A 288,358-nucleotide genomic window follows, 5' to 3' on the forward strand; every position below is an offset into this window, starting at 1 on the left:
CTCGTTGAAGAGCTTTAACGCCTCTCCTCGTTGGCCGTGGAATTTTGAATGAATGTAATAGTTGTTACGAGCTCTGCAATACAATTTTCTCAACCAATGTTAAAGTTGCTAAAACTTACATTATAGACCCATTAAACGTAAAAATAATAATTGTATTATTTTTTTTTATCCCATTTATTTATTTAAGGCTCATTAGCATTTTAGCTGTAACAGAGCCGAATTTTAATCGTGTTCATGTAACATGGTTATCATATCTATAATTATAGCACATTACACAGTTGCCATTCGCCAGTATTCCTTCTATACCATTACATATGGTACATTCACACAGTAGCCATTTAGGCGTGAGAGTATTCTTTCTGTACTTCCATTATCCAGTTGGACCACCGGACAGCGGAGACAGTTGATTGATCATTGTTGAGTTATTTATAGAACAGCAGCCCGATGTGTCTTGCAGAGGCTCATTCTTTGTGTGGACACCGACTGGACAACATCGTTGCTGGACGGGCTGGACGGCGAGGGATCGAGTGCCTTTTTCAAGGCAAGAGGGCGGAGGTGGTAGCGCTGGAGTAGAATAGAGTAGAGTTTTCAAAGGGCCTTTCTCAAGGCTAGAGACGAATGAACTGCAAAAGTTTAAAGTCTCTATAATACAATACCTTCCTTCCTTCTAGCAGAGCAGAGCAGTTGTATGGATGAATCGATCTTATTTCGATCGTGGATCGATCTCCATCGCTGATGATTGTTGCGTGGACGTAGCTATTCTGTAACAACACAAAGATGGTCAATGAGGGCCCTGAGTTTTGAACTCACGATCGACGCTTACTAAGCGAACGTGCAACCAATGTGGCTACGGAGACCCCAAATAATTGTATTGATATCAACACAATTTTATTTTATTAATTTTCATGACATGAAACGCTGTGACTCTGGAATAACATTATATTGAGCGGTTTTTTAAATCAGTTTCGATGATGTTGTCTGGCATCAGTGTCGAAAAAATAACGATGCTTTTCCGACGTTTTTCATTATACAGTGCGACAGCAGATGAAAATTTAGTATCTTGTGAGTAATCGATTAGATTTTGGTTGATATTACTTGATGGGAAGTGTGCGAAAACAATCATTTTCTACACTCTGTTCCGCCAAAATTATTGAATATCGGGCGAGGGGTGAAGGCGGGAGATGAAAGAAGTGAGCGCCATCATGGCAGCCATTTGTAGTTTCCTTCCACCTTCCCCTTAAGCGCATGAATTATTTTGTCCAGTACAGTAGATAAGATAGCAGATATAATAATCTCAATAATCTATTTTTTTTTTTTATTAATCCGTTTATTTTTACAGGCTCAGTTACATAAGTTTAATGGAGCCAAACTCTTAACTATATTTCAACTAGCATATATCAACATGTTGTTTCCTTAATTCTATGGTTAATTAAATAGGAAACCGATTACTCGCGGTCGACTCGAGTTTAGAAGGGTGACACATTTTCATTAGGAAAAGGATGGGATGTAAGGAGATGTGTGTTTACACTCGCACTCACATTCACATTCACATTCTCATTCACACTGACACTTCACACTCAATTCTTAAAACTATCCTTACATCTAATATGTATTTACAATTTAACTTATTCTAATGTTAGTAGGAAGGGAACCGATAGCTCGCGAAGGACGAAAAGGAGGGGAAAAGGATGTATAAACAATCACACTCGAAGATCGATAGCTTTAAGGAAAACATATATTTGGGACATGTAATCAAGGTCTAACCGAGCCAACACATCTCTCACCGGCACATTGGACTGCTTTCCTCCAGCCCGAAGGGAGTTTTCTAAATTCGATCTGGCGACAAGATACAACTCGCACGACCAAACAACGTGTTCGATATCGTGGTAACCATGGCCACAACCGCAGAGATTGCTGTCGGCAAGATTAAAACGAAAAAGCAGCGCGTCTAACGAACAGTGATTGGACATGAGTCGGGAGAAGGTGCGAATAAAGTCCCGACTCAATTCCAGACTTTTGAACCACGGATTGAGGCTAACCTTAGGGATAATTGAGTGGAGCCACCGGCCCAATTCATCTTCGTTCCATTTGCGTTGCCAGTTAACGATGGTATTTTTACGAACTAAAGAATAAAATTCATTGAAGGCGATTTGACGCTGATAAATTTCGCCTTCAATTGCACCTACCTTTGCTAATGAGTCAGCCCTCTCATTACCCGGAATTGAGCAATGTGAAGGGACCCAGACAAAGGTAATGACATAACAGCGTCTGGATAAAGCACTCAAAATTTCTCGTATTCTCTCAAGGAAGTACGGCGAGTGCTTTTCCGGCCTCACTGAACGGATAGCTTCGACAGAGCTAAGACTATCCGTTACAATGTGATAGTGTTCAATAGGTCGTGAGGCGACGCTGTCCAGCGCCCAGTGTATTGCTGCCAATTCAGCAATATACACTGAGCAAGGATACTGAAGACTGTGTGAGGTGCTAAAAAATTTGTTGAACACTCCAAATCCTGTGGACTCATTCATAGAGGACCCATCAGTAAAGTACATATTATCACAATTGACACGCCCATACTTTGCTTCGAAAATCGTAGGAACGATCCCCGATCGATGATAATCTGGAATTCCATGGATATCCTGCATCATGGACAGATCAAAATGCACAGAGGAATTGATGTAGTCAGGAAAACAAACACGGTTGGGAATATACGAAGAAGGATCAACCTGCATGGAGACGAATTCATGATATGAGCTCATGAATCCAGAATGAAAATTTAGCTCGATCAGCTGCTCAAAATTTCCGATCACCAATGGGTTCATAACCTTACACCGAATGAAGAACCGAAGAGATAATAAATTGAAGCGATCTTTTAGTGGGAGTACGCCTGCCAAAACCTCGAGACTCATGGTATGCGTTGAGGGCATACATCCCAACGCAATACGGAGACAAAGATACTGAATTCGCTCGAGTTTAATGAGGTGTGTTTTGGCAGCTGATTGAAAACAGAAACTGCCATACTCCATCACTGAGAGAATAGTTGTTCGATACAACATTAGAAGATCTTCGGGATGGGCTCCCCACCAGGTGCCGGTAATTGTACGGAGAAAGTTTATTCTTTGTTGGCATTTTTTACTCAGATACCTAATATGGGCCCCCCAAGTACATTTGGAGTCGAACCAGACCCCAAGATACTTGAATGACATAGCATGAGTGATCGGTTTACCCAAAAGTTGAAGCTTTGGTTTTGCTGGTCTATGCTTCCTAGAAAAAACCACCATCTCTGTTTTCTCCGTGGAGAATTCGATCCCTAGCCCAATGGCCCAGGTTGAAAAATTGTTCAAAGTATCTTGTAAGGGTCCTTGCAGTTCGGATTCGTTTGATCCTACGACAGACACCACTCCATCATCTGCAAGTTGTCTTAGGTTGCAATTTTGTGTAAGGCAATTGTCGATGTCGCTTACATAGAAGTTGTACAAAAGGGGGCTTAAACATGAGCCCTGGGGGAGTCCCATGTAGGAGACCCGACTTACTGTCGAATCCCCGTGAGAAAAATTCAAATGTTTCTCACAAAGCAAGTTATATAACATATTATTCAATAGAGGCGGCAGACCCCGAGAGTGTAATTTGTCTGACAGGACCTCTATTGAAACAGAATCAAAGGCCCCCTTTATGTCCAAGAATACTGAAGCCATTTGTTTTTTTTCGGCGTAAGCCAATTGAATTTCTGAAGAAAGCAACGCAAGACAATCATTCGTCCCCTTGCCCCTGCGGAACCCGTATTGTGTATCTGAGAGTAAGCCATTTGTTTCAACCCATCGATCAAGGCGAAACAAGATCATTTTCTCCAACAATTTCCGTATACAAGACAGCATTGCTATTGGGCGGTACGAATTGAAGTCGGACGCGGGTTTTCCGGGTTTTTGAATAGCTATAACTCGTACTTGTCTCCAATCATCTGGAACAATATTATGCTCCAGAAACCGATTGAATAAGTTCAACAAGCGATGTTTCGCCACATCAGGGAGATTTTTCAGCAAGTTGAACTTAATTCTATCCGATCCCGGAGCAGAATTGTTACATGAAAGGAGAGCAAGAGAGAATTCTACCATCGAAAACTCGGAATCAAGATCGCACCTATCTTGTGGTATATCTCGAACAAATTTTTGCACAGGAGCTGAATCAGGACAAACCTTTCGTGCAAAATTAAAGATCCATCGATGTGAATATTCCTCGCTTTCATTGGATGAAGAGCGATTTCTCATGTTTCGAGCCACTTTCCATAATTTTTTCATTGACGTTTCTCGTGACAAACCTCCCACGAAATTTCGCCAATAAGCACGTTTTTTCCCTTTGATCAAATTTTTGAACTGATTCTCAAGGGCTAAATACGTTTGAAAATTTTCAGGAGTACCACGTTTCCGAAAAGCTTTAAATGCATTCGATTTTTCTACATAAAGCTTGGAACATTGGCTATCCCACCATAGATTGGGAGGCCTTCGGAAAATGGTGGAACCTGGATTGGGTTTCGTTTGAGCGCGAACTGCGCTGTCATAGATCAAACGAGAAAGGAAGTTATACTCCTCCAATGGAGGTAAACCATCTCTGGAATTGATGGCTAGAGTAATCGCGTCCGCATATTTTTTCCAGTCAATGTGTCTTGTGAGGTCATATGCCATGTTTATAGATTCAGAAGAATTCGACCCAATGGTGATGGAAATTTTGATTGGCAAGTGATCACTACCGTTGGGGTCCTGGATTACATCCCACTTGCAATCTAACGATAGTGAATTCGAGCAAAGCGAGAGGTCAAGAGCACTTGGGTTAGCAGGAGGTTTAGGTACACGTGTTGTTTCCCCAGTGTTCAAAACGGTCATATTGAAGCTGTTACAAAGGTCATATATCAACAATGAACGATTGTCGTCGTACTGTTCCCCCCAGGCAGTTCCGTGAGAGTTGAAGTCTCCCAAGATCAATCGTGGCTCAGGAAGGAGTGAGCACATGTCAACAAGTTGCTTGCGGCTAACCGCAGCTCTCGGAGGCCAATACAAGCTGACAATACAGAGGTCTTTGCCTCTGATGTTTGCATGACAAGCAACAGCTTCAATCCCTCCAATAGGTGGAAGGTCAATTCGAAAAAATGAGTGGCCCTTATTGATCCCCAATAGCACCCCTCCGTATCTGTCATCACGGTCCAAGCGTACAATATTGAAATCATGGAAAGAGAGATCATCTCGCGAAGAAAGCCAAGTTTCGGACAGAGCAAAAACATCACAATTGAACTTATGAATTAAAAATTTGAATGTATCCAATTTAGGGATAAGACTACGACAATTCCACTGTAAAACAGTGATATCTCCGACCTCTCTATTTGAATTAGACATCAAGAGAGATAATCATTGCAAGGAGAGGCCATGTTTGCATCAATTGTTGCAAAATTGTCTTTAATACTGGAAGCATTGAAATGACAATGGTTCTGATGGAGTCGGAAACGTTAAAACACTTGAAGATTTGATCCAAAAGGTCAGACAACTTTATAAATCCCGATTGGGAAGTTGAGCTGGACGGAAAAATAGGGACAGTTGGGGTTTTTGATGTCCCCTCGAGTGCTGGGTCGTTCGAAGGTGAACTATTCCCACGGAAGCCAGGAGGAACCTGATTTTGCTTGTCCGCTGCACTCGTTTTTTTAGGCAAGCTAACAGGGGATATCACCGGAGGGACTTGTGATTGAATTTTGGGAGTGGTCACATTTTTGCGCCGGGGATTCCCTTGGGAAATAAACGGTGTACCCCCGTGAGCTGTGTCCGCTTCCATTTCGTCAACTGGCAACGTGGAAAAGATATTGTGTGAGGAGATTGGATGTTGTTGTTGTTGGGCCTGTGGAGAAGCGCCCTTTAAAATTTCCGCAAAAGTGCGTTTCGAGCGTTCCTTTAAAGAGCGCTTCTGTTTCTCCCAGCGACTCTTGTAATTTTCACAAGCTGAGAGCTCATGTGGGGTCCCCCCGCAATATGGACACTTATGCTCAGTCGCACTGCAGGATTTGCCCACATGTTGCTCTCCGCAAGTGGCACAGCGCTCCTTGTTGGCGCAGTAGTCTGCTGTGTGACCAACTGACTTGCATTTGTTGCAAGTCATGGGCTTTGGCACGAAGAGACGCAGCGGAAGCCTCAATTTGTCCACCATAACGTAGTCAGGGAGGGCGGAACCAGCAAAAGTTACTCGAAACGAGTCGGACGGCGTGAATTTTGTTTTTCCCTCTTCCTGGGACACTTTTCCTAATTGATGGCAGTCCAAAATTTTAACTTTCGTCAAAGGGAGCTTTTTAAATCTGCCATCTCCCTCTTTTATTAATGCGCTCGTCAGACCCGTTTCTGTGATCACCCCCGAAATTTCTACGTTATGGCAGGGCACATAGACGCGATATTCTAGTACGAACCTATTGTCGACAACAATCTCGTTAGCTTGCTTCCGATCAGCCACGACAACACGCAGTTTGTTCGGTCGAACCTTTCTAATTTCGACCACGGAGGAATAATTTTTTGTCAGATCTTTCATGATCTGAATGACGTTGAGCGATTTCCCGTTGGGTTTTGGCCGGAAGAAAACAACCCATGGGCCAGATCCAGATGCATCTTCTGGATAGACCTTGACACGCGGAGAGGGGACAACTGCGGGGGAGGACGAGGTCGATTGTTGAGCGGGAGCGGGAACAGTTGGGCTGGGAGGCAAGTTCGGGAGATAATCGGAAGCGGGAGCGGGAGATTGAGGGGGCGAAGTGGAAAAGTTTGCCAATTTTCTTGAAGGGGGCTTGTTGAGGTTGATTAACTCTTCCTCTAAAAAGACATCGTCTGAGGGGGGAACGCGTTTAAGCGACTTCCCAGTAGTTAGTGAGGAGGAAACATCAGATTCAATGTCCATATCAAGAGGATCGCACTCTGCCATTATGGCAGATATACAATTATACTTTTTCTTTTTTTTTTTTTAAAATCCTTAACCTAATATATATATAAACTAAAATACTTGAAGCGCACGGTGCGGATGATTTGTAACGGTGCTCCAATCGAACCACGTGATGATCGCTTGGCACAACAGCAATGGTGTATCGCACCACAATACGATGACGAGGAACGGCACACGCTCACAGCGCCCGCAGTGGAGGACTTCTCCCTCCCGCTGGTTGTGATTACTTATCACTTCACTCTCGCAATAAAGAAAACACCGTTAGAGCGACACAATCACTTCAGCGAAACCGATAACGGTATTGTTCCAACACAATAACGGACACGAACAACTTTGCGTCCAGCGGCTTCGGACTGCGCGAGCTGACTGTCAATAATCTAGAAATGGATAAATTTTCGTCTTATAGCACGAATTCGTAAAATTTGAGTAAGAAAAGATCAGATCTTCGTGTTTGGCGCCCGAGACATTATACGAATCAAATACAAATACGAATACGAACGATCTAAACCGAAGAGAAAGTTTTCAAAAGTTACAGCGAGTCCATCCCCATTTCGGAGACTGAGGCATAACTGCGAATCAACATATTCAAATTGGAAATTTAATTTCAGCATTTGAAACGATTCGAAGATAGTACGCCACTACACTCACGCCATTCTAGGAGCTCTAGCGCGATATCATTTTAATTCGCTAAATCCTGCGAGAGGCCAGAGATTGAAAATAGAAATGAAAACTCTCCAACGTTATATCCGTGAATGGAAACCTTCGATGGGTGAGAAAATGCACGGGCCGGGGAAATGGAGCAGCGGAGAGCGGGGTCCGTTTATTTTAAGGAAGCACGTGACTTTATGGAATCCGGGTTGGTGGACGACAACGCTTCCCAAAGCACAGGATAAGTGTCGCGGCAGCCGAGTGTGTTGTTGTTTGTGGCAAAAGAATGTCACCCGAAAGGAGATCCAGGAAGAGAGACTTTTGTGGCGCCTCGGGCTTCGAGCTTGCGACCATGAGGGATGCTGCTTTGTGCGCATGATCCGTACATTCTGAGGCCATTCCAGCCCCATGTGATTGGCATAGTTTACAGTGAGTATACACATTGCGATTTCGTTTGTCAAATAGTGTAAAATTGGCACGACTTGTTTTTGTTGCACAACTAAAGCTGTTATTCATTGCGTACATTTAGGCTGTTCGACGCGATGTGACACTCGTGTAATTCGTGTGGTATCATTCAGGAGTCCTTTAAACATTAACGTCAAAGTTGTGTGATCCGCGCTTTGTTTTTGGTAACCGAAATTAACGCGATTTCCCCCCTTTTCCTGCCTTGGCGCGAAAAAAACAAACAGCCCTCGCGTTTCGTCTCAATCTGGTGAGAGCATCTCTCGGCAGAACTCGGATGATGCCTCGTGCTCGGGCAGCACGAGCTGTTTGATGGCAACCCTTCCGTGATAAGACCGGGATCTAAGCACTCGCTCGTGCAACTCGCTTGGGCCAGGACGTGTTTTGTGTTTTGTACGTGGGTAGCGTTGGTCTCGCGCGGTCGGTTCCCCTGGCGGCAGCAGCAGCATCCTTTGTGCGTCTACACGTAGAGTGACATAATTCCTAACGGCGAGCAGAACGAATCGCTATTAGCGTTTCAACCATCGTTCGAGCTGCACGTAATTTTCGCAACCCCACTTCGCAGTGTCCAATTACAAGCGGGCTTTTTGATTGGCAAATTTAAATGCGGAAGCGCATTATTGTTGTTGTTACCAAGCATTGTTGAGGTGTGTCAATGTTTTTTTGATTCGTCCCATTCCGGAGGGAGAGCGAGAATAGGTGGTGTGGATATTGATGCCGATAGTAAACCTCCGGCGTTGATAACAAAAAAGTTCACGGCTGATTAGCGGATTGAACGAGAATTTCCGCTCGGTTATATGATTAATACGGTTACAATGATGTATTGACGGTTGTCTGTCTCACAGTGCTGTTACTTCGAACACCCGTTAATGAGTGAAGATTATCATCGGTGTTGAGTGCTACATTCGATATCTGGTGAAGAATTTGGCTTCAATGATAAGAGAAGCGGAAAATTTAATGAGTGCTAAGAAAGTGACAGTTGAATATAACTGATTCCGGCAGATACAAACACCAAGCACCTGAGGTGGTCGCGCGTGGGAACTACCAAAATAATGTGAGTTATCAACTTTAAACATGTTCAGTGGTTTGCTGATGATAGAATCAGCTGAGGAAAACCCAATGTGTTGGAAATTTATGCACATGGGATTCACCTGTGTGTTCGACTGTGTATATTATTGTTGTGTCTGCTGTTTATGGGAGTTATTTGTTGGTTTGTTTTGCTTCTCTCCTGGGGAATGCAGGGCTCGATCGGCATGGTCTTCTAATCGCTTCATTTAACAGACAAAGTTTTGGGTTAGTTGACACCATTAATGAAATTGTAGAAACAAATCATGATGATTTTCAAACAATATTACATGATATTGTGTGCCCACATTTCATTGAAATGAAAACGCACCATAAACAATGTTTGAAATTCTACTAAAGTTGATCATTAGATTCAGATGCGTAACTTTTTATTGCAGAATGACTTATTTCTTCAAAAAATTCATTTTAACACATCTGTTCCTACGTAAAGATTATAACCATAGCCTACTGATGTTTTTGCTCGTAATGACACTTGAATGGCTCGCGTTAATATTAATAAAAACTCTTACTAAGAAAACATACAAGCGATGCAAAAATACAGATAGAAAATCTGAAAACTTTCCAATGGTCACTGTCTGCACCAAAGTTAGAGACAGTTTCATGATAATAGAGAAATTTATTCATGCAACCAGCTTGATCTGAGATGTATTCTGCTGTTATCTCGCATTTTAGCGTAAGCGCTAGAAGGAAGAATATTCAGTATTATCAGATCTGTACAAAATGTGTGCAATTGACAGTAAAACGTTGCGAACGTCTCGTTTTTTTTTGCAAAAAGTCACAGGATGATTGTGTTCGAGACACGACCGCATAGTTGATGTAGGATTCCGTTAAGCTATCTGATGATTTTGGAATAACATCTTCATCCATATCTGGGTGACGGGGCGACGAAAGGGTTAATATTGCTCACCATACTTAAAGTATAAAACAAGTAGGTTAAATAAAAAATCGTCAAAGGGTTATTTTAACCGTCATAGATCTTGCGTGGATCTTAGCTACTTGAACAACCAAAATAAATTCGGAGCGGTTCGTAACGTTTCAATATACCTTTGACAACACTTACCGCGTGGCTGACAATTGTAGCATTTTCAAGGGTTTCAATTTTGAAAATGTTTGAATTTCGGTAAACTTTCTGTTTCGTAAGGAACTATAGCTGAGATACGAGTATTTTGACGAAGGATTACGTCTTTCGGGAACATATTGGGGTACAAATTGAAAATAGAAAATCGAGCACATCATGAAAACTGTCCAATTTCAAACGCTTATTGCTCAGTAATTTCATGATGGATTGGTGAAATTTTTGCGTCAATCGATTTCGGCACTCCATAACAATTTTTTATATTGAAGAAAATAATATATTTCATGAACTAACTATCGAACAATTGAACAATCTCAACCCCTATCCTAACGCTGATACCCACTTCTGATTGGTCGGAATTGACGACACATGCGGCGGGTCCCTAACAGAGACATCAAAACCAAGCTTCCTAGGGAAAATCGGCATTGAAAATACTTAAAATTAAGGGGAACTTTTGTTCCTACCGAAATGTGTTCCCTAACAGAAACATCAAAACCTGGGGGAAATCGGCATTGCAAATACATAAAGGTAGGGGGAGATTTTTTTCCACCGAAAAGTGCTCCCTAACAGAGACATCAAAACCAAGCTTCCGGGGAGAAATCGGCATTGCAAATATATGCAAGTCGGGGGCATTTTTATATTACAAGTAAGGTGAGTGATACGATTAATTCTTGCAAATAAAATTTAAATTTGGCACTTTAATGTTGGCTGCTTCGTGAAATTTCATATCAATGACCGATCGTGTATTGTGGAAAATTTGGCACAAGTGTAAGTGTAAAATTGTATATGGAAGCAGTTGTGTTAAAAATGACTTGATATATGAAACGATTTATTTCAATTTTCATTAATGAAAACCAACGTGTTGTCTCGCTCGAGAACGGGTCATTCGATTTAAGCTGTCTGTTTTGTTGTGTTCATTTACCCAAGGAAAGTTTATACGGCGCGAAAAATTGGAAAAGTGAAGAAATATTAGAAAAAGTGATTTCTCATATGCTCTACATATAGTATTAGGTGTTGTTAGTCCAATTAGAATTTTCATCGGGTTGAATCAACACTCAGAAAGTGAAAAATATAAAAGAAAATCATCTTTTCCATTTCAAATATGTTTTCTCTATTTTAAAGTAACATGTTTTTACCGATGAGAAAAATTGATAAATGTGTTCGGTATTGGAAATTGTCTTATACTACATTCGTGAGTTTTTTCTTTATTTCATCCATACATAATACAGGAGGCATCTCGTCTAGAATCACAGAGGTTTTCATCATATCTCGTTCCATCTCGGTATGTTTTATCTGATACGCACCACCCAACGACTGTTAACCATCCTTCTGTCATCATCACTCGGTAAACACTGGTGGGGTGAACAAACAATACCCAACAATAAAACAAAACGGCCCTTTTCAGGACCACCAAATCATTATTAAAGAGTTCAACGATGTAATTCATCAAACATATCAAAATCAACAGATATCCTAACGGAATCCAACGTCAACTATGCGGTCGTGTCTCGGACACAACCCTACTGTGTTTTTTTTATCCCATCTGTTTATTTTATTAGGCACATTTTCATCTCACGATAATTTTGTTGTACTTTACACAGTAGGCATTTTTGGAATTCCTATTTTATCGCTACACATTTTTATCTATTACACAGTAGCAATTTAGGCGAAAGAGTATTCCTATTCTATTGATTCACATGTCACCTTTTTTCGGCCTGAGAATATTCCTATTGTTTACATTTTTCACAGTTGGAACATACACAGCAGAACTGTTGATATGAGGCTTCCATTGTTGTGTTATAAATAGCACCAATTAACGATGCAGCAGACCGTAATGTGAGCGGTAAGGGACTGGGACCGTCCGTAATGTAAATGTCCTTACACAGCTGTTAGATTCGCTCTGTGTTTACATGAATATAATGCACACAGGGCCAAGCTATGGCAAACTCATTTTACGGAATCAAGGGAATAGAACACTCGAAAATCACTGAAAAATGAAACAGCTTGATAAAACTGTAAAAAAATTAAAAAAGCGGGAGATTTTTTTGCTCTTGGCTGTTTAGTTGGCATACTTTAAAGAAAAATGGTAATATCCAGAAAAAAAACTAGAAGGTCGGCACCTCTGTGCGTAGCTTTTATCATTCATCACATACCGTATGGAAAATTATTTCTATATTTCATACGGAAACTGTGGAAATCGCTCCCTGAATCGTCGAGGCGTTGTTATTTTTGATCGACCGGTAGCGAACTCGGATACCTTTTCAAACAGAGCTTCCCCTGTAATGTTGATGCGAAATAATGATATGTGACTGTTTTCTGCTAAGTCAAAAGTGACAGATTTTTTTTAGAAAATCACAGAAATCACTTTCAGCATGACAATTGTACCTTCAGCCAAAGTCAAACAACGGTCACGTTGGAGTATTCGATGAATGAATCACCGCTTGTGAGATAAAACTCTATTAGGGACTTGGACTGCTTTCAAACAGGGAAGTAAGGTACAATAAGCACATCTTGACGACAATCCGAACCTTACGCGCACTGGAAGAATTTTGTCAGGAATGCATAGCGGCAATTCCAGTGAACAAATTCCGACAATCTATCGTCTTAATTTTGTCAAGCCGACGTAGTTTCTTGCAGAGACTGTTCATATATGACATACTGAGGAATAACATCGACGACTGTGTTTGTGGACTCTCTATCAAATGTGTTTTCTAAGTGTAAAAAAGGAGCGCGTGAAGGAGAACAATATCTATCTCGGTCTGGGCCGTGTATGTGGCAAAGTATGCGGAAAGCTTTTTTGGTTTTTGTTTCGCTCGCTCCTTCTTCTTCTTCTTCAATGGCTCTAACGTTCCTAGAGGAACTTCGCCGTCTCAACGTAGTATTACTTGCGTCATTTTTATTAGTACTTAGTTGAGATTTCTATGCCAAATAACACGCCTTGAATGCATTCTGAGTGGTAAGCTCTAGAATACGCGTGATCACAGTGCAAGTCGGAGGAAATTTCTTTGACGAAAAATTCCCCCGACCAGAACGGGAATCGAACCCGAACACCCGGCATGTTAGTTATGACGCTAACCACTCGGCCACGGGAGCACACACTTTGCTCGCTCCTATTAATCTTATATTGCTGTATCTGTGAGTCCTGACATTTTCTGTTATGTTATGTCTCATTTAATGTCATAAATCGGGATGACAAAATATGAGCTAAAAATCAATGTTGGGTGTAGATGGTACGGTATAGTTATATCCAGTAGTTAGTAATTATTTGCATTTACTGTAACAACCTGTCTCGAAAAAATCTTCACCGCTTCTACACGGGGGGCAATAAATAGATCCATAAATATCTGCCATATCAGTGTCACTAATTTTATTGCTACAGACCACTTATCTCTAAAAACGTCTTTTACACACAGTTCACATTAAAACAACCAGCATCCGCATTCAAACACGCGCACGCATTGATACGCCACCGATATAGGCCGAGCATGACAAACAAAAATCGAATCATCCGATCATTTGGAATAATTATTAACATCTTACGCTTTAGTTTGATCATAATTGGCTCCAAAAAATCGAAAATGAGGAAAGCTGCGCTCAAGTATGATGCTTGTATATTTTCGCCTATATATTTTTTAATATAAAAATATTCCAAACTTTTTGAACAGCTCAAAGACCACTAGAGACATTGCAAGCCACGTTCCCCACATTCCATTCATTGACGCACCGTAACACAGCCTGTGTCGGGGTTCCCTACTTACTCACGTTCTGTTTTGCTCGCGTCATTCGTCGTGCGCTTCACTCACCTTCCTAACGTCGTCTACTAATGATGAAGGGGCAAAAATGTGCGCTTCAAGTGGCTAAGTTTGTACCCGATGGAGTGCTAAATCAAGTGATTGTTGTTATTGAGCTGCCAGCTGCCGGCTTTGGACGCAACAGCAAGCTAGTTCCAATGCGAAACGGTTGTTTGCATTCGCTGGATTGAAGGCTGTTAATAGTTTTTCCAGTTGCTTATTTGGGACGAATTTAAAAACTCGTCTTACCTGAGGGTTGCGGTGAATGTATGGAGAATCTCTCGTTCGTAATTAGAAGTGCCATTGCAATTAGTCACGACTCAGTGTGAACTGTGGAGAAGCGTTTTTAGAATTCTTGAGTGAAAGGTGCTCCGGTATGTAAATTTGCCGATTGTCGTCACTGATTCGGAAGGCCTCATTTGAGCCGTGATTACCTGTAATTATATGAAACAATTTGCATTTCAGCAATTTGTGTTTCAAGCACTTCATTTTGAACGCGTTGGATGAGTTGCGAGACACATTTATTAGTGCTAATGGATTAATTGAACTACAATTTATGTGAGATTTTGATCAACGTATATTTGACTACCAAGGATCCGTTCATCTCCCTGGAACGGATCCTTGGTTGGTTATGATCAACGTTAGTGAAAGTTCACACTTCTCAGTACTGCTACATTGTGCTTGAGTATTAAGAGGGTTGTTTTACTATGCATCACTTCATTATTACTCTTATCACGTTCTCAGTATTTTACTACACATTTATTATTCAAATTCAAATGTCTACGTTTGCGAGGCTTTTAGAAGTTTGCATTCATTTATGGATCGTCATTCATGAAGTGACATGAGGTTCTGATTTTTATTTCACGTTGACACAGTATTGGACAAAACATTTGCAACTTGTATTAACACTTTGAGTCCCGACCAAGCTAGGGCACCAACAATAAACTTTCCGCCTGACCATGCAAACTGGTAGTAAACTCCTCTACAAATCTTTTTTTTTATCTTTGTTACTGTCGTTCCCAGTGCGGATGTTTTTCAAACGAAAAACCCACTATTGGTCCGATGAGACCGGCGCGAATCAAACGGGAAATTCAGAGTCTGCCATCAGGGACCGTCACGGCGCTCAAGGGGTCAATAAACTTCTAAAGGGTGTGTCACATCAAATTGCATCATGGAAAAAACGCTGTAGAAATTTAATTTTAGGAATTATATCTTCAGCTTTCGCTTATAATCAGATAAGAGTTTATAGATAACGTTGGCCATGCTTCACTGTCAATTTTTCGTAAATTTGGAAAAATGTCGTCGAACGAAAAAGAGCGTCGTGAATTAATCCTGTGCACTCATTTCTCGAATTCGGAGTTGTCACATCGGGACATCGGTAAGATGCTGGGAATCGTCCAATCCACGGTCAGCAGAGTACTAAAACGATACTTCAAGAACCTAACCATCGACCGGAAGGTGAAGAACGGCACAACGGAACGGATGCTCCGTCAGTGAAAAAGATCACAAGCGCGTAGTTAAGCAGTTTAGACGTGATCCGAGAAGTTCGGTCCGGGATGTCGCCAATAAGCTGAATTTGTCAAGTTCATTCGTCCAGCGGATCAAGCAGCGGGAGGGCCTGTGTACATACAAGGTTCAGAAGGCTCCTAACCGCGACGAAAGGCAAAACATGGTGGGGAAGACGCGAGCCCGGAAGCTGTACACCGAAATGCTGACGAAGCCGCATTGCCTGCTAATGGACGACGAAACCTACGTCAAAGCGGACTTTCGTCGCCCGCTCCCGCTATTGTTCTTCTCCGCAGAGGACAAATTCAGCGTTCCGGAGGAGATTCGCAAGCAGAAACTATCCAAGTTTGCCAAAAAGTACATGGTGTGGCAAGCGATCTGCTCTTGTGGAAAGCGGAGCGCCCCCTTCGTGATGACCGGCACGGTAAATGGGCAGGTTTACCTTAAGGAGTGCCTACAGAAGCGCTTACTACCACTATTGAAGCAGCACGAGGGCCCGACCATCTTCTGGCCGGATCTCGCTTCGTGCCACTATTCAAAGGACGTGTTGGAGTGGTACGAAGCCAACGGGGTCACCTTCGTGCCAAAGGAAATGAACCCGCCCAACGCGCCGGAGCTTCGCCCAATAGAGAAATATTGGGCGATTATGAAGCAGGCCCTCCGGAAGAACCCAAAAGTTGTCAAACCGGAGGCGGACTTCAAGAGAAAATGGATTTCTGTTCAAAAAAAACTACAATCTGACGTTGTACAGAACCTTATGGACGGGGTAAAGAGGAAGGTGCGAGCATACGGGCTTGGGCTCGAAGTATGAATAAAAAGAAATTGCCAAAAGTTGTTTAATAGTTTTTATTTTACTGTCTAAAATTTTCAAAAGGATCGGTCTACTGAGTGAATTTCTACAGCGTTTTTTTCGTGATGCAATTTGATGTGACACACCCTTTATTATTCATAATTCAAACAAAAACATGTACTGCAGTCGATGGTTCAGGAGTCTAGGATCGTACTAAAGAATAACGTTTGATACGTTCCAATTTATTAAATTATAACTCAGGATGTAAATTTCTATTCTTTTCATTGTAAACGAATGAAAATAAAAATCAAAATCAATCAGTGCTAAATCATCATGACAACTGGAATATAATCTACAGTGATTGACAAAATCTGCCCACTATTTTTTTTTCATTCATTTTTTTCATTTTTTCATTCCATTTTTCTGGTTAAAATAAAAAGTAAACACGGAATCATTGCTAAAATATTATTATTATTATGTTCTTTGTATGTTTCATTCATGTTGCGCTAAGAAAAATAAAAAAAATAGAACAAAATAATTTGTATCCCAAAAACAGTGACAAAAAGTGGGTGTGGCCGCAAGGTTGACGTGAGACTACCGTTGACTTGGTAAGCATTTGTTTGTATTGAATTCGCATCAAAGTCCGTGTTAGGGAAACACATTTCTGTGGAAATCAAAATGCTCCCCGACTTGCATAAGACAGATAATTGAGTTTAATAAATTTCCCATGGAAGGTATTAGGTATTAGCTTACTCGCAAAAAAAAATCTATTATTTGCGAGTATTAGCTTACTCGCAAAAAAAATCTACGCCCTTGCGAGCGGCCTTCCGGCAATCAACCGGAACATTCGCCATGGTGGACGGAAACATGCGTGTAGGCATGCCTTTGATTTCTTTCTTCGTTTTATTTATCAATTCCTCCTCAGTTTTCACGACAAAATCGTTGGAGTAAATCTTACACTTCAGATTTGCCCAGAAAGTCTCGATGGGACGCAGCTGGGGGATGTTGGGCAGGTTCACCGACTTGGGTACCACATCGATATTCAGCCGCTCCATCTCCTCTAACGATCGCTTCGAGTAGTGGGCTGCCGCCAGATCCGACCAGAACACCCTTATGGTATTTCTTGATGAGCGACGCAACTTCCGGCAGGCACTCGCAGATCTGTTTATTGATAGATCTTCTAAACGTACCTTTACTATTTACTTTTACTATAAGTTTCCTAGTACTTCTACCAAAACTTATCAAATTATTTTCAAACTGAATTCTCGTTCAAGATTTTTCAATCTCTTTTAAATAACATGTTTCTCCGCAACATGTTCGATACTGAAAATACACTCGACAAAAAAATCAGAGGAACAGAGTGTGAAGTCGGAATTTTTAAGTAATTTTTGACATGCTGTATTTTCGTGAAAAATCAACGCATGTCGATGGGATGTATTTAATTTAATTAATCATTTTAAAGCGAAAGGTTTTTGGATATTTTACGTAAATATTTTTATCTTGATGTGTGTAGGTGTAGTGGGCAACAATATCGGAAAGAAATGGATAATAGATTTTGCTCTATTTTTTCAAAGATATTCTGGACTAACACAGTTTTTTGCTAACCAACTCAACAGCAAATCCTATCAATCTTATCGACCAGCTTTTATTTGGTTCTTAGAACGTTCCTTCTCATGCACAGATATTTCAATTTGAATGAAAAAATACCCCATCGTGTTTGATGATGAATTATTCAATAACCTATTATAGCACCGCAAATCGAAAGGCTATTTTGAAAACTCCAATAAGTTCTGCACAATAATAATTTGTTACTTTGTCGGAAAAAAATTATTCAAATTTTTTGCCTCGATTTAAAAAAAGTGGCAAAAACTGGATTTTTATAGTACTTTACTAAATTCACTGTAATTCTGCACATATCGCAGTATGTTCAAATGTTTGCAGGCAAATTTTTAGCCTAGTGTATTCTCTAAACATCTGTGAATGCTTCATATTGATACGTTCAGCCGTTTTTTCTAGCCAATTTTTTCGAAGTTTGGAGTAAATTAGAGGAGCATTTATTCGCAAATCGTCGTGTAGGATTTTGTACTTCTGTTCGATTTGCGATTAAATTACAGTGAATTTAGTAAAGTACTATTAAAATCCCGTTTTTGGCCCTTTTTTGAAAACGATGCAAAAAATTTGAATAATTAGTTAGCGCTCAACTTCCGAGTCGATCAGTCGATGTTCTTTAGACGAGAAGATTTTGGAAGTCGATCACGGACTATTTTATACGGTTTTTTGTCGTTTCCTCGAGACGTCGCATTTTGCGATGCCGCGCCGCGTCGACTATTCGCAGTTCCCGAAGCTGCTTTCCCATGATCCATAATTTCGTGGGAAAAGAACTAGGCCTCACGCGAGAAAATGTTCTCCAGCTTCAGCCAAGCAGACGGTTTGGATGTACATTCGTGAAAGTCAACAACCTCCAACTAGCCGAGAAGATAGTGGAGCAACACGACAACAAGCACGAGTTCGTATTCGACGGAAAGTCATACAAGCTAAGAATTACGATGTAGGACGGTGCGGTAGAAGTCAAATTGCTTGAGCTACCAGAAAGTATCACCAATAAACAAGTTGCTAATTTTCTTGCCGAGTACGGTGATGTTATTAGTGTTCGTGACCTACTATGGGATGACCGTTTCAGCGTCTTTGGTGGTATTAAAACCGGAGTTCGTGTTGCTCGAATGGTAGTCATGAAGAACATACCATCCCTCGTGACGATCCAGGGCGAAGAAACTGCAGTGGGTTATAAGGGACAGCGGCAGACCTGTCTACACTGCCATGAATTTGCACACATTGGTGTTCCATGTGTGCAAAACAAAAAACTGTTGGTACAGAAGCTCGCAGCAGACCTGTCGTATGCAAGCGTGACGAAGAGTAAACCATCTCAACCACAACAGACTAAACCATCCAACCAACGTAAACTGTCATCAGTTTCCTCAACACGGATAACGAAGGACCCGCGTGTAGACGGATCAAGCGATATATCGGATCAAAAATTAAATCTCCTTCGAGTAAGTGAGACACAAGATACATGTTCACAACCACAACAGAATAACACGATGCCACCCCCCGCTGCCCCTGCGACAACGATCAATTCCACAACACACGCTGTAGTACAACTCTCGCCAATCACGATCTCGAACGCCATCACATCGCATCGCAGACCCGATGGCAACGAAACGGATGGCTCGCAAACATCTCAATCCTCGAACACTCAACGCCTGCGTAGACAACCGCCGGGCAAGAAAATGCGTCACTCCGTAGTGCAAATATCAGTATCAGCGATCACGAACACGTCAGAATCTCCGACGAAGAAATATTATAAGAATGGAGAACGTCAGCTGTAATATTGCAACGATAAACATCAACACCATCACCAACCAAACCAAGTTAAACGCCCTTCGCACATTTGTTCGCTCAATGGAGTTGGATATTGTGTTTCTACAGGAGGTTGAAAACGAACAGCTCGTCTTGCCCGGCTATAACGTTGTCTGCAATGTCGACCATGCGAGGAGAGGAACGGCAATTGCTTTGAAAGATCACATCAAATTCTCACACGTAGAGAAGAGCCTGGACGGCAGACTACTCGCACTCCGTGTGCACAACACCACATTTTGTAATGTGTATGCTCCATCTGGTTCTGTTCTTCGGGCAGAAAGAGAACGCTTTTTCAACAACACCATCGCTTATTATCATCGTCACCATACCGACCATACTATCTTAGGTGGCGATTTCAACTGTGTTATCCGACGAGTCCAGCTCTCAAAACAACCGTTCAACAGCTACATCTGCATGATGTGTGGCAGCAGCTTCGTCCACGAGAGATGGAGTACACATATATCACACACAACTCGTCGTCCAGGCTCGATCGGCTCTACGTAAGCGATGGTCTCCGAGAACAGCTGAGATCAACAGCTGTTCATGTATGCTGTTTCTCGGATCACAAAGCAGTCACTGCGAGAATTTGCCTTCCTCTCCTTGACAAAGCGCATGGTCGTGGCTTTTGGTCCCTCCGTCCCCATCTCCTGACTACAGAGAATATAAACGAGTTCCAAATTCGGTGGCAGTATTGGACTCGCCAACGGTGGAATTATCCATCATGGATGGAATGGTGGCTGTCGTGCGCTAAGCCTAAAATAAAGTCATTTTTCCGATGGAAGTCCAAAATAGCTTTCGACAACTTTCATCGGGAACAACAACGTCTGTATCACCTACTACGGCAAGCGTACGATAGCTATCAAAACTAGAGATGTGCCATCCGCTCATGAGCTGTTCCGAAGAATCGACTCTTTGAAGTGAGTTGACGCGGAACAGCTCGCAACAAAAATCAAACAGCTCTTCAGCTCACTTTGATGATGATGAAGGAGAGAAAAGAGCTGTAGAATTGAAGAGAGTGTGTGAGCTGTAAGATTCAAATGAACTGACCGTCTCTCGCTCTTCGTGTTAAGACATCAGTTTAGTTTCATTTGTCCCTCGTCTTTTCAACTGTTATATTCGCGTTGAGCTTTGTTTACCAGTTTAGGGGGCGCAAAAATAATAATTGGCTCTCAGGCAGAATGAACACGTTTTTAAAATTTAAATTATTAATGAAAATTAACTTCTGTGTATCAAATGAGTATTCTATTTCAATGAAAAACACTTTGTTTGCAGGCGGTGCAAAAATCTCATAAGATTTTTTTTTTTTGAAGAAAACTTTCTATTGTAATGTAAAGCCTCAGTAAAAATGTCGGAAATGTTGTACTCGCCGAGTCTGTTGTAAATAATAGTCTGGAATACGTGTTTCAAGTAATTAATAATATGGTGTGAAAAATTTCATTTGAATTTTAACATTTTCAAACTGGCTTCGTGGCTATCGAGTTTGGGACCCAAATTGAAAGTCGGCACTGACAACTGAGCTGAAGAGCTGTTCATAAAGAACAGCTCATTTAGATGAGCTGATATGATCAGAGCTGTTCATCATGATGAGCTGATTTGCACACCTCTAATCAAAACAACCATGCCATGCTCACCACTATCAATCGGTTAAAAGCAGAAATGCTAGCACACCAACGATGTTTTTCCGAAATGTTCGTGAGAATAAACGAAGCCTTCGTTGCTGGTGAGCCGTTATCGACCTACCAGTTGGGCGAGCGTGTGCGTCGAAAAACCGTCATCGAGCGTTTGCGAAATGAGAGAGGCGAAATTATCGGAGATTCTACTTCGATACAGAATCACATGGTCGAATATTTCACGAATCTTTACGCACCAGGGCATGTAGAAGAGGGAGAAAGAGGCTCTTTCCAATGTGACAGAATCATCCCCGAGCAGGATGCCGTAAACGAAGCCTGTATGAATGACATTACCACTGCTGAGATATTTTCAGCCATCCGCACAAGCGCATCCAAGAAATCACCTGGGCCAGACGGGCTGCCGAATTCAATTCAGCGTTTGTGAACTTGCTTTCGAGGTGCACCCGTGGCCGAGTGGTTAGCGTCGCACATTATCATGCCGGGTGTTCGGGTTCGATTCCCGTTCTGGCCGGGGGATTTTTTCGTCAAAGAAATTTCCTTCGACTTGCACTGTGATCACGCGTATTCTAGAGCTTGCCCCTCGGAATACATTCAAGGCGTGTTATTTGGCTTAGAAAATCTCAACTAAGTATTAATAAATGACGCTAGTTAATAATGCATACGTTGAGACGGCAAAAGTTTCACAGGGAACGTTAACGCCATTCAAGAAGAAGAAGAAGAAGAACTTGCTTTCGCGTATAGCAGCAACCTCTTCCTCCCGCTTGCTCATCAACGGACATCTCTCCGCTTCGTTTCCAATCCAACGATCTGTTCGTCAAGGGGATCCGCTCTCGATGCATCTTTTCGTGCTCTACCTTCATCCTCTTCTGAGGCGATGAGAACAAGTGTGTGGAGCAGATCTAGTTATCGCTTACGCAGATGACATCAGTGCCATTGTATCCAGTGTCGATAAGCTCGATGCAATGCGAAACTTATTCCGGCGTTTTGAAAGAGTGGCAGGGGCACGCCTGAATGAAAACAAAACTATCGCAATCAACGTCGGCTGCGTAAACGATCCGATAAATGTTCCGTGGCTTCGCACAGAAAACACCGTTAAAATTCTTGGAGTGTTTTTCGAGAATTCGATACGGTGCATGATGAAGACGAATTGGGACCTACTTGTGACCAGTTTCTCGCGCTTAGTATGGCTGCATTCATTACGCAGCTTATTTTTTTTATTTAAATCGTTTATTTTTACAGGCTCAGTTACATAGGTTTAAAGGAGCCGAACTCCTTACTGTATTACAATTACGCAGCTTATCGTTACACCAAAAGGTAACGCTGCTAAACATTTTTATTTCGTCAAGAATGTGGTACATGGCAGCAAATTTGCACCCAATGGCAGTTCACGTGGCGAAACTGACGGCCACTATGCGAAGATATTTTTTCCGTGGTACATGTGCAACCATTCCAATGGAGCAACTAGCGCGTCGACGAGAGGATGGTGGCCTCAACCTGCAATTGCCAGCATTGAAATGTAAGGCGTTGCTTATCAACCGTCACTTACATGAAATAGTTTCCCTTCCCTATTATAATTCCTTCCTCTCCCAAACAAACGTCCCCCCTTCAGATCTTCCCTGCCTAAAGCTCATCCTGACCCACTTCCCAACTTTCCCCTTCCAAATTAGACAGCAGCCTACCGCCAGTCTCATCCATCGATTCTTCGCCGAACGAACAGCAAAACCAAAAGTTGAAACAGCGAATCCTACAATTAACTGGCCCCGGGTGTGGAAGAATATCACTGCTCGGGACTTATTACCTTCACAACGCAGCATTCTATATATCTGGACAAACGAAAAATTTTCACACCGACGACTGATGTTTGCTATGAGAAGAACGGACAATGAAATGTGTTTACACTGTTCTGCGAGTATTGAGACAATAGAACACAAATTTTTCGGCTGCTCGAGAGTACGAGACGCTTACAATGTGCTACAGCAAAAGCTGCAAGTGGTAACTGGCAGACAACGAATTCTTCAATTCGACAATCTCCTTCGGCCCTCACTGGAGGGGATAGCACCGAATGAAAGAACTCTAATAATGAAATTGTTATTGATATATATCACCTTCATTGATAGCAGCAATGATAGGATTGATATAGATGAATTAAAATTTAATTTTTAAGTCGAGATTTAAAACAATTATGTAAATAATTTTTAATGAACAAACAAACGACAAATAAACTTATTAAAAAAAAATTATTGTTTTTCGACAAAGTAACAAATTAACCTTATGTAGAATTTATTGGAATTTTCAAAACTGCCTTTCGATTTGCGGTGTGATAATAGGTTATTGAATAATTTATTATCAAAGACGAAGGGGTAATTTTTCATTCAAATTGAAATATCTGTGCATGGGAAGGTCCTACAGGAACGTTCTACAAATCAAATAAAAGTTGGGTAATGACGTTAATTGATCTTGCTGTTGAGTTGATTAGCAAAAAATTGTGTTAGGCCAGAAAATTTTCGAAAAAATTGAGAAAAATCGATTTTTCATTTCTTCCCAATATTGTTGCCCATTGCACCTACACACACCAAGATAAAAATATGTATGCCAAATATTCTAATACCTAAAAGTTGTAGCTTCAAAATGATGTACATACCATCGATATGCGTTGATGTTTTCACGAAGTTACAGCATGTCAAAAATCACTTAAAATTTCCGACTTCCCACTGTGTCCCTCTAATTTTTTTTGTCGAGTGTATAACGAAATGAAGGCATCTCAAAAAAAAAAAAAAATTTCAAAAATATTGTGCTCTCTAGTCCAAAGCCGTGAAAACAATAAAAATGACTTCAATCAAATCCATTTTTTGTGCGAGATCAATATTTTTTATGAACTGCTAGCTCATTGGCTATATAAATTTCATGTCATTTTCACTAAAATAAAATCCACAAGCTAGAATGATCCGATAGCATCTTTTTCGTATTATATGTACTAGATTTAACTGTTATAGAATTATAGTCCAGATAGCCCTGATAGTTGCTGCTTATCATCCAAGCAACTCCTTTCCAATTAAAGTCAATTGAATAACTCCTATTTCTACAAACATAAATGTTTACATTTATACAAATGGCGATTCGTGAGGTTATAAAAATAATTATAACCTTACGAGCATTTTCCGCTATACCTTTTTGTTCTATGTCTGTAGTAAATCGTATACAAGTTTGCGTGTAATACACTGCGTTTCACAACTATAGAACCACTCATTTTTTCTGAGTTTCCAGAGATATGTAAGAAGTCGGTTGTATTGTAGTATATAGTGTAGTATATAACAACTATCTTCATTTAAAAGACTGGTCACTTGAACTTTATTGTTGTGTTCAGGCGCAAAACATTCTAAAAACAAAAATTTCAGTGTTTCATAACTATAGAACCAGATGGAAAAACTCTTACTCCTTTACAAATTTAACGTCAATTTCACATGAATTACAATCAGTTTCTGATTCGAAGGTCATTCTTAGTTCTCAATAAGTTCAAAAAACCCATTCGGGGTGGTTTTGACCAAGTTGCACCAGGTTGTAGTATGTATCTCGTTCTACGCAGAGGATACTGCTCGTTTAAGCTCTTCAAATCACTCATACTGCTTGTAGTCTCCATCTACTATTCGTACGATCACTCCTCATAAGTTCTTAATAGGGTTTTGATCTCGTAAACAAGCTGACCAGTCCAGAATTTGAAGCCCGTATTCAATAAATCATGCCTTGACTTTCCGGATGTTATGAATTGATGCCCAATTGTCCAATTATCACATTTGATGTAAATGTTTTTGATGCAAAAATAGCAGTAAATGATTCTGAAGTACTTCTTTGTACTTCTGACTGTTCATTAGTGTTGATGGTATGCTATCTAAACCAGGCCTTTTTGAGAATATTATCCCCAAATCATAAAAATCTCATCTTCAGAACTGCGGGTCCAAAAACTAATGTGGAAGCTAATGTCATGGGTTTCAGTATTTCAGGAGAACTTCTCTGATAAAAAGAAGTTCAACTTCAATAGAATTTCTTCATACTGGAAGGACTTACGGAACGTGTTATGTAATTTTTCATCTCGTAACTTTGCAAGCGACATTTTGATGGTTTGAGGAAAATATTTTCAAAACGGGCTGGTTCATATAGCTTTTCATCAACACCAATGTACACTTAGAAGTGCAATGAAGTACTTCAAATCATTTACTTCTGTTTTTGCACCGAAAACACCGTGATAATTTGGTAATTGGGCATCAATTCATAACATCCGGAAAGTCAAGACATGGTTTATTGAATACGGGCTCCAGATTCTGTCAGCTTGTTTACCAGATCAAACCCCTATAAATAACTTATGAGGAGTGATGGTACGAATAGTAGATGGAGATTACAAGCAGTATGAGTGATTTGAAGAGCTTAAAGGAGCAGTATCCTCTGCGTAGAACGAGATACATACTATAACATGGTGCAACTTGGTCAAAACCACCCCGAATGGGTTATTTGAACTGATTGAGAACTAAGGATAACCTACGAATCAGAATCTTTTGGTAATTCATGTGAAATTGACGTTAATTTTGTAAAGGAGTGAGGGTTTTTCCATCTGGTTCTATAGTTATGAAACACTGGATTTTTTGTTTTTTGAATGTTTCGCGCCTGAACACAATAATAAAGTTCAAATGGCCAGTCTTTTAAATGTTGTTATATCCTACATTATAAACTTCAATTCAACCGACTTCTGACATATCTCTGGAAACTCAGAAAAAATGAGTGGTTCGAAACGCAGTGTACGACTATCGCCATACAATATACGATTTATTACAGATATAGAAAAAAACGAATAATTACTATTATAACCTCAAGAATCGCCATTTTAATTTGTAAGAATATTTATGTTTGTAGAAATAGGAGCTATTCCATTGACTTTTAGTGGGAGAGCGGTATAAATGTTTGAAATGCACCACTCATGATGGAAAGCGAAATTTGCACCGATGTGATTCGAACTCCGGGTGTTTTGGATTATCAAGCACCAGTTATCTCGCACTATCTCGCGCCATATGGTGTCCTAAGGAATACGAAGTCATCCAAATCAAACAAACCAAGTACTTGGCTTCGTTTATTCGAATTAATAACCGAGGAAATTAATAAGACAGATCTCATCCCTAAAACAATTTGTTCTCTCAATTCATTCAGAATGTAGTTTTACATAATTAGATACTATTTGTGAACCAACTTGGCAGCCTCGTAAAGCCAAATAAACCCGATTAGAAGTATTAGGCTGTCAAAAAAGTCCTGCGGTATTTCCGCGAGGTGTCGTTGTAAGCGCGTAGTTCTAGTTGTATTCATTGTACCGAGTCATAGTATAGCTTGTTGGAAAGGTATTTTTGCGCGCTATAATATAGTCCTTGACAGTGTTTTGTTTGGTTAAGTCGTTCGTGAGTTATAGTGTCGCAAATATGGAGCAAAATAAAGAGAAAATCCGACATATTTTACAGTACTTCTATGACTATGACAAAAATGCATCTCAGGCTGCCAATAAAATTTGTGCAGTTTATGGACCCGATACAGTTTCCGTTTCCACTGCACAACGATGGTTTCAACGTTTTCGTTCTGGTGTAGAGGTCGTCGAAGATGCGCCACGCTCCGGAAGGCCTGTCGTCGAAAATTGCGACAAAATCGCTGAATTAGCCGAGAAAGACCGGCATAGTAGCAGCCATAGCATCGGCCAAGAGCTGGGGATAAGTCATCAAACCGTTATTAACCATTTGAAGAAGCTTGGATTCACAAAGAAGCTCTATGTATGGGTGCCACACACGCTGACGCAAAAAAACATCTTTGACCGTATCGACGCATGTGAATCGCTGCTGAATCGCAACAAAATCGACCCGTTTCTGAAGCGGATGATGACTGGCGATGAAAAGTGGGTCACTTACGACAACGTGAAGCGCAAACGGTCGTGGTCGAAGCCCGCTGAAGCGGCTCAGACGGTGGCCAAGCCCTCATTAACGGCCAGGAAGGTTCTGCTGTGTGTTTGGTGGGATTGTCAAGGAATAATCTATTATGAGCTGCTTCCCTATGGCCAAACGCTCAATTCGGACCTGTACTGCCAACAACTGGACCGCTTGAAGGTAGCACTCATGAAGAAGAGGCCATCTTTGATAAACAGAGGCCGCATTATCTTCCATCAGGACAACGCCACACACTTCTTTGGTGACGCGGCAGAAGCTCCGGGAGCTCGGATGGGAGGTTCTTTTGCATCCGCCGTATAGTCCGGACCTTGCACCAAGTGACTACCACCTGTTTTTGTCCATGGCGAACGAGCTAGGTAGTCAGAAGTTAGCCACAAAAGAGGCCTGTGAAAATTGGCTATCCGAGTTTTTTGCCAATAAGGAAGCGAGCTTCTATAACAGGGGTATTATGAAGTTGGCATCTCGTTGGGAACAAGTCATCGAAAAAAACGGCGCATATTTGACTTAAAACAGATGATTGTAACTAATTTTATGAACAAATGAAAATTCAAAAAAAATACCGCAGGACTTTTTTGACAGCCTAATATAATATCAGGTTGGTCTATTCGACAAAACTTTTCTGCAACTATCTTGAAACTGTATTGTGTTTTGTTTTGAAACTAGTACTAAAGGCAGCTGAATACCACTGAACTTTTAGGGAAAATGCAGAATTTAAAACGCTTGTAATTAACCTTTCTCTGTCATGCTTCAGATAAACGCTTTATTTCGTACTGTTTTCATATATCGCTCCGACTTAGTGGCCACACGTCCGAACCTTGTACCATAAATCCGATTTGAAATAAACATCAATAAACTTGATGGGTCAAATAAGTAACATAATGTAATATGACCTGAATTACGATTTAATATAATTCAATGATATTCTACAGCAAGTGATATGATTTTTCGCAGTGCGCAGTATTGATTCGAATTATACGCTTATGTGACTCTCGAACTGCATCTATCTGATAAGCATATATAATGTCGATTAGTTCGATTTTACGATAGCGCGTATCATAAAACTGATGTTTGTTATATCCAATTACGACTCAATTTGCGATTTTAAGTATACACGATGTATGCCATATTATAAACGATTGTGATTCGATCTCACTTTATATACGACTCAGAATATTATGCGATTTAATGTTTACTGGGAAGGTACTTACGAATGCACAATGTCTGTTTGGTGTTAAGTATCCCAAATACGCATCAACGATATCCTCTAATGAACAGTTTTATGACTGCCCATGATTTGTGGCAAATTTTTGCTCAACACTGTATATCGTGTCAACCACCCGGAAATGATGAGTGTTTCAAAACATTAGGTAACGTGTTTGTCTTCAACCACTCGCTGGTTCGCGAAACACAAGTAGTTTTACGATTCATTCTGCTCCTCAGCAATGTGCAATAAGCTGAAATTATGTTCGACAACGACGTATTTATTCCCTAAAATGAGCTAGTCAGTAGTACTTTTTTTTCAGCACGATTAACCCATTATTGGGAACGACACGTTTCGGAGATTTCTATTTTAACCGCCGTATTCCCAGCTCTTTTGAAGGACAAACAAGTTATACGAATTGTTTTTATTGTTCTAATGTCACGCAAAGTGCGAAAATTTGAACAATCATAACATTCAAATTACATGATGATAGTGCAAAAAGCTGGATTTAATTTTGGTTCTCAACATAGGAAGAGGAAAGCTCCAATTTCGATCGAATTGTGGGTTTTTATAGCATCATATTACCACCGTCGAAAAAAAAACAATTATATTTTTGTCTCAGCCGCAGAACGTTTGTAATTTTTTGATACGTCTACAATGTTAGCCGAATCGCTTTTGACCGAGCTATGAATGGGGGATATTTTTGGCTGATAGTTGAACGCCACTAGCATTTGCAAATAATCGCGCGGGAATGCAGTCTGGGGCTATACGCCACTAGGGTTGGTGACCAATTATTGACATATCCCCCCTCGAGCTTGTCGATAACCGACACCAATATTTGCGCTTTCACCTCCTGATGAGGTGGAGGAAATTATTCGCCACTGGCGAGCGGTGATTCAGTGGCTTCTAGTCACACACATAGGATGGGGGAGTTCACCACGAACCATTACAACCAATAAAACAACACCTTGCGCGGATGCATCAATTCCGACACAAAGTTCTCACTTGTCGAATCAAGGCTAGGATTTATCACTCCGTAATCGGTTACCCTTCGACTGCTCGGCTGCTGGTATTGTGTACCTGCGGAAGGCAGCGGTGAGCGACGTCGGATCGCAATTTTTGCATTATTAAATAATTTGCTCTGTGGCATGTTGGCTTATCACGTTTTTAGTTCATTCTATCTTTGGCGCTGTGCGGGACAGAGGCCAACGGCAAGTGAGGGACGATTTTGCGGCGGGTTGTTTATGTGGGCATAGAATATTTATTGTACGTGACGGTACATGATGGTGAAAATAAAACACTTTCAAGCAATTTTTGAGTGTTGTTCGGTGTGGTTTTTTGAGTGTCACTTGTAATCTGGAAGTACATGAGTCAATGGGAAAATAGACAAGAAGTGCGATTGCTTCCATCGAATAGATTTAAAGGCTTCCGTTTGGAACATAAGTCAATAATGTTTTCGCTATTTGTTTTTTTCAACTCAAGATATATTTTTGTTTGCGGACTTGTGTTCATTGATTTATTTTTTCATGATAAAGACTTGAAACTTCAAAGTTCATTCGCCTCTAAGATTATTTATAAAACATATTCTCCATAAACACGATTTTGGAATGTAATGAATGCCGTGAAATGCAGTTATCTCATTCGAGAGGAGAGGATTTTGAACTTTAGCCGGTGGTTGTTTTATAGATTCAAAATTCGGATTTCGATTCCAGATACGAATTCTGATTCCAGTATTAATAGTTACTATGGAGTATTTCTACAAAAGAATTTTATGATGCTAGGTAGTGGAGAAAAAATTCAATATTGTTACGTCAACATCAATATTAGGTCAAACATACATCGTTTTGTTTGGTATTTTGTTGAGCTTTAAGTTATGAACAGTATATAAAATGTGTGTTAGATTACAAATTATGCAACTGTGCAATAGAATGGCTGTTCGCCGATTGTTTGGATATAATTGGTGCTGTGAGGATTGATAACATTCATGTGTAGAAAAATATTGCTTTTCATGTCTTGGCAGCACTTTAATGTGAATATAAATGCTTATGAAAAGCAAGTGATTAAAGTTAAGCAGCTATCAATATGGTTGTTATTAAATGGGCGATTGCTGCGTATCAATTATTTGACCTGAAAACTTCTTGAACTATTGATTTTACTATTGTTTCACATTTCATTATTAAACCCCTCGGCAGACGATTTGGTTCGTAAATAAAACATTGTCACGTAATCACAGTACTGATTCAAAGCAGAAAATAATTGAATCGTTGTATAACAAAAGTGTTCTCAAAAAAAAGTTACAGAGGGTTACTTACAGAGCAGGAGGATCGGTTGAAACAACTAACCGTCCAGGTCGTATCAGAAAAAAACAACGCAGAGAATAGATCGGTTAATCATACTTTAGTTTGCATCAGGATCCGAAATCAAGTGAAAATCAGGCTTGGATGTAAGCCTTAGAATCGTTCAGTGACGGCTGCGAGAAGGTGGGTTATTTGTCCACAATCTTTTCCATTATTTTTTTTTTATTAAAAGAAATTCCACGCCAAATCGATAAAAAAAACCGCAAAGTTTTCCTCGACCCTCTTAAATTTTGAAACTTGGTACTTATAATGAAAACTATCTCAATTCACAATTTTCATTGTCATATGTCCAATTAAAACCGATGACTGTTTTTTGAAGAAGGCGTATTAAAAATCATTGATCTTTCTTTCGGATATCGTAACTCAAAATCCAGATGTTTGATTTGAATATGCCGTTTGAAAAAGTTGTTGATAAATCAATAAACTATTTAGGAAACATGACATTTTAAATACAAAACATCTTACTCAAAAATTAAATTTCATATTCTATATAGTTTTTAATTTTGTTTCGAGATATAGAAGTTTCTATTATTAAATTTGATTTTCGAGTAAGTTCAGCATTGAGTTTGTTCTAAATTTTATGAAGATACATGGTTTTTTTTTCAATATGACAATTAATGTTTGAAAGGCCACCAACTGATCTATGGTAAAAAGCAACCATACACTCTGTCCAACTTCTATAATATCACCCTGATTCTATTTCGTTGCATCACAAACAGTTAGAATTTCAACAAGATACATTCATACATTATTGAATGCTTAGAATAAAGTATATTGAACGTCAATTTCGTTCAAAAGAGTTGTTTGTTTATTTATTGTGCTTAAATATGATAATTTCAGCTGTCCAGTTGCTATAAGACCATTTCAAAATTTATAAGTATTATCAATGAAAAATTCAATACGATCGACTGATTTACATGTCAATAATTAGCAACCTCGCCTTTTCGGAAAATGTTGTGTTGGAATACTATTTACCAAATTCTGCTGAATGGATGTCTCGATATTTATCCATGTTTCCGAAATTGCGCCCTTGGGCTATTCAATCGTTGTGTACCGTTTTCCCTCAGTGTAGATCCTGTGTACAAGAATCCCTTTAAGATTTTCAACAGGATTCTGGAGAGCGAGCCGGTCAGTCCTAAAAAATAAGTTTTTAGTCCTTAATCAATTGCTTAGTTTCCTTGCTGGTATAAATAGTAGCATTGTTTTGCTGGAATGTGAATTTTCGTGGCGATATCCACGCAAAAACGGTAGGAGAGAGGATTCCAGAACATGTATGTAATCCTTGAATGATGTGAAACCATCAGGAAAAATTAAATCATATTGAACTTTTTTTTCGTCATTGAGGATAACCTATACATTGTAGAACTTTTCGTTATGGTATATAGCAAAATGATTTTTTTGGAAACATTCTTTGTTACAACATACCATGTCCCACTGTCGATTCATGTGAGCTTTGGCAAAACTCAGACGTCTTCCGATGTGAGATGGTGTAAGATGAGGAGCTTTAACCTTTTAACACTCCTATACTCGTACATAGGCCTGTCAGACCGAGAAATTCTCAGAAAATATCAACACTACGACTTTGCGATTCTCTCTAGCTTCGTTATTTGTCGTTCGTCATCGTTTGGCGTTTGTGTTCGCATGTGTTGGTAAGAAAGGGACGTGTGTCACTTTTTTAGTACTTTCGGCCTGAGACTGCGACGCGAGTATAGGAGTAACTTTTTTGGACAAGTGACTTTTTTCGTATTCTAGAATATGGTTGAATGAAATGTATAAATTAATGTTAGTGGCGTCGAATATTTATTGAATATAATGCATAAGATCATTACCAGACTATTTTCATTTGATTTTAGTCCCTTTTATCACCGGATTGAACGGATTCATATATTAACTATTCATCGATATATTCGTCGTTAGATTCATACGTGTAAAAGTACAATACACATGTTTTACTTTCGTATAGTTGTTATAGTACAATGGTCACACATCTACACAATTGTGAAACAATTTCACTTATGGAAGAATTGTAAACAGTAAACTATAAACTTATCGGTGGCTTATGGTTATTTTTTACAGTTACAGTTTCGGGGATATTTTTTTATAATGAACAATAAAGGGTGTGTCACATCAAATTGCATCACGGAAAAACCGCTGTAGAAATTCGCCCAGTAGACCGATCCTTTTGAAAATTTTAGACGGTAAAATAAAAACTATTCAACAACTTTTGGCATTTTCTTTTTATTCATACTTCGAGCCCAAGCCCGTATGCTCGCACCTTCCTCTTTACCCCGTCCATAAGGTTCTGTACAACGTCAGGTTGCAGTTTTTTTCCATTTTCCAAATCCATTTTCTCTTGAAGTCCGCCTCCGATTTGACAACTTTTGGGTTCTTCCGGAGGGCCTGCTTCATATTCGCCCAATATTTCTCTATTGGGCGAAGCTCCGGCGCGTTGGGCGGGTTCATTTCCTTTGGCACGAAGGTGACCCCGTTGGCTTCGTACCACTCCAACACGTCCTTTGAATAGTGGCACGAAGCGAGATCCGGCCAGAAGATGGTAGGGCCCTCGTGCTGCTTCAATAGTGGTAGTAAGCGCTTCTGTAGGCACTCCTTAAGGTAAACCTGCCCGTTTACCGTGCCGGTCATCACGAAGGGGGCGCTCCGCTTACCGCAAGAGCAGATCGCTTGCCACACCATGTACTTTTTGGCAAACTTGGATAGTTACTGCTTGCGAATCTCCTCCGGAACGCTGAATTTGTCCTCTGCGGAGAAGAACAACAAGCCCGGCAGCTGTCGAAAGTCCGCTTTGACGTAGGTTTCGTCGTCCATTACCAGGCAATGCGGCTTCGTCAGCATTTCGGTGTACAGCTTCCGGGCTCGCGTCTTCCCCACCATGTTTTGCCTTTCGTCGCGGTTAGGAGCCTTCTGAACCTTGTATGTACGCAGGCCCTCCCGCTGCTTGGTCCGCTGGACGAATGAACTTGACAAATTCAGCTTATTGGCGACATCCCGGACCGAACTTCTCGGATCACGTCTAAACTGCTTAACTACGTGCTTGTGATCTTTTTCACTCACGGAGCATCCATTTTTGCCGTTCTTCACCTTCCGGTCGATGGTTAGGTTCTCGAAGTATCGTTTTAGTACTCTGCTGACCGTGGATTGGACGATTCCCAGCATCTTACCGATGTCCCGATGTGACAACTCCGGATTCTCGAAATGAGTGCACAGGATTAATTCACGACGCTCTTTTTCGTTCGACGACATTTTTCCAAATTTACGAAAAATTGACAGTGAAGCATGGCCAACGTGATCTATACACTCTTATCTGATTATAAGCGAAAGCTGAAGATATAATTCCTAAAAATTAAATTTCTACAGCGTTTTTTCCGTGATGCAATTTGATGTGACACACCCTTTATCGACAAGAAAAAGAAAAAAAATCCTTGAAATCCTTTTATATCATCTTTTTATGCCCAATATAAAAAAAGCATTAATCGATAGTTTGCCAAGAATATAGAGATAAAGAATATTAGAAATATGCAAACTTTATATTCCAGAACCTGTATCACTTGATAATTATCTAGAAGGTCATTATACATTCTTCTCTTCCATGAAAGACCCGAAAAATACGCTACAACTGCATGAAATGCAAAAAATATTTTTGTTTCGAGCATGGTATCGAGTTATGGTATGTTCTGATTCTTACTCCAATGAAACCACAATCGATTAGTACGTTTTTATGTTATTTTATAGCTCTTTATACTTTCATGAATTATATTCAGTTGCATATTTTCAATTAATAATAGGAAAAAAGTCGAATTCTGTTATTTGTGTTGGAGTATAAAAAATACACTGTTTTGAGGAGGCTGAATTAGATGACTATTAGAACTGAATGCAGACGGAGAAAACCTACTTTCCGGAGATTTTTCCATCAATTACCCTCTTCTTTAAATAAATACCAATGATGCCTAAAAAATTCACAATAGCAATATTACAGAGCAGCCCAACTTTCGGTCTGTGACACCGTGCGCGAGTATACGAGTTATGATTTTGCACGCGAGTACAGGAGGGTTAAGCCCTCTTTATGTGAGGATTTTTCACCAAAACTTGACGAATTGTCACCCGAATAACATTTAAATTGAAATATTGCTTTATTTTCATAAGCGATTTTGAGGTATTCGAAGCTGTTCTAGCTATTTTCCGCTTATCCCGGTCAGAGAGCTTCGATTTACCTTATCCTTGAGGATTCGCCAAATAATGGAGCACTACTTGAAGAGCAATTTCTCAGTACCAACATTTTCTTAGCGAAATGCATCGATCTGCCTTTCTTCTCTCTCTGTGAGCACTTTTCCCTTCGGAATTTTCTAGATTTATTGATCAAACCAACTAAAATAACGAAAAATTTAACTGGTCTGGTTTAACTGGTTTAACTGGATTTTTTTTGTATTTTTCAAGTGTCGAGTTTCTATAAACACTTGAAAAATACAAAAAAAATCGTTTACGTGCAGCGCTTGGATACACATATGAATATCATGCAATGTATGGTAGTCACCAATACCTACACACCAGAATATAAATTGAAGCATTGTTCGTTTACAATGACACAAAGTAGCAAGATCATCCCCGGTCTTATAGAAGTTGGACAGAGTTGAGGCATGGGGTCGATTCGAGTAGAATAGTTGATATTTGCTTTCACAGGAGAAATTTCTTGGATTTAACAAAAAAGAAAAGGTTACAATGATGGAATTTTTGTGGATATGTTGAAATAATTTTAATACTAGTCGGGAAAGAGTAGGTACTACGAATTCAAACAAGCAAAGAACATCAATCAATTATTCTCATTCAAGATTACAACACATGGAACTGTCTCCGGGGATGATAATCTGAGAGACGATACACTTACTTCATCACAAATCAAATTAATCGAAGCAAAAGGGACGAAACTGACTTAAACCTTACACGCGAAGCTCACGAAACTTTTGAGACTATTTCAATGAAGTGGCAAACGAAAATGATAGCCAGTATCATTTTCAGGAAAAAAATCCATTTCCAACATTTCGAATCGATCGCAATCACATTGCTTACGATTGGTGGTCAGTAGTACTATAAGCAGTACCCCCAATTGACAAAGCTTGCTAGAGTTTATCATTCAGCTCCTTGCAGTAGTGTTTACAGTGAAGCTATCCTGGTGTATGGAGCAAAACGTAATCGGTCGGTTGAAAAATTTAGGTATATGCCATAGTGTTGATGAATTAATATTATGAGTTCACATCAATTTAATTTTGAAAAAGAATGATTTATCTTGTTTGTCCTTTTGAACCCAATTTTTTTTTCGTGAAAAAACTATAGTAGATCATATTTTTGATGAGAAAATCGAAAAACATAACGACATTTTTTTTAAAGCCACGATTTTTTTATTTATACCACAAAACTCTGTATCTGGTCGAAAAAAAAATCATTTTTCTTTTGAACTGCTTCCTCATGATGAAAAGTATAACATCAATTCTGGTTCGGCTGCAGGTGTAAATTGATGTCGCATTTAAGGTATATGACTTGTTTCCGATGTGCATCTCGGGTTTTTGCAAGTCCTCTTTCCGGAGTATCTGGAGAATGATCCATTTTATCATGCCTGACAACAGAGGGTAGAACATACGCTCGCTTCGAAGTGGATGGTTTCTTTGTGGTGATCATACGTCAGTGACCGGGAGTTTTGCAAAACGTTTGGGCTTGATAGGATTTCATAACCTCAGTTCGAAGGTTCGGTAAATGAATATTTAAATGAGGATTGTGAAAAAAATCTGATTTTTTTATGTTTTAAATTCAGTAGACTTTGGACCAGTTTTGTCCGCGGATCCAGTGAACTTTCCGGGCCCTACAAGTATGCCCAACACATTTGACTGTTCTCCAATCTCAACTTTTTAGTGGTATCCCTTCTTGCAGTTCAAATTCCTGGGCATTGAAGTATTCACCATTGCCTCCGAAGTCGTCTGCAGGATCTACTTCGTCATGTCCCCATACCGTGCTGGAAAACGTACCTATAAAAACACAAAGGTAAAAAGGTCTGAGCCTAGGGGCACGGACGGAAGTTTGACGTAGGACTGTGGTCGTTCAGAACACTTGGTTATTTTAAATGTGATTCTTTTCAGTGTTCAGTAATCTGTTAGTTTAACTCTTTTGAAACTCTTAATAGTAGCCCTGAAAAGGGCCGTTTGTAGTATGTACTCATAACCTTCAAACGGTTCGTAGCGAACAAAGAAAGACAATAAGCTTCTGGCAGGAAGTTCAACTGTCTAAATGAAAATTATCAATGAATATCAGTGGGACACATAACAGGGTGGAATGGTAGATGAAGTATATGTGAATGGGTAAGCAAAAAAATTAGATCGTCATTGATAACATTGAATATGAAATTTATGGGGAAGCAACGATAAAACAAATTGAAAATACTCACGATTTCGTGATATTTTGAGGTAAAATACACATAAAATCATGAAGTTGCTTTATTTTTAATGAATAGCTATGGTATTGTGATTTCTTCCCATTGTCTTATTCTTATTATTAGGCATCGAGAGCAGTAGCTTTTTCGGTGAAATAATGTTCGTTTGCAGACTATCACAATCATGTTGTATTGGTTCAACTGCTCAATCTATTATAGAAGGAATTGAGTCATTGAGAATTATGAATATGAGTCATGAAGATTATTAATATTTCATTTCGTTTCATTTTTGTGATGCGATGTAATGCCGATCTCAATAAGTCCTCGCATGATAATCGTTGCCTCCTCCTAATTAATGAACTATCACTGTATGGGTGACACTTTTCTCGTTGCTTTGATAAAATCTTGCATGAAGTTTGAATGATGCATGAAATCTTGCATCTGATTACTTTAACATCTTGCTGATTTGTTAGATAGAACGAATTATTGCACACAATTTTGTGTTACATACAACTTTCATGGGAACGAAGTTGGAAGAAAGAATGCCTAATACATGATTTACCTTCGCATCCGCTTGCAAAACATACCTCTTTTATTTGTTAAATTGCTCACTTGTTTTGTTATTTCCACTATTGATGTCTTAGGCGAAAAAAAAGATGGATAAAATTGCCGTCTAATGGTATATATTATAACATATATCATAATATCGTATTTTCTTCGCTCAACTGTCCAACACCGTCTCAAGGCGGGTTATGGTTTTTACCGAAAAACTGTAATTTTTTGTTACCTCAACAACAAAAAATGATGTCAAACGTAAAATACTAATCAAAATAAACTTACCGAACAATTTTTCCACCAATGAAATGTACGAAAAGTGTGTTTGTTTTCAGTAAAAAAAACATTAGAAAACACTTTTTTTGTAAAACATTAGGCATAATAATTCGAAAAACAGTACATTGAATTGCACCACCACCAAATTTTGTAAAGCATGGGTTTTCAAGGATATAATTGAAGTTTTTCTTAACATGTCCGTATTACCCCCACTTCCCTATCTTGTCTAAAGTTCTTCCGAAGTCACTACTTCCATATAAGGAACATTTGATTCCGACATCAGATATTGTTTTTTTTACGTTGGTATTTTCATTACTTAAAAAAAGCTAAAGTACACTGGAAAATTTTCAAACGATTTCGACTTTGATTATGTTAGCGTTATGCGTATAAGAGTAAGGGGGTTTGTCTTGCGTTACTTATTGTTACATGGGAGGGGGGACAGAGGTTCCAAAAAGGTGAAAAGATTTTTATCGTTACGTAATTTGTGTATAAGACTATAAGGGCGTGGAAACTAGGCAACGAATCGACTCCAACTTCAGAGAACATAATCCTTACATGAGGAATAACGCATATTTACCTCTGAAAAAAATTTAACTATTGAAACAGTTGAAAAAATTGGTGGCAATGTAGTTGCTACGGCCTGTTCACCCCAAAAATAAGCCTTATAAATTCACTTTATTGCGCCTTTGGTTCTGCAAAAATCAAAATAAAATTTCGATTTAAAAGCGATTTAAAATAATCTAGTGCAGCTAGAAAATCTGTTTTCATATAGGGGTAGTGGGGGCAAATTGGTCATGGGGGGCAAAGTGCTTGACTTTAGATGCCGTATTGATAATCACCTTATGTTTGAAGAATTTAGTGACTTTCGAGTCACCCTGTACTTCAGTAGAGCTTTCGTATGTCAAAATATAAATAGAAACGGAAATTGCTCTCTCGATAGCCATTCGGCCGTAGTTCTGTTCGCATGGTATCTAAGGAATTTCTCGTGAAATTTAGTTTATTCAATCTGAGGTTCCTTCTGTGGCATTGACCCTAACAAAATATGCCGCTCTAGCTAAACCAAACCTTATGAGACGGAACGTTATGTGTTCCTTACTACGTTTTAGTATGCATGATCAAATTAAAATTGATGCTATAGGTGAATAGGCCAAGCTTATTTCATACATGTACCTACTATATCAAATATAATTTGAACAAATTTGGAAGAAAAAAACGCATAAATCTATCGCATTTAGCTTGATATGTGCGAGTGACAACTTTGCCCCCACTAGGTGACCACTTTACCTCTAAGCAAAAAAATGTTCGATTTTCCGCCTTTTTTTCTAGTTAGGAAAAAATTTACTATTTTGAATTTTTATAGTAAAAGCCGTTTGCTATCTTGAACAACAATGAGTCGAACTATAACATTCTTCGAAAAACACGAATTGAAGCGGTATGTGGATACTGGAAATGAGCATATTTCTTAGGGTGACCACTATGCCCCCACTTCTCCTAGTGTTAAATATAATGGTGTATTTGATGAAAAAAAATTATCAAATACACCATTATTTTATTGAAAAACTGCATGATATTACACAGTAGATCCTATATAGTACGTTTACAGTAAAAAAATTATCATTTCAACAATTTTTTTTTTATTTAATTGTTGCATTTTCAACGATTTTTTTTCTGCTAGCGCCTTACATAAAAATGATTCCCAAAATGCCCAAAAAATGGAGTATTGTCAGATACCTTTAGAAGTTTTTGGTTAAGTAAAATATTGAAATAATATACCAAGTGCAGCGAAAAAATATTTTTGGTTATATATATAGTTGCCACAGCCTTATAAAGGATTAACGGGCAGTGGCAACTATATTGCCACCAATGTTTTCAACTGTTTCAATAGTTAATTTTGTATCAAATATGTAAAAATTGTTCCTCTTCATGCAAGGATTATGTTCTCTAAAGTTGAAGTCGATCCCTTGCCTTGTTTCCACGCAGATGTCGGTCTTGCTCGATAAGTTGGGAAATTTCACCTACTTTTTCAGTAACTAGCCGAGCAGAGCGAGATCGGTCTTTGACATCGAAATTTGCAGATCGAAAAAAACTCCTGCGTTCAATTACAACATCAGTGCCATAAGCTTTAAAAATTTTCCTGCATGTTTCTGCTCTGAATTTGACTTTTCTGTAGAAGAAAGCATCACATAGATAGGGAGACGATCTGGCGTAGTGGTAACATCCGTACCTCTCACTCTTGAGTTCACGAGTTCGATTCTCACTTCTTCCAAAAATGGAAGTAAAAGTGACGAAACAGCCAAAAGTGTTTTGGAAGTCACTATAATACAGAAAAACAAGCATCACAAAAAATATTTCTTCAGAAATTTTACTTATTTACAAATCAATATTATTTTTGATTATAATGATTGATGAGTTACCAAACATTGTTTGCAAGAAATGTAACTTAAAAGGTCATATTGGATGCGCGCATTCTTCTGTCACAATTTGTTTAGTTTTGCCCGATATATAATCATTAACACCATCTAGTGATATACAAACGATTATTTTAAATGAGCCAATCTATATATAATATATATAAAAATGGATTTCTGTCTATCTGTCTGTCTGTCGATTCTTATGGACTCAGAAACTACTGAACCGATCGACATGAAAATTGGTGTGTAGGGGTTTTTGGGGCCGGGGACGGTTTTCGTGATAGTTTGAGACCCCTCCCCCCTCTCTAAGGGGGGGCTGCCATACAAATGAAACACAAATTTCTACATTACTCGGGAATTAATCACGCAAATGAACCGAAATTTGGCATATGTAGGTTTTAGGGAGCAATAAATGATTTTATGGTGGTTGGACTCTCCATCCTCCCTCTCTAAGGGGGGGCTGCCATACAAACGAAACACAAACTTCTGCATAGCTCGAGAACTAATCAAGCACAATTTGGGATGTGGGGATTTTAGGGTATTAGAAATGTATGATGGTATGAACACCCCTCTCTCCTCTGGAATGGAGAGGGGTGCCATAAAAATATTACACATATTTCAACCAAAAATATTCCAACCAAACATGACAATTGAAAGTTTTCGGAAAACTCTGAAGGAAAAAATTAAATTCCCATATGTTCTACAATTACATAGTGACAAGTGCTGTTAGTTCATTTGATGTTTGTGCTAGCGAAATTGATCTTTGTTCGAAACTGGAAATGGATTTTAATTTGATGAAACGCACTCCTATATCTTCTTCTATCTACACCAATAAAAAGTATCGCCAAATGTGTTGATAAGAGTAGAACTCGAGGAAGGAATTGTCCGATTTAGGGCTGTCTTTGGTCTATCATATTTTCTGTATAAAACATTTATTCCATGCAACGAAGAAACATGTTATTTGCAAGTGGTTGAAAAATCTTGATCGAGAATTGTGTCTGATAATAATCTGATATAATAATGATGAGTTTTGTTAGAAATACTAGGAATTTTATAGCAAAAGGTAAATTCAACGGGGTCGATTAGAAGATCAATCAATGAACAGTTCTGCGATTGGACCCATGAACTTGCTCATAGTAAGAATGTTTGAAGGTATTGATAACAAAAAACAAATTTTGGGCGGGACGAAGTTTGCCGGGTCAGCTAGTATCAAATAAATTGAATAATATTAATTTGGAAACATATCGAACGGGGGATTTTACGTAACAGTTCCGACCCCATATTCACCAGAATGGATCTAGAAATTTTTATTGGTTGAAATAATTTATCGGTAACAGTATTATGCCGTGTCAGTTTCGACACTGGCTCAATCAAATTGGGAACCATTGAGAGGTTCGGCAGGAATTAATCTCAATCCATTGCTTTCATTTTACGTATCGTCACCTTATTTAAAAAAGAAGGCGGTCTGGCGCCTAACATCCGTACCTCTCACGCTAAAGGTCACGAGTTCAATTCTCACTCCCGACATCCTTTAAAAATGGCAGCAAAAACGAACCAGCCAAAAAGTGCTGAAAATCTTATTACCAATCTCAAGAAATATTTCATTTCGATCAGAATAAATTACTTTAAAAGCTAACATAGTCCTATCCTTCTCTATTTTAGTACGTAGAAAATATTTTGTCGAATCGAAAAAAACCTTTCGCAAATCCACGTCAATCAACAAAAACAAGTAAAATCAAATATCAGCTAGGAAAGAAAATCGAGTCAGCTTATGACTAGACCCCACACATTTTCTTGATCCCCCAAATAGACAGGAGACAAACACTCCTCATTCACCGGTGGCTGCTCCTCATTTTTTTTCGAGTGGCTGTTGTTTATCTTTCCTCTCCACTAAACAATTGTCTTTTCTGTTCAATGGGACCCTCGAAGCGAACACTGCCAACGGACCGAGTGAAGTCTATTTTCACAAATCCCGGAATTAATCGCGATGTGTCACGCGATAATGGCGGAACACTTCCATCTCCGCAGCTTGTCTTCGGGTGGGAGTGAATGGAATTTAGTTCTCGTTTGTTAACAGCACAATAATTTTTCCTACACCAGTGGAGGATGTCATACGCAGCGCCCAGGACTCGAGAATAATTGTGAAGACTAATGGAAGATAATTATTGAACAACATCTACTAAATTAGTTTTTCCATTTGGGATGAAAGCCTTAAACCAGTTTAGTAGAATTCCATGAGAATAATGTAGCTTCTGAACACAAATATATTAACTTTTCTCATTAATGGCACTAATTTGGAAGTGTCACCAGATGTTCGCTAATGACTCTGTAGTTTCCAGTCTGACATTTTTTACATTGTTGCTTATCAGTCATGAATTATATAACTTCCACGGCAAAAGTCTACAACCACCACCGGAATGAAACCTCACAAGCTCTGAGGTTTTACATGTAATTACAGTTTACGAGCCGGCCAGCTGTCTGCCCCTCGATTCCCTTGATGCAAATTCGTCGCCCTGGCATTCCAATTTCCGATGCTGGACACGTCTCTGAACTGTGTTTCCCGTTCTTATTACAGCAGGAGCAAAAGCCAGATGAAAGATGAAATTTAAGCTCTTTTACGGATGTTGCATTCTTTTATGGTAGTTCTCCGCAATTTAGTGCCACCGGGACCAGAAGACAGTAGTAACTTTAAATGAGTCTAAGTAATAGATAGCATTTTCGGCGGTTCCGCTCCGAAAGCAGAAAAATAGACGCACACACAAAATGGAAAAGTTTTTCAATTTCAGTGAAATACTTCCAGCAGAAGCGACGCGCGTCCCATCTTCCACCAAACTCAGCATGTTTATTTTTTCGTGAATCACATAACAGAGCTCTCGAGGAGAGGAAAAAGGGTGGCACGAGTGTCGGGCAATGTTTTTCTTCAATCGCCAAAAACGTGCTGTGCGATAACACACGCGTCAATGCGCTTCTGGAATTCACACGTACGAAAATCTACCGTTGCTTTCACAGCTTCCATCGCGCGGCATATCAGAACAGAACGGAGGAGCATTACAATGCCAACAGTTTCGTGCTGTAATCCTTCGATCCGTCGCGGTTTATAATGCATTTTTGGGAGCCTTTTTTTTGGGGGGGAGATGCATGGTGAATTATTGTGTTAAATTCGAAGACAACGCTGAGATGCGCAACGATGCGAACATACCATATAGCATGGCGAAAAATGTTAATGATGTTCGGTATACTCGACTTCTGTAATGCGCGTTTCAACTCGACTCGACATAAATTACCTTATTATAGTTGTACATCTGAAAACATAAAAATGAAAAAAAGAAAGGAAATTGGATGGAAGAGATACTATTATCTATATAAATAAAAATGTAAGGCAAAATCTGTTGGTAAGCGGAAAACCCGAAGAAGTGATGGTCCGATTTTAGCCTTCTGCATTTTGTTGTATTCGTCTCTTCCCGTAGATCAATATAGTGGAGAGAAAAATCGGAAAACGAAGAGAGAAATTCACGTAAATGTCATGTACTTCCTCAAACAAATTCTGGAGGAAGTTGGAACGATTCATGAATTATGTAAACATAAAATCTTCTAGTGAAAAAACATGTTGGAAAAAATGTTTTTGCGTTGGTTTCAACCAATTGTTTGGCCTATTGCGTGTAGGTGCTATCGTGATTGTTTGTGAAAATAGAAAAAAGTCGTTACTGGATTTTTTCTCAGATTGATCTTTTTTTCGTATAAAACATAATCTTTCATAGAACCTATGTTTAGTCATAATAGAAAATACGGAAAATTGCACCGATATAGTGGTTAGACCCATATTTTTATTATTATTTTATTGGGGTGCCCATTTTCATTTCTTGGGGTTCCGAATAATATTTTTTTTCTCTTTTTCCCAAAAAATAGTTTTTTCAAAAATTTTTGAACCACTGAACTACTGAACCGATCAAGTTCAAAAGTATAATAAATTTTTGTAGTGGAAAAAAGTTGGAAAATTGTTTTTTCGAATGTTATGTAAAAAACAGCTCTCAAGAAAAAAATATGAGGAAATATAATAGAGGGCGTTATTCAAAGCCATGAAAACAATAAAAAAACGACTAAAATCAATAATAACGAAAATTAAATCTATTTTTCTAAATCGGTTCAGTGGTTCAAAAGTTATGAATTTTTGAAAAGAAAATAATTTTTTTGCGACGAAGAACGAAATTACCACCTTTGACGATAATCTGAGAAGCAGGGAATCTGGGTTTGTCATGGAATGGCTGTATTAGTATATAAGGAGCGTGACTGGAATAAATCACCGCCACATGTCTAGCCTACTACACTTTGTCTAAGTGGTTATTTCTGTTGCAGTCGTTTTCTGCGGCGGATCCGGGAACCAAAAATAGATAAGAGTTTGGCTCCATGAAATCCATTATTGAGCCTGTCAATATTTTTTTTTTTTTTATTTAAATCGTTTATTTTTACAGGCTCAGTTACATAGGTTTAAAGGAGCCGAACTCCTTACTGTATTGTTACTAGTATATATACATTTTTCCTTAATTCTAATGTTAATAATATAGGAAACCGATTACTCGCGGTCAACTCGAGTTTAGAAGGGTGACATATTTTCTTCAGGAAAAGGAGGGGATATGAGGATATGTTGACAATGATCACACTCACACTCTCAATCACACTCTCAATCACACTCATCACACTCAATTCTTAAACCTATCTTATATCTAATATGTATTTACATTTCATCTTATTCTTAAGAAGGGATCCGATCTCTCACAAAGGAAAAGGAAAAGGAAAAACTAAGGGTATAAGGACAATCACACACGAAGATCTATAGCTTTAAGGAAAACATATATATGGGACATGTAATCAAGGTCTAACCGAGCCAACACGTCTCTCACCGGCACATTGGGCTGCCTTCCTCGGGCCCGAAGGGTGACTACTAAATTCGATCTGGCGACAAGATACAGCTCGCACGACCAAACAACGTGCTCGATGTCGTGGTAACCTTGGCCACAAACACAAAGATTGTTGTCGGCAAGATTAATACGAAAGAGTAGCGCATCTAACGAACAGTGATTGGACATGAGTCGGGAGAAGGTGCGAATAAAGTCCCGGCTCAAGTCCAGACTTTTGAACCATGGTTTGAGGCTAACCTTAGGGATAATCGAGTGGAGCCACCGGCCCAATTCATCTTCGTTCCATTTGCGTTGCCAGTTAACTATGGTATTTTTGCGGACTAAAGAATAAAATTCATTGAAGGCGATTTGACGCTGATAAATATCGCCTTCAATTGCACCTACCTTTGCTAATGAGTCAGCCCTCTCATTACCCGGAATTGAGCAATGTGAAGGGATCCAGACAAAGGTAATGACATAACAGCGTCTGGATAAAGCACTCAAAATTTCTCGTATTCTCTCAAGGAGGTACGGCGAGTGCTTTTCCGGCCTCACTGAACGGATAGCTTCGACAGAGCTAAGACTATCCGTTACAATGTAATAGTGTTCAACAGGTCGTGAGGCGACGCTGTCCAGCGCCCAGTGTATCGCTGCCAATTCAGCAATATACACTGAGCAAGGATTCTGAAGACTGTGTGAGGTGCTAAAAAATTCGTTGAACACTCCAAATCCTGTGGACTCATTCATAGAGGACCCATCAGTAAAGTACATATTATCACAATTGATATCCCCATACTTTGCATCGAAGATCGTTGGAACGATCCTCGATCGAAGATAATCTGATGTTCCATGGATATCCTGCTTCATGGACAGATCAAAATGCACAGAGGAATTGATGTAGTCAGGAAAACAAACACGGTTGGGAATATACGAAGAAGGATCAACCTGCATGGAGACGAATTCATGATATGAGCTCATGAATCCAGAATGAAAATTTAGCTCGATCAGCTGCTCAAAATTTCCGATCACCAATGGGTTCATAACCTTACACCGGATGAGGAACCGAAGAGATAATAAATTGAAGCGATCTTCTAGTGGGAGTAGGCCTGCCAAAACCTCGAGACTCATGGTATGCGTTGAGGGCATACATCCCAACGCGATACGGAGACAAAGATACTGAATTCGCTCGAGTTTAATGAGGTGTGTTTTGGCAGCTGATTGAAAACAGAAACTGCCATACTCCATCACTGAGAGAATAGTTGTTCGATACAACATTATAAGATCTTCGGGATGGGCTCCCCACCAGGTGCCGGTAATTGTACGGAGAAAGTTTATTCTTTGTTGACATTTTTTACTTAGATACCTAATATGGGCCCCCCAAGTACATTTAGAGTCGAACCAGACCCCAAGATACTTGAATGACATAGCAAGTGATCGGTTTACCCAAAAGTTGAAGCTTTGGTTTTGCTGGTTTATGCTTCCTAGAAAAAACCACCATCTCTGTTTTCTCCGTGGAGAATTCGATCCCTAGCCCAATGGCCCAGGTTGAAAAATTGTTCAAAGTATCTTGTAAGGATTCTTGCAGGTCGGATTCGTTTGATCCTACGACAGACACCACTCCATCATCTGCAAGTTGTCTTAGGCTGCAATTTTGTGTAAGGCAATTGTCAAATTCGCTTACGTAGAAGTTGTACAAAAGGGGGCTTAAACATGAGCCCTGGGGGAGTCCCATGTAAGAGACCCGACTTACTGCCGAATCTCCGTGAGAAAAGTTCAAATGTTTCTCACAAAGCAAGTTATATAACATATTATTCAATAGAGGCGGCAGACCCCGAGATTGTAATTTGTCTGACAAAACCTCTATTGAAACAGAATCAAAGGCCCCCTTTATGTCCAAGAATACTGAAGCCATTTGTTTTTTTTCGGCGTAAGCCATTTGAATTTCTGAAGAAAGCAACGCAAGACAATCATTCGTCCCCTTGCCCCTGCGGAACCCATATTGTGTATCTGAGAGTAGGCCATTCGTTTCAACCCATCGATCAAGGCGAAACAAGATCATTTTCTCCAACAATTTCCGTATACAAGACAGCATTGCTATTGGGCGGTACGAATTGAAGTCGGACGCGGGTTTTCCGGGTTTTTGAATAGCTATAACTCGTACTTGTCTCCAATCATCTGGAACAATATTATGCTCCAGAAACCGATTGAATAAGTTCAACAAGCGATGTTTCGCCACATCAGGGAGATTTTTCAGCAAGTTGAACTTAATTCTATCCGATCCCGGAGCAGAATTGTTACATGAAAGGAGAGCAAGAGAGAATTCTACCATCGAAAACTCGGAATCAAGATCGCACCTATCTTGTGGTATATCTCGAATAATTCTTTGCACTGGAGCGGAATCGGGACAAACCTTTCGTGCAAAATTAAAAATCCATCGATGTGAATATTCTTCGCTTTCATTGGATGAAGAGCGATTTCTCATGTTTCGAGCCACTTTCCATAATTTTTTCATTGACGTTTCTCGTGATAAACCTCCCACGAAATTTCGCCAATAAGCACGTTTTTTCCCTTTGATCAAGTTTTTAAATTGATTTTCAAGGTCCAAATACTTCTGAAAATTTTCAGGGGTTCCACGTTTCCGAAAAGCTTTAAATGCATTCGATTTATCTCCATAAAGCTTGGAACACTGGCCATCCCACCATGGATTGGGAGGCCTTCGACGAATAGTGGAATCTGGGATGGGTTTCGTTTGAGCGCGAACCGCGCTGTCATAGATCAAACGAGAAATGAAGTTATACTCCTCCAATGGAGGCAAACCATCTCTGGAATTGATGGCTAGAGCAATCGCGTCCGCATATTTTTTCCAGTCAATGTGTCTTGTGAGGTCGTATGCCATGTTTATTGATTCAGAAGAATTCAACCCATTGGTGATAGAAATTTTGATTGGCAAGTGGTCACTACCGTTGGGATCCTGGATTACATTCCACTTGCAATCTAACGATAGTGAATTCGAGCAAAGCGAGAGGTCAAGAGCACTTGGTTTAGCAGGAGGTTTAGGTACACGTGTTGTTTCCCCAGTGTTCAAAACGGTCATATTGAAGCTGTTACAAAGGTCATATATCAACGATGAACGATTGTCGTCGTACTGTTCCCCCCAGGCAGTTCCGTGAGAGTTGAAGTCTCCCAAGATTAATCGTGGCTCAGGAAGGAGTGAGCACATGTCAACAAGTTGCTTGCGGCTAACCGCAGCTCTCGGAGGCCAATACAAGCTGACTATACAGAGGTCTTTGCCTCTGATGTTTGCATGACAAGCAACAGCTTCGATCCCTCCAATAGGTGGAAGGTCAATTCTAAAAAATGAGTGACACTTATTGATCCCCAATAGTACCCCTCCGTATCTGTCATCACGGTCCAAGCGTATTATATTAAAATCGTGGAAAGAAAGATCATTTTGAGAAGAGAGCCAGGTTTCGGATAGAGCAAAAACATCACAATTGAGTTTATGAATTAGAAATTTGAATGAATCCAATTTAGGGATAAGACTACGACAATTCCACTGTAAAACAGTGATATCTCCGACCTCTCTATTTAAATTAGACATCAAGAGAGATAATCATTGCAAGGAGGGGCCATGTTTGCATCAATTGCTGCAAAATTGTCTTTAGTACTGGAAGCATTGCGGTGACAATGGTTCTGATGGAGTCGGAAACATTAAAACACGTGAAGATTTGATCCACAAGGTCAGACAACTTTATAAATCCCGATTGGGAAGTTGAACTTGACGGAAAAACAGGGACAGTTGGGGTTTTTGATGTCCCCTCAAGTGCTGGGTCGTTCGAAGGTGAACTATTACCACGGAGGCCAGGAGGGACCTGATTTTGCTTATCCGCTGCACTCGATTTTTTGGGAAAGCTAACAGGGGGTATCACCGGAGGGACTTGTCCTTGAACTTTGGGAGTGGTCACATTTTTGCGCCGGGGATTCACTTGAGAAATAAACGGCGTGCCCCCGTTAGCTGTATCCGCTTCCATTTCGTCAACTGGCAACGTAGCGAAGACATTGTGTGTATTGATTGGTTGTTGTTCTTGAGCCAGTGGAGAAGCGCCCTTCAAAATTTCTGCGAAAGTGCGTTTAGAGCGTTCCCTCAAAGAGCGCTTCTGTTTCTCCCAGCGAGCCTTGTATGTTTCACAAGCTGAGAGCACGTGTGGGGATCCCCCGCAATATGGACACTTATGCTCAGTCGCACTGCAGGATTTCCCCTCATGTTGTTCTCCGCAAGTGGCACATCGTTCTTTATTGGCACAATAAGCAGCCGTGTGACCTACTGACTTGCACTTTAGACAAGTCATTGGCTTTGGAATAAAAAGTCGCACGGCTAACCTCAATTTATCTACCATCACGTAGTCAGGGAGAGCTGAACCAGCGAAGGTGACTCGAAACGAGTTGGACGGCGTAAATTTCTTTTCTTCTCCTTCATGGGAAACTGTTCCGAGCTGGCGGCAACCCAAGATCTTAACAGTCGTCGAGGGCAGTTTTTTAAAACGGCCGGTACCTTCACTCGTAATGTATTCGCACGTCAAGCCCGTTTCGGTTATCACACCCTCAATTTCGACTATGTGAGAGGGTATGTAGACCCGATACTCAATTGTAAAATGCTGATCGACAACAATCTTGTTTGCGTCTTTTCGATCATTCACGACAACTCGCAATTTGTTTGGTCTAACCTTCGAAATTTCCGAAACGGAGGTATACCTTGCCAGATCTTTCGCGATCTGCATGACTCTCAACGCCTTTCCATTTGGCTTAGGCCTGAAGAAAACAACCCAGGGACCAGTTCCGGGCGCATCTTCTGGATAGACCTTTACACGGGGAGTGGGAATAACAGGGGGGGAAGGCGAGGACGGGGATTGAGAGTGGGAAGGCGAAGGTTGAGAAGGAGCGGGAAGAACAGAGGGAGAAGACGAGGTTGAAGGTAGAGTGGGATCGTTAAGGGCAGATGGGAGATTTGCTAGTTTTTTGGAGGGAGGCTTGGTAGGGTTAGCTGACTCGTCCCCAGAAGAAGTATCTTCCGTATTTGGAACACGTTTGAGTGACTTTTTTTATCCGTTAGGAGGGAACTAGAGTCAGAGACCTCCATATCCGAAGGTCCCCCACTCTCTGCCATTTTAAATTTTCACTTATATTCTAAGTATTTTTTTAAATAATATTTCACAATAAAATAATTCACAAAAACAAAAAAAAAAACTTATAATTATTAAATATTTTCTCTCAGTATATTTAATGTTATTCACCTATGAACGCACTCCAGTGCAGATGAACGGGAGCCTGCTGAAAGCTCGTTGGTGGTGGGAATGTGCCTACGACACCACTACACACAGTCGTCGGTGAAAGCTTACCCGCACTGTCACTGTTGGCACGATGAGTCGGCGAAATCTCCAATGTCGGCGAAGCAGCGACAAAACAAAAACCAATGCTTGGCTTTCCGAGGATGAAAGCCTTTATCCACTTGCAGGCAGTGCACTTCACTCACTATCCAGATAGTGAAATGAACTCTTCAGCGGCAAAAAAACAACAATCACGCGGTAACCGATAACGGAACTTGGACGCGACTTTCCTTCGTCTGGTTACTTCGGGCAATCGGCGAAGAATGAGCCTGTCAATATAAACGATATATAAAAACAATGACTAATATTCACTAAACTTGTTCACATTTGTATAGAATTTTTTTTATCACATTTTCTCAACGTGCCACCCATCAGTTTCATGTCTATAAGTGAGGAAATCAACCTCTGGATATTTTAGCGCATTTGGTTAAATATGAGTCATTGATTTCACATTCATTTGAAGATTTTTGCTAAAATGTATGGAAAAATTACATACCTTTCATAAGAAAACTTTATTCTGTTATGCGGAAATATTAAGAAAGAACTTGACTAACGGCTATATGAGTTGAGATCATATATTCGCATCTGATTGTGTAATTATGTGAATCGTGAAAATCGATCTTTTCTTTTCGATCTTTCCGATCTGTTCTTTTCGATCTTTCCGTTCTTTTTGATCGCAGATTTTTTTTTGTTAGTTTGTTCTTCAGTGAACATTGATTTTAATCTCACCAATCACCATCTAATATACACCATTTGAATTCATAATTCATACTCCAAAAATATAATAAATTACAATGAGTCAATAAGTCCAAGTTAGACCTATCTCTAGACCAGGGCTCTGCAAGGCAGTCAACTGAAGATAGTCAGCTGACTAACTGACGGACTATATCCATAGTCAGTTAGTAATGACTTTTGGATTCTTCACGCAGTTTCTCCGCCAAAACGATTGAACAGTCGGTCGGGTGTTTAGTCACTATCTCCCTCTATCGACTCGACTATATCATTTCATTATTCCCAGTCAAATTGTCCTCACTGCATTTTGAAGTGACTTCCCCCAAAATGAATTCGTTCCTCTCTTTCTCTCTCTCCCATGTACAAGTGCATGCATCGATGTTCGAGTTCATCGTGGTTTGACATACGCTACAGGTGAGCTAGATTTTTTTGTATCGTACACGAAAATAACTTACACATAAAAAAACGTGCAGTATGTGTGCGCTATTTTGCACGCCTAATACTAACTAATAGTAACGCGTGGACCTTTCTAGCATACTTGATAAATGTCTAAGTTCGTTGGTTTGAGTTCAAGATGGGTAGACAATAACCTGGCCATCTATGGGGTAACATCTTTTCTGCAGCAGAAATCATGTTTTCGTTCCTCTTTATATGGTAAAAATAAGATTGTGTACGCGGGTATGAATTAGTGTCAGGGGAAATGGAAGTGTGGATTGAAGTCAGTTGAATGAAGAGGCAGATTTGTATTCATTAGTCGAGTCAGTTCACCAGTCATCCTCGCTAGTCAACGCTAGTAAATTCATTTCCTAGTCAAATCACTTCATGTTGGCGGTGACTGCCGAAGCAGTTCTAGTCGAAGCGAAGCTGCTGAGAGTAGATTCGGTCCTCGTTTTTCACCTTCGAAGATTTCGGGCCCTGCTCTAGACCACTTCAATATAGAATGATCCACTAATTATTTCATATATCAATATGACTTAATGTATACGCTTCATGTGATCAACCAACAAGATATAAGAAGTCCGCACTGTTCAGATACATTTCGCACGGGAAGTATGCTTATAAATCTTCACTCTAAATGGTAGTGCTTCCGAGAGTGAAATACCTCATGACTATCTTCTAGCAATAATGTGTATAATGTGTAAGTAATTAACCCTCTACAGCCCAAGCCCGCCTTCAGACGGGCTTCGCGAATTCTCTTTTCAAATTATTCAGACATTATTTTCAATGTTCACCCCCACAAGAACGTCTTTATAATATTTTCATCTATCACACATACACATTGTGTTCATGCTGGCAGCTATCTGCTAGAAGTATTTTATGTTGAATGTCGGAAATTTGAGATAAAAGTGGAGTAGGTTTGTTCAGAAAAATAAAAAAATTGGACGGTAGAGGGTTAACAGCTATACTCTGATGCCATCAAGTCATACGAGAACTCCCTGGAACTGACAGAAAATCGATCTCGTCTCTGAATGTTCATGCTCGATAAAGTTGTTTTACAATGTTTTTGAAAGCCTATGTTCTGAAGCCTGATTAACAAAACATCAATCAGAGAGGCAATAAATATTTTTAATATTTCAATTCATATTTCAACGCCAAGTCGTTTCCTACTCAATTAATGCACATTTTCCACCCATAATGAATGGGGGGGAATGGAAAATGATTATACATTGTCAGGGCAAATGAAACATCCCCTGTGCCTTATTTATAGCCTTCCACCGGCACCTGCAGCGGACAGACGGCGTCCCATGAATTGGCCATACCCCCTTTTCATGAAACAATCTGTACACTGTTTGTCGACGACGTTTTGCCGTCACATCAATCTGGGATAAAACCCCATCACTCGCATTCGATTAAATTTATGATAATGGCACGATAAATTATGTACACACTAAACGGTTGGTTTGTTGTGCATTGAAAAAAATATGTTTACTTCAAACTGGACACATGTTATACACATGTCACACTGGTTATTGATGGCTTTTTGATTCGGACGAATGAAAATGAGGTTCTTGTTACTTATGGTTTTTCCCATTTTAGCTCCAGTGTATAAAATTATTTTCCAATAAACACTTAACTTGCACTTTGACGTGACTTTAGAAGTTGCTATTTCAGTATTTGAATCTGTTATTTGTAGTATGAATCTGGCCTCGCAAATAAAAGATTTTTTTTATTAAAAATTATTTTTCGGAATCCTACATTGTATCTGTTATCTAAAGCCAGAATCTGGGACTCACTGCGATTCTGGAATTGTAACAGCTGAATCTAGAATATGCATGAGGGGATTGAAATATTAAATGTTAATATGAAATCGAATTCAGATTTTCGATTCAAAGTGTTTCATTCGGAATATGAATCTCCGAAACAATCTTAATTTTATACCGATAAACTGAAAAAATGATATTTTTTTTTTTATAAATTCGTTTATTTTACAGGCTCAGTTACATAAGTTTAAAGGAGCCGAAATCTTAAATATATTTTTAAAACTATATATATATATGAACAATTTTCTTAAATCTATGGTTAGTAATGTGGGAAACCGATTACTCGCGGTGGACTCGAGATTAGAAGGGTGACATATTTTTCTCAGGAAAAGGATGGGGTATAAGGAAATTATTACAGTGTTGATGATCACACACACTCAATCCTTAAATCTATTCGTACATCTATTGTGAATTTACATTTCATTCTCCTGTTTATAGCAAACGGACCAATTACTCACAAAGGAAGAAATGGAGGGTATAAGGATAATCACACACGACCATCGATAGATTTAAGGAAAACATATATTTGGGACATGTAATCAAGGTCTAACCGAGCCAACACATCTCTCACCGGCACATTGGGCTGCCTTCCTCTAGCCCGAAGGGAGTTCTCTAAATTCGATCTGGCAACAAGATACACCTCACACGACCAAACAACGTGTTCGATGTCGTGGTAACCTCAGCCACAAACGCAGATATTGCTGCCGGCCAGATTGAAACGAAAGAGTAGCGCGTCTAACGAACAGTGATTGGACATGAGTCGGGAGAAGGTGCGAATAAAGTCCCGACTCAAGTCCAGACTTTTGAACCATGGTTTGAGGCTAACCTTAGGGATAATCGAGTGAAGCCACCGGCCCAATTCACCTTCGTTCCATTTGCGTTGCCAGTTAGCGATGGTATTTTTACGGACTATAGAGTAAAATTCATTGAAGGCGATTTGACGCTGATAATTTTCGCCGTCAATTGCACCTACCTTTGCTAATGAGTCAGCCCTCTCATTACCCGGAATTGAGCAATGAGAAGGGACCCACACAAAGGTAATGACATAACAGCGTCTGAATAGAGCACTCAACATTTCTCGTATTCTCTCAAGGAAGTACGGCGAGTGCTTTTCCGGCCTCACTGAACGGATAGCTTCGACGGAGCTAAGACTATCCGTTACAATGTAATAGTGTTCAACAGGTCGTGAGGCGACACTGTCCAGCGCCCAGTGTATCGCTGCCTATTCAGCAATATACACTGAGCAAGGAAACTGAAGACTATGGGAGGTGCTGAAAATTTTGTTGAACACTCCAAATCCTGTGAACTCGTTTATAGTGGACCCATCAGTAAAGTACATATTATCACATTTGATACCCCCATACTTTGCATCGAAGATCGTTGGAGCGATCCTCGATCGTTGATAATCTGAATATTCATGGATATCTTGCTTCATGGACAGATCAAAATGTACAGAGGAATTGATGTAGTCAGGAAAACAAACACGGTTAGGAATATACGAAGAAGGATGAAGATGATGAATTCATGATATGGGCTCATGAATCCAGAGTGAGAATTTAGCTCGATCAGCTGCTCAAAATTTCCGATCACCAATGGGTTCATAACCTTACACCGGATGAGGAACCGAAGAGATAATAAATTGAAGCGATCTTTTAGTGGGAGTACGCCTGCCAAAACCTCGAGGCTCATGGTATGCGTTGAGGGCATACATCCCAACGCAATACGGAGACAAAGATACTGAATTCGCTCGAGTTTAATTAAGTGTGTTTTGGCAGCTGATTGAAAACAGAAACTGCCATACTCCATCACTGAGAGAATAAAGAGTGTGTCACATCAAATTGCATCACGGAAAAAACGCTGTAGAAATTTAATTTTTAGGAATTATATCTTCAGCTTTCGCTTACAATCAGATAAGAGTGTATAGATCACGTTGGCCATGCTTCACTGTCAATTTTTCGTAAATTTAGAAAAATGTCGTCGAACGAAAAAGAGCGTCGTGAATTAATCCTGTGCACTCATTTCGAGAATCCGCAGTTGTCACATCGGGACATCGGTAAGATGCTGGGAATCGTCCAATCCACGGTCAGCAGAGTACTAAAACGATACTTCGAGAACCTAACCATCGACCGGAAGGAAGGTGAAGAACGGCAAAATGGATGCTCCGTCAGTGAAAAAGATCACAAGCGCGTAGTTAAGCAGTTAAGACGTGATCCGAGAAGTTCGGTCCGGGATGTCGCCAATAAGCTGAATTTGTCAAGTTCATTCGTCCAGCGGACCAAGCAGCGGGAGGGCCTGCGTACATACAAGGTTCAGAAGGCTCCTAACCGCGACGAAAGGCAAAACATGGTGGGGAAGACGCGGGCCCGGAAGCTGTACACCGAAATGCTGATGAAGCCGTATTGCCTGGTAATGGACGACGAAACCTACGTCAAAGCGGACTTTCGTCAGCTGCCGGGCCTGTTGTTCTTCTCCGCAGAGGACAAATTCAGCGTTCCGGAGGAGATTCGCAAGCAGAAACGATCCAAGTTTGCCAAAAAGTACATGGTGTGGCAAGCGATCTGCTCTTGCGGAAAGCGGAGCGCCCCCTTCGTGATGACCGGCACGGTAAACGGGCAGTTTACCTTAAGGAGTGCCTACAGAAGCGCTTACTACCACTATTGAAGCAGCACGAGGGCCCGACCATCTTATGGCCGGATCTCGCTTCGTGCCACTATTCAAAGGACGTGTTGGAGTGGTACGAAGCCAACGGAGTCACCTTCGTGCCAAAGGAAATGAACCCGCCCAACGCGCCGGAGCTTCGCCCAATAGAGAAATATTGGGCGATTATGAAGCAGGCCCTCCGGAAGAACCCAAAAGTTGTCAAATCGGAGGCGGACTTCAAGAGAAAATGGATTTCTGTTCAAAAAAAAAACTACAACCTGACGTTGTACAGAACCTTATGGACGGGGTAAAGAGGAAGGTGCGAGCATACGGGCTTGGGCTCGAAGTATGAATAAAAAGAAAATGCCAAAAGTTGTTTAATAGTTTTTATTTTACTGTCTAAAATTTTCAAAAGGATCGGTCTACTGGGCGAATTTCTACAGCGTTTTTTCCGTGATGCAATTTTATGTGACACACCCTTTAGTTGTTCGATACAACATTATAAGATCTTCGGGATGGGCTCCCCACCAGGTGCCGGTAATTGTACGGAGAAAGTTTACTCTTTGTTGACATTTTTACTCAGATACCTAATATGGGCCCCCCAAGTACATTTGGAGTCGAACCAAACCCCAAGATACTTGAATGACATAGCATGAGTGATCGGTTTACCCAAAAGTTGAAGCTTTGGTTTTGCTGGTCTATGCTTCCTAGAAAAAACCACCATCTCTGTTTTGTCCGTGGAGAATTCGATACCTAGCCCAATGGCCCAGGTTGAAAAATTGTTCAAAGTATCTTGTAAGGGTCCTTGCAGGTCGGATTCGTTTGATCCTACGACAGACACCACTCCATCATCTGCAAGTTGTCTTAGGCTGCAATTTTGTGTAAGGCAATTGTCGATGTCGCTTACATAGAAGTTGTACAAAAGGGGCCTTAAACATGAGCCCTGGGGGAGGCCCATGTAAGAGACCCGACTTACTGCCGAATCTCCGTGAGAAAAGTTCAAATGCTTCTCACAAAGCAAGTTATATAACATATTATTCAATAGAGGCGGCAGACCCCGAGAGTGTAATTTGTCTGACAAAACCTCTATTGAAACAGAATCAAAGGCCCCCTTTATGTCCAAGAATACTGAAGCCATTTGTTTTTTTTCGGCGTAAGCCATTTGAATTTCTGAAGAAAGCAACGCAAGACAATCATTCGTCCCCTTGCCCCTGCGGAACCCATATTGTGTATCTGAGAGTAGGCCATTCGTTTCAACCCATCGATCAAGGCGAAACAAGATCATTTTCTCCAACAATTTCCGTATACAAGACAGCATTGCTATTGGGCGGTACGAATTGAAGTCGGACGCGGGTTTTCCGGGTTTTTGAATAGCTATAACTCGTACTTGTCTCCAATCATCTGGAACAATATTATTCTCCAGAAACCGATTGAATAAATTCAACAAGCGATGTTTCGCCACATCAGGGAGGTTTTTCAGCAAGTTGAACTTAATTCTATCCGATCCCGGAGCAGAATTGTTACATGAAAGGAGAGCAAGAGAGAATTCTACCATCGAAAACTCGGAATCAAGATCGCACCTATCTTGTGGTATATCTCGAACAATTTTTTGCACAGGAGCGGAATCAGGACAAACCTTCCGTGCAAAATTAAAAATCCATCGATGTGAATATTCTTCGCTTTCATTCGATGAAGAGCGATTTCTCATGTTTCGAGCCACTTTCCATATTTTTTTCATTGACGTTTCTCGTGACAAACCTCCCACGAAAGTTCGCCAATAAGCACGTTTTTTCCCTTTGATCAAGTTTTTAAATTGATTTTCAAGGTCCAAATACGTTTGAAAATTCTCAATGGTTCCACGTTTTCGAAAAGCTTTAAATGCGTTCGATTTATCCTGATAAAGCTTGGAACATCGGCTATCCCACCATGGATTGGGAGGCCTTCGACGAATAGTGGAGCCTGGGATGGGTTTCGTTTGAGCGCGAACCGCGCTGTCATAGATCAAACGAGAAAGGAAGTTATACTCCTCCAATGGAGGTAAACCATCTCTGGAATTGATGGCTAGAGCAATCGCGTCCGCATATTTTTTCCAGTCAATGTGTCTTGTGAGGTCATATGCCATGTTTTCAGAAGAATTCGACCCAATGGTGATGGAAATTTTGATTGGCAAGTGATCACTACCGTTGGGGTCCTGGATTACATTTCACTTGCAATTTAACGATAGTGAATTCGAGCAAAGCGAGAGGTCAAGAGCACTTGGGTTAGCAGGAGGTTTAGGTACACGTGTTGTTTCCCCAGTATTCAAAAGTGTCATATTGAAGCTGTTACAAAGATCATATATCAACAGTGAACGATTGTCGTCGTACTGTTCCCCCCAGGCAGTTCCGTGAGAGTTGAAGTGAAGCACATGTCAACAAGTTGCTTGCGGCTAACCGCAGCTCTCGGAGGCCAATACAAGCTGACAATACAGAGGTCTTTTCCTCTGATGTTTGCATGACAAGCAACAGCTTCAATCCCTCCAATAGGTGGAAGGTCAATTCGAAAAAATGAGTGGCACTTATTGATCCCCAATTGCACCCCTCCGTATCTGTCATCACGGTCCAAGCGTATAATATTATAATCGTGGAAAGAGAGATCATCTCGCGAAGAAAGCCAAGTTTCGGACAGAGCAAAAACATCACAATTGAACTTATGAATTAAAAATTTGAATGTATCCAATTTAGGGATAAGACTACGACAATTCCACTGTAAAACAGTGATATCTCCGACCTCTCTATTTTAATTAGACATCAAGAGAGATAATCATTGCAAGGAGGGGCCATGTTTGCATCAATTGTTGCAAAATTGTCTTTAATACTGGAAGCATTGATATGACAATGGTTCTGATGGAGTCGGAAACATTAAAGCATGTAAAGATTTGAGCCACAAGGTCAGTCAACTTTATAAATCCCGATTGGGAAGTTGAACTTGACGGTAAAATAGGGACAGTTGGGGTTTTTGATGTTCCTTCGAGTGCTGGGTCGTTCGAAGGTGAATTATTCCCACGGAAGCCAGGAGGAACCTGATTTTGCTTGTCCGCTGCACTCGATTTTTTAGGCATGCTAACAGAGGGTATAACCGGAGGGGCTTGTCCGTGAACTTTGGGAGTGGTCACATTTTTGCGCCGGGGATTCCCTTGGAAGATGTACGGTGTGCCCTCGTTAGCTGTATCCGCTTCCATTTCGTCAACTGGCAGCGAAGCGAAGACATTGTTTGCGGTTAAAGGTTGTTGCTGTTGGGCCAATGGAGAAGCGCCCTTTAAAATTTCCGCAAAAGTGCGCTTCGAGCGTTCCTTTAAAGAGCGCTTCTGCTTCTCCCAGCGACTCTTGTAAGTTTCACAAGCCGAGAGCACGTGCGGAGTTCCTCCGCAATATGGACACTTTTGCTCAATCGCACTGCAGGATTTGTCCACATGTTGCTCTCCGCAAGGGGCACAGCGCTCCTTGTTAGCGCAGTAAGCTGCTGTGTGACCAACTGACTTGCATTTCAGGCAAGTCATGGGCTTTGGCACGAAGAGTCGCAGCGGTAGCCTCAATTTGTCCACCATAACGTAGTCAGGGAGGGCGGAGCCAGCAAAAGTGACTCTAAACGAGTCGGACGGCGTAAATTTCGATTCTCTCCCTTCCTGGGAGATTTTGCCGAGTTGTCGGCATTCTAAGATTATAACCTTAATCAAAGGCAGCTTTTTAAATCTGCCATCTCATTCCATAATTGATTTGCACGTCAGACCCGTTTCGGTTATCACCCCCGAGATTTCTACGTCATGGGAAGGCACGTAGACACGATATTCCAGGGTAAACCTCTGGTCGACGACAATACCGTTTGCGTCTTTCCGATCAGCCACGACAACACGCAGTTTGGTCGGTCTAACCTTCGAAATTTCTGTCACGGAGGAGTATCTTTCCAGATCTTTCATGATCTGAATAACATTAAGTGCTTTTCCGTTTGGCTTAGGCCTGAAGAAAACAACCCACGGACCAGTTCCAGGTGCATCTTCAGGATAGACCTTCAATCGGAGCGCTTGAGCGCTCGGCACTATCACACACCACTAAGAAGAGATGCTCTCCTTCACACTGCTGTAAGTGAGCAGCGAATCGCGCTGGTATTGTGTGCGTGCAACTGACCACCGATGTCCGACTTCGATTGCGATGGCGACAAATCGGCGAAAACTGAAAGCCGGCTGGCCTTGCCAGGCTTTGACGATTCCGCCTTTCTCACCAATTCCGAGTTCACACTGCGTCCCACGATATCCCGAACAGTTCGAAAACGCGCGAAAAAGCACACCCGGGCGACAAAAAAAAATAATGACAGCCAACGGTAACCGAAAACAATGCTTCAACGGAGACGCTCACAGCACACGACCAGTTACTCGAAGCTTATGCCGAAGAATGAAATAATATTTTTGTAAGCACAAAAATATTTGCTGGGTCGGAGAAAACTTACGGGACTTACAAATATTCAAATCAACGTAAATCTTCGTGGAATGTTTTGTAGGCATTAATTATTACATGATTCATTGCCTGTTAAGTGCGAAAATAATTGCTTCAACACTTCACAAGGCAGTTCTACAATACAATAAACCCATGATAACTTTTTCCTCCATATTAAACCTTCCGAGAAATAGATGGGCTAAAAAGTGTTTACTGTGGAAAAAGCTACGCGAAGAAAATCTAAACCAACAGTAGCGAAAAAAAACTTCCTGCTTTCCGCCTCTCAACCGCAAAGTGAAAAAAAAGCAACAAAAAAGTGAACGTAACTACGGTTGTTTTCCCTTTTTTGTACGAGGCCTCCGCGGCGTGGGGCTAAAATGTAACGTGAGGGGGCGCGCACCTCTGGCACTTCTGATGAATGACGCAAATACTTCATCTCCACTCGGCGGCATAGTATGAATACATTTTCGTTTCTTGTTATTTTTGCTTTTTTTCTGAGATTCCGAGACATAGTTTTTCCCTGTTCCGCATGAGATTGTATTCCCTATTTTGTTTGAACAAGCTGAACAAGATGGATGAGGAGCGAATTCAGAAAGTTGATTTGCTTCCATTTATGTAATCATTGATTGATACAATCCAAATTTTGGGAAACTTTGGATAATGGTAGCAACACTTTAAGCACGATACTCCTTAGACCGTTATCAATGATGTTAGAACAGCCAGCTCTGACAGGAAGCAAAATCTAGCGAATAGGACAGATGTTGTAACAATTCGTTTTTCAATTCACTGACTTCCAGGACGATTTCCTGAGCTGTAGGCTCAATGAGAAATATTTGTTTCTTCCATGATTTTCTCCATTTAAATGGTTCATACGACTGCAATAATCTATATATATATATATAAAAATCTCGTGTCACGGTGTTTGTTACCGAACTCCTCCGAAACGGCTCGACTGATTTTGATGAAATTATACTCAAAATACTTGGTAGGTATGAGAATAGGTTGTAAACTATATATGATACCGATAACCATACATTTAATACCGAATAGGGTGGCTCTATGCAGAAAAAAAGATCTGGATATTTTTTTTCGAAAATTTGACTTCATACCATACATATAACCCTAAATTTTGACCCCAATTCCCTATTTTTAATTGCGATTTTATTATTTTTGTGTCAAAAATATTCTAATAATTTAATCGTTGTTCGTTTTTTCAACAGAACGAATTCATTTAAGTTGTTCAATGACTGATGGCGTAATGCCCGCTTCATTGAACATCCATCTACAAATACACAAGTAACATCAATTCATCTAAAGCAGGGAGCATCTCCGACGAGCTGGAAGCCTTTTTGAATGAGCACAATGAGTTATCGAAATTCTTCAAATCACATTTGCTCGGTTTACAAAATGACAATCACGCTATTGCCATCAACCCTGATAAAACATCAGCTGGAGAGCACGTGTGTAGATCCAAAGCACAAGCGCTGCTGGAATCATGATAGCACGGTGACACGAGAAATTTAATGCGAAGAAAAAACAATAATCTGGAATTCATCGTTGACACGCACCGCTCATACAACCCTCGCTATGTTCTTCTTCAATGGCACTAACGTTCCCAAGGTTTGCCTTCTCAACGTAGTACTACTTGCGTCTTTTTTATTAGTAAATAGTTGAGATTTCTATGACGAACAATACGCCTTGAATGTATTCTGGAGTGGCAAGCTCAAGAATAGGCGTGACTACAGTGCAAGTCAGAAGGGTTTCTTTAACGAAAAATCTCTTGCATAAACATTAGACCAACGAGACCCCGTCGCAGATACTTAATTCATTATGAACATCATTTCTCATTTTGATTTAATATTTATGAACATGCGACGCAACAAACAGAGGGCGCGCTCGAAGGATTTTTATGTTTATCATATGGTGATTTGACATGGTCAAGAAACGCCAATTCAAGATATCGTAAGCTGTGCCAACAATTTATGGTCGACATATACGCGAAGGTAGAGATTGAACGACTGCAATTCTTACTACACAATCAACAAAAGCGGTGCGAGGAATAATACATTCACTTGCGAGACACTATCATGAGCAACGCCTACACAGCTTTAGTTATAGCCAGGCCAAAGCGCAATGCATTGTCATGACATTGCGCGTGTGTTCAAACACAAAATGAAGTTCGATCGTATTCGTCCCCACATATTGTTGGTTGTATTCTGTTGAATGGAAAAAGCGCAATTTTGCATTCTGTTCAAGCTCAAGTCCAATCGAGTTGAGCAAATGTGACAACCTTGCCACGCAATTCGACGTAAACAACATTGGTCTCCATGTTCCATTTCTGTGAAGCAAAAATAGTAATGGTTTTTCGGGTGAAATAAACACGCAAAATTTAGCATTCAAACACATTCAAAACAAATTTAGCATCCAAACGAAATCAAATAATAATTTTCATTCAAATTTCAACAATTTAGAATTATTTCCGGAATTATGCCGATCAGATAGAGAGTAAATTGAACCACAAATACGGATGACTTATTTTGACCATTGTTTCGCGACAAGGCAAACGAATTTAAGAGTGTAAAAGTCGATTTCGATCGAATTGTAAAATCCGATCACTCATATGCATATATAATATTGAGTTCTACAAATCGGTGAAGAGTAATAAAAACATCCATGAATAAAGAAAGCAATATGGCTGTGTTTCAAACTTAGATTACCGATGTGAATACTCCTTGATTGAATGACAACGATAAAATAACGCGATTCCAAACAGACCGATTAATCAGCTCCATTGAAGTTAGCTGGCGTATCGCTGTTTTCCAATTTATGAACGAGACCAAGCTGTTATAAACTAAGCTATGTTGAAAATCACATGCACGTATTTTCTAACAAGGAGACAGCAATAAATATTGATTTTCTATATTTCATTTTTTCTACTTATATTACTTTTTTCAGTTGACGTGACGAAACATCATATAACCTTTCGTTCAAATCCTTTAATTCGTTTTTTTATCGGTCACATTTGATTTATTTTAAAGATCGTTAAAATATTCAAACACACTTACAATACATTAGTGTGTTTTATTCAACACCCAAAATATTCACTAGAAATAATTTATTTGGCAGAACAACGTTTGCCTGGTCAGCTAGTAATACTAGATAATTCTTTCACCAGATCGTGTACCGATAAGTTTCGAAGTGTTCTACGGATTGCGTTCTCAGGTTGGAAACCCTCCGCAGTTTTTTCAATCCTAGAAATACTTTTTGTAGATTTGTTTTTCAATGTACATCGTTTTAAATCTCACCAACGGTCGCCTAACAAATTTTATAAACATAATGTCAACAAAGTCTGGTTAATTCTTCTACGATTTACTTCCATACAAATTATAACAGGATCAGAACAACACCCGAAATTATTTTTTAGCACATTTTAGCACAGAAAAAACGTGCTACCCTCTCATACTAGTACAACATTTGTATAATATATACGTCATAACAATATAAGAGCAATATGAGAGAGCAAAACAAGAGACACATTGCAAACAAGCACTCATTATTTTTTTCACACTATCTGACCCGGCAAACTTCGTCCCGCCCAAAATTTGTTTTTTGTTATCACATCAACGTTTTCTTACTAAGCGCACGTTCATGGGTCTAATCGCAGAACTACATTGATTGATTGTCTAATCTACCCTTTAAATTAATTTTTTACTATAAAATTTCATAATTTTTTATTTTTTACTATAAATTTTTATAAAACTTCTACCAAAACTCGATGTCAGATTATTTTCAGACACAATTCTCGTGCAAGGTTTTTCATTCACTTGCAAATAACATGTTTCTTCGTTACATGGAATAAATGTTTGATACAGAAAATATGATAGAACGAATACAGCCCTAAATCGGACAATTCCTTTCTCGAGTTTTGCTCTTATCAATACATTCAGCGATTGATTTTTATATTTATATAGATAGAAGATGATATAGGAGTGCGTTTTATCACATTAAAATCCATTTCCACTTTCGAACCAAGATCAATTTCGTTAGCGCAAACATCAAATGGACTAACAACGCTTGTCAATATGTAATTGTAGAACATATGCGAATTGATTTTTTTCGAATTTTCCCAGAGTTTTCCGAAAATTTTCAATTGTCGTGTTTGGTTAGAATATGTTTGGTTGAAATATGTATATTATTTTTATGGGACTCCCTCTCCATTCCAGAGGAGGGAGGGGTGTCGTACCATCATAGAAACATTTCTCGTATCCAAAACCAAATTTGGCTCCATTTGTCTGATTGATTTTCGAGTAATACAGCCTCAGGGACCTCAACCTCAGGGAGGGGGAGGAGTGTCAAGCCACCATTGAAACATTTATTGTCTCCTGAAACCTCCATATACAAAATTTGGTTACTTTAGCTTGACTATTTCTTGAGTAGTGCAGAAATTTGTGTTTCATTTGTATGACAGCCCCCCACCTCGAGAGAAGGGAAGGAGTATCTAGCCACCGTAGGAAGGTTTCGTGTCCCCTAAACCTCCACATGCCCAATTTGTCTCGATTTGCTTGATTAGCTCTCGAGTAATGCAGCCCCCCTCCTTAGGGAGGGGGAGGAGTGTCAAACCACCATTGAAACTTTCATTGCTTTCTAAAACCTCCATATACCAAATTTGATTCCTTTTGCTTGAATATTTCTTGAGTAATGTAGCAGTTTGTGTTTCATTGGTATGGCAGCCTGCCCTTAGAGAGGGGGGAAGAATGTCTAACCACCATAGAAACATTGATTGCACCCTAAAACCGATACATGCCAACTTTGGTTTCGTTTGCTTGATTAATTCCCGAGTAATGCATAAATTTGTGTTTCATTTGTATGGCAGCTCCCCCTTAGAGAGGGGGGAGGAGTGTTTAGCCATCATAGAAATATTTATTGCACCCTAAAACCACTACATGCCAAATTTGGTTTCGCTTGCTCAATTTATTCCCGAGTAATGCAGGAATTTATGTTTCATTTGTATGGCAGCCCCCCCTCAGAGAGGGGGCAGGGGTCTCGAACTATCTTAAGAACCTTCCCCGACCCCAAAAACCCCTACATACCAATTTTTATGTCGATCGGTTCAGTATTCCGACGGAAACGCTACGGAAACGGCCCCCGACCGAAAAGAATACAGATTCACGTTTATGCGTTCACGTTTATGATTCACGTTTATCCTTTTTACTCTTAGAAAACACTTACCATGCATACTTTTAAGATCCTTCATTTTAAAATGTGGTGACATCTTCTTCTTCTTCAGTGGCACTAACGTTCCTAGAGGAACTTCGCCGTCTCAACGTAGTATTACTTGCGTCATTTTTATTAGTACTTAGTTGAGATTTCTATGCCAAATAACACGCCTTGAATGCATTCTGAGTGACAAGCTCTAGAATACGCGTGATCACAGTGCAAGTCGGAGGAAATTTCTTTGACGAAAAATTCCCCCGACCAGAACGGGAATCGAACCCGAACACCCGGCATGTTAGTTATGACGCTAACCACTCGGCCACGAGAGCAAATGTGGTGACATATTCGCGTGTATTTGTTGCGTATTTGGCTATATGGATAGCGTAGTCGTGTAAAACAGCCTTGCATTCCAGCCGGCCTTGATTCGATCCCCGTTGACATCGTTTATTTTTTTTTTTTGATTCGATCCCCGTTGACATCGTTTTCCACAATTCACCTGAGAAATGACCGAAATGTGTTGAATCAAACGGGGATAACTTCGAATAAAAAAAACTTGAGTTTCTCCTGGAAATTATGTCTTCTTAATCGAAAAAAACGATCAATTTCAACTTGCATACCTAGTACAAGCAATAGGAAGACAAACTATACTAAATAGCCAATGAAATGACAATTAATCGGTATAAAATCTTCACCAGATTCTGAGTAACAGAATACCAACAATTTATACCGAAGATAAGGAGAAGCACTTCAATCTACAAATGTTCTATTCAGTTTAACGCTCAAAAAAGTAGTTTTATTATTACAAATAGAAAACAAGAAGCGAATAAAAACACAAAACAGCCAAATGACATCAAAAATTTACTAGATAATCAGAGCATTTCTCAAAAATTAAAAGTTGGCCTATAAAATCACATACGGGGAGTGTAACAATATGTAGAATTTTCCGTCAAATCATGTCCGAAAAACTTTTGTAAACTAGAATCCCACAATAGTTGGAAAATAGTTGAGAATATGAGAGGCGAGAAAATATTATACGCTCACTTCGATTTTCGCGAGAAATACAATGCCGATTTTTAGTTTTCGGCGAGTGATGATTAGCCGAAAAATGGTTTCGTTTTCAGAATCTTTTTTTCTTGCACGCCCAATTACGGTTCTGATTTAACCAATTAGACCAAACAGACTAACGTTGATCAAGCTTGAACAAGAGCTTTGCTCCTTGTTTAGTTTCCCATATTTTCAGCACTAAATGAGGAACGAAAAAGCCTTTCCGCTGGACTTCAGACAGAGAGAGAGATCTCACCATATCCCACTCTCTGAAAAATATTTTTCGGTGAAAAGGAAGAGACGAAAATTTCATGTGCTGCAATCTCTTTGCATATTTTTTTCAGGAATTATATACAGGGTGGACTCGATTATATACAGTATCCGCGTTCTTTTCACTGTATATAATCGAATCAACAATAAATAATTTGATGTTTATACATACACTTTAAATTTTTTGAATCAAAAAGAAGAAATCAATTTTTAATTTATTCCCTTGAAGTTAGAAAACACCTTTCTCACATGAAAAAAATAAATTTATCCAGTGGATTTAAATACATTTTGGAATAAAAAGATAGTGGTTTTGAATGCGTTATAATTAATTTTAACCCTAAAAATCACAATAAACTTGATTGTTTCTGTCAACCAAATTACAGCTCTCAAACCGCTTTACAATTTGTTTCTTGACATCCAACTTCTATCTTTCCTAATTTCGCTGCAATATCGTTATAAACAGTTCCAGGTGTGAATTTAATCAAAATCTTCAAAAATCATGATTTTTACTGCACTATATAGCCAATTAATTTTCACCTTTACGTTGAAATATTAAATTTTTACGTAAGACTAAGTTTATCTATTAGGGGTTACTCTACAAATAATGCGACGAAAAATTGTGAAACTTCAAATACATATTACTCAAAATCGTTATTGCGATATATGTTATACTATATACTGTATACAGTGAAGAGAATTAAACATGTAAAAAATTTAGCGAATAAAGTAGGTATGGTTTTTAGATTTTACTCGCTGCTTGTGCTGTGGGGGAAGAGAAACAAACAACGTGGTTTCATACAATGTTACCGTTAGATTCCATGATAGAGACGGGTACGGACTGATTCCGAGCGAACTGTCTGGGGACGAATGATATGCAGCTGAACTGAATACATGTGGAAAGCGAATTGCGTTGGACGGAACGGAAACGCTTGGGGAAAATAAAAAAAGATAACGATATTGTCATTCACTAGCAAAATGCATGTAATGGCTCATTTTGTTAATGTATGCTCAATATTGAATGTATAATCAGAATTGGTTTCATAATTGCTATTAAATTTGTTTCTCGACAAAGCTGTAAATTTTCAATTTAATATATGTTTTTCAACTCGTTTGTGACATATATATATACGTTCCGTTTATCAAAAAAACTAGAGGAGGCTGAGACAATTCATGAATTGGATAAACAAATAATTCAAAAAAAAATTTTCGTTGCTTTAAATCCATTGTGAAAATAGATAAATTAAAGAAAATAGTGGCTTTTTTCTCTCATTGAACTATTATTAAATACAATCTTTGATGGAACCTAGGTTGAATCCTAACAGAAAATATGAAAAATTGCGCGAATCAGATTATTGCTTAGCTGAGAAGCATATTTTTACATACAATTTGCGGCTTTTAAAGACGAAGTTTCTTTTCACCCAGTAATTAACACTAGAAAGACCGAAAGTTAGTATATACCTATATTGCCCAAAAGCAGTCAAAATGACTGCTTTGTGAAAGAATATCTGATGTGTAAAGAAATTTATTTTAAACTAATTTTCAATATTTTTATATCATTTACAGTAACACAACACAAAGTTATTAGAGAATATGAAAAATAAATAAAAAATCATTTTTGGACTATTCGAAAATGAAGGTGGAAATTTTTTCATGTGTTTTTCATTACTTTTATAAATTTTCACATATTCATGTTTAGAATCTAGAAGAGCTACACTTTTATTTAGTCCGCTTTTATATACTGTAAGAACACAATTCTCTGGCTGCTGAATTGGCAGCAATACACTGGACAGCGTCGCCTCACGACCTGTTGAACACTATTACATTGTAACGGATAGTCTTAGCTCTGTCGAAGCTATCCGTTCAGTGAGGCCGGAAAAGCACTCGCCGTACTTCCTTGAGAGAATACGAGAAATTTTGAGTGCTTTATCCAGACGCTGTTATGTCATTACCTTTGTCTGGGTCCCTTCACATTGCTCAATTCCGGGTAACGAGAGGGCTGACTCATTAGCAAAGGTAGGTGCAATTGAAGGCGACATTTATCAGCGTCAAATCGCCTTCAATGAGTTTTATTCTTTAGTCCGTAAAAATACCATCGCAAACTGGCAACGTAAATGGAACGAAGATGAATTGGGCCGGTGGTTTCACTCGATTATCCCTAAGGTTAGCCTCAAACCATGGTTCAGAAGTCTGGACTTGAGTCGGGACTTTATTCGCACCTTCTCCCGACTCATGTCCAATCACTGTTCGTTAGACGCGTTACTCTTTCGTTTCAATCTGGCCGGTAGCAATCTCTGCATTTGTGGCCGAGGTTACCACGACATCGAAGACGTTGTTTGGTCGTGCGAGGAGTATCTTGTTGCCAGATCGAATTTAGAAAACTCCCTTCGGGCTAGAGGAAGACAGCCCAATGTGCCGGTGAGAGATGCGTTGGATCGGTTAGACCTTGATTACCCAAATATATGTTTTCCTTAAAGCTATCGATGTTCGTGTGTGATTATCCTTATATCCTTATACCCTGCTTTTCTTCCTTTACGAGTAATTGGTCCCCTTGCTTTAATCAGGAGAACAAGTTGAAATGTAAATTCACAATAGATATACGAATAGATTTAAGAATTAAGTGTGTGTGATTATCAACATTGTAATAATTTCCTTATATCCCATCCTTTTCCTGAAAAATTATGTCACCCTTCTAAACTCGAGTCCACCGCGAGTAATCGGTTTCCCACATTACTAACCATAGATTTAAGAAAATTGTTTGTATATATATAGTTTTAAAAACATATTTAAGAATTCGGCTCCATTAAACTTATGTAACTGAGCCTGTAAAAATAAACGAATTTAAAAAAAAACAATTCTCTGATTTACATAACAGAGTTGAAAGACGAGGCATGTTATCTTCCGTTTGATGAGCTTATTTGGATAGTTCCCTTTTTTTTCCTCTAATAGTTCCAACCAGAATTGTTTTTTTGTCGATAATTTTGTCGCGAGTGACATGCTAGGGAAAATTGGTCGTGATATTTCTTGAATATCTTGTACATGGCTTGAAAATATTTATTAAGAAATATTAAAAACACAAAATTATGATTCTGCTAGATACGCAAAACTTCGTTTTCTTTGCAACCAGAGCGAACCAAGTCCATGCTAGCTATTAACATAATATCATACATAACACATTAGTATTTTGTAACGGCTCTTGACTAATTTCATGAATGGTATATATATTGACTCACTTTTGCTGTTTATGACAAAATAATATCTTAATAAATGATAATAAATTGATTTAAAAATGCATTACACTTGGTTCGCTGTGGTTGAACGGAATTTTGAAAAATGCAGATCAGCGCTTCAACACTTCATTGCAGCCCGTAGCCTGTCTTACTTACCAGATCCCGACGACATTTGATTCCAGGAGCTGTCCGAAGCACAAAAATCTGTTGAAGATGCGGATCTGCCTTCTTGGAGAAAACGATCTCTATCATCTGATGCCATATTGTGGGTCAGCTACACAGAATTTTTGTTTTGGAGCTTTTTTTTTTCCAAAATATATATTTTTATCAAGGCTCATATGGCGTTAGCCTGACGGGGCTGGAGTTCAATATTTTGACGGTTTTTCTTATTATCTATGTTAGTAATATGTAACCGATTACTCGCGGTCGGCTCGAGGTTTGTATTACAAGTGTTCTCGTAATTGGGATGTTGCTGTCTCCAATGCTCTGTACGTGTGCCCGACACGGGATACTTCCTATTGGGATGCAGCAGACCATTAATCAGCAACGCCCCCCTAGTATGTACCCCATATCTATCCAGGATAGAATGGTCACTAGCCGGCGCAATCATCAGCTCGTGTAGAGTTGTCATGAGCGGTACAACCTTTGGCTCTTGTTGAATGATCAGTGAACTGCACAACCTTTGGCCCGTGTATCTGTAAAGAATGTGTGTATGTATTGCCGCGACTAAGTAAAAGTTTATAGATCGGATAGGAGGGATATGAAACAGGGACACAACGAAGGAAACATCATTAAACGTTGACATCGGCGTTTCTGAGGAACTGGTATAGATGAAGCAGAAGATCAGGATCACGGCTACCTAAGATATCCCGGACGGGGATATCCGATTGTCTGCCTTTTGCTCTCAGTGCTTTAGAGAGCTGAGAGCGAGCAGCATGGAACCGGATACACGACCAGACAATATGCTCGATGTCGATGTCGAATGATCGAACTGTTTTGGAGCTGTTTTCAATTATCCGAATGACATGGTCAATTTACAGTCGATAGATTATTATTTTTTTTGCATCTAATGGTGTAAGTAACTCAATTTTGAAAAAAAAGGCGCTTGGTTCGTTTTGGCAGAACCCTGACCATATGTTATGTAAAAAGTCACAACATTCTAAAAAGCTGTGCCATTATATACATAACAGCTTTCCAAATTGAAATTGAAAAGCAATCAATATGACTGGCTTGGGTAATCTAGTGTTAACAGAAAACGAAGAAATTTAATACAAATTAAAAAATGTGCTTTCTAATCTAATAATATCATTTCTAGGTCAGGAACAGCTATGAAGCTTCCTATGTACTGTAAGATGATGGTTTCGTATTTCAGCTAAATTAAAAAAATTAAAGATAAAAGGCAACCGATGGATTAAGATTTCGGACGGTTTCATTAATAAGAATTTGTATGTACATTTATGAAGATCGAGACAAGAAAACCAGAGAATGTCGAGTTTTTCGTGCTAATGGAATTGGAATATCAACCGGATTGTTTTTCAACAGTTTACTACTGAAAATAGAAATTATTAATAATTAAAAGTTCCAGGTTCTTTCTACTACTACAAAACAACAGTCCGCCTGAAGTTCATGATGATGAAATTTTACCAAAAATATTTTGAAAAATTTGAAAAAAAAAATAGTTGAGTTAAGGTTAGTACTATGCGTTTTATATTACGACTAATAGTGGCTGGCAGAGATCTTGTGGACATCGGAATCTTTCTCATAATCTTCCTTCGACGAATCAGCTCTTGCCAGTGCTGTCGGAAATGTACGCTTCTTCGTTGAAATAATGCTTGAGAAATTTCAAAACGAATTATTGTTAACGTTTTTAATTTCTAGATTAAAATACACTGGTTCAATTTTAATTTTTTTCTCGAATATTGATGAATAAACCAGTATACTCAATTTCAATGACGTTTGTTTTAAATAATGACAGTTTAATGAGCACCGCGTCAAAATCAATATTGTGTTGAGTTTTCTCCTTTCAAACTTCGAATAAATGGTGTTCTTTAATCATCTACTAAAAATGTGGTTATAAATGGAAGCAAAACAAATAAATTTCCCAAGCTTTTGCCAATCAATATCCTGGCGAACGGAGCGCCTTGTTGGATCTGCCGTTGTCATAAAACCATCCCCACAACAATAACAGAAGCAGCAGAAAAAAAACGCATAAATTTTCGAAGTTATGTTAAAGCCGGTAATAAATCTCCGCTCTGTTTTCATCTTCTTTCAGCACACAACACACACACACACGTACATACTGGAACTCGGAAAAAGTTTACCTTGCTTGCTGGCCCTGCGATTGCAGCAGAGATTCGCGCGAAGTGGGAGAAAAATAAAAACAATCGCTGGAATTCTACAGAGGTTCACGGTTCCATCGATACCAATTACCACCCACCGCCGCCCAACCGTAAATAGAGCCTCGTCTTGCTGCTCAGCAAAAAAAAAGGAGGAATGAAAATTTTGCTATTATTGTCATAGATACTATCACCACCACCTCAGCGAAGTAAGTGAGCAGCTTCAGCAGAATCGAACCAAATTGCACGAAACCAAGCAGAAATAAATCAATATTTTATACAATTTTATTAATATTTAACGACTACGGAGAACCGGTGTCGGTGGGACACCAGATGAAAGGTGGGGCACTCGTGAAATAATCAGCATGATCACGACGCTGCAGCATCCATCGATTGTTGGTCTATTTTGGGAGCAATAATCGGGACAGTTGGGGGAAAAATCGATGCAATGCGAACGTGGCAATAATTTGATTTCGGTGGGCTGAGATAAACGGAAAAATCAAGGGTGAAACAATCTCACACGGAAAATTTTACCCCACATAACCCCACAGCACAGATCGCCCCAGTAGAAGCAGTAGAAACGTAACGACAATAATAATAGTACCTTATAGTGTTTAGATTTTACCAAAGCCAAGAGTAACTCATTTCATAATCAAGTAAAAAAAAAACAACAAGAAACCCCGAATCAAGTGCCGTTCCAGTTGTTGTGCGGCAGGACAAAGGATTTTTTGAAGCTCTCTCTCTCTCTCTGTGTCTATCTCTTGTTGCGGAAGGACTCATTCATCGCGAACACTCACGCCGCACACAATGGATCTAAAGCACTCGAATGTTCCGGAGGTGACGGTCCCGGCGGATGCCTACATGCCCGGTAGCAAATCCTCTGATCTAATCAAGCCGCCCACCAATGGATCCAGCGTGACGCTGGATGCCCCGGGACTGCAACCCGGTGAGTACTATTTCCGATCTTTCTGATTGTTGTTTTTAAAGGGGATAGCTGAGATGAATAATATCATGATTTGAATCAACGTTGTGTTTGATTGTTTCAATGTTTTTTTTCTATGTTCTTTATTTTTTCTTGGCGGGCGTGGATGATCAAAACCCCATTGGAAAACCAGGAGAGTTTAAGGTGTATGGTCGACGATGGATAGTGCTGGCAATCTTTGTGATGTACTCCGCCTCGAATGCACTCCAGTGGATCCAGTACAGTATTATTGCGAACATAGTTCAAAGGTGAGTCCATGTTTGTTTCGAGTAGTTGTCGAGATAGTGGGAAACTCATGTTTATGTATGGAATGTATAATACGAACGAACGAGGAGCGGTATTGTTATACAGAGCGACATATGCTAATGAAGTGTGTTTTCTGGAATGACCGCTTTGGGTTTCTTATCTGGTCGATCATCCTAGTTAGTTTCTGTTCATTCGAGCTGAGTTGTTTGTGTTGAAAAGTTTTTTAAAAAAAGTGAACGTAGTCTTCAGAAACATTTAAACAATCTTACATCTAACATCCATGTTGAAGGATTGTACAATAAGTCTGTAAAGTACATGAAGCTGTTGGAACATGTCCACATTACGCCGATCTATGTTTTTTTTTCCTCTATATTATAGTGACTTTCAACACATTTCGGTTGGTTCGTCACTTTTACTTCCATTTTTGGAAGGATGTCGGGAGTGAGAATTGAACTCGTGATCTCTGCGTGAGAGGTATGGATGTTACCTCTACGCCAGATCGTCTCCACAAACGCCGATCGATGTTGATCTAACTGATCATTTAATTTAAATGTCAGAACGATTTGAAATTCTGAACTATTTTGATACATAACAAAATTGAAAATTGTTTCCATCAGGACTCAAGAAATCAGCTCTATCTCGGAACCGTTTTGATAGAATGGATTGTTTTGTTGAGCTTTCTGAAAAAATCTAGATAAATATCATAACATTAACATAAAAGGCTCGACATTGTCTGGTTTTTTGTTATATCCGATGTTCATAAATGTACATTAAAATCCTTACTAATATAACAGTCCCTTCAGAAATATTTATCGATCGGTCACTTTTTTTTCGTTTATTCTATATGATGGAAACGTGCATTGAGTAGGATATTATTAGACAGCAACCTTTCCAAAAAAATCACTATCAACGTTTTGTCCTTCAAAACAGGCTCTCAACGAAATTTTAAGGATATATGTAATATATGTAAGGAAACCAGACCATGGAGTCTGGAGTCTGGCTGGAGATGGATAAAGGACTTCACTTTCATGAGAGGCTTAGTCGCTAACCGAACCTAAGTGAACCACTTTTTCCGAACTGTTTTTTCCCTCTTTCGTTCAGCGGTATCAATACCTGTATCCAGAATTATGTCCTGGCATTGATATCGTTAGAATAAACAGGACATTTTCTAATTTGTATGAATTTTTCGATTAGTTGAAAAAGGATTCTTGAAAAGTCGCACATCTCATGTCAAAATATGCTTCTCACCCGACAATGCTGTATGTAATAATTTGATTCGCGCAATTTTTCATATTTTCTGTTGGGAATCGTCTCAGCTTAGTCCGATTTTTTCCCGATGAACAGAAAGTATATAAAAATTACACATGAATTGATAAAATGCCTTGAATTGAAAAAAGAACGACCGTTCGTTCAAACTTTTTGACGATATAGTTTTTCCGTTCGTGAACCGTTTGCCTATCTCTACCATGGAGGCTGAAGCCCGAATTGTATGCAAATATGTTGTTTGTTGCTCTTCCCCCACAGCTCAAGCAGCGAGTAAATCAAAAAAACATACCTACCTTATTCGCTAAATTGTTTACTTCTTTTACTATCACTACTTTTTGTGTTAAAATAGAAAAAATACTGAATAAATTTCATATGAATATGGTATACGAGTTCTGTTCAAAAAATATTTCGACTTTTGAATTTACGCGGGTTACGTATATTCGATTCTAGTTTTTTTTTTTTTTTTTTTGTGGCATTATGTTGCTACTCATGTCTCTCACTTATGCTGACAAGTACGACTATTTTGAATGTTCAGTTATTTTTTTACAACTGCTTTTCTTACACGTGTTTTGGTTCATCTTCGATTTTTGCCTATCTCTAGAGAAATCCCTTCGTAGTGCTGAATCAAAATCGGCTATGGCTATGGAAATGGTTAATGCTCCCACTTGAAAACCCAACATGAAGAAAATCATTCTTCAATTTAATTTCACTGGGCATATAGTGATTTATCTTGTTTACTCCGGATCAGATGTGGTGTAACTGTGACTCGCATCCGAAATAAAGTTGTTCCCAGCTGGGTAATGTCAATGCAAATAGGATTTGTTTTATTGATTAAAAAATGCAGGTGCTTCGTCAAATAATTTTGCTATAAAAAATGATCTGCCATAAAAAAAATCTGAAAACCGCAGGCTTAATGGAATGGGATAGAGTGGACCACTCTACCTACAAGAGCTAAAAGTATCACGATTTTTGTATACCCACGGATTACTTATATTCGATTTCAGTTGTTGACGTGCTCGGGCTTCCGGCACGCTTTGCGTCATTTACATCTTTTCGACCCTCCGAGAACATTTTTTCTCCGATAAACGTTGTTCGGTTAAAGGTAGGTTCATCAGATGTCATAATCAACATTCGGAATGTGTTCTTTGATCTATTTTTACAATAGGTAAAAAATCGAAGATGAACCAAAACACGTGTAAGAAAAGCAGTTGTCAAAAATTAACTGAACATACATAGCCGTACTTGTCAGCATAAGTGAGAGACATGAGGACCAACATAATGCCACAAAAAAATTAGAATCAAATATACGTAACCCGCGTAAATTCGAAAGTCGCGATAATTTTTGAACAGAACTCGCATAATTAACATATACAGCGGTTGTCCGCTAACTGAATGAAAAGCGCAGCCCAGTTAACGAATTCCGCTCGTTAACTGGGTTGACTTTTCAAACGTCAAAAAACACCGAGGGCAACGTCAATGGATGCACTCAAAAACTACTAATTGAAAAATATGGAAGCGCAGAATAAAAACTACACTGAGAGTAATAATAAGTAGATATAATGATTTGATAAATGCAACCAATCGTGCTTCTGCCGCGCTAATTATTGATTTAGCTACGAGGGGAAATTGGTAAACATATATGTCAAGCAGAACCACGATTCGTAAGTCAAATATCCGCTACATTTTTCCGGCGAAAATGCACGTATTGCAATTATATCAAAACTTTTACCTTTGTATTGCCTTATAGTAACAATAAAAATTGGTAATGTGAGCTTTTCTAACCACAGTCTTCAGATATGACACATTCAAGTTTACTTATGTTAAATAATAAATATACTAACCTATGGTAGGGATGTCACTTGAATCTGAGATTCATTTTACAAGGAAGGAGCCCTGTCTGGATGGTTGAAAAATAAGGAATTTTCATGATTTTTTGTTTGAATGTTAGGAATAAAGTGAAGTGGGTATTTTGGTAATTGTTTAAGTTATATTTGTAGATGTATTTTCCGTTTTTTTTTTTTATTGCACGAATAATGATTATTACGCTGTTGCCAGCTGGATGCGTAGACGCTGTTTGAAATCGGTGCCCGGTTGGTGATATCGGTTCTGAAGCAACAGTTCTGAACGAATTCCGATGCATATTTTGAAACTCTAGAACAATACGTTACATAGGGGTTTTTGAAAATTCGAAAAATAGCCAAAATGGCGGCCATTTTTGTTAAAAATGAATTAGTTTTAATGAAAAATCGCTTATTATGAGTTATTTTTATGATTTTCTTGCTCATAAAAAATGGAAAAAATGAGAACGGCTATGTAACGCTTTAGGTAAGGGGCTGTCCACATACCACGTGGACAGAAAAGGCACGATTTTAGACTCCCCCCTCCCCCTCCGTGGACAAGCGTGGATATTTGCATACCCCTCCCCCTGTTGTCCACGTGGACATTTTTTTTATTTTATTAGAATAATTGATAAAATAACTGAATTGCGCATAATTAAATTTAATTTTCCTTCAAGTTTATTTTGTTTCAAACTTTACTGCTTGCCGCGCTTTGCTGTGTACATTGCGGTTTTATGGCAGAGTAATGAGTAGCAAAACAAAGCATATGTTTCATATGAGTTTAATTGTGAAATACTTTTAATACGAAGATATTAAGGCTATCTGGCTCGCCAACACGGAAACGCGAAATATACAGTTTAACAATCTGCATCCGAATATAAACCACACAATTCTAAAAATTGATCTTGAGCAACACCAATCGAACAAAAATAGATTGATTTGAAATCACAATCAGATACAATTTTAGTACACGATTTCTTAAACACTTGTGAAGAAATGTTTTGCTATCACATAGAATACAAATTCAATACTTAAAAGATAATTTACGTTCACAGCTTTATTTCAGAAGTGTGCTTATTCTATCTGGAAATTTTAAAGGAGTAAAGGATCAAAATTTTTAAGCGATTTCGGAACGCCTGTAGCTTCGATATAAATGATGACATGAAGATAAAAAACACAGTATTTTCAAGCTACAAAATTTTAGCTTAGGGATATCGTACGTACATATTTTTAGTTTGATGTGTATATGCGTTGTAGACAAAGGACAATGCTAGAAAAGATAAAGCGTTTTTGGTTTGCTTTCAAAATTTCTATAGATTTTAAAAATATATTCCCAATAAGAATCCAATCAATCTGATTATTTCGCTTACATTTGATTCATAGAAAGTTTCAATAGAACTATTTAATACAGAGGTTTTCTCTATCCAATGAAAAATAATCCTTTAATTTTGAATTAAGAATATTTTATGGAATAATGAACGCCCAGCAAATCGATAGTCAAAATTTGAGAATATTCTATACAAGGCCCAGTTGTTGCTTTGACGAATGCATTATTTTTAACAAAGTTAAAGTGTTTCAAAAATCACTCAAATTTCACATTTTGCTCTTCTATTTTTTTTTTCGTCGAGTGTTGTTCTTTGCCCACTCCGGAATACGATCGGTTACAGAAAATGTCGGTTCATTTACACACTCGTTTTATTTTTAGTCGTCAGCGTAATACCTTTTCCGCAATAGTTCGGGAATTTTTTAGAGGGTACTAATAGTGTATTAAAAATATTTCCTTTTTTTTAATTTTTCAACTGCGCTTATCATTCTGTATTGAGTGCCTAGATGGCTTCCAAAATGCTCGCGAGGAAAAATTACTTCAGAAAACTAACGACTCATTGATTTTCTACTTATCTTGCTCGAAAAGTTATTTGTATTGTTTTTAACACTCCTTTTATGCATTCCGCGGATTTGCATTTCGCTTGAAACCATCATTTCGTACGAGTTATAATTCCGTATTCCCTATTTCGAACGTTTTGCCTATTTGATGTTCGAAAAGAAACAAATCGAACGAAATGCAAACACAACTCAAACGGAATACAGAATGGAATTTTATCAAGTCGTTCGAAATAGTTTTAAATAGCTAGTTTTCCTCCGCTTAAATCCTTATCAAAATATCACTTATAAAATTCGAACAGATAACTAGAGAGCAATTCAACGCCGAATTAATCAGCCGCTGACCATCCTCCCCATTTTTCAAAAAATTGTTCATTTTTTCCATAAAATCATAGCTTTGAAATCTGCTGCCCGCGTTTTTGCCTTAAACTGACTTCAACCTTTCGTGGTCGTTTGTCTGCTCTCAGCCACCACAGCAAGGAATGATACTAAATACTTTATTGAACGATGTAATAGTTTACATTTTTTCTAAACGAATTTTAGTGTCTAGTGAGCTTTTTCACGGATGTATACGGAGATTTTATGGATAATAGATAACGTTACTCACTATAAACAAAATATTATAAGAGTGGAAAGACAAGAGAGTTTCAATCGAGAAAAATTAATTCTGACCGCTAAGGGTTAATTCAAAAAGAACGCTGCTTAGCACGATTCAATTGCTCATTTCAGGAAATTTAGCATACAATTCTGTCTTCTTCTTCTTCTTTGTTTTTAAGAGGCTTTAAACTTTGCAGTTCATTCGCCTCTATAAAATTCTGTTGTTAAACATTTACATTAGTGCAAGGATAACAGTGTGGTGTCAAGGAAGGAATTGTAGAGTGGTTGGAGAGCTTCAATTTGGTTGATAGAAACAATCCAGTTTATCATGCATTTTTGGAAAATTGATAAAAACCCATAAGAAATACAAAATTTTGAGTTTCTTCTTTACCTCTAACAGTTACTTGGTTCCATTAATTTCAATGTTGTTCAACTACATTCTACGAAAAAAAAAATCTTTCAAATGAGCAGCATAATCATTCAAAGTAGCGTACTTTCTAATTTAGAGTCAGTTCAAGACTTACGTAGCTGAGAATCAACCATATTCGTAGAAGGTTTTTTATTCAATTATGATCCTCTATCACCTCCTGAAATATTCCGAATCAGCTACCTAATTCCACATATATTTTTATCAGAATACTGGTTCAATTGTTTCAAGGTTGACGACTCATGAAAATGTAAATATTGATTCCTAGAAATTGATTAAATTGAAATACTTTGGAAAAATTATCTTACACGCATTTCTGTATGCAAAACTATACAGACATTATTATCCTAAGACTAACTGTTCTCGAGATATAGCGAAATGTACAGATAATTATATCTGATGAAAAATCATTCACGCGTATCAAGAAATCTCAATCATAATGGAATCGTTGAAATTTTATAGTTTTGGGCTATGAGGGTCTACGCATACCCCGTAACTATAAAAGTTCGATCATAGGAAATAGCTTGGTCATTCACAATTTACGTGGGATATTTTTTCACTGAAGAAGGTCAATGATATGATAAAAAGTATATAAACGTTTGACTGGGCAGCACTCTCAGGCGGTGTCTTGTGCATAATTCGTCTTGTGTCTTGTGTTCAATTCGTCTCGCCTCGTCTCGGCTTCAGTCACTGTCGAGACGAGCAAAATATCCCATTCCAGTACACGAGTTTCATTGAAATGTTTTATTTGGTAGACTGGAGAGACTTCAGTCAGTTTTTCTCGGTATGATCAGTGATGTCAGATGAAAAGACATGTTTTTGTTTTGAGAAAAACAACAAACAGTTTTAAGATTGATCAATCAATAATACTCTTTTCTCAGTGCCAAAATATTAAAAAAAACATAACAAAAAGGAATATGTTTCATATATCTTTTGGTTTCATTGATATTTTTCCTCGAACATATGGTTTCATCACTCAGACGTTTTGTTATTATGGATTTATTGGGGTAGTGTTTGTTCACCTAATCAACGATTTATCAAGAAAAGTTTTAAATCTAAATATATGTATTTCCAATAAAGTAGTTGTTTTGAATTACTCATTTTCGTTCAATATGTGAAGACCCTTTTCGTGGTATGTTAATATATTCAAAACAGTCATCTAGCATCCCTGGATATGAGTTCAATGTTTACATTTGGTTGTGTTGTTTGGAAGAGGCCCATTTGAAAATCTGTAAAATCTTGCAATTACTGAATTGAGTTTGATGGTTGCAGTTGAAAACATACATGCTTATGCAATACTAGTTTAGACGTGAAACAATTTTTGAAGATAAAGGCGGAGCAGAAGAATACCGATGCTTTCAATCAACAAGGTGTACAAACACATCAAACAAACTAGACGATTCGACTGATTCATCGACGAGCGCGGTCAAACGGTCGTTGAGCCAGACGAGCTACTCGTCTGTTTTTAGTCGAGCTCGGCTTCTGGAATATGAAAACAAACGAGACGAGCACTCGTGTGCTCGTCTCGTTTTCTGGAATAGGGCCCATAATTATATCGCAACCAAACCATTTACAGGCTAAGGGATTGTGAGGTATAGCATATCAAACAAATTCTAGAGGATTCGATTGGTATGCAAATCGTCAAAATTCTTCCGCAGCAAAAATAGTTATAAAGGTTAACTTTATTTCATAAAAACGTGACCTGTTTTCTGATTTGGCAGCCTTAATGAAAGATGTAGTCCTACGTCAAAATATTACAACATTCTTGATTCCGCCGCATTGCCACAACCGTTGAGCTAATTACAATTCAAACTAAAAAAAACTAAGAAGTAAAACTGGAACAAAAACGATGCGAGGAATTATAGCTTTCAAAAATTATTTAGACATGCAAAATGAAAAAGTCAAAATTAGTTAGAATGACACAAAATGTAAAACAAAAATATAAAGTTAAAATGTAGAATCACAAATAATAAAATTAAAAATGCTACTTACTGACACTGTCACTGTATATCGTAATTTTTATTGCCAATATAAACAAAATTGAGAAAAAAGAAAAAATCGATTCTTTCAGTTTTTATTTTGTTTTTTTCCAGTTGTTTCAAAAATTTGGTTGACATCCCTGTGTGACGCTAACCAGTCGGCCAGGAAAAAAACAATAAACATAAATATTCTCTCTATATAACAGTAATGCCGGCGATTATAGCTGCGAAGTTGACGTAGGACTACCTTTGGCTTAGTAACCATTTGTTTGTATTGATTAAATTATTGATTGAATGAGCATTGTGTTTGTCCCGCTTTTGTAGTTTATGTTAGGAAAACACATTCCGGGGGAGAGAGCAAAAATATCCCGGCCTACATTTGAAAATGCTTGCCCTTTTTAAACTAGAGAGGCTTTAAACTTGGAAGTGCATTCACCTCTAATATCCGCAATGACGATTTTCCTAGGCTCCTCGGATTTAGAGTCCGTTTTGAGGAAACACATTTCGACCTGCACAAACGCAAAAGTGACCCTAGCTTGCATGTATTTGCAATGTCCTTTTTTTTCTTTTCCTCTGTTTACGAAGACTTTAAATCTTACGGTTCATTCATCTCCGTATCTGCAATGGCAATTCCCCCAGGCTTCTTTGTTTTGAAATTCTGTGTTAGAAAAACATAGGGGTAGTGGGGGCAAATTGGTCACTGGGGGCAAAGTGGTCCCCTGCTTGTTTGGTAGTATAACTATTGACTATAGATGCCGTATTGCTGTTTGATGAATTTAATGTCTTTTGAGTCATCCTGTACTCCAGTAGAGTCGCATGTTAAAAGGTAAATAAAAACAGAACTCAACAGACTCAAACAGACTCTCTCGATTGCGATTCGGCCGTAGTTCTGTGCGCCTGGTATCTATGGAATTTCTCGTGGAATTTAGTTTATTCAATCTGATATGTTGGACAAATCATCAGTTTGGACGACTGTTCACATATTCTAGGAGAGGTGAACAGATATTTTGTTGAATCTCAGCGATTAATTAGCATAGAAATTACTTTCATGTTTGGGGGCAAAGTGGTCATAGGTGAATAACGACTTACAATGTTCTGTTTACTAAAGCTAATATACCTCATCACATTCTGCTCTTGAATAGGTTCATTTTGTGGCTTTGACTCTGGAAAAATATGCTATTCCAACTAAACCAAGCCTCATTATGCGCAACGTAATGTTCTTTATTAGGTTTTTGTATACATGAGAAAATTTAAATTGAGACTCTAGGTGAATAGGCCAAGCTTATATCACACATGTACCTACTATATCAAAAATGATGTGAACAAATCCCACCCAAAATGGTGTGAACAAATCCCACTTTACCTCTTGAGCTTGAGCTTGAGCTTGGGTAGACTGTACAATTCGTAGTTGCTCTCCGTGATTGACCTAGACCAACCAAATTGCACAAAGAACACACAGAATGACGCTTGGGACTAGCAAATCATTCTCGTTGTGCAATTTTCGGTGATTCGAGCTTTAAATGGTCAATCCTTACAGCCACGTCCTTACAGTCACCAGGGGAAGGGAAGGAATGTTAGTATGATATTCGCCGCCCGAAGACCAGAAGGGTCGCCTCTATAGCGTGATTCCCTAGCGTTTATCATGGAAGGGATAGTTGTTAGTGGGAATGGTTAAGAAAAATCAGGATTCACTGCGGTGTGATTCTAAAAACGAGAACTCTCAACTATTCGGCGAAATAAGACCTGAGAATAACCTGAGAAGGTCACCGAGGAAATTCTTCTAAACTCGCTAAAACTGACTATGTAGTTCGATGTTCGTCACTTGTATTATCTTTCAGAATATTATTCAACGACCAACCGATTTTACATGTTAACATATTTTTCAATTGCTACAACTAAGGTTATTGTGGGCAACCTGAGAAGGTCGGCAAGAAATTAATTAGCATTTTTCGAATCAACGATATATTTTTAACCTGAGATCAACGAGAAAATCCCTCTGAAATTGCTCGAATCGACAATATATTTTGTGATTCATTACTCGTATTATGTATAAAAATTATTTAAACGCAGCGGCTGAGATTATCTCTGGTCAACCTGAAAAGGTCACCGGTGAGACTCTTTACAAGGCAGCCCTTCCTGAAATTCCTTAAATCGACAATATATTTATCAACCTGAGATGGTCATCTAAGTAACTCCTTTAAAGTCGGTCGAACCGACGATATATCAAGATATATCGTCGGTTATCCTCGTGCAACCTGAGAAGTTCACCGATATTTTTTAGAATCTTTTGAACCGACGATATATGTTGTTATCCATCACGCGTTTTACATTTTGAAATATTTTTCCAATCACCACGACTAAGGTTATTTTTGAGAAACCTGAGAAGATCGACGAGAAAATTCTTTAACATTCTTCGAATCGACTATATATTTTTAACCTGAGAAGGTCACCGATGAATTTTAAGGACTAAAAATGGCCGAACCGATGGTATATTTCATTATTTATCATTTGTATTATATTTCAACGCATCCTTCAATCGAGACGTTAGAGGTTATCTTTTGGTAATCTAAGAAGGTCGCCGATAGATGTCCTGTAAAATTTTACAACCGACGAAATATATTTTGTTTTTCATCACTCATATTGTATTTTTTTTTGGGGGGTCTTCGTATCGTGAGTTCAAACTCAGGGCCCTCAATTGACCATCTTTGTGTTGTTATAGAATAACTACGTCCACGCAACCATCATCAGCGATGGAAATCGATCCACGGTGGAACAAAGATCGATACATCCATACAACTGCTCTGCTCTGCAAGAAACATCGGGCTGCTGTTCTATAAATAACTCAACAATGATCAATATCAACTGTCTTTGCTGTCCGGTCTGTTGAACAATGGATGAACAGAAAGAATACCCTTACGCCTAAATGGCTACTACTGTGTAATTTACCATAATGTAATGGGACAGAAAACTTAACGCCTAAATGGCTACTACTAACTACTGTGTAATTCACAATTCATAGAAACATAAACATATGTACATGTACACGATTAAACCCGGGTCTGTAACAGCTAAATGCTAATGAGCCTAATAAATAAATGGGATAAAAAAAATTGTATTTTTTTATTTTATGCAATGTTATATGTTACCACTTTACCTCTAAGCAAAAAAAGAGTTCGATTTTTTACCTTTTTTTTAATGATAAAAAATGTACTATTTTGAATTTTTATAGTAAAAGAACCATAGATGATTATGCAGTTCTGTAATCATCCTCGTTCGAAGTTGAAAACAACTTTGATTTTATGTCAATTTTATTTTAAATATGAATCTCTATATGAAAACATGAGTATTCTCAAGATCTCTTCCTTAATTTTTTTCATTTTCACACATAGGAACCTCCATTTTTCAATGTTTCGCAAAAATCTACAATAAAAAATTATCTCACCTAGGCTGCAATCATTTGAATATAATTGAATGGAAATTATAGTGAGACTACCAAGGTTGTGCAGTTTAAAAAATACACCATATAATTAGTGCTCTATGAATTTATTGCATTTTTATTCAAAATTAATTCTAACAAAACTACACAATTGTTAGTCTGTATACCATATCATCAATCCACCGGGGCCACAAACAACAAATTAATATAATATATTCCACCCAAGCATTCACCCACATCTTGACCTATATTACTGCGCGACCTGCATCGTCGAGAGCACATCAGTTACTAATTAGCATTCTATAAATAAATTTAGTAACCCTACCTGCAGCACTTCACTTACTACATGGTTTTCCATTTCTCTCGTTGCATTTGCATATTCCATGGTTGGTTTGCCGGAAATAACTACGGTCTCACACACCTACGCCGTTATCTCATGCTGCATTTGCCTCCTCTGGACCATCTCTCCGACCCTGCGACCGCCCACATCAACGTTGATTTCCGTTGCTCCGGATAACAGATATTATAACATTAGCAGCACATGGGTCGACTGGACGTCGATGATTTTCATGATCCTCTACATTCCACTAATCTTTCCGGCCAGCTGGATTCTGGATAAATTGGTAAGTGAAATCGCTTTGTTTGACCGCTTCGCTTCAGATCCCCGGAAACACACCATACCTGCAATCCCGTACGCATGGCGCACCAATCAACGTGAAATCTTTTATTGAATAATGACACGAGCTAAACAATGCCGATATATTGCCGCGAAAATCCTTCGCTTAGTACTTGTTCTGGGCCCCGGTTCTCCAGAGAGCGAGAAGCGGATAAATGTGGCCGCCACCGGCCGCCATGCAACTCAATTTCGCCCCATTTCGGAGTGGCACTTCAACGCACCGGCTGTTTTTCGTTTCCGGCCATGACACGACCGACGGAGGGGTCGAGGTTCAATTAAATCGAAACCGTTCGGACGGTTTGGACGATTCGGACTGGGCTGGACTGGCCGAAATGGTTGCCCGGAATAGATGTTGCTGCGATGGGAGGAAATCCGCCAAATCAATTATAAACACAAAAACATCAGAGGCGGCAGGAGAAAGCGGGGACGGGCATCGACAAGAACTCTCCATTATTCGCAGCAAGCATCCGGTCATGAAGTCGACGTTGGTCTGGTTGGTTTCCCCATTGGGAAGGATTTTGACTGATTGCTATAAATTTGAAATCAATTTCTCCATGTTTCAAAGAGAATTTTTTCCTATATAAAACTAGACTGACACTGGAAATCGATTTCCATTTTCTTCAGATGATTGACTGTTCTTGTGCGGGTGTACAAATATGTACCACTCACTGGCAGCGGCAAGCTTTCATCCCTTGTGGGTTATATTCATCCCAACGAAAATAAATAAATAAATTGATGTGCGATTGACAAAATTGGAAATCCTCGTTCGATTAGCGCTCTGGGTTCATGTACTACCGCAAATGAAGATTTTTTTTCATATTTATTTATTTGGCTCAAATTTTGCAGACGCATTCTTTATGACCAAAAAGGACAATTTGAATCATCGGTTTTCCATTTTTTATTTATTGACGTAGGACTACGTCTTTCATTTCTATACCGGGGTGTAAAATCAAAGTTTCGAAAACGAAAGCGTTACGCCGGAGACCGAGATTTTGAGTGTTAATAGCTCCTAAACAACTGAACGAAATGGTATGATAAACACTTCATTCGAAAGATAAAATGTCTACGCGTTCTATACTTGTTACTTTCTGATCCAAAAACTTGTTTCAATAGTCTTAAATTTGCTTTCAAAATAGGCTATTGAAATCACCAATCGGTATATAAGTGAGCGCCGCTCGGAAATCCACTCAGATAGAGGCGAATGAACTGAAAAGTTTAAACCCTCTTAAATCCAAAAAGAAGAAGAAGAAATCCACTCAGTTCTAATTGAACAGCGATTGGAGCATGTTGTCGCTGTTGTGGTGAAGCTCTTTATTTATCATGAAAGCGCGGATGAACGGTGTCACCAAGAGCCTGTTTGTGCACCTTAGGCCAGAAGGGAATCCATCAGGAGGAGAGTGATGCTACAAACGGTTCCCCGGGAAGATCTCGAAGCAGCCGCTACACACACACACATACACGCACGGAATTCTTTCCGTTTGGATCGAGAAAGATCCGGAAAATAATCTGCCAGTTCCTCTAGGAATTTAAAAATACATTCATGTGAAAGAGTTTATTTGAATGTTTTCTATCCATGTAACACTGTGACCAAATATTTTTCAATCAAGTGCTATTAACAGATGGTTATCGAGTTAGCATTAACCACTGGTGGGCTTCCAGTATCGAGGAAAATGTGGAAATATCTAATCGTTACTGAAAATAATCTGCCAGTTCCTCTGGGAATTTAAAATTACATTCATATGAAAGAGTTTATTTTAATGTTTTCTATCCATGTAACACTGTGACCAAATACATTAGGTTTTGTGATTTTTCAATCAATCGCAATCAACAGGATAGCTTCTGAAGATTATTCTTCCCCATCAGTAGGATATTTCCGTATCCAATATTGGTTGCATAAAACCTTGTGCCTCCAACGTAACACTCTCGTTTTCGAAATTCTCAAAATATTCATTCATTCAGAATGAATTCAGATTCAACTTCATACAAATGATTTCTAAATCAACGATAGTCCTACGTCACCCTTGCGGTTATACCATAGATATAACCCACTTCCTGTTTTTCAAAAATAACACTTAAAACTCAAGTTTCAGTAAGGTGTTGTTCGTAAAACAAAACACTTTCTTTTAGGAATTTTCAGGACTTCTGAGTGTACACGGTAGATCTGCTCAACTATCGTTTTATGGAAATTAATGAAGGATAATATATTTCGGAATTCACCAACTTGTAACCTACGTGAGTCGAGCCCTAACGCTTTTTGATATGCAAATATACAAATTTGCGGCACCTGTAAATTTAGCGATAATTCATTGTTCGTTAATTAAACCAATTTAATTTAACTCGTAACTATTGCGGAATTGTCTCACACCACTTCATGAAGTAGGGGAACCCGGGGCAAGAGTGCCACCTCAAGCTAATATGCGTTTTTGAATGCTCTTTTGTTGTATTTTTTTTCCATTTTTTGGTGGTTTGCTCATTTATACTCCTATTTAGGTGTAGCTATGCATCAAATTGTTCAAAAGTTATGTTTACTATGAAACTGTTTCATTTACAAAAATGATGTTTTTGACTTGTATTTTTCCAGTACGGGGCAAGAGTGCCAATCTTATAAAAATATAATGAAATATAATTGATGAAAAAAGCACTGTGAAATTCACGGTGGTTCCAAAGAACGCAAACTCAAGTTCTGGTGGCGTTCACGAAAACCGGGAAGCCAATCTTCTCCGGCCAATTTGGATGTTTTGTCGAAAGAGTGATCTAAATTATTTCGCTCTGCGATTTTATACCCTAGGTTCGAGATGTCGTGTGTTGTCAACCCATTAAATGACTTCTGCATATTAAGGATGTGACTCACGAGTTACTCATCCTGTTGTTTAGAAATATTTGGCCAATGTTCTTCTGGGCAAACTATATTCCTCCGCAGCTCGTCTCCATGATTTACAGAATGTACGGCAACACAAATAGTTTCCATCTGCCACTAGTTTCGGAACGAAATCCGTTCATATTTACAAACCATGACCACAACAAACACAACCACGATTACACTATTTGCGTTTGACAGATCGAATTCGAGGTTACGACTATGGCATTTTTACCCCGGTAATAATGGCTCCTTTTGCCCCGGAAGTTGAGAGATAACAAATTTATTTTTTATTGCAATAAATGCGTACGATTTAAATTAGTTCATATAGTAAGTTGAAGAAAAATTATTATTCTATTTGTATTTATGGGTGGAGTCATGCAAACATATAGAAACTGAGGGTATTTCGTTAATTTGCGCCTGTGCGTTCTTATATTGACTGCAGCTGTAAGAAGCTCAGTTAGTATTTATCTGTTTTCCAGTAAAAAAAATGTAAGGTTCTGGCTGATAATATGTGAGATATATGCAGTATCTGTATAAAACAAAGTTCTGTAGTTAAATAATTGTAAAAGATGGAAATAGGCAAAAAATTTTCGCCTTCATTTTCTCGTCTTCTATCGTCATATTTCCTGTCACAGTGCGATGCAAAAATGATGCTTTCACTCGCTATTCATGATAAATCATTGATTTTTGTTACAAGTTAGATCAATTCAATAAATGCGAACTTTTGACCCCACCATGGACAGGAGCTCGCATTTTTCAACGACGACAGTTAGGTGCACTACTCTACATGACCCACGTTTTGGCAGGGTCTGTTGACGATGTTCTAGCAGTGAATAGGGTGACCAGCAGGGTCATACAATTTCACTTCAATTGACACATCGTCACTCACTAATGAGTCTATCACCTTTCAATTTGCTGCAAACTTGTGCAGACTGAAAATAGTACAGTCTCGTTTCGCTTCACGTCCATTTCTTTCACTCTTCGCACCGAAGCGAAATTATCAAATCGTCAAATGAAAATGAAAGATATGACGAATTTCATGCCAACTCGACTGGACGTTGGCAGTACCATCTCTGATAGCAGTGAAACGTTGTGGGTGTAAAGACATGGGTCATTTAAGCAACTTCGCATACTTGAAATATTCGAAAAATAATTAGACTACGTTTTGGAAAAAGCATTTTTTTCTTAATTTCTTACAAAAAATTATAATTTAAAAACTATGCTACCTACAAAATTCTTGTCAAAGGATGAAATGTAGGAAATTATTTAAATTTTCACAAAAAAATGACAAACATTTTTTGGAAAAAAAATCGCTGATAAATAAGTTATTTTAAAAACTAAAATTAATTTTTCTCAAAAACGTATTTTTTTTTAATTCCCAAAATATATATATATGAAAAGCCCTTACAATTTCCAACAAGTCGTCCATACATCGGAAGAAGGGCACTTCTACAGGGAAAAAGTTTTTCGAACAACAGCTTTTTCATGTTTTTTTTTTGAAAAAAATACAACTTATCCTAATTTTGTTTAAAGTCAAGAATGCGATATAGTGTATTCGACAAAGTTTTAGATCTTGTTAAAATATAAACTTTTGTCGAAGACATCAACTTTCTATCTTTTATAGTTTTTGGAATATAAGTCATTTTTGTATGAAGACTCCTGAAGGAAATAATGTTTTGTTCATAACAAGTAAGTTAACAAGTAATTTCACCAAACCGTTTCTGAATAATATTTTTGGAGAGCAATTTATGTTTAGGCCCTTCTGAAAGTAAGGCTTGAGTCAAAATGGAAAAAAATGCTATAAATTGTCCTTTTTGGTCATAAAAAATTCGTCTGCAAAACTAATGCTAAATAAAATCGCTCGAGGCAATGTGGTGTAGAAATAAACTAGACCTTTCAAAATTCGATGGAACGAATAACGATAACTCAAAAATTAAAATTTTTGTTTTGGAGTACAAAAAAACATATGTTCAGAAAAAGGAGATGTTTTCCAATTGTTGTTTTCAATATTTTTCAATTGTTTCATTCGCTATCAGCTGTTCAACGAAGCTTTGCTTTGATACTGGAACAGGAGCGATAGACAGCTTTTTGATCGACTGGGCGGATGATGGTTCGCCTCTATTAATCAGTTGTTTTCAGTTCTTGGCTCTCCCGTTGTTTTTGCATATCACAGATCCCAAATAGTCCAAGGTAGCGATATCGTCCTAATTTTTTTTTTCGTTTCCCAATCAGGGCCTCCGGATCGCGGCCATCAGCGGAGTGCTGGGCACTTGCTTAGGTGCCTGGATCAAGTGTTTCTCCGTACAGCCGGATCTGTTCTGGGTTGGCTTCGTCGGCCAATCGATCGTGGCCGCATCGCAAGTATTCATCCTCTCGCTACCGGCCAAAGTGGCGGCGGTGTGGTTTGGCCCCGATCAGGTATCCTCGGCATGCAGCATCGGTGTGTTCGGAAATCAGGTAAGTCCCGCCCATCCATTCTGGATGCAAAATAAGCATTTTCTTTCTCATCGTTCGACGCGCAAAAATGAGCACACCTCATCTGTAGGTCGCAAAATGCAAACCGCGCTCGCACCACAGCCAAATGTCAGAAAGATAACGTTGGGCTTATTTGCGGCAGAAGCCGTGATTTATATTTTCCCCCGCCCAAAATACCCCCGGACGGGCAGGCGGAAGCAAATAAATGGATATTTCCAATTTTTGACCTTCCTTTGCATCCGGAAACTTTTTCCGGCCGACGGCACCTCAGCCGGAGAGGAGTGAAATCGATGTGCTTGGTTGGTTGCACGCACGCGAGATGAGTTTCATCTCCTGATTTTCCTTGTCCTCGTTTTTTTTCTTTCTATTTGTGCGGCAGACTTTCACAGCATCGTTGATTAATGTGAACGATTTTCCCTGTTGAATCGATGAGTCGGAGAGAAATGAGCTCGTGTTGGAAATCGGTTGGAATTTTCGGATTCGGTAATATTCGCACCAGGATTCACAGCGTAATCAATCATACGGGTCGCAGTGTTTTGCGTGATTTTTCCGAGCAAATGTCTTCTTGAGATAGATGAGGTTTGCCCTTTCACGAAGAGTTCATAACGCGATAATAAACTGCAGAAGGAGTGCTTCTTCCGGTTTTGCATGCCGAAGGCATTTTCCCTCAGGACGCTACAGGCTGTCTATTTTCATGTAAGCAACTTGACCCACAGAAGTCTACATGTATTCAGAAACTAAATGACGCATACGGCTGAAGTAACTGAGAAGGAATTACGTATGACAAGAGGAATATTTGTTTCCCAAAGTGATAAATTTCAGCCGAGCTTGTTCCGAGTTAAATTTATTCCTTTGTCGTTCCGAATGAGAGTTCGAGTGTCTTGAGGGGATGAGCCGTATAATAAAGCTCTGCTTTAGTTACATGAACAGATGAAGAGGCTCATGTGGATTACATGGTCACAATTTACCGGAACTTTCTGCAAGAGGAATAATTTAAATGCTAAACAGATACGTTTCTGTTGCGAACTACTGTTCTTATGAACTCTAGAGTTGTTCCCAAGGTACGAAATGAAGTACTTATAAATATCATAATTTACTACAGAAGTTCACAGTTCACATTCGATGTTGTCTGTCAAAAGATCGATTACACACGACATCCCAACATAATTCGTATGCGGTATAGTCCGACCGCAAAATTTCGTACCACATAACAGTTTATTGTTAAGTATATGCGTAAAATTTGTTTGACAAGTGAAACCAGATACTTTTCTTCGTCTTAAGGGAGTATTCTAGTATAGGAGCACGAGTTTCGGACGTTTTCCGAGCTCCGAAAAAAGTAAAACTAAGAATATTTTTAGTATTCATTATTTGATTATCCATCTTTTAACAATAAAACATAAATTGAACGGATAAAAAATATTCATAATTAGAATAGTTAGAAGCTGATGAAGTGAAGAGGTTCAGAAAAAAAAATGTAAGGGGTTGTATCTAGGATGCGACCGCATATTTTCGACATAGAACTACGCAATTATATTATGCAATCCACTTGTTTACCACATCGAATATTGTTTTAGAATTCATCGAAATTTTTGTTCTTCGTTACAAATAAATTTGATGCCGTCCTTCTACGTTTGATATGATGCCTAGGACTACCAAAATATGCGAACAGAATAATTGTCAAACGATCATTGTATTTTACATTTCCCTCTGAAATTATTGCACATCTCATGTTTACGTAGTTCTCGAACCGCTAAAGTTCATTCACCTCTAGTATATGAATTCACGATTTTCAGAGGCTTCTCAGTTTGAAGTACGTTTTAGGGAAACATATTCCGGTCTGCTCAACGACAAGCGAGTACAAAAGTACTCAACACTGAAAAATACCCCCGACTTCCATGTATATTTGCAAAGTGGATTTCCACAGGAACATCGATTTTGAAGTCTGTGTTAGGTAAACCGTGAATCGGACCAATAAAAACTTGGCAGTTAGGGCGTTTAGATAACGCTTGACATTTTACAGTTGTTCAATTGTTCATCTCATGAAAAATAACATTTTATTAATTGTGATAGGCGCGTAGAAATATTTCCTATCAAGTGATGCAAACATCTTTCCGATCTGTTAAGAAATGTTCGAGTTATAAGAATTCGAATTACAGGTAGGGTTAGCACACAAATGGGCAGAACAAATGTACGGTAAAAAAGGAAGTTCTTCCAGTTTTCATGAATTCCAACCGTTCCAACATGATCCCAAGCGTTGAATGCCATTTATCAAAATAAGCTGAATTACACATTCAAATGGCTATCAAATAGATGAAGAGTGTATTCAAACTGTAGGACTACTTTGAATAACAAAATCGACAAATATTAAAACAATTTGTGTATAAGTTCAGTAGTGATAGTGAAACAGTCCTGAAAACTAATTGGCACACTGCGTATAATGTTGTTATAGTTAGCAAACAGTTAGTAACCGCTTCAAACTCTATGTAATATCTGGAAGCAATTCTTAGAAGTCACATTTCCAATGAACTGTAGCCAATACAAAGCAGTCTAATGATTGACATCGTCCAGGTTAATTTTAGTGGTCTCGACGTAATCTTGGTATCTCTAGCAAAAGCTCGCTTCTCGAAACATTGCTGTTCCAATTTGGCAGCTTGTGAAATCAAAATTTTCAGTTCATTGTTGGATGTTGATAACATGGGTGAGCATTTCGGCTACTTCCTTAGACCTTGACCGCTCTTGTAATTCCCGATGAAAATGACCAATGTGCTCCATTAGTAGCCCGGATCTGGAAGGTCCTTGTCTAACTTATTTTTCTTATGACGAAATCTTCTTTCGGTAGCAAATTTGTAATCGTCAGATTTGATTAAAGTTTTCAGAAAGGCCTTTTCGATTAGACTGTTAGAGCGTGTCAACTGATTGTACTGGCAGAGTTCATCTCTGATCACTTTTGATTACCTGTCACGGTCGCCATATAGCGAAATGACGGCGAAAAACATTGCACCCCAAAGAAAATCTCGAATTATTATTACTGCGCACACATTTTGGTAAAATTCCCATGTCTGTGACAAAACCATTTGAATATTGATTTTTTCTGAAATTCACTATAGTGATGCTATATACTTTTAGGAAAAATATTTAAAATTCTCCCAATGACAAAAACTCCAACTCTATGACCAACATAAAAAATACGAAAACAAATAAATTCCGGGAAGATAGAATTTTTAACTGCGTGGAAGATAAAAATGGATTTCTGTCTGTCTGTCTGTCTGTCCGTCTGTCTGTTCGTCTGTCTGTCTGTTTGTCTGATAGTTATGGACTCGGAAACTACTGAACCGATCAACATGAAAATTGGTATGTAGGGCTTCTGGGGCCGGGGAAGGTTTTCGTGATAGTTTGAGACCCCTCCAATCTCTCTAAGAGGGGGGGGGGGGTGTCTGCCATACAAATGAAACACAAATTTCTACATTACTCGAGAATTAATCAGGCAAATGAAACGAAATTTGGCATGTGGAGGTTTTAGGGTGCAATGAATGTTTCTATGGTGGTTAGACACTCTTGAACGAGAATCGTGTCTGAAAATAATCTGATATTATAATGATGAGTTTTGGTAGAAGTACTAGGAATTTTTTAGTAAAATATAAATTCAACGGGGTCGATTGGAAGATCAATCTATGAACAGTTCTGCGATTGAACTCATGAACTTGCGCTAAGTAAGAAAACGTGAATGTTCGAAGATATTGATAACAAAAAACAAATTTTGGACGGGACGAAGTTTGCCAGGACAGCTAGTCAGTCTATAAAAATAATGCTATCCTTTTCCCAAAAATCGGTACGATCTTTCCGGAGAACCCAATATGAGCAATCATGTTTTCTTCCTGATTTATATTTTCATTCTTCCTGATTACTGAAAATTATAGATGGCAACCCTGCATGCATACGTGATACATGAAAGAGAGAAACGAATTCTATTTAGAGGGAGTCACTTCAATATGCATTGAAGTCCATTTGACGGGTAAGAATGAAATGCGATAGTCGAGTCGTAGAGTGAGATAGCAACTAAACGCCCGAATGACTGTTGAGTCATGTTGACGGAGAAACTGCTGGAGGCAGCCAAAACTCATTTCCAATTGAATTCGAAGGCGAATTTCTTCATAGTCCGCTCACTATCCACATTCGAGTATGACTTTACCGAGCCCTGGTAGGGATCAACTTTTCTTAGCCAATACATATAAATCGCAACCATTGACTACGGATTATTTCGCTCTTGGTGATAAACATCAATTATGATTTGCGGAATAATCCGTCGAATGATGCAAATTTGTTTATGGTCATCGCACAAACAAATTTTCATAATCATCGCTCAACAATGGATAATCGATATTCGTCAAAACCCAGCGCAATGTTTCACAAACTGAGAGCCGTTGAGGAATTATTGTCCTCCCCATCAAAATATGGCCACACAACAACTATTAATGCATGTAAGATGTCATACAGAGCATGAATCTCTGTTCCCCAACGCGCGCGCACCATATGTTTCACTTCCGAACCAATCCACTCACAAATCCCATGATCCAATCCAATCCCAGGGTCGCATCATCTAACAACGAAATCTAGTAAATATTTTCGCTTAAGGGCGTAAATGCAGCCACAGATCCTCTCGGATAAAAGTTTTCCCCCTTCTCCATCATTGTTGAGCTCTAACTTGTTCATTCCAGCACGAGTCTGTGGAATTTATTTCCGCCGGAAATGACACAAAACAAGCTTTCGGGCAAAATGGCTTCCACCTTCCGCCGTGCCTTTCTTCGCCCTTCCGAGTACCTTTGCCCGCTTTGATGACTTATTTAATGCTCTGGCAGGATTTGCGAGGATATCCAGCTTCTGTGTGTTGCTCCTTACGAGTCGGTTTGTTGGTGTGTGATTGCGTTGAAAAGGTTTTTGATTTATTTTTGGAGACTATTTTAATAGAGGATTTTGTGAACGGAAAAATGTGTTTTTGCGACAAATACCTATTGCAACATGTTAGTTTTCCTTTTTATCATATCGATGTCATAATGCATAGTGCTTCTGAATATTCGATCAAAATTGAATTCAATTGCCTTACTCTATTTTGTCACCAAAACTACGGAAGTGACGAAACAACCAAATTTCAGTATATGTGTCGTTGGGTTAAGAGTGGGTCTCTTACTTACCTTATATGCGGTGTAGAAGTTATTTATAGCCACAAACTTTCCGATCGGGGTTCCAGGATTATCGGATGCCCTTCCGCTCTCTTTCTCTCTAAAGATAAAAGTGATCACAACAAATTTCAGGAATCCAGCGTGAAACGCTGGAGGGAAGTTCATCTCACGCTGTGTAATATCATTGAGTCGACTTATTTGTAATGCTTTTTGTTTGCACAAGAGCCATCAATAATCGGAATCAATCATTTTCAAGTGTGGAAGCTCACTTCCCAAGCCACTCCCGGGCTGTAAAGAGTGGCTTCCGACGGCAACACCAGCTCCACCAGCTTCCAAAGAGGGAAGGAAAAGTTCGAGCTCCGATAAATTTCCCGCTTATAATCGCTCCAATTACTTTCACTTGTCCCACTTGCTTCTGGCAATAAGTTTCAAGGCCAGGAGCGACGCTTCGGTCCCCCCCTTTTTTTTTTTGCTGTTCTCGTTGCATGGAGCTGGCTTATCTAGTGGCTGGTTCGTGGTGGTTATGCTTATTATGCTATGTGTAATTTATTTTGCCTCGGTATTGGCTCTCTGGTATTGAATGTATGTACCGAGTTGCGTCAAATAAAGTACTCAGTGCCTCGTAATTCTTGCAATTGACACGGCTGAGTGAAGAGTTATGAGATGGTTATGGTATGGTAAAGTAGCGATTATAAAGATATATAGTATTTTTCTCTGTTGGTTTATTTTATGGGTCCATTCTACTTGGATTAGCAGAGCAAAATTTAACCAAAAATAAAATACATTTTCCGTATTGGTGGTACTGACAAAACCGAATATTCGCGACGCTCTTGTTGTAAGTTGTTGTTGTACGAGCGCGGTCCGATAAGTACTTAGCCTCATCGCCCGACGGTGTCAGTAACGCAAGAGAGATTGCTTATAGTGTAGTACATTCTCTTAAACGGCTACTGTCAAAATTACAGCCGAATCGGACTCGTAGTTTTGTTTTGACCGTGTGTGGAAGCGGGCGTGTTCGCGGATTTTAGAAAAATGGAAAAAAAAGTGCTACGAACTGCTGCCCCCATCCACCGTATTCTCCAGATTTGGCCCCGTGCCATTTTTTTTTTGTTTCCAAACTTGAAAAAGTCACTCGCCGGGCAGAAATTTGAGTCGAATGAGGAGGTCATCGACGCCACGGAGGCCTACTGTGCAGGCCTCGAGAAAACGTATTTTGCAGATGGATTGAAGAAGTTGGAGCATCTCTGGGTCAAGTATATCGGATTAAAAGGAGACTCTGTTGAGAAATAAATCGTCACTTTTCCAAAATTTTAGTTTTTTGGGTAATAATATACCTATTATATATAGTTGAATTTGTCTTTACCCAAATTAGAATGATGGAACACTTTGGGGGATATTTGAGATGAATAGAAAAATTCGAAAAAAAATTGACTATGCATATCTTATATCAGCCATTCCATGCCAAACTGATATAGTTGTTCTCAGATTTTCGTGGAAAGTGGAAATTTTGTTCTTTGAAGCAAATCATTAGATCCGTACTTTTTTTTGTTAGGGTGACTATTTTCATTTTAGGGTGGTCCGAAATGAAAACTGGAAACATGTTAACTTTAAAAAATCATAACTTAAAAACGAAAAATAACATCTCTCTGGTATTTGGAAGTTATATGTTAAAAAACATCAGCTTCCGAAAAAATATATGAAAAATATGGCGCCCTTGGTCCCGAAACTATGTAAGCTGTAAAAAACAAATATAATCAATAATTACGAAAACAAAATTTTTATTCAGAATGTAATATTAGACTTAGACTATTAGAATTAGACTAGCTCATTGGATTTAATTTGATATGTCGATGATCTGAATCGATCCAGTAGATCAAAAGTTATGATTTTTTTGTAGTGGAAAAAATAGGAAAAAAATGATTTTTCGGACTATCGGTTAAGTTTGAAAAATCATAAATCGAAAACGAAAAGAACGCTTCCCTGGTTTCGAGATATGTTATGTGAAAAATCCTCAGCTTTCCAGAAAAAATATAAAAAATATATAGCGCCTTTGGTCCCGAGACCATGAAAACTGTAAAAAACAAATACAATCAATAATAACGAAAACATAATTTATATTTTCAAAGCAAACGTACTTTTTTTTCAAAAAAGACCAGCTAATTTGCTTCAATTTAATATGTCGAACATCTGAATTGGTCCAGCGGTTCGAAAGTCATGAATTTTTGAAAAAAGTCATTTTTTGGCAAAAACGCGAAAAAATGGATTTTTCGGACCACCCTTAAATGAAATGGTCACCCTAACAAACAAATTAAAAAAAATACGGGTCTGATAATTTGCGATAAAGAACAAAACTACCAATTTTAACGAAAATCTGAGAACCACTATATCTGTTTGGCATGGAATGGCTGATATCAAGATATAAGAATATATATTTGATTTTTTCTATTCATCTCAATTATCCTCCACCGTATTCCATCATTCTAATTATATACATATAATGGGCCCTCTCTCTGAAGGGGGGAGAGCTGAATAACTCGAGAACTAATCAAGCAAATGGAACCAAATTAGGTAATTGCAGGTTTCAGGGGCAATAAATGTTTTTTTTGGTGGTTCGACACTCCTCCCCCTCTCTAAGGGGAAGAGGGCTGCCATACAAATAAAACAGACACTTCTGCATAAATCGAGAAGGAATCAAGCAATTAGTGCCAAATTTTGGGCGGGACAAAGTCAGCTAGTTTAAAATAAAAAGGGAAAATTCGAAAAAAATAGGTACGCATATGTATGTTTCGCAGTGAAAATCATCATTTAGATCGATTTTGTTCCTTAACGCAAAATATTAGATCCGCATTTTTTTTTTATTTTTTCATTAGGGTACCCTATTCCATTTTATATTTTGAACTACTGAACCGGTTTACATTATCAAGATGTCAATATAAAGTCAATTAGCTAGCCTTTGTTGAAAATACCACATTTACGAAAAACAAACTGGATTCGAGTCGCATAGATGTTGTCTGTTCGCATAAAAATATTGCAAGAATACTGAAAACATGTAAACTTCGAAAAATCATAACTCTAGAACGAAAAAAAACACTTCTATGATTTTTGGATATGTTATGTAAAAAAAAACCTCAGCTTTCGAGAAAAATATAAAAAATATAACGCCTTTGGTCCCTAAACCTTGTAAACTATAAAAAACAAATACAATCAATAATAACGAGAACCAAATCCAATGTTTTCACAAGTGTAATATTTTTTTTTCAAAAAATACTAGCTTCTTGGCTTCAATCTGAATCGGTTCAGTAGTTCAAATGTTATAAATTTTTGTGGTGGAAAAAAAGGTAAAAAATGGATTGTTCGGACCATTGGTTAACTTTGAAAAATCATACCCTAAAAAAAAACAAAAAACAACACCTCTCTGATTTTTGGATATGTTATGTAGAAAAACCTCAGCTTCCAAGAAAAAAACATAAAAAATATAGCGCCCTTGATCTTAAAATCAGGGCTCGGCATAGTCATAGTCAACTGAGGATAGTCAGCTTATCCGTATTCAGTCGGAAATGACTAGGGGTAACAACTTTTTTGCATCGGAAATCAAGTTTTCGTTCCTGTTTATATGGACGTAAAATAAGATTGCGTACGCGGGTATAAAATTAGTGTCGGGGGGAAATGGAAGTGTGGATTGAAGTCAGTTGAATGAAGAGGCAGATTTGTATTCATTAGTCGCATCAGTTAAAATAACCACTGACTGGACTAGTTCACCAGTCATCCTAGCTAGTCAACGCTAGTCAATTCATTTTCTAGTCAAGTCACTTTTTGTTGACGGCGACTGCCGAAGCAGTTCTAGTCGAAGCGAAGCTACTGAGAGTAGAGTCGGTCTTCATTTTTTCACCTTCGAAGATTTCGGGTCCTGCTCAAAACCATGTATACTATAAAAAAAACAGCTGATTAGCTTCAATTTGATATATGGATCATTTGAATCGGTCTTTTAGTTCTCAAGTTGGGAATTTTTGAAAAAAAGTCATTTTTGGAAAAAATGGGAAAAAAAAGTTTTTTTGGACCGCCCTAAAATCGAAATGGTCACCCTAACGAAAACAAAAAAAAATACGGGTCCAATGTTTTGCGTTAACACGTTAAACCCAGCGTCGGTCCCTAGGGTCCCTAGACTTTTTGTTAGAAAAGTGCTGACTGACTGGGAGTGACAGTTACAAAATAATAAAACAAAAATAAAGGGTGTGTCACATCAAATTGCATCACGGAAAAAACGCTGTAGAAATTCGCCCAGTAGACCGATTCTTTTGAAAATTTTAGACAGTAAAATAAAAACTATTAAACAACTTTTGGCATTTTCTTTTTATTCATACTTCGAGCCCAAGCCCGTATGCTCGCACCTTCCATGGGGCACGAAGGTGACCCCATTGGCTTCGTACCACTCCAACACGTCCTTTGAAAAGTGGCACGAAGCGAGATCCGGCCAGAAGATGGTCGAGCCCACGTACTACTTCAATAGTGGTAGTAAGCGCTTCTGTAGGCACTCCTTAAGGTAAACCTGCCCGTTTACCGTGCCGGTCATCACGAATGGGGCGCTCCGCTTTCCGCAAGAGCAGATCGCTTGCCACACCATGTACTTTTTGGCAAACTTGGATAGTTTCTGCTTGCGAATCTAATCCGGAACGCTGAATTTGTCCTCTGCGGAGAAGAACAACAGGCCCGGCAACTGACGAAAGTCCGCTTTGACGTAGGTTTCGTCGTCCATTACCAGGCAATGCGGCTTCGTCAGCATTTCGGTGTACAGCTTCCGGGCTCGCGTCTTCCCCACCATGTTTTGCCTTTCGTCGCGGTTAGGAGCCTTCTGAACCTTGTATGTACGCAGGCCCTCCCGCTGCTTGGTCCGCTGGACGAATGAACTTGACAAATTCAGCTTATTGGCGACATCCCGGACCGAACTTCTCGGATCACGTCTAAACTGCTTAACTACGCGCTTGTGATCTTTTTCACTGACGGAGCATCCATTTTTGCCGTTCTTCACCTTCCGGTCGATGGTTAGGTTCTCGAAGTATCGTTTTAGTACTCTGCTGACCGTGGATTGGACGATTCCCAGCATCTTATGTGACAACTGCGGATTCTCGAAATGAGTGCGCAGGATTAATTCACGACGCTCTTTTTCGTTCAACGACATTTTTCCAAATTTACGAAAAATTGATAGTGAAGCATGGCCAACGTGATCTATACACTCTTATCTGATTATAAGGGAAAGCTGAAGATATAATTCCTAAAAATTAAATTTCTACAGCGTTTTTTCCGTGATGCAATTTTATGTGACACACCCTTTATATACGGTTTGTTTTCGGATGTTTTACACAATGTGACTTCTTTATAGTCGAATTTCTGACTATTTTCTATTTATACGATAAGTAGCTTTGGAAATTGGAACCGACACTGATATTGTGCAAACGTTCTTGAAGCGCGCTGAATGGAAAGCGCAGCAAGAAAAAATCGGGGCTTAACGTTTTAAGGAACAAAACTACCAATTTTGACGAAAATCTGTGAACCCCTTCATCGGTTTGGCATGGAATGGCCGTAACGTATGCCAACAAAGATTTCGCCATAAAAAAATCAGATCAAATTAGATAGCTGATGAGTTCAATTCCCCGTAAAAACACCAGAATGTGAGTATTATTACCGACCGCGGCTTGACCGGAAGCTCTCTGTTTTAGGGGGGAAACAGCCTCGGGAAAAATTCACAGCTGATGGGGGAAACGTGTTTTAAATATTTCCGTCACGGTCGTTGGTGGTATTTTTTTCTCTGTTTTCTTTTACGACCGAATCGCATCGATTCTATCATCAATTTCGTTCCTATAAGAAACCTAACCATTCCTTTCGTAGTCCGGAAGCGAAGCTAAAATTTATCGTTCCAATTAAGTTTTTATTGTTCTGTTCTTCCGTCGTAATCTTGAAGGAGCCATGGGTTGGAAAAACTCCCTACCAAAGTTTCTTCGCTTGGCTTTTGTGGTCTGGGTGAGCGAAATGACACTTTAATAATGCGAAATGTGATTGAAGAAGTTTCAATTATTGTCTTCGCTAACCACGGGTTCAGAATGGCAATGGTAGCGAAGTTAAATCACTCCACTCTGTGGATCACAGACCAAATTGATTCCTTCCATTAGCGGATTTAAAAGCACAATCGAGACCTTGATTGATAAATGCGAGAAAACAGAAAAGTTCACAATCGGCGACATTCTCCTCTTTCCTCCTTCATAGTCTGTGTGGGGGGAAAACTTTGGCTCCATTCATGGCCACTGTAAAGACTTGACTGACTTTTCATACTTCGCAATAGACGCGCGTAACTTTGTTTCCACCCGAGTGGCTGAATTCGGAGATTATTAATTATGAAATGAAACGAAAACTGAAACACTCTAAATGCTTTGAAAGCCTTCTCCTCTCAAGGACAATAGTGGCAACTGTGTGATGTTCTCTGTATCCCCTGACTTTCCACTTGAACTTATAGCGCGATGAGATAGAGGCTCCACTCCAGTGGTTCAGAGGAATGAATTCGCAGCAGCATCCTCCACACTTCAGAGGGCGTCGGTAGCAGGAGATTGTGTGCGTTTGAGAGCGGTGGAATAAATTTGCATAAATCTTTGCCTAATGCTCTTCGCCGCCGTGAATACCCACAATTTCCCAAAGGATTGGCGGGAGCAGGTTTTCTCTGTTATCATACATTTTCTCGTGTATACGAAGGGTGATATAGAGACAGGCTTTCATTTGCAGGCACAAAGTTGCGATTGGCCGTGTTATTACGGCCCAAATGGTAATGAGGAAGGCTAATTGTCCCGGCTGCTGAAAAATGAGCACAAATGGATTACCATCATAACGCGCAAACGAAGATGTGATTTGTTCTTCCGCTTTTATTAACACATGTTTCAATATTGCTTTTATGGTATTCCGATAAGATTGCAATTAAACGATATAGATATACCAATTATCTGTATAGCACTGTCCCGTTTTTATCTTTCATTCACCGTCGAGTGGTTGGCTACTTGAACTGCTTGAAGTTCTTAAGAGATGACACCCGCGACGGACAGATAGTCAGTTTTGCACGACGCCCAAAGGAAAAAGCTAAATGGAATCAGAATAGTTCTTCAGGGACCGACCCTTATTGACACACTGTAATTGTAAAATCGGGTCTGGACGATGATTTGACTTTCAAATTTCAGCGACTCGTGGAATGGTGTATAATCGAGATTCTCGGTAAATGTCCGCAAGTCTCATCTGCTGAAAAATATCTTCTCCGTAATGATTAATTGCAGGACCTATTTGTACGCGCGGTAAACAAACGCTCGATGAATAGAGGAAGCCGAGGAAGCTCCCCAGAGAAACACAGAAATACAGACAGAGAGAAAGTTCTTTCGTCTTGGTTGTCAAATAACATAAAATTCTCACAGGACACGATATTAAAACTGAGCTTCCATTCATGTCCAAAGCCGTAAATTCATGATCCCCATCCGCGTGCTTTGAATTTTGCTTATTCTGGCAAAGCAAAAATTCTGCGATATCTCGCAAATTCGACTCATGTCCTGGTCTTTTTTTCGTCCTTCTCCAACGCCATAACCTCCATTAATTCGGTTTGTGGTGAGCAGGCAACAATGGCTAAATGGCGGCTGGACAAAAAGAAGCGATGGCATTGCTGACTTTGCATGTTGCACGTTCGGAGGAAGAATACCATTTATTACTTGCAGATCATGAAATCGCACCCCCACCAAATGGAAAGTTTTTCCTTTGGCAGCACTTTGAAGGTGGAAAAGTTAGTGGAAAAAATGAATACAATTAACACTCGATTTAATTCGCTTTGAGTAAGCATTCGAATGCATCGTAGTAGTTATTCGATCGCTCGTTGTGTGCGCGAATATATCATGTGACTCTATTTCGAACCCGAAGTCAACAAGTCGCGGAGCACCTAACAGGGATAAATTTAGTTTAGACCATGAGGTCACACATGGTGATACAAAAATCCATAAAAAAATGGAAAACTATAGTTATTTAGGTGCCGGATACAATTGCTCTCCATGATGTAGCTGTAACACTTCCGTCAAAAAGTATTTGTTCCTCTGGCGAAAGTACAAACTTTCAAAAGTTGTTTCATTCAGCTGCCATGACCTTGTAGCCCAATTATTCGGGCAATTATTCGTTGGAACCTGAAATTTGGAAAATCGAAAATTTGGCTCGCACAAGCCTGGCTCATCAAGCCGCACTCACTACCGGGGGACGCATTCGATTTTGCTATCAGAAACTTTTGATTAACTCTATACATGCTTCTGCGTGTCCATGTGCGCGTACCTGTGGAAGGATAATTATGTTCGCGTGTTGAAGATGACGTTGAAATTGACGTTGACTTAGACCGTTGACCGTCACCATCTTCAATTCCAAAATGGCATCGGAATACGATATTCGACTTCCGCTAGTAAGATCCTTCACCCAATACCCATATCTCATATTTTGATATTAGGCTGTCAAAAAAGTCCTGCGGTATTTCCGCGAGGTGTCGTTGTAAGCGCGTTGTTCTAGTTGTATTCATTGTATCGAGTCATACTATAGCTTGTTGGAAAGTTATTTTTGCGCGCTATATTATAGTCCTTGACAGTGTTTTGTTTGGTTAAGTCGTTCGTGAGTTATAGTGTCGCAAATATGGAGCAAAATAATGAGAAAATCCGACATATTTTACAGTACTACTATGACAAAGGCAAAATGCATCTCAAGCTGCCAATAAAATTTGTGCAGTTCATGGATCTAATACAGTTTCCATTTCCACCGCACAACGATGGTTTCAACGTTTTCGTTCTGGTGTAGAGGTCGTCGAAGATGCGCCACGCTCCGGAAGGCCTGCGTCGAAAATTGCGACAAAATCGCTGAATTAGCCGAGAAAGACCGGCATAGTAGCAGCCGTAGCATCGGCCAAGAGCTGGGGATAAGTCATCAAACCGTTATTAACCATTTGAAGAAGCTTGGTTTCACAAAGAAGCTCGATGTATGGGTGCCACACACGTTGACGCAAAAAAAAACATCTTTGGCCGTATCGACGCATGTGAATCGCTGCTGAATCGCAACAAAATCGACCCGTTTCTGAAGCGGATGGTGACTGGCGATGAAAAGTGGGTCACTTACGACAACGTGAAGCGCAAACGGTCGTGGTCGAAGCCCGCTGAAGCGGCTCAGACGGTGGCCAAGCCCTCATTAACGGCCATGAAGATTTTGCTGTGTGTTTGGTGGGATTGTCAAGGAATAATCTATTATGAGCTGCTTCCCTATGGCCAAACGCTCAATTCGGACCTGTACTGCCAACAACTGGGCCGCTTGAAGGTAGCACTCATGAAGAAGAGGCCATCTTTGATAAACAGAGGCCGCATTGTCTTCCATCAGGACAACGCCAGGCCACACACTTTTTTGGTGACGCGCCAGAAGCTCCGGGAGCTCGGATGGGAGGTTCTTTTGCATCCGCCGTATAGTCCGGACCTTGCACCAAGTGACTACCACCTGTTTTTGTCCATGGCGAACGAGCTAGGTAGTCAGAAGTTAGCCACAAAAGAGGCCTGTGAAAATTGGCTATCCAAGTTGTTTTTGCCAATAAGGAAGCGAGCTTCTATAACAGGGGTATTATGAAGTTGGCATCTCGTTGGGAACAAGTCATCGAACAAAACGGCGCAAAACCGATGATTGTAACTAATTTTATGAACAAATGAAAATTCAAAAAAAATACCGCAGGACTTGTTTGACAGCCTAAGATTTTGTTTATCATTCAATACTATTATTAGCAAACCGGACGTCGAAACAAGATTATATTCTATATTCTGGAATCTATGTTCATTTATTGTTGGCAAATCATAGACCAAAAGTTATTTATATGAGATGGTTCTGCTTATGGGTGGCGGTCAGTTTCAGCTTCCCTAGAAGTTTCTTCCACATGATGTTTGGTGACTCATCCAAGAAGCGCGCAATATGCCTCTTCGTTATTGGAACAACCGATTCTGCCTTAATGTATGAGAAGGACATCGTTTCCTGGTTGCTTCGTGTCTTATTCGACCTTTAAGACGCAGAGTAACCTTGGTGTTCCCATTTGTTGGTCGTTATATCCCATATTTCTGGCAATATTTAGAGAAATTCCGTACCATTTCTCAGATAGACCAATTTTTGTTACGATCGAGCGATTAGAAAACTTTTGTTCACTGAAAATCTTTATTATTTTCCGCCCCTCTTCTGTCAATAGAATACCTTTCGCCATTCCTTTAAATTCTACGTTGCACATCTAATATTTATCTTGTAAATTGAACATTCCCAACTATTTTCTTTTTTTTAAACACAGATGAAGGCTTGTTAATGCGAGCACTCGATTTTTATGCCCTGCGGCTAAACGCATGTCTCGGGAAAAACCGACGTTTGAATGTTTATATCCACCGATGCCGCCTTGTGTGTTTGTGTGTGTGTGATTGTAACGCACGTCCTTTCAATAAAATTGACTTAAATATATTACCACTATAGCAAATAAGTATCCCGATAAAAAGAACATTCCTAGTTGTTTTGTAAGTGTTTCAAGTTTTTTTTTCAAGTGCGGCTAAACGATTGTCTATCACTGTATGATCGATTATCAAGATTCATAGAAATTGTGTAGATATGAAGAGAATATATATTATAATGAGCCCTACAATACTCTTCTATTTGTGAACCGATCTTAACCAAATTTTGTGGTTTGTTGACCTTCAATGTTTGCTAGTAGAAACCCAAGTATAAAAATGTTTTAACTTAAGTTCATCTGATAAACTAAAAGAAGTAGATAGGTCTGGGCCTAAGGGCACGGACGGGAGCTTGATATAGGACTGTGATTGTTTGTAGTAATTGCATTTGAACTGAGTTATTTCATTGTTCAGAAGTCTATAATTTTTACTCTTTTGACACATTAAATGAAGGTCCTGGAAGCGGTTTCTTATATATTAACTTATATCCTTTAAGCGGGTGGGATGAGGTAGAATCCGTAACCACATTCTAGCACGAGGAACCTGACACTATTTTTTTATATCGATGTTCACAAATATGCACAAAACACATTAAAGTCATTACCACACTTTTGTTTTATTTATTCAATTCTGCAGAAAAGGACAAGGAGCCATCACTTATCAGTACATTTTAGAACACAAGTCTAAATAGCTTAGATCTTCATAGATATACCCAAGTCTAATAAATTTATTACTACAGAAATAAATCCATCTCCAACGTTGCCGTGTTGTCAAGAACACTGTTCGTAGAGGGTTGTAACAACTTAAGTGTCAGGTGAAGTATGCCAACTACGGGTCGGACTCGATTATCCGGAGATTCGATTATCCGGAGTATTTTATTTTGATTTTCGGAAATTTGAATAATTTGTATAATAATTCCATATTGAATAGCTAATATGGGTATCAAATGAAAGGGTTTGACTAGTAGAATGCAGTTATTTATGAAAAATGCGAATCCAAGATGGCGGCCACTACAAAATGGCGGATTACATATTTTCTCAGAACCCCATCAATATGGGTATCAAATGAAAGGGTTGTACTAGTAGAAAACAGTTATTTGTGAAAAATGCAAATCCAAGATGGCGGCCACTACAAAATGGCGGATTTCATATTTTCTCTGAACCCCATCAATATGGGTATCAAATGAAGGGGCTTGACTAGTAGAACACAGTTATTTATGAAAAATGTAAACCCAAAATGGCCACCACCACAAGATGACGCCATATATATTTTTCGCAACACCATCAATATGGGTATTAAATGAAAGGGCTTGACTGGTAGAACACAGTAGATCATGAAAAATACAAATCCAAGATGACCGCAGTTTTCAAATAAACAATTCCTTTTTAATGGTTCCATTCTGCTTGCCTTGTTTGTACGTGTGTTTGAGTGTTTGTAGAGTTATCCCACATTAATAGAAAATTGACCCCGTTCCTGTTAACTGATTGATCAGAAATTTGGAACATACATTTAATTATACTGTCATTATAAAACTGCGTATTCCATGATCTTGAAAATTTCAATTTGGCCGCCGCTAAAAAATGGCTGAACGACTTGGAGAATCGCCGCCACAAAATGGTCGACTAAGTATTTTTTGCAATCCCCTTCAATATTGGTATCAAATGAAATGATTTGACTAACAGAATACAGTATATCATCAAAATATTCCGAAGAGTTAGGGTGTTAGAGTTAGGTAAGAAATAAAAATTGAAAAAAAACTTTTTGAATGGTTTTAATGTAGAGAAGTATACCGTTCTGAATCATATTTTGGACAACATCATATATTCATATTTTCGCTTTAGGTTGCCATACGTGATCCACTTTTCATCACCAGTCACCATCTTCTTCAAAAATGGGTCGTGTTCGTTCCGTTTCAGCAGTGCATCGCAGGCGTTAATTCGGTCTAAAAGATTTTTTTGCGTCAACTCGTATGACACCCTTACATCCAGCTTTTTTTGGAATCCAATCTTCTGCAAATGGTTCCAAACGGTTTTATGGTCTATACCCAGTTCCTAGCCAATCGAGCGAGTGCTCACATGCCGGTCTACTTAGATGATTTCAACGATTTTATCGGTTTCCACGACGATTGGCCTACCAGTACGGGGTGTATCTTTGACAGCCACTACACCAGAACGAAATCGATCAAACCAACGCTGTGCTGTGCGAATCGTTACAGTATCGGGCAGGTGTGTGGCACGATTATCGCTATCTCACTCTACCTACCGTCACCGCATATCTCACTATCCCTCTGCTGTAAAAGTTCATCATCGACTTCACGATATGTCAGATGGTGGTAAATTGGTAATTCGCGATGACAGAAAAATAGTGTCGACGTCTGGTGGCGCCTTCGAATTAGGGCCATAATTTGGGTCCCAAACTCGTTAGTGTAATCTCTATCAGATTAGAAGACACCAAGCCGGTTTTTGAATTTCAAAATTTGAATCAAGATTTTCACATCATGTTATTTAATTACTTGAGACACATATTTCTGACTTTCATTCAACCATATGGCTAGACAATTCCAACATTGTTACTGATTTTTTTTATTATAATATAAAGTTGTCTCCATAAACGATTTTCGTATGAGACCTTTCCCCCAACTGCAAACAAAAATGTTTTTAATTTAAATAGAATACTAATTTGATATGGAAAAGCTAATTTTCATTCATAATTATAATTTTGAAAACGTTTATTCCGTCTGAAAATCAGCTATTCTTTGACGCTCCCCTAAACCAGTAAACGAAGCTCAATGGCGTCAACGCGGATCGCTGTTTTGAAGAAAACAAATACTTTTGACGTTTGAGATGTTGGCACCAAAAACATGGCGGGTGCCATACGGCTGGTATTGGGTCCATAAACTACACGATTTTTTTCGGCCGCCTTTGTTGCAGTTTTACCTCGCAGGTAGTCTAAACTTAAAATATGGCGAATTTCTTGCATGGTGGACTCCATCTTTGACGCGCTATAACTTGAGACTGAAAAGGACAATCTCAACACTGTCAAAACGACACTTGTAGTACAGATTGTCGTCTTTAAATAGCCGTATAGTATGACCCCATGCGATAAGTACAACACAAGATATGTTTAAGTGTTGCCATATATTGACAATATACAACATTTCTTTTTTCCCCAACCCAATATAATCAAGTGTAATGTAATTTTCGTTCAAAAAAATACAAAATAAAGTGTCCGAAATTCGAATTCAAGCTGTCCGAAATTTGATTTTTATTCGCTTCATTTGCAAATCATTTTATTCGATGATTGTTTTATGTTTTCAATCAAATAGGTACCAAAGTAGAAAGCTTAAAAGCGTATTGAACCAATTTATTGAAAATCTCAACCAAATAATACATGTGCATAAAGTTTAGATCTGTTTTCTGCCTCAGATGCCTTAAGCGTCCGAAATATGATTCAGAACGGTACTAATGATACAGATAATTTACTAAAAACTAGAAAATAAAATAGGTAAAAAAAACTTTTCAAGTTAAACGGTTTTATGTACTAAAAGCTAGGAAATAATTAGACAAGTAGCAATTAGTAGTTATCTCAACCGTTCCTTCATTAATCTAGGGCAATGACGAGACTAAAATAAAATTGTGGGGTATATTATGAAACAACTGACTGCGGATAATGGAAATCCAACGTTTATTTCTTACCTATTTTTCTTCGGAATAATTTCATGATGTACTGCATTCTATTAGTCAAATCATTTCATTTTATACCAATATTGAGGGGATTGCAAAAAATACATAGTCGACCATTTAGTGGCGGCGACCTTTTTGAATTTATTTTGTTCATTATGTTTCGTGTTCTCCGAGTCAAATCATTCAGTCAGTTTTAACGACGGCTAAATTGAATTTTTCAAGATCATGGAAAACTCAGTTTTATAATGACAGTAGAATTTAATGTTTGCTCCAAATTTCAGATCAATCAGTCAACAGGAACGGGGTCAATTTTCTATTAATGTGGGACAACTCTACAAACATTCAAACATACATAGAAACAGGTCAAGCTGAATGAAACGATTTAAAAAGTAATTAGTTGTTTGGGGACTGCGGCCATCTCGGAATTGGATTTTTTATTATCTGCTATGTTCTACTAGTCGAGAACTTTCTTTTGATACCCATATTGATGAGGTTTTGTAAAATATATATATATTTTTTTGTATTTTTCATAAATAACTGTGGGGTTCTGAGAAAACGTGTAATCCGCCATTTTGTAGCGGCCGTTATCTTGAATTTACATTTTTCATAAATAAACTGTATTCTACTAGTCAGTCCATTTCATTTGATATACATTGTTACCGATCAATTTATTATTATCGGTCACGAAGAGTTGTCTGTTCAATGTTTTATGTTTAGTATGTAAGTCAACTTTTGTTTGTTTTGGACTGGTTGAATTGTCGGTAAATGTAGAGTCTTTTGAGCAAAATAAATGTATCGTACTAATCATGCGTGAGTCCGACAACGATGGAAGGAGAAAGGTGAGGAAGTTCCGGCAACGGCTACAGGAAGTGGAAGAAGAGAAAGTGAGAAAGGAAAAGGAGAGAAAGAAAAGGCGATAAGAAGGGATAGATCATATTGGCTGGGGATTCTTGCTATAACCCTCAAACGAACCAGACCGACTAAGAAAGAGTTGATACCCAGTTGAAGTAAAAGGTGAAGAAAGGATAGAAAGGTGATATAGACGAAAGTTGATAGATGTAGAGTGAAGTGAAAAAACGCTTGAGTGCAGCCGAGCGGAACGAGAAACGAATTCTTTCAGCTCGTGCTTAGTGCAAATCACCCCAAAACGGCTAAATGTTCCGGAAGCTATCATACCGCCGATTGGTCCGCTGTCACATCACGCCACGCCATCCATCGAAGAAGCGATATCGCCCTCCAACGGAGACAGCATCACCAGCGCGACGACAACGAGCATCGAGGACTTCTACGGGTCCCAACGATACGGTACCTTTACTAACCCCAATCAGAACTAGTGAAAATATACATAATTTAAAAACTAACTTCTCTCTCGTTTTCACACTATCCCAAAAACCAGTCCTCCATTGCATAAGCAACATCTCGTGTTCGCTGCTAATTTCACTGGCGTTTAAAACAGGTCGTAACTATCTTCCCGAGGTCCAAAGCCGACCCTGAGAGTGATTAAAAACGAAGTGAGCTAAGCCGGGGACAGTACGGCTAAAGCGGTAGTTAAGAACATATTGATGGAATTCTGAGAAAATTTGTAATCCGTTATTTTGTAGGGGTCGACATCTTTGATTCACAGATAAATAATTGTGCTCTACTGGTCAAGCCCTTTCATTCGATACCCATATTGATGGGATTTTGAGAAAATATGTACATAATACGCCATTTTGTAGCGGCTGCCATCTTGGATTTTCAAGATCATGGAATACGCAGTTTTATAATGACACCAGAGATAAAGATGTGCTCCAAATTTCAGGTGAAGGTTAAATTTCTATTAATGTGGTACAGCGCTACAGACAAAGTTACAAAGTTACACAGTTACAAAGTCACAAACATACAAACGGGTCAACCTAGATGAAACCGTTTAATAAATAAGTGCAAATCATAACTATATTACGTTTACCAAAAGAAAATTCGTTTTTTTATGACTCGATTATCCGGAGTGAAAAAAAGATCATTACTCCGGAGAATCGAGTCCGACCTGTTTCAAACTCAATATGGGAACAACAGAATCATTTCAATACGTAACGTTTGAAATTCAAATTACATCTACCCAATGTACCAGAAGTCAGAGATTGCCAAACCTGCTATCTAAAATTTTAAAAAAGAATGAAATTGTTGAGAGAAGATCTTCTAAATTGAAATATTCTTAAATGGTTACTTCAAAAGATGGGAAAACACTTTTCAACGGTACTTTACGTTCATATCAATATGTCATGCTTCTCCCCACTCTTTTGCATGCCATCCGAATTCCAATTCGTCGCTATTCCAACTTTTCCGCTAATCCGCAGTGGAACAAGTTTTCCAAATAAAAAATCACATTGTTTCTACAGAAAAAATCACTTTCCACTCTATTCGAAACCAGTTTGTGTGCAATTGCACAGACCATTCCCATCGTATCGCAGTCGCCATTCCAGTCGCTAACACATGTTGTTAATTGTCTATAAATGTCAGAATCGCCAGCTTTCGGGAAGAGGAAACGATTTGCTGACCCAATAAATTTTGCTGCTGCTGCTGCTGCTGATCTACAATTGTTGGAGCTATGGCGGCAAGTGATAGCATTGTTAGCACCCGGAATTTAATTACAACCCCAAAAGTGTGAATGAACCATACGGTTCGGGGAGTTTTTATCGGGAAAGCTTAGTCTGCAGCGAACGAATGTGCCAAATGTAGCCACGGTATAATTAATGTCTGGCCAGATCGGCTCGTCGTAAACGATGTCAGCTATTTGGAGTAATTTTGAATTGCAAAAAAGTAGCATTCGCAACTCAGGGCCTGACCCATCAGAGGGTGGCTCACTCGCTTGGGTCAGCGAACCGGATATAACTCCGACCACCCTAACGACGAATTTTACAGCGCTGACGAAGGTTTGTACCAGAAAAAAAATCAGCTGTACGGTTGCAGCCCATGTAACGCACGGAATAATTTATTAACCTTAGTGGAGATGAAAAGGATTCGGTTTAGGGGTGAAAGTGACGGTGGGCTCTGAATGGGGTATATATCATTTCCCGTATTCAGCTGAGCCGAGCCGAATGACGTCAAATCAGCTTCCACCGACCGAGAGGCGGCGTGGCGTGACAGACTAAAGGCTCATTTTATTTCGTGCCAGTAATACGATGAGAAAGTTATTCAGTTGAAAAATTGAATCGAGCAAAAAAACCAAACCCGTTCATAATTACTTTGCGGCTTTTCATTTTGCAGCTCGGAGTTGCGCTTGGGTTTCTGTTGCCACCTGTGCTGGTGGAAAATCACGATGACTTGAGTCTGGTGGGCGAAGATTTGAGGATCATGTTCTATATTGTGGCCGGCTTCACCAGTCTGCTTGTTGTGCTGGTATTAATCTGTAAGTAATATTTTCCCTAAGCATTCCTCTTTTCACGAGTATTTTCTGTCATCATGGTTTGTGTTCAATTGATCCACAGTTTTCAAAGCGGCACCACCAACCCCTCCGTCGGCAGCTCAGGAAGCTGCCAAAACACCGAACCCGCTGCAATCATCTCCCTTCGTGCACTCCATCAAGCGACTTGTGCTGAACAGAAACTACGCCCTGCTGCTGATCTCCTACGGGATGAATGTGGGAGTGTTCTACGCAATCTCTACTCTGTTGAATCAGGTAAGTAGTTTTTTCTGTTGCTTTTTTATGGTATGAAAAACTTCATCACTGCTCCAAACAGTTGGAATGAAATTTGTACCCAAATATTTCGTCCAACTGAAAGTAATTAAAATTCAAACATAATTATGAATTCAATAAAATGAACCGCCTATCAACTCTCTTGCAGAAGTTATGTGCACCCTTAAATTTAATCTGTGTTATTAGAGAACGAAGATTTTGTCGGTGCATATTTCCATCTTGCTAAATTCTGATTCTGAACCACTTTGTTATCGCTAAAAGACGTTGAAACAATATAGATTCAAACCGTAAAGTTTCCCAAACAGACTCATAGGATCAAGTTTCGAAACCATAAACGTTTTTTTATTGCATACTTCCGATTGTACAGCATTCTTCCCTTCTCAATTAATGAGTCTGCTCGACTCTAAACGAATTGAAACTGTCATTGAGATCGAAATCACCCCCATTAGATACTATCACGATTGTCTGAAAGTTTTCATCTTGTCGATGTTCGAGTGTGCCTCGAGATGGTCAAATTGTGTTAACAGCAAACGAAGCTCATCTAAAAGTGGTCAAAAATATATTGCGCCCGGGCAATCGGCGGTGAAAGTTGAAACCAAATCGACACGTGCATGAGTGTCATCATGTAATAGACAACATTTAGTGGAACAATATTGAACACCCACACCGTGGGCCATCTCCAAGAGTATCTCTTCACAAGTTCAATATATATCCCATCAAAGAAGTGGGGATGAAGTTTGTGACACACGAGCACTTCGGTACGCTTCCCAGCGTGTTTCCTCCTCGTTCATTATCCTGTTCTCGTTTCCCTCTTTTCCCGCAGATCGTGCTGACCCACTATCCGGGGCATGAAGTGGACGCCGGTCGCATTGGCGTCTGCATCGTCTTCGCAGGAATGATGGGCTCCGTCGCCTGCGGAATTGTGCTCGATAAGACCCATCGATTCAAGTAAGTTCCTGTGGCGTTCGCCTAGACTGGAAAACAATCACAAATGATGTTCACCCGATTTTTGTGTGCCCACCCACTTTGGTGTTAGCTTTTCAATTTCCTCTCTAGTCGTTATTAAATTTTCAACGAGTTGTTATTATATTCTGTTTGTTCTCTGTGACCATTGGGGAGTCCTTCACATTTGTGAATGTGTGTTTTTTTTCTCGACAGGGAGACAACACTGGCTGTTTATGTCTTCACCATGATTGGAATGTGGATCTACACCTTCACCCTGTCCATCGGTCACATCTCGGTGGTTTACATCACATCGTCCCTGTTGGGGTAAGTAATGAACAATTTCACGCATAATTGTATCTCGTCCTCGTGTCCGATGGCTACCCGAAATGCTATTTAACCATATCATATGACCAATTATAGTTGAGACTTTTTTATGAAAGCTGGGAACTTTTTCTCAACAATCATAACTACTTTTCTGATCGAAATAGTAGCAAAGTTATAGGATATTAATTGGTTGCACTTAGGAAATTATAAATTACTAGCTAACCCGACAAACTTCGTCCCGCCCATTTACTTGATTAATTCTCGAGTAATGCAAAAATTTGTGTTTCATTTGTACGGCAGCCCCCTCTAAGAGAGGGGGAAGGAGTATCTTATCACCATAGAAACATTTATTGCATCCTAAAACCTCCACATGCCAAATTTGGTTTCATTTGCTTGATTAATTCTCGAGTAATGCAGAAATTTGTGTTTCATTTGTATGGCAGCCCCCCCTTTGAGTGGGGGAAGGACTGTCTAACCATCACAGAAACATTTATTGCACCCTAAAACTTTCACATGCCAACTTTGGTTTCGTTTGCTTGGTTAATTTCCGAGTAATGCAGAAATTTGTGTTTCATTTGTATGGCAGCCCCCCATTAGAGAGGGAGGAGGGGTCTCAAAATATCACGAAAACCTTCCCCGGCCCCAAAAACCCCTACATACCAATTTTCATGTCGATCGGTTCAGTAGTTTCCGAGTCTATAAGAATCAGACAGACAGACAGACAGACATCACTCCATTTTTATATATATATATATATATATATATATATATATATATATATATATGTTTATGTATATATATAGATAGATAGATGATTATGACAAAAAAAATGAAATTGAAAACACTCGAAAACATGTTTTTTCGAACACTATTCCTTAGAGCAAGGGTTTTCATGGTGTTCCGCGGGAAATTTGTGCTCCGCGGGAAATTTGTGCTCCGCGAAGTTATAGCAAATGCTCCCACTTGAAAACCCTCCTAGTAAATTCAATTCTTTAATATAGTTTCACTGGACATATAGTGATTTGACTTAGTTACTCCGGATTAGATGTCGTGTAACTGCGACGCGCAATCGAAATAAAGTTCTTCCCAGTTGGGTAATGTCAATGCAAATAGAATTTGTTTTATTGATTAAAAAATGCAGGTGCTCCGTCAAATGTTTTGACGTAGAACTACGTCTTTCATTTCTATACTGGGGTGTAAGTTCAAACCTTCGAAAACGAAAGCGTTAAGACGGAAAACGAGATTTCGAGCGTTAATAGCTCCTAAACAACTGAACGAAATAGTATGATAAACAATTCATTCGACAGATAAAATGTCTACGCGTTATATGCTTGTTACTTTTTGATCCAAAAATTTGTTTCAATAGCCCTAAAATTACTTTCAAAACAGGCTATTGAAATCACACCTATCGGTATATAAGCGAGTGACGCTCGGAAATCCACTCAGTTATAATTGCGCAACGATTGAGGTACAATCGCTGGAATGGATGGATATTTCCCTAACACATACTTCAAAACCATGGAGCCAGGGGAAATCGGCATTGCAAAATAGATGTAAGGTACTTTTGTACTCGCTTGCATATCAGGAAATTTGAATGTTTCCCTAACACAGACTTCTAAACCATGGAGCCAGGGGAAATTGGCGTAGCAAATTAGATGCCAGCAGCGGGTACTTTTGTATTCGTTTGCGTTTCTGCAAATTGGAATGTTTCTCTAACACAGACTTCAAAATCATGAAGCCTGGGCAAATTGGCATTGCAAAATAGATGCGAGCTGCGGGTACTTTTGTACTCGCTTGCGTTTCTACAAATCGGAATGTTTCCCTAACATAGATTTCTGAACCATGGAGCCAGGGGAAATTAACATAGAAAATTAGATGCAAGCAGCGAGTACTATTGTACTCGGATTGACTATGGATTTGATATGGTATGATACGGTGTAGTGGATATGAACAAAGCGGATATTATATTACATATCGAAGAAATCACATTTATAAAAGCAGCGTTATAAAATTATTTGTTTACGAATGCTGCAATCGATCATCGTTATTGGGAAGTTGGAATTGTTGGGAAGGGGGTCTTATTTTCGCTGTGTAATTCCGAGGAGGAATCCATTCCTTCTCAAGCGTTAATAATTCTGTTCCGGATCAACGATGATTCCAATTGTCGGGGCTTGGGGTCTGCTCTGGGTATTTCCGAGGAGGAATCGATTCCCCCTTTGAACGTTAATATCCACCCGGATTTTGTTTCGTTGCAACATAAACAGTTAGAATTTCAACAAGATACATTCATACATTGTTGAATGCTTAGAATAAAGCATAGTTGACGTCAATTTCGTTCTAAAGAGTTGTTTGTTTATTTATTGTGCTTGAATATGTTAATTTCAGCTGTCCAGTTTCTATAAGACCAATTCAAAATTCATATATCAATGAACAATTCAAAACGGTCGGCTGATTTACATGTCAATAATTGCCAACCTTCCCATTTCGGCTAATAACCTGGAAAATTCGTGTTGGAATACTTTTTACCAAATTCTGCTGAACGATATTTTTCCATTTTTCCGAAATTGTGACCTTGAGCTGTTCCATCGTGGTGTACCGTTTTCCCTCATTGTAGATTCTGCGTACAAGGATCCCCCTAAGCTTTTCAACAGGATTCAAGTCTGGAGAGTGAGCCAGCCATTCCAAAAAATTAAGTTTTTCGTCCTTCATCCATTGCTTAGTTTTCTTGCTAGTATGAACAGTAGCATTATTTTGATGGAATGTGAATTTTTTGTGACGATATCCACGCAAAAACGGTGGAAGAGAGGAGTCCAGAACATGTATGTAATCCTCGAATGATGTGAAAGCTAACTTGAACTTTCCGGTTGCACAGAATCTCGTCCAAACCATGACGAGCCTCCACCAAAATTCCTGGTTGAAAAATATTGTTCCTTCCCTAAATTACGTCAGTACCTCTTGAAACTATCAGGACCATCGAAAATTGAACTTTTTTCGTCAATCAAGATAACCTATACATTGAAAAACTTTTTGTTATTGTATATAGCTAAATGTATTCTTTTGGAAACATTCTTTATCTCAACATACCATGTCCCACTGTCGGTTCATCTGAGCTTTGACAAAACTCAAACGTCTTCCGATGTAAGACGATGTAGGATGAGGAACTTTAACCTTTTAAGCCCTCTTTATGTAAGGATTTTTTACTAAAACTTGAAGAATTTTCACCCGAGTAACATTTAAATTGAAATATTGCTTTATTTTCATAATCGATTTTGAGGTATTCTAAGCTTTTCTAGCTATCTCCCGCTTATCCCGGTCAGAGAGCTTCGATTTACGTGGAGCTCTCTCCTTTCTATCGTATGCTTGAGGATTCGCCAAATAATTGAGCACTACTTGATGAGATCATCCAATCTGACGAGCAATTTCTCTGATAGCCACATTTTTTCAGTGAAATGTATCGATTTATGTTTCTTTTCGTGAGCACTCTCCCCTTCGGCATTTTCCAGATTTATTGATCAAAACCAACTAAAACAACGGAAAATGTATCTGGTCTTATAAAACTTGACACTTAAAAATTACAAAAATATTCGTTTACGCTCAGCGCTTACACACACACATATAACAATCATGCAGTGTATGGAAGTCACCAATCCTTACACACTAGAATATAAATTGAAGCATTGTTTGTTTATAATGACACAAATCAGCAAGATCATCATCTGGTCTTATAGCAGTTGGACAGAGTGTATTTATGTTCCAGAACGCACCCTATGTCATCGTAATTTCCTTAGGCTCGATTTCCGGAATAGTTTGTATGGCCAGCATGATCCGTTGGAATTTATGTCTCCTACATTCAATGGGATTTTTCACTTCTTTGACTTTAATCTCGCTAGCAATGCGCTTCGACGTAGATTTAATGATTATTTTAGAACAAGTTCACATTCGCAATGCGTGTATTTGATACTGACTTGAGTAGGTCCATTAAGACAATTTGATGTCAGATGGATTAAATAAAATGAAATAAATAAATGAAAAGATCTGATCGGCCATCGTTCATAAACCAAATTGATGGCAAGATATACAATCCGGTTTCTATTATTTTATATCCAACTGTAAAAGTTTGAAGTTTCCGTAAAAATATTCCTTTGAATCGTAAGTGGCACTGAATTTCCAAATGAATTGGATTATTTATAAATTATTGAATTGATAGGTTCTATGAACATCTACAGCCAGTTTGTTGGATATGGTAAACATTGGAGGTTAAACTAGATTTAAATAAGTTTTGTAGTTAACTGTTAAATTTAAACTAAATAAATGCTTCAGTTTTTTCCATCCCCAAACAAAGGTGGACTCGCTCAGGGGTTTTTGAAAATTCGGAAAACTAAATGGCGACCATTTTTGTTAAAAATGAGTAATTTTTCAAGAAAAATCGCTGTTTAGAAGCTCATAAAAAATCGAAAAAATAACATCAAAAAACGATTATGTTACACATAATATAATTCATTTTTACATGCTGATAAAAAGTTTCAGTGAAATCGGTTGAGTAGATCCAGAAATATCGATGGTTTCGAGAAAAACGCGTTTGTTTATTCGTATAGCAATACTGTATCCTTTAAGATGACCTCATACTTTTGGCTGTAACTTTCCAACGAAAACGAATGAAATACAAATTTCTGCATAACTCGAGAACTAATCAAGCAAATGGAATCAAATCTAGCATATGGAGGTTCTAGGGGACAATAAATGTTTCTATGGTGGTTTGACACTCCTCCCAATTTTTAAAGGGGGGGGAGGGGGGCTGAATAGCTCGAGAACTGATCCAGCAAAAGAAATCAAACATTTCATATAGAGGTTTAAGAGATCGATAAACTCCTCTTCCCTCTCTAAGGGGAGGCAGTCATACAAAATAAACACAAACTTTTGCATAACTCGAGAAGTAATCAAGCAAGTAATCAAGCAAATGGAGAAATGTTTCTATGATGGTATGATACCGCTCCCTCCTCTGGAATGAAGAGGAGGTCGTATAAAAATATTACATATACTTCAACCAAACATGACAACTGAAAATTTTCGGAAAACTCTGAAGGAAAATGGAAAAATTCAATTCCCATGCTGCCATGCAAATGAAACACAAATTTCTGTATTACTCGAGAATTAATCAAACAAATGGAACGAAATTTGGCATGTGAAAGTTTTAGAGTGTTTATAAATGTTTCTATGGTGGTTAGACACTCCACCCCCCTCTTTAAGGGGGGGGGGGGGTCTGCCATACAAATGAAACACAAATTTTTGCATTACTCGAGAATTAATCAAGCAAATGAAACCAAATTTGGCATATAGGAGTTTAGGGTGTAATAAATGATTCTATGGTGGTTAGACACTCAACCCCACTCTCTAAGGGGGGAGGGGGGGCTGCCATACAAAAGAAACAAAAAATTCTGCATTACTCGAGAATTAATCAAGCAAATGAAACCAAGTTTGGCATGTGGAGGTTTTAGGGTGCAATAATGTTTTTACGGTGGTTAGACACTCCACCCCTCTCTCTAAGGGGGAGCTGCCATACAAATGAAAAACAATTTCTGCATAATTTGGAAACTAATCAAGGAAATGGAGCCATGCGAATGCTTAGGGAACACGAAACGTTTCCATGGTGAATAGACACTCCACCCCTCTCTCTGAGCGGGGACTGCCATACAAATGAAGCATACATTTCTGAATAATTCAAGAACTAATCAAGCAAACTGAACCAACTTTGGCATGTGCAGATTTTAGGGAGCAAGAAACATTTTTAAAGTGGTTCAACACTCCTCCCAGCTTTCTGAGGGTAAAAAATTGTCCGATTTAGGGCTGTCTTTATTCTATCATATTTTCTGTATCAATCATTTATTCCATGTAACGGAGAAACATGTTATTTGTAAGTGGTTGAAAAATCTTGAACAAGAATTGTGTCTGAAAATAATCTGATATTATAATGATGGGTTTTGTTAGAAATACTAGGAATGTTATAGCAAAAGGTAAATTCAACGGGGTCAATTAGAAAATCAATCAATGAACAGTCTTGCGATAGGACCCATGAACTTGCTCATAGTAAGAAAACGTGAATGTTTGAAGGTATTGATAACAAAAAACAAATTTTGGGCGGGACGAAGTTTGCCGGGTCAGCTAGTTTAAAATATAAAAGTTAGAGCAAAAAATACTTTTTATGGTGATCCTCATGCAACTTAGAAAATAAGCGCTAAAACTTTTATATTGATAGATATAAAAAAAACTTTGTTCTATAAATTTTTTTTTATAATTCGTTTATTTTCACTGGCTCAGTTACATAAGTTTTAAAGAGCCGAATTCTTAACTATATTTCTATAACGATATATAAACAATTTCCTTAATTCTATGCTTAATATGGTAGAAAACCGATTACTCGCGGTCGACTCGAGTTAACAGAAAGCTATATCATTGCCGAACTATGTTTACCTCTATCCATAGAGATAAGAAAGTTACTCTATCCAAAGTACAGAAAGAAACCACTTTGTCCAAGGCAATTTTTGTTTGGAGAATAACTGTCGAGCTCTAGATGCAAATTTCAACTTATATTCGATCCCTGGACCATCCAAATATCACAGCGAATTCTGATGTTAGCAGATAGATTTTTAGTCCGATGTATCCCCGAAACTCTGCTAAGTTTTAAATTATCCTTTGATATTGTTCTGTTTAAATGTCATTTGAAACTAGAACATCGAGCTGAATTCGGCGTCATTTTCAATCAATGTTTTATTCTGGCCCACATAAACTTTCAGCTGAGTTTGGTACAAATAAACAAAGTTTAATATAGAGAATGGTTGAATCTGCAATGGTTTGTCGGAATCGTTGCCAACTTGCATACAAGTCTTACATATCGAAACATTTTTAACAATCTTAAACTAATATTCATATTTAAAGTTATTCTGTACAAAATTGTTTAGTGGGTTTCATTTTTACGCACATATAACAAAAAATGAAAAACGCGTAGAAATTCTTAAAGTCGAAAAGGTTTACGTATTTACGCAAAACATGAGGTATCTCTGGTACAATCCTTCAAAGCATCAGAATTTCCACGTATGAAATGATGGAATTACAACAACTTAACCGAAGCCATAAGTGAATTAGACAAATTATGTTTAGTCATACAAAAAGTCCTAGTTTTATATACGTGCTTACAACAAGTAGTAGGGGAAATGGGGGAAACTTAGACCACCTAAGCAAATCGCCTAATATTTCCAAACCAATACGGTCTAAATAAAACATGTCACATTGTACACTGAGTTACACTTATTTTCTCTCAATCAATACTGTTTAACTCTCCTATACTCGCGCATTGGTCTGTCAGACCGAGAAATCAATAATTCGTTCATTTCTCAGAAAATATCAACACTACGACTTTGCGATTCTCTCTAGCTTCGTTATTCGTCGTTCGTCATCGTTTAGCGTATTGCATGTGTTGGTACAAAGACGTGTGCCACTTTTTTAACACTTTCGGTCTGACACACCGACGCGAGTATAGGAGTAACTTTTTTGGACAAGTGCCTTTTTTCATATTCTAGAATATTGTTGAATGAAATATATGAATTAATGTTAATGGCGTGGAATATTTATTAAATATAATGCATAAGATCATTGGAGAACTATTCTTATGTGGTTTCAGTCCCTTTTGTAACTGAATTGAACGGGTCCATATATTAACTATTCGTCGATATATTCGTCGTTAGATTCATACGTTTAAAAGCAAAATATAAATGTTTGACATTCGTATAGTTATTCGCTAAATATAATGATCATACATATACACACTTGTGAAAGAATTTCACTTGTAGAAAAATTTTAAACAGTAAACTATAAACTAATCGGTAGCTTATGCTAATTTTTAACAGTTACAGTTTCGGGGATATTTTTTTTTATAATGGACAATATCGACACAAAAACAAGAAAAGGAAAAAGAAGTTACTAGAAGTCCTTTTACATCATCTTTTTATGCCCCATCTAAAAAAGACATTAATTCTTAATTTACCAAGAAAACAGAGACAAAGAATATTAGAATTATACAAACTTTATATTCCAGAAGTTTTATCGTCTGGTAATTATCTAGAAGATCGTTATACATTCTTCTCTTCGATAAAAGACCCGAAAAAAACGCAACAACTGCATGAAATGTAAAAAATATGTTTGTTTCGAGCATGCAGTTATGCTATGTTCTGATTCTTACTCCAAGGAAACCACAATCAATTAATAAGTTTTAATGTATATTTTATTCGAATTTCATTATTTGTGTTGGAGTATCAAAAATTACTCTATTTTGAGGAGGCTGAATTAGATGGCTATTTAAAACATAATAAAGACGAAGAAAACATATTTTTCGGAGTTTCTTCTTTCCATCAAACCCTCTTCAAATAAATGCCAATAAAGCCTGAAAAATACACAATGGCAACATAACAGAGAAGTTCAATTTTCGGTCTGTGACACCGTGCGCGAGTATATGTGTTATGATTTTGCACGCGAGTACAGGAGGGTTAATCACTCTATCAAGCTTCAAATTACCAAATATATCATAAAATAAAAGAGATGATTTTTGGGCATTAAAATCTGATGCGGAGTGACTTGGTCCAGTGTGTTTCATCGAAAAAAACATAATTATATTAATGTAAAGTATTTTGGGATAATATTACACTCAGTAACAGTGTTTTAGTTTTCATTAAAAATTATCAATGAATTTTTTGGAAAAAAATTTCATTGAAAAAAAAATATTTTGGAAATTAAAATTTATTTTTCTCGAAAACATATACTTTTAACATTCTGAAAAAATAGATATAAATAGCCCTCAAAGTTTCCAACAAGTTTTCCATACATCGAACGATGGGCACATTTACATGGAAAGAGTTGTTCGAACAACAACTTTTTCATTTTTTTTTTCCTTTGAAAAAATAGTATTAACGTTTGATTCGTAACATTTTTATGTATAAATTATCGCAATTTACATGCTCTGCAAACTTCCCTTATTTAGAAACATGTCAAGAATATGTCAAACGTGAGAATTTACACACAAAAATGTTACGAGCAAAACATTATTTTTTTCATGAGTCTTCATACAAAAATGACTTATATTCCAAAAACTATAAAAGATAGAAAGTTGATGTTTTCGACAAAAGTTAATATTTTAACAAGATCTAAAAGCTTCTCGAATATACTATATCGCTATCTTGACTTTAAACAAAATTAGGGTTAGTTGTATTTTTTTCAGAGAAAACATGAAAAAGTTGTTGTTCGAAAATTTTTTTCCCTGTAATAGTGCCGATCTTCCGATGCATGGACGACTTGTTGGAAATTGTAAGGGCTATTCATATATATATTTTTGAGAATTTAAAAAAATACTTTTTTGGGAAAAAATGAATTTTAATTTTTAAAATGACTTTTGTGTCAGCAAAATTTTTGTCCAAAAAATCTTTGGTATTTTTTTGTGAAAATTGAAACAATTTCCTACATTTCATCCTTTGACAAGAATTTTGTAGGTATCATAGTTTTTAAGTTATAAATTTTTGTAAAAAATTAAGAAAAAAAATTTGGCTTTTTCCAAAAAGTAGTTTAATTATTTTTCGAATATTTCAAGTATGCAAAGTTGCTTAAATGACCCATGTCTTTACAACCACAACGTTTCACTGCTATCTGAGATGGTGCTGGGAACGGCCAGTCGAGTTGGCATGAAATTCGTCACACGAAAAGTTTGTTTAATCAGCGGAAAAAACCTTAAAACCACGATTGAAAAAATCACATTTTCTGACAATCAAAGTGCTTGCTTTGTTCATGCTACCGCTTCCTTCTATTTTTGAAGTTTTACCAAAGTTTTTTTACGTTAGGTACATACGGTTCAACAATAGAAGGAGATGACATTATAAACAAATTCAAGCTGAGCCGTACTTTTTTAAACAAAAGGGGTGGTCCAAATCACCGTATGACCAAATCACCCCGTGTTACCCTATCAACTCAAATTGGTCATATGAAAACGAAAAATGTCATTATGGGTAGCCACCATCAAAAGGAGAAAGTTTTTAAAAAATCGGATAGACTCAAGCCGGTATCAATGCTACAAACTAATAAACCCAATTACACCCCCTCGCGCTGTAACAGTTTCTTCATGACGGGCTACCTGCCGGTGGGTTTCGAGTTTGCGGCCGAGCTCACCTACCCGGAGCCGGAGGGAACCTCGACGGGGCTGTTGAACGCAGCGGCGCAGGTCTTCGGCATCGCATTCACCATGATCTACTCGGAGATACTGAACAGCAGCGGGGACATCATCGCGAACGTTACAATGGCTGTGATGCTATGCGTGGGTTCGATCGTCACCGGCATCATCCGATCGGATCTCCGCCGCCAAGCGGCCCAAAATCCGAACCCTTAAACCCGGTTACCTGGAATGGTGCTTTTTTCAGCAAACAAGATTTTAAAAAGTGTTGTGCTCTAGGAGGATAGATTTAGATTTTTATATTAAGCTGTTATTTATGCTCGCCGTAATTGTTGTCCATATGGAAGAATATTAGCAGTTCTTCGACTTTATTTTTATACAATCTGCAAATGGTGATTTTTTATCGAGCAGTTGTCAAGCGGTTGACTTGTATCCATGGAAAAGTTCCATTTGTAAATAATTATCTCTGCAATATTCCTCCCCAGCCAACGGAGCAATTCGTCACGTATCCACCGGAGCAGCACAATTCTGTTGCTGTCGTTGAGAAGGATGCTGCGGTGGGAAGCGATTTTGTTTGCGCCACTAGCTTCGGATCATTAAATTTCACACTTTCGTGCATCTTTCGTTAGCAGGCTTTGGACCCGGACCATTCCGAAGAAAACTGCAGCACTCCATTTGTCAGAATCGTGATAAAGTCGATTTGTTTCGTTCGCTCCACCGACGGCGTCGTTGCCGAGAGGACTAGTTTTGTTTGGATGAGTTAAGACTTTCCTCGAGAAACGCCTCCAGGCGCTCTCGTTGGTCGTATATTTATGAAAACTTCACTGAGAAGCCTAGTCTCAGCTTATGACACCTTCCATTGCGAAACAATTTCTCTAACAGCCGTCAGATTACGGAAAGTTACTGAAAAAAAATTCCCCACATTAAATGTTAAATCCTCTTCGCCGGGTCAGCCCCAACCAAGGGCACGAACGTGAGGCCATTATGCAAAGTGGTTCAGCAACAGCGAAAAAAAAAATAGAAAGAAACAGCCAACGTCCAGCAGCCGAACCATTTTTCACAGTCCGCCGACCAAACTGACCATTAATTCAATTTCACCCTTCTCAAATTAGGAGCGCCGGGGATGGATCGACTCCGGACAATCGGAGTCGGATGTTCGGAGAAAAAGGATCAAAATTAATTGAGTGGCAGCTTATTTTCCGTTGCCCCCTTCGGGAAGCGCTTTGTGTGGTGGCATTTAATCCCAAGATTGCATCGGCAAGCTGGCCCATCATTGTTATTGAGTTTTGTTCGAAATTTAGAGGAAAGTATAGTTTCCGCTTTTTCTTTTTTTTCTCAACTGTGACAACAAAAGTGGAATCTCTTTTGATTTCCGTGTAAATGCTGGCAATAGAAATCATCAATTGATTTGAAATAATTCCACTTGACTGGATGGACGACAAGAAATGATACGACCGGAAACGAAGTAGAAATTATTTATCGAGAACATCAGTCAAAATCGATTCAAGATGAAAATACAAGAAGGAAACGAGATGTATCAATATTTGAAAGTGGATACTCTTACTTACACAAGACTGTGGACATAGAAATACTTCACGTTGGAGCTTGGCGATAAATTGAAAAATTCCCTGTTTACCGTAATCGTTATCAACTCATCAAGTTAAGTGCCTCCCATGTGAAACTGTGCAACAATGTCTGTCTTTGTAATGCAATTAGAAACTGCTGTTCCGTGTATGAGCAAATCAAGAGGATTTGATGACGGTAATGAAGAACGCTCCTTCAACGGTATTGACCTATCTGGCCATAGAGGGGCTGTGGGAGGAAAATAAGTATATCAACAATCTCAAGTGCACTAATTAATTGGACTTTATTACTTCGTAATTATAACGCCGGTATCTGAGCAAATCGAAACCCGTGAGATTTATTTCATAGCTAAGTTTATTGAAAACAATGAGAGTCACGTATACTTCTACCTATACTTAACATCCAACCGATGCTATTTGGATTTGACAGATTGGTCCGAGGTTAGTGTGAATTTGTGGGTTAATTTGTGCGTAGTCGCTGCGGGATACTTTCTATTGGGTTCTTCTGTAGGAGCATTGAGTCACTGTGCAGGCCAGCCATTTGGCTGAACCCTTTGGCCAGAGACATTTGTATCTGTAAAGAGTATGGGCCAGCTCTCGAATGTCACTTCACGGTGGAAACGAAACGAATTGTATGCAAGGTTCTGTATACTTTATTTCGTTTTCTCCGTGAAGTGTGTACGGGAATAAGGTCTTATGAAGGGTTGCCAACTATAATTTTCAAAAATCAGGGAAAATAAAAATAAAAATCAGGATAAATCAGGATAGCTCGTTTTGGGATGTCCGGAAAGTTCTTGCCGATTTTTAGGAGATCATAAGCATCATTTTTATAGGCAGACATACATTTATTCAATTTTATGTGCACAGTTTTGTTCCATAATCTTTCTCCATGTCTCATACAGCTTTAAAATTTTATCCTATCAGATCATACTCGCTTTCTCATCGAAAACTGTTCAAGTTATTGTTATGCTGTCCATAGAATCGAAGTTCTTGCCCTTACATGAATTTTGTAAGGCCCTGAACCTGTGATAATCTGAGGGTGTAAGATCCGATTAGTTTGAGAAATTGTAATATAGGATATACTACCATGACTCCAAAATAATTTATTGTGTAATTTTTCGAGACATACCGTTTAGCGTTGGCTTGATGGAAAGGCGACGTCTATCGCGTAGACGATTGGCTTCAAAACGGCATATTCGTTACATTTATAAATCGAGCCGCAGATTGAAATACAATCCATTGAAGGCATTTCGTTCAAATTGTGTGGAACCCACATATCGTCTCAAAATACGTAACCAAGCTTTAGCAGATGCTCATCGACGGTGGATTTAGTTATCTGCTTTACAAAGAAAATCTACTAAACATCTATAACCCTGTAATCTTTGACATAGGAGAGAGAAAAAAAATCTCGCGAAATAATCCCCAATGTTCATTCATTCAATTGACGTTGACGGTTTTATTTTCTGCGAAATGTGAAGCGTGAAATTGTGAACCGAAAAACATAATGGATTTTCAGGTGGAATAAACGCACTAGGTGTTTTGAGCGTTCAAATAAATATTGATACGGAATAATAAATAACAAACGAAAGAAAGAGCAATCACTATACAAGGGAGAACCGGAGAGCTTTCGTTTGTAAGCTATTCTAACAGTTCTCATTTCCAGCCAGTAAAACTTTGACAGGAATCCCGGTAGGGGAAATCAGAGTAAAACTGACACGCTGAGGATTTCCACATATTTCCAGGACTTCCAGTGTTTCTTCGACTTCAAATGGTTACAGAACTTCTCTTCAACTATTAATGAACCGTTCTACAGTATCTGATGATCATTTTTTGAATAGAACTCGATTTTTTATTGAATACAAATTCTACTATATCGAATATGATTTGAACAAATTAGGACGAAGAAACGCTTAAATCTATCCCATTTAGCTCGATATGTGCGAGTGACCAGTTTGCCCCCACTAGGTGACCACTTTACCTCCAAGCAAAAAAAAAGTTCGTTTTTTCACCTTTTTTCTAATGATGAAAAGAGTACTATTTTGATTTTTTTAGTAAAAACCGTTTGCTATCTTGAAGAAAAATGAGTTGAACTATGATATTCTTCGAGAAACGGGAATTGAATCGGTATGTGGACGCAGGAAATGGGCCACTATGCCCCCACTTTCTCTATTCGAATCTGTTCTAACCAAAACAGCGGAAAATGTAACTGGTCTTATATAAACTCGACACTTGAAAAATACAAAACACATTTGTTTACGCTCAGCGATTGCACACACACATATGAAAGTCATGCAGAGTGCGGTAGTTACCAATACCAGTCCACTAGAATATAAATAGAAGCGTTGTTTGTTTACAATGAAACAAAACAGCAAGCTCGTCTCTTGACTTCTGCCTACTACATTTTTCTGTACACCGCTGTATATTGTTCTGAGCGCTTCCCAGAGCTATCAGTTTTGGTGAAGGTAGTGGTAAAGATCGAATCCTTTTGAAACAATTCGCGGAACAATGTTCCGTTTTTCAGCTTCGTTTCTATCAAGCTGACGTAAATGTCACATTGGACCTTTGCAAATGTTACGCGAGAATTATTAAAGCGTGTTGTATACACTCAAAAACTATTGAACCGATCAGCGTGATCATTATTTGTATACGAAAACTTTCAATTGTGTGTTCATGGATGGGAGTATATTTTTTTTCCTACATACATTTATTGAATCTTCCATGATGTGGAAATAACAATATTTGGTTATACATTTAGTTCTAACAGAATAAAGTATTACGTTTGTTATCAATTCTTACAGTTAAAATTTCACATGTGTGCTGGAGCACAACACTAACGTTTGACCACGTTCAAGTAATTAAGGTTTTTTGTTACCATAGGTTGACCGAGGCGCCTTGCTAGTGGGTTTAGATGATTCTTCACCTTTCCCGCATATTTCCTCCTCGTTTTATGAAGTTCTTCTCTAACCGTTGCCATCCCTAAGTCTCGATGCATGACACTATTGCGGATGTACCAAGGGGCGCCAGTAATTTGTCTTAGCAGTTTATTTTGTACTCTTTCGATGATTTCGATATTACTTGCTGAAGCTGTTTGCCAAAGTTGACGGCCATAATGCCAAATAGGCTTCAGCATGTATTTGTATAGAAGTAGTTTAAACTCTAGTTTTAATTTCGACTTCCTCCCGATTAGCCAATGTATTTGATTTGCTCGCAATTTCATTCGATTGAGGCACTGCAGATCCATTGAACTTGAACCATTGAACAGAACTTGATTTGTGGGCATGTGTTCTGATTAAGCTTTAATTCTCCATTTTTGAAGCCACTTTTCCACGACCGTTACATGTTCCTGGGGATCCCGTGAAGCAATCGTTCTGTTTTTGTGACTGCTGAGAATAGCTGTGTCATCTGCGAATGTTGTAGTCCCTAAGTTCCGCGCGGTCGGGAGATCAGCTGTGTAGATGAGATACAGAATTGGTCCAAGAACACTGCCCTGAGGAACGCCAGTATAAATTTCTCGCTCTGGCGATAGTGTTTGGTTATATCGAACATTAAACTCTCTTCCCAGAAGGTAAGAACGCATAATTTCATATACTTGTGGTAGCATATTTTTAATTCTATAGAGCAGTCCTTCATGCCAGACTTTATCGAATGCTTGAGCTACATCAAGAAAAAGTGCTAAGCAATATCCACGGCCTTCATATAGGGGAAAGGGGGGCAGTTTCGGATGGGGACAGTTTCGGACAACGCTTGTAAAAATTAAGTGGTACAATTTTCAACCAAATTAAAAATATAAATAAGTTAACAGCCCTTCCACCAACAGGTTTGGTTTGGCATCTCCTGGTCGTTTATTACTTACGAAAAAAACACAGTGCCCTTTTTCATACACGTTTCGAAACTTTTGAACTTGAAGTTGTAAGTATTTCCCTAATTCCTTTGTGAACGATTTAGAAATTTAAGTACACCACCTCAGTTAGTAAGTAATATGAAATGAAATAAAATGCATACAACGGGGAAATAAAGGTCTATTTATTAGATCAAATTATGATTTGTTTTCTGATGTTGGTGGGGCACATTCGGACATTGTTCACGAGGCTCACAGGTGGTCCAACCGGGTCCATTGTCTTTTCTAATTTTCCAACTAACGGTTGCATAACGGGAAAACTGTTCCTCAATGTTCTGGAACATTTGAAAAAGGTAGCAAAAAGCAACATAAACGAATCAATTTCATAAAATCAAAAATCAATCAAAAAGTTATTGCACTTTGGAAACAATTAAATATTGCCGAGAAAATTACACAATTCATGTGTCTTTTCCACCTTATTTCACGAATCGCTTACAACCGCTGGATGTTTCAGTTATGGGCGCTTTAAAGCAAAAGATCTCAGTTTCCCAGAGCGATTGGCTACTCAAGCATCCTGAAAAAAACTATTTCTATGCACGACCATTCAGGTATAGTTGCATCGGCTTATAATGCTTCTTTCAATCTGAGTAATATCCTAGCTGGATTCAAAATGACAGATTGCTATCCATTCTCAAGAAAGGTTTTTTCGGACAAGAATTTTGAATGCTCAAATGATCTCACCTACTGGAGCGGAGGTAGCAACTGACTCATCGGGTAATACAACAATGCTGCAAAACATTGCGTCTACAGCACAGATAGATTTTACTTTGGCAACTTTGTCCCCGGAAAATGTTGAACCTTTCCCAAAAACTTCACCGCGGAAAACCATTACTCGAAAACGGAAGAAAGCAAAATCACGAATTTTTACTGACTCTCATAGCAAGCAGTTTCCTTTCAGACAAATACTGATAAACAGAAAAAGGCTGAAAATAAGAGGAAATGGAAGTAATTGTTGATAAACATAAAATTTTAATTTTTTTTCGTTGTTCGAAAGTGCCCCAGGACTGTGCGAAACTGCCCCACACATGGGGCACATTCGGACAAAAAGGCAATTTTCAAAAATTCGAATAAACACTTCGTAATCTCATCAACGCACACCTCTAACACGCTCATATGATACATTGATGTCCAAATGACAACCAGGATTTTTTTTCAAGTTCACAAAAAATATTAAAAATCAAGGAATAAAAAGTGTCCGAATGTGTCCCCTTCTCCCCTACTTATTCAATAGTGCCATGTTTTACTCGGAATCCGAATTGGTGATTCGGGATTAATCTTTCAATCACGGGCGCTGATTTTATTAGGATAATCTCTTCACACACTTTTGAGAAGATTGGAAGGATGCTGATAGGTCTATAAGATTCCACTTTCTGTGCGTCTTTACCTGGCTTAGGAATCATAATGATGGTCGAAATTTTCCATGCTTGTGGGAAATATCCTATATGGGTCATTGCGTTGAAAATTCTCGTGAGATGTTTAATTGCTAGGTCAGGTGGTTCCTTGATCATATTTCCGTTGAATGTGGTCGATACCGGATGACTTTTTCACATTGACATGATTTTTGATAACATGTCTCACCAGCCGATGTTTGATTTTCATTTTGTTTCGGTTTGTAGCACCAGAAAATTCGAGCGTTCCTTGATTTGGTCCCGATTGATTCGGAGTGAAAACTTTCTGAAGATGGTTTGCAAAAGTTGCTGCTTTTTCATCGTCACTTCAGGCCCAATTACCAGAGGGCATTCTAAACGGCGGGACCTGTAACTGAGGTCGTTTTAGATTCTTAGTTGCCTTCCATAATGAGTAATTAGTATTTTAATTTGGCGACAATTTTTCATCATTCTCGTCTTGTGATAGCTTTCTTAATTTACGTTGTGCCATATTGAATTGGTTTTTAGATTCTCGCGATCGTTTGTTTTGCCAGATACGTCTCAGTTGTCGCTTTTCTGCGACTGCTGCTTTCATGTGGGAGGCAGTATTAATTAGTTCGTGTTTCTTGGTCTTCACGGGTGGGGTAGCTATCTTCGCAGCATTCTGTATGAGTACACTGAGCTGGTTAACTGCGTCCTCGATATGATGTTCGTTATCCAGGGGTAGATCGAGAATGTTAGAGGAGATATATGTCTTATATTTTGTCCAGTTCGTTGAAAAGTTAGTGAGATTAGATGACTTCTGCTTCACTTCCTTTTCTATGAAGTATTCCAGAAGTATTGGTGAGTGATCAGATGAAGCTTCGATCGTATTCGTTTACTATTAATATTTTTGTGACAGCGGAATCTAGCAGGTCCGGAAGTCGTGCAAGATCCTCTGGCCAGTGTGTCGGTTCGTCGCATGATGCAATGTCATAGCCAGAGTCAGTGATAACGTTGTATAATACGCGACCACGAGTGGTAATCAACCTTGATCCCCAAAAGGTGTGTTTTGCATTGAAGTCACCAGCGACGATAAATCGGATAGGATTATCTATTCGATTCTATATTCAAAATCATGTATCGTGAAAATCTGAAATGTTATTATCAAATATCAGTTATCAGGAGTAGCATGGTGGCAACGGGTAGTTTCGCTGATATTCCCATAACTCTGTTATCACATTCAATTCAGTGACAAATCGTGAAACTCCAACTAATAAAATCTGAACGGAAATGTGGAACTAGTTATCACATTTGCGAAAACCTATAAACAAGTCAACCGTTTTGGAGTTTTGAAGAAAAAAAACTAATGTCCCAAAGCACTAAGATTTCGATTGCTTGAACCGCAAACATTAGCAGCCCGAAGAGAGTGAGCGTTTACGGACAAATGTAATAGTAATACAAATAGTTAGTATTAGCTGTGATAAATTGTTATTTTGAATTAGACCACGATAATAAGCACATGGATGTTATGACATTCTAGATAGTAAGACAATACAGAGAACCGTAGCAATTAGTGAACGCAGGTGTGTCCCGATACGAAATAGTGGCAGAAAACTCGACAATAAGAGAAAGACGTTAGATGCAAAATTAAAACAACGTTTATCCAATACGAATATTTACCAAAAACAAAGATAAAATCCACCTTTCGAAGATGTTCAGAGTAACCTAGGATTGTTAATGGAAGCGAATTTAAGATAAAAGAGAACACTTTTGGAAATAAACCAAAACACACACATTATCCAACGATGCAAATCACATCATTCCACTTTCAATATACCGCCCAGGGGAACGGATCGAATCGGGAGAAGGTGCCTGGGATGTAGCTACCATATATTTCCACGGATGAGATCGCAGTCGAATCATATCAACGTGTTTATCACCAGAACGCTTGTCATCTTTATTAAGGGAGACGTCCATTGTAGCATTGATATTAAAAATAACTACAACTCTTTTCTGGTTAAATATACATCGTGGCACAATCGATCCTTCCTCCCACAAATCGATCATCCCAACGAAAACACACAGAATACCATCCATCTGAATATCGATCAATGCGTAGCGTTGCGCACTGTGAACCCAATGAGTTCCTCCTGCAGTTAGACTCATGATGTGTTACTGATTTGCATGCAAATCATCACCACTTGTACGCAAGTTGTAGAATATATATCTGTGAGCTCAAGAGAATGAAGATTAGAATCCAACAACGATACCTAACCCGAAGACAATACACAAAAATACCTTTAGCGAAAATATTAGGTGAACATGCCAAGATAAGATATTTAGAGTAAAGAGCAATATATATATTAGACAAAATCCGCACCTGTTATCAATAGCATTTAATGGGAAAGAGAGAAATAACACCGTATTTTAGATGATTGTGTAAAATATTTTTGGAATAAAGAAATATGTGTGCCGAACCCGTTGAAATACAACAAAATAGTCGCGATGTTGAAGAAAAAAAATGACAATAAATTCAATGAGCTGTATAATTAGGATTAAAGGCAATCGACGAGTTTGCCGAGAATCTGCTCAAAATGGCAATAGTAAAGGAAAAAGACGTACGCTTCCCATGTATGTTATGTAGCTTACATTCCCCCTTCTAAGGAAAACTGTTAATTATTCTTGGGAGCTGAAAGTAGTTAAGTGTACTGTTTACTATTCTCTCGCATATTTATTACTGTGGTGATATTAGTCCTGTAAAAGGCATCAATTTCAAACAAATAACATTCTTCATCTATGCTTAGTATAAAATAAGATAGAAATGTCGTACGCGAAAAGAGTAGAAGAAAAATACTATAAACTATTAATGTATATTTATTAGAAAGAAATATCCATAGTTTCACCTAACGCCCAATGCTGTTATAAATTATTTAAAAAAATAATATCTCTGGAGTCGAATAAGTAGTCAAAATTCTCTGGTGCTGTATATGCTGTATATGTCAATGCAATATTTCAGCTAAAACCAATATCAGAACGATGTTTTTCCAACGGTCTGAGCCCCAAATCACCCTTCATTTCATTCCCGATGTTGTTTTTTCGGGACATGTTGTTTGTTTGGTCATTCTATATTCAGAGCGGCAAGGATTTGTACAAATCCGTTTGAGTACTTATGTAGTGTAGTTAGTGCTCATCTTCCGAGCCGTGCAGACGGATTTTCTTTAGCGCATGTTTTCGGAAGTCGTTCACGGGCTATTCTAGTTTTTTTTCCTCGTATTTGAGTCTGGATATCGCGATATACAGTCGTTCGCGTCTTGCTTGCGGTGGATGAGGAGCAAAGTGCGATGTTTCGTCGTAAAAATACATTTCGCATTGATTATGCGGCCATCCCAAAGAAACCATCGTTCGTCGACGTACACGGATTCATCAAGAACAAATTGGGCTTAAAGCCTGAAGAATTGGAAAGGGTCCATTGTAGCAAACACAACGGATGTGTTTTTGTCACGACTATCGACCTCTCAATAGCACTGAAAGTTGTAGAAGAACACGATAATAAGCACGTGATATCTGTAGATGATCAGCAATATAGGCTACGAATCACGATGGTAGATGGTACAGTGGAGGTAAAGTTGTTCGACCTTTCAATAGACGTCACTGATAAACACATCATCGATTTCTTAAACGACTTTGGTGAAGTCGTTTCTATCCATGAAGAACGGTGGGACAGTCGTTAACCGCTAGCTGGACTACCGTCTGGAGTGCGAGTCGCAAAATGATAATTAAAAAAAAATCCCATCTCTCATCTCCATTGATGGAGAAGCGACGATAGTAGCATACCATGGACAGAAGCAAACCTGTCGCCACATAGGGAATAAGAAGTTGTTAGTACAAAAATTGTCGGCGGATCAACATTCGTACGCGAGTGTAGCTCGAAGCGCAGCAAAACAGAACGTTTCACGGCCGAAACTAATGACTCACAAAGCATCTGTGAGCTCAAAACAATCGGCAACAAAACAAACAAATATCTCCACATCAAAACCAGCGGAAGTACTTTACTGATGGGTCCACTATAAATGAGTCCACAGGATTTGGAGTGTTCAACGAATTTTTTAGCACCTCACACAGTCTTCAGAATCCTTGCTCAGTGTATATTGCTGAATTGGCAGCAATTCATTGGGCGCTGGACAGCGTCGCCTCACGACCTGTTGAACACTATTACATTGTAACGGATAGTCTTAGCTCTGTCGAAGCTATCCGTTCAGTGAGGCCGGAAAAGCACTCGCCGTACTTCCTTGAGAGAATACGAAAAATTTTGAGTGCTTTATCCAGACGCTGTTATGTCATTACCTTTGTGTGGGTCCCTTCTCATTGCTCAATTCCGGGTAATGAGAGGGCTGACTCATTAGCAAAGGTAGGTGCGATTGAAGGCGATATTTATCAGCGTCAAATCGCCTTCAATGTATTTTACTCTTTAGTCCGTAAAAATACCATCGCTAACTGGCAGCGCAAATGGAACGAAGATGAATTGGGCCGGTGGCTTCACTCGATTATCCCTAAGGTTAGCCTCAAACCATGGTTCAAAAGTCTGGACTTGAGTCGGGACTTTATTCGCACCTTCTCCCGACTCATGTCCAATCACTGTTCGTTAGACGCGCTACTCTTTCGTTTCAATCTGGCCGGCAGCAATATCTGCGTTTGTGGCCGAGGTTACCACGACATCGAACACGTTGTTTGGTCGTGTGAGGTGTATCTTGTTGCCAGATCGAATATAGAGAACTCCCTTCGGGCTAGAGGAAGGCAGCCCAATGTGCCGGTGAGAGATGTGTTGGCTCGGTTAGACCTTGATTACATGTCCCAAATATATGTTTTCCTTAAATCTATCGATGTTCGTGTGTGATTATCCTTATATCCTTATACCCTCCATTTCTTCCTTTGTGAGTAATTGGTCCGCTTGCTATAAACAGAAGAATGAAATGTAAATTCACAACTGATGTACGAATAGATTTAAGAATTGAGTGTGTGTGATTATCAACATTGTAATAATTTCCTTATACCCCATCCTTTTCCTGAGAAAATGTCACCCTTTTAATCTCGAGTCCACCACGAGTAATCGGTTTCCCACATTACTAACCATAGATTTAAGAAAATTGTTCATATATATAGTTTTAAAAATATATTTAAGATTTCGGCTCCTTTAAACTTATGTAACTGAGCCTGTAAAAATAAACGAATTTATAAAAAAAAAACCAGCGGAACAGCAGAACAGCAGAATAATAGCTGACGTACATAGGGTACAAAGTCCACCAATACCGCTACCACCTTCAGTAGACGCTTCAAAACGAGATGAAGGGGTGAATGCCCCGAGACAACTCTCTAGTGTTGACAAGTCTCGTAAAATAGCAACAACAACAGAGAATGCTGAAGAACACGATACCGATGGGTCGTCGACCTCTTTGAGAAGCGGAAAAATGAGAGAACGCCAGCAGGGCAAAAAAAATGCGTCAAGACGATAGCGATGACTCGCATCTTGGAGAAAGTAAATCATGACTCAGTACACGAACTATAACCTCGCCACAATAAACATTAACACCATCACGAACGCGACGAAGTTGGATGCTCACAAAAACTTCGTTCGAATGCTCGATTTAGATATCGTTTTTCTGCAAGAGGTAGAAAACGAGAATCTAAGTCTACCCGGCTACAATATCATATGCAATGTAGATCAAACCAGAAGAGGTACAGCGATTGCTCTCAAGGACCATATCGTTTTCTCTCACGTAGAGAAGAGCCTTGATGGACGAATAATCACATTGAGAGTTCATAATACTACTCTCTGTAACATATATGCCCCATCAGGCACCGCCCTGCGCTCGGACAGAGAGTATTTCTACAATAATGCCGTCGCATACCATCTTCGTCATCACACCGAACACATCATACTAGAGATGTGCCATCCGCTCATGAGCTGTTCCGAAGAATCGACTCTTTGAAGTGAGTTGACGTGGAACAGCTCGCAAAAAAAATCAAACAGCTCTTCAGCTCACTTTGATGATGATGAAGGAGAGAAAAGAGCTGTAGAATTGAAGAGAGTGTGTGAGCTGTAAGATTCAAATGAACTGACCGTCTCTCGCTCTTCGTGTTAAGACATCAGTTTAGTTTCATTTGTCCCTCGTCTTTTCAACTGTTATATTCGCGTTGACGGCATTGAGCTTTGTTTACCAGTTTAGGGGGCGCCAAAAATAATAATTGGCTCTCAGGCAGAATGAACACGTTTTTAAAATTCAAATTATTAATGAAAAATAACTTCTGTGTATCAAATGAGTATTCTATTTCAATGAAAAACACTTTGTGCAAAGGCGGTGCAAAAATCTCATAAGATTTTTTTTTTTTGAAGAAAACTTTCTATTGTAATGTAAAGCCTCAGTAAAAATGTCGGAAATGTTGTACTCGCCGAGTCTGTTGTAAATAATAGTCTGGAATACGTGTTTCAAGTAATTAATAATATGGTGTGAAAAATTTCATTTGAATTTTAACATTTTCAAACTGGCTTCGTGGCTATCGAGTTTGGGACCCAAATTGAAAGTCGGCACTGACAACTGAGCTGAAGAGCTGTTCATAAAGAACAGCTCATTTAGATGAGCTGATATGATCAGAGCTGTTCATCATGATGAGCTGATTTGCACACCTCTACATCATACTGGCCGGTGATTTCAATTGTGTCTTACGACCATGTGATACTTCTGGCCAAAATGCGAGTCCGGCTCTCCGAGCAACGGTACAACAACTACAACTACATGATGCATGGGAGAACCTGCATCCGAACACTCCCGGGTATACATATCTTACTCACAATTCGTCATCTAGATTAGATCGTGTATACGTTAGCCGGGTACTACGAGAAATGCTAAGATCCACAGAAACACATGTTTGTTCCTTCAGTGACCATAAAGCTCTATTGGTGCGATTATGCTTGCCTCATCTTGGCAGAGAACATATGGTCGAGGATACTGGTATCTTCGTCCGCATTTACTTACAGACGAGAACATTGCTGAATTTAGCATAAAGTGGCAGTATTGGACTTTTCAAAGAAGACACTACACGTCATGGATGCAGTGGTGGCTTTCATATGCTAAAACGAAGATCGCAACATTTTTTCGGTGGAAGTCCAAACAGGCATACGACTGTTTTCATCGAGAACAGCAACGTTGCTACAACTTGCTACGACAAGCCTACGATGGCTACTGGCAAAACCCTGACATGCTAATGACTATTGGCGATCTAACGCAAAACGTAAACGATCGGTGAGACATCTGGATTTTGTTTTTGAACTAAGAAAATGATGCTAATGTAACCTAAAACTCAAAAACAAATCACGTATATTTTACTTCCGGGCTTTCCAAGGTAGTTCTCACATGCAGGAATCGTGCATTTTTCTACTTGTGTTTGATTGTGCTCTCGAATTTCCTTCTTTAATTCAACCATTGTCAACATTTTTATAATTTTCACTACTGAAAGAGGTAAATAAATAACATGTTATATATAAAATTGCGCAGAATTAAATTTCTTACAAACTCATCGCAATCAAATAATCTTTTATGATTATAACATTGTAACTACAAACCTACAAACTACAAACCTTCCATAAGCTCACATGGCAAAATTTAAAACCATCATCACTTTCACCGCAGCGCCGCCTAGGTGTAGATTTGTACGTTAGATCGTCAATCAACCGAATTAAAAAAGAGATGCTTGCACACCAACGTAGATTTACACAAATGTTTTTGCGAATAAACGAGACTCACATCGCCGGAGAGCCGATAACCACATTCCAATTAGGAGAAAGAAGAAGAAGAAAAACAGGGAGTGGGTTATATCTATGGTATAACCGCAAGGGTGACGTAGGACTATCGTTGATTTAGAGATCATTTGTATGAAGTTGAATCTGAATTCATTCTGAATGAATGAATATTTGGAGAACTTCGAAAACGAGAGCGTTGGAGGCACAAGGTTTTATGCATCCAATATTGGATACGGAAATATCCTACTGATGGGGAAGAATAATCTTCAGAAGCTATCCTGTTGATTGCGATTGATTGAAAAATCACAAAACCTAATGTATTTGGTCACAGTGTTACATGGATAGAAAACATTAAAATAAACTCTTTCATATGAATGTAATTTTAAATTCCCAGAGGAACTGGCAGATTATTTTCAGTAACGATTAGATATTTCCACATTTTCCTCGATACTGGAAGCCCACCAGTGGTTAATGCTAACTCGATAACCATCTGTTAATAGCACTTGATTGAAACATATTTGGTCACAGTGTTACATGGATAGAAAACATTCAAATAAACTCTTTCACATGAATGCATTTTTAAATTCCTAGAGGAACTGGCAGATTATTTTCCGGATCTTTCTCGATCCAAACGGAAAGAATTCCGTGCGTGTATGTGTGTGTGTGTAGCGGCTGCTTCGAGATCTTCCCGGGGAACCGTTTGTAGCATCACTCTCCTCCTGATGGATTCCCTTCTGGCCTAAGGTGCACAAACAGGCTCTTGGTGACACCGTTCATCCGCGCTTTCATGATAAATGAAGAGCTTCACCACAACAGCGACAACATGCTCCAATCGCTGTTCAATTAGAACTGAGTGGATTTCCGAGCGGCGCTCGCTTATATACCGATTGGTGATTTCAATAGCCTATTTTGAAAGCAAATTTAAGACTATTGAAACAAGTTTTTGGATAAGAAAGTAACAAGTATAGAACGCGTAGACATTTTATCTTTCGAATGAAGTGTTTATCATACCATTTCGATCAGTTGTTTAGGAGCTATTAACACTCAAAATCTCGGTCTCCGGCGTAACGCTTTCGTTTTCGAAACTTTGATTTTACACCTCGGTATAGAAATGAAAGACGTAGTCCTACGTCAAAACTGCGATCACCAAGCTACGTGACGAGAGAAACGAACTCATACATAATTCCGAAGAAATACGGACCCATCTGTTTCGATACTTTGAGCATTTGTATGCCGAGAGCGATGTCATGGAAAACGATACGTTTGAATGCGAGCGAATCATTCCAGAATATGACGAAGCGAATGGGATCGTCATGGATGAAATTAACACAACCGAAATATTTACGGCAATCAGAACAAGCGCGTCGAAAAAATCTCCTGGTCCGGACGGATTACCAAAAGAGTTTCACCTTCGCACTTTCGATGTGATCCATAAAGAGATGAATCTGATTCTGAACGAGGCGCTCGCTGGAAATTTCCCCTCCGAATTCGTCGACGGTGTAATTGTGTTGGTTAAGAAAAAAAGTCACAGAAGGTTGTGTCCGAGACACGACCGCATAGTTGACGTAGGATTACGTTAGGCTATCTGTCGCATGCTGATTTTGGATGTTTGAAAAAATATATTGTTAAACTCTTTGATAATGATCTGATGGCCCTGAAAAGGGCCGTTTGATTTGGTTGTTGGGTATTTTTTGTTCATTTCACCAGTGTTACAATCGAGCTTTCGGTATCAGTGATAGAAAGTTGTTTCAGCTCCGATGCACGTTTACGAGATTGGCACTCATATTGCGTGAACATATATTCCGACATATTTACTCGCGTAAAACTTTATGGAACAACAAAAACAACAATTCACTTCTGTTGTTTTTTTGGCAGCGGTAGCTTTTTCGGAGCCGCTGCTGCTTATTTCTGTTTTTATTTTGGTGGTTTTCGTTGCCACCATCACGTCGAGCTAAACGGCGAATAGCGAGTTTGATAAACTGGATATTGTCATGTAGAACCTTGCGATACGCTTCGATCCTCCTTTGCCTTCCTTGCCGCATGAAGTCATGTTGGTTGATGTTGATCTGATGTGACCACACTTAAAACACTAAAAACATATATGTTTACCGATCTGAGCGTCGAACAAAATGAGAAATCTGACTGAGCAGCAGCATCAGCAAAAAGAGAGAACATGCCTGAAACTTTCTGCTCATGATGTTTGCTGTTGCCATCAGTACTGGACCGATGCGGGACACAGCTCGATTTTTGATGTTAGGCCTCGATGTTTACCGCTGCTGCTGCTACTGCCACTTAAGTTTGATATGAGACACAGCTCAATTGTTGGCCGCTCAGATTCGATGCTCGTCTTGAAGTTCACTGCTGCACTTTCACGATTCCAAGAAGCGTGTGCTCGCACTTCTGATGGAGAGAGCGTGCCCGAAATGCTCCGCTCGCGATGCTTGCTGCTGCCACTAGTAGAGTAGTAGTAGTTTGTCGCTGCTTATACTGCCATAGAAGCTTGATGTGAGGCACAGCTAGCCTATTGACCACACAGCTTCGATGCTCGTCTATATATTAGCCGCGTCCACTGCTGCTGCTCTCCACTGTTGTCCGTTCCACGTCCGTTGTAAAAATGAATAAAATCCACGAACGCTCCATCCTTTTATATCATTTGGTATGTGTGAAGTAGGCGCCTCCTCCTCGATTGTCATGCAGCTTGCCGGTGAACGAACGAATCGGGCGCAAAAAAGAAATGACGTCAATTTCGATCAATCAGGCCTAGGTATCTTCTGTTTGGATAGTGGTTGAGATTTTTTAATTGTTCGATTGTTAGTTACATGATATATATTATTTTATTCAATGTGAAAAAATATTATGGAGTGCCGACAACGTATGATGCAAACATCTCATCAATCCATCATGAAATGAATGAGCAATAAGCGTTTGAAATTGGACGCTGCGCTTTTATGTACATGAAAAACCACTTTTAACATGCGGGGAAAAAATCTTATATGAAAATTGCCAGATGTCAATGTTGCCAAGCGTAGTTATGGTTAACCCATCCGTTACGAGCGTCGTCTATAGACGACATCCGCGCGACATCCTGTGTGTACGAATGTCGTCTATAGACGACATCCACGCGACGAGCTGTGTGTACGAGCGTCGTCTTCAGACGACATGAAATTCATACTGCTCTTCGATCACACCAGCGCGATGTGCATACTTTTCGGCGCAGTGCTTCGTACAGGGGTAGCACTTCGGCGGAGCACACTGCCGTAATGAAAGGGTTAAACCGACGCCGAACCGAATAGCGATGAACGCACCCATATCACGAACTTCGACATTTGATTTGCTATTATGGTGCTACTCGCCTGTGTAGTTCGCGCAAAGGCATCGGCAAAATATTATTTTAGAAAATTCCTTGAGGCATTTGTCTGAAACGTGCTGTGTATGACCGGAGCCGTTTCGCTATATATATATGCATACATATGTCATTCGCCTCCCTTACCGCATCCAGTCAGGTTGGGTGATGGAAAGTATGTTTCTGACGTGATAAGTTTCCTGTTAGTTGCACATGATCAAAGAAAATGTAAAAGTAAACAGTATTTTTGATCGTAGTTTTATATCATTTTTATGATAAGGGGAAAACAATAAATTAAACTCTTTCGTTTCAAAGCAATATCGAAAGTCCTGAAAAGAACTGGAATGGTTAAATGGGTTGTATGGAATCTGCTGCGTGCTAATGTAATGAGGTTTCAGTCGGATGTAGTAGTTGTTAACTTTTTGGCAACGGTAGTTTTTTCGGAGTCGCTGCTGCTTTCCTTGGCTTTGGCATCTTCGGCTTCTGTGCGTCGGTTTGCAAGGGTTTCGTTGACACCATCACGGTGAGCTAAACAACGGATAGCGGGTTTGATACACTGGATGTTGCCATGTGGAACCTTGCGATGCACTATTCCTTAACCGGGTCCTTTGTCTCCTTTACCTCCATAACCGCATCCAATTGTATTGGTTGATGTGAACAGGAGTACCAGCAATGCACACTAGAAACACATATGTTTATCGATCTGAGCGTCCAACAAGAATGAGAAATCTGACTGAGTAGCAGCAGCAGCAGCAGCAGTAGAGAAAGAGAGAATGCCTGAAACTCTCTACTCATGATATTTGTTGTTGCCAACAGTAGTGGACCGATGCGAGACACAGCTCGATTGTTGAGGTTCAGCCTCGATGTTTACCGCCGCTGCTGCTGCTACTGCCACTTATGTGAGACACAGCTCAATTGTTGGCCGCTCAGATTCGATGCTACACTTTCACGATGCCAAGAAACGTTCTCGCACTTCTGACGAAGAAAGCGTGTCTGAAACGATCCGCTCGTGATGCTTGCTGCTGCCACTAGTAGTAGACCGGTTTCAACAATCGTTGCTACTGTTTGCCGCTGCTTATGCTGCCATAGAAGCTCGATGTGAGACACAGCTCGCATTTTGACCGCTCAACTTCTATGCTCGCCTATATATTAGCCGCTTTCACTGCTGCTGCTCTCCACTTGTTGTTGTCCGTTCCACGTCCGTTGTAAGAATGAATGAGATCCACGAATGCTCCTTCCTTTAATATCATTTGGTATGTGTGATGTAGGCGCCTCCTACTCGATTGCCATGCAGCTTGCCGGTGAGAGAACGAATCGGGCGCGAAAAAGAAATGACGTCAATTTCGACCAATCAGGACTGGGTATCACTGTTTGGATAGGGGTTGAATTTTTTCAATTGTTCGGTAGTTAGTTATATGATATATACTATTTTATTCAATGTGAAAAATTGTTATCGAGTGCCGTAATCGTTTGATTCAAAAATCTCATCAATCCATCATGAAATGAATGAGTAACAAGCGTTTGAAATTGGACATTTTTCACGATGCGATCGATTTTCATTTTTCAATTTGTACCCCAATATGTTCCCGAAAGACGTAATCCTACGTCAAAACATGCAGACGAGTCAGTTCGATCATACAGACCGATTTCGCTGCTGAATTACGACTACAAAATTCTTTCTCGTATTCTAAAAGCTCGGATAGAAAGAGTGATGAGTGACAACGGAGTTCTCAGTGAGAGCCAAAAATGTGCAAACGCAAATCGGAATATCTTCCAAGCGGTGCTTGCGTTGAAAGACCGTATAGCTCGAATGAAAGTAAACAAACAGCAAGGTAAACTCATTTCTTTCGATCTCGACCACGCATTCGATCGTGTGGATCGACAATTTCTCTATCACACCATGTGCTCGCTCGGCTTCAACACGAGGCTAGTCAACTTGCTCGCTCGTATTGGTTGTTTGGCATCATCGCGTTTGTTGATAAACGGACACCTATCTGAAGCTTTTCCTATCCAGCGATCGGTTCGGCAAGGAGACCCGCTATCCATGCACCTATTCGTACTCTATTTACACCCGTTGGTGACTAAACTAGAACGGGTGTGCGAGAATGATATCGTTGTCGCTTATGCTGATGATATCAGTCTCATCGCAACATCAGTGAGCAAAATCGAACGTATAAGAGAACTGTTCATGCAATATGAACAAGTCTCCGGCGCAAGACTGAATTGGGCGAAAACAAAAGCCATTGATATAGGTGTCATGGTACGAAATGCAATGACAATCCCATGGCTGCAAACGGTAGATACATTAAAGATTTTAGGTATTACCTATGCGAATTCTATTCGTCGCATGATAACAGTAAACTGGGATGAAGTAGTGAGCAAATTTTCACAACAAATATGGCTCCATTCAATGCGCTCACTAACCTTGCATCAGAAAGCAACACTTCTCAACATATTCATCACTTCCAAAATCTGGTATCTTTCGTCCATTTTATCACCAAATGGAGTACATATAGCAAGAATCACATCAAAAATGGGTACGTTCATATGGAATAGAATTCCTGAGCGTATTCCCATGCAGCAACTTGCCCGTAATCGCGAGAATAGAGGATTAAAATTGCAACTACCGGCGTTAAAGTGCAAAGCGTTATTGATTAGTCGTCATCTCAAGGAGATCGAAGTCATTCCCTTCTACAAATCATATCTTTTTCCGAACATACAAATTCCACCAACAGAGCTTCCTTGCCTGAGGATTATCTCGCAAATGATTCCTACACTTCCCGCTCATTTAGTTCGAAACCCATCCTCCGATCAAATTCATCGGCTTGCTATCGAGGCAACAGATCCACCAAAAGTGGCGGCGAATTCGCCATCTGCGAACTGGCGAAAGATATGGAGAAATATATCCTCATGTGCACTAACGTCAACACAGCGCGGAGAGTTATTCATGTTCGTGAATGAGAAAACACCACATCGACGACTTTCATACGTTATAAGACGGGCGGACGATGAAATCTGTACACATTGCAACGGAACAACAGAAACACTGCAGCACAAGTTCAGCGAATGTCAACGAGTAGCAGCGGCGTGGACAGTGATGCAGCACAAAACATGTGAAATATTCAATGGTTGGCGAACGCTGGAGTTTAATGAATTATTGAGGCCTGTTCTTAATCACATGCAAACAACACAGAGAATCAATGTTTTGAAATTACTGGTTACTTATATTAGAATTATAAACGACACTGAGGGCGCAATAGATTTATCAGCTCTCCAAAATGAATTAAATGGTGAAAATTAAAAAAATGGAATACATGTAAATAATTTGACAATAAATTGACATTACAAAAAAAAAAGTACTATTTTCACCAAATTTGGAGATCGAACACTGCGAGCACGGCTACGCTTTTCGCTTTTTTCGATGGTGTCTGGCTACCTTCAGCTTTGACGCGTAAAATTCAAAATTTTTGCAAGTGCAATATTTATCCAAAAATGGAGAGTTAATTGTCTTCAATTTGATCCGTCGATCATCTAAATCGGTTCAATAGTTCAAAAGTTATGAGTTTTTGAAAAAAGTCAAAGTAAAAGTCATGCATGAATTCGTAAAAACTGAATGACTGATCTGAAAGACCCCAACCACCAATAAGCTCAAAAATACGAAAGGCTATCCCCCCAGTAATCAAAAATCAGTATGTTTTTATTTGAACCGTATTTGAAGTATAAAGAAAAAAATGTTTCTAATACTATCATGTTATACTACTATTAGTGATCTTTAAAACATGTATTAACCTTGTAGAAACAGAGGATGCATCTGTCACTAAAGTAGCTGTTATTTTGATGATTGTATTATAATTCTTCAACATTACAAGGAAGCATTATTTTTGACTAGTGAGATGCAAAGTGTTGTAGAAAAAAATTGAGAAAAAATACGTCCAAGACAAAACCGCATCGTTGACGCAGGACTACATGAAAGATTTTGCTTGCTCACCACTGGAGAACCGATACCATGCCGCTCGATTTGTCCCACTTGCAATCATCATAAGAGTTTGGTCGGGCGAATATCGGGACTTCGTCATCCACATATTTTATGAAAAATATTTTTTTAATATATTTTTTTACATGAAAATGGTGTTTTCGGAAAAAAAATCTAGCCAAAATGTCTTAAAATGTTATGAAATGTCGAGATCTACTGTCATCTCGAAAAAACAATTTTCGTCAAAAATCGACACCCTGGGACTTTTATCGTTTTATCGGAATACGAGGTATGGATTTGGATGTCAATGAAAATGGTCATCCCGATTTTTCATATGGAACTTCGTGCGAAATGTAGATTTACACGATGAATTGAATGGGTTTTCTAATAAAAATATATATTCAACAATATCAAAGGGGGGGGGGTCTATTAAGATACAAAAGTTTTCAGCATTATTTTAATTTTCAGTAATATTTTTGAACAGTGTATTTAATACATTATTTTTCCCAAATATTTCAATTTTTTCCAATAACTTTGTCTGACGTCATATTTAAACTATCCTATACTCGCGCGCAAAATCGTAACTCGTATACTCACAGACTGTGTGTGTCTCTGTGATATTGCTATTGTGTATTTTTAGGCGTTATTGCTATTTATTTAAAGAAAAATATATAATTTGATGAAAAAACTCCAGAAAATAGTTTTTCTTTAAATTCATTCAGTTCAAATAATCATTTAATTCAGCCACCTCATTTACTCTTGGTCTGTCAGACCTATGCGCGAGTATAGGGAGGTTAATCAGACATCTTTATTTCGAGCTACGGTTTTTTTGTTTTAAAACCTCCAGTTTTCTGCGTACACCCTCATGAAAAAGCAGTCGTAATTTTTTAACGTAGAACTACGTCTTTCAGGAAGGGTGTCAAATCAGAAAACAGGTCACGTTTTTATGAAATAAAGTTAACATTAATAAAAATTTTCACTGTGATGATTACTTTTATACTCGCTTGTCGTTGTGCAGACCGGAATATGTTCTCTAAAACGTACTTTTGAATTAAGAAGACTGTGAAAATCGCCATTTCAGATACTAGAGGTGAATGCTTTCGCGATTCGAGAACTATGTAAACATGAGATGTGCAATAATTTCAGAGGGAAATGTAAAATACAATGATCATTTGACAATTCTTCCATTCACAAATTTTGGTAGTCCTAGGCATCATATCAAACGTAAAAGGCCGTTCATCGAATTCATTTGTAACGAAGAAAATAATCTATTACAAAAATTTCGATGCATTCTAAAATAATATTCGAAGTGGTAAGCAAGTGAATTGCGTAGTTCTAAGTCGAAAATATGCGGTCGTGTCTTGGATACAAACCCCATACAATTTTTCCTTTTTTTTATTCTATATAAAAGAGATTTTCAGCCGAAGGCTGGTTCATCTCTGGTCAGTCGTAATTAAAATTCGTCATATGATAGTGAAAATTGTGATTTTGGGTAGCTGACACCATATGTGCAAGATTTGAAAATATCGAGGGTCACATCAAAATCGTCCATTTTTTAGTTGATTTGGCGTGAAATTACTCTATGGATAATGTTTTTGATGGAAACACAAGGAAATTTATAAAATAATAGTTAAGTTAGAGCCAATCAGGGCTATGTCTTCTAATTATTCAAACGATACGAGTAAAAATTTTCACTCGAATTTTGACAATTTCAAATTACCTTCGAATTTTGACAATTTCAAATTACCTTCGAATTTTGACAATTTCAAATTACCTTCGAATTTTGACAATTTCAAATTACCTTTGGGTCTGCCAAACTAAATTGCCTCACGAATACAGATGATTTTTTTTGTTTTGCTTTACGACAAAGCAAGATTGCCACATTTGCATAGAACGATTAATTTGATGCGAACCGATAGCAAGCGCGCTTTTCCACCATCGAGACAGCAATTGAACGAAATGAGCATTGATTTTCTTCATTTCATTTTCATACATTATGGTAAATATATTAGGCTGTCAAAAAAGTCCTGCGGTATTTTTTTTTAATTTTCATTTGTTCATAAAATTAGTTACAATCATCTGTTTTAAGTCAAATATGCGCCGTTTTGTTCGATGACTTGTTCCCAACGAGATGCCAACTTCATAATACCACTGTTATAGAAGCTCGCTTCCTTATTGGCAAAAAACTCGGATAGCCAATTTTCACAGGCCTCTTTTGTGGCTAACTTCTGACTACCTAGCTCGTTCGCCATGGACAAAAACAGGTGGTAGTCACTTGGTGCAAGGTCCGGACTATACGGCGGATGCAAAAGAACCTCCCATCCGAGCTCCAGGAGCTTCTGGCGCGTCACCAAAGAAGTGTGTGGCCTGGCGTTGTCCTGATGGAAGACAATGCGGCCTCTGTTTATCAAAGATGGCCTCTTCTTCATGAGTGCTACCTTCTAGCGGTCCAGTTGTTGGCAGCACAGGTCCGAATTGAGCGTTTGGCCATAGGGAAGCAGCTCGTAATAGATTATTCCTTGACAATCCCACCAAACACACAGTAGAACCTTCCTGGCCGTTAATGAGGGCTTGGCCACCGTCTGAGCCGCTTCAGCGGGCCTCGACCACGACCGTTTGCGCTTCACGTTGTCCTAAGTGACCCACTTTTCATCGCCAGTCACCATCCGCTTCAGAAACGGGTCGATTTTGTTGCGATTCAACAGCGATTCACATGCGTCGATACGGTCAAAGATGTTTTTTTGCGTCAACGTGTGTAGCACCCATACATAGAGCTTCTTTGTGAATCCAAGCTTCTTCAAATGGTTAATAACGGTTTGATGACTTATCCCCAGCTCTTGGCCGATGCTATGGCTGCTACTATGCCGGTCTTTCTCGGCTAATTCAGCGATTTTGTCGCAATTTTCGACGACAGGCCTTCCGGAGCGTGGCGCATCTTCGACGACCTCTACACCTGAACGAAAACGTTGAAACCATCGTTGTGCGGTGGAAACGGAAACTGTATCGGGTCCATAAACTGCACAAATTTTATTGGCAGCTTGAGATGCATTTTTGTCATAGTCATAGAAGTACTGTAAAATATGTCGGATTTTCTCTTTATTTTGCTCCATATTTGCGACACTATAACTCACGAACGACTTAACCAAACAAAACACTGTCAAGGACTATATTATAGCGCGCAAAAATACCTTTCCAACAAGCTATAGTATGACTCGATACAATGACTACAACTAGAACTACGCGCTTACAACGATACCTCGCGGAAATACCGCAGGACTTTTTTGACAGCCTAATATATTACATTTTTTTCTCTACATTTTACTTCAAACATGTCAGTTACGTTAATGAAGGACATTGAATCAGGAAACATCACACGAACCTTCGTTCAAATCGTTTCATTCGTTCGTTTTTGTCGATCACACTCGATTGAATTTATAGATGGTTGAAACATTCAAACACACTTACAATATATAAGTTATGCTTTATTTAACACACAAAACGTTTGCCGGGTCAGCTAGTAATGTTACATTGTAATGATGAGTTTTGGCAGAAGTACTAGTAAATTTATAGTAAAAGGAAATTTAAAAAGGCCAATTAGAAGATCAATCAATGAAGAGTTCTGCGATTGAACCAACGAATGTACGAAAGAATAAATCATATCAAAAAACCGATTTAGGGCGGAACGAAATTAGCCTGGTCAGCTAGTCGAAAAAAAAACTTTGCTTGGAGATTGTTTACTAGACTCTTTCCAACTTCTATAAGACCACCCTGATTCCATTTCGTTGCAACACAAACAGTTAGAATTTCAACAAGATACACTCATACATTGTTGAATGCTTGGAATAAAGTATATTTAACGTCAATTTCGTTCAAAAGAGTTGTTTGTTTATTAATTGTGCTTAACTACGATGATTTCAGCTGTTCAGTTTCTATTAGACCATTTCAAAATTCATAAGTATTATCTAATGAAATTCCGGAAAACTGGACTAGTGGAATGGTTTCGAAACACCAAGCTCTAGAAGCCAAACTAAAAGGTCTGATTAAAGCAAAAAAGCGTGGGTATTGGCGAAAGTTCGTCAATGGTTTGTCAAGGGAGACCGCTATGAGCACTCTTTGGAATACGGCTAGGAGAATGCGTGGCTGGAACCATACAAATGAAAGTGAGGAATACTCTGACCGTTGGATTTTCAAATTTGCAAAAAAGGTTTGTCCCGATTCCGTTCCTGCACAAAACGTCGTACGCGACATTCCGCTCCAATGCGACTATGAGAATTTTTCGATGGTGGAATTCTCAATTGCCCTCCTCTCATGTAACAATTCAGCTCCGGGGTCGGACAAGATTAAATTCAACTTGTTGAAGAATCTTCCCGACTTGGCAAAACAGCGTTTGCTGAACTTGTTCAACAAGTTTCTGGAGCTGAATATTGTCCCGCATGACTGGAGACAAGTGAGAGTGATAGCCATACGGAAACCCAACAAGCCGGTTTGCGATCACAACTCGTATAGGCCGATTGCAATGTTATCCTGTATTCGTAAATTGTTAGAGAAAATTATTCTACTTCGTTTGGACAAGTGGGTCGAAACGAACAATTTGCTGTCAAATACGCAGTTTGGCTTCCGCCGAGGTAGAGGGACAAATGATTGTCTCGCGCTGCTATCTTCTGAAATCCAAATCGCATTTGCTCGCAAAGAACAAATGGCTTCCGTTTTTCTCGATATCAAAGGGGCATTTGATTCAGTTTCCATGGAAATTCTCTCAGATAAACTTCATAATCGTGGACTTTCACCAATTCTGAATAATTTCCTGTACAATTTACTGTCAGAAAAGCACATGTTTTTCAATCATGGCAGCTTGAAATCTTCTCGTTACAGTTTTATGGACCTACCACAAGGCTCCTGCCTAAGCCCCCTCTTGTACAGTTTTTACGTCAATGATATAGATGATTGTCTAACTAGAGACTGCACGCTGAGACAACTTGCAGACGATGGAGTTATTTCCATCACCGGTACTAATCCCGCCGTTCTGCAAAAATCCTTGCAAGATACCCTGAACAATCTGTTCACGTGGGCTCTCGAGCTGGGTATCGAATTCTCTACGGAGAAAACCGAAATGGTCGTTTTTTCTAGGAAGCACGAACCCGCCCAATTCCAGCTTCACCTATCCGGCAAAACGATCAAGCACTCGATGTTTTTCAAATACCTTGGAGTATATTTTGACTCTAAATGTACCTGGGGAATACACATTGCGTATTTGAAACAGAAATGCCAGCAAAGAAACAATTTTCTCCAAACAATTACCGGAACATGGTGGGGTGCCCATCCAGGAGACCTCATTCAGTTGTACAAAACAACGATATTATCAGTGTTAGAATATGGCAGTTTTTGCTTCCGATCAGCTGCCAGGATTCATATTCTCAAGCTGGAGAGAATACAATATCGTTGCCTGCGTATAGCCATGGGGTGTTTGCATTCGACACATACGATGAGTCTCGAAGTTTTGGCAGGAGTACCCCCGCTTACTCTTCGGTTCACAGAATTATCCTACAGGTTTCTCATCCGTTGCAAGATCATGAATCCATTGGTGATTGATAACTTCGAAAATCTACTCCAACTGACTCCTCAGTCAAGTTTTATGTCTTTATACCGTGAGTACCTTACCCACGACGTGCACCCTTCACCAGGCATCTCCAACCAAGATTGCTTCCCATACTTTTGCAATTCCTCTGTCACTTTTGATCTGTCCATGCGACAAAAAATCCATGGAATCCCAGATTATCTACGCTCAGATTCTATTCCGCCGATATTTTCGGCAGAATATGGGGGCATAGTTAGATCTGATAAAATGTTCTTTACTGACGGTTCATTCATAAACGGGTCCACTGGCTTTGGCATCTTCAATGAAAATTCCAATCCCTCTTTCAAACTCAAAGATCCTTGTTCCGTGTATGTTGCTGAACTGGGTGCGATATACTACGCACTGGAGATCATTGAAACATTGCCCATCGACCACTATTTTATTTTTTCAGACAGTCTCAGCTCATTAGAGGCAATCCGCTCAATGAAGGTTGATAAACGCTCATCTTATTTCCTAACAAGAATAAGACAACTATTGAGTGTTTTGGTCGAAAAATTATTCAAGATTACCTTAGCATGGGTTCCCTCTCATTGCTCGATTCCGGGGAATGAGAAAGCGGACTCGCTAGCTAAGGTGGGCGCTTTAGAAGGCACTCTTTTTGAAAGGCAAATTGCTTATAATGAATTTTTCCACATTCCTCGTCAGTATATGCTCGTAAGTTGGCAGCGCATGTGGAGTGGAGATGAGTTCGGTCGTTGGTTACACACGATTATCCCTAAGGTCTCGACGAGGGCATGGTTCAAGGGATTGAATATAGGTCGTGATTTCATTCGCGTGATATCTCGGCTTATGTCCAATCACTACAACCTAAACGCGCATCTCTATCGCATTGGGCTCGCAGCAAACAATCTTTGTGATTGTGGCGATGGCTACCACGACATCGAGCATGTTGTCTGGTCGTGTATCCGGTTCCATGCTGCTCGCTCTCAGCTCTCTAGAGCACTAAGAGCACAAGGCAGACAATCGGATATCCCCGTCCGGGATATCTTAGGTAGCCGTGATCCTGATCTTCTGCTTCATCTATACCTGTTCCTCAGAAACGCCGATGTCAACGTTTAATGATGTTTCCTTCGTTGTGTCCCCGTTTCATATCCCTCCTAACCGATCGATAAACTTTTACTTAGTCGCGGCAATACATACACACACTCTTTACAGACACACGGACCAAAGGTTGTGGAGTCCACTGATCATTCTACAAGAGCCAAAGGTTGTACCGATCATGACAACTCTACACGAACTGATGATTGCGCCGGCTAGTGACCATTCTATCCTGGATTCCTCGGGTCGAGAAAGACGCACCACGCTAGATATGAGGTACAGACTAGGGGGGCGTTGCTGATTAATGGTCAGCTGCATCCCAATAGGAAGTATCCCGTGTCGGGCACACGTACAGAGCATTGGAGACAGCAACATCCGAATTACGAAAACACTTGTAATACTAACCTCGAGCCAACCGCGAGTAATCGGTTACATATTACTAACATAGATAATAAGAAAAATTGTATTGAACTCCCGGCCCCGTGAGGCTAACGCCATATGAGCCTTTATAAAAATATATATTTTGGAAAAAAAAAAAAAGTATTATCAATGAAAAATTCAAAACGATCGGCTGATTTACATGTCAATAAATGGTAACCTTGCCATTTCGGCTAATAACCTGGAAAATTGGGGTTGAAATACTATTTACCAAATGCTGCTGAACGAATTTCTCGATACTTTTTCCATGTTCCCGAAATTGCAACCTTGAGCTCTTCAATCGTGGTGTACCGTTTTCCCTCAGTGTAAATTCTGCGTACAAGGATCCTCCTAAAATTTTCAACAGGATTCATGTCTGGAGAGCAAGCCGACCAGTCTAAACAAATTACGTTTTTGGTCTTTAATCAATTGCTTAGTTACCTTGCTGACATGAATATGATATGATATGTGAATTTTTTGTGACGATATCCACGCAAAAATGGTAGGAGAGAGGATTCCAGAACATGTGTGTAATCCTTGAAGAATGTGAAAGCTATCTTGAGCTTTCCGGTTGCACAGAATCCCGCCCAAACCATGCACGAGCCTCCACCAAAATTCCTGGTTGAAAAATACTGTTCCTTCTTCCGTAGATCACGCCAAAACCCGTTGAAACCATCAGGACCATCCTAATTGAACATTTATTCGTCAATCAAGTTAACCTATACATTGAAGAACTTTTCGTTATGGTATATAGCAAAATGTATTCTTTAAGAATCATTCTTTGTCACAACATACCATGCCCTACTGTCGGTGCATGTGAGTTTTGGCAAAACTCAGACGTTTTCCATTGTGAGATGGCCAACTAGCACCTTGAATGTGCCTCATTGGGTCCGATATCGCCGCTGCGCAATGCTATCATTTGTGTGAATGAATGAAACAATTTACGAACTCAATTGTAAACAAATCCCAATTTAGGTCAATTCATGCATTGTGATAGATGACGTTCTTCGTATCAAATGACTCTAATGACTATGTGTGACTGCCTATTATCCTTTTACGTTTGGCATGATGCCTTGGCCATTTAATTTATCTATCGTGGACCGTCAGCTTGGATGTATCTATTTAATGCCGATTTCCGCAAGCTCCATGGTTTTGAAGTCTGTGTTAGGGAACATATTCCAGCGATCGTACAATCAATCGCTTCGCAATCACAACTGAGTTGATTTCCGAGCGGGCACTGACTTATATATAGATTCGAGTTAATTCAATAGCCTGTTCTGAAAGCAATTTTAAAGCTATAGAAACAAGTTTTTGGACCAATAAGTAACAAGCGTATAACGCGTAGACATTTTATCCTTCGAATGAAGTGTTTATCATACCATTTCGTGTTCAGTTGTCTTGGAGCTATCAACGCTCAAAATCTTGCTGCTCCGACGTAACACTCTCGTTTTCGAAGTTTTGAACTTACACCCCAGTATAAAAATAAAAGACGTAGTCCTACGTCAAAACAAGGTTTTCCCCACATACGTATAACTCATCATCACAGAAGAACGACTGATTAACTTTGAGTTGTCTCCACCCAAATTTTCTATAAAATGCTTTGGAGAATATTTAAAATAAAATAGGAAAATTGGAAAAAAAAAATAGGTACGCATATGTATGTTTCGCAGTGAAAATCATCACTCAGATGAATATTACAGATCTGAAGTATATTCGTTATTTTTACCAACCAAAATATTCTCTAAAAATAAATTTTATGGCAGAACAACGTTTGCTGGATCAGCTAGTTTTATTATATATTTGGTAGTTTGAAGCTTGATATAATGATTAAACATTATTGATTGAGAGAAAACAAATGTAGCTCCGTATACAATGTGACTTTTTGTTCAAACCATATTGATTTGGAAATATTAGGCGATTTGCTTAGGTTGGACCCCCTAAGCACCCACCACTTACCCTACCAGTGTCTGCTTCAAAAACAAACCACCAGATGGCTCGAAACTTGAGACGTGAGTATCTACACTGAAATCAAAAACTGCTTCACGTAATTGGGCCAGCCCTGTAATAAATTCTAGAAACGATAAAATTTCCCTGAGGAAAATGCATGCTCATTGGATAGCACATTATAGAAAAAGCTAATTTTAAATTGTTGAAATGGTCACGCTAAAGGTCACGAGTTCAATTCTCACTTCCGACATTCTACCGAAATGGAAGTAAAGTGACGAACCAGCCAAAAGTGTTGAAATTCACTATAATACAGAAGTAAAAATGTCTTTGCTAAGAAGTTTGTCGGACTAATTTCTTACAGATACCGATTCAAACCCTTCAATGTCTAAGAAAACAAAAGCTATCTGCTCTCTATGATCAAATATCGTCTGAATTTCGGGAGCAAATGAATATCCATCAGATTTATCTTTCTTTATTATGATATGAAGCGAATGACGAAGCAGATTGCATACGACCACAAGCAAAAGTTCATAATGAAAGCCTGACTGAAAATTTTACGACGTGATTTGTATAGTTTAAAATTCTGTTAATGATAGACGATGTAATATGTGTCAGAATTATACCAACGAAAGATTTATTAGTTCATTTATTCAAGCGTATCGAGCGTAAATTAGGGACAGTAAACAGTAAAATCTATAAGCATCTCTAACCATTGAGAGCAACGTTAGAACATCAAACGGTTTCTCGAAAATGCAACACAGACAGTCAAATTGTAACCTGATATGCGGTCGTGTGAACTCTGGCCATGGCCTGATTGTAGCATCGCGGGCCTTGAACGAAGGAGGGTGAGTATGATGAAAAACACTATGTAGAAATCAAAATTTTAAAGCATAGCTAGAGTTACAGTGATGTTCTGAAACCGAACGCTTTTTAATCCGGACACTTTTTCATTACATTCAATATCACGCCAAAACCATGACATTTTTTGCATGTTGAATTAATGTGACTGATAGTTACTATTGTGTCACCTAACCTGACCCGTCCCACAAAAATTGATGCCCCTCTAACCTCGAGTAAACCGCGAGTAATCAGTCGAAGCCTACTAAACATAGATTTAAGTTGAAATTCTGTATAAACAAATCATGAGTTAATGGCTCCACAAAGCTCATGCGATTGAGCCTTACAAATAAATTAATTTAAAAAAATACTATTGTGTCAATTTAGTTTAGTGTCAAACATAGTACCTATCTATCAACAAAAAAAATGTAAAAAATCAAAATCAAATCAAAAAGTTGACGAATCAATTTCTGATTGAAGGAGTTGCAAAAGGGTATGTTAGAAGCCTTAGTATGGAGTATGGAGCGTGGAGCAAAGATTTTCGATCCGGGAAACTGCAAAACTCTTCGGTATACAGGACGGTGTCGATTATATGACCCGTTTGTATGTACGTGGGTAACTTTGTAACTTTGTCTGTAGCGCTGTCCCACATTAATAGAAATTCAGCCTCTTTCCTACAACAAAAGGCCTGGCCGGGTAAGGGAGTAAAAAGTGCCCCCAAACCAATTCACTAGCTATATTGTATAGGATATGAAATTAGAAATGTTGACGGTTTATTTGAACCCCTATGTGGTTTAACATAGGATCTATAGTGAAAAATGCACCTTTTCGTTTTTTTCACGCCATTCTCAATAGCTTTGAGACAAAAATATGAAAAAATACTGAAAGTACATTTTACTAAGGTGTATCGATAAATACCTTCAAACTATTTTAAATACGCAATACAAAAATTGTTATATATTTTCTGGCATTTCAAAATTTTGAAAAAAAAAATATAATTCTGAGACCCACTTCTGCTCTAATTTTTATTTAAATGCGTTCGTATGTGACTTTTTTTCTACATGTGGCGTAATTTTTCCTGAATTTCTAAGAGCATTGCGAGACACAAAAATAATTTTCTTAATCGTCTGCGGTATTATTTTTATTTTCTTGAAATCGATTATTTTATTGTATTCGTGGTTTTCAATTGTAAGATTAAAATAAGAAAAATAATAATTATTTGGATTTATTTAAGTGTTGTTCTCATTAATCCGAATGGTTTTTCCACAAGGACTGTATATATATTTTTGTACCGCGAAAAACGCTCTAAAAATTTTTAAAAAAATCACACATACCTAAAATAGACGTAGAAAAAAAAATTAAATACAAACTAGAGTGGTACTGAATCTCAAAATAAAAAAAAAATTGATTCAAAATTTAAATAAAAATTAATTTAAAATTGTTTTTAGTGTTTAATTTTCTGATGAGAAACTTGTTTGAAAATATTGATCGATACACCTAAGTAAGATGTACTTTCAGTATTTTTTCATATTTTTGTCTCAAAGCTATTGAGAATGGCGTGAAAAATACGTAAAGGTGCATTTTTCACCATAGATCCTATGGTGTACCGAAATGAGGTGGAGCAGTTAGCGTAGTGTATCTGTATTGGCAAGCAAAATATCGTGTCGTAATTATTTGCATTCAATATGGAATATATACGGAACAAACAAAACAATGTTGAAAGTACTCACGGTTGCATGATAATTTGAGCCAAAATTCTCATGAAATCATTCAACTGGTTGTTTTTTAACAGATGACAATTATATAGTGGCTTATTCCGATTATTCATGTGGTAAAAAGGTTCAGAGAGCAGTCGTATGTTTAGTTCTCGAAAGCAGTAACATTTTCGATGAAATTTTGATTAATTGGGGATTATTATCTCATAACATACACACCGACACTGAGAGCCTTCGAAACATCAACTTCATAACGGTATAATAATAAAACTTCGTTTGTTTCTATGAACGTCTTTTTCGACGTGATTTCACAAATATACACTCCACGCTATCACATTAGCCTCATATTCAGCGGGAGCTCTACAAAAATGTACGTTTTTAATTGATAAATTACTTCCTCAAAAAAGAATTTCTACATGGATGCGGTGGCCAATCTAAGATAAACACAGCGACTAACGTCACTATTTGCGAAATAGTTATGGCAGCGCATGCTATATCGCTCGGAACTCGACCATCTTCATTAACTTTTTTCCAGGACATTGGGTGTACCGTATAAGGACTCAAATATATGGTACTTCTGCCAAAATGTTTTATTTAGTACCCTATACAAAATTTTCCATACGGCTAAGAACACAATTAAATATGAATAAGAATAGTACTGCTCTCCTTTTCCTGAAGAAAACATGTCACCTTTCTAAACTCGAGTCGACCGCGAGTAATCGGTTTCCTATATTATAAACATTAGAATTAAGGAAAAATGTAGACGGCGCCAGTGGTTGTGTGGTTAGCGTAACAGCTTCACAATCCGATCGGCCTGGGTTCAATCCCAGCTGGCGTCGTTGGGATTTTCTGAGGCGAAAAATCTCTGGTTACGTCTTCCTTCGGAAGGGAAGTAAAAGAAGTTGGCCCGGCTCATGAGTTGTTGAGTCTGATAGGTAGGAACAGGTGGAGTCGCCTTCCTGATGTCGGTGATTGGCACTAAAGTGGCGGGAATATGCCGACGTAAAACAAGCGAAGATAAAAAAAAAAGGAAAAATGTATATATACTAGTAACAATACAGTAAGGAGTTCGGCTCCTTTAAACTTATGTAACTAAGCCTGTAAAAATAAACGATTTGAATAAAAAAAAAAAGAATAGTACTGAATCTCTAAATCCCAAAAAAAAAATTTCAAAATTTCAATATTTTTTTTTAATACTTAAATATTTGATGAATTTGAATTTTTTTTTGGTAATTTTTCTTGATACACCGTACTAAGATGCACATTCAGTATTTTTTTCAAATTTTTGAAATAAAAGAAAAAGTACGTTTTTCACTATAGATCCTATGTTAAATCACATAGGGGTTCAAATAAACCGTCTGTTGGGGAAACCGATTAGCCTGACCACCCTGTCAACCGTTCAGTTGTCGAAAAGGAAACTTCTGAAGGGCAGTTGACAATTGTCACATTCAAACAATCAAAAGAAATAGACCAATAGGGATAGACCAATAGCAGATAGGGAAGTAAACAAACACAAAACAATAGAAGGATCGATAGGAAGTACAAACGTGGAAGTTTAAATAGAGAAATTACGATAATTGAACATTGAAACTTATTTAAATTAACAAATTAAACTTATTGTAAGTACACACAACATTGAATTACACCAAACATGGAAAATAACATATATTTACATCGAAACAGATAAAGTTAGAAAACGTTGCACAACAGTCCGACACAGATAGCGAAATACACAAAAAAGGACTATAAATGTAAGTTTACACTGAATTAAACATTATATTATAACTCTCATGAAATAAAACTTCTAGCTTAAAGCATTCTCCAACTTAACAACGAGTTTGCTCAAAAGAGTCCCGAAACGCTTGTGGTCACGACTGGGTCGCAACACCGTCAAAATTTCTTTTTTAATATCCTATACAATATTTGCCATACAGCTAGTGATTTGGTTTGGTGGCACTTTTTAGTCCCTTACTCGGTCAGGTCCTTTGCAATAAACATTTATCTCTGCAATCTTTATGAAACTGCCTATTTCATGATCTTGAAAATGAAAAATGGCGACCGCTATAAAATGGCGGATTTCATATTTTCTCTAAACCCCATCAATATGGGTATCAAACGAAAGGGCTTAACTAGAAGAAAACAGTTATTTATTGAAAATGCTAATCCAAAATGGCCCAGATCAGATTTCCATTATCTACAGTTGGTTGTTTCATTACTTGCCCCACGATTTTATCTTAGTCTCATCAATTAGTCCTAGATTAATGAAGAAAGAGGTGTGATAACTACTAACTGCTACTAATTATTTTCTAGCTTTTAGTACATTATTATGTAGGCCTGCCATACAAATGAAGCATAAATTTCTGCATAACTCAAGAACTAATCAAGAAAATAAAACCAAATTTGGCATGTGGTGGTTTGACACTCCTCCCCCTCTATACAGGAGGGGGGGGGCTGAATAACTCGAGAACTAATCAAGCAAATGGAATCAAATTTGACATATAAAGGTTTTAGAGATTGATAATCGTTTCTATAATGGTTCGACACTCCTCCCCCCTCTCCAAGGGGAGGTTGTCATACAAATGAAACACAAATGTTTGCGAAAACGAAATTGATTTTCCTTCGAAAATGGAAATGGATTTTAATGTGATAAAAAGCACTCCTATATCGTCTTCTATCTATATAAATATGAATGGATCGCCGAATGTGTTGATAAGAGCAAAACTCGAGAGAGGAATTGTCTGATTTTTTGGGTGTCTTCATCCTATCATATTTTCGGTATCAAACATTTATTCCATGTAACGGCGAAACATTTTATTTGCAAGTGGTTGAAAAATCTTGAACGAGAATTGTGTCTGGAAATAATCTTATATTATAATGACGAGTTTAGGTAGAAGTACTAGGAATTTTATAGAGAAAGGTAATTTTAAAAGTAATTTTTTTTCAATCAATGAACAATTCTGCGATTGAACCCATGAATAGCGCTTAGTCAGGAAATATGGATGTGATAACGAAAAATAAATTTTGGGCAGGACGAAGTTTGCCGGGTCAGCTAGTATTTTATAAATTCGGTCAGTTCCTATTGGTCAAATTTCTATTAAAGTGGGACAACCCTACAGACGACATACATACGAACAGTTCAAGCTACATAAAACTTTTAATAAAGTAATTTGCTATTTTGTGATTGCGGCCATCTTGGATTTGGATTTTGCATGATCTACTGTGATCTACTATTCAAGGCCTTTTATTTGATACTCATAATTATCGGGTTTTGAGAAAATTTGCAGCCCGCCATTAGATAGTGACAGCCATCATAGATTTGCATTTTTCATTTTTTTCTTAAATAACCGTATTGTACTAGTCAACCCCTTCCATTTGATACCCATATTGGTGGAGTTTTGGAAAACCCATATTGATGAAGTTTTGAGAAAATATGTGATCCACCATTTTGTAGCGGCCACAAACATACAAACAGATTACAGGGCAAGCTAAATAAAACCGTTTAATAAAAAGTGTCCGGATTTAAAATCACGACACGATGAAAGAAAATTTCAAATTTTGAACAAATATAACATGACTTTGTGCAATTCTGTGATTCATAACTTAGATGAAGGCCTTCTTATCTTATAGGAACGCTAATTTTTCATGCTATGATATGTCAATATTTTTTAGTAGTTGAAGTTATTATCGTAAGCGCTTAAGCGTCCGGATTTCGATGCATTAATATATTCTCAATAATTGGGTAAAGTTTTCAGGGAAAATAGGTATTGGAGTAATCTAATGTTTTGTACCAATGGCAGCGGTTGTTCCTATCTTTGTGAAATTGATTTTTTTTTCTTTCTCAGCACGACATAAAACGGCCATGGAACGGCTCGGGAAGTGACTGATATAGAGAGTGTTGATATTGCATTAATTCCGCCAATCGTCCTATCGTATACCCAGTTGTTTCTCGGATTAAACACTGGCAATTGCAAATATATTTATTGATATTGATAAAAGAAACATGTTATTTGTCCAAGGGTGGGCGAATTACTCTGCTCCGAATAACTTTGCTCCCACGGTTCCTATCTGAAACTGGTCCCAGCAAAATACACACCTCGTAGAAAAACGCGACCTAATCTCAGAAACGTCGCGCAAATGCTGTTTTGCATGTGTCATTACTCTCGACAAGGTCTGCCTATTCGTAACCAACTTGCTAGCAACTACGGCTCACTGCACGGTGGAACAGCTAAAAGTCACGGTCCCTCCGTTGAATTCCGCTTCGTGGGGACAGACAGGAATTGTCCCCGCCGCAGTTACTCCTTTCGGCAGATGCAAAACAACGATCGTTGTTCGTTGGGTGAGGTGTTTAAAATCCAAACACATCGTTCATTTAATTTTAGCATTTTTGTCGTCGCGGCGGGAATGTTTGGATGTGGTTTTTCTTCCCGCTTCTTCAGACAGCCGCGGTCGGGTTGTTTCTTTTTTTTTAATGGCTATTCAAACAAGGTGAGCAGTTTTTATTGTTTTTTTTTCGCACGTTTTATTGAATTTTCGTTTGTGGGGTATAGATACGTTTAAAAATAAAGTTTCTTCACGAGAACCAGATGAGTTCAAAGCTAAACAAACCGTAAGAATATGTTCACAATCAAACGATGTTTTTTTTTATTATTTCCTCTCCTTCAAGCAATCACCTTCGGATAATTTGATCACACATATGCTCAGCCCAGGATGCAGAGTCCAGCGCACGCACCACATTTAGTTTTTGAAGAAATCATCGATCGCACTGCTGGAATCGAACGAGGAAGACTTGATGCTCGAGATGGACGACGATGTGGACGAGCTGAACGAGGAGGACACGACTTTACTGCTGCTGACCACCGACGAGGACGAGGAAAGCAGCGACGAGGATAGTGATCCGTTGTCCGACACCTTCTCCGATACGGACCGCTCGGAGGCGAACGATGAGGCGGATTTCTCCGACGATTTGGTAATGGAATTCGCCGATTCCTCGACCATTTCCTTCTCGCTGCTGCTGCCGAAGCTCTTGGACTGGGTTACGCTCTTCTCGGACACTCCGGCGGAGGATTTCTCGACGGTGACCTCCTTCGAGATGACCGGGGTTTGCGACTCGGTGATGGTCATTTCAGTCTTGGTGGCACTTTCGACGAGGGCCATTTTGGTGTTTCCTTTCTGTTCTTTGCGGTAAGTGGATGTTTCTCAAAGGGAATTTAGCGTCTGAAAAAACGAGAGATAAAAAAACAAATGATAGATCGCAATGTTCGACTATGATGAACGAGGAAACGTTTCGACATTGACACACCGGTCGGAGGGGGGAACACATCAATGGTAACCTACTTAAGTCAAGTGTAGCACGATGACGTGAGAGGATGCTTCTTGTCCTTTTCGTTGCAAACAAACTAACGTGTCCAACCTAATGCGGTGTGGAAAATTCAAAACATGTTCGCCCTGGTTCGAGAGTGGCCTGTTTATTTATAGCTTTATAACAAACACAAAATGTTTTGTTTGAAGATGGTACCGGCCGTGTGGGCACAAGGAATGTTACCGAGGTGTGAATATCTTTGGGAAGCAAATTTTATTTAATTAATGCGATGGACTGAATCCGTAGAATAAAATAACATAGGATAACAGTCATTATGGTGACAGTCATTAAATAGTTCTGTTTTCAGAGGTAAACCACTGAGAAATTTGTTTTGGATCTAGTTTTATTTTACTGTTTATACGGCTCGGCACAATTTAACAATCCTTCAATTGGAAGTCTTTCTTTCATTTACATTTACGCTACATTCCTTGATCGACAACAGAACATCGTTTGCATTTTTGACGTAGGACTACGTCTAACCGGAAGATATAGGGGGTGAAATGGAAATCTAGGCACTGAACAAGTAGGAAAAAATGCAAGATTTGGAACGCTTATAACTCGAGCATTTCTCAATAGATCGCAAAGGTTTTTGCATCAATTGATAGGAAATATATCTACGCATCTATCATAACGAATAACATTTCATTTTTCTTGAGATAAATAATTGAATAATTGTGAAATATCAAGCATTCTCAAAATTCACTATGTGCCCATTTTTGATTGGTCCATTTTGTGCTCCTCAAATCGTACCGACCAAAACGGGCAACCAGAACAGCAGCGAAATAGAATGAAGCACGATTGGAAAGGAAAAAGAAAAAAATGAACGAAACATTGGTCGCAGTCTCGCACATGCGTAATTCTCGAGCCAGCCAGTCAGCTTAAAAATCCCCGCTCCGCTGCCGTAACGATCATTCTCATTCAAACCGTACACCACATCGGTTCGCATCACAACACATCAACAAACCAACCCAAGCACCCATGTCTGGACATGGTAAAGGAGGAAAAGTGAAGGGAAAGGCAAAATCCCGCTCGAACCGTGTTGATATGGAGTTCCCCGCAAGGGTAGCTAGGCCGAGCGCGTTAGTACCAGTGCACCAGTCCACCTAGCCGCCGTTATATAGTTTCGGCCGCCGAAGTGATAACAAGGCGCTTTTCAGGGCCATTAAACCTTCCAAAAAAGAGTTTAGGAAATAAAGTTCAATGCGTTCTAAAACATTATCCAAAATAATAATAAAACACAAATTGATGTTTTCATAATTTGTTTGCCAGGATCTGATGAGTATGTGAATTTGGCAGTAGTTCTGAGCTTATTGATAGTTGGGGACTTTCAAGATTATTCAATTTTCACCAACTCTTAAATTGTTTCCAGATTGAAAGTACAGTAATTTACAATTAGTTCGACATTTAGCTAATTGGACGGACATGTAATGCGACTTATTTAGTTGGACATTTTTGTAAACATAGAGATCCAAATTATGACCGCACATTGAAAGTCGACACTGTACCACTGTCATCGCAAATGTTCAATTACAGGTTCAAATCGCCTCCAATGCGACACTGAGTGGCGCTTCGGTACGTTGCATTGAATGTAATTTACTGTAAAATATGTCACAAGCTGGATGGGAAGAAATTTTCCAACTGTGAAAGCTGAGGCGAGTGGCAAATGCAATCGCTAAACAGAAGGTTTAGCCGAACAAGATGGGGATATCGAGTGACAACAAAACAATAAACTCTTTAGATTGAAGATAATTTTGTGATCCTGAAAAGGACCCTTTTTAGCCTGCATGTGAATCCAACGAGCGAACAAATCGTAATGAATGTATTTTTCTTCTTCTTCTTTCTTGTTTTGTTTTTTTTTTTGTTTTTAAGAGGCTTTAAACTTTGCAGTTTATTCGCCTCTATGTATTTTTTTTGCCATCGCTCCCTTTTAACGCTCATTAGTTCGTCTCGTTGGACTCGCCCCTCTGGCTGAGTCTGCCGATTTGTCTCTATCCTGTGAGTGTGTACCGCTAGAGTATAAAACACGCGGACCCCAAAAAAATATCTTATTTTCTTTCAAACCGTAAACCCGTGTGGTTGTACGGCATCGGCATCGTGGACGTAACAAAGGAGGACAAGTTAAGGGAAAGGCAAAGTCTCACTCGAACCGTGCAGGTCTCCAGTTCCCTGTTGGTCGCATTCACTGATTGCTCCGCAAGGGTAACTAGGCCGAACGGATTGGTGCCGGAGCACCAGTATACCTAACAGCGATTATAGAGTTTCGGCCATCGGAGTGCTCGAGTTGGCTTGCAAAGCTGCTCACGACAATCAGAAAACCCGCATCAAGAACAGAGCAGCTTCAGTTCGGCGCTCATCAAGGCAACAATTAGTTTCAGTGAGTGGCAAAGTGTTTCTCCGGCACGTCGCATTAAATGTAATTTACTGAACAATATGTCACAAGCTGGATAGGAAGAAATTTTCCAACTGTGAAAGCTGTGGCGAGTGGCAAACGCAATAGCTAAACAGGAAGGTTTAACCGAACAAGATGGGAATATCGAGTGATAACAAAAACACAACACCAAAGGTTCTTTTCAACCCTCAACATATTCATAAAGAGTAAACAGTAAACTAATCCATTTTTCAGGTAGATAGGTAGGTATTCACGTAGGAGAAGAAAATAAAACAATATATTTAAAATATATATTTAACAAAAGCTGTCCCCTTTTTATAGTCCTACGTCACTCCGGTTATGTCCCCGACATTACCCACCCGTCTTTTTTTGTAAATTTGCGGAAAAACTATTTGTTGATTTTTTTAAAATTAAGTGTTTCAACGTTTGATGATTTAATTAATTGACATATTGCTATATAATGAAAAACAAAAATAATGAAAGTAATGATTGCGGGATCCATAAGATAGATAACAGATAACATATAAAGATAAATTAAAAACATCCAGCCTAATACAGGGTGGGCCATTTAAAGTGGAAGCATCTGGCAACCCCATAACTTTTGACAGAGATGTCTTGAGATGTTTTGACAAATGTCATACCGCGTTGGAAGCGTCATTTCAGTACAATTTTAACCATGGAACAATACACACCTAAACAACGCGCTGAAATTGTTCAGCTGTACATTCAAAATAACTTCTCAATTGTGTTAACTAAACGTGCGTGGAAAAATAAAAATAAAGTTAAAACATCGCCTGGAGACAACACTATACGTCGATTATATGCCAAATTTATATCGTCTGGTAGTGTCGGTAATGCCAGTCATCTGTCCAGACAACGACCAAGACGTTTCGACGAGAATATTGATGCCGTTCGAGCCAGTGTTGCAGAGACTCCATCGACTTCAGCTCGCCATCATTCGCAAGAGTTAGGCATCGCTCGAACCACTCTCCGACGCATAATTCGTGTTGAAAATGTTTCCGTATAAAATTCAAATGGCTCAACAACTTAACCCATCTGACTTACCACGTCGACTTGATTTTGCGAAATGGATCATCGAAATGGCCAAAAATGAACGTGGCTTTTGGCAAAAAATCATAATGTCTGATGAGGCGCATTTCAACTTGAATGGAGGAGTGAATAAACAAAATTGTCGGTTTTATGCTACTGAAAACCCTCAATTCATCTAAACGCAGCCTCTTTACGACCAAAAAGTTACTGTGTGGTGTGGCATTTATGCCGATAAAGTCATCGGCCCGTACTTCTTTGAAAACGAAAATGGAGCAACGGTAACCGTGAATGGGGAGCGTTATCGGACAATGATAACCGATTTTTTATTGCCATTTGTTCGTGAAAATGAATTGGACAATTACTGGTTCCAACAAGACGGCGCTACATGCCATACAGCGGCTGCCACGACCAAATTATTGCGCGAAATGTTCCCCGGAAGTTTAATATCGAAAAACGGCGATTATGACTGGCCACCGAGATCACCTGATTTGACGCCTCCTGACTTTTTTTTATGGGGATATTTAAAATCCAAGGTATACACTGGTAAACCAAGGACCCTGGCTGCGCTGAAAGACAATATCCGACAAGAAATTGCTGCCATATCGGCCGAAACATTGGGCAAAGTGATGGAAAATGCCGAAAAAAGGGCACATTTTGCGGTCAAGGCCAGAGGCGGTCATTTACGAGATATCATAATCAAAAAGTAGTTAGAACAAATCTCCTTGGACCAAAATAAATGAATTTCAAAAAAAAAATTAAAATTCCACTTCTTTGCAATTGCAAAAACAAATCCTTCCACTTTAAATGGCCCACCCTGTAGTTAGGCTATTGAGAAGAACGTAAGGAATTTAAGTATTTTTCAAAATCACTCCAACAAGTTAGCTTCGGCTCCCAGTTGACTTACATTTTACTAATTAGAATTGATAATTTTAGAATCTAGAATGAATTAATTTTTCTTTCAACAGTATTTTAATTTTTGCAAATACAATTTGTTAAGATTCTATGCTGGTACCGTTTTGTTTCAAATTCCATGCACTTAAAATATTGTTGACAATTAAATATGGTCTCATTACGTAGAATGGTACTGTTTCGCGAAAGTAATTTGTTTTTTGACTGAGATAGAGTCAGAGGGAGATTGCAATAAAATTGAATTGTAAATAACTATTCAGGGTACAAAACTAACAATATTTCCAAATGTACTTGACTCAAATTCCGAATACCATGTTTGTCACTGACTCATAATTCCGAGCAGCATGGATTGTCTTTCATTTTGCAGTTTTTTCTTGAGATTCGAACTTGAATCAGGAAAGGATTCATAATCGATGGGTTCAGCGTTCCATAGATACAACAGTCCGCTCGATGAGGATCCATGCCAAACGTAAGAAGAGCTTGTTTCAGCATTGCAAATTACCCGCAAAGTCATTCCCGAGCGATTGCATGTGATAAAAGTGGCGAAGAAATTGTGCTTGTTCAATCACATTCGTTGCATTTTCGGTCAAATATTCGTTCACAATCACTCCTATTCCGGAACACGGACGAGTTTAGAAATTTCGCAATCCGATCGAGATCGCCTTTTTAAAAGTGGCAATGTTGATTTGACGCAAAACGAACGTCAAAATAATTCATCCGTATTTGTAAAACTATTTACTTTCTACCACATTAGCAGGCCCGAATGCATTTCAAAATTTTTTTTTTTTTTTTTTTCCCAAAATATATTTTTTATTAAGGCACATGTGGCGTTAGCCTGACGGGGCCGGGAGTCCAATATTTTGACATATTTTGTCTTACAACTATGTTAGTAATATGTAACCGATTACTCGCGGTTGGCTCGAGGTTAGTATTACAAGTGTTCTCATAATTGGTATGTTGCAGTCTTCGATGCTCTATACGTGTGCCCGACACGGGCTACTTCCTATTGGGATGCAGCTGACCATTAATCAGCAACGCTCCCTAGTCTGTACCCCATATCTAGCGTGGTGCGTCTTTCTCGACTCGAGGAATCCAGGATAGAATGGTCACTAGCCGGCGCAATCATCAGTTCGTGTAGAGTTGTCATGAGCGGTACAACCTTTGGCTCTTGTTGAATGATCAGTGGACTGCACAACCTTTGGCCCGTGCATCTGTAAAGAGTGTGTGTATGTATTGCCGCGACTAAGTAAATGTTTATCGATCGCTAGGAGGGATATGAAACGGGGACACAACGAAGGAAACATCATTAAACGTTGACATCGGCGTTTCTGAGGAACAGGTATAGATGAAGCAGAAGATCAGGATCCCGGCTACCTAAGATATCCCGGACGGGGATATCCGATTGTCTGCCTTTTGCTCTCAGTGCTCTAGAGAGCTGAGAGCGAACAGCATGGAACCGGATACACGACCAGACAACATGCTCGATGTCGTGGTAGCCATCGCCACAATCACAAAGATTGTTTGCTGCGAGCCCAATGCGATAGAGATGCGCGTTTAGGTTGTAGTGATTGGACATAAGCCGAGATATCACGCGAATGAAATCACGACCTACATTCAATCCCTTAAACCATGCACTCGTCGAGACCTTAGGGATAATCGTGTGTAACCAACGACCGAACTCATCTTCACTCCACATGCGCTGCCAACTAACGAGTGTGTCCTGACGAGGAATGTGAAAAAATTCATTATAGGCAATTTGCCTTTCAAAAAGTGTGCCTTCTGAAGCGCCCACCTTAGCTAGCGAGTCCGCTTTCTCATTCCCCGGAATCGAGCAATGAGAGGGAACCCATGCTAAGGTAATCTTGAATAATTTTTCGACCAAAACACTCAATAGATGTCTTATTCTTGTTAGGAAATAAGATGAGCGTTTATCAACTTTCATTGAGCGGATTGCCTCTATTGAGCTGAGACTGTCTGAAAAAATAAAATAATGGTCGATGGGCAGTGTTTCAATGATCCCTAGAGCATAGTATATCGCACCCATTTCTGCGACATACACGGAACAAGGATCTTTGAGTTTGAAAGAGGCACTGGAATTTTCATTGAAGATGCCGAAGCCAGTGGACCCGTTTATGTATGAACCGTCAGTAAAGAACATTTTATCAGATCCAACTTTCCCATATTTTTCCGAAAATATCGACGGAATAACATTGGAGCGTAGGTGATCTGGTATTCCATGGATTTTTTGTCGCATGGACAGATCAAAAATAACAGAGGAATTGCAAAAGTATGGGAAGCAAACTTGGTTGGAGATGCCTGGTGAAGGGTGCACGTCGTGGGTAAGGTACTCATGGTATAAAGACATAAAACTTGACTGAGGAGTCAGCTGGAGTAGATTTTCGAAGTTATCAATCACCAATGGATTCATGATCTTGCAACGGATGAGAAATCTGTAGGATAATTCTGTGAACCGAAGAGTAAGCGGGGGTACTCCTGCCAAAACTTCGAGACTCATCGTATGTGTCGAATGCAAACACCCCATGGCTATACGCAAGCAACGATATTGTATTCTCTCCAGCTTGAGAATATGAATCCTGGCAGCTGATCGGAAGCAAAAACTGCCATATTCTAACACTGACAATATCGTTGTTTTGTACAACTGAATGAGGTCTCCTGGATGGGCACCCCACCATGTTCCGGTAATTGTTTGGAGAAAATTGATTCTTTGCTGGCATTTCTGTTTCAAATACGCAATGTGTCTCCCCCAGGTACACTTAGAATCAAAATATACACCCAGGTATTTGAAAAACATAGAGTGTTGGATCGTTTTGCCGGATAGGTGAAGCTGGAATTGGGAGGGTTCGTGCTTCCTAGAAAAAACGACCATTTCAGTTTTCTCCGTAGAGAATTCGATACCCAGCTTGAGGGCCCACGTGAACAGATTGTTCATGGTATCTTGCAACGACTTTTGCAGAGCGACGGGATTAGTACCCGTGATGGAAATAACTCCATCGTCTGCAAGTTGTCTCAGCGTGCAGTCTCTAGTTAGACAATCATCCATATCATTGACGTAAAAACTGTACAAGAGGGGGCTTAGGCAGGAGCCTTGCGGTAGGCCCATAAAACTGTAACGAGAAGATTTTGAGTTGCCATGAGAGAAATTCGTGTGCTTTTCTGACAGTAAATTGTACAGGAAATTATTCAGAATTGGTGAAAGTCCACGATTATGAAGCTTCTCTGAGAGAATTTCCATGGAAACTGAATCAAATGCCCCTTTGATATCGAGAAAAACGGAAGCCATTTGTTCTTTGCGAGCAAATGCGATTTGGATTTCAGAAGATAGCAGCGCGAGACAATCATTCGTCCCTTTACCTCGGCGGAAGCCAAACTGCGTATTTGACAGCAAATTGTTCGTTTCGACCCACTTGTCTAAACGAAGTAGAATAATTTTCTCTAACAATTTGCGAATACAGGATAACATTGCAATCGGCCTATACGAGTTGTGATCGCAAGCCGGCTTGTTGGGTTTTCGTATGGCTATCACTCTCACTTGTCTCCAGTCATGCGGGACAATATTCAGCTCCAGAAACTTGTTGAACAAGTTCAGCAAACGCTGTTTTGCCAAGTCGGGAAGATTTTTCAACAAGTTGAATTTAATCTTTCGTGTTCGTGTTCGAATTCGTGTTTGTTGAAATTTGAATGAAAATTATGAGTTGATGTTATTTAAATACTTTGAGCACGTAGTTCCTACATAGTAATTTTTCTGCAATCCTAACCTTTCCGCTCACTCTATATCAATAATGGAAAATAATTATCACACACAGTTTTGTTCCGCATCATAGCAATGTTGCCACTTTTGCATATTTTGCATATTCAGGAAATCCCATTCGTGAATTTGAGATGACCATTTTCATTGGCACTCTGATGCACATCGTTACTCATGAATTTGTTTTTAAATCGAAATAAATTATAATTCGCCAAACAAGTTCAATTAAATCTATTCTGCGAAAATATCGAAACATATGAAGATGCTAAGACGGCATCTCTTGAGAATTCAATAAGCCAAAGGAGTATCCGAGCGGATTCAATGGTTTATCACTTATTTTGTATTGTTTGCAACAATCTCATCACTCCTACCCCAACTTTTCGTTTTCCTTACTACGTCCCTAATTATTCTAACAATCATATTATATACTAGCTGACCCGACAAACTTCGTCCCGACCAAAATAGATTTTTTGATTTGAATACTTTCTCGTTCAAGATTCTTCAAGCATTTGGAAATAACATGTTTCTCCGTTGCATGGAATACATATTTGATACAGAGAATATTACAAAATAAAGACAGCTCAAATCGGACCATTCCTTCCTCGGGTTTAGGGCACATCAACACATTTGGCCTTCCATTTTTGTTTATATAGATAGAAGATATGGAAATGCGTTATTTCGCCTGAAAATCCATTTCCACTTACGAACAAAGATCAATTTCGATAGCGCAAACATCGAATGGACTAACAACGCTTATTATGATGTAATTTTCGATCATGTGGGAATTCAATTTTCCGAATTTTTCGACCTTCCTTCAGAGTTTTCCGAAAATTTTCCGGGTTTTCTCTCTACTATATTGATCTACGAGAAGAGAGGATTACAACAAAATACAGGAGGGTAAAATCAGACCATCCCTTCTTCGGGTTTTCCGCTTACCAACAGATTTTTCCTTACATTTTTTATTTATATAGATATAAGATATGGAAATGCGTTATTTCGCCTGAAAATCCATTTCCACTTACGAACAAAGATCAATTTCGATAGCGCAAACATCGAATAGACTAACAACGCTTATTAAGATGTAATTTTTAGATGACACACTGTGGATAACCGGATTTGAACATACTGAACGGACCCTGCTCATCTTCTCTACACACATGTTTCATTAAATTATCATATTAGGTATGTTTAAATATTAAATCGATGTATACATTCAAATTTGAAATTTTCAACGTACACTCTGTCCAACTTCTATAAGACCAGGTGATGATCTTGCTGCTTTGTGCCATTGTGAACAAACAATGGTTCACCTTATATTCTAGTGTATTGGTATTGGTGACTACCATACACTGCATGATTTTCATATGTGTGTGTGTAAGCGCTGAGGGTTATTGAAAGGTTTTGTATTTTTCAAGTGTCCAGTTTCTATAAGACCAGTTACATTTTTCGTTGTTTTAGTTGTTTTAATCAATAAATCTGGAAAATGCCGAAGGGAAAAGGGCTCACGGAGAGAAAAGAAAAACAAATCGATGCATTTCACCAAGAAAATGTTGGTATCAGAGGAATTTCTCGTCGGATTGGACGATCCCATCAAGTAGTGTTCAATTATTTGACGAATCCTCAAGGATACGGTAAGAAGGAGAGAGCTCCACGTAAATCGAAGCTCTCTGACCGGAATAATCGGGAAAAATCTAGAACAGCTTCGAATACCTCAAAATCGCTTATGCAAATGAGGCAAAATTTCAATTTAAATGTTATTCGTCAAGTTTCGCTAAAAAATCCTCACATAAAGAGGGCTTAAAAGGTTGAAGCTCCTCATCTTACACCATCTCACATCGGAAGACGTCTGAGTTTTGCCAAAGCTCACATGAACCGACAGTGGATCATGGTATGTTGTGACAAAGAATGTTTCCAAAAGAATACATTTTGCTATACAGTGCGGACTCGATTATATACAGTTTTTGATTTCTTTTCACTGTATATAATCGAATCCTGTATATAATCGAGTCAAAAATTTTTTTTTCTTTGATTTGTTTTTTTGCATGTATTTTTCGATTTTTGAAAATAAAAGAAGAATTTGATTTTTCATTCATCCCCTTAAAGTCAGATAACACCATTCTCACATGAAAAAAAATAATTTATCCAGATAATCTCAGGAGGTGATAGACGATATTTGATGAAAAAAATCCTAATACGCATATGTTCGAATTTCAACAATGACAGAGTTATAGAACTTTTTTTTTGCTCTGTTTCCTCAAACTGACTCTACATTAAAAAGTACGCTACGGAAGACGATTCTGATGCTTTCATTTGAAAAATGAGAAAATTTAGTACAGGATATAGTAGTCGAACAACTAAATTAGTGAATTTTAATAACATTTTGGAAGTGAAAAACTTAAAAGTTAATAATTTTTAATGTGTTATTACTGATTTTATCCTAAAAATCTATATAAAACTAGACTGTTTCTATCAATTAAATTGAAGTTCTTCAACCGCTCTACAATTTGTTCTTTGACGCCTAACTTTTATCTTTCTTAATTTGGCTGCGATATCGATATAAACAATTCCTGGTGAAAATTCAAGCAAAATATTCAAAAATCACGATTTTTACCCCACTGTACATGTAACAGACACTTAAACTTCACCTTAACGCTGAAAGGTTACATTTCTTCTTGAAATAAGCCATTTTTGAAACATAAAAAATTTCAGACTGTATATAATCGAGTCCAAAATTGTATATAATCGAATTACATATAATCGAGTCTGTATATAATCGAGTCTGTATATAATCGAGCCCGACCTGTATACCATAACGAAAAGTTCTTCAATGCATAGGTTATCTTCACTGATGAATAACAGTTCAGGATCATCCACCTGGTGGTTTCAATGGATGTTGGCGTGATTTACGGAAGAAGGAATATTTCAACCTGGAATTTTGGTGGAGGCTCGTCATGATTTGGGCGGGATTCAGTGCAACCGGATAGCTCAGCTCAAGATAGCTTTCACATCATTCAAGGATTACATACATGTTCTGGAATCCTTTCTCCTACCGTTTTTGCGTGGATATCGTCACAAAAAATTCACATATCATATCATATTAATATCAGCAAGGTAACTAAACAATGGATTAATACACCACGATTGAAGAGCTCAAGGTTGCAATTTCGGAAACTTGAAAAAAAATATCGAGAAAATCTTTCAGCAGCATTTGGTTTGGTATTCCAACATGGATTTGCCAGGTTACTGGCCGAAATCGCATGGTTGCCAATTATTGACGTGTAAATCAGCCGATCATTTTGAATTTCTCATTGATAAATATTACTTATAAATTTTGAAATGATCTTATAGAAACTGGACAGCTGAAATTATCATAGTTAAGCACAATAATTAAACAAACAACTCAACAATGTATGAATGTATCTTGTTGAAATTCTAACTGTTCGTGTTGCAGCGAAATAGCTCAGGGTGGTCTTATAGAAGTTGAACAGAGTGTATATAAATCTACTGCGGATAATCGAGACTAGTTGTAAGGAACAGTCCCTATTCCCTAGCTCCCTACTTCACCTAGTTACGTTCAATTTTGTTAATGTTGTTCAAATAATCATATTTATAAAGTATATTAACAAATTGTTCAAAATTTCTGATAAAACAAAATTGAAAAAAAGTCAAAACTAAAATACTCTGGATAATCGAGCTTTTCCATATCAAATTAGTATTCTATTTAAATTAAAAACATTTTTGTTTGCAGTTGGAGAAAAACCCTCGTACGAAAATTGTTTATGAAGACAACTTTATATTATAATGAAAAAAATCAATAACAATGTTGGAATTGTATAGCCATACGGTTGAATGAAAGTCAGAAATATGTGTCTCAAGTAATTGAATAACATGACGTGAAAATTTTCATTTAAATTTTGTTTTTCAAGGACCGGCTTCGTGTATTCTAATCCGATAGATATTTTTAACGAGTTTGGGACCCAAATTATGGCCCTAATTTGAAGTCGCCACCAGACGTCGACACTATTTTTCTGTCATCACGAATTACCAATTTACCACCATCTGACATATCGTGAAGTCGATGATGAACTTTTACAGCAGAGGGATAGTGAGATAGGCGGTGACGGTAGGTAGAGTGAGATAGCGATAATCGTGCCATACACCTGCCTTAAAAGCTTCAAATGATCAAAATTATGATTTTCCATTTGACATAAGCCGCCTAGAAAAAAAATTGTGTAATCGGAAAGCTCATTAAAAAATTAGTAGAGTAGTGTCCAAGCTATCATCGCATGGTTTACGTAGGGCTTCAAAATTATTCCCGACGAGAACAAACCACCAAAAATCAAGAATAAACTCTTTAGTGCAAATATTTGATAGTACTGACAAGGGCTGATGAACGAGTACTTGCAAGGAGGGCCATGTATACTTCTCACAGCAACTGAAATAAAAATTGAGAAGTCTGGTCAATAAACTCACCGCATTAACATGTACTGTTGATTGCTCGCTGTGTAGCTGAAACACTGAATTTATTGGATATCAAAAAAAATCACATATCCAACACTCCCAAAAACCTAGTTTCCCTAAAAAAATCACAATTATATTATGCAGCCCCATCCCGAATCGAATCGAATCGTCGACAGAAACTGCTACGAAACAATTTTTCACGTTCAGTAATCCACCTAATAAAACAACTCTCTGCGCTGGAAAATACTTTCTTCACATCCGACTTGAACTGAGCTGTTCTCTGACGCTTTCAACCCGGGAACAATGTTCGGATTCACCAAAATACTGTTCAACATAACAATGCATGACCACAGGATTGATAATTGGATTGCATCAAAAGACCAGATTGTCATCACGCAAGGAATTAGATAATTGACTTGAAATGCGCGATGATTGTGGCTTACACATCCAATACTTATACCCAAGTTCCGAAAATAGGATAATTAATTCAAGGTTCTCCTTAAACAGCTTGCCTATTATTATTACTATTCGTTTAGCGTGAATTGTTCTTCTAATTTGATACCCATTGTTGGCTTCGCTAACAGGAGCGCGATTCCGAAAAACAAATCACCACTGTGTTTGCTGGGTAGATTAAAATTTCCTTTAATGGAAATTCGATTGTTAGTTACATTGAAATATTTTTGATATAATTGCCTTACGTTTTAGTGACTCCTGTTGCCTTTTTTGTCAGGAAGCCCACTCAGGGATATTCAATCTGTCTTCTAGCTAAGCCTGATTATTTTGAGTATAATGTTAGAGTATTTTTAAGGTAAGTAAGTTATCTAATCTAAGTTGGCAATCCATAAATCTTCTAAATTGAGTTTAAGTCTTTATTTTTTCCGAACTGCACACCTGCTAAATTCTTTTCCAACTATCTTTAGATTTTTCTTTTTCAACTATGTCTACTATTTATTATTTCTTCAAACAGTGGTTGCTATGGATTCTTTTTCCCCCTTTCTCCGTCCATTGAACTGGAACTCTGAACTAGATTCGAGGAGGCAATTGGATGTTAATGTGTGCTCAGCCTGAGAGGCGTAACACCCATATATGAACTGACACAATCGTTGATCTTCATATCAAATTATCATAATTGAATTGAAGTGCAATGAACATATTCTAACTGCCAAGGAAAAAAATCAACTATAACAAATCTTTTAACTCTGTTAAAATTTAACTAGCAACTTTTCTGAGTATTGAGGGAGTATTTGAGAATGCATCTCGTTACTATATATAAAAAAACTATGCAAAAATGAAGTTTTGGCAATTGTTTATCCAACTGGATGCTATAGCAATCAATAGACTGATAAAATTAGATCAGAAGGATCGACTCTAGCAACGGACTCACGAATAAAAGGAGTTTTGACATAGGACTATGTCTTTGATTTCTATATAGGGGGGTGACTTTACGCATATTACTCAAAACCGTTATTGCGACATATATTGTGTTTTATACCATTAGACAGAAAATTTATCCAGCATTTTTTTTTTGCTTAAGACATGAACAGTGAATATAGTGAAAAAGTTAACAATTTGACGATTCAAATGTGTATATTATTTCGATTTTACTTGCCACTCGAGTTTCCCCACAACGCAACGAGTAATCTTTTTGCCTACAATTCGGCGTTAGCTGATTAGATGCGTATAATGAATTATTCTCGATTTGTCGATGTGTGGGCTCCAGAATGCGTATTGGCAGCACTGTCCGTTATAACTGTCTCGCCATACTTGTTCATCCCACCATTCATATTTACACCTTTTATAACAAGCCGAACAGCAGACCTAGAGCTCGGTCCGACAGCTCATCTGATCACGTCAAACGGAAAAGGGGCCTCTTCGCTCCAGTCATAGCAGAGGTCAGACGTGTTTTCCGAGCCCAGGGGCAAAACCGCAGACTTCAATTAGCCCGGATATTCACAGTCGATAATAGGCATTTATCAGTTGGCAGAATCAATGGAGGGATGATCTAGGAATGATCTTGAAGATGAAATTGGATAGTTCTATTCTATTCTCCCCAAAAATTTGACAAGAAGCCTGGCCCAGAAGGTTAAACGTTGATAGAGATTTTATTAGATTGAAGTTTGCTGACCAATCAATTCGTGCTCAATCCACGTTCAATTGTGTAGGACTTGCTACTAACAGTTTATGTTATTGTGGTCCAGGATGTCATTATCGAGTATGTTGTTCTAAAGAGTATTCTCACGCATATTTTCCAGGGCTTCCATTTGATGTATCAAAAAAGAAAGAAATACAGATTTTGAACAATGAAAAAACTTAATTCAATTGCAATTACTACACACAATCACAGTCCTATGTCAAGATCCCGTCCGTGCCCCTAGGCCCAGACCCATCAACTTTTATCTCATTTATTTATGTAACTTTGTATTCGTTGAATTTGCTGGTGACACGATCATTTTAGAGAGGGGTAAATGTGAGTATACTTTTTCCTATGACAGCTCTAAAGAATACATTCAAACGATGCAACTTGGAAGGACTCAGTGTTATTGAAGGATTAACGCTGAGTCATAGTCATCAGGGCTGTGGAGTCGGAGATAAAATTCCCGACTCCGACTCCCAACAATTATTAGTACCGACTCCAACTCCTGCTAAAAAAAATGAAATAATTGGAAGCCAGGTTTCTCATTAGAACGGTTAATTTTCTCTGATTAGACAATAAAAATAAACATCAAAATTTAGAATAATTTTTCATGAAAAAAATATGTCACCCTTCTAAACTCGAGTCGATTGCGAGTAAACGGTTTCCCAACTTATTAACCTTAGAGTTAATGATAAATGTTAATAAACACTAGTAAAATTGTAGTTAAGAGTTTGGCTCTTTTTAACTTATGTAACTGAGCATTTGAACATAAACGAATTTAAATAATATTTAGAATGCTCGTAAAAATATAATTGATTCAGCCAAATCGTCCTTCATTAAGGCTCGAAGATCTGACTCCAAAATTTTCAAAGCAGAGAACAGCCTTTCTACGCTAGCTTGAGTGGGTGGCATGGCAGTAATCGTTCGTGTAACATCTACGATGAGCTCAGGAAACGTTGGAAACACTTATGTATTGTCAGCTTGCACGAACGGTCATATTTTTCAAACTCTGGCAAACAAGCTAAGATTTTATTTCAAAAGATGCAGAAGGTTTTCCTTCTTATTCTCTTTTCCGAGGTGACGTCGTTTTGCTGTTTTGTTATTCAGGTAAGCATCGAAATATGTGCTCTCTGATGAAGACTCAGGATTATCGCTGCAAGATTCGCCGACAGTTGCATCAACATCTCCTCCGTTCCGATGTTTCACAGAGTGATTCCTTGGCCATCGTGAATTGGCTCTTATTGAGCAAAATTAAGCTCTTTGGATCGATGTAAGTTGCTGCTAACAATATAAGGTTAGCCAGAAGTTTACTTGGCCATGGCCCGTACAAATCCATCTGTAATTGATCATTATATTTTGCAAAGGCGGAAAATCAAACTTCTGCATTCCAACATAAACTTTCCAGGTGTCAGTTCATCAAGCTAAAATGTTTTAGTTAGGTTGAACGGTTGAAACAGGAGCTTCTCCAGATCGATCGCTTTGTTCCACTGATACTCGGTTAGGGATGTATTCTCATCATCCAGATCATTGATGAAATTTCTAAGTACTATCAGTCGCTGATTCGTGAGATATGTACTCCTTTAGCGAGTGGCCTGATCTAGAATTGCTTCTTTCCCGGATTTTCTTTGAGGAATTGCGTCCGTTTTTGGGCTTGTCCGAAAACGTAAGCTATCGTAACTTGTCTCAATGTAACAATCAAGTATCAGAACGATCATTCAGTCCATCACGAATCGTTTACTGGAGTAAGCGAATGGCGCAACGCATGTTGAAGATCTTGAACATATCGGAAACTTCATCTATTACGGTATCTAATTAACTGCAACGAATTCAAATCGGTTCTTAACGAATTTCACTTTTTTAGTGTTTGCTTATTCAATCACCATGCAATTGATGCTTTGGCTTTGAAGATAAATTACAAGTTTTGTTTGTCATTTCCCCGTTTAAAGCCATGAAAGCTATGGCAAAAATATCAGCGGGATGTTTTCACGACCATATCCACAATGCTCTTCTTGAGTATTTCAGCAGTCATGCTAATCGTTATCTTACCGCTTATAAAGAAAGTAGAGAACTGTGGTTAACCAACACACAAACAAATGGTTCTGACGTGAATAGGAAATTAATAAAATCATGAAATAAAATGTCGTTTAATGAACTAAATATTTTGATTTATTGGGTCATTTAACTGGAAGTCGGAATCGGAATAGGTAAAAAAATTCCCGACTCCGACTCCGACTCCTAATATAATGAAATTCCTTACGACTCTAAATCCGATTCCTCGACTCCGACTTCATAGCCCTGATAGCCACAATTCTAGTCATCAGAAAAAGGAAGCGTATGGTTGGGAGAAGTACAATTAGAGCTTTCCAAACAAACTAAATATTTAGGCGTTATGTTCGCCCAAAACATCTGTACTTCTGAAGCTGAAACTTTGGAACACTCACTGTGTCGAGACAGTGTATTGATTCAGCAAAGACTGCAGATCCATGGAAACAATGTTTTTACGCCTAACGAGATATGGTCTTCTCAAAGCAAATCACACCTTCTTGGAGCAATTCTCGAGCAACTACTTCTAATATTCATAGTGATGGATCGAGCTGACAGTGCATATATAGCAATCAAACAATTCCTTGAAGTCTACCTCGATTTTTTTTTTTTTGACGTTTTACATGTCGGTCCAGTCAGAAAGCAAATGTCGATAACTGGGCTTCCATTCTGGTTCAGTTACTGAATGATTACTTTATATAAACATAGCGCAAGGATAGATCGCAGTGGCTCGAAACTATTGTATAAGGAAAAAGATGGTGAACATACATTTTCGAAGAAACTGATACGATAACTATAAACCCTAGGACAAAAGATTTTTTTTATACTCGGAATGGTTTATAGCTATCGTATTATTCAAATTATATTAATTATTATTAAATTCTAGTTACTTGAAATGAGAATTATTTTTCTAATGCGCTGAAAGCAACAAACAAACAGCCCAAGGCTCCAGAAATTTAGCTTAATTACTTGATTATCAATTACTCAGTCATGGCAGGTTTTCTTGCAATTACTGTATCACTTCCCAAAATAAGAACAATGTTTTTCAATTGGCTTCGTTTGCATGCTCCCGACACACGACCAACAGTATGCGTCACAGCAGCTAATTGAACTTCCTCCCAATTGGCTCTGATCCTTCGTCTAGACACGCCAGCGTAATGCTACTTTCCAATGTCCCAGTCTCAACACAATTCAGCGAGAGTATCCAGGATGCCGTCATCGCGGCGGTCATTAACCACGCGAGATGATTCACAATCATCGGGAAGAGGAGATGAAGGAAAACATAAATTATGCATGACATGGCTGTGAGATTAATTTTGACTGTTAATAATCAGCTGTCACAGTCGTTGTTATAAACGCCGGCCGCTGGAACAGAAATAAATAAGACCATGTCGATAACGGTTTATTGCAATGTTTCTTATCGAAGTGGAAATGATTATCGAACCCGCCAGCGGGATTGATAAAAGTTTCGATCATGGTACGAAGGCATGCCTCAAAAATGAGTCACCTACGGTTTTAACTCTTCGAAACGAACTCAAAGGTACAATCGGCAATAAAATATTTAAAAAATAATTGAACTCCCGCCAGAAACAGAGCAATTATCCTCTTGGTATTCTAATTGGAATGATAATTATTAAAGAAGACATCCAAATTCCTTCGTTCATTACTCGCGTTAGTCATTCAATTAACAAAGCTATTCTCACATTTCCTTCTCACAGCTTCTAGCTGAAATCAAATTTCCGCGTTGAGCAAGAATATGAAAATAATCTTGCGCCTCAACACCTACACCACTCAGACACACATGCAACACATCTCACCGGCAGAGATAAACAATCAATTATTCACGGTTCTATAATTAATTGGAACGTAATCAAGCCATAACTCACGATGCACCGAGAACGGGAGGATCAAATAGCAGCGCGTTCACTTACCTTTTGGGCACTTTGGTTTTTCGTTTCGGGAGGGTTCTTTCGGTGAACCGTTCACTTTCACTGTTCAAATCAAACTGAACTCTGTGTAACCGCGTGCGCTTTCGAAAGGAACCGGCACTGGGCTATCCGGATTTTCCACCACCACGCGTTGAAGTATTGTTTCGGTTAAAAATAAACCCGCGCTTAGAGGTTTACAGCAGGCAGGAGGAGATAAGAGGAGTGTGTATGCGTTTTTCTACCGTTCAGGAATTTTCCTCGAGTTTCTATGGTTTGTTTTAGTTTTCCTGTCGCACTGTATAGGATCGCACTCACTGTTGAAGGAAGCGTGGTTGAGATCACGATGGTTCTGCAGGTTCTGTTGCGAGTGGCGATCGCTGCCACTCGCTTTTATTCAAACGCGCCATTTCGCGCGATTGTTCCGAGTGAGAGATAGGATCTGTGTGAGAGAGCGACAGTCATTCTGGTTGTTTTCTCTGGCACCGAGATCGATTGGGTTGGCACAACGTCACCGTTGCTGGTGCAAATCTCGTTTTTTGGCGGTTAGAGAAGCAAAGCCAACGGCAGCATGATGAATACGATTACGATCCAACGCGGGATGATTTTGAAACGGTGAATCATGTCACGATTCAGCAGTCTCTCTGATTAAGATTGAACGGAAAAAACTCTTAGAATTAATTTATCTGTAATCAATGAACATCATTTGCATTGATGCAAAAAAGAATGTCGAACATAAAGTGAACGTTAGGATCTGTTCGAAACTACAGTGAATATTTACTGAAATACTTGATTAAAACTCAGATCATTTCGAAATAGAACACTTTCGAATGTGTATTTTTTTACCATTGTTTCAATCGAAACAAATATTTTCTGGAAAACAGGAATTAATCAATCGTCGTTATTGCGAGAAACAGTGAGCCAATAGTAAGTAGATTTGTGGGAAATTACCAGGCCGGATTCATGCCCGGTTGCTCGACTACGGACCAGATTTTTACACTGCGGCAGATCCTCCAGAAGTGCCGCGAGTACCAGGTCCCTACACACCACATCTTCGTGGACTTCAAGGTCGCATATGATACAATCGACCGACGACGGCTATGGAGGATCATGGACGAACACGGCTTTCCCCGAAAGCTGACAAGACTGATTCAGGCAACGTTGAACGGTGTGCAGTGCAGTGTGCCGATCTCAGGTGAGCTGTCGGAATCATTTGAAACTCACAGAGGACTTCGACAAGGTGATGTACACTCCTGTCTGCTCTTCAACGTGGCGCTGGAAGATGTTATGCGGATAGCGGGCTTCAACATGCGGGGCACGATTTTCAACAAGTCTAGTCAGTTTATCTGCTTCACCAACGACGTGGACACAATCGGAAGAACACATGCGACGGTAGCCGACTTGTATACCCGACTGAAACATGAAGCAGGGCTGATTGGGTTTGGGATAAAGGCGTCTAAGACTAAATACATGCTAGCTGGAGGGACTGATCGCAACAGAGTTCTTCTTGGTGGTAGTGTTGTGATCGACGACGACGAGCTCGAGGTGGTAGAGGAATTTGTCTATCTTGGCTCGGAGATAACAACTGACAACAACAACAGTCGTGAAATTCGAAGACGCATAGTCAATGGAAGTCGTGTCTACTATGGGCTCCGCAAATCTCGGAGGTCCAACAAACTCCGACCCCGTACGAAGTGTACCATGTACAAATCCTTAATTCGACCGGCTGTTCTCTATGGGCACGAAGCATGGATGATGCTTGAAGAGGACTCACAAACGCTAGGTGTTTTCGAACGCCGAGTGCTCAGAACAATATACGGCGGTGTACAGGAAAACGAAGTATGAAGAAAGAGAATGAACCACGAACTGGCGCAACTCTACGGCGAAACCAGCATCCAGAAAGTCGCCAAGGCTGGACGAGTGCGATGGGCAGGGCATTTTGCAAGATTGCCGGACAGCTGCCTTGCAAAGATGGTGTTCGCATCGAATCCGGTAGGAACAAGAAAGGGAGGAGCCCAGCGAACGAGGTGGTTGAACCAGGTGGAGCAAGACTTGGCAAAAATCGGCGCAGCCGGGAGTTGGAGAACTGCAGCCAGGGATCGGTATTATTGGCGAAAAATTGTGAAGAATTCGAAAAAAAAATTCGAAAAATTATCTCATTTTAATGTTGATGCCTCTCATCAGCCGACGTACAACTTCTCCAGTTACGGTTTTGTCCAGCCGGTTCCATCAATTCTTCACCTGGTCAATGTCGCTGGTGACTGCTACCTTCATCTTAAGCTTTCGCACCATTATCGTCCAATACTTCTCCATTGGAAGGAACTGGTGACAATTTAGTGAATTGAACTATTTCTGGATGAAATGGGCTCCATAGTCGTTGTACTTACCTTTGTAGCATGTACTTGCTATAATGGCAGCTAGCTATATATGGCTAAAACGTAACTGAACCAACATTGATCTTAAGGAAGGTACCCCTGTCTGGAAGTGATTTTTTTTTTTTTTTTGTTAAGAATAAAGTGAAGTTTTCGGGTATTTTGGAAAATGTTTAAGATATATTTGAAGATGTATTTTCCTTTTTTTTGTATGCACGAATAATGGTTATTACGCTGTTGACAGCTGGATACGTAGATGCTGTCTGAAAATCGGTACCTTGCTGGTAGTATCGGTGCTGAAGCAACGGGATGTCATAGAAAAAAATCCAATGAATATTTTGAAACCTTAGGACAATACCTGAAGCGTTATACTTTTGACAGACATACAACTGTACTAGCGTTGTACTTCGAAAATAGTATGTCTGTCACCATGTACAGCGCTAGAACCATGCAAGCAACTCGGTACAATCGCTGTATTTGTACAGACCTGTTTCACCGTTGTACGTGGCTACAGTTGTTCTGAGCGCAGCGCCATAGATGGTTAGTGGTGGATAGCATGAACAAACTGAATCAAAACACTTGGTAAACTTTTTTGACGTAGGACTACGTCTTTCATTTCTATACCAGGGTGTAAAATCAAAGTTTCAATAACGAAAACGTTACGCCGGAGACCGAGATTTTGAGCGTTAATAGCTCCTAAATAACTGAAAGAAATGGTATGATAAACACTTCATTCGAAAGATAAAATGTCTACGCGTTATATACTTGTTACTTTTAGATCCAAAAACTTGTTTCAATAACCTTAAAATTGCTTTCAAAACAGGCTATTGAAATCACCAATCGGTATATAAGCGAGAGTCGCTCGGAAATCCACTCAGTTATAAATGAACATCGATTGGAGCATGTTGTCCCTGTTGTGGTGAAGCTAACTTCATTCATCATGAAAGCGCTGATGAACGGTGTCACCAAGAGCCCGTTTGTGCACCTTAGGCCAGAAGGGAATCCATCAGGAGGAGAGTCATGCCACTGAAAAGGCGACCAAGAAAGTACCAGCATCGAAAATTGGTTCCACTTGAGGCATCGGAGCAGCCTCCACACACACATACTCGCGCGCAACTCTTTTCGTTTGCTGGTTATCGAGCATAATCTAGAAAGATGTAATCGTTGCTGCAAAATAATCTGCAAGTTCCCCTTGGAATTGGACAATTACATTCAAGCGAAAGAGTTTATTTTAATGTTTTCTATCAATATGATACTGCGACCAAATACATTAGGTTTTGTGATTTTTCAATCAAGTGCAGTTAGCAGGAAAGCTTCTGAAGATTATTCTTCCCCATCAGTAGAATATTTTCGTATCCAATATAGGATGCGCGCGCAACGAAAAATGTTTAGCATCGCGAAAATCATATAATTTTCAATCGGTTATTGCTCAGTCGCTGAAAGTTTCAAACTCAAAGAATTTCGCCTCTAGTTTGCCTTCCAAATTGCCATCGTAAACCACACCTTCTCTCGATTCAATCACGGTCAAAAAGCATACTTAAGCGATATTCTGGTGGTGAAACGCATTCAGTATGTTTCGAACTGTGAGGGAGCGCAGAAGAGACAATCCATGATGAGGAGAAGAGAAAACTGCCAAGAAAGTACCAGCATCGAAAATTGGTTCCGTTTGATGCATCGAAGCAGCCGCCATACACCCATATATACGCGCGCAACTCTTTGTTTGGTTGTTATCGAGAAGAATCCGGAAATAAGTGATCGTTGTTGAAAAATAATCTGCCAGTTCCCCTTGAAATTGAATTTACATTCAAGCGAATGAGTTTATTTTAATGTTTTCTATTCATATAATACTGTATTTGGCCACAGTACATTTTGTTTTGTGATTTGTCAATCAAGTGCAATTAGCAGGAAAGCTTCTGAAGATTAAACCTTGTGCCTCCAACTTAACGCTCTCGTTTTCGAAGTCCCCCAAATATTCATTTATTCATTCATTCAGAATGGATTCAGATTCAACTTCAATCAAATGATCACCAAATCAACGATATTCATACGTCACCCTTGCGGTTATACCATAGATATAACCCACTTCCTGTTTTTTTCATTGACTTTCTCTTGAGTTAATAACTCAGATTGGAAACTTGTTTGTTGTGTTTGATAGCTCAGAGACTAAATAAAAACCTTTTTCTTTGAAATATGTGGTGAAAATTGGTCAAATTTCTGATCGTCAGTTTGACATGCGGTACAATGTACAACCAAAGTATGTGTGTCATGCTACCGTGGTACCTGTACAACGCTGTGCACGTTAAACGCTATTGTATGTCTGTCCATGGCATTACATATGGGTTTTTGAAAATTGTCAAAATGGTGGCCATTTTTATTGAAAATGAGTTATTTTTCATAAAAAATCGATGGTTAGAAATTCATAAAAAATCGAAAAAATGAGATATCAAAAAACGGCTATGTAACGCTTTCGATAATTCATGTTTACATAATTTTTCAGCCGAATCGGTCGAGTAGATCCTGAGATATCGATACCACCAGCTGAAAAAAAGCATGGTTTCGAGAAAAACGCGTTTAAAAGTTTGTACAGCAATACCATATCCCTTGAGGTGACTTCAAAGTTTTGGCTGTAACTTCCCAACGAAATTAAATATAGAAAAATCATTTCAGAACAACATTTTTGAGGGCATAAGCTTCCCCCAAAAATGCCAAAAACAAAAATTCGATTTTTTCGACTTTCCAGACAGGGGTCCCCCGTTAATGTAGCTTTGTTCAAATGTACGAAAATCTGTACCAATCTGTACTTTCCGACGAAAATCTGTACTCTGCACCGTACAGAATCTGTACCAAAAATAACGAAAAAATCTGTACCTATCCAGATAAATATGTACGTGTTGCAACACTGCTTATGGCAGACATACAAGTGTACTAGTGTTGTACTTCGAACATTGTATGTCTGTCAGCATGTACAGCGCTTGAACCATGCAAGCAACTCGGTACAATCGCTGTATCTGTACCGACCTGTTTCACCGTTGTACATGCCCACTGCTTGTTGATTCCAACTGGGTGCAGCGCCATAGACGGGTAGTGATGGCTACCCATGAACAAACCGAATCGAAACACTTGGTGAACATTCTTTTCATTGACCTTTTCTTGAGTTAATAACTCAGATTGGAATTTGTTGTGTTGTGTTTGATAATTTAGACGCTAAATAAATTCATATGAACCTCCAACCACTTGCTGGATAGGATATTGTGCGGTTTAGACCACTCTGACCCCAGCCATTTTGCAGATGTTTTAGTCGGTCGTAGCGAACACAACTTACCTTGTCCGCAGTCCAAATACGAAAGAGGAAGAGAACTCGTGCTGCGTGATCCACGTTGATGGCATTGAACTTCGTATTACGAAATGGGGGGTAGGCAACCCATATTGTCGGGTTTGCAGAAGAAATAAACACACCTTGAAAATAAAAATTTTGAATGACAATTATTTTTCCCAAACCAATTCAGTACTCTAAGTAAAGGAAAATAACTTTTGCTTGCAAGTAGTGAAAAAATATCATACAAAAATTGTGTCTAAAGATAATTTTATATTATAATGATAAGTTTTGGTGAGAATATCTGAAAATTTATAGAAAATAGTTTAAATTAGGGTCAGAACAATATACTTCTAGTAACTAAATCACGCCAAGAAAAAAATTTCATACAAATTTTAGTAATTAAAAGCTGACTTAGGACCAACTAATCTGATAGACAGTAGTTGGTCTCATATAAACTAACGTCGAATCCAGATGTCGACACCATTCCGCCGTCAACGCGAATTGGGTTGGATTATGCAGGGTTGGCGCAAATCTCAAAGTGGGCCAAATATGGATGACAGGGCTGCGTCGCGTTGACATGGTATGATGAAAGGGTGGGCTGCGCATTTCGAGCGGAATCTATTACATGTAAGGTGTCGTGCACAAATTACGTAACGCTAGAAATGAGGTTTTTGGACCCTCTCCCCCGCCTATGTAAAAAAAAAGTAACACAAGACGAACCTCCCCCCCCCTCCCCCTTATTTTACGTAACGCTAATCTGTACCCAAATTCAAAGTCGTTTGAATTTTTTTTAACTTTTTTTAAGCGATGAAAATATCAACGTAAAAAAACAGATATCTGCACAGGTCGGAATCAAATGTTCAGACGGAAGTTCTTTATATGCAATTAGTGACTTCGGAAGAACTTTCGTCAAGTTCATAGAATTTTTAATAAACCGAGACGGAAAATTAACGCTCACATCTGATGGGATTGGTGCTTCCAAACCATCTGGCATTTAGCTGAGAAGAACATGGACTGGTATAAATTGATGTTGATTTACACAAAAGTAACTACTCCATCGTTCAATGCAGCAGTTTCTGTTGTTACATTTCAGAAAATGCAAAAGGTCTCGGGATGTCCTTACGTGACGAGCAAACCACTCGGCTTAATATCGTACTAACGTCGCTTCATCGATTTTGGAGTTTGTGGACTTAATATTAGGTTGGGGAAAAGTAGTCCATTAGTTTTGGGTGAAATTCTAATGTGCACCGTTTTGTTGTAATATTTGGTCTAATGGGCACCGTTTTGTTGTAATATTTATGTGTTCAGTATGTCTCTTTCATAGAGGTCTTAGTCCTTATTGACCAAAAACTGTGGCAATAGATTTTTACAATTTTCTCTTGATCCCAATTTCTTATCACCCTGGAAATTTTTCAATACGAGAAGCAGATGGTAATCGGTGCTAGGTCCGGACTATATGGTGGATGCATTAAATCTCGATCAAGATCTCGGAATTGTATGGCCTTGCGTTATCCTGATGGAACACCTCTTCTGTTGGCCGATTCTAGACGTTTCTGGGTAATCACTAGCTTCAAACGGTCCACTTTTTGACAGTAGAGATCTTAATTCAGTGTATTGTAAAAAAAAAATTGAAAAATTAAAAAAAAAATCAATTAAAAAATTGAACAAAAACATTAAACAATTTAAAAAAATTAACTAAATTGCACGTATTTTCCTGTTGCTGTATCAGTACCATAAACATCATTCACAATTTCAGCGACCTGGTTTGCATTTTTGCATTTATGAAAGAAAAAGTGGAAAATGTACTGAATTTTCTCTTTGTTGACCTCCATTGTTAACACCCGGTAGCTCACAACTGAATGGAACAAACAAAAAAACTGCAAAAGAATTGTTTTAGTGTGAAATGTCACCTCTACAACAAGCCTAAACTTGAACTTGTATACGGGAAAATCTGTTTTTGTGTGGTTTTTGTTCTTGTGCGGTTTTTTTGTGCGATTTTTGTGTGCGTTATATGAAAAGAAGCATATTTGACAAAGTTATCGTCCGTTAGTTTTTTTTTTTCGATGGCTTATATGCATTTCAATACGAATAAAGTATATTTGCGTCTAAATTATCCACTTCTCAAACCATTCCCATCCTTCCATCAAATGCTCTAAGTTGCGCATGACTTGTTGCTGTTAGAAACAAGATTCGACATGCAACTAAAAGCACAACACAACTACGCGCAACCGTAAAGGCAAACTGTCCCATCGCAAAGTTGGGAAACGGAAGGAAATCGAACGGTGGACGGCGTGGATTTGAGTTATTTTCTTGAGGGAAACCTTTTTTTGCGATCCCTATCTACCGCACAAAAAAAAAATTTCAAGTAGCGAACACGATTTTTTAAAACTGCTGGTAAAGTTTCGCACGATTTTTTATGCGTTTTTTTTGTGCGCACAAAAAAAACCCTGCACTAAAAAGGTTTGCCTGTAAACGATATTACGCGAGATATTGATCACTGAAGCTATCGAGAAAATAATGGATAGCTTTTTCCCCAACCTAATATATTCTGCTTTGACGGGAATCCATCGATCGCTAGGTTATTCCACAAATCCGCTTCCACAAACGATTCCCCTGCATACTAAAAATTAGAGGCGTGCAATCCAGCACATCATGATGAACAGCTCAGATCAGCTCAACTAATCTGAAAGTGCTGTTCTTTCTGAACAACTCTTCAGCTCAGTTGTCAGTGTCGACATCTGGTGGCGACTTTCAATTTGGGCCCCAACTCGATAGTGTGATCTTCAGATTAGAAGACACGAAGCCAGTTCTAAAATGATAAAATTTAAATGAAACTTTTCACATCATGTTATTAAATTACTTAAATTACTATACATTTCCGACATTTTTACGATTTAACTAGATTTTTCATTCGAATATAAAGTTGTCTTAAAAAACTATTTTCTTATGAGTTTTTTTCAACGCCTGCAAACAAAATGTTTTCCATTGAAATAGAATACTAATTTGATACACAGAAGTTAATTTTCAATCATTTTATTCAATGCCGTCAACGCGAATAAAACAGTTGAAATGACAAGGAACAAATGAAACTGAACTGATGTCATAACACGAAGAGCGAGAGGCGGTCAGTTCAGTTGAATCTTGCAGCTCACACACTCTCTGCAATTCTACAGCTCTTTTCTCTCCTGCATCATTATCAAAGTGAGCTGAAGAGATGTTTGTTTTTTTTTTTTGTTCCGTGTCAACTCACATTACAGAGTCGATTCTTCGGAACAGCTCATGAGCGGATGGCACATCTCTACTAAAAATGTATTGTTTCCAATTCCGGGTCTCTTGTTTTGAGTTTTTCATCCAAATGAGATCCCTTATAATCACGAAGAAGTATTTAACCTACCGGGAAATAGGGACAACCCGACTTTCAACTCAGTTGAAAGCACTGCGTGCTGGAGAATTTGTTGCAATCAATATTGCATCAAGATTCATTTGATAAAAATAATAGATCGAAAATATCTATGACCTTTTTAAAACAATTCTCGTTTTGACGTAGGACTACGTCTAACCGGAAGATATAGGGGGTGAAATGGAAATCTAGGCACTGAACAAGTAGGAAAAAATGCAAGATTTGGAACGCTTATAACTCGAGCATTTCTCAATAGATCGCAAAGGTTTTTGCATCAATTGATAGAAAATATATCTACGCATCTATCATAACGAATAACATTTCATTTTTCTTGAGATAAATAATTGAATAATTGTGAAATATCAAGCATTGTCAAAATGCACTATGTGCCCATTTTTGTTTGGTCCATTTTGTGCTCCTCAAATCGTACCGACCAAAACGGGCAACCAGAGCAGCAGCGAAATAGAATGAAGCACGATTGGAAAGGAAAACGAAAAAAATGAACGAAACATTGGTCGCAGTCTCACACATGCGTAATTCTCGAGCCAGCCAGTCAGCTTAAAAATCCCCGCTCCGCTGCCGTAACGATCATTCTTTGTGTGGACACCGACTGGACAACATCGTTGCTGGACGAGCTGGACGGCGAGAGATCAAGTGCCTTTCTCAAGGCAAGAGGGCGGAGGTGGTAGCGCTGGATTAGAATAGAGTAGAGTTTTCAAAGGGCCTTTCTCAAGGCTAGAGACGAATGAACTGCAAAAGTTTAAAGTCTCTATAATACAATACCTTCCTTCCTTCCGTAACGATCATTCTCATTCAAACCGTACACCACATCGGTTCGCATCACAACACATCAACAAACCAACCCAATCAGCCATGTCTGGACATGGTAAAGGAGGAAAAGTGAAGGGAAAGGCAAAATCCCGCTCGAACCGTGTTGATCTGAAGTTCCCCGCAAGGGTAGCTAGGCCGAGCGCGTTAGTACCAGTGCACCAGTCCACCTAGCCGGCGTTATATAGTTTCGGCCGCCGAAGTGATCGAGTTAGCTAGCAAAGCTGCTCGCGACGATAAGAAAACCCACATTCGGAACAGAACACATTCGGTTCGGTGGACATCAAGACAACAGGCGGTTGCAGCGAGTAGCGAGTGGCAAACGTAATCGCAAAACGGCATCAGGTAGCAGAAGAAAAAAGTTTGTTCTTTTTACAATCTGCTTTGGTGGCAAATCCAGAACAAGGCGGCATCGAGGGCGTTCGAAATGGTTTTTTTTTCAAAACCACGAGTACTAAGTTTTCTAAATTGGAACCATTCCATAAAACAAGGCGCTTTTCAGGACCATTAAACCTTCCAAAAAACAGGAAGTGAGTTATATCTATGGTATAAACGCAAGGGTGACGTAGGACTATCGTTGATTTAGAGATCATTTGTATGAAGTTGAATCTGAATTCATTCTGAATGAATGAATATTTGGAGAACTTCGAAAACGAGAGCGTTACGTTGGAGGCACAAGGTATTATGCATCCAATATTGGATACGGAAATATCCTACTGATGGGGAAGAATAATCTTCAGAAGCTATCCTGTTGATTGCGATAGATTGAAAAATCACAAAACCTAATGTATTTGGTCACAGTGTTACATGGATAGAAAACATTTAAATAAACTCTTTCATATGAATGTAATTTTAAATTCCCAGAGGAACTGGCAGATTATTTTCAGCAACGATTAGATATTTCCACATTTTCCTCGATACTGGAAGCCCACCAGTGGTTAATGCCAACTCGATAACCACCTGTTAATAGCCGCGCGTGTATGTGTGTGTAGCGATGTCTTCCCAGGGAACCGTTTGTGGCATCACTCTCCTCCTGATAGATTCCCTTCTGGCCTAGGGTGCACAAACAGGTTCTTGGTGACACCGTTCATCCGCGCTTTCATGATAAATAAAGAGCTTCACCGCCACAGCGACAACATGCTCCAATCGCTGTTCAATTAGAACTGAGTGGATTTCCGAGCGCCGCTCGCTTATATACCGATTGGTGATTTCAATAGCCTGTTTTGAAAGCAATTTTAAGACTATTGAAACAGGTTTTTGGATCAGGAAGTAACAAGTATATAACGCGTAGACATTTTATCTTTCGAATGAAGTGTTTATCATACCATTTCGTTCAGTTGTTTAGGAGCTATTAACGCTCAAAATATCGGTCTCCGGCGTAACGCTTTCGTTTTCGAAACTTTGATTTTACACCCCGGTATAGAAATGAAAGACGTAGTCCTACGTCAAAAGAGTTTGGGAAATACAGTTCAATGCTTTCTAAAACAATATCCAAAATAATAATAAAACACAAATTGATTTTTTCATAATTTATTTGCCAGGATCTGATGAATATGTGAATTTGGCAGTAGTTCTGAGTTTATTGATAGTTGGGGACTTTCCTGATTATTCAATTTTCACCAATTCCTAAATTGTTTCCAGATTTAAAGTACAGTAATTTACAATTAGTTCGACATTTAGCTAATTGGACGGACATGTAATGCGACTTATTTTGTTGGACATTTTAGTAAACTTAAAGATCCAAATTATGACCCCACATTGAAAGTCGACAATGTACCACTGTCATCGCAAATGTTCAATTACAGGTTAAAATTACCTCCAATCCGATACTGAGTGGTGGTAATGCGACGTGCCATTGAATGTAATTTACTGTAAAATATGTCACAAGCTGGATGGGAAGAAATTTTCCAACTGTGAAAGCTGTGGCGAGTGGCAAATGCAATCGCTAAACAGAAAGGTTTAGCCGAACAAGATGGGAATATCGAGTGATAACAAAACAATAAACTCTTTAGATTGAAGATAATTTTGTGATCCTGAAAAGGACCCTTTTTAGCCTGCATGTGAATCCAACGAGCGAACAAATCGTAATGAATGTATTTTTTTGCCATCGCTCCCTTTTAACGCTCGTTCGTCTCGTTGGACTCGCCCCTCTGGCTGAGTCTGCCGATTTGTCTCTATCCTGTGAGTGTGTACCGCTATCTTATTTTCTTTCAAACCGTAAACCCGTGTGGTGGTACGGCATCGGCATCGTGGACGTAACAAAGGAGGACAAGTTAAGGGAAAGGCAAAGTCCCACTCGAACCGTGCAGTTCCCCGTAGGTGTATCCGCCAATTGTTCAGCAAGGGTAGCTAGGCCGAGCGCGGTGCACCAGTCCACCTAGCCGGCGTTATATAGTTTCGGCCGCCGAAGTGATCGAGTTGGCTGGTAAAGCTGCTCGCGACGATAAGAAAAACCGCATTCAGAACAATCAAGTAGCAAAAGAAAAAAGTTTGTTCTTTATACAAACTGCTTTGGTGGCAAAACACCGTTCGAAATGTTTTTTTTCAAAACCACGAGTACTAAGTTTTCTAAATTGGAACCATTCCATAAAACAAGGCGCTTTTCAGGGCCATTAAACCTTCCAAAAAAGAGTTTAGGAAATACAGTTCAATGCTTTCTAAAACAATATCCAAAATAATAATAAAACACAAATTGATTTTTTCATAATTTGTTCGCCAGGATATGATGAGTATGTGAATTTGGCAGTTGTTCTGAGCTTATTGATTTTCACCAATTCTTAAATTGCTTCTAGATTGAAAGTACAGTAATTTACACTTATCTCGACATTTAGCTAATTGGACGGAACTGTAATGCGACATATTTAGTTGGACATTTTTGTAAACATAGAGTTCGGGGTCCAAATTATGACCCCACATTGAAAGTCGACACTGTACCACTGTCATCACAAATGTTCAATTACAGGTTAAAATTACCTCCAATCCGACACTGAGTGGTGGTAATGCGACGTGCCATTGAATGTAATTTACTGTAAAATATGTCACAAGCTGGATGGGAAGAAATTTTCCAACTGTGAAAGCTGTGGCGAGTGGCAAACGCAATAGCTAAACAGGAAGGTTTAACCGAACAAGATAGGAATATCGAGTGATAACAAAAACACAACACCAAAGGTTCTTTTCAGAACCATCAACATGTTCATAAAGAGTAAACAGTAAACTAATCCATTTTTCAGGTAGATAGGTAGGTATTCACGTAGGAGAAGAAAATAAAACAATAAATTTAAAATATATATTTAACAAAAGCTGTCCCCTTTTGTATAGTCCTACGTCACTCCGGTTATGTCCCCGACATTACCCACCCGTCTTTTTTAAAACGATTTTTTTCTCGTCTGGTCCTCCATCCACATTAATTATGGCTACTGGTTTGATTATTCTTTGGTACCGAATAATCTCTAGTTCACTCAGCTCGCACATACTTTGAAAATGGAGCACAAGAGAAAAAGCCTTCGAAGAACAGTGCCTTCCTGAACATAACAGACGCATGGTCACTACCGTCCTCCGATTTGCAAAGCAGGCATCTCGGTTGCTTCGTGCAGTCCTTCGCCACATGTCCTCTATCGTCGCATTTCCTGCACATGTCAGACCTGTCGGGGCCTGTGCAGTTTCTTGACTGATGACCAAAGCCCATGCACAAAGCCAAAGTCTGCGTACCACCGTTAGGTTAGTGTAGTGATTAATGTAACGCCTACTCCCTGCAAAGTATAGTGATGATGATGATGGACTCACTGGGATCTCCGGTGACTACTGGCTAACTACACCACTTCCAGTTAGGTATTTCAATCAATCGTCTACGCAGTTAACGTCATCATATTTCATTTATATAAAACATGTATATTGATATAAATTATTACGTTTGATGTTCATTTTAGTGATTCAAAATGCTAGTATTATTTATAAAGGGCGAACACGAAATTATTGCGACACATTCAACAGGGCATAACTTTTTTACCATTGGGTAAAAATCAACCAAATTTTGCAAACTTTCTCATTGATGTGTATTGTCTACATGCTGTCAAACTCCAAGTCGCGTTTTTCGATTCAACAAAAATGGAGGTGAACCAACGCGAGTCGAGAGAACAAATTCTTTCCAAACACCTGGAATTTCCTGACCTGTCGCACCGGCAGTTGGGAAAAATGTTGAACATTCACCATTCAACCGTCTCCAGAGTGGACCACGGCAAAGGAGCTGGAAGAAAACCGGGACTGGAGAACAAAAAGACGGAGGGAAAGGTGAAGCGGATGATCAAAGCAAATCCCAACATCTCAAGCCGTGATTTGGCTAAAAAGATAGGCATGTCGCAGAGCTACGTCCAGAATACAAAAAAGAGAGCTGGACTACATACATACAAGGTACAGAACTTCCCAAACCGCGATGAGCGGCAACAATCGACGGCTAAAACTCGGGCACGGAAGCTCTACGAGAAGATGCTGACAAAATATGGCTGCTGTGTGATGGACGACGAAACGTATATAAAAGCCGATTTTAAGCAAATTCCGGGGTTGGAGTTTTGACGTAGGACTACGTCTTTCATTTCTATACCGGGGTGTAAAATCAAAGTTTCGAAAACGAAAGCGTTACGCCGGAGACCGAGAATTTGAGCGTTAATAGCTCCTAAACAACTGAACGAAATGGTATGATAAACACTTCATTCAAAAGATAAAATGTCTACGCGTTCTATACTTGTTACTTTCTGATCCAAAAACTTGTTTCAATAGTCTTAAAATTGCTTTCAAAACAGGCTATTGAAATCACCAATCGGTATATAAGCGAGCGCCGCTCGGAAATCCACTCAGTTATAATTGAACAGCGATTGGAGCATGTTGTCGCTGTTGTGATGAAGCTAACTTCGTTTATCATGAAAGCGCTGATGAACGGTGTCACCAAGAGCCTGTTTGTGCACCTTAGGCCAGAAGGGAGTCCATCAGGAGAGTGATGCAACGGTTCGGCTTGAAACATCGGAGCAGCCGCCTCATACACGCGCGGAACCCTCGTTGCTATCATCGTTGCTGAAAAATAATCTACCAGTTCTATCCCTACCCCATGGGAATTGAAAAATACATTCATGAGAAAGAGTTTATTTAAATGTTTTCTATCCATATAACACTGCAACCAAATACATTTGGTTTTGTGATTCTTCAATCAATCGCAATTGATAGAATATTATTTTTCCCCATCAGTAGATAATTTTCATATCCAATATTGGATGCATAACATGAAAAACGGAAAATTTTTCACATCGCGAAAATCATGTAATTTACGAGTGATTATTTGCTTCCTACTCATATAATGCTGCGACCAAATACATTTCGTTTTGGATTTTTCAATCAAGTGCGATCAAAGTAAGACCACGTCTTTCGGCAATTTATTAGAGGTGCAATGAATCTTAAGGAATTCCCGCTCTACGCGCATTGGCAAACGATGTACGACAATTTCTCAAACGAGAAATGGGTGTTGTGACGAGCTGTCTGCTTGGTCCCTCAACAAACAAATCCTCACGGTGCGAGAGTAGAGTAAGAAATGAACGAAAGCAAAGAAATCGTGATATTATAAACCATAAAAGTATAAAATGTAAACCCCACCCTCTTTATTATATAATCTTACTGTATACTTACTTCGATGTTATTCGTTTCTCCCTCAGGGTAAGCTACGAATATAATAAGGGTGGGGTTTACATTTTATACTTTTATGGTTTATAATATTACGCTTCCTTTGCTTTCGTTCATTTCTTACTCTACTCTCGCACCGTGAGGACTTGTTTGTTGAGGGACCAAGCAGACAGTTCGTTAGACTTTCGTTGGTAAGGGACCACGAAAGCAACTCGGATAAGCGCACCAGTCGCAGGAAATGTGTTAAAAAGCCACATCGCTATCGACCAGGAACTTTGCGTGAAATTCGTCATTATCAGAAGTCAACCGAATTGCTGATCCGCAAGCTACCTTTGCAGCATTTGGTTCGTGGAATTGCTCAGGACTTCAAAACCGACCTGCGCTTCAAAAGCTCCGCTGCAGGAAGCCTATTCGAAGATACTAATTTGTGTGCTATCCACGCAAAACGCATCACATCATGCCCAAGGACATTCAGCTGGCCCGTCGAATCCAAGGAGAGCGTACTATATTGACTTAGCATATAATCAACGGCCCTTTTCAGGGCTCCAAATTTGATGGATTGATGGATTAGAGTTCAGAAAAGTTTTTTACAGGGCAAACTGAAATGAGTATATTCGTTTGGATGCCATTCAGCATCGAGAAAATTCCGGAAAGATCTAATCGTTGCTGAAAAATAATCTGCCAGTTCACTGGGAATTGAAAAATACATTCATGCGAAAGAGTTTATTTTAATGTTTTCTATCCATGTAACACTGTGACCAAATATTTTTCAATCAAGTGCTATTAACAGGTGGTTATCGAGTTAGCATTAACCACTGGTGGGCTTCGAGTATCGAGGAAATTCGGGAAAGAACTAATCGTTGCGAAAAATACTCTGTCAGTTCCCCTGGGAATTGAAAATACATTGATGCGAAAGAGTTTATTCTAATGTTTTCTATCCATATAACACTGCAACCAAATACATTTGGATTTGTGATTTTTCAATGAATCAGGAAAGCTTCTGAAAATTATTCTTCCCCATCAGTAGAAAATTTTCATATCCAATATTGTATGTGCGCGCAACGGAAAATGTTTCGTATCGCGAAAATTATATAATTTTCAATCGATTGCTCAGTCGATGAAAGTTTCAAACTCAGAGAGTTCATTCCCCTCTAGTTTGCCTTCCAAATTGCCATCGTAAACCACACCTTCTCTCGATTCAATCACGTATAAAAAGCATACTTAAGCGATATTCTGGTGGTGAAACGCATTCATTTTTCGTGAGGACATCGACAAGACAACATCGTTACTGAACGAGCTGAACGAGCTGGACGAGCTGAACGGCGAGGGAGCGAGGGATTCATTACCTAGCCTGACTTGACCTGAAACGCATTCATTCATTCCCTTGGAATTGAAAATTTCATTCAAGCGAAAAAGTTTATTATGTTTTCTATCCATATAATACTGCGGCCAATTTTGGACATTTGGTTTTGTGATTTTTCAATCAAGTGCGACCACGTTAGACCACGTCTTTCGGCAATTTATTAGAGGTGCAATGAATCCTTAGAAGGAATTCCCGTTCTACGCGCACTGGTAAACGATGTTTGTTCAACAATTTCTCAAACGAGAAATGGGTGTTGTGAGAAAGGATGAGCGAACGCAAAAAATATGTAGATTGATTTGATGCAGCGGTTATTTTGTCTATTGAAAATGGAATACAAATCATATCACAATACAAGCAATGTATTATGTATTATACAACTTTCGTGTGATTGCTTTTTTTTTTGCTGAATATTGTGCCTTCAACGTAACGCTCTCGTTTTCGAAGTCCCCCAGATATTCATTACTCATTCATTCAGAATTGATTCAGAAGCAACTAAAAACAAATGGTCACTAAATCAAAGATAGTCCTACGTCACCCTTGCGGTTATACCACAGATATAACCCACTTCCTGTTTTTCACCGGCAAGAGCAAGTTCGATGTGGACGACAAATTTAAGAAGAAGAAAATGTCGAAGTTCGCCTCCAAATATCTCGTTTGGCGGGCCATCTGCTCTTGCGGACTGAGGAGTGAGCCTTTCGTGACGAAGGGCACAGTAAATGGCGAGATCTACAAATCTGAGTGCCTCGAGAAGCGCCTTTTACCGTTCTTGCAGCAGCACGACGAAGCTCCGCTATTTTGGCCAGATTTGGCATCATGCCACTATTTTAAAAGTGTCCTGGAGTGGTATGAGGCCAATTCTGTCCATTTTGTTCCAAAGGACATGAACCCGCCAAACTGTCCGGAGCTGTGCCCGGTGGAGCAGTACTGGGCAATAATGAAGCGGGAACTTCGGAAGAGCAAGAAGACAGTCAAAGACGAGAAGGACATGTTAAGAAAATGGAAAAAAAATGAGAAACTGGTACCGGATGACACTGTAAAGAATTTGATGGAGGGCATCAAGCAAAAATGCGTAAATATATGTATAAAACTACCCTAAAATTTTGGTTTGATTCTAAACATTATAAGAAAATTGGCATGACATTTTCGGTGTCGCAATAATTTCGTGTTCGCCCCTTACTGCCAAATACACATCCATTTTTAGATATCACAACAGGAAACAATGCGTATCCTGCTAACGAAAAGCGAATAAATTACAAGCAGCCGTCGTTTTTTTACCATATTTGTTTTCGTTGTGTACGAAACACTTAGTCTATTCAAAATTCTGCATATATTTGGCATAAAGTTCCCCATCTCAATTCTCTGTATTACGAGAGAGCCGTTTTTCAACCCATCACGTCGATTATAGCCGCGCCGTCCAAAACCCAGCCCCCACACACTTTTCCCTCCAAGATTCGGAATTCAACCCATCCCAATATCCATTCCGAACGATGTAGCCGACAGCGAAGCGAAAAATACTGCCGCCGGGAAATTGATCGTTTGTTTTGAGTATGACACAGAAGTGTGTGCCATTTTTTACCCTTTTTCCATTTGGTTCCTACATTTCCCAGCTCTCTGTTCGAGTTTTTCCCATTTTTGCTCGTTTCACTAAATGAACGTTACGATCGGCAGCGTCGTCACTTAGGAGCGCGCGCGAGAGCGAATTTATTTCGCACTGAAACTGAAACATATGTACGAGAGGACAAAAGTTTTTCCTTCCCCGCTGGCGGGTGATTGTAACTGTTTTTCCGTGACTCATGCTGATATTTATGAATGAAGTGAGTCTTCCATTACTAATGCTTACGTGACACATGTGTGGCGGAAAGCGCTTTCGGGTCCACCACCTTTGATTCATCGACCGGAGCTCGGGTCGGGAAATGAAATCGGGTGGTGATGCGCCTTCTGCACGTGACAATGATAACATTCTGTTCCGGAGAGAGCAGACTTATTAATTTCGCTGATAATACCGTTCTACCATTTCTATGGCACACGTGTTTTTGTACCAGAGGAATGTCGAAACAAAATGCAGACTCTTTCCTCCTTTGGAGATGGTTTCGATTTCCAATAATCGGACAGTTATTCTAACAAACAGCAGTTAATCACTGCTATCGCAAGGGAACAGTGGCCAAGGCAAGGAGCAAACCAAAACTTCAGTGGCTCCTAGTTTGGGGCGAACGAAACAATTCTAATGAATTCATCAATTTAGTTGTTTGTCTACTGTTGCCGCTTCGAGTGTGACATAGAAACTTTTTTTCTTTATTGGTTGTTTTCACGTTCGGATAACAGAGTGTGGAAATCGCCCAGCTACAAGGCCAGCGTGAGCGCGGTTTTCCCTCCCTTTTATGAGCTGCACATAACTGGATGGAAGCAATTTCGAATAACCAATGAGTATGTCACAATCACACAAGTTCCAGTTAATTCCCGTTATTTTCAGGTGGGTGTTCAGTTGGTGTGACGATCAGTGTTAACAGCGACAGCGAAACATGAGAACTATAAATCGAATCAGTCCTCAAAATTAAATCGGCCAGAGCTGGATTCTATTTCATTTGGTTGTAAATTAGCGATCGAACAAAAAAAACTCATGCAAACTTGCGTACAACATTGTCGGCTTCTGTACAATACAGAAATAACAGGCAGAATGATAGGCGCATGCCATTGGATCCAAGTATGCATAGGGGAGACTGAAGGACGTTCGATGCTATACGAGAGCACAATAAAATTGTATTTGATTTTTCAAGATAATTTTACGATAATGTTAATACTTTTAACGTAGGACTACGTTTAAAAGGATGGTATATGATGCAAAATGGAAAACTAAAAATGGATGAGTTATATCTATGATATGACGTGGGACTACCGTACTTTTAGTGAGCATTTGTATTGTATTCATTAAATTATCGATCGATGAAACAATTTTCGAATTCAATTGAATTCAACATTTTTACTTTGTAAGTAAAAAGTTTGAACAGTTGCCATGTAAGATCAATTTATACATTGTAATAGATTATGTTCTTCGTTACAAGTAAATTTGATGAACTTACTGATATGATGCCTAGAACTACCAAAACATGTGAACGGAAGAATTGTCAAACAATCATTGTATTTTACATTTCTCGAACCGCGAAAGTTCATTCACCTCTAGTATCTGAAAGTACGATTTTCCCAGGCTTCTCAGTTTAGAAGTACGATTTAGGGAGACATATTCCGGTCTGCACAAAGACAAGGAAGTACAAAAGTACTCGCAGCTTGCATATATTTGTAATGTGGATTCCCCCAGGCGTCTTTGTTTTGAAACACTTTTTTGTGGGAACAAAAATACCCCCGACTTATATGTATTGGCAAAGCGTTTTTCGGCAAAGATTCCCCCAAGTACAGGGTGAGCCATTTAAAGTGGAAGCATCTGGCAACCCCATAACTTTTGACAGAGATGTCAGATTAACAAATGTCATACCGCGTTGGAAGCGTCATTTCAGTACAATTTTAACCATGGAACAATACACACCTAAACAACGCGCTGAAATTGTTCAGCTGTACATTCAAAATAACTTCTCAATTGTGTTAACTAAACTTGCGTGGAAAAATAAAAATAAAGTTAAAACATCGCCTGGAGACAACACTATACGTCAATTATATGCCAAATTTATATCGTCTGGTAGTGTTAGTAATGCCAGTCATCTGTCCAGACAACGACCAAGACGTTTCGACGAGAATATTGATGCCGTTCGAGCCAGTGTTGCAGAGACTCCATCGACAATGATAACCGATTTTTTATTGCCATTTGTTCGTGAAAATGAATTGGACAATTACTGGTTCCAACAGGACGACGCTACATGCCATACAGCGGCTGCCACGACCAAATTATTGCGCGAAATGTTCCCCGGAAGTTTAATATCGAAAAACGGCGATTATGACTGGCCACCGAGATCACCTGATTTGACGCCTCCTGACTTTTTTTTATGGGGATATTTAAAATCCAAGGTATACACTGGTAAACCAAGGACCCTGGCTGCGCTGAAAGACAAGATCCGACAAGAAATTGCTGCCATATCGGCCGAAACATTGGGCAAAGTGATGGAAAATGCCGAAAAAAGGGCACATTTTGCGGTCAAGGCCAGAGGCGGTCATTTACGAGATATCATAATCAAAAAGTAGTTAGAACAAATCTCCTTGGACCAAAATAAATTAATTTTAAAAAAAAAATTAAAATTCCACTTCTTTACTTTGCTATTGCAAAAACAAATCGTTCCACTTTAAATGGCCCACCCTGTATAATGATTTTGAAGTCCGTGTTAGGGAAATACAGCTCGGTGGGAACAAAAATATCCCCTACTTGCATGTATATTTGCGGAGTGAATTCCCATAGATACATTGATTTTGAAGTCTGTGTTGGGGAAACCGTAAATCGGGGCTATCAAAACGAGGCGTTTAGACAACGCTTAACATTTAACAGTTATTCAATTATTTATCTAATTAAAATTAACATTTTATTAAATGCGATAGATGCGTAGAAATTTTCCCTATCAATTGATGCAAACATTTTTCCGATCCAGTGAGAAATGTTCGAGTTATAAGCATTCGAAATCTTTCATTTTTTCCTGCATGTTCTGTGTTTAGGTTTTCATGTTACCCCCCATATATTCCGGTTATACGTAGTCCCTCGTCAAAAGTGAGCATGTAACGTTTATAACTCGTCAGGATAAGAAACAAAAATCTAACCAGTCACTACGTCAGACAGAACTTCTTTCCAACGCTTCCCAAAATGATTTTTTTAACCCTTCTATACTCGCGCATACGGTCTCATAGACCGAGAATAGGGATTGTTAACCGGTTTTACCGGTAATACCGGGTAATTTTCCATTACCGAATTATCGGTAATTTTACAATCAATAACCGGTAATTTCGGTAATTTTTATTTTTACACCATAAATAATAGCTGCTTTTATGCCGCTTTGAAATACAGTAGAACCTCGATTATCCGCGAATGCGAGTTACTTAGTAATTCTATAAACCTTCCCGAAATTTGTCAGTGAGTGGTAGAGTCTTGCTCTTTTGTTTTGGCCATGGCTTTCACATTATCTGATCACTGATGTAAACGACCTTACAGATGGATAGTTCAACAATTTTTGTATTGATAAAACAAAGTTTTCATGCTAAGATGTCTTTTTTTCGTGTTAGTACCTCATTTTTAGCCCTTTATTGCATAATTGGCAGTGTTGCGCCGATTCTAAGACCTCCGAAATTCAGTTCAAAAATCGCTGCTAGATCTGAAAACGAAACACAATATAAGCTTCAGCGATTAAGAACTGACAGCGATATAGGAATTGGTTGATGCCCTCGAACCAGTTCTGGTCGTTATTGCGGAAGAAATTCACCCTTTTTGAAGCTGACGTCAGATTGCAATTTACGCTAGAACAGCTATCGAAGTGAATCATAAAAAATTTCGAAGCAGCAACTTGAAGCCCTGATTGGAAGGATTGCAGAAGAACGTTTTGTATATGCAGATTTGTTCCTGTATATGAATACTCATTCTGCTCGTGGTCGTGAAACAATTATGGAGACTTTGGCATTTTCTATCAAACGTCGCGGTCTGCATTGATCAAGCAGACATTTGAAATTGTTCCTGACTTGATCATCTTTGACGATGATGATATTGATTCAGTAGCTGGACAACAGGAGGAAAAAAATCCACTGGACAATGGGAAACCTGCAGAACAGTTGAGCATCATGGAGCATCAAACTTGAACGACGATTACAACAGTCAAAGGTATCAACGTCCAGCCCAAGATCATAGACATGAACGAATTGATGGAAACTCTCGGACAAGAGTTTTCGTACAGAGGGCATCAGAGGCAAATACATGACAATGGTATTCGATACCCTTCTACCCAAAAACAGCAATTTTTTTTTCTAAACTAATCATCTATATATAAAAATGGAGTGATGTCTGTCTGTCTTTCTGTCTTTCCGTCTTTCTGTCTTTTTGTCTTTCTGTCTTTCTGTCTTTCTGTCTTTCTGTCTTTCTTTACTCAGAAATTAATCAAGCAAATGAAACCAAATTAGAAATAGAAACAGCCATAGAAATGAAACATAAATTTCTGCATAACTCGAGAACTGATCGAGCAAATGGAACCAATTTTGGCACATGTTTTTATGGTGGTTCGACACTCCTCCCTCTCCTCTAAGGGGAGGCTACCATACAAATGAAACACAAATTTCTGCATAACTCGCCAAATTTGGCATGTGAAGGAAATTTGGCGAATAAACAAAAACTAAAGTGGGGCCGGTTCGACATAAGCGGAACTTATAAATTAAATAAGGGCGCTTCAACATATTTTCTCAGAACCCCATCAATAAGGGTATCAAATGAAAAGGCTTGACTAGTAGAACACAGTTATTTATGAAAAATGCAAATCCAAGATGGCGGCCACTACAAAATGGGAGATTTCATATTTTCTCAGAACCCCATCAATACGGGTATCAAATGAAAGGGCTTGACTAGTAGAACACAGTTATTTATGAAAAATGCCCAAAAATGTATCAAAAGAAAGTTCTCGACTAGTAGAACATAGCAGATAATGAAAAATCCTATTTCAAGATGGCCGCAGTTCCCAATCAACTAATTACTTTTTAAATGGTTTCATTCAGCTTGACATGTTTCTATGTATCTTTGAATGTTTGTTGGGTTATCCCACATTAATAGAAAATTGACCCTGTTCCTGTTGAATGATTGATCTGAAATTTGGAACATACATTTAATTCTACTGTCATTATAAAACTGCGTATTCCATGATCCTGAAAAATTCAATTTGACCGCCGCAAAAAATGGCTGAATGGCTTGAATTGGAGAATACACTACACTATGAACAACATAAATTCGAAAAGATCGCCGCCACAAAATGGTCGACTATGTATTTTTTGCAATCCCTTCAATATTGGTATCAAATGAAATGATTTGACTAATAGAATACAGTGCAGGTCGGACTCGATTATATACAGACTCGATTACATGTGATTCGATTATATACAATTTTGGACTCGATTATATTCAGTTTGGAATTTTTTGTTTATATTTCAAATATGGCTTATTTCATGAAAAAATGTAACCTTTCAACGTTAAGGAGAAGTTTAGGTGGCCATTAAGGATTTTGCTTGAATTTTCACCAGGAATTGTTTATATCGATATTGTAGCAAGATAGAAGTTATGCCACAAAAAACAAATTGTGGAGCGGTTAAAGAACTTAATTTTAATTGATAGAAACAATCTAGTTTAAAATAAATTTTTAGGATAAAATTATAATAACACGTTAAAAATTAAGCACTTTTAAGTGTTTCACTTCCAAAATGTTATTAAAATTAACTAATTTAATTGTTCCACTATTATATCCTGTACTAAATTTTCTCATCTTTCAAATGAAAGCATTAAAATCGTCTTCCGTAGCGTACTTTTTAATGTAGAGCCAGTTTGAAGCAACAGAGTCCGAAACAAAAAAAAAGTTCTATAACTCTATCATTGTTGAAATTCGAACATATGCGTAGGAGGATTTTTTTTCATCAAATATGATCGTCTATCACCCCCTGTGAGAATCTGGATAAATTATTTTTTTCATGTGAGAAAGGTGTTTTCTGATTTTAAGGGGATGAATCAAAAATCATTTTCCTCTTTTATTTTCAAAAAACGAAAAATACATGCAAAAAAACAAATAAAAAAAATTGTTTTGACTCGATTATCGGATTTCGGAGGATTCGATTATCCGGAGTGGAAAAAAATCAATACTCCGGATAATCGAGTCCGACCTGTATTAACAAATTCTCATCGACCACTTTGCATTAAATATGCAGGTAACTTCCAGAGTGCTCATGAAGCAAAAGTATACTAGACAATTCTAAACTCAGGCAGCGTATAATTTTTTCGACGCAATACAAATTGCTTTACTTTCGGGGCCAGCAACATTGAAATCGTTTTATTCTGATTAGAATCTCAAATCAAATAAATTTGGAAAAAAATAATGCAAATATACTTTATTAGTAGTAGTGGTTGTTTTCTATTCTTTGATTTTTTCATTAACATTGCCCCAAAAGTCATTTGCATCGCTCTTCAGTTTGTTCCAAATTCTATTCATTTAGTATTGAGTACCCCTCTTCCTACCATTTGGTCGGGGTTCTGCCACAACGAACCAAGCGCCATTTTTTTTCAAAATTGAGTTACTCACACCATTGGATGTTGGGGAAAACAAATGTCGTATTTCTGATCGAAATTTGACGCTTTATTTAACATACTTAAAATTGTCCAATTTATGTCAAATATGCGCCGTTTTGAAGGCAACTTTATTATACACCATCCCCCCCCCTCCTTATTTGCGAAAAAACTCAGACGGCCAGTTTTCGCAAGCCTCTTTTGGGGCCAACTTAGTATCACCAAAAGCGTTTTGCATGGACTGGAAGAGATGATAATCACTTGGAGCCAGGTCCGGACTATACGGTGGGTGCAATAGGACATCCAATCCGAGTTCCTGTAGCTTCTAGCGGGTCATCAAAGATGTGTGAGGCCGAGCGTTGTCCTGGTGGAAAACAACACCATTCACAGTAGAGAACCGCGTTGAGGGTCTGGCCATGGTTGAGCAGCTCATAGTGGATGATTCCCTTCCAATCTCACCAAACACACAGCAAAACCTTCCTGGCCGTCAATCCGGGCTTGGCGATGGTTTGGGCCGGCTCACCGCGCTTCGACCACGACTTTTTTCGCTTTAGGTTGTCGTACGTGATCCACTTTTCATCACCAGTCACCATCTTCTTCAAAAATTGGTCGAGTTCGTTCCCTTTCAGCAGTGCATCGCAGGTGTTGATTCGGTCTAAAAGATTTTTTTGCGTCTACTCGTGTGGCATCCATACATCCAGCTTTCTTTGGAATTCAATTTTCTGCAAGTGGTTCCAAACGGTTTTACCCAGTTCCTGGCCAATCGAGCGAGTGCTCACATGCCGGTCTACTTGGATGATTTCAACGATTTTATCGGTTTCCACGACGATTCGCCTACCAGTACGGGGTATACCTTCGATAGCCACTACACCAGAACGAAATCGATCAAACCAACGTTGTGCTGTGCGAATCGGTATCGGTATTGAGTTAGAGAGACTTTAAACTCTGAGAGTTCATTCGTCTCTTAATGTGCGAATCTTTACAGTATCGGGTCCATAAACTACACAAATTTTTCGGCCGCCTTCGTTGCAGTTTCACCTCGCAGGTAGTAAAAACGTAAAATATGGCGAATTTCTTGTTTGGTGAACTCCATCATTGACGCGCTATAACTTGAGACTGAAAAAGACATTCACAACACTGTTAAAACGACACTTGTAGCACAGACTGTCGTCTTTAAATAGCCGTATAGTATGACCCGATGCGATAAGTACAACACAAGATATGTTTAAGTGTTGCCATATATTGACAATATACGACATTTCTTTTCCCCAACCAAATATAAAATAACAGCGTAGTTCTACGTCAACAATGCGGTTGTATCTTGGATGAAAATTTAACATCTTGTGAGTAATCGATTAGAGTTTGGTTGATATTACTTGATGGGAAGTGTGCGAAAACGATCATTTTCTACACACTGTTTCGCAAAATTATTGATTTTCGGGCGAGGGGTGAGGGAGGGAGATGAAAGAAGTGTGGCTTCCTTCCACCTTCACCTTAACTTACCCTCATAAACAGTACCTACTGTGATTCTATACACTCTTAGCTTGACTCAGTTAAATTTAGAAGAATTATTCAAAAATATTGATTTGGATTTTATACATACCTTCATTCAAAATAGCCTCCAGCAAGCGAGGTAATCCAGCAAGAATTCATTCATACAGAAAATCATTCTGCGTTTTCCCGGAATGCACTGTGTATTTGTTGATGAAGTGGAATCCTATTCATAGATTCATGAGGATTGGCGGAGAAGTTTCGGACAGATAATAAATTGTCTTCGCGCTCAAAGTATTTGATGTAATAATTAAACTATCGTTTGATTTCAACAATTCACTAAAAGAGGATATGTTCCCTAAATGCACGATCTTATGCTAATAAATTAAAACTGACGGTAGGACAAAAATAGTTTCGACTTCTTAAGTATTGTTTCTGGCGCGTATTAAAATAACAAGACATCCTACATTAATTGTACCGCTTAAAAAAGTTCTACTTTGTATATATTATCACAACGCTGCCTCCGCAGCCACAACGAACCACAACGAACGCCTCAGTAAAAATTGTTCCAAAACGCAAACAGGTCCTCATTGCGACCATTGACAATACGCACTCCGAAAGGTTTGTCTTCAAATGGTTCCTCGGAGTTGGTAAACTCTAGCACATCACAGTCCATCGATTGGTACAGCTCGTTGTCGTTGCTACAGACACGATATGGCCTCAACGGGGTGGCCACACTAGGGGAAGAAGGAGAGAATGCATTGTCAATCAGATTTGCTGTTTTGTTGAAAACTACTTCAAGCTGGTGTGTCCAGTCTAGTCTGTCTCTCGTGATTGTGTTCACGGGAGAATTGAAACAGACGAATGGGGATGGGATCTGTAGCTGCGTCCGTTGTGGCTTATGAGCACTGCTCTGACTTTAACCCAATTGAACTGGAAGGAGCACCAGCCGGTATTGATGAAGCCAATTCATTCGTGTGAACATCTTTCTATTGCACAAATTTATCGATTTATGTTTAAAAACTGTATCGTAACCTTTTGAAAGTTTCCCCCTTTCTGCGTTTCGTCCCAATCCGGCAAGACCGACAGAAATAAAAGTTAATCTTTTTCGAAGCAAGCATAATTTTCATATCGGAAACCAATTACCCGGCGGAGCTCCGCTGTCAATGCAACTGAGATAAAAGCTTCACGCTCTAGCGTTTCCGCAGAATAAAAGATGATAATAAATCTGTCATCCACTAACGCAAAGCACTCAAAGTTTCTCTCTCGTGCTGTTGGAAGTTCGAAGCTAAAAGTGCTCGTATTGCACTCTCTGCTCTGGTCGGGAAAAATGTCACAGCGATGGGATAAGCTAATTTCAGTGCCAGTTGCTGCGCCACAGAATCTCATTAAAAAGTACTTCCACTATCCACAAGGGGCCAATTTTCGGGAACCATTTATGAACTTCCCCATAACTTACCCATTGTAGGCGAAATCGATGAAAAACTGTACCAGTTCTCGAGACATCGCTGCCTCTTTGGACGCGGGTGGAAAATCTTCGAACAGGGCGGGCGACCGGAAAAGGTAGATCAGCTCATCGCAGTGCACCACGCCGAAGTCTTGTGGGGTGAAAGTGTAGTAGAATGAGTACGAGTGGGGTCCCTTGAAGCTGAACTTGTAGATGCTCACGGGGGCGATTTGGGTGTCACCGGTTGTGATGTGTTGCTTCACTGTTGCCTGAATTGGGTACAGGAAGGCCGCCTCGGTGAACATCTGATGCAAAAAATAAGTCTTTCAGATACAGCACATCTATGGCTAAAATTGTGATACCCACATCCACAAACCGTTGTGCGTTGTGCTTAGTGATCCATTCACCTTCCGTACCGTCGCTGAAGAATCGTTCTTTAATCCTCTGTAGCAGTTCCGCTGATGGTTGCTTTTCCAACAGCACTGGCAGTAGGTGGCTTATATTGGCATTCAATTCTTTAAGTTGATTTTCGTTCGAGGTGATCGCAATGGCACGTACTGCTCCTTCATTCGGTAGATAACCGGTCATCCATGGGACCTGCTGGTAGTTTCCTTTTTGCCACGATACACGCGGGTCCTCCACCAGAAAAGCCTGATTCGACCAGCTAGGAGGTTCCACCACCGGACGATACAGTGTTAGTGGATCAATGGACCATGCCTGGAAGAGAAAAAGAGCGATTTCATTTCAAGATTTTTTCGGTGAAACTCATGTGCAGTCAAGTGTTACCATATCTACAGAATAATCTGTGTTTGTACAGGTTTTTCAGATTCGTTGAAACCAAAAATCTGTAGATTTCTCGGATTTCATATAGAATTTATAGGGTTTTTTTTTTTCAAATAACGGTCTAATATTTGTTTTTGCTTGATGTAAACAACATTTTCGCATCTATTTTTTTTTTTGTTATTCATATAGCATTTGAAACAGTTTAAATAAGAGTTATCTCTTTTTGACAATCATATGTAGCGTGATTTCCGGTTTTCTGGTATTCGAGTTAAGATGGAAGAGTCGGTGTCATTGCGTAGCGGTACAACAAATGAATAGAGGAAGTAGAGGGAGTACGGTCATGTCAAGAAGAACTTTGATTGTATCCTTGCAAACTCATGCATCCCAAAAAATAAATTCAGTTTCTTGCAATTCTATACACTGCCAAATGTTTTACGAAAATGTGTTTCCCTATTCTTTGTAGAGATGTGCCATCCGCTCATGAGCTGTTCATTCGAATCGTTTCATCATAGTGAGCGGATTCGGATCGGCTCGCAATCAAAAAAACGCAGCTCGTCAGCTCATTACGGAGCTGGAGCTGATGAGCTGTTGAGCTGTTGAGCTGATGAGCTGCTGAGCTGATGAGCTGTTGAGCTGTTGAGCTGATGAGCTGATGAGCTGATGAGCTGTTGAGCTGTTGAGCTGAAGAGCTGTTGAGCTGCTGAGCTGTTGAGCTGTTGAGCTGCATAGCTGTGAAGCGCAATAGCTCCAGAGAGTGTGAATTGTGAGACGCGAAAGGATTTTTCGTCTCCTGCGCTTCATGGCATGACGTCAGTTTGTTTTCGTGTATCCCTCTTCGTACTTTAGCTTTAGCAGAGATGCCAGATAGGAAAAAAGGTTTTTGTTTTGAAGATATTCAATCGTTTGTTACTTCATTAAATTTTCCTTATATGGCCAAACAAAATAATACACATTATTATATGCTTGTAAATAAATTTAATATATTACATTGTTATTTAAACATTACTGTGGAAACACATACATTTATTTCCGCGTGCTGAATCAAAACAATTCAGAAAACCACCCGGCATAAATGTTAATGATTGATACTGCTCCTTTTGTTACCTTTGTGATCGCGAATAATTATTTCTCGTTGCATCTATTAGTGGATTTATTTTTATATCCTCGGATGCAAAAAAAAATCTCGATGGTTTTTTTTCAAAAAACGTTGTCTCGGCCAATATTCCTGGAGGCATTCTATTTGGCTATTGCTGGTTTTTCTGTTGTTTAAGTTCAGCATATCCTAAGCATCTTCTATGTTGGATTTCAGCATTCAGTATTTGTTGTATATTATATTATTAGAATTCATATCAGTTTTAGTTTTTGTACAATTACGAATTAAATTTGATTATTTTTTGCTTTCCGTCTATTAAAAAAATGCACACTATGCAATGTCCCATGGTGATTACGTTTCATATGCAATTATGTGGGCAACTGCAAAATTCAACTGAGCTGAAGAGCTGTTCCAAATGAGCAGCTCACTTGTATGAGCTGAACGGCTCTGATCATTTTCCTTTCCAGCAACTGAAATAGAACAAACAGAAAGAGAAAAAAGAGTTGAATACTCTTCCAATCACTTTCCGTCGTTCGTCACATCCATCCAGAGAACGAAATGCTCGCCGAATTGAGAGAAAAAAAAAACATTCTTTTCGGCCCACAATTTGAGTTTGATTAGCCGAAAAATTGTTTCGTTTTCAGTGACTTCTCGATGTCGACAATGATTTTTCACTTCTTCAGTACAGCTGAAAACATTGCATAAAAACATGCAGTAGCATTGGGTTTCATCGTGAAATGAACATGAGATGGGATTATATTTGTAATGCAGGTCGCTGTCCAAATGCAGGTCGATTTCATTTTTTTCAATTTTCATAAAGAAAATTCAATTTTCATAAAGATTTTTTCAATTTTCATAAAGAAAATCCCTTTATTTTAATTACACGGAAAAAACTATATTTCAAAAATTGAAATTTTTCTCAACAACAAAATTTATATATGAATAGTCCTCACAATTTCTAGTAAATTATACATCGGAAGATTGGCATTTTTACGGGGAAAAGGTTTTCCTAACAACATCTTTTTCATGTTTTCTTTGGAAAAATTACAACTAATTCTAATATTGTTTAAAGTCAAGCATGCGCTTTCATTGGGGTGCCCATTTCCAATTTAGGGTGATCCAAAAAATCAACTTTTTCCCCTTTTCTGGAATTAGCTTTTTTCGAAAATTCATAACTTCTAAACTATTAAACCGATTAAGATACTCGACATATGAGCCAAAAGCTAGTCTTTTTTGGAAAAATACTAGATTTGTCGAAAATTTGGATTACTGATTGTATTTGTTTTTTTATAGTTCCCAAGATTTCGGGACCAAGGGCGTATTATTATTAGGTGGGACTACTCCTAACCGGAATATATGGTGGGTGAAATGAAAACCTAAACACAGAACATACAGGAAAAAATGAAAGATTTTGGATGCTTATAACTCGAACATTTTATAATAGAACTGAAAGATATTTTCATCAATTGATAGGATATATTTCTACGCATCTATCACAAGTAATAAAATGTTATTTTTTCTGAGATAAGCAATTGAATAACTGTAAAATGTCAAGCGCTATCTAAACGCCCTAACTTCCCCGTTTTGATTGGCCCTATTTACAGTTTCCCCAACACAGCCAACAAAATCAAGGTGCCTGAAGAAATTGACATTGCAATTACAAGCAAGTTGGGGGAACTTTTGTTCCCGCCGACAACACAACCATCAAAACCAAGGTGCCTTACATTACATGGCGTATGTTCAAATTCCTTACTTACACAGCAAATATGTTTAATTCAATTAAATTGATTACTAAGCCAACGGTAGTCCCACGTCAAACTTGCGGTTATATCATATATAGAACCCACCCATTTTTTGACGTAGAACTACGTCTTTCAGGAAGGGTGCCAAATCAGAAAACAGGTCGCGTTCTTGTGAAATAAAGTTAACGTTAATAACTATTTTCACAGCGAACAAATTCTGATACTTTGCACACCAATGGAATCGGAAATTCTCTAAGATTCGTTTGATACACTATACAATCCAATCCACTAATGCCTAAACAGTTTAAATTAAAGAAGCATTCTCATTTTCCCATACATTTGTTCTGCCGATTTGTGTGCATTCCCGAACAGAGCTGTCAATAACGAGCAACTGATACATTCGTTTTTGCCCGTTTTCAACATATTTGGTTTAAATAAGCCATCCGCGATTTGAAGCCACACCACTTCTCATTTGGTGGTCATCGAAGCAACATGGTTGCACAGCGTCGAGCAGGAGAGGTTTGTTTTCTTGTCAGGTGAAGGAGGAGTATGGAATAGAGTTTCTTTCCACAAGGGCCCTTCTCAGGGCTAGAGGCAGAAACCAAAAATAGAACAGAATGAAAACACAGATGCGAGTGAGCTAGCATAACACAACGAGCGGATATCATTCATGCCTAATCCTGATTTCACACACATACACACACAACTCGATACAAGAGGAGGAAGCCCTTTGTATCAAGGTGTGCTACGACAAACAAGAGCAGCAAACGAGAATTTTCTGTGCTAGTGCTGATATGGAAGAGTATCCAGAATTTTGGAATATAGATATACACTTCATTTATTTAGATAAACGTAAAATTCATGAAAGTATGTTTTCAAATTCCAGCAGGGTTACCTTACTGTTGCATGTTGTGGGGTTCGATCACAATTCAAGCGGAATATAGGAGCAAAAGCGTTCATAGTTTGTGATCGATATCTGAGTGGGAAGGAGAAAGTCTGATGCGAGTTGAATCAGTCTACTTACTACTGAAGTAATAAGGAAATTAAAAAGCTAAAAATATTTTACAAAAATGTCGATGCATTCTAAAATAATATCCGAAGTGATAAACAAGTGGATTGAATAATATAATTCCGCAGTTCTACGTCGAAAACTGCGGTCGTGTCGTGTTTTGTATTCTCGCCAATGTTTTATATCTACTTAAAAAATGAACTTTTGTTGAAGATATCAACTTTTTATATTTTCTGGAATATGTGGAATTTTTGTACGGAGGCTCCTGAAAAACTCCTCAAGACATTTTTGTGTGTAAATTCTCGTGTTTGATATGTTCTTGACGTGTTTCAAAATAAAGAAAATTTAAAAAGTCTTTGCTAGGAAAACTCTTTCCCTGTATCAGTGCCTTTCTTCCAAGGTATGGAATGCTTGTTGGTAATTGTATGGGCTATTTATGTATATTTTATTCAGAATTTAAATAAAACATATTTTTGAAAAAAATAGATTTTAATTTTGAAATTACTTTTTTTAAATTTGCTTGACAACTCCTAATGAAAATATGAATAATTTCCAACATTTCATTCTTTCGTTCGTTTCAACATTTCGTAGTTCTAATAGGTTTTGAGTGAGATTTTTTTTTAAAATTTTGAGTTTTTTTCAACTTTTTTCGAAAAATCTGAATTTAAAAATTATGAAATCTACAAAATATTGTAATTAATGAAATGCATGAAGCTATTCAAATTTTGATCAAGAATAACAAACAGATTAAAAAAAAGAAATTTGATTGAAACAAAATTATTTTGAATGTTACAATTATTTTGTCTCAATAAAAATTCTGAATGGCTCATATAATTACCAACAAGTCAACCATACATCGAAAGGAAGGCACTTATACAGAGAAAAAGTTTTTCTAACAACAACTTTTAAATGTTTCTTTAAAAAATTACTACAATGGAATCCGTTTATAATGACATTGAAGGAAGGTCATAGTAAGCGGACGTCATGCAAAGCGTTTTGAAAAAAAAAACGTTTTTTTATGTAAATATGTACTTAGGCATGCGAAAAAGTCATTTTCTTCGACTTTTTTACAAAGAATTTTATATGAAAACCAAACTTTGCTATGTAATTACGTAATAATAGCCGGTAGGTCAATATGAGTTTTAATTTTTTTTTTAATTTTCAAATCTTAGAGAAAAAATTACGTATTTTTTTATGAAACTATCCTAAATTCTAAATTCCATTACTTGACCAAAATTTTGCAGATATTATAGTTTTTGAGTTGTAAATTTTTGTAAAACATTAAGAAAAAGGATCGTTGGCCCTTTTCAAAAAGTAGTCTAACTTCTTTTTTAGTTTTTAAATATGCAAAGTTGCTTAAATAACCAATGCCTTCACACCCACTACGTTGCACTGCTATCTGAGATGATGCTGCCAACTCCTAAGACGAGTTGGCATGAAAATCGTCTGTTACAAAATAAGACGTAGGAGGGGCTCTCATTAAGAGAAATATGAAATTGAAAAAGTAGCTTTATAAATCTGTCCGTCTTACCCACGCTTTTCCTGGCACTGCTTCTTTTTCTTACTAAAGTACAATTAATGTGAAAATCCATTTTGCTTTGAAAGTTCTTGTTTCAAAGATTGAAAATATAAAAGAATATCGTCGTGACGTAGGTTTACGGGTTTGGAAATATAGGGAATAATAAAATAGCGTTGAATAAAGCTTCTATCTTCCCATATATTTGTGTAGACCGCAAATATATTGGAACTTAGTTAGGAAAAAATTTTCCTAGCCCGTGTTGGGAAAACGCATTGCAGACTACACATTTCTAGTTATCTTTTTCACAGCCTAAAAATTGAACAAATGAGATTAACTCGATTTAGAAAATATTGATGCTCAAACAATTGAAAATGCTGAATTCGTTCCCACAAAATAACAACAAAATAACTGCAACCAAACAATACAACTAACTTCGAATTATTTGAATGAATCGATGACAGAACTACACTGTTCTACTGTTTTTTTTTTGTACAACATTTTGCTTTTGATTATCGAGTTAACCTAGTTATGATACCTACGATATTCTTATCAAAAGATGAAATATAGGAAATTGTTTAAATTTTCACAAAAAAATGGCAAAAATTTTTTGGAAAAAATTTCGGTGACAAAAAAGTTATTTAAAAAAACTTTCTTTTTTGTTTAAATTCCCAAAAAAATATATATGAATAGCCCTTACAATTTCCAACAAGTCGTCCAAACCATCGAAAGATGGACACTTTTACAGGGAAAAAAAATTTCGAACAACATTTTTTTCTTGTTTTTTTGAAAAAAATACAACTTATCCTAATTTTGTTCAAAGTCAAGAGAGCGATATAGTGTATTCGTCAAAGTTTTAAATCTTGTTAAAACATAAACTTTTGTTGAAGAAATAAACTTCCTATCTGTTATAGTTTTTGGAATATAAGTCATTTTTGTATGAAGACTCCTGAAAAAAAATAATGTTTTGCTCGTAACATTTTTCTTGTGTAAATACCCACGTTTGACTTGTTGCGATAATTTATACATAAAAATGTAACGGATTGAACATTAATAGCATTTTTTCAAAGAAAATCATAAAAAAGTTATTGTTTGAAAACCTTTTTAAATGTGTCCATCGTCCGGCTGTGTGGAAAACTTGTTGGAAATTTTAAGGAATATAAATAGTCCTTAAAATTTCAAACAAGTTTTTTCAGAATTTTAAAAACAAATGTTTTCGAGAAAAATGAATTTTAATTTTCAAAATATTTTTTTTTATTTTTTTTATTTTTTTCCAAAAAATTCTTTGATAATTTTTAATGGAAACCAAAATAATTTCCCACATTCCATTCCTTGACTAAAATTTTGTAGGTCTAATAGATTGTTTTGTAAGTTTTTTTTTAATTTTGAGTTTTTTCAATTTTTTTTCCAAAAAATTTAATTTAAAAACTATAAGATCTACAAAAAGTTGGTCAGAGAATGAAATGTAGTATACATAGATTTTCACTAAAAAATATCAAACAATGTTTTGGAAAAAAAAACTTTCGATGTATGGACGACATGTTGGAAATTTCAAGGGCTTTTCAAAAATATACTTTTGGGAATTTTTAAAAAATACGTTTTTAAGAAAAATGGATTTGAATTTTTAAAATAACTATTTTTTCAGCGAAATGTTTCAGAAAATTTTTGGTATTTTTTGGTAACAAGTTAAACAATTTCCTACATTTCATCTTTTGACATGAATTTTGTAGATATCATAGTTTTTATGTTATAAATTTTTGGTAAAAATTGAAGAACAAATTTTGGCTTTTTCCAAAAAGTAGTCTAATTATTTTTGGAATATTGCAAGTATGCAAAGTTGCTTAAATGACCCATGTATTTACACCCACAACGATTCACTGCTATCTGAAATGGTGCTGCCAACGGCCAGTCGAGTTGGCATGAAATCCGTCATATATCACAAAACTAATTAGTTTGGTGTCTTCCGCCTTAAATTTTTTTGTTTGAATATGCAGAACAATGCTCTTTACATCTACACTTTGCCGCAATGCATGAAATTTTGCGTTAAGTCTTTCATCAAGCATGGGTAACAACTTTTGTTTTTACTGAGTACCGTTATTTATTATTCATAGAAGCACCGTTTTGATTCGTGAACAAGTTCACTTGACATTAAACTCTTCGTTTATAAAAAGTGTGAACTAATAAATTGTTGCGTAAAGTATAAGATTAATATAGTTCCATGCTGCAGACAAACGACCACAAAGAGTTAAAAGTACTTTGATGGAATTGACACGTGAACCTATTCGTCAGATGGCGTTAGAATATAATCGTCGTGGAAATTTATTATCCTTTTAGAATATTTTGTGTGCAACTGTGAAATGTATGCGTAGTATAGTATTGTCATAATTGTTATCCATCTTTGTTATTCGCCTAGTTTTTATGTCATTTTATTTTGTATACCATTGTGAAAAGATATTGGGTTTTTATGCCGCTTTGAGTTCGAATTTAACGTTTGCTCAAGGTGGCTTTTCCCAATCTAAGTTCCTTTTTTTACCATTAAGACTTATTGTCGGATGGTGTCGAATAATAAATAAATAAATAAATAAATATAGAATATTCATAAAATAAAAACCATAAACATATAATGCTTATATCATCATTTCTATTCATTTATATTTCTGTTGTTTTTTACGAAACCCATATTATATATGACATTGGGTTGAGTTGGGTTAGGGCTGTCAATTTTTCAAATTAAAAATTTGCTAGATCATGAAAAAGTTGTCTACAAACAAAGTTCGACCTACTTTGAATATTTTGTGGGACCCACAAGAAACTCAGTAACGCAACACACGTGACGAACGTGTTTAACAAACAAACTAAAACACACGTTCACTCAGATGCAGCAACCAGGACAATTTCTCTTACACTTTTGACCAATATATGTTCAGAATGATATCTAAGGTATCAGGATCAGATTTCGAACATTTTGAACAGCAACTGAAGAATCCCCAAGATATCTACGTATCTATGTGTAGAAGTTATAAGCTACAGAAGTTACCAAACAGGCCGATAGCAGGAAAACAACTTCTAGAACCATCTTCGGTATCGTCAAACGGTTGAGCGACGAAAGTTCGAATAAAAAAGTTTTTTTCCTGAATTCAAATAAAAACATACCAGATTAATTTATGTGGAATGAAAAATTAAATCTGGCAGAACCCAGCCGTATCCTAAGAATATGTCTTAACAGCACCTTGTTATCTTTTTTCAGACGTTCACAGTTCTCCAGTTTTTGAATTGCTGCATTATTGAGCTACCTTTGAATTCATCGCAACCATTACGTTTCGGTAAGTACCAGAAACATATTATAATAAAGCTATTTAATTTATTTTATGAAGCATTGTATTGTTCCTGCAGCGTTTATGCTAGATGACTCTACGTGGATGTCAACAAATTTTCGAGTCAATTATAACTGCCAATCAATGATACTAAAGCTAAGATTATGCTGAAAAAATGAACTTTTAAATTGATTACAGATATCAATACAGATTTTCTGAGAAAAAACTAGATGGAAAAAAATTTATTCCAAAAACCCAGAATCCATGGTATGGTAACGCAGGTACACTCACCTTCAATTTATCTATACTTTGAGCAAGTTCCTGTGCATCAACACTTCGCAAGACGCTCACCAGCTGCTTGGGGGAGAGTTTCGATGCACACGGCCAGAACACCTCCGCCTGTCTCCGGGCCAACTTCAGCGGATCTTTTGTCGGTATATTCCATGGCGCATTCGCACTACCACTCATCATAATGGCCTTCGAGAACAGACCCACACTCATCGGGCTTATCATGTGCATCTGGACGGAAGCGGCTCCAGCGCTTTGGCCGAATATGGTCACCCGCCTTGGATCACCCCCGAATGCGGCGATATTCTTTTTCACCCAATGCAGTGCCATCACTTGGTCCTTAAGGGCGAAATTCCCCGGAGCTGCTTCTTCCCCGATGGAGAAAAATCCAAACACCCCAAGCCGATACTGAAGCGTAACCAGAATGACCCGTCCGGTTTCCATAAAGTATTCCGGCCCATGGACTGCCGAGCTTGCACTACCCGCGAAAAAGCCTCCCCCATGGATGTAGACCATCACCGGGAGGTCCCCCCGGAGTGTGTTCTGCGCCTGGAAAAGAAATGGTTCATCGTCAAAATTACACACAAAAGCAGAATCGCTGATCGAAAGAAAATAAAACCAGAAGATCCGCGCGTGCCGCAGTTCATTCGCACTTTATGCACTTGTTATTGCCGTAGTCGTATTCGGTTGGAGTCAGCTGGAGCGTAAAAACAACAAATCCGCAGCGAACGCAAACATTGGTCTCGGCGGTCAGTTTTTGGCCTCCGATAGACGAGAGGTAAGCGGTTTAGCACTTATTGTGCACTGTCAGTGGGAATCAATAAAGTCGGGCCGTAAGGGCCGCAGACTGGCCGCAGGGGGAAGGGAGTGAACAAACTCCACTGCAGGTCGAGCGAAACGGGCGGGCTGACCGCGGAAATTAGTAACCGCTATCTTTGCGTGTGTATCATATCAAGGTACGCGCGCACGTTTGTAGCACGATGTAGCACGATGCACTTGTGATTGTTTTGGACGCTAAGTGGAGAGTAAACAGAAAATTGGAGGGACTCGGTAGGAAAATAGTTTGATTGTTGTTTTGCTCAGGAATATCAAGAATAACAATCAACCGCTATTATTGATTTGCATCATTTGACAGACCACAAACCACATTTTTGAAGAGTGTATAAGTGTTTGTATGTATGCAGTAGACCTATCATTCTATCAGACTGGATGTCACCTTGGAATTGTACCAAAAAACTATGGGTGGGTTATAGCTGTGATATAACCGCAAGGTTGACGTAGGACTACCACTAGTTCAGTAACCATTTGTTTGAGGATGTATCCAATACTCAATGAATGGATGAACGGATATTTCAGAAGATTGTTGAAAGATCTTCTTGTAAGTGTGCGAGTGGAAACATTGTATTGTATGCCAAACAAAAAGCAATACATGCTAATTGTATGCAAATAAAAGCGATGGAACAACAAACCGTATTGTTAGTGTTTCGTAATATGTGTACCAAGCCAAATAATACGTAAAAATCTGCGGAGCTAGTGCCCTTGAACTTCACTCCCGAATCGTTGCACTTTTGGAACTCTCACAAGAGACACTTCTGCGAGAGAACCCTCTCCGTTGTTGACCTAATCGCCTTGATTAGGTCATAGTTTACGTCATGAGTCGATAGTTTACGCTGCGAATAATTTTCCTTCTGATAGTTCGCTCTATGAGTTATGTGTACCGGTAAGTGTCCTCGGTTTTACAACAGATGGCGTAACTTGATTATTATTCCAGTGAATCAAATTTCCAGACATTCGTTGGAAAGCTACTGTCATTGCGCATCTTTTTCAGTATATGCCGAGAAGTTGAAGCGTAAACAACATAGTTTTTTTGGCACTTCGAATATGTCGAATATCGTTCCAACGAGAGTGTTTTTGCGGGGAGTGTTACTTCATTACTTCAATAATAGAAAATAGTAGAAGGGTCTGAACCTAGGGGCACAGACGGAAGTTTGACGTGGGACTGTGATTGTTCAGAACAGTTTTATAAATGTAATCCTTTTCATTGTTCAGAAATCTATTCAACTATTTTGAAACTCCAAATAGTAGTCCTGAAAAAAGCCGTTTGTTATATGTAGTCACGAACGAAAAAGAAAATGAGCTTCTGAATTTGAAGTATTGTTTTTGCTGTTTTGCAGTCTAGTTAGCGAGTAAAATTCGATAATTGTATTGATTTTCCGGCTCAATTAACGAACTTTTCTGCTTACTTGCATGAAACCTTGCATCTGATTAAATCAACATAATTTGATAGAACGAATTATACCACACAATTTTGTGTTGCATACAGCATTCATGGGAACGAAGTTGAAAAAAAGAATGCATAACACATAATTTACCTTCGCAAAACATACCTCTTTTATTTGTTAAATTGCTCGCTTGTTTTATTATTTCCACTATTGATGTCTCAGGCGAAATGCTGGATAAATTTGCCGTCTAATGGTATATATTATAACATATATCGCATGAACTATTCTGCGTAATATGCATTTGAAAACTTTTAATAAACGTTACATTTTCGTAGAGTGACCCCCCTATATAGACATCAAAGACGTATTCCTACGTCAAAAGCTGCGGAAAGTCATCGCATCTTGGTTTTTTTCGAACATTCTCAAATTCTGAATACTTCATTTTTAAATGTAAATTTACTAATCTTTCATGTTAAAAATAATTGAATAATGAAAACACGGACATTATTGAGGTATAGGCTTCATTTTAACATAATTCACAGGTATCGATACCAATTTAGCGCTCTTGGTTCCGGAACCATGTGAACTATAAGAAACAAATACAATTAATAATTAGAAAAGCCAAATCCAATTTCTTGCGAGCATAACATTTTTCCAAAAAAGACTGGCTAATTGACTTTACTTTGATATAACGATCATATGAATCGGTCCATTAGTGTAAAAGTAATGATTTAAAAAAATGCATTTTTGCCGTTCGGAATTTAAGACAAAAGTGTTCGGAATATGATTCAGTGACAAAAATGGTGTTCGGAATTTGAGACAAAAGTGATTAAACATATTTTTAGTTTTTCACCATGAATATGTATCTGTAAATCAATTTCATTGTAGTCAAATGAAAAAGAAGGCTTTATTGTATCCAAAAAATTAATTTCTCGAAAGAGTACCATTTTGAGTAATGAGACACTGTTTAATGGCCATCAAAGCTTAAGTGTTCGGAATATGAGACAACACGATAATTTGTTGCTAAGACGAAAAAAAATGAATATTTTTGTACCGATGTTCAAAAAGCGCCAACAAATTTTTTTTTTGGTATTCAAAAAAAAATCTGTAATTTAACAAATATTGTAAATAGGCCATTTTTCTAACCATTTTTTTAGCCGAACGATCAAAGTTTTGAGTAAATAAGAGGAACACTTCATCGCAAATTATACTACAAATATAAAATACTATGCGTACTGTCGAAATGGACACTACGAAATTTTCCCTTCCATAACTATGTGGGTAATAAGTGTATGGATATGTGGAAATGCCTATGTATTGGGTGTGCAACTTAATTCGTTCCGTTTCCACACGAAAAAAAATTGTAAGGAATTGTATCTAGGACACGACCGCATATTTTACACGTAGAACCACACAATTATATTATGCAATCCACTTAATATTATTTAAGAATGCATTGAAATGTTTTAATAGATTATGTTCTTTGTTACAAATAAATTTGATGAACGTCCGACTTGTTATGTTCTTTGTTACAAATAAATTTGATGAACGTCCGACTTGCATGTTTTGACGAAGCGGATGCCCCCAGGCAGATTGATTTTGAAGTCCGTGTTAGGGAAACACAGTTCGATGGGAACAAAAATACCCCCAACTCGCATATATGTATATTTCCAAAGCGGATTCCCACAAGTACATCGTTTTTGTAGTCTGTGTTGGGGAAACCGTAAATCGGGTCAATCAAAACATGGCAGTTAGGGCGTTTAGATAACGCTTGACATTTTACAGTTATTCAAATGTTTATCTCATGAAAAATAACATTTTATTAATTGGGACATACTCGTACAAATATTTCCTATCAATTGATGCAAACATCTTTCCGATCTGTTAAGAAATGTTCGAGACATAGGCATTTGAAATACGGGTTAGCACACAAATCGGCAGAACAAATGTATGGAAAAAAGTAAGTTCTTCCCGTTTTCATGAATTTAAACCGTTTAGAGATAAGCGAATTGTAATGTATAGCATATCAAACAAATCTTAGAGAATTTTCGATTCGATTGATATGCAAATCATGAGAATTCGTTCACAGTGAAAATAGTTATCAACATTAACTTTATTTCATAAAAACGTGACCTGTTCTCAGATTTAACACCCTTCCTGAAAGACGTAGTTCTACGTCAAAAACAATTCCAACATCCATCGAGATGTCCATTCTCATTGGCACCCTAAACAATACATTCTGCCTCATATTTCGAAAAAACAGTCACAAAGATTCGATTTTAGATAAACATTTTTTCAAGATGGTAGATCTCGACGTTTCATGCAATTTGAAGACATTTGGCAGCAAATGAAGGTTTTTACTTTTGGCAAACCCCGATTCCATGTATTCTCCCTTAGATGATTTTACGGTTTTCAAAAAATTCAAACTGCGTCGTCTTTGTAACACTACACCCAAACTAGAGTTGGCAGAAAACATTTCATCTTTGGCAGAAATTATGCCATTTCGTGTGCTGGAGGGTCAATTGCGCAAATAATTAGCTGTTTTAAAAGCTCAAAAATGGTTTGTATGTATGCAAGCAGACATCTCTTTCTGTTTCCTTTTCTCATTTCATTTGGGATTGTGCCAAAAAAATCCATACGACGTCAATGAGGATCGAACCAAGGCCGGCTAATTCCACTAATTGAAATTCGAGTGGCGTAATCTGTTATCGATCGCGAGTGTGTGACACAAAAGCAATTTTGGGAGAATGTTCGAAAATAAATTTTGAAAGGCACGCCGCTAAGTCATTAATGAAATAATGAATTGAGTGAAATAATTTCTTTTGCAAAATTATCTACAAACACAGATTTAAATTTCACAGGAACAATCAGAATCCCGTTTTTTTGGCAAATCGTAATCTAAGATGCTGGAATTAGCCTTGAATTAGCCAGATGACCTTAAACCGCATTTCACGATAAACGGTTCTATTCCGACGCTTGGTTTGCACCTCACGGGCTGTTGGAAATTTTACAATGTTTGCAGTTTTTTTTTTATCCCATTTATTTATTTAAGGCTTATTAGCATTTTAGATGTAACAGAGCCGAATTTTAATCGTGTACATGTCATATGGTTATCATATCTATAATTAGCACATTACACAGTTGTCATTCGCCAGTATTCCTTCTATACCATTACATATGGTACATTCACACAGTAGCCATTTAGGCGTAAGATTATTCTTTCTGTTCTTCCATTATCCAGTTGGACCACCGGACAGCGGGGACAGTTGATTGATCATTGTTGAGTTATTTATAGAACAGCAGCCCGATGTTTCTTGCAGAGCAGAGCAGTGGGGTATGGATGAATCGATCTTATTTCGACCGTGGATCGATCTCCATCGCTGATGATTGTTGCGTGGACGTAGCTATTCTGTAACAACACAAAGATGGTCAATGAGGGCCCTGAGTTTTGAACTCACGATCGATCGCTTACTAAGCGAACGCGCAACCAATGTGGCTACGGAGACCCCCAATTTTTGCAGTTGACGCTAATGAATTTTGCAAGTGATTAAGCATTTTTGACTACGTCTTTCGGGAAGGGTGCTAAATCAAAAAACACGTCACGTTTTAATGAAATAAAGTTAACGTTAATAACTATTTTCACTGTGAACGAATTCTCATGATTTGCATACCAATCGAATCGAAAATTCTCTAAGATTTGTGTGATATGCTATACATTACAATTCGCTAATTTCTAAACGGTTTAAATTCATGAAAACTGGTAGAACTTCCTTTTTTCCATACATTTGTTCTGCCGATTTGTGTGCTTGCCCTATCCGTATTTCGCATGCTTATAACTCGAACATTTCTTAACAGATAGGAAACATGTTCGCATCAATCGATAGGAAATATTTCTACGCGTCCATCACAATTATTAAATTATTATTTTTCATGAGATGAACAATTGAATAACTGTAAAATGGAACGCGTTATCTAAACGCCCTCACTGCCAAGTTTTGATTGGCCCGATTTACGGTTTCCCCAACACAGACATCAAAATCGATGTACTTGTGGAAATTCACTCTGCAAATATACATGCAAGTCGAGGGTATTTTTTGTTCCCACCGAGCTGTGTTTCCCTAACACGGACTTCAAAATTAATGGGCCTGGGCGAATCCGCTTTGCAAAAACATGCAAGTTGGGGCTATTTCTTGGTGTTGAGACTTTTGTACTTGTTTGTCGTTGTGCAGACCGGAATATGTTTCCTTAGAATGTACTTTTAAACTGAGAAGCCTGGAAAAATCGTCATTTCAGATACTAGAGGTGAATGAATCTTCGGCGTTCGAGAACTATGTAAACATGAGATGTGCAATAATTTCAGAGGGAAATGTAAAATACAATGATCGTTTGACATTCCGTTCACATATTTTGGTAGTCCTTTTTTTTTGGTAGTCAAACGTAAAAGGACGTTCATCAAATTAATTTGTGACGAAGAACATAATCTATTACAAAAATTTCAACGCATTCTAAAATAATATTCGAAGTGGTAAACAAGTGGATAGCACAATATAATTGCGTAGTTCTACGTCGAAAGTATGCGGTCGTGTCCTAGATAAAACCCCTTACAATTTGTTTTCTCTTCCCTATGCTACTGTAAACTCGACACTACGTTATCTTAAAATTATGAATCAAAAATTGACAAAAAATGACTGTTTACAAGGGTAAATATCAATAGGTTCCCATTCCAACAACTTACGACGCTGCGATCGCCAAAAGTGACTCTCTCCGCCACTCCTTTTTACAAGTTTGCATTTGCCGGGTGAAAAAAAAACCGTTTGAAGGAACAAACCATGAAATTTATTTCATGAAACTACGAGAACCTCTTTCTTATAAAAACAAAAACATTTACCTTGCTATTCAACCGAGTGCAGAGAGCTATAAGCAAGCTTCGTTAAGTATTGGCCACACAAATGAAACACAATCAACAAAATGCAACAAGCTATTTTAAACACATCACCTCCCGATTAGACACTACACGTGGGGTGCATAAACACACGAGCCCCCCTAACGACGAGTCGCTCATATCAGCCGTTATCATCTCCGTTGGCCGTTTGCTTCGAGGCGCTACTTAAAAGTCAATTATAGTGATGTGATTTGCGCAAAGATACGGCGCCGTCACTACTCTCGTCTATCATTTTGGTGTGTTCATTAAGACATTTGCTGCGCTGCACTAATGTTGTCCAGATTTAGATTCCATCACTGAGATGCAGTTAAAATTAAGAGAGAAAAAACGGCAATATTGTGTTCACCATTGAAAGCCGCACGTGGCTAAGGCCCCAGCGAAGTAATTACTAAGTCCTTTTGGGAGGAAACGATAGTATTGTAATACGATAATTGTAGCTTATCTGTTTTTGTGCAAACCTACCCCATAAACACTGAGGTCGTTTTATATTGTGCTTTAATAGTCACTTACGGTGAGGGGTTTACTGCCGGCGCGTGTCGGTACTAATTTGTTTGGGAAACATTCGCAGTTCGGTAGAGGAAAACATAACACGCGGTTTTGTTTAGAGAATGGATAAACCATAAAACAAAGTGTAAAACATGCTCGCCGCAGATGAGTGGCTGGATAAAGTGCGATAAATAAGTCACGAAAATAAACTCACCGACGGTCGATAAACGTTTAGATAGAGGCAGTCTTCGCTTCCCTGGACCTCGGCGTTAGGAATAAGATCGTTCTTCTGAACGCACATTGGTTTTTCCTCCGTCGCGTTGTAAACCGCTCGCCTACCCCACCACTCGTTTGGGACCGGATTCTAAAATTGAAAAAACAACAAAAATATTTAGATGAAAACTAGAAAAAAAAAGAAAACAAAACAATCTCAGAGATGATTTGAAAACAGCCGCCGACCGGCAACACACATGAGGCACGCGGGTTTACTTTATTCATCACAACAAAATCAAAACACCCGATTACATTCGGAACTCTTCGTTGGGTAGAAAATCAACAAATTGCCGGCCAATCAGAGGTGATGCACTTTGTAAACATCGAACGATTTGACCAGAACGAACTAGTTCGGCGCTCGTGAAACGCTGCAATCTGGCAGATTGGTGGACAGACTTCGCGCCAACGGCTAACATGTGAAGATACTTGAAAGGTTAAAAAATGTTTGTTTGAATTCCTAAGTCCGTGTACGTCAGGTTATGGATGCCATACGGTGAGCTAATTCCATGACAAACCTAAGTTATTGAAAATTTTTACCGCGCTAGGTTCAGAAGGGAGCGAATAGAGTCAGCTCGTTTTGAATGTGCTAATTGCTTTTGCAATATATTTTAATCAGACATCTGGATTTTGAGTTACGATTTTTTGAAATAAACTTCAATGATTTTGAATACGCCCTTTTCAAAAAATCGGTCGTAATTGAAATTCGTCATATTATAATTAAAATTGTGATTTTGAGTATCTTTCATCATAAGTACCAAGTTTCAAAAAATCGGAGAGGGTCGGGTCGGAATTTACTGTTTTTTGGCCGACTTCGCATGGAATTGCTTTGTAGCAACATTTCCCGGTAGCACAAAATATTTACCTAGTTTTGTTTCTTGTGTGATCTTAAGGATATTCAACACCAGTGTCATGCTAATTATTGATCAATCCACTGGAAGCGTAAGGCGGACGTAATGAGAACGGCACAATCACTAGTGCCAATAATGATTTGAATAAATCAAGATAACTCAAACTCCTGGATAAAACAAGGTTGGAAATTAATCACACAGAAGGAAATAATATTGAGCTTGAGCTTTGGTAGACTGTACACTAGAGTGCCAATGGATGTATGGGAAAAAAGTGACCCTCGAATTTTCAAAGCGAACTTGATTAAAAATGTTGATTCCCACGAAAAACTACCCTATGCAAAATATCAGCTCAATCGGACTTCATTTACTAGTGTCGCACAGCGGTCAAAGTTTGAGTTTTTTGAAAACCGAAAAATCACCCAAGGGAGGGAGTAAAGGAAATCGGGGTTTTCGAAAAAAAAAAGTTTTGCCAAATGTCTTCAAATTGCATGAAACGTCAAGATTTACTGTCATCTCGAAAAAATTTTTTGGTCAAAAATCGACACTCTGGGACTTCGTCAAATCGATTTTTCATACGGGACTCTCTAGGAAATGTTGATTTACCCGATAAAATACCCTCTGCAAAATATTGGCTCATACGGACTTCATTTACTATTGTCACAGATCTCACAATTTTAGTTTTTTGCAAATCGAAAAATCACTAAGGGGGGAGTAAACGAAATCGGGATTTTCAAAAAAAGTTTTTTGATGCCAAATGTCTTAGAATTGCATGAAACGTCGAGATTTACTGTTAACTCGAAAAATTTTTTTTCAGAAATTGACTTTTCGGCACTCGGTCGTTTTTGTCTGAAAAGTTGATTTTTGAGGAAAATTTTTTTTTCGTGATAGCAGTAACTTGACAAAAAAAAAGTCCCAGAGTGTCGAAAATTTTTTTCGTGATGACACTAGATCTCGACGTTTCATGCAATTTGAAGACATTTGGCATCAAAATTTTTTTTCGGAAACCCCGATTTCCTTTACCCCTTGGGCGATTTTTCAGTTTTCGAAAAACTCATACTTTGACCGCTATGCGACACTAGTAAATGAATTTTCATTGGCACTCTACTGTACACGTCGTAGTTGCTTATCATGGTTGGCCAGAACCAGTGAAATTACACAACGAAACACACTAAATGGCGCTCGAAACTATCAAACCATTCTCTTTGTTCAATTAGCGGTAGTGATGTGACTGTAAACGTGAACTTTTGGCCGGTCGTGGAAAAGGAAATCCAATTATTTCAATTTATCTTGACACTCGAGGTAATCGTGATAATCCCGTTCATATATTATGTGTACCGATGAGTGTCCTCGGTTTTACAACAGATGACTTAACTTGATAATTATTCCCGTGATTCAAATTTCCAGACATTCGTTGGAAAGCTACTGCCATTGCGCGTTTTTCTCAGCATATGTCAAAAAGTTGAAGCGTAAACAACATAGTTTTTTACCACTTCGAATATATCGGATTTCGTACCAACGAGAGTGTTTTTGCGGAGAGTGTTACTTCATTACTTCAATATGAAAAAAAAACTACAGAAAGTCATCGCATTTTGGTGTAAGTTAATGGTGACCATGCTTCAACTGAGCGAACGTGCCAGACGTGGTTTGCACGGTATAAAGGTGGTAATTTTGACTTGAAATACGAAGAACGTTCCGGACCGACAAAAAAGTTTGAAAATGAAGAATTGGAGGCTTTACTCGATCAAGATCCATCACAAACGCAACAATAACTTGCAGATACACTTGGAGTAGCTCAGCAAACTCAGCATATCAGATCGTTTAAAAGGAATGAGAATGATCCGAAAGATAGGACATTAGGTACCGTATGTACCGATGGAAAGTTACGACAATCCTAAACGTTGGGAAACGTATGAATACCCCGGCCATGCATCAACATCGACGGCCGCGCGGAATATTCAAGACCAGAAGGTTATGCTGTCTATTTGGTGGGACCAGCTGGGTATGGTGTACTATGAGCTGCTAAAACCGAATGAAACCATTACGGGGGACCTCTAACGACGACAATTGGCCACAATACGAGCAAAGACACGATAAAGTTATTTGCAGCACGACAATGCTCGGCCGCATGTCGTGAAATCGGTCAAAACATACTTGAAAACGCTGAAATGGGAAACCGACCCGCCGTATTCTCCAGACATTGCTCCGTACGATCACTACCTTTTTCGATCGATGCAACATGGCCTGGTTGACCAGCATTTCTCCAATTTTGATGAAGTCAAAAATTGGATCGATTCGTGGTTAGCCGACAAACCGGCCGATTATTTCCGCAAAGTAATCCGTCAATTACCAGAACGATGGGAAAAAGTTGTGACTAGCGATGGGCAATACTTTGTAACCATTTTTGCAGAATAAAGCATTAATTTTTGAAAAGAAAACCAAGAAACTCACCGGTACTCCTATTACATTCTGTCAACAATGTTCCGGGAATTTATTTTGTTAAAGAAAATGGGCGTCTTCTGAAGCAACACAATTTGCCTACGAACAATCTAGTCATCGAAACCCTTTTTATAGCTGTATTCAGGAGTTTTCTTCAGTTCGCGCAGCGAATTCTTCTTTATGTCTTCAATGCTGTCAAAACGGGTCCCACAAAGCGTTAATTGGAGTTTCGGAAATAGGTGACTTTTCACAATCATGTCTCGTAGCCAGTAATCATGCGTTTGATGAACGTGGGATCCGAATTCGATCCTCCAAGCATGTATTCAACCACTTGATTGCGATGAAAATTTTGAACAAAGCTGAGCTCTTTTGGCACTATCCGTGCTGCGACTTTTCTCATGCCCAAAATATAACAAACGGTCTCGCGAGAAATATTTGATTCACGAGCTAACTCTCTCAAACTTGAATGACGATTTCCGAGCACCATCCATTTTATTTTGTAGATGTAGATGTTGAAGAGGGGAATGGTTCATCGTGTTTCGGCCATTTTGAAGTCTTATACCATTCATACATCCGTGTTTTAGACATGATTGAGTCATCGAATGTATTCTGCAACATCAACATTTTCAACGTTTCGGCACAAAAAGTTTGTTTGCAATACAAAATTTCACACATTATCTTTGACCAATAGAATTATCCATATTAAACAATCACCGAGTTAACTTGTTCTCAATGGCGCTGTTAAAAAATTGAATGACAGATCGCACTCAAAATTGACACTAGGACCCCTGACCAACATACAAAAAGTTTTTTTTTTAAATTGCAAATTTCCCATACATATTTCACAGAATGTTCAACGTTAGATTTCTTGCAGATATTAGTAAGAATCGACAGATAAAAGTCTTTCGACTAAAGCATATTAAAAACAGAACGATCATGCTCTTCATATACTTCTCTAGATATTTGAAAAAACAGTAATGATCAAAAAACAATGTTACTGACTCCTCAGTCAAGTTTTATGTCTTTATACCATGAGTACCTTACCCACGACGTGCACCCTTCACCAGGCATCTCCAACCAAGTTTGCTTCCCATACTTTTTCATTTTTGATCTGTCCATGCGACAAAAAATCCATGGAATACCAGATCACCTACGCTCCAATGTTATTCCGTCGATATTTTCGGAAAAATATGGGAAAGTTGGATCTGATAAAATGTTCTTTACTGACGGTTCATACACTGGCTTCGGCATCTTCAATGAAAATTCCAGTGCCTCTTTCAAACTCAAAGATCCTTGTTCCGTGTATGTCGCAGAAATGGGTGCGATATACTACGCACTGGAGATCATTGAAACATTGCCCATCGACCACTATTTTATTTTTTCAGACAGTCTCAGCTCATTAGAGGCAATCCGTTCAATGAAAGTTGATAAACGCTCATCTGATTTCCTAACAAGAATAAGACATCTATAGAGTGTTTTGGTCGAAAATTTATTCAAGATTACCTTAGCATGGGTTCCCTCTCATTGCTCGATTCCGGGGGATGAGAAAGCGGACTTGCTAGCTAAGGTGGGCGCTTCAGAAGGTACACTTTTTGAAAGGCAAATTGCCTATAATGAATTTTTTCACATTCCTCGTCAGGACACACTCGTTAGTTGGCAGCGCATGTGGAGTGGAGATGAGTTCGGTCGTTGGTTACACACGATTATCCCTAAGGTTTCGACGAGTGCTTGGTTTAAGGGATTGAATGTAGGTCGTGATTTCATTCGCGTGATATCTCGGCTCATGCCCAATCACTACAACCTAAACGCGCATCTCTATCGCATTGGGCTCGCAGCAAACAATCTTTGTGATTGTGGCGATGGCTACCACGACATCGAGCATGTTGTCTGGTCGTGTATCCGGTTCCATGCTGCTCGCTCTCAGCTCTCTAGAGCACTGAGAGCTCAAGGCAGACAATCGGATATCCCCGTCCGGGATATCTTAGGTAGCCGTGATCCTGATCTTCTGCTTCATCTATACCTGTTCCTCAGAAACGCCGATGTCAACGTTTAATGATGTTTCCTTCGTTGTGTCCCCGTTTCATATCCCTCCTATCCGATCTATAAACTTTTACTTAGTCGCGGCAATACATACACACACTCTTTACAGATACACGGGCCAAAGGTTGTGCAGTCCACTGATGATTCAACAAGAGCCAAAGGTTGTACCGCTCATGACAACTCTACACGAGCTGATGATTGCGCCGTCTAGTGACCATTCTATCCTGGATTCCTCGAGTCGAGAAGACGCACCACGCTAGATATGGGGTACATACTAGGGGGGCGTTGCTGATTAATGGTCAGCTGCATCCCAATAGGAAGTATCCCGTGTCGGGCACACGTACAGAGCATTGGAGACAGCAACATCCCAATTACGAGAACATTTGTAATACTAACCTCGAGCCGACCGCGAGTAATTGGTTACATATTACTAACATAGATAATAAGAAAAACTGTCAAAATATTGAACTCCGGCCCCGTCAGGCTAACGCCATATGAGCCTTGATAAAAATATATATTTTGGAAAAAAAAACAATGTTAAAAATTTTACACTCAAGGAAATTTGTATCAATCTGTATTTTATGACAAAATTATGTAATCTGTACCGCACAGAATATGTACCAGGAAAAACTAAAAGATCTGTACCTTTCCAGATTACTAGTTGGAGCGAGACTGAGTAATATAAATCGCCAAAAGTTTAATTATAATCGACTCTACTCTCTACTCTACTCTACTCTAATCTTATTTTAACAACCATATAAAGTGAAACGAAAACTTAATTTCTGATGCAAAAAAAAGTGGTTATACCATTAATGGACGGCTTAGACAGGTACCAGGTATTCCATGGATGTCCTCGCGTTAGTATTAGTAAATAGCGTGCGTTTTGAACACAACACTGCACGCTATTTTATATGTGAGGGCCTTAGAATGCAAGGGGTGTAAGTGACTTGATCGATTTCTCTTCATCAACTTTTTCTTTAGTTAATAACTCAACTGCAAAAAAGTTCCAATTTTAGTTCGCTATAGAATCCGATAGATGAGGTTCTGACCTATCTTCCACATTGTCAAATACAACTGGGAATGTATTTTCAGCTAAGTTATGACCAGAAGAGTGAGTCGATGTAGAGAAATCGATCAAATCACTTACACCCCTTTCATTCTAAGCCCCTCATGTGCGTGTAGTTTTCGTGTACGATACAAAAAAATCTAGTTCACCTGTAGTATATGTCAAACCACGTTGTAGGCAAACATCGATACATGCAAACGCGATACATGAAAGAGAGAAACGAATTCATTTTGGGGAGAGTCACTTCAATATGCAATGAAGTCCGGGGAAGAATGAAATGAGATAGTCGTAGAGTGAGATAGCAACTAAACGCTCGAATGACTGTTGGGTCATGTTGACGGAGAAACTGTTGGAAAATTAGCCAAAAATTATTTCCAATCATCTTCTTCTTCTTTCCAATTCTTCTATTCAGATGAATTTCTTCATAGCCCCCTTTCTGTCCTCAGTTGAATATGACTTTGCCTAGCCTTGCTTAATAACATTTTCGACACCTGATCTTCTTTGCTTTCCATCGAGGTCAAAATTTGCCGGAGAAGTCCGGGACATTTGCGACGTGTATGGAGAAGGTCTACAGCACGGAATTGTTTTGCAAAGTTTGCAAAGTTCAAAAATGGCGACTTTAACGTCGATGACACGCCCCTTCTGAATTCGATGAAGAACATCTCGAATCAGACGGCGCCAGTGGTTGTATGGTTAGCGTAACAGCCTCACAATCCGATCGGCCTGGGTTCAATCCCAGCTGGCGTCGTTGGGATTTTCTGAGGCGAAAAATCTCTGGTTACGTCTTCCTTCGGAGCGGAAGTAAAAGAAGTTGGCCCGGCTCATGAGTTGTTGAGTCTGATAGGTAGGAACAGGTGGAGTCGCCTCCCTGATGTCGGTGATTGGCACTAAAGTGGCGGAAATAGGCCGACGAAAAATAAGCGAAGATAAAAAAAAAAATCTCGAATCACTTTTGATGAAAACCGGTCGCCAAAGCAGTCGTGAATTGGCGGAAAAAATAAACTGTGGCGAATATATAATTGATTATTTTATTCATATAATTATTGTTTTGCGTTAAGAAAAAAGCTTCGCTACGAACTTACTCTCCAACCCAATATGAACAGGCAGAGCTTAGAACGCAATACCATCTCTCTTCAAAGTGTCCGTAGACCGAACACTACATTTTCATTACAAGCGAGCGATTTACGTGTGATATTACCAGCACGAGTAAGTAAGCACAGAAATACACAGAACAAATATATGGGAGAATGGAAATGCTTCCAATATTTAGTTTATTTATAACATTAACGGATTAGGGAATCGTATAGTCGTATAATAAATCGTATATATCGTATAATCGTATAGTCGTATAATATATCGTATATATCGTATAATAGCCTTTAGGATCTAATCATCAAAATCTGTACTCAGTAAAAATAATTCTTAACGTAAAAATAATTTCATAAAAACGTGTAGACCAAAGAATTCAGCATCTCTTGTAATGACTCAAAAATGAAAATGATCTCGAATCTATCACATCGAAATACAAACGTCCACATAGAAAATTGAGATTTTGTGAATCAATACTTTACCTCTCTACAACATTATCGAGTCTTCTTGTTTTACCTTGGGCCTGATTCTCCTGCGCGAATGGAATGTGACAGCAATGAACTCCTCAAAGTTACATGACCCAAGTCACCGTATCGCCGAAGGCGATTGCCCTGATGTGAGAGGTTCATTTTGGAGTAAAATACCCAATGAATGACGAATGGTGCAGTGTTCATTGAAATATATATCAAATCTTGTGTTTTTTGCAAAGGCTCTATGCATTTTTAATTTTATAGTCTCCTCACATAAAAGCCAAGCAGGTAACATATATTTATTATCGCATTTAATAAAATTCCAAAAGCTAAATTTTATCCATAGATAATGAGCAGTTTCGCCTTTTGGATAGATGATGACATGCAGCTGAAGAAGATTGCCAACTCAACAAAGAGAATAAGCCAGCAGACAAGAAAATTTCCATCTCAAGTTTGCCATGGCCCAGCTGATCACGAAGGATCTTCAGCCTGCCTTCATCGAGCATAACGTACTAAACGTTTTGACGGATTAATAAGCTCCGTTACCGAACAAATCGTTGCCTTGTTTGCAGATTCGAGAATCTGTTCTGGAACTTCTTTTCGATGTAAGATTGTCGGAGAGATTGCATTGTTTAGACTACCATTAACTAATGTTTGGATTTCAGTTTCCTTGTATTGAAAAGCCCTATCTCAAATAGCCAGGAATTGAAAAGGCCGTGATGTACCTCTACAAGCACCCTCGAGAATCCAAACTAAACTGATAGCGCGCTGGAAAATTGATATCCGGATGGGCTCGACCTATATTCAACCTGAGCACCGATTTCAAAGCGATATCACGTGAGGAACGCCAGGAACGAGACTTGCAGCAGATGTCCAAAAAACGCAAAACCTCGCCGGACCCACAGGGTCAGAGCAGTACCAGCAAAAAGGGCTTACCGTTCACCGAGGCTAATAAGTAAGAATTATGATAATTGGAAGCAACTTCTTTATTATAATCAAATTCGTTCATTTTTAGGGGTGTATTTCGATCCGGAAGCAAAGGATGGGTACAATGGGCTCGCGTTCCCATGCCTTCGGTAAAGGAGTACATTGTTCGGCCAAAATCAACAAGTGATATTGATATGAGTCGGGTAATTATTCCTACATCTTTGAAGCTGCAGTTCCAGAGAAAAAAGCGATAAAAGTAGAATAATATAAGGATAATAAAATTAGGCTGCAAAAGTGGACTTCGACATTTTTTATATCTCAGAAAATTTGAGGTTCCTAGTCACAATAGGATTTTTCTCCATCCTCCTTATCAACTCCTGAAACTGCTTCCGATTTGTCACACGTAACCTGAAATATATAATTCTATCATAAATGAAGACGCAAATCGCACTCATTTTTTGGCTTCCATTGTTCGTACTAGTCGATAACAAAAGAGGATACGACTTCAAAAGTCACAAAATGACAAGCTTTTTGACTGCAATCGCCCACGAGAATTGAGTGAGTGTTCATGAGAGTTCATTCAAGGTAAAAATCTCACCATAGTCACCTTCGGCAATTGAGTGAGACAATTTTTCCGAGCTGTCACTTCTCATTCGCGCATCAGAATCAGCCCCCTTGTTTAGCCTTCGAAACAAGAACATTATACGGAAAAGATATGAGCTGAAAAATAAAAAAAAAACTATTGGGTTGCTCGAAAAGTAATTGCCAATTTTTTCATTACAAATAAAATACAATTTTTTGTACATAGAATGAACATGTAAAGAAGAGATGCACTTAAACTTAACCCCTCGATGTAGTGCACAAAAATATCGGGAAGAAAAAAACGATTTATTCCTGTTTTTTCAAAGATTCTTTCGATTAACACAATTTTTCGCCAACTGATTCAATAACAAATCCAATCTTCTATTTCTGTAAATCTTTCAATTCAGAGTTTTTTTTGTTGGAATGAAATTTTTTTTTCTTTTACATCGATTTAAAAAAGTGCCAAAAACCTGCATTTTTCATTTGCGATGCGATTATTTTTTTTCTTTTTTGAACAATTAATTATCAAAGACGAAAGGGAATTTTTTCATTCCTATGAAAAAAAAAGATGTACAAAAAGTACAAAATGATGTATAAAAAGAATGGTGTACATCCCATCTTTACGCGTTTATTCTATGTACAGAAAAAATGTATTTCATTTGTAATGAAAAAATGGCAATTTCTTTTCGGGCAACCCAAAAGGTTATTTTTTTATTTTTCTGGTTATATCATTTCCATATAATCATAAACAGACATGCTCTCTTTTAAGTTATGACTTGTTAATACATTAATATAAATGAATTCAAAGAGTTGGAGAATACTATCATGTCGACGTTCAGAGTCAAGACAAGGCCATTTCGATCGATGATTCTTGACTTTACTCAAACGGAGGAATGCTTCTCAAAAAAATATTCTGTTTTTTTAAAATCACCTCTCAATATTCAACTTGAAAACGATGAACTCAGCTGACATATTCTCCAACGAATCGAATTCCACAAAACAGCGTGCTGCTGATATTGACGAATTTTGCGTCTATATTGGTTGTAGGAAAACTAACTAAATTCGACTGGTTCACCGGATTGTGGACGGGACACTGTTGGCGCGAAAAAGTAATGGAAAAACTATTCAATTCCTTTGCTCGAAATTGTATTTAACCGACGATATAATTTCTGATGCGTACTCTGTGAACTATCTGCGTAGAAAGAGGCTGAAGCTATCGGTGTATCTAGTTTCATCTGTCTTTCGTTTCGTTCTGTGACAAAAGGGATTATAAAACTATTATCTGCTTTGTGCGTATGCAGATTAGATTTTTGAGATAATAATGATCTGCGCGATAAAGTGTGAGCGTAGGCAAATCATTTAGGGTACCGAGTCTATTATTGACCTAAGCTTGAACATACCGCCCACCATTGAAATTCTATTTCAATACAATTTTTTTTTTCATGCGTATTAATGGTGGGGGCTATCTATCTTACTAGATACATGTCGGTATTTAATTTCAATTCATTTCAATGTTATTTTTCGCAAAAAATAATGGCGATGAGAGCGAAAACAATAACTATCTGCGCTGTTTTCATGTTTGACATATTAGTTACTCGATGACAGGATTGCTTCTTCCAACGGCTGCGGGGTGAGGTGTCGGGAAAGGTTCCTGCAGGATCTTGCACGGGTCGTCTTCACAAGAGATGCCAGGTTGGATGTGGATTCGTCTGCGGGATAGTGTCGTCATCTGCCAACGTATAGTATTTAGGCCGAGACCAAATCAAAATATAGTGAATGGAACAGGGATACTTAGCATGTGAGAGGGCCATAAGACACTCTCCCATCCAACAATGCTTGTTTTCTGGATCCGCGAACAACTGGAACTATGATGACTCTGCATTGCGCTGCAGATTGTCCTGAATTGGGAGAACACAGATGCGTGTAATGGCTCGTTTGAATATGCCATCTTTTGTCCGGATGTTGACTACACGTATACAGCCGTCGTTGCCAGGGAAAACTTCTACGATACGGCCGTATCGCCACTTCATTGGAGGGAGATGATCCTCCTTGACCAACACCATGGTACCAATCTGGATGTTGTTGCGTCTTCGGGTCCATCTGGTTCGTTGCTGTAGGTCGGCGAGATACTCCGTTGACCATCGTTGCCATATGCGTCTAAGGAATTCCTGAACTAGTTGCCACTGTGAAAGCTTTCCCAATGAAATTTCCTCATAAGACGGTTCAGGTATCGCGGTTAGCGATCTATGCACAAAGAAATGTCCTGGTGTAAGGACGTTCAGATCCTGAGGGTCACTGCTAAGCTGTGTGAGAGGCCGTGAGTTTAAACACGCCTCGATTTGACACAGTAATGTTTCCATTTGTTCGGCGGTTACTAAAGCGTTTTTGAGAGTGCGAAACAGGTGATGTTTTAGAGATTTCACCGCAGCTTCCCAAATTCCCCCAAAATGAGGAGATCTTGGCGGAATGAATCGAAATTCTATGCCCTCGTCTGAGCACAGTTTTACAACTTGATCTCGACTTTGCTGTGTTCGGAATAACTGCAAAAATTCGTTCAATAATCGTCTAGCGCCGAAAAAATTAGTGGCATTGTCGCAAAAAATTGTTTGTGGTATGCCACGTCGGGCGGCAAATCTTTTGAGCGCTGCGACGAAAGAGTCTGTGGAGAGATTGCCCACTAACTCGAAGTGCAGCGCCTTCGTTGACATGCAGACAAAAACTGCAACATAGCACTTCTCTGGAGCACGTTTCCGGGTAAGCGGTCGCAAATATAGTGGTCCACAAAAATCGATTCCTGTTCTCAGGAATGGCATGGTTGGGGTTACACGTGCTGGTGGAAGATCCGCCATGATTTGTTCGGTAACTTCAGGCTTGCTGCGCAAGCAAGTGACGCAGGTGTGCACGACTTTACGGGCAATGTTTCGTAGTCGAAGAGGCCAAAATCTTGAACGAACTGCTGCACATAACAGTTGGGGTCCAGCGTGTAGATATTTTATATGATAGTGGCGAACAATTGAGAATCCTTCTTCGGCATAAGCTACGAGTAACCGGTCATGTGCTGTGAACGTCTCTGTTAAAGCATTGTTCTCGGTTACCGTTGGCTGTTATTTTTTTTTTATCGTCCGGGTGTGCTTTTTTCGCGCGTTTTCGAACTGTTCGAGATATCGTAAAACGCAGTGTGAACTCGGAATTAGTGAGAAAAGCAGAATCATCAAAGCCTGGCAAGGCCAGCCGGCTTTCAGTTTTCGCCGATTTGTCGCCATCGCAATCGAAGTCGGACATCGGTGGTCAGTTGCACGCACACAATACCAGCGCGATTTGCTGCTCACTTACAGCAGTGTGAAGGAGAGCATCACTTCTTAGTGGTGTGTGATAGTGCCGAGCGCTCAAGCGCTCCGATTGAGAAGCAAGCAGCGGTTGCCAGTTCATCAGCACTGGGGTGCATTGTGGTGAATAGAAATAAATAAGATATAAGATTTATTTTTATTTTTGGCAGACTTATCTCACTTCTTAACTAGGCGAACCTAGCCAGAATTTTCACCTGCCCCCGGGCTTCTGAATGCCAAAGGGGGACTAGGCTCTGCGGAATGCACGTATCTGCATGCTCGTGCTGTTTTAGTCCTGACCGAGGAATTGTCGGACAATCGCGCAGGTGCTAAGGATGACCGACTTTTGGATGCCGGCCAATTCCTTCTCGATGTTCAACACCTTTAGCGCTTCCAGAAGTGTCTTCGGGATAATTCCAGTTCCAGAGAGAACGACTGGAACAATTCTTGGGACCTCCCTTAGCCCCCACAGTTCCTTGAGCTCCACGGCCAATGGTCGGTACTTGCAGATTTTGCGACCGTGGGTCTCCTCCAGATTCTGGTTCAGTGGAATAGCGACATCGATGATGGTGACTTTGCGGTCGCTCTTGTCGTAAACCATTATATCTGGGCGGTTGTGGTGGATCGAGAGGTCGGTCAGAACAGTGCGATCCCAGTACAGCTTGAAACGGTCATTTTCCAGGACAGGTGCAGGCAGGTACCGGTAGTTTGGTACGTTGTCTTCCAGTAGAGCACATTGGAGCGCCAGTTGTCGATGAACAATACGGGCCACGTTGTTGTGGCGCTCGGTGTAGGCTGCGTTGGCCAAAACGGGACAGCCTCCCATAATGTGCTCTATGTTTTCACCTGGTTGATGGCACATCCGGCAAATGTCATCAACGTCTTGATGCCAGACGTACCGCCTGCAGTTTCTCGTCGGCATTATCCTGTCCTGGATGGCTATCATGTCGGCTTCTACTACTGAAGAGAGTTCACCACGCGTTAGCCACAGATTAGATGCGGCCTTGTCGACGTGTGGCCGGTCCAGTTGATGGGGGTGGGCACCATGCACTGCCTTCTGCTTCCAAGCTGCAATCTTCTCCTCCACTGTCTGCAGATTGCAGTTGAGTTGGTACTCCGCTTGCGCCAAGTGCAGAGCGCTGTATCCTCTGTCGGCGGCGCAGACAGCCCGGTATAGCGCGTTTTGGTTGGCGCGTTCTGCGAAGTACTCGCGCAGTTGTCGTACCTGGGCAACACACAGTGCAGATATGTCGACTATTCCAAGTCCCCCTTCTTTGCGTGGCAGTGAAACTCTCTCCAGTGCCGATTGAGGATGGTGCATTCCGGCCTCTTTGAATGCTTTCCTCATCCTCCTCTCAAGGTCCTCTAGGTTAGTTTTGCTCCATTTGACTACACCAAAACTGAAGGTCAGTAGGGGAACCGCGAATGTGTTGATCGCGCGTACCTTGTTCCCCGCATTGAGGAAAGTCCTCAGGACACAGTTCACTCGACTCAAGAACTTGTCTCGCAGCTCCGTCTTGATGTCGGAGTGGCGAATCCCGGTGAGCTGTCGGAATCCAAGATATTTATAGGATTCGCCACGAACCATGTCTCTTATGAACTCGCCGTCATAGACCTCGTAACCTCCGGATTCGGTAAGCTGCCCTTTCAGCAGATGGACACAGCGGCACTTGTCGAGGCCGAACTCCATGCAGATGTCCCTGCTTATGTCTTCGACAACCCGGATAGCTACACCTAGACGCTGACGTGAATCAGCGTAGACCTTGAGATCATCCATGTAGAAGGTATGGGTCACTTCTTCGTGGGCGCCGTCGCCATACCTTATTTTATAGCCATGACCGTTTCTATTGAGCGTCCTACTGAGGGGGTTCAGTGCCAGACAAAACCAAAGCGGGCTGAAAGAGTCGCCTTGGAATATCCCCCTCTTTATCTGCAGCGTTCTAGACTGCAACACATTTTCCCCATCACTGAGGTGCAGAGACGTGCTCCACTGCCTCATCGCATGCTGCAGGAACCTAACGACGACGGGATCAATCTTGTATAGCTCCAATACCCGGACGAGAAACGAGTGAGGTATGGAGTCATAAGCCTTCCTGTAATCGATGTAGGCCATACTTAGGTTCCGCTGGTTATATACCGCCTGGCCGACTATGGCTGCGTCGATGATGGCCTGGTCTTTGCAGCCATGCGTATTTTTCCTGCATCCTTTCTGCTCTTCTGCGATGATATGGTGTTGTTCGCAGTGGGCAGAAACTTTGGCGGTTATGATGCTGCTTAATATCTTGTACAGACTCGATAGGCACGTTATCGGCCTGTACTTTGATGGGTTCAATGTGTTGCTGTCTTTCGGGAGGAGGAATGTGACGCCACGGGTGGCGAATTCAGGGAGGTTGTGTGGGTCACGTAGCACCTTGTTGAAGCACTCAGCTATCTTTTGATGTGCGACGGTCAGCTTCTTGTGCCAGAAGTGCTGAACACCATCGGGGCCCGGTGCTGCCCAGTTCCTCAGGTACCGCGAGGCTTCGCGGACATCGTTCTCTTCGACGATGATAGCTGGCATCTCTCCAATTTCACCACAACTCTCCTCCTCCCGTCTTAACCACATTTGCCCGTCACGATGTTGTACTGGGGTCTCCCAAATACCAGCCCAGAAGTTCGTCACATCGCTAATATCTGGCAAACCTTCGCGGTAGTCGGGCTTCTCGTCGCTAATGTGGTCGTAGAACGCTTTTTCGTTATCTCTGAACATCCGATTTTGTTCCTGGCGCTTTGCAGAGTCAGAGTAACGTTTCAGCCGTTTAGTTAGGACGCTCAATTGCTGTACCAGTGTGTCGAGTTTTTCCGTCAGCTGGTGAGCTCCCAGCTGGCGAGGTTCAGTAGGCCGCACGATCACAGCAACTTGGCGACATAATTTCGCCGATCTGTTGCCTCTTTTGTACGCCATCAGTCTTCCAATTGCGGCGCGCTTGTTTAGGATCCGTTGCTCCAATCTCCTTCGCCATGGAGGCTCACGCCTTTCACGGAGATGTTGGAGCAGTCCGCCTCTTGGCCTAATACGGTATCCTAAACTTTTGGCGGTCGCCACAGCAGCACAGTAAACTTTCAGTTGCAGCTCCTCCATGTTCTCAGCATCAACCAAGTGCAGCGGAAGAACGTGCTCGTTCATGAGCTTTACTGCACTTGTCAGCCTGCGGGAATGCTGCAACTTCGGGATCCTGGGGCGCGACAATGGGTCTGTGTCGCGGAACTGTGAGATCGCCTCGTCGTAGTGGAAGACCAGATCGCGTAGTAGTTGTTGATCTGGCTGTGGGTCTTCCGGCTCAGGGGGTTGTAGTACTGTGGCCTCCACTGGTGCTGATTCGCGTGCCCCACTCGCGAATGAATTGCTCAGCCGTACTGAACTTCGTCTCGACACATCGCTTGCTCTGTTGTTCCTGGAGCTTATTTCTCTCTGCACCTGCTGCTTGATCTCGTCGATTTGCGTTTGGGAGAGCATGTTGTTGCGTACTATCGCTCTACGCCTCGCGTTCATCGCGTTCTGATCAAGCCTCCCGACGAACTCTGGATACGCTTCCTCGAACATTGTTAGTATTCGAGGGCGACCGCTCATGTCCGTCTCCAAAGCAGTGCAGATGTAATAGGCGCGGATCACGAATTCATTCATTTCGTGTGTCCACATGATCCGGCGCCTAGTGGTACCCACAAGTGTGGACGACTGTCGTCTGGCAGTCGCAACACGTCTCGTAGGCGCAGCGTTTCTTGGGTGATGTCGATGGCTGCTGTTTCCGTGTGGCGGTAGCTCTTCGGGTTGAACCCGGCTGGTGGCCCGCTCTTGCACATCGCCCTCCAGCCGCTGGCCGCTCGCTCTTACGCCCGTTCCAGGACCAGCTCCAGTTCGGGGACCCTCCTCGGGTGATCGCATTCTAATTACTCTTCGTGAACGTAGCTCCATTTTCTGGGTGTATCTCCTTTGCCCGGGAGACAGCGGGTTGGCAAGGCCTCCATGACCCGGGAGGCCTTCCCCGGGAGAGATATAGCGCTCTGACTCGCTCGCACCCCCTCACTTAGCCACTTTCGACACCCGTTCTCGGAGCCAAGACCAGGTGTGTGTTTCCAGTTCACGCCCGATCTAAAAATGTCGTCATATGATCTTCGTGGAGGCGTGAGATAGGAACATTTGAGACCAACAGGCAGGCTCCTACCCTATGTTGATCCCCATTTGAGAACCAAAAAAAAAGGTTAAAATCTTAGAATGCCGACAACTCGGCAAAGTTTCCCAGGAAGGGAAAGAATCGAAATTTACGCCGTCCGACTCGTTTAGAGTCACTTTTGCTGGCTCCGCCCTCCCTGACTACGTTATGGTGGACTAATTGAGGCTACCGCTGCGACTCTTCGTGCCAAAGCCCATGACTTGCCTGAAATGCAAGTCAGTTGGTCACACAGCAGCTTACTGCGCCAACAAGGAGCGCTGTGCCACTTGCGGAGAGCAACATGTGGACAAATCCTGCAGTGCGATTGAGCAAAAGTGTCATGATATGATTTTTATTTTTTTTTTATTTTTTTTAATTATTATTATTATTATTAAAAACAAAATATTAGAATATAAGTACCAATTACAGAATGGCAGAAGGAGGGGGAGGATCTCCAGATATGGAGATCTCTGATGATGACTCCCCTCTGGTTGAAAAAAGTTCTAATAAAGGAACAGCGAAGACACTTAAACGCGTTCCTACATCAGAGGATGTTTCGTCCGGGGACGAGTCTGCTAACTCTAGCAAGCCCCCCTCTAAAAAACCTGCAAATATCTCCTCTCCAACCCCCCTCGATCCTACCCCAGCACAGATTTCGCCTCCCCATCCTGTTGTCCCCGATCCCCTTCAATCCTCGTCATCTCCTTCTCCTCCTGTTGTCTTCTCTCCACGTGTCAAGGTCTATCCTGAAGATGCACCTGGAACTGGTCCGTGGGTTGTTTTCTTCAGGCCTAAGCCAAACGGAAAAGCACTTAATGTTATTCAGATCATGAAAGATCTGGCAAGATACTCCTCCGTGACAGAAATTTCGAAGGTTAGACCGACCAAACTGCGTGTTGTCGTGGCTGATCGGAAAGACGCAAACGGTATTGTCGTCGACCAGAGGTTTACCCTGGAATATCGTGTCTACGTGCCTTCCCATGACGTAGAAATCTCGGGGGTGATAACCGAAACGGGTCTGACGTGCAAATCAATTATGGAAGGAGATGGCAGATTTAAAACGCTGCCTTTGATTAAGGTTAAAATCTTAGAATGCCGACAACTCGGCAAAGTTTCCCAGGAAGGGAAAGAATCGAAATTTACGCCGTCCGACTCGTTTAGAGTCACTTTTGCTGGCTCCGCCCTCCCTGACTACGTTATGGTGGACTAATTGAGGCTACCGCTGCGACTCTTCGTGCCAAAGCCCATGACTTGCCTGAAATGCAAGTCAGTTGGTCACACAGCAGCTTACTGCGCCAACAAGGAGCGCTGTGCCACTTGCGGAGAGCAACATGTGGACAAATCCTGCAGTGCGATTGAGCAAAAGTGTCCATATTGCGGAGGAACTCCGCACGTGCTCTCGGCTTGTGAAACTTACAAGAGTCGCTGGGACAAGCAGAAGCGCTCTTTAAAGGAACGCTCGAAGCGCACTTTTGCTGAAATTTTAAAGGGCGCTTCTCCATTGGCCCAACAGCAACAACCTTTAACCGCAAACAATGTCTTCGCTTCGCTGCCAGTTGACGAAATGGAAGCGGATACAGCTAACGAGGGCACACCGTACATCTTCCAAGGGAATCCCCGGCGCAAAAATGTGACCACTCCCAAAGTTCAAGGACAAGCCCCTCCGGTTATACCCTCTGTTAGCATGCCTAAAAAATCGAGTGCAGCGGACAAGCAAAATCAGGTTCCTCCTGGCTTCCGTGGGAATAATTCACCTTCGAACGACCCAGCACTCGAAGGGACATCAAAAACCCCAACTGTCCCTATTTTACCGTCAAGTTCAACTTCCCAATCGGGATTTATAAAGTTGACTGACCTTGTGGCTCAAATCTTCACATGCTTTAATGTTTCCGACTCCATCAGAACCATTGTCATATCAATGCTTCCAGTATTAGAGACAATTTTGCAACAATTGATGCAAACATGGCCCCTCCTTGCAATGATTATCTCTCTTGATGTCTAATTCAAATAGAGAGGTCGGAGATATCACTGTTTTACAGTGGAATTGTCGTAGTCTTATCCCTAAATTGGATACATTCAAATTTTTAATTCATAAGTTCAACTGTGATGTTTTTGCTCTATCCGAAACTTGGCTTTCTTCGCGAGATGATCTCTCTTTCCACGATTTTAATATTATACGCTTGGACCGTGATGATAGATACGGAGGGGTGCTATTGGGGATCAATAAGTGCCACTCATTTTTTCGAATTGACCTTCCATCTATTGGAGGGATCGAAGCTGTTGCTTGTCATGCAAACATCAGAGGCAAAGACCTCTGTATTGTCAGCTTGTATTGGCCTCCGAGAGCTGCGGTTAGCCGCAAACAACTTGATGACATGTGCTCACTCCTTCCTGAGCCACGATTGATCTTGGGAGACTTCAACTCTCACGGAACTGACTGGGGGGAACAGTACGACGACAATCGTTCATTGTTGATATATGACCTTTGTAACAGTTTCAATATGACCGTTTTGAACACTGGGGAAACAACACGTGTATCTAAACCTCCTGCTAACCCAAGCGCTATTGACCTCTCGCTTTGCTCGAATTCACTATCGTTAGATTGCAAGTGGAATGTAATCCAGGATCCCAACGGTAGTGATCACTTGCCAATCAAAATTTCCATCACCATTGGGTCGAATTCTTCTGAATCTATAAACATGGCATATGACCTCACAAGACAGATTGACTGGAAAAAATATGCGGACGCGATTACTCTAGCCATCAATTCCAGAGATGGTTTACCTCCATTGGAGGAGTATAACTTCCTTTCTCGTTTGATCCATGACAGCGCGGTTCGCGCTCAAACGAAACCCATCCCAGGTTCCACCATTCGCCGAAGGCCTCCCAATCCATGGTGGGATAGCCAATGTTCCAAGCTTTATCAGGATAAATCGAATGCATTTAAAGCTTTTCGGAAAAGTGGGACCCCTGAAAATTTTCAAACGTATTTAACCCTTGAGAATCAGTTCAAAAATTTGACTAAAGGGAAAAAACGTGCGTATTGGCGAAATTTCGTGGGAGGTTTGTCACGAGAAACGTCAATGAAAAAATTATGGAAAGTGGCTCGAAACATGAGAAATCGTTCTTCAACAAATGAAAGCGAAGAATATTCACATCGATGGATTTTTAATTTTGCACGGAAGGTTTGTCCTGATTCCGCTCCTGTGCAAAAAAATGTTCGAGATATACCACAAGATAGGTGCGATCTTGATTCCGAGTTTTCGATGGTAGAATTCTCTCTTGCTCTCCTTTCATGTAACAATTCTGCTCCGGGATCGGATAGAATTAAGTTCAACTTGCTGAAAAACCTTCCTGATGTGGCGAAACATCGCTTGTTGAATTTATTCAATCGGTTTCTGGAGCATAATATTGTTCCAGATGATTGGAGACAAGTACGAGTTATAGCTATTCAAAAACCCGGAAAACCCGCGTCCGACTTCAATTCGTACCGCCCAATAGCAATGCTGTCTTGTATACGGAAATTGATGGAGAAAATGATCTTGTTTCGCCTTGATCGATGGGTTGAAACGAATGGCCTACTCTCAGATACACAATATGGGTTCCGTAGGGGCAAGGGGACGAATGATTGTCTTGAGTTGCTTTCTTCAGAAATTCAAATGGCTTACGCCGAAAAAAAACAAATGGCTTCAGTATTCTTGGACATAAAGGGGGCCTTCGATTCTGTTTCAATAGAGGTTTTGTCAGACAAATTACACTCTCGGGGTCTGCCGCCTCTATTGAATAATATGTTATATAACTTGCTTTGTGAGAAACATTTGAACTTTTCTCACGGAGATTCGGCAGTAAGTCGGGTCTCTTACATGGGCCTCCCCCAGGGCTCATGTTTAAGCCCCCTTACACAAAATTGCAGCCTAAGACAACTTGCAGATGATGGAGTGGTGTCTGTCGTAGGATCAAACGAATTCGACCTGCAAGGACCCTTACAAGATACTTTGAACAATTTTTCAACCTGGGCCATTGGGCTAGGGATCGAATTCTCCACGGAGAAAACAGAGATGGTGGTTTTTCCTAGGAAGCATAGACCAGCGAAACCAAACCTTCAACTTTTGGGTAAACTGATCACTCATGCTATGTCATTCAAGTATCTTGGGGTTTGGTTAGACTCCAAATGTACTTGGGGGGCCCATATTAGGTATCTGAGTAAAAAATGTCAACAAAGAATAAACTTTCTTCGTACAATTACCGGCACCTGGTGGGGAGCCCATCCCGAAGATCTTATAATGTTGTATCGAACAACTATTCTCTCAGTAATGGAGTATGGCAGTTTCTGTTTTCAATCAGCTGCCAAAACACACTTAATTAAACTCGAGCGAATTCAGTATCTTTGTCTCCGTATTGCGTTGGGATGTATGCCCTCAACGCATACCATGAGCCTCGAGGTTTTGGCAGGCGTACTCCCACTAAAAGATCGCTTCAATTTATTATCTCTTCGGTTCCTCATCCGGTGTAAGGTTATGAACCCATTGGTGATCGGAAATTTTGAGCAGCTGATCGAGCTAAATTTTCATTCTGGATTCATGAGCTCATATCATGAATTCATCTCCATGCAGGTTGATCCTTCTTCGTATATTCCCAACCGTGTTTGTTTTCCTGACTACATCAATTCCTCTGTACATTTTGATCTGTCCATGAAGCAAGATATCCATGAATATTCAGATTATCAACGATCGAGGATCGCTCCAACGATCTTCGATGCAAAGTATGGGGGTATCAGTTGTGATAATATGTACTTTACTGATGGGTCCACTATAAACGAGTTCACAGGATTTGGAGTGTTCAACAAAATTTTCAGCACTTCAGTTTTTTTCAAATTTTAGTCTTCAGTTTCCTTGCTCAGTGTATATTGCTGAATTGGCAGCGATACACTGGGCGTTGGACAGCGTCGCCTCACGACCTGTTGAACACTATTACATTGTAACGGATAGTCTTAGCTCTGTCGAAGCTATCCGTTCAGTGAGGCCGGAAAAGCACTTCCTTGAGAGAATACGAGAAATTTTGAGTGCTTTATCCAGACGCTGTTATGTCATTACCTTTGTGTGGGTCCCTTCTCATTGCTCAATTCCGGGTAATGAGAGGGCTGACTCATTAGCAAAGGTAGGTGCGATTGAAGGCGATATTTATCAGCGTCAAATCGCCTTCAATGAATTTTACTCTTTAGTCCGTAAAAATACCATCGCTAACTGGCAACGCAAATGGAACGAAGATGAATTGGGCCGGTGGTTTCACTCGATTATCCCTAAGGTTAGCCTCAAACCATGGTTCAAAAGTCTGGACTTGAGTCGGGACTTTATTCGCACCTTCTCCCGACTCATGTCCAATCACTGTTCGTTAGACGCGCTACTCTTTCGTTTCAATCTGGCCGGCAGCAATATCTGCGTTTGTGGCTGAGGTTACCACGACATCGAACACGTTGTTTGGTCGTGTGAGGTGTATCTTGTTGCCAGATCGAATTTAGAGAACTCCCTTCGGGCTAGAGGAAGGCAGCCCAATGTGCCGGTGAGAAATGTGTTGGCTCGGTTAGACCTTGATTACATGTCCCAAATATATGTTTTCCTTAAATCTATCGATGTTCGTGTGTGATTATCCTTATATCCTTATACCCTCCATTTCTTCCTTTGTGAGTAATTGGTCCGCTTGCTATAAACAGGAGAATGAAATGTAAATTCACAATAGATGTACGAATAGATTTAAGAATTGAGTGTGTGTGATTATCAACATTGTAATAATTTCCTTATACCCCATCCTTTTCCTGAGAAAAATATGTCACCCTTCTAATCTCGAGTCCACCGCGAGTAGTTGGTTTCCCACATTACTAACCATAGATTTAAGAAAATTGTTCATATATATAGTTTTTAAAATATATTTGAGATTTCGGCTCCTTTAAACTTATGTAACTGAGCCTGTAAAAATAAACGAATTTATAAAAAAAAAAAAAAACAATTAAGAATGTTAGAGGATGATCATGATCGAGAATCATTGGTTGTTTTTGATCGTAGTTGATGCAAGCATTACTGAGACGGCCACGAGCTCGAAGAATGCCATCTTTCAGAATGGGTGAAAGCGATTTCAATTTGGAAGTGGTTTTAACTTGTGTAGATGAGCGAATTGAGCGGATGTCTTCTCCGAATGATTCATTTTGAGCGATTCGTACTAGGTTTTGTAGAGCACTGTCCAATTCAGCAGTCGATAGGGGTCCAACTTGTCGTGTACTTCGGTTGCTTAATCTAGTGTTGAACACAAATCGGCGGAGATGAGCAACTAATCGAATTAACCCGGTGAGCGTTGATTTTAATTCGAATATATTTCTGGGAGAAACTGTGGCTAGGGAAGTCGATGGTTTCTCTTCTAATAATTGACTATCGAATTGATCGTCGGTAGTACGCAAAATATTTGGTCGAAATTCACTTGATGTGCTCAACCAAAGTGGGCCTCTCCACCAGAGAGTATGTTTGATCAGTGGACTAGCTAGCATGCCTCTGGATATTACATCCGCAGGGTTTTCAAAACCGGCTACATGGCCCCAAGTTCCAGCGGCAGTAATCTGCCGGATTTCCGCCACGCGATTTCCTACAAATTTCTTCCAACGAGATGGCGATGCAGCTAGCCAATGGATGACGATCATTGAATCTGACCAGAAGAAGTCACGTGTGTTGAGGTTCAAACCACTCTTAACCTTCTCATACAAATGGGTTAGTAGGAGGGCGGATGACAGTTCGAGGCGAGGCAGACAAATTCTTTTTTGACCTTTTCCTTGAGCTTTCGGTGCAACTTTCGACTTAGCCGTGAGGAGGTGTACACAAGTTGGTCCACTCTCGGAGATGCAGCGAAGGTAGATGCAAGCTCCATACGCGCTCTCTGAAGCGTCGCAGAAGCCGTGTAGTTCAATGACGTATGGTTGACTACATGGGACTACCCAGCGAGGAACGGCAAAACCTTCTAGAGATTGCAGATCGTTTCGGAACTCTTTCCAAAACTGTAGTTGCTGGTCTTCTAATTGACAATCCCAGGATATTTTCGATTGCCACAATTGTTGCATAAACATTTTCGAACGTACTATAATTGTACCCACAAGTCCAAGGGGATCAAATAAGCGTGCTGCATCCGAGAGCACAAGTCGTTTGGTGATTACAACGTTATAATTCCAGGAGGGTATTTTAAACCGGAAGTCGTCTCCTGCTGGCTGCCACAGTAGACTTAAAGTTTTTACAGGTGATGACGAATCGAGTTCAAAAACATTGCGATTTTCTCTCAATTCGGCTGGTATGCTCTCTAAAATATGTGTGCTGTTTGACGCCCATTTGTGCAACTTGAAACCAGCACTACGAAGAATATCAGTTAGCTGCTTACAAAGCACGATGCCTTCTTGCTCTGATGCCACTCCACAAAGCAAGTCATCGATATAAAAGTTTTTATCGAGTATAGCGCACGCAGTAGGGTATGAGGTGACGTTTTCCATCGCAAGTTGCCGAAGGCAGCGTGTAGCTAAAAATGGGGCACTCGCTGTCCCATACGTAACGGTGCGAAGTTCATACGTGCCACAGGATCATTAGGCTTGTTTCGCCATAAAATCCGTAGCAGATGACGGTCTGTTGGATGAATGAGTATCTGCCGATACATTTTTTCCAAATCGGCGACTATAGCGTACCGTGAGAGTCGAAATCGAAGGATGATATTGTAGAGGTCGTCTTGTACGACTGGACCGACCATGAGGGCATCGTTGAGCGATACACCAGTATCCGTCGGACAGGAAGCGTCAAACACAATGCGCAGTTTCGTAGTTGAACTTTCGATCGTACAACACAGTGGTGTGGCATATGATAAGGTTGAATAGTAGAAGACAATAAATCAGCGTTAGGATCGATTAAGGTCATGTGTCCCAATTCGATATATTCTCGAATAAAATCCGTATACGATTTCATTAACTCGGGATTTACGTGCAAACGACGTTCGAGTGAGAGAAATCGCCGTAGTGAAATTTCTCGAGAACTTCCAAGCTTCGATAAAACAGTTTTCTTCGTCGGTAGGGATACAACAAATCTACCATTGGCATCACGCGTGGTCGTCTCTGCAAAATATTGTTCACACTGCTGTTCGTCCACAGAAAGAATGTTGTTGGAGTGACATGATTCAATCTCCCAGAAACGCATCATCTGCTTTTCTAAATCCGCATTGCGGCATACCATGGTGACAGCGGAATTGCAGCTGATAGTGTTGCTACATTTGCCGGATACAATCCAGCCGAAGACGGTTTCCTTTAAAATGGGCAAATTTGAATCAAGCTCGATAAAGCCATCAAGTAGTAAACGATGGTAGATTTCAGCTCCTATTATAACATCGATGTGACTGGGTTCGAAGAAGCGTGGATCGGCAAGGACCACGGAAGTTGGTATTTTCCATTGTGAAACCGATAAACGACTCGACGGAATAATCGGTTTGAATTCTGGTAGAATATGGAACTTCAAATCTACTGCGAAGTTGGTGTAACGAGACAAAACCTTGACCATGGCTGATTGCTTTGAATGTATCATGCTTGGACCAACTCCTTGGAGAGAGAGTGAATCGTTTTGACGATGAAGAATTAGCTTTTGTGCCAGTTGTGTGCTAATTAAATTTCTTTCGGAACAGCTATCTAATAGAGCACGGGCCAAATGAATGTTGCCGTGAGAATCTGCTATCTTGATTATTGCGGTAGACAGGAATACAACGTTTCCACAAGAGGATGTATTTTCACGAACTGCATTCGGCGCGTGGGCTCCCACTGGAAGTGATTGTGACACGATTGGGGGTACTGGGCTAGTAGCGAAGGTTTGCGATTGTGAGTGAGGTGTGTTCGATATGATTGGAGCGTTCGATGAGTGTAGAGGTCGAGGGGTTGTGGTAATTGGAACGTATTGTGACGAAGCTATCTCTTGTCCTCGGTTGGAATTACTATCAGTAGAGCGCATGTGCAGCATTGTGTGGTGCTTTTGTCCACAAACGCGACAGGCTGAACTGGGACAAGCCTTCACCATATGGGAGAAGGAGAGGCAATTTAGGCAAAGACCAGTCTTTTTCACCATTTCGTGCCTTTGGACGGGATTTAGTTTAGCAAAGGATTCGCATTTGAAAGGAGAATGATATGGTTTTTGACATAGTGGACAAGATTTATTTTGTGTGGCTGTAGTTGTGAGTGTCGATCCATATTTTTGTTTCGTTGAGAGTCTGCGAGTATCATTTCGGATAGTTTGTTCACGAGTCGAGCCGCTGCTATAGGTTGTAGGGTAGCCAGGTGATCACGAAGGAATTTCAACAAATTTTGATATTGCGGTACCTCACGAGATTTATGATAACGCTCCCAGTGTCTTTGGGTTTCTGTATCCAAACGTTTATACAACAAGTGTGCCAAAATAAGAGACCAACCATCAGTATCAAGATCTAGTTTCTTAAGTTGGAGGAGGTTGCGTAAGATTCCCGTCTGATGGGTTCGGCATCCAATAAACCGTCCATCAGAGTTCTAGCGATAATTTTCTTGTTCTCAAATCGTTCTTGTAGCATTTTCCAAGCGACTTCATAATTTGATACTGTTACTTCGATCGACTCAACTAATGTTTTTGCTTCCTTCGTTAGTACAGAGAGCAGATAATTAAATTTGTCAACGGGTGTAAGCGATGCATCTTTATCGATCATACTCTGGAAGGCATCCCGGAAACTAAGCCAATCTTTCACACTACCATCAAAAGAAGGGATTTTGAAGACCGGAAGATGAACACGGGATACGGTTGAATGGGAAGGCGGAGGGGAAAGATCAGTCGCAGCTGTCGGTTTTAATCGTAGAGAAAGGAAAAAACCCTTTATATCGATATACGTATTTTCAAATTCAATGCGCGTCTTTCTATTGGACGATTCCACGTCTCTAATAACTTCGGATTCTCTTTCGTCCTTAGTTTGACCAACCAGGCTTAAGTCCTGTTCCTGAATTGCTTCGATTTTTGCACGATTATCAAGAAACTTTTTGAATAATGTCTCAAGATGTTCCAAACGAGACTCAATTTTCACATGATCACAAGAATTATCAAAATCATTCACGAAGTTCTGTAAATTCTTCAGTGAATCGATGAAACCACGCTCAACTTTGGTGAGCTCACGTAACGACGCCATTTTGTTTCTATCGTTATTCAGATCACTAACCCTCTCGAAATTCCAACTTTTTAAATTTTTGTATGAAATCACTCTTTAATAATCCAGCAATTGAAACTCACATGCACTATATCGATTTATTTCTATTCGCACCTTTCTTTTCTGAATACTCACGCTACTAGCGAGCCACGCTATAATTTTACGAAGGAGGATGAAATCCGTTTGCCACGGCCGAGAGCTCCACGTTCGATATAAGTTGCCGAAATCGGATCCTGAGTCTATGCAGAAGAAATCCTTTTTTCAGCTGGACCCGTAATCGCCGATAGACCAATCGACGCCGATGAAACTTCCGCACGCGTAGGCTGATGTAGATGTTCACAGTCCGATGTGAAAGTCCGTGATATTCGCACTCCAACAGTTCACTTTTGCCAGTTTTGGCCACTAATTACACATATCCGGTTCCACGAAGTACCATAAAAATGTAGGAAAACTAACTAAATTCGACTGGTTCACCGGATTGTGGACGGGACACTGTTGGCGCGAAAAAGTAATGGAAAAACTATTCAATTCCTTTGCTCGAAATTGTATTTAACCGACGATATAATTTCTGATGCGTACTCTGTGAACTATCTGCGTAGAAAGAGGCTGAAGCTATCGGTGTATCTAGTTTTATCTGTCTTTCGTTTCGTTCTGTGACAAAAGGGATTATAAAACTATTATCTGCTTTGTGCGTATGCAGATTAGATTTTTGAGATAATAATGATCTGCGCGATAAAGTGTGAGCGTAGGCAAATCATTTAGGGTACCGAGTCTATTATTGACCTAAGCTTGAACATTGGTAGTTATTAGTCATTTGAGGAAAAAATTATCCTTTCGAGACGATTATTTTTATAATCTGCAAAAAAAAGTTTTATCAACGCAAAAATGTCGTTTTTGTTAAAGAAAACTTATATACACGTTTTCATTGAACTCTCCATTGATAAAGTGCCAGTCTATGTGTAATCAAGTTGTGTCATCCTAGCAACGAAATCTCGACCGTAGTCAAACGTAGTCAAAAGAGCGATTTCCTCCAAAAGTGTTCCATACTAGGCAGAGAAAGACAGTTCAACAACTTACTAAGGGAGTGTAAATATTAGGAATGAATAAAGCAATATAGGAAATTTCAAATTTGTAGCTGCTATTAACAATGCTTCACTCTCAACAAACATCACAATACAAACGTTTATATATGAGTGCGAATAAAATATACCTCCACATTACTCCCTTTGGAATGCGGGATGTATTAGCTACAGAGTTAGACACAGAATTAGCATAAACTGTCTTCCGAACTTGATCAGTCTTCCAAACTATTTATAGCGATACTCCAAACTATTTATACAGCGTATGATTTTTTCGGTTTTATTTAAAATTCATGATATACCAAACATCGTTGCCAAAATAAACCCATTGCCCTGCATCCATAAAAACAAAGGATTTATTCTTTGATCGTAGACATGTCATTTACGTATTCGAACAAAACCATAAATATGTTAATTTAAGCATACGCACAAACTGTCGCCACCGAGAGCTACCGACCGGCTGATTACACCGAATAGATAAGGAATCTCAATTCTCTTGTACGCAGCACGAAAAATAAAAACCACGCAAAATATTTAGATTCGTCAAATTCAGGACAAGCTACTTACCGCGAACCGGAGTTCCCCGATCGGTGGTTTGGCGAATGGGATTCCAACGAACGCTTCAAACGTTCCCCAGTGCAGGCTGGTCACAGTCTTCCCCCGCAAACAGCCATCCATGATGCACACCTGTGGATCCATACCACCTCTTAGGGGCTTCGGTGGACATCCAGCATGATCCACATCTTCCGCCGATAGTTTCCCACCGACAAGCAGCAATGTACTTAGCAACGAAAACACCACGATAAGCTTCCTCCAATGCGTCATATTTTCAACTCGCATTCCAACCTATTGTCACTGTTATTATCACAATAATGCGTGCCTGTAGAATGAACACTTAAAATTTGCGGGTTTTAAAAAACTCGCGTGATCGGAACACACATTCGCAGCCCGCGTTCTCCGTACCGCGCACTGTTCCGGGATCTCGAGCGCACGTTTTCGAGCCTTACCGCCGTCAGCTTAACAGTTCTGTTTCGCGATTAGCGGTTACGCGGTTTTGTTGTGTTCGCGCGCACACCATTCACAGCACACTGAGCGCGCTCAGCAAATAAATAGCGGACTTTATGAATGAAAGTCGCCCCCCGTCCGTACGCGATCGATCTCTCACACTCTCCCATCCAATCAGCCAGGAGCAGGAGGCCCACATGTCGCGCGCGTACGCGTCGTGTATAGGCGTAAAAGCTCCGTCAGCTTTTAATTCTCTCGGGCATACGTTTGGCGCTCTCCCTCTCTTTCGTGCGTTTGCCGATTGACGCTCACCCTCTTTGGTAAAGCTTATCGCCTTATGGCTGATAAGAAGATTATTTCGATACAGTTAACCCTCCTTCCTTGTATCTGAAGAACGCTATTTTTGATTGGTAAGAGGATGGCAAAGTTAACTTGCAAGAGAAATAATTGACCTCCGTCAGTCCCTCGGTAGATGATTATGCTTTTATGATAACGATTGCTTTTCCTACGGTTTTTTTTATGAAATTTCAACAGGTATCATAAAACCCTCTTAAAAAAAGGTAAATTTATCTACTTTAACACTTTGAGCCCTGCGTCAGTCCCTGGGGACTGAAACTAAATTTTCCGTCTGGTGCTAGCCAGTTCCTGCGCACCGACAGTGGACTTTTAGTTTATAGCGCTGGCATATCATCTTCGCAGAAAAAATACTTTTTCGTGTGCTTAAGGGTAAAATGCACAAAGAAAAGCACATTTTCCAAGAGTTTTAAAATGTTTGTATGTATGGGAGCAGACGTCTCTTTTTTCTCAAATGAAGCACAAATCTCTGCGTAACTCGAAAACAATCAAGCAAATGGAGCCAAATTGGACATGTGAAGGTTTTGGGGGCCCGAAACGTTTCTACGGTGAATAAACACTCCTCCTCCCTATCTAAGGGGCTGCCATACAAATGAAGCATAAATTGCTGATTAACTCAAGAACTAATCAACCAAAGCGCCTGGCCGGGTAAGGGAGTAAAAAGTGCCCCCAAACCAAATCACCAGCTGTGTGGCAAATATTGTATAGGATATTAAATAAGAAATTTTGGCGGTTTACTTGAATCCTTACGTGGTTTAACGTAGGATCTATAGTGAGAAACATACTTTTTTTATTTCATGCCATTCTCAAAAGCTTCGAGATAAAAATTGAAAAAAATACTGAATGTGCATCTTATTACAGTGTATCCAGAAAAATTATCAAAAAAAATATTTCATCAAAAATTTAAGTACTAAAAAAATATTGAAATTTTGAAAAAAAGTTTATTGTTTATTGGGATTTAGAGATTTAGTACTACTCTAATTCATATTTAAATGTGTTCCTACGGCTTTTCTAGATATGTGTGTTTTTTTCAGTGTTGCACGGTACAAAACATATTTTTTTATATTTCCAACGGGTCAGCTGGGTAAGGGAGTAAAAAGTGCCCCCAAACCAAAACACCAACTGTATGGAAAATATTGTATAGAGTACTAAATAAAACATTTTGGCAGTAGTACCATATATTTAAGTCCATATATATATGGATATATGGTGAAAAATGCACCATCTCGTTTTTTTCACGCTATTCTCAATAGCTTTGAGACAAACATATGAAAAAAAAACCGAAAGTACATCTTACTAAGGTGTATCGATCAATATTTTCAAACAATTTCTTCATCAAAAAATCAAAAATTAAACAAAAACTAATTAATTTTTATTTTAATTTTAAATTGAATTTAATTTTTTTTATTCTGAGATTCAGTACTACTCTATTTTGTATTCAAATTTCTTCCTACGTCTATTTTAGGTATATGTGATTTTTTCGGAATTTTCAGAGTGTTTTTCGCGGTACAAAAAATATATACATATTTTCAGGCATTTCGAAATTTTGAAAAAAATATTACTTTGAGACCCACTTTTGCTCCAATTTTCATTTAAATGCATTCGTATGAGTGTACATGTAGCGAAATTTTCTCTTGAAGTTTTAAGAGGATTGCTCGAAAAAAACAATTGTTTTGGCCTTTGGGCATTTTTAATTTATTTTGAATTGAGAGAACCAGTACTACTCTGATATTTATTTAATTTTTGTTTTGTATATGTCTAAATTTTGTCGGTATATTTAAAGCATTGCGCTGTACAAAGATTTTTCTTCTAATATCTTGAAATATATGAGATTATCTTTACATCGGATTTAGATGGTATACCAAACTCATAGGAGTCAGCAAAACGATAGAGCTCTGTGAGAAAAAATAAAGTCCTTGTGGAAAGATAATTCGGATTAATGAGAAGAACACTTAAAAATATCCAAATTATTATATTTTTTTTTATTTTGATCTCACAACTGAAAACCACGAATACAATAAAATCGATTTCAAGAAAATAAAAAAAATAATGCAAACGATGAAGAAAATTAACTTTTAAAAAATTTAAAATTGCACCATATGTAGAAAAAAAAGCCACATACGAACGCATTTGACCAAAAATTAGAACATAAGCGGGTCTCAAAGTTATATTTTTTTTCAAAATTTCTAAATGCCAGAAAATATATTAAATTTTTTTGTACGCAGATTTACATTTTTTGATTATTACATTTTTTGATGAACAAATTGTTTGAAAATATTTAACGATACACCTTAGTAAAATGTACTTTCAGTATTTTTTTCTCCATATTTTTTTCTCAAAGCTATTGAGAATGGCGTGAAAAAAACGAGAAGGTGCATTTTTCACCATAGATCCAATGGTGTACCACATAAAGACTCAAATATTTGGTAATACTGCCAAAATGTTTTATTTAGTACCCTCTACAATATTTTCCATACAGTTGGTGATTTGGTTTGGGGGCACTTTTTACTCCCTTACCCAGTCAGACTCTTTGAAAATATAAAAAATATATATTTTTTGTGCCGCGCAGCACTGGTGCTCCCGTGGCCGAGTGGTTAGCGTCATAACTAACATGCCGGGTGTTCGGGTTCGATTCCCGTTCTGGTTGGGGGAATTTTTCGTCAAAGAAATTTCCTCCGACTTGCACTGTGATCACGCGTATTCTAAAGCTTGCCACTCAGAATGCATTGCAAGGCGTGTCATTTGGCATAGAAATCTCAACTAAGTACTAATAAAAATGACGCAAGTAATACTACGTTAAGACGGCGAAGTTCCTCTAGGAACGTTAGTGCCATTAAAGAAGAAGAAGAAGCACTGAAAAAAATCTGAAAAAAATTACACAAAATCACACATGAAAAGCCGTGGGAACACATTTAAATATGAATTAGAATAGTACTAAATCTCTAAATCCCAAAAAAAATTCAAAATTTCAATATTTTTTAGTATTTCTATTTTTGATAAAAAAAATTTTTGATAATTTTTCTTGATACACCGTAGTAAGATGCACATTCAGTGTTTTTTTTTTCAAATTTTTATCTCGAAGCTTTTGAGAATAACGTGAAATAAATGAAAAAGTACTTTTTTCCACTATAGATCCTCGGTTAAACCACACAGAGGTTCAAATAAACCGCCAAAATTTCTTATTTAATATCCTATAGAATATTTGCCATACAGTTGGTGATTTGGTTTGGGGGCATTTTTTACTCCCTTATCCGGCCAGGCCCTTTGGCATGTGGAGGAATAGGGGAAAAGAAACGTTCGTAAAATGGTTCAACACTATTTGCAACCCTCTGATGGAGGGGGGGGGGGGCATTGTGGTGGTTGCCATGCGAATGAAACACAAATTTCTGCATAACTCTAGAACTAATCAAGCAAATGGAATCAAACATGGCATGTGGAGGTTTTAGGGGGCAATAAATGTTTGACTCGTTGATCCGTTGACTAGTTGACTCGAGAATCAATTAAGCAAACGAAACCAAATTTGGCATGTGAAGATTGCAAATGGAGCCAAATTTTGGGCGGAACGAAGTTTGGCGGATTAACTAGTACATATATACTCTTCCCTCCTCTCGAAGGGGGGACTGCCATACAAAAGAAACACAAATTTTTGCATAACTCAAGAACTAAGCAAGCAAACGGAACCAAATTTGGCATATGGAGGTTTTAGGGAACAAGAAATGATTTAGCACTCCTTGTCCCTCGAGGAAGCAATCGTCATATTTGAGATGTCATAATTTGATTATATTTTCTGTATCCGACGCCGATGTAAACAGTGTTTTGGGTCTAGGGATTCTTTTAACCAAGCAATCAGTCTTTAGCAAGATTATCGCGGTTTTTTTTAGTAGTTTATACGTCATATCGATTGAATAACGATGGGTCTATCAGGTGCATCAATAATGCAGGATTTAACTTTGGGCTATTGATGACAAACGAATGGGATAGCGGTCAGCAGCCGGACAAATTGTCCGGATTTTTAATAAATTTAATTTGGGTCAAAATAGCGTCGGAGCGGAACATTGGAGCTGGAAGTTTGATGGTATGGGGTGCCTTTTATACCATGTAAATCTTCCCATTTGTTTCAACTCAACCAATTATTCCCGAAATCCTGGTCAGATTGAGAACGACGCAAATGAGAACATCAGTTTCCAGCAGGGCAGGAAATCTGCAGGGTATCTGTCCATGTTTCCAAGCAAACGAAGGATTGCTGAGAAAAATATCCCGCTACTGGACTGGCCAGCCTGTTGTTCAGATTTCAATCTCATTGAGAACCTCTGGGGAATCTTGACTACGATGGTTTATGCAAACGGACGTTAGTTTGACGGCATTCAAGAGTGTTGGGCCAAAATAAATACGGCAACACTGCAAAAGCTGTCTGATTCGATATCAAACCGTATTTTTGAAGTGGTCGAGTTCTGCAATCTTTTTGTTAAAATTTGACAATTCGGTCACGTCTAACCATTTTTTAGATATGAATTTTTGAAAATTTAAGCAATTTCAAAACACTGCAAAATCGTAATCATTCAAGTATAGTAACATAAACATGGAATCTACATGCGTCTACGTTTTATCCTAGAGCTAACCGTTCTCGAGATATAACCAATTAAAACCATGTTCGTGAAATATTAGAAAATGCATACATGCTGCATACATACGACTAACGTTATTTCCACTATAAAACATTATTTTCTAGATAAAAACTTTGTTAAATTTTTATTTATCTATTTATTTTTAATGATTCAACATCCCATTGAGAGATTAGATATGATTCACAACTTTTCGCCAATAAACCCGATCCATGGCTGCCGTTCTCCAACTCTCGGCTGCACTGATTCTTGCCAAGGTCATTTTGTTAAATCTCAGTTAAATGTGTTGTTAGCGGTTCCCGGAATAAATCGCCACAGAAAACGACTGCAACAGAAACCACCGCTTATAAAATGTGTAGTAGGCTATAAATATTGTGGCGCGGTATTGTATTTCAAAACAAGAATTAACCGGGCAAACGTATCGCCCCAGGCAAACGTAACGCCCCGGGCAGACGTATACCGTCCGACGCTCGCTAGAGCTCGGTCGGACATTGCTAAAGGATCGTATCCTATGTTTCAAACTAACCGGGCAATCAGTGGATCCCAGGTTTGCGTGCGAGACACCGCCGCTTCCGACGGCGGGTCGGCGGTGGACTCGGATTGCGTCATCTTGGCGGCATGGGCCGCCTCGATTCCTTATCCTCGCCAAATGGGGACTTCGTCCCCATTACATTGTCCTCAGAATAAATTTCGAAAAACGAGAACAAGAGAATAAATTTATAATAGAAATGTGAGGCACATGATGTTTTTCCCGCGCCAAATATTTCTAGCCTACTACACTTTTTCTAAGCGGTTGTTTCTGTTGCAGTTGTTTACTGTGGCGATTTATTCCGGTCACCGTTGTTAGCCGCTCGTTGTCTAAAGCAAATATTCAGAAGAAACCACGAAAATAGTCTTATATAGGGTTGGGGAAAAAGAAATGTCGTATTTCTGATCGAAATTCGACGCTTTATTTAACATACTTAAAATTATCCAATTTGAGTCAAATATGCGCCGTTTTGTTCGCAAACTTGTTGCCATTAGAAGGCAACTTCATTATCACCCCCCCCCCCCCCCCCTCCTTATTTGCAAAAAAATCAAACAGCCAGTTTTCGCCAGCCTCTTTTGAGGCCAACTTAGTATCACCAAGAGCGTTTTGCATGGACTGGAAGAGATGATAATCACTTGGAGCCAGGTCCGGACTATACGGTGGGTGCAATAGGACATCCCATTCGAGCTCCCGTAGCATCTGGCTGGTCATCAAAGATGTGTGAGGCCGAGCGTTGTCCTGGAGGAAAACAACACCATTCCTATTGATCATTTCTGGCCGCTTCTGGTCAATCGCCTGCTTCAAACGGTCAAGCTGCTCATAGTAGAGAACCGAGTTGAGGGTCTTGCCATAGTTGAGCAGCTCATAGTGGATGATACCCTTCCAATCCCACCAAACACACAGCAAAACCTTCCTGGTTGTCAATCCGGGCTTGGCGATGATTTGGGCCGGCTCACCGCGCTTCGACCACGACTTTTTTCGCTTTAGGTTGTCGTACGTGATCCACTTTTCATCACCAGTCACCAACTTCTTCAAAAATGGGTCGAGTTCGTTCCGTTTCAGCAGTGCATCGCAGGCGTTGATTCGGTCTAAAAGTTTTTTTTTTGCGTCAGCTCGTGTGGCACCTATACATCCAGCTTTTTTGGAATCCAATCTTCTGCAAATGGTTCCAAACGGTTTTATGTTCTATACCCAGTTCCTAGCCAATCGAGCGAGTGCTCACATGCCGATCTACTTGGATGATTTCAACGGTTTTATCGGTTTCCACGACGATTGGCCTACCAGTACGGGGTGTATCTTCGACAGCCACTACACCAGAACGAAATCGATCAAACCGACGCTGTGCTGTGCGAATCGTTAAGACGTGTCCACATCACTTCAATCGGCCTTGGCCGCCCGGTAAAGCCAACTAAATGTGGACGTACCGCCCGAGCTTGCCGACGTGCCGAAAACCGACTCGAATCAAACCGATTCCAACCCGAAACAAGTGGGTCCGGTTCGAGAAAGTCGAACCAAAACAAAACGAAGTAAATTAGCGTTGACGACATTGTGCTTCGTGTGTTCGTGACGACTTCGTGCATCCCATGGGGCTTCGGCTTCGTGCACCCGATGGGGCGTCCACATTACATAACGAACCGAAAATGTCGCCTGGTACAGGGCGATCGCCATCATTCGGCATGATGTGGACGCGCCTTTACAGTATCGGGTCCATAAACTACACGATTTTTTTCGGCCGCCTTCGTTGCAGTTTTACATCGCAGGTAGTAAAAACGTAAAATATGGCGAATTTCTTGCTTGGTGGAATCCATCTTTGACGCGCTATAACTTGAGACTGAAAAGGACAATCACAACACTGTCAAAACGACACTTGTAGCACAGATTGTCGTCTTTAAATAGCCGTATAGTATGATCCGATGCGATAAGTACAACACAAGATATGTTTAAGTGTTGCCATATATTGACAATATACGACATTTCTTTTTCCCCAACCCAATATAAAGTTGACCCCCTTCCTGTTGACCGATTGATTTGAAATTTGGAACACACCTTTATCTCTGCAGTCACTATAAAACTGCGTATTCCATGATCTTTAAAATCCAAGACCAAGGATTACATATTTCCTCAAAACATTATCAATATGGTTTTTTTTCTCAAAGCCCCATTTATATGGGTATCAAATGAAAGGGCTTGACTAGTAGAATATAGTTGTTTATAAAAAATGCAAATCTAAAATTGCCGCCACCAAAAAAAGGCGTCATATATAAATATTTTTTCAAAACTTCATTGATGAGATCAGTGTCTTAGAGTATCAACAAATATTCACGAGTAACGAATATGATTTTATTTCAGTGTAAATGACTTTTTTTTCAATTTGAAACACACTGTCCTCATTATATGGATGACAATAACAAACAAGTTCATTTTGTTCATATCGCTGATGCATGAACAAATTTGCTATAATGCATGAATGCGGCATTGAGTGGGGTTCATAACTTCACTGTTATTTATACTTTGAATATCAAAAGCAACAAATTGATATTCATCACATTCGCAACGATATTCGTTCTGGCATTGATTTTTAGTCAAAATTCTAAAATAACAAACTGACTGACTAATAGTCAGGCTGGACCATTTAGAGAGCAAAAACGCCAGAGTTCGATGAAACGAACTTTGCAAAAAATCGCGCAGGATTTAGTTTGGCGAGACGGTAACAACGGCATAAACAAAAACCAACCGCACACAGCTGCCTCAGGTTAAGAGTAAACGACAGCTGATATTCATTTGGCTAAAATGAAATTCAATTCTGGCATCTAGGATAATCAAGATGAAAATGACACTGGGTGGAAAAATAAACTTCAAAACATATTGAAGAACAAAAGTTCATTTGCTCATATTCACTGGTTGTCTGGATCTGTCATTCTGATTTTCGTTTGGAATATGTAGGTTTTCGATGCTACTTAGCCCGAAAATCTATGCATTTGAGCTTAGCGAATATGATTTTTTTTAACACTGGATGAGACTAAAATTAAATCGTGGGGCACGTCGGATTTCCATTATTCGCATTTAATGGTTTCATCATGTGCCCCGCAATATTATTTTAGTCTCATCAATGTCCTTGATCAATGAAGGAATGGGTATGATAACTGCTAACTGCTAATTGCCTAATTATTTTCTAGCTTTTAATACATTATCTGTATTACGAGTATTATTATTATGTTTAATCACAAAGAAACCGTTTAACTTAAAAAGTTTTTTTTTACTTTTTCTATCTCCATATGAGACGTCCATCAAAAAGTGGACTTATTCAATCTGACTTGTAGATATCGCCTTTGAACCGGTTTTAAAAACTTAAACTTTCTTTTTTATTAAATTTAGCATTTATATTCGTGAAAACCACGGAATTCGATAGAGCCATTTAAACCTATCTCTACCATCCATTCGTTTGGCAAATTACAAATAACCCATTCCAGCGCGGAGTCTATGATTTGTTTCTCGAGTGATTTGCTACGATGCACTACCTATCCAATACTGAAATAACATGATTTCAGAGCTTCCGAAAGCACCATTAGCAATCTCGTGGTTTCCAATATGACCTTCGTAGTTGTTTATCGAAAAGCAAAGGAAAAAAAACACATTACACGTGCTGACAAACTAGACGACAACAATGGTACTTCTCCGAAATTGATCGGTTAGAGTTGAACGACAAAATAAAACGTCTCCAACCTGTAGTCAAACTTTGCGCGTGGCACGATAATGCGCAACGTAAACATCTACCCTCAACCGTTCTTCGAGACAGCGAAGATAAAACATCGCGCGAAACAAACGATAACGGGGCAGCACGAGCCGATGACTTTATCTCTGGCGGTCCATCATTGTTTTCTTTTTCGAGAATTGATAGATTGGCTTACCTATGGTAACAAAACTGTTTCAAAACAAAACAAAAATTAAACCTTTGTTTGCGGAACACAATCACGGAAGGGCACATAAGCTCACAGGGGTTATCAACGTTTTTATCAAACCCTCTAATTAACTGTGGCAAAATGTCGAAAGCGCCCAGCTGATCAGTACTTTTCCCCTCGATTCAGTTTGTGACCCACATACAGGTTTGACACGTGCCGCGAGCCAAATCGCAACAGCAGAATGGCTGATAATGCAATGCAAGATTCAGGTTCCGAACCTTGGGTGGGCAAGCGGTATGCCATTGAACGAATTCGAGAGCCGGCACGTGTCAGATCGTTGACCGATCGTTTACATCCGCAAAGTACCACGCGTTACCATTGCACACACTGGTGATCGAGTTTTGAGAGCGTACAACAATCGAAACACGTGCCGAACATTGCTCAAGTTTGGTTCCATTTTTTGGAACCAAACAATTCGATCGAACTATCAGCTGATTCTGACGAGAACCTATTAACCGGAAGGTCGGGAAGTCAGCGCTGGTCGCTATATTTGTAAAAGCACGTGTTGTGAGTAGTTACTACCCATGAAGGACAATCTCTTGGTGCCAACAGTCACCATAACGGTAGAATAGAACAAGCTTATAGAATTGAATTTTTATATTTTCTTTCCTTAGATACAAAAGTTTGACGATCTGAGAGAACAGCCAAAATTTCTCTTTGAGCTTGCCACTCAAAATTAAAGTAAAATGGGACTGAAATTCTAGAAGAACATTTACTTTGACACTACTGAAAATTGGGTAGGTATCGCCCTTCATGATATCTATGTGAGGGCGTCGCTTTAAGACCATCATTTCTGAATATTTCCACAAAAGGTACTTTCGATCTTTCATTTCATTATAATCATGTATCACACCAACTAGTAGAAAAAAAAACATTCCAATGATGCAATCGCCAAAAAACTTGAAAACAGTAATAATGGACACAATATGGGCGTCCAATTCATAATTACCGCTTTGTTATTGTTATTATTATATATTGTAGTAAACAAACGATTACAAAAGGTCGTAGTCAAATTTCACTACTCTAAACATGGCGAATGTACATTTTGCTGCTAGCTGAGGAACAGGGGAACATGAGTTTGCTTTCCTCAAGCAAGCGTGAACACGGAATCGTTAGGAAAAGCCACACTCATCAAACGATCAATTAATGCAAGTGAGCAGAGTGAGTAAACACAAACAAATTACCCAGGTATCGTTTACGAGGAGACAGAGGTGTAGCGAATAAACGTGAATACGCAAGAAATCTTTCCCATTCGATCCCTAACATGGAGACTTGAATGTTGCTAGTAATTGATTAGATCAGTACTGATTGTACGATCAGAATGAACAATATGTTAAAATATTGTGTTGCTATCAGCTAAAATGAAATTCAAATTAAACCCAACATAACGATATTAACACGCTCACGCCGGCGCGTACCGCCGGTGGCCTGCACTAGACTGGCTCATCGTTATTGTGCCATTGTTTCACGATTCGTAGCATTTAACATCAAACGAATGTCACTGGGGGAAATGACTTCTGCAAGATCATATTTGAACAAACGAAAATGAACTATTCAGGAAAAACGTTCAATCGGCAAACACTGCCTAGAATATCTAACATCCGACAGAGCGAAAATCATTACCACGTTCGTCCACCCCGATTTTGTCAACACTTTCCTTGTTCAATTGAATAGTATTTTTCAAGGAATTTGATAGAATAGGCGCCTAAGTGTAGCTATGGATATGCAGAAAAATAATGAAATTAAAGGGTGTGTCACATCAAATTGCATCACAGAAAAAACGCTGTAGAAATTCGCCCAGTAGACCGATCCTTTTGAAAATCTTAGACAGTAAAATAAAAACTATTAAACAACTTTTGGCATTTTCTTTTTATTCATACTTCGAACCCAAGCCCGTATGCTCGCACCTTCCTCTTTACCCCGTCCATAAGGTTCTGTACAACGTCAGGTTGTAGTTTTTTTTGAACAGAAATCCATTTTCTCTTGAAGTCCGCCTCCGATTTGACAACTTTTGGGTTCTTCCGGAGGGCCTGCTTCATAATCGCCCAATATTTCTCTATTGGGCGAAGCTCCGGCGCGTTGGGCGGGTTCATTTCCTTTGGCACGAAGGTGACTCCGTTGGCTTCGTACCACTCCAACACGTCCTTTGAATAGTGGCACGAAGCGAGATCCGGCCAGAAGATGGTCGGGCCCTCGTGCTGCTTCAATAGTGGTAGTAAGCGCTTCTGTAGGCACTCCTTAAGGTAAACCTGCCCGTTTACCGTGCCGGTCATCACGAAGGGGGCGCTCCGCTTTCCGCAAGAGCAGATCGCTTGCCACACCATGTACTTTTTGGCAAACTTGGATAGTTTCTGCTTGCGAATCTCCTCCGGAACGCTGAATTTGTCCTCTGCGGAGAAGAACAACAGGCCCGGCAGCTGACGAAAGTCCGCTTTGACGTAGGTTTCGTCGTCCATTACCAGGCAATGCGGCTTCGTCAGCATTTCGGTTTACAACTTCCGGGCTCGCGTCTTCCCCACCATGTTTTGCCTTTCGTCGCGGTTAGGAGCCTTCTGAACCTTGTATGTACGCAGGCCCTTCCGCTGCTCGGTTCGCTGGACGAATGAACTTGACAAATTCAGCTTATTGGCGACATCCCGGACCGAACTTCTCGGATCACGTCTAAACTGCTTAACTACGCGCTTGTGATCTTTTTCACTGACGGAGCATCCATTTTTGCCGTTCTTCACCTTCCGGTCGATGGTTAGGTTCTCGAAGTATCGTTTTAGTACTCTGCTGACCGTGGATTGGACGATTCCCAGCATCTTACCGATGTCCCGATGTGACAACTCCGGATTCTCGAAATGAGTGCACAGGATTAATTCACGACGCTCTTTTTCGTTCGACGACATTTTTCCAAATTTACGAAAAATTGACAGTGAAGCATGGCCAAAGTGATCTATACACTCTTATCTGATTATAAAACCAAAGCTGAAGATATAATTCCTAAAAATTAAATTTCTACAGCGTTTTTTCCGTGATGCAATTTGATGTGACACACCCTTTATAACCATATTGTTTTAATTGTTATACTATACTTTTAATTTGATTTATATACTGCATTTTTTTGCGAAACCCGTATAATATGGCTTTGGCAAATGTTATTGTTGTCAACTCGTCTTCAAATGGTTGGGGTATTATGACATTTTTGTGAACGAACATTAAGTTTAGTGTTCAACAATTTGCCATGCTTTCGATTTTTTGTGCAATATTCTTCCCACAAATGATAGCAACTCTCTAACAGTATTGTAACGTATAAAAATTGCCTTCCTATGCAACCATTCCATGCCAAACCGATATAGTGGTTCTCAGATTTCCATGAAAAGTGGTAATATTGTTCTTTTTCGCAAAATATAAGACCCCTTTTTTTATTGTTTCATTAGAATGTCCGTTTACATTTTAGGGTGGTCCGAAAAATCAAACTTTCTCTTTTTTCCAAAAAAAAAGACTTTTTTCAAAAATTCATAGCTTTTGAACTTGTGGGCCTATTTCGACGACCAATATATCAAATTGAAGCCAATGAGTTACACCCGTGTTTTTTTACGCGTTTTTTTCACGTGGATTTTCCAATTGACGCGGTTTTTTTACGCGGATTTTCCAATTAGCGCGGTTTTTTTACGCGAATTTTCCAATTGACGCGTTTTTTTACGAGGTACGTATCCCCCACGTAAAAAAAAGTGGATGGGTCTGAGCCTAGGGGCACGGACGGGATCTTGACATGGGACTGTGATTGTGTGTAGTAATTGCATTAAAATTGAGTTTTCCATTATTCAAAATCTGTATTTTTTTCTCTTTTGATACATCAAATGGATACCCTGGAAACACCGTTTCCTGTATGTACTTGTATCCTTTAGATGACATAACGTGGTAGAATTCGGTACCGCATTCTGTTTAAAAATGTACACAAAAATACCATTAAAGCCATTGCTACCCTTTTCTTCTGTTTATTTAATAATGCAGAAGAAGACAAAAAGGCATCATGTATCATTTTTATACACAAGTCTACACAGTTAAGACCTACATAAATATAAACCTGAGTCAAATCAATCTATGACTACAAAAATATATTATGGATGAAAATAGCATTATCTCCTTCGTTACCACGTTGTCCGGAACATTGTTTGTAATAACTTGAAAGCCCTGTAATATCGCGACTACTCAAGCTATCATAATCTTTATTTACGTGGGTATACCCTTTCGATCTACTAAATCAGCATGCATTTTTTGCATTTTCACATAACCAAACAACATACTCGATATTATGACATCCTGGACCAAAATTACACAAATTAGTAGTAGTGAGACCTACACGATAAAAACATGAATTGAGCACAAATTGATTGGACAACATACAATATAATATCAAATCAAATAATGGAGAATTATTCATTTTACGCATCAACCCACATTATGAGCTAACGCCCGAATTAAGGCAAAAAGATTGCTCGTTGCGCCGGGGAGGAAGCGAGTGGATAGTGCAATCGAATAAAAAAAATACCCAATTAAAACTTTTTTTACTATATTCACTATTCATGTTTCAAGCAAAAAAAATTCTGGATAAATTTCCTGTCTAATGATATAAAGGGTGTGTCACATCAAATTGCATCACGGAAAAAACGCTGTAGAAATTTAATTTTTAGGAATTATATCTTCAGCTTTCGCTTATAATCAGATAAGAGTGTATAGATCACGTTGGCCATGCTTCACTGTCAATTTTTCGTAAATTTGAAAAAATGTCGTCGAACGAAAAAGAGCGTCGTGAATTAGTCCTGTGCATTCATTTCGAGAATCCGGAGTTGTCACATCGGGACATCGGTAAGATGCTGGGAATCGTCCAATCCACGGTCAGCAGAGTACTGAAATTATACTTCGAGAACCTAACCATCGACCGGAAGGTGAAGAACGGCAAAAATGTATGCTCCGTCAGTGAAAAAGATCACAAGCACGTAGTTAAGCAGTTTAGACGTGATCCGAGAAGTTCGGTCCGGGATGTCGCCAATAAGCTGAATTTGTCAAGTTCATTCGTCCAGCGGATCAAGCAGCGGGAGGGCCTGCGTACATACAAGGTTCAGAAGGCTCCTAACCGCGACGAAAGGCAAAACATGGTGGGGAAGACGCGAGCCCGGAAGCAGTACACCGAAATGCTGACGAAGCCGCATTGCCTGGTAATGGACGACGAAACCTACGTCAAAGCGGACTTTCGTCAGCTGCCGGGCCTGTTGTTCTTCTCCGCAGAGGACAAATTCAGCGTTCCGGAGGAGATTCGCAAGCAGAAACTATCCAAGTTTGCCAAAAAGTACATGGTGTGGCAAGCGATCTGCTCTTGCGGAAAACGGAGCGCCCCCTTCGTGATGACCGGCACGGTAAACGGGCAGGTTTACCTTAAGGAGAGCCTACAGAAGCGCTTACCACCACTATTGAAGCAGCACGAGGGCCCAACCATCTTCTGGCCGGATCTCGCTTCGTGCCACTATTCAAAGGACGAGTTGGAGTGGTACGAAGCCAACGGGGTCACCTTCGTGCCAAAGGAAATGAACCCGCCCAACGCGCCGGAGCTTCGCCCAATAGAGAAATATTGGGCGATTATGAAACAGGCCCTCCGGAAGAACCCAAAAGTTGTCAAATCGGAGGCGGACTTCAAGAGAAAATGGATTTCTGTTCAAAAAAAACTACAACCTGACGTTGTACAGAACCTTATGGACGGGGTAAAGAGGAAGGTGCGAGCATACGGGCTTGGGCTGGAAGTATGAATAAAAAGAAAATACCAAAAGTTGTTTAATAGTTTTTATTTTACTGTCTAAAATTTTCAAAAGGATCGGTCTACTGGGCGAATTTCTACAGCGTTTTTTCCGTGATGCAATTTGATGTGACACACCCTTCATAACACAACATATGTCACAATAACCATTTTGAGTAATATGCGTTTTAAAAGTCTTAATAAATCGTTACATTTTTCGTAGAGTGACCCCCCTATATAGAAATCAAAGACATAGTCTTATGTCAAAATATCACAATTTCGGTTTTCAAAAAACTCAAATTTTAACGTCTGTGACACTAGTAAATGAAATCCGATTGAGCTAATATTTTGCATTGAGTATTCAACCGTGTAAATCAACATTTCGCACGATGTTCCATATGAAAAATCGAGATGATCATTTTCATTGGCACACATACGTTTTGCTTCGTATTCAGAAAAAAAAGACCCAGAGTGTCGATTTTTGTCAATTTTTTTTCGAGATGACAATAGATCTCGACGTTCTACGAAATTTTAATTTTAATTTCAAATCTATCAGAGAGGTTGAGGGTCTCCGTAGCCACATTGGTTGCGCGTTCGCTTAGTAAGCGATCGATCGTGAGTTCAAAACTCAGGGCCCTCATTGACCATCTTTGTGTTGTTACAGAATAACTACGTCCACGCAACCATCATCAGCGATGGAGATCGATCCACGGTCGAAATAAGATAGATTCATCCATACAGCTGCTCTGATCTGCAAGACACATCGGGCTGGTGTTCTATAAATAACTCAACAATGATCAATCAACTGTCTCCGCTGTCCGGTCTAACTGAATAGTGGAAGAACAGAAGGAAAACTCTTACGCCTAAATGGCTACCATATGCAATGGTATAGAAGGGAATACTCTAACGCCGAAAAATGACAACTGTGTAATGTGCTAATTTTAGATTTGATAAACATGTGACATGTACACAATTAAAATTCGGCCCTGTTACAGCTAAAATGCTAATGAGCCTAAAATAAACAAAAGGGATTAAAAATATCAGAAAGGTGTCTTTTTTTCGTTTTTGGGCTATGATTTTTCAAAGTTCACATGTTCTTAGTTTCCGTTCAATATTCTATGCGACTAGAATCCAATTTTTACGCGAGTATTTTCAAGCTTCAAATTGATATATCGATCATCTGAATCGACCCAAAATTTTTTTTTTCCGAGATGACACCAGATCTCGAAGTTTTATGAAATTTTAAGAAATTTTAATTTTAAAAATATCAGAGAGGTGTCTTTTTTCGTTTTTAGGCTATGATTTCCCAAAGCTCACTTGTTTTTAGTTTTCGTTCAATGTTCTATGCGACTATAATCCAATTTTTACGCAAGTATTTTCAAGCTTCAAATTGATATATCGATCATTTGAATCGACCCAAAAAATTGTTTTTTTCGAGATGACACCAGATATCGACTTTACATGCAATTTAAGGCATTTGGTATCAAAAAATAATTTCGTGAGCCCCGATTTCCTTTATTTCCCCCTTGGGTGATTTTTCGATATTCAAAAAACAACAACTTCGACCGCTTTGCACCACACTTGAGTTCGATTGAGCTGATATTTTGCATATGGTGTGTTTTCGAGGGTGACCGGAATAAATCGCCACAGTAAACAACTGCAACAGAAACAACCGCTTAGAAAAAGTGTAGTAGGCTAGAAATATTTGGCGCGGGAAAAACATCATGTGCCTCACATTTCTATTATAAATTTATTCTCTTGTTCTCGTTTTTCGAAATTTATTCTGAGGACAATGTAATGGGGACGAAGTCCCCATTTGGCGAGGATAAGGAATCGAGGCGGCCCATGCCGCCAAGATGACGCAATCCGAGTCCACCGCCGACCCGCCGTCGGAAGCGGCGGTGTCTCGCACGCAAACCTGGGATCCACTGATTGCCCGGTTAGTTTGAAACATAGGATACGATCCTTTAGCAATGTCCGACCGAGCTCTAGCGAGCGTCGGACGGTATACGTCTGCCCGGGGCGTTACGTTTGCCTGGGGCGATACGTTTGCCCGGTTAATTCTTGTTTTGAAATACAATACCGCGCCACAATATTTATAGCCTACTACACATTTTATAAGCGGTGGTTTCTGTTGCAGTCGTTTTCTGTGGCGATTTATTCCGGGAACCGTTTTCGAGGTGGTGAACATTTTTTATGGGTAGTTTTTTGAAATTCGAGATGACCGTTTTCATTGCCACACTAACAGTTCGACTGAAAAGTTTATAAGGGAACGCAGTAAAACTATATTTTTTCAAACTTCAATTTTATTATTCAACATAATTGCCTTCGAGGGCGATACAGCGATTATAGCAATCTGGCAACTTTTCGATACTACTTTTATAGTACTCTTTCGGTTTTTCCTCAAAATAGGCCTCAGTTTTGGTAATCACTTCATCATCGGTCCTCAATTTCTTGCCTGCGAGCATTCTCTTCAGGTCTGCGAACAGAAAATTATAGTTTTGACACATATCCTTTGAAAGATGGTGCTTTATGATAGTCAAGTAGATTTTTGCAAGAGGCGCCAACTAGACGTCAACCTTATGAACTTTTCAGCCGAACTGTTACATACTTTCTATTTTCAATCATTCTAGGCAGTATTCGTCAATAGAATGGTCAAATTCGAATTTATTGTCATCGCTCCAACCTAAACTGCTCCCTGAAATAGTACATTTTCCGATCACTCACACTGAAGACCAGCCTTTTTACATTGTTCCATTCAGTCAGAGTCAGCCAAGTTCTCGATATTTTCTCTAACTCGATGAATTTCATGGCACCTTTGATTGATTTTACAAACATTCTTCTTTCTATAACTCGATGGTCCCTTAAGCCGGGTTCAGACGGTGCGAGCACGGTCTAGTCGGTCTAGTCAGTTACTGCAGTGCAACTACTCACACCGTGTGAACACATCATGCCAGTTTGGCACAATTTTCATTCAAAATTCACTCACAACTTTCAAAAAAAAAGTATTGTTCTAAGAATCAGAATACATATTCGATCTGAAAAAGTCCATTTTTATTCATTATTTTAATTTTTGACGCGTATTTATTCCACCTGCAAATCTGCTATCATTTTTATTTCACAAATCGGTACACTAAGCTGCTGGCAAGGCGAAATAAATAAAATTTTAAAAAATCTTCTAAACTGCCTTTTATAGCATCACATACTTCCGGAATTATCTTAGCCATGGATGCTTTCGAGATTCTAAAAATTATCGACAACAATCTGAGCGATATTCCAGAAGAAAGGCACATCAATGTGGTTTTTTTATTTCACTCTTGCAGGTATAGTATCCCTCATGAGTGTATCTTGGTGCTGTATTTTTGGACCAATGAAATCCAACAGTGTTTGCACTCATTCAGGTAGAATTCCTTCAATATTGTATTTGTTGCACCTTTGCCTTGCATCCAATTCCTGGTCCAAATCCTTTTGCCTTTCTGCTTTTTCGGATAGTGCCTTCAGTTCGAAGATATTCAGCACAAAGTAGATTTATACACGGTCAGCGTGTATTTCGCGGTAAAATTATGTTATGATAAAGCAACTGAAAACCTGAGAGGAAAACTGCCAATAGAAAAGTCTATTTCGGATCAATTATCTGTCAAATTCGGACCTGATTGCTGTTTCTGACTATTTGATGGACATTTGAAAAATCATCTGACATCCCTGGTAAGCCAATGCTGTAGTATCTAGTTTCTCTCGGCATCAGCTCACACTGTGTGAACGGACAAGGCGAGCCAACCAATTGTTAAGCGAGTTCACCGACCCAGTAGCTGCTCACTGTCAAGTCAGCTACTAGCAACGTATAAATGGGCCTTTAGATATCGAGTTAGGGAGAGTTGACTATACAATCAAAATGTGGTCTTTCTACGCAGCTCGTCATAAACTTTCCTAACTGACAGTTACGAGCTGAACTCGCCATAAATTATTGAGGTTTGATGCTTTTTATAAGAGCAGTACACCAGGTTTTATCACTCGGGGGATGCGTACCTCGTAAAACAAACCGCGCTAATTGGAAAATCAGCGAAAAAAATCGCGTTAATTGGAAAATCCGCGTAAAAACCTAAATTCCACTGAAAATTGAGGTGCAGGTGAAGCAATAATTTCCGTCACAAGCACTATATATTAAAAAATGCCGGGAAAATGGAACGGATATCCGGTAATTATCCGGTATCCGGTATATATCCTATATTTAAAATATATATATTTGCTATCCGGCCGGATACCGAATATTAGAAAATATAAATAATTTCTAATTAACACAAGATAAACCATAACGAAATAGCCCATTAACATAGTTCATACATATTTAAAAATAATCTTTGATTACTGAAATGCCCCATTTTTCTTCAAAATTAAATTAATATTAATTCTAGCAAATCTTGTTGATACTCCTTAGAATGGTCACCAAATGTAAGGATCGCGATTGCGATCGATTCGAAGTGTTTCCACATAACAGTCGATTTCGTTAGCATTGGAATATTTCTCCTGAACCCGTCGCTGACTATATGTGCAATCTCGTCTTAGTTCAAATGCTTTTTATGCAGCAAAATGATCAATTAGTTCGAATTTACAGGAGAGGTTGGAACTTATAATTATTGTTATTTCATCAAATGATATCATAAGCCAAACGCATTGCTCCATAAAGCCATAAGTCATGTTTTGTAGTGAAGCCTCTCAGACTATAATCCCTGAAGACGCACCCACAAAAATCTCATCATTGTGATAGAAAATCCTTATCAGAAAAATATCTGTTCAAGATTCCTTGTAGAAAACTTGATACTCTGTTGAAGGGTGAAAATTTTATCATCGTTCATTATATTGATGCAAAAATATGTTGATCGTTCTCCCTAAAATGTAATCCTTTTTTTGGTTCATGCGCACATGCATTTTCTTCCAGTTTCATATTCGTAAATAAAAAGCCGAATATCCGGCTGCCGGATATTCGACTATCGGGCCTCGAAGCTTGCCGAATATCCGGTATCAGGCCAACCCACTATCCGTTTCATCACTACTAATTACTAGAGTGCCAATAAAAATGATCATCTCGAATTTCAAAAAGTTACCCCATAAAAAATGTTCACCACCTCGAAAAAACACCCTATGCCGCATTTCAGCTCAATCGAACTTAAGGGAGAGTGACGCAAAGCGGTCAAAGTTTGAGTTTTATTGAAAATCTAAATATCACCCAAGAGGGGGAGTGAAGGAAATTAGGGTTTTCGAAGAAAAAAATTTAAGCCAAATGTCTTAAAATTGCATGAAACGTCGAGATCTAGTGTCATCTCGAAAAAAAATTTTTTTTTGTCAAAAATCGGCATTCTGGGACTTTTTTTTTCGAAGTACGAAACAAAAAGTATGGTTCTTTGTGCCAATAATAGTTATCTCGATATTTCATTCGGAACTTGCTACGAAATATTGATTTGCACGTTAAAATACCCTATGCAAAATATTAGCTCATTCGGACTTCAAGTCCCAGATTGCCGATTTTTGACCAAAAAAAATTTCGAGATGACACTAGATCTCGACGTTTCATGCAATTTTAAGTCATTTTGGCATAAAAAAACGAAAACCACGATTTCCTTTACTTCCCCCTTGGGCGATTTTTTGATTTCCAATAAACTCAAACTTTGACCGCTTTGCGCCACTCTCCCTTAAGTCCAATTGAGCTGAAATTCGACATAGGGTGTTTTTTTGAGGTGGTGAACTTTTTTTTTTATCCCTTTTGTTTATTTTAGGCTCATTAGCATTTTAGCTGTAACAGAGCCGAATTTTAATCGTGTACATGTCACATATTTATCATATCTATAATTAGCACATTACACAGTTGCCATTTTTCGGCGTTAGAGTATTCCCTTCTATACCTTTGCAAATGGTACATATTTACACAGTAGCCATTTAGGCGAAAGAGTTTTCTATCTGTTCTTCCATTATCCACAGTTAAGACTGGACAGCGGAGACAGTCGTTGATCCATTGTTGAGTTATTTATAGAACAGCAGCCCGATATTTCTGCAGAGCAGAGCAGTTGTATGGATGAATCGATCTTATTTCGACCGTGGATCGATCTCCATCGCTGATGATTGTTGCGTGGACGTAGTTATTCTGTAACAATACAAAGATGGTCAATGGGGGCCCTGAGTTTTGAACTCACGATCGATCGCTTACTAAGCGAACGCGCAACCAATGTGGCTACGGAGACCCCCTAGGTGAACATTTTGTATAGGGAAACTTTTTGAAATTATAGGGTCGAGTTTTTCCCATGCATTCATTGGCACCCAACTAATTACAGTAAAACCTGTTTTTGTGCGGTTTTTTTTGTGCGATTTTTTTTTGGGCGAATTTTTTTTTTGTGCGAATTTTTTGTGCGGTGTATGAAAAGAAGCATATTTGACGAAGTTGCCGTCCATTTTGTTTTTTTCGTTGGTTTATATGCATTTCAGTGCGAAAAAAACATATTTGCGGCTCAATTATCCACTTCTGAAATCATTCCCATCCTCTCATCAAATGCTAAGTTTTCAAAGTTTTTCTAAGTTTTTCCATGACATGATTTCTAACAGCAACACGTTTCGACATGCAACTAAAAGCACAAAACAGCCACGCGCAACCGAAAAGGCAAAGTGTCCCATCGCAAAGCAGGGAAAGAAAAGGAAATTGAACGGTGAATAGCGTGGATTCGAGTTATTTTCTTGGTGGAAACTTTTTTAAGCGGTCCCTATCTACCGCACAAAAACAGTTTTTTTCAAAATGTGTACCGAACACGATTTTTTAAAGTTACTGGTGAAGTTTTGCACGATTTTTTTTATGCGACTTTTTTGTGCGGTCCCTATCCCCAGCACAAAAAAAGGTTTGTCTGTACTGTCATATGCTCTGAGCATGAGAAGCATGAGGGAGCATGAGGGAAATTTTTGAGGTAAGGGAGAGACGTTATATTGCTCTGGTTTTACTTACGCGGGTCATCGTAAAGGAAAACCGCGTAAACTCGTGTAAAAAAACCTCGTGGATTGGAAAATCCACGTTGAAAATCTCGTAAAAAACCGCGTGAAAAACCTGTGTGTGTCTGTGCTTGCCGGAATTAATTGAGTTATTTCAAAAATTCATAACTATTGAACTACTGGGCCGATTCAGATCATCGACATATCGAATTAATTTCCCATGTTCATATTTCCTGTCCAACATCTTAACTTTGGGGAATCATAACTCAAAGAAGAAAAAATCACATCTCTGATTATTGGACACCCCATATGAAAAAATCTCAACTTTCAAGAAAAATTATTAAAAAATATAGCACCCTTGGTCCCGAAACTACGTAAACTATAAATAACAAATACAATCAATAAATAAGAAAACAAAATCCAAATCTTTGGAAGTATAATATATTTCCAAAAAATACTAAAAAAAGGCTTCAGTTCAATATGTCAATCATCGGAATCGGTCCAGTAACTCAAATTTTTTGATTATTTTGCATTTTTGCTGTGCGGTATTAGAGAAAAGTGTTCGGAATTTGAGTCAGTGTAAAAAATGGTGGTCTGAATCTTAGAAAAATGTTTGTATTTATAATCAAGTTAATTGTAGTCAGACGAAAAAAGCCTCTATTATATCCAAAAATCAAATTAAAAAAGTACCATTTTGAGTAATGCAGCAATGGTTTATGGCCGACAAAGCTTAAGAGTTCAGAATTTCAGACAAAACGGTAAGTGACACTTGGGAGAAAAAATTCTTTATCATTGCACAATGGAATAACTGTCGAGCTCTTAATGCTAATTTCCACTTAAATACATCTCCTGGACCATTGTGCATTGCAAAAAAGGTTTAGCAATACCACCAATACCAATATTGTTTAGCCACGACGAATCAGCCGATGTTAAAAACTCGTAATAAAATTTAACAATACAAGTCGGACTCGATTATCCGGAACTTTGAACTCGATTATCCGGAGTATTTTATTTTTGATTTTCGGAAATTTTGAATAATTTGTATAATAATTCTATATTGAATAGCTAATATGGGTATCAAAAGAAAGGGCTTGACTAGTAGAATGACTTGACTAGTAGAATACAGTTATTTATGAAAAATTCAAATCCAAAATGGCCACCACCACAAAATGGCGCCATATATATTTTTTTCACAACCCCATCAATATGGGTATCTAATAAAAGGGCTTGACTAGTAGTATACAGTTATTTATGAAAAATTCAAATCCAAAATGGCCACCACCACAGAATGGCGCCATATATATATTTTTTCACAACCCCATCAATATGGGTATCAAATGCAAGGGCTTAACTAGTAGAATACAGTTATTTATGAAAAATGCAAATCTAAGATGGCGGCCACTACAAAATGGCGGATTACCTATTTTCTCAGAACCCTATCAATATGGGTATCAAATGAAAAGGCTTGACTAGTAGAACACAGTTTATTATGAAAAATGCCCAAAAATGTATCAAAAGAAAGTTCTCGACTAGTAGAACATAGCAGATAATGAAAAATCCAATTTCAAGATGGCCGCAGCCCCCAAACAACTAATTACTTTTTGAATGGTTTCATTCAGCTTGACCTGTTTCTATGTATGTTTGAATGTTTGTTGGGTTGTCCCACATTAATAGAAAATTGACCCCGTTCCTGTTGAATGATTGATCTGAAATTTGGAACATACATTTAATTCTACTGTCATTATAAAACTGCGTATTCCATGATCTTGGAAAATTCAATTTGGCCGCAGATAAAAAATGGCTGAATGGCTTGATTTGGAGAATACCGCCACAAAATGGACGACTATGTATTTTTTGCAATCCCCTCAATATTGGTATCAAATGAAATAATTTACCTAATAGAATACAGTAGAGGTCGGACTCGATTATATACAGACTCGATTATATGTGATTCGATTATATACAATTTTGGACTCGAATATACTCAGTTTGGAAAAAAGTATTTTTTTATATTTCAAATATGACTTATTGCATGAAGAAATGTAACCTTTCTACGTTAAGGTGAAGTTTAAGTGGCTATTACATCTACAGTGGCGTAAAAATCGTGATTTTTTAAGATTTTGCTTGAACATTCAATTGTTTATATCGATATTGCAGCCAAATTAAGAAAGATAGAAGTTGTGCGTCAAAGAACAAATTGTGAAGCGGTTAAAGAACTTCATTTTAATTGATAGAAACAATCTACTTTAATATAAATTTTTAGGATAAAATTAATAATAACACATTAAAAATTATTAACTTTTAAGTGTTTCACTTCCAAAATGTTATTAAAATTCACTAATTTAGTTATTCCACTACTATATCCTGTACTAAATTTTCTCATCTTTCAAATGAAAGTATCAGAATCGTCTTCCGTAGCGTACATTTTAATGTAGAGCCAGTATGAAGCAACAGAGTTCGAAACAAAAAAAAAGTTCTGTAACTCTGTCATTGTTGAAATTCGAACATATGCGTAGGAGGATTTTTTTCATCAATATGATCGTCTATCACCTCCTGCGAGAATCTGGATATATTAATTTTTTTCATGTGAGAAAGGTGTTTTCTGACTTCAAGGGGATGAATCAAAAATCAAATTCCTCTTTTATTTTCAAAAAACGAAAAATACATGCAAAAAAATGTTTTGACTCGATTATCCGGAGGATTCGATTATCCGGAGTGAAAAAAAAATCAATACTCCGGATAATCAAGTCCGACCTGTAGAGCCCTTGTCGAACCAACCAGAATATACCATAGCGAGCTGCAAACGAGCTACTTTTGTTCCGATCAAACATGAATAAGAATGGCGCTCGTATCGCCAAAGGGAAACGAGTCAACTAGAAAATCCGAAAATGTCGAAAGCCGTAGGACGCTTTTATCCAGTTTCGCAAATTGAAACAAATCGATGTATCATGTACTATATTCCATTCGTTAATGTACGATAACTTGCAAAGATCTGTTCATATCTCGGATCTGGCAGACCATCACTGTACGCCTAGAGGTGGGGACACATTTAACACTGGATCGCACTTGAAAACACATGAAAATATTGCTCTTGTTGCACATTAGCAATGGTTGTACTGATTTTATCAAAACTTTCCTCTCTAATGAGTATGCACAATTTGAATTCGCTGCGTTCATCCAGTTTTTATTGAAATGGTGAATTACAGACAATAAACTAGATGCAAGTTTGCTCCTTGCGATTCGTCATGAGACATCTCAAGGATAAACTCAGACCTTCACCTTCACCAACTCAGACGATGAGCTGTTCAAAATTCTTTAGTCCCGGAATGAGTTTCACTTCAGGAGAGCTGGTAACCACTTTGAAAAGTAACACGCGATTGTGAAATTTAAGAGCATTAGCACAATTTCAGTGTCAGTACCCGCTCCCACAGATATTTATTGTATACAAATTAAGTGGTTAGAAATTTGACTAGAATTTAGTCACAAATCAAAAAACATCCGAAAACGAACCATTTTTATAATTTATTCCTTATTTTGTAACTTTCAGTCCTAGTGAACAACGTTTCTCTAACGAAAAGATCAACGTCAGTGCATAGGGACCGACACAAGGCTTAACGTGTTAAGTGGGTATTCTGGTACAGAAATTTGGAAAACAAAAAAAATTTTGTGGGTCATATTTCAAACGTATAAACCTTCAATAATATACCATTGAGAGGATTTTTCGAAATTTCCACGAATTATCAATCGATTGAATTTTCAAAAATAAAATCAGGTCTTCAGAATTAGTCTAGCGTCCGCGCATCTCATGCCCAAACAGTCTTGTTAGATGGTATGAGTTGATTTGTGAGACACAAAGTTGAGCGGTTATCTTCCTCGAAATTGAATTATGATTTCCAGTCAGCTTTCATTTGCTTTTCGTTACGTCGTTCACCCTAAAGCTGCGGCTACGATTAACGATTGGATAGAATTTTTTAAGGAAATTTGGTCGAATTCGTGAAATGAAGTGAGGCTCCTTCTATTGCCGGTCATTCAAAGACATGGAGGACTCTCTATCCAGTCTTTTTATACTAAATTTATGTCCAATATCATTGCCATTCCATAATAACTAGGCTGACCGAATGGTTCAGGAATAAAAACGGAACACGTAAGTCAAAACAAATAACTTTTGATATCTTTCGAAAAATTGAATGAATGAAACTGAGTACAAAACAAAATAATCAAACATTCTCAGGAATTCAATGAAGGAATATTTAGATGATGAAGTGACGTTGTTAAGGATATTGTGATTTTTAGAAGTATTATCATAAAATTTGTCACATTCCAGATCGATGTTCTGTTTGCCAATACTCATAACTTTCATGGTTTCATGGTGAATTGGCAGAAAAAAAATCCTATTAGCAGGTGCGACACCACAAGGTAGACACATAATATAGCGCAATTCCACGCCAAAACAGACAATTTTTACGCGATCCTGGGCCATTTTTTTTATGTAGAACTACGACTTTCAGTAAGAGTACCAAATCAGAGAAAACGTCACGATTTTATGGAATAAAATTAACGTTACTAACAACTTTCGCTACGAATGAATTTTAATGATTTGCACACCAATCGAATTGGAAATATTCTAGAATTTGTTTGGTGTATACATTGTGATTCTTTGATCCTCAAAATTATTGAATTAACGTAAAAGCGAATTGATTTTCATTCGTTTTTTGTCGAAAGAGTTTTTGTGAATTCAGGGGACTTATTGGTGACTTTTTCCGATCGATCAATCAACTTCCGTGAATTCGAGCATTGTTTCCGGGTTGAAAGTGGCGTCAAAGTGCAGTGTTGATCTGGCAACCGGCTTTAGCGTGTGCTTTATCGGGAATTTCGTCGAGAGGGATCTAAGTGCTTTCGATGGTGCTTTGCACTCCAACCGAATTTCGTGCTAAACTAAAGGGATGCAGAAGAAGAGGGTCAAACTACGGTAGGCAAGGCCCTATGTTTAACTTCTCGAAGTTGGAAGAAATTTTCGAAGCTTCAGACTGAACAATTTATTGCCACATGAAAAATGAAAAACGCAGAGAATGATGTGCATTGTTTCCGGGTTAAAGGTGGCTTTAAAGCGCAGTGTATGCCAAACCGGATGTAATAAAGGTATTTTCCTGGGATGAGAGCTGTGTTCTTCACCTTTCGATTTGCAACTGGCACGAATTGTTTGTTACACATTTTTATATCATAAAAAATAATTTATTCAATCATTGTCCATGAACAAAATATGTTCATCTATTTGAACTCGATTTTTTTAACTACTGCTACTTTGAACATCTGACCAAACTTTATAAAAACTTTAATACAATCCATACATTCGATTGTGTTTTTCCTAGACTAGCCTTTCATTTTTCAATGTATTACAAAGCAATATCGAATTTTTTTTCACAGTTTTAATAAATTTAGCATAGTTAACATGAATTAACAAGAGTTTTAGAGTTGATAAAAAGACGGGACAATAAAACATGATCGATAAAACGGTACGTTTGGTCAGCCTCATAATAACTAAATCACACAACAGTAGACGAACAGATGATGAAGACCATTTCATCGTAAAAATGTAAGTGCGGCATCGGACGAGTTCGACCTAAAGGCTCGTCCACATTATGCCGAATGATGTCGATCGGCCTGTACCAGGCGGCATATTCGGTTCGTTATGTAATATGGATGCCACATCGGGTGCACGAAGCCGAAGCCCCATCGGATGCACGAAGCGGTCACGAACACACGTCGTCAACGTCGGCACAATGTCGTCAACCAGGGTTGCCAATAATATTTTTCAAAAAACTGGAAGATTGCTCTTTAAAAAACTGGAAGAAAACTGAATCATGTAAAACCGTTTTATTTTAGAAAGATCGGCTTTAAAATAATTTTTTGCCCATTTCAATGATTGAGAAATATAATTTCCTTCGAAGCGTCGTGTAGTATTTATATGTAGTTCATTAAACGGCGAAATGAACAATTAATTGATCATATCATTCGAGTAGATCAAAATGACGTTTCCCACTACCCGAACATTACTGTGAGACAATATTTGAGGATCTTTTCTTCTAGAACATCTAGTAAGTACGTTTTTGGGGTAAAAATTCAAAAATATCGTTGTTATTGCTTCGTGTCCATCATGTCATGTCATTCCCAGATTAATTGAGGTGCATGGGGTCACGGAATCTAACTCCAACATTCTGTTCTTTTTCTTCTAACGCGAATTTTGATTACTGTAGTGTTCCTTTTGACCATATTCGTTGCTATCTCACGAATAATTTAGAGCAAGAAAAATCGATCTTCGGTTTGTCGCTTTTGCGTGGTTGGTTTCATTTCCGACTCGTTAACATTTGAAAGCGGTTCTATCATGCATCAATAGGAGAGTTCAGATCATGCGTAATGTTAATGCTATTTAGAACTGAAAATCCTTTGAGAAACTAGTATCCCATTGATGTAAACGGAAACAAGATTACATGGGTTTTATGTTCATATCAATCAAAGTCAATGGAACAAATTGACTCTATGCTCTTCTGAAATTTAGAATGATTTGGAATACCAATAAAATTTGATGGTTATATAAACTCAAAGGCAGCATAGCTCACGGGCTCTATGAACCTATTTGGGTGAGATATTTTGCTATGAACATTGCCAGTCGTGATTAAAATTATAGTTCAAGTCTGAACTTCAGAATATTTTGGAAAACCTACACCCAAAGTTAATTTTTAGCACATGTTCTGGTATTCCGATTTATTACATTAAATGAGCTGAAACATAAAATGTTCTACTCCCCAAGACATGTATATCATTTGTGGTCGTGTAAAGTAACTTTGCATTCCAGCCGGCCTTGGTTCGATCCCCATTGACGTCGTATGGACGCATACATACAAACCATTTTTAAGCTTTTAAAATAGCTCATTATTTGCGCATTTGACTCTCATGCACAGGAAATGGCATCTTTTCTGTCAAAGATGACATGTTTTCTGCCAACGCTAATTTGGGTGTAGAACATCTGATATTTATGTAAATTCTAAGACAGTGTAGCATGCACTGTGCTCTAACCGTATTGAATTGGGAAGTGTAAGCGAGAGAATAAAAAACACTGAGTTGAGAAAAACGTCAATCCAAGGTATTTACACATTGGATCGATCGAACGATGAATGTCGAAAAAATAAATTGGTCAAGGGATAGGAAGGGTGAGTGAGGGATATTATGTATAAGTTGTGAATTTATTTTACATAAAATGGGTAAAACTGAAGCACGCATTAAAAAAACTGGATAAATCTGGATGATATTTAAAAAAACTGG

At 39.0% G+C, this 288,358-nt stretch overlaps 3 protein-coding genes across 13 annotated transcripts in view; 1 reads left to right on the plus strand and 2 right to left on the minus strand.

The window, feature by feature from the left end:
• Positions 1-8,083: 8,083 nt before the first annotated feature.
• Positions 8,084-135,904, plus strand: LOC129765163 (feline leukemia virus subgroup C receptor-related protein 2). Its single transcript, XM_055765064.1, has 10 exons — positions 8,084-9,124; positions 72,977-73,986; positions 74,156-74,270; positions 86,213-86,315; positions 91,461-91,685; positions 114,309-114,450; positions 114,530-114,720; positions 115,562-115,686; positions 115,897-116,007; positions 126,157-135,904. The coding sequence occupies exons 2-10, from the start codon at positions 73,848-73,850 to the stop codon at positions 126,425-126,427; spliced, it is 1,422 nt and encodes a 473-aa protein (XP_055621039.1). The 5' UTR covers positions 8,084-9,124; positions 72,977-73,847; the 3' UTR covers positions 126,428-135,904.
• A 28,327-nt stretch (positions 135,905-164,231) lies between these two features.
• LOC129769937 (uncharacterized) lies at positions 164,232-184,153 on the minus strand. Its single transcript, XM_055772475.1, has 2 exons — positions 183,784-184,153; positions 164,232-164,955 (listed from the first exon to the last, which is right to left on the minus strand). Exon 2 carries the CDS (start codon positions 164,893-164,895, stop codon positions 164,476-164,478), a length of 420 nt encoding a protein of 139 aa, XP_055628450.1. The 5' UTR covers positions 164,896-164,955; positions 183,784-184,153; the 3' UTR covers positions 164,232-164,475.
• A 26,576-nt stretch (positions 184,154-210,729) lies between these two features.
• The window catches only part of LOC129765178 (juvenile hormone esterase-like), an 87,136-nt gene continuing 9,507 nt past the window's right edge, over positions 210,730-288,358 (minus strand). For 6 of the 11 annotated variants that reach the window (XM_055765128.1, XM_055765129.1, XM_055765130.1 and 3 more), the window contains exons 2-7: positions 258,395-258,721; positions 229,498-229,647; positions 221,637-222,182; positions 212,255-212,605; positions 211,901-212,193; positions 210,730-211,178 (exon numbers count right to left, since the gene is read on the minus strand). In XM_055765128.1, the coding sequence (XP_055621103.1) occupies positions 210,995-211,178; positions 211,901-212,193; positions 212,255-212,605; positions 221,637-222,182; positions 229,498-229,647; positions 258,395-258,667 (1,797 nt within the window). In that variant the 5' untranslated portion in view covers positions 258,668-258,721 and the 3' untranslated portion in view covers positions 210,730-210,994. The remainder of the gene's footprint in view (positions 211,179-211,900; positions 212,194-212,254; positions 212,606-221,636; positions 222,183-229,497; positions 229,648-258,394; positions 258,722-288,358) is intronic. The other 5 variants (XM_055765127.1, XM_055765132.1, XM_055765131.1 and 2 more) reach the window with 1 other exon arrangement.

Source organism: Toxorhynchites rutilus, chromosome 2 (genome assembly GCF_029784135.1).
Source record: "Toxorhynchites rutilus septentrionalis strain SRP chromosome 2, ASM2978413v1, whole genome shotgun sequence".
NCBI lineage: Eukaryota > Metazoa > Arthropoda > Insecta > Diptera > Culicidae > Toxorhynchites > Toxorhynchites rutilus.

Excerpts from the sequence above, each read along its gene's own strand:
- LOC129765163 (XM_055765064.1), top strand. The coding sequence starts at position 73,848 with ATGGATCTAAAGCACTCGAATGTTCCGGAGGTGACGGTCCCGGCGGAT. Across the intron at positions 86,316-91,460 it reads GCTGGATTCTGGATAAATTG|GGCCTCCGGATCGCGGCCAT; the intron begins GTAAGTGAAATC and ends TTTCCCAATCAG. Across the intron at positions 114,721-115,561 it reads TCTCTACTCTGTTGAATCAG|ATCGTGCTGACCCACTATCC; the intron begins GTAAGTAGTTTT and ends CTTTTCCCGCAG.
- LOC129769937 (XM_055772475.1), bottom strand. The coding sequence starts at position 164,895 with ATGGCCCTCGTCGAAAGTGCCACCAAGACTGAAATGACCATCACCGAG.